This window comes from Lissotriton vulgaris, chromosome 6 (assembly GCF_964263255.1).
Source record: "Lissotriton vulgaris chromosome 6, aLisVul1.2, whole genome shotgun sequence".
In the NCBI taxonomy this organism is placed as follows: Eukaryota; Metazoa; Chordata; class Amphibia; order Caudata; family Salamandridae; genus Lissotriton; species Lissotriton vulgaris.
Genome location: NC_141694.1, coordinates 1,540,530,651 through 1,540,819,008, shown reverse-complemented (window position 1 = coordinate 1,540,819,008; position 288,358 = coordinate 1,540,530,651).

Below are 288,358 nucleotides of genomic sequence, written 5' to 3'. Positions count from 1 at the left end.
TTATTTATTTAAAAGGTTTTATATAGCGCTGCTGGACCCGAGAGTATCAGAGCGCTATATATCGTGATAACACAAGAACATATTAAGTTCAATGTAACTGCGTAACTGCCGGAGCCTCCCGCATTGGAGCCGGGGAACCAGGCTCTAGCCTCAACATTTTGTGATTCTGGGCAATTCATTTAATTTCCTGGTGTGAACAAAAAATGAAATACGTGCTTGTGTAATGTAGCTAGTGCTCATGTAAAGCGCTCCTGTTAAAGTCTATTTTGTGGTCTTTTTGTCTCATTTTAAGTCAATTTTCCTAGCACTTAGTCGCTGGCAGGTGATACTGTTTGAATGAGCATGTAATACCGTGTTAAAGGGCTTTTTTTGGAGGGTATAGGGGATGGAGGGGTACTTGTATTTTGTAGTTATAGAGTTGCTTTGTTGTTTTTGGTGGGTTTAGTTGTACTTTTGTAGTTTTATACTTTAGTGTTTTGGGGTAAATTTATGTAGAGTTTCTTAGTAATATATCATTATATTATGCTAAGTTATGGTCTTTGAGTTGATTAGGTGCAATGTATATGCTACGTTTAATTTCATATGCACTGCAACAGTTCAGGATTCTCAATACAAAGTTGAGCCCAAGTGGACCTTGCATAAACTTCAATGAGCCTATGGCAACTACATTTGTTTCGTGAACCCTAACACAAGCAATCCATCAAATAGGTTGCAGTGATGTCGATATTCTACCTTAAATAAAATTAAGTAAACTACGGTGCCCACACAAAGCCTTAATACATAGATCAAAACATAATTTCTCAATGTACATACATTAAGGACAGAAGAAAATAGTGCATAAACCTTGGCTTGAAAGTCGTCATGACATGTTGAACCCCTTTTTAGCACCTGTATGGATGACATATTAAAAACAATTAAAACTGAAGTGTTCGCACTTCATTTCTCCACAAAGCAAACAAATGAAATTCTTCAGAGGTATGCAGATACATAAACACCAACAAGCATTCTGAGGAGCGTAGGTACAAAAGCCTATGCAATAACTCAACCCAAGACAACGGCTACTTTCTCATCTGAGTTTAAGCCCACGTGGTTCATAGTATCAAACTGAAATATATACCTTGATTCTAGTTGCCTTATACTTCAAATCCTACTACCTCCTCTGATGCTATGTACTATAGTATCAATGACCATCATTTGTTATTGGGAGCTGTAACTGGAGTGATATTGTTGGAAATGTCAGGCCACTGGATACTGCCTATCATTGGGTGCAATGACTCTAATGTGTTTAAGTTTTCACTTTCTTGCTTAATGGATGTTACTTCTAATGTAATATTTTTGCAATTGCACCTCAGGCCATACACACAATAGTCTGTGTTGCAAGTAAGGTGTTTTTCGATGGTGAAGATTTTATCAGTTTCTAGGAAAGCTATCTGTTTGCATACTTTGGATTTTGCGCATTTGAAAAACACCATACGTAAATAATTTCTCTGGTGTTCTTCTGAGGTGACCATATTTTTGCACAGTGATTTACATTTTGTAAGTGTGCTATTAAGGTGATTTTCAAGGTATTTGGTCATAATTTTGCTTTTTAGCCACTTTTTAAAGAAGATTGTGCTAGAAACTCCACCATATTTTACCCCATACTTTTTCTGAAGTGCACGTTCATAACTCTGAGTATAACTACAAACACTTGGCACAGCATCAAAGTAGTGAAACCGTTCATGAGTGCCTCTTCAGAACTGATTTTTAGCATATAAATGTCAAACCTGAGCTGCAGCTTGCAATATTTTGTCACATTTAAAAAAAAAAAATTCTGAAAAGATAAATTCTGCAAACCCTGTGACGGAAGTAAAGCTCGCTCTTGCCCTTGGTTCAATTCAGGGCAGATATTTCTACTCCATGGGGCATATTATCAACAGGCAGCGATAATTATCGCTAAGCGCTCTTAGTGCAATTTTAAATATAGTTGACTATTGCTGGACTACATCGCCAAGTTAGCGCGTTATCATCAATGCTTAACTCCAAAGCGATAAAAAATCTAGCGATAGCGGTGAAATACCTGAATATTGCCTGGAACCCAGCGATAAAAAGCAGCGATAGGGAAATCGTTGATAATAAGGCATGATGGACTTATCCTGACAATCCACCTCCCATTAACAAGATGGCAAAGTCAGGTTTTAATCAGGCGTTAAAAACCTGTGTTCATCAGGGTTTAGCGCCAATTTTGTTATTGCGGGACAACATTGGTAATACAGCGAAGTGCTGTTAGTGACTTTTTACGTGTTATTTTGGTTAGGAACACCTACCTTGCATGTCATTATTTATCGCTGACATGCAAGGCAATAGAAAAAGCAAGAGCTAATGCCTGAAAGCTTGCGCTAACGCATGTTAGCGCAGGCTTGATAATAGGGCGATACAAATATTGCCGCTTTTTCAGCAAAAAGTGCCACAAAAGCGGTGATATGGCCCGTGATAAAGCTCTTGCTAATTTACTACAAGATCAAGGCCTAATTGATGTATGGGGAAAGCTCCGTGGGGGGGATAATGGGTTTACTTTTTATTCACATCCCCATAAAAAATTAGATAGATTAGATAATTTTTTCGCCCCAGAAAACGTGTTGGGAGGTGCTAAAATCAGAACTTACCCCAGAATCACTTCTGATCATTCTCCGATAATGATTGAAATACAGAGGCGAGAGAAGAGGTTAACACCCTCTACTTTTTCTTATACTCGGAAATTGGGATTGAATGAAGAATTTAATACACATGTGAAAAGTTGGATTCAATCTTTTTTTATTAACTAATATTGGTATAGTGTGGGACACTTTCAAAGCGGGGTTCCGAGGAGAGGGCATTAGTTTCTCATCTTGGCAGCAAAAGAAATTTAAAAAAGAACTTGATAAACTATATGATTTGTTGGCAAACACAGAGATCCTTTTAACGAGGGAAGTTGTCAAGGGCAGAAAGGAGCTTTGGGAGGTTGAAAATGGGGTTGCAAAGGCTAGAGCTAATATTCTCGGTTTTTAGGATACAGAAATTGCAAGGAGATTTTTAACCTCTAAAATGCAAAGTTACGAATTTGGGGAAAAAATTGGTAAAAGATTAGCGGTAAGATTGCGAATGAAGCAGTCCGCTCGGAACATCAACTCAATGAAAGATTCTCAGGGCGTATCTCACTTAGAGCCGGAACACATTCTTAATATATTTCAAAATTTTTATGCTGAACTTTATTCGAAGGATGAAAGTTCAGATGCAGCTACTCATTGGAGTGCTAGATTTGATATAGGGTTGAAAGTTTTAGATCCTTTAATTGCAGATGAATTGGATCTACCAATAACGGTGGTAGAGCTAGAAATGGCAGTGAAGAGCTTAGCAGTTGGTAAGGCCGCTGGCCCAGATAGAATACCAGTGGAAGTATACAATTTTTTTTTAATACTTTAAAGGATGAATTGCTGCATGTAATGCTGGAAGTACAGCAGGGAAACCCACTTAGTACGTGGTCTGATGTGACTATTTCGTTTTTTTGCAAAAAAGGTAAGCCTACGAACAATGTGGGATCCTATCGACCAATATCTTTATTGAACGTTGATAATAAGATTTATTCAAAGATTTTGGCCAATCGATTATCGAAGGTTGTAACATCTTTAGTTTCTCGACAACAGCACGGTTTTATACCGAAAAAAGGAACAGTGGATCACATAAATAAAATTATTACGTTGTTTGACATCGCGACAGTAAATAATCAGAAATTAGCGCTTTTTCTGTTAGACGCTGAAAAAGCGTTTGATCGTGTGTGCTGGGATTATTTATGGAGATTAATGGCCAAAATGGGATTCGGTCAGAAATATATTAAGGCAATTAAATCTTTATATTCTAAACCAACTGCCAAATTTCTGTTTTAGGAGCTCTCTCTAAGTCTTTAAACCTCACTAGAGGGACTCGCCAAGGTTGCCCTTGTTCCCTGTTATTATTTGCTTTGTATATTAATCCTTTTGTAGAACAATTAAATCAAAATCCTTTAATACCCCCCTTTATAGTATCTGATTTTGCTTTTTCTGTCTTCGCCTACGCGGATGATATTGCAGTGGTTCCTGTCAATCCTGATACTGCCATTTTAGAGATTGAGAGGCTTGCAAAAGATTTTGGAATTATAACAGGCTATAAGCTTAATGAATCAAAAACCCAGATTCTATGTTCGGAATCTCTAATTTGGGAAGACGAGAGGGTGGTGAAGGAGGTTACTTACCTCGGGATATTGATTAAGACTAATATGACAGAACTGATTGATTCTAACTGGAACACTGTATATGATAAAATTAAGATCTGACTTGAGAGATGGGAACGATTATATTTGACTATTATTGGACGCACTAATATTATAAAGATGAATGTTTTACCTAAAGTGTTATATCTGTTTAGGTCAATACCTTTGGAATTCCCAAAATCTAAGATACAGGCTTTGCAATCTCTATGTGGGAAATTCATCTGGAGTCCCGGGAAACCAAGACGGGCTATGAAACATATGATGCTACCAACTGAAAGGGGAGGGTTAAGGGTACCAGATTTTTTTTATTATATAGTTTGTTTTCTATTAAAAATGAGAATATTGATTACAGGAGAGTCAACTGAGCATATGTATACCCAACCATCAATATTTGAAATCTTGCTGGGGTCCTATGTGAAGCAGAGTTCTTTTTTTTAAATTGATGGCAGTTATTATTAGCGAACCCGATTCAAGGTATTAATGGGAGCTTATAAGACGTGGATATGGCTCATTCGAACAATTGCAATTGGGAAGCTTTCGTATTATACTCCTTTCTGCGCATCAAGGTTACTGCCTAGCATATTTTTGGATGGAATGGCTTTAAAGTGGCAAAAAAAGGGGTAAAAAGGCTGGGTGACATGTGCATGGCGGATGGCAAGTGTAAATCTTTTGTGGAATTAACTGATCAGTTTGATTTACCCAGAAGCTATTTTTTTAAATTTCTACAAATTCTGGATTTTTTCAACAGACAAAAGTTAACTTTACATAAGCACCAAGTTATCGAGGGCGTTAGTGGACAGGTGAAAATTGGTACTTTCTATAGAATGCTTGTAGAAGAGAAGGTGGACGATCTTGAGAAATTTAGGGTAAAATGGGTCAATAGTCTAGGGGACACAGAAGTAGTTGTTGTCTAAAGAAGCTTTAATGTCGGCTAATTTAAAAGCACAATTCTTCAAAACTCGGTTTGATTTATATTATACACCTGAACGTATGTCCAAATGGGGGGAGAATTTTGATGGAAAATGTTTCCGTTGTAGAACTGATCATGCAGACAGTATACACATTTTTTTTTCCTGTCCTAGATTGGCCGGATTCTTAGAAGATATTGAAAAATTTATGTCTTTAGTGCTTAATTTTCGCCTGACGATTACCCCTTCGATGTTGGTGTTGGGGAAAATTCCTAATGATAATCCTGCTGATAGATTATATAGTTTTCGCCATTTTTTTTTTTTTACTATGACGGTTGCACGAATGTGCATTGCTACAGAGTGGCTACAGGAAAAGCCACCATTATTTCAACAATGGCGAGCACGAATGTATAGCTTATATATATTGGAGTGGGGTCTTTTTTCAGCTTCTGGGTCTAGGAGAAAGAAAAAAATGGGTTTGACAATCTGGGGGGCATTCTCAGATTATTATGAAGATTGAGTATGCTATGAAATCTGAATTGTATATATATATATTGTAATCTTTTTTTGTGTGCACATGTATAACCGAGCTTATGGTTTCGTTGTATTAAGCCATTCTTTATATGTATTTCCTCTCTTCCTTGGTATTGTGGTACTATTTCATTTATTTTTGATGTTGTATTTATGCTGTGTATTTATGCTGTGAACCAATAAAATAGAAAAAGAAATAAAAAAAAAAAGATATGGCCCGTGATAATATGCCCCTTTTACTTTCAAAGATCACCACCCACCACTGCTAATGTTTCTTCATTGGGTCATATGTTGTATCACAAAAATTCTGCACTGGTGCCAATAAAAAAAGTGAAAATGTATGTACATTATTTTTTATTCTTATGTTAAACTGAATGGAGGATATGGAGAAGTGTGGCTCACTGGTTAGAGCAGGCAGACCCTGAAGCAGAGGTCAGACCCGGGACCAGGGTTCAATTCCCGACGCGGCAAGGTCTTGAGCTCAAATGTCCATGGACTCGATAATTCTCGCTTCAGTGCCTGACCTAATCATGGGTTAACACTCTGCAACTCTGGGCATTAAGCTTGCTTAATCTCCACAACGGCCCCCCCGCGGCGGGATGCCTGGCTTTCACCTCGGGGATGCCCTGTAGGGGCTATCTCACAGAGACAAGCCAGGACGGGTTCCCAAGGCAAGCGTGGAGATACCCCTTCGGGGGTCGATTCAGGCGCTATATAAGAAACATAATAATAATAATTATATGGTACACAAAGCAACAAAAGGATGAATCATACTAATTTTGCACTTCACGTATTTATAGCATTTTACGTAAGTTGATAAAATAATTCCCATTCCCCATATTGAAATATGAAACAGAGATATGTTTCCTGACACTTTTGAGCTTTACAATTAGGATTAATAATGAATCATGATTGTTATGCTAAGGTATTTGACGTAAAGTGATTTATTAAAAGTACATATTTTGTGTGGGAGTTTTTAAATCTATTTTTCTCGATGTTGGCCCTTGTGAAAAAGTAATTCCTTGACACGGACTGCAGTAATATGTTTTTCTTCTTTTATGCATTATATAAAAATTTGTGCGAAACAATTTGCTCTCTTTATTGGACTAATGAAAACTTCCTGATATGATCCAACGCTTTTTGATGTGAAAGATGCTTTGGGAGTTTCTTTTTACTGTGAGTGCACATCCATCAATTCTTTTCAGGGCCGCTGATTTTCCTGTGGGCTGATCTTTCTTTTGCTATGAAAGGAATGAGGCTGACTCTTGTGCAGCGCTGTGGTGGGTAATGTCTGAGCTGCTATTCTCTCAATTGACAGCGGGTGCTCTAAGTACTTGCATTGTGCCTAATATAGCTTCTTTCAGGGGGGTCCCTACAATGTCACTCCACAGGCAGCATGCAGTTATTTTTGTAAGTTCATCTTTAAAACACCAATTTCCTTTCAGCACGATGAGTTCTATGTCAGTAATTTAATTTCACATTTTGATTGTATCCCTGATGTTACTTAATCGGTTCTCTCTTTATTTTGAGGACTCAATAATCACTGTTAAATGGTACATTTAGGGCTCCAGCAATAGTTTCTTTCTCTACTCAGTTCAGTTTCTTAGGAGTTAACTTGCCATTCAATATCCTTTGATTACAAATTCATTGTTTAGTGATGTGCGGCGAGTTATGCAATGCACTAACAAGCAGCCTTCTTGTCTGTGTCAAGTCAAGTCAAGTCATGGATATTTATATGGCGCACAAATCACTTCCAGGAAGTCTCATGGCGCCTGCGGCAGACTCTGACATCAGAAGCAGTGTTAATTTGCAAATAACCAGGTCTTTAATCCTTTGAGAAAACGACCATGGTCAGGGGCGTTACGGAGATGGAGCGGAATTTTGTTCCATGTGGCTGGGGCCAGATACGAGAATGCTCGGCCACCATTTCTGGAGGTACGTACTCTCAGAGGTATTAATAGAAATTCATTCTTGGACCTGAGATTTCTTGATGGCTGATACCATCTGAGTTTATTGGACCAGTATTTAGGACCCTTTCCATATAATTGTCTATGTACCAGACATAGTGTTTTGAAAAGGATACGCTTTTTTACTGGCAACCAATGTAGGCTCTTTAAGCAGGCAGTGGAAGATGTTTTTCTCGGGAGGTTAAGAACCAGCCGGGCTGCTGTGTTCTGGAGAACCTGGAGCTTCTTCAGATGGTATTCATTTATAGGGAGCAGAAGAGCATTTCCGTAATCCATTCTGCTTATTATAAGGCCTTGGACCAAGGGTTTGCGGGCCTGAATGGGGATCCAGTTAAAGATTTTTCTCAGGCTCCGCATTAGTCCAAAACAGGTGCCAACTATGCTGTTTATATGGCTATTCATGGACAGTTTGTTATCTAACAAGAAGCCCAAATTACGGGTGCGATCCTTTGGCACTGGGCATGTGCCCAACTTAGTTGGCCACCAATCATCTGTCCAATGTTCTGCCGCTTTGCCGAAGAGCATAAACTCTGACTTACTGCCATTTAGTTGAAGGTGATTGATAGTCATCCACTCTTCAACTTGTACCAGGCAGTTTTTGAAACGTTGTTTGGTTTCATTATGGTCAGAATCTAGCGTGACAAGAATCTGCGTATCATCGGCATACGACAGGACATCAAACCCATAATCTCTGATAATATTGACCAAGGAGGTCATATAGATATTAAAGAGCGTTGGGCTCAATATAGAGCCCTGAGGAATGCCCATTTTGACAGGTCTTTCATGTGCACTATATTCTCCAATTTGGACCATCGTAGTATGGTTAGATAGGTAACTAACAAACCAGTTCAGGGCACTTCCTCTGACACCAATCTCCCACAGCCGATGAATTAGAACACGGTGGGAGATGGTGTCAAATGCTGCCGATAAATCCAGCAGCACAAGGATGGCTGATCGGCACTTATCCAGTGCCAGTCTGACGTTATCGACCACTTCAATCAATGCGGTTTCAGTACTATGCTGTGTCCTAAAACCGGATTGCGAAGGATCCAAGAGTCCATGGCTTTCAAGGTGGTTCACAAGCTGCTTGATCACAAGTGACTCAAGTATTTTCCCAAAATGTGGGAGCAAGGATATGGGCCTATAGTTCATCAGGATGTTGGGGTCAGCTGTGGGTTTTTTCAAAATAGGCCTGACTTTAGCGGCTTTCCATATTGCCGGAAAATCAGCATCTGTAAAGGACTTATTAAAAGAGTCTGTAAGATGTCTAACCAATACCGGTGCAAGAATAGAAAAAAAGTTTAGGGGGGATGAGATCCGTAGGGGTCCAGGACTTAATTTTTTGACCGGCTGACAACACCATCTCATGGTCACATTTAATTAACTCCTCCAAGACGTAGGGGGAATCTAGATAAGATGTGACCGGAGCAATCAGCTGTGGTTGGTCGTAATGATCAGAAAAGGAAAGATGTATAGTGTTAATTTTATCTTCAAAGAACTGAGACACTGCATTTGTCCATTCCAAGGAATTAGGGATTTCTGATGCAGCACTGGGGGCAGTGAATTCCTTCACTATTTGGAAGAGTTCCATGGAGGAATTTTGGGCTCTATCTATTCGCTCCGTAAGGAATGCTCTTTTCCTTAGTTTTATTTTCAGCATGTAGCTAGAGTGCAGAAGTTTAAATGTTTTCCTATCTTTCTGGTCTTTACTCCTCCGCCATTTCTGTTCTGCGGTTCTACATTCTAATTTTACAGTTCTTAGTTCCTCTGTGAACCAAGGCGCCGTTCTAATTTTGTGTTTAATTCTGCTCATAGGAGTGATTTTATTCAGTGTTGTTTCTAGTGCTAGATCAAATTGCGTTGCTATAGTACTAGCACTCGAAGAGGGAGTGTGCGGCGGGAACTGAAAATTTTTGTGAAAGAGGGGTAGAGTGATCTTTTTCATTGATCTCTGCAACCTTAAACCATTTACTGGTGCTATTTTTGTTTTAGCCATTGGAAAGGAGAAATGCACCAGATAGTGGTCAGCCCAAAGTAGTGGAATGGGAGGGGCTACTTCCAGGTCCGAGGAGTTAGTGAAAAGAAGATCTAGTGTGCGGCCAGCTTGGTGTGTGGGGCCCATAATCTTCTGATCTAGTCCTATAGTGCTCATGCTAGACATCAGTTTACCTGTATCTAAATCAGTTAGTATGTCAGCATGATGGTTGAAGTCCCCTACTCCAAAAAATGTATCTGATGCAAGGACGTGAGGCGCAATAGTTTCAAGCAAAAGATTTGAAAAATCTCCTTTCGTGCCAGGCGATATATTAAGGCTCCTTTCCAGATATTGTTTAATTTGTCTTCGATCTGGAATATAATGATTTCTAGATGGCTAGTTATGGAGTCTTCCAGATAGAGCATAGTCAGGTTATTTTTAATGGCGATCAGTAGTACCCCTCCTTTATTTCCTTTCCTATCAAGGTGAATTAATTTATATTCTGAGGGGAAGGCAATATGTAGGTCGGGGGTGGTATGCTCTTGTAGCCAGGTCTCAGTGATAAAACATATGTCAGGTGCTTCTGAGTCAAGTAAGGCACAAATTTCAACAACATGTTTGGGAATTGAACGGGCATTGAAATATATGGCCTTAAGTATATTAGCGGATTCATCAGTGCCATGGAGACGGGAATCAAAAAGGGAAGGAGTCTCTGTCCGGTCAGTGGAATGTCTGCCCCTGGCAATTTGTGGGCAGCTCGCTAGGTTGGCTATTAGGGTATCAGTGGGTTTGAGTTGTATATTATTCAAATCTCTTAGTTGCCTACGTGAGTACCTAAATAGGGACATGGTTACCAAAGTCAGGATCAGAATAATAAAGGCCATACCAGATTTAAAAGGACCAGAATCCTGGGCGCCTGGCGACGGTCATGCACGGACGGGCGCAGACGGGCTTGCCTTCGGTGCACCGCCGGCACGCCGCTGCGCGCGTCCGCTCCCTGCTCGGCTCTAAATGGAGTTTGAGCCGTGGGAGGCTAGTGCGCTAAACTACACTTCCGGTGGTCCCACCGGAAGTGGACTGAAGTGCCTGAGATCGACCCTCCGTTCAAGTGGCACAAGCCATGACGGACCGGGGTCAGGTGGCAGTAAGCAGTAAGTTACGGCGATTTAAAACACAACACAATGTAATAAGTTTAAAATTACAGTTACTGGCACAAGGTTGTTTCAAAAGCACAGCTTCACAATATTTCCGTAATTAAGCCCCCAGGAGGATCGTAGATGAAATGCGAGGAAAAAACAGTGTCTACCTCAATCAGAGGCGCCGCTGCGCGCGTCTGCTCTCTGCTCGGCTCTAAATGGAGTTTGAGCCGTGGGAGACTAGTGCACTAAACTACACTTCCGGTGGTCCCACCGGAAGTGGACTGAAGTGCCTGAGATCGACCCTCCGTTCAAGTGGCACAAGCCATGATGGACCTGTGTGCCAGTGCATAGTACACATCAACTGGATAATGAACAAAATTAGAGCAATGGGAAACAAATGATACCTCCCCAAGATGAAAGACTAGTCAACCCTAGGGCCTACAAGGAAAAAACGTTGGGCGATGGTGCCAATGTAGGCTCAGGAGAGCCATTTGATTTCCACATTTTCAGGATAACCTTTGCATGTGTGAATTAGATCCATTGCGTTTTATTGTGTGCAAATCCATATTATGCATATATGTAGAAATCCCTCATGGCCTTATGTTTGGAACCTGAGAAATAATGCAATTCAGACAGTCACATTGCACATGCGCAGCATGGAACATATTCAAAATCAAAACTGAGAATCATGCAAAGATATCCCCAGTTCTTGCTTCATCAACTGAAAGTTTGTGAGAAATTCTTATCTGTACACGCTCAAAAAATGTATATATACGAGTCTATGAGCCTATCTGCAGATCAAAGAGACATACAGGGAGTGTGTTGAAGGGTTGGCTGCAAAGTTAGACTTTCTGGTGTAAAGTACCCAGGCTCGGGAAGTCTATTTCAGTACTAAAAGCAAATTCCGCTTTAGATAGGCAGGAAATAACATATTTAAATCAAAATACAAGGAGAGCCAAGACAAATTGGAAGCGCTTGAGAGCAGTGCAAGAAGAAACAACATAAGATTTCTAAATATTCTGGAATGGAGTGAAGGGGAGGATATCAAAGCTTTTATTATAGCCCTGTTAAAGATCACTGACGTTTGGGAAGGATCAGAAGAAATATTGGTTAAGGATATTCAGAGGGTACATCGGATTCCTTGAAAAAATCCCCAAACAAAAGTAAGCCGTGCAAAATCCTGGTGAATTTCCACACTAACTCCATCAAAGAGAGCACCTCGAGAAAGGCTCTGACAATGAGTTCCTTGAAAAGAACTGGTTTCTCCTTTGAAATTCGATCTGATATTTCCCGTGCTATCCTGAAATGGCAATGGAAGCTGGGAAAAAGGAAGATGTCAGGAACTTGGGGGCCACTACACAGCTGAGGTTCCCAGCTATGCTTTCAGTGATGTTCATAATTAAAATTAAAATGTACAGATTTTGGGACTGTGAGGAAGCAGACAGGACACTTAGGGCGCGATTATGATGATGATTGTATTCTGCCAGTCTGACCGCTGAATTTTAATGCGGGCGGGTGGACTGCCTCCAGACCAACACCACTGCCGAGATAGGAGCTCCTGAGGTGATGGCGGTGTCGACAGCGGCAGCCAATGGCACTGGTGACAGAATGGCACTAACTCAGGAATTATGGCTTGCCTTTCCACTGACCTCTTCATGGCATGGATTCCACCATGAAAAGGTCGGCAGAAAGACAGGTAAAGGGCCACAAAAAGGGTGATTTATCCCATGGGCGTTGTGGCAGGGGGCACGTGTTTTGCCCCCTATGCCTGCACGGTCTACTCCCAGGAATGGGAGTAGATGCTAATAAAGTACAAATGTTATCATGAAATGTCAATGGCCTCAGTGTACGAAATAGAGGGGCCAGAATATTTCAATATTTGAGGGAGTCACCAGCTCCGGTAAGAGTTCTGCAGGAATCCCACCTAACGAAAGGTGAAAGTTTGGGGATTTTTTGCTCCCAGAAATGCGTCCAGCAGGTTGTATGTACAGACCAAACTTGTAATACAAAAGGGGTGGTTATTCTGATAAAAAAGCAGGCGGCTATCACACTTAAGGGTTGCACGTAAGACAAGAGTAGTAGATGGGTTATGGTAACATTAAGGATAACAGACAACTGCTATTCTTTGGTGGGATAATATGGCCCAAATGTGGTTGATGTGAAACCCTTTCAAAATCTGTTCCTAAACCTTGTAGGAAACCCTTACCTATTCATAATGTCTGGGAACTTTTATGCCGTGTTGGATAGCTCTTTGGATGGGTCTGGTAATAGCTGACCTAAATTGTGTACTAAAATGCAATCTTAAACAAAGCGTTTAATGAGACAGTTATGTTTGTTTGACATTTGGAGAGCAAGGGCAGGCACAGAACACAACAATAAATATAAGCATTCATCCAGGATAGACTACTTTTAGTAGATCAGGCTGTTCAGGAAAGAATTCTGGGAGTAAGACATCTAGCGTTCCACTTGTCGGACCATGCGGTGCTGAAGCTAGTTCTGAAAACGGAGTCAGGTCAAATGATAAGAAGGGGACTCTAGATCATACTTTATTAGTGGATCAGCAGATGTTAGGTAGATTAAGGGGGAATGCAGCAGGGTTTTTTGTTCAAATTCCACTTCAGCCCTGCTGCATGTGGTTTGGGATGCCTTTAAGGCTTTCATGAAGTGTATTCTGATTAGTATTTCAGCACAGAAAAATAGAGAGTTTAAAAGGGCAGTGGTGGAGTTAGAACAAGAGAGTGCCTTCTTAGAAAGGAAACTCTGGGAGAAACAGCAATTAGAGGGGCCTAGTGGGGATTTGTTAAGTTGGATTCAAAATCGGAAGCCTTAGGTGGCAGCTGTTTTGGAATCCAGGGTAAGAGGTAGATGGGAGATGAGAAAATTAGCGCACTTCAAATATAGTGAAAACGCAGGGAAACTTCTTGCTTGGAAGACTAAGCCGGACCCGGAGAGGAGTGAGATGAGTGAGGTCAAATATAGGGCTTTAGGGAACTTCCTAATGAAGACATGGGGGGGTAGAAGAGGACTTTTTTGACTTTTTTGGCTCCCTGTATACAGAAACCCTGAGTATATCAGATGAGCAGACCAATGAGTGTTTAGAAGAGCTTCTGATAATTAAACTCTCAAAAGAGGAAAAAAGAAGCTGAGATCAAAGGATTAACCAGGGGGAGGTCCAGCAGGCAATAGGTAAGGGCAAGAGAGGGAAAGCTGCAGGACAGGATGGGCTCCCATTTGAACTTTATAAGGCTTTAGGGGAGATTTTCATCCTTTTTCTGACTCAGTTACATGGGAGGATTTAAGAAGAAGGTGTTCTTCTCCCTAAGTATTCTGAGGAGGCCATTGTTACTTTGATCCTAAAGCCGGGAAAGGACTCCACCTCATGAGAGTCTAACAGATCCATTTCCCTCCTCAATTGTGATTACATGTTCTTTGCAAATCTACTGGCAAATAGACTGAGTATGGTGATGGGAGGGATTATTACAGAGGATCAGATGGGTTTTATGAAGGGAAGACACATGCAGGAATTGACAAATGTATTGTACTGGGGCCATAGATCTGGCTTTGGCTAATAAGGTTCCACTTGCAGTCATCAAGCTGGGTGCCACCAAAGCTTTAGACAGGGTGAACTGGCAATACTTGAACACACTCTTAGGTCACTACAATTTGGGGGATAAGTTCCAGGGTGTGATACAGGAGATCTATAAGGCACCCTCAGCAAGGATTGTGCTAAATGGCAACTTAATGGGAGCTTTAAAATATCAAGAGGAACTAGGCAGGGTTGCCTGCTCTCCCCGTTACTATTTAATCTGTATATCAAACCCCTAGCCAGTAGGATCTGAGAGGAAAGGGAAATAATGCCCTTTTCTGTGCAGTTCTTTGGTAAAAAAAGATTTCTTTATTTGCTGATGACGTGACGATTTAGGCCCCACTCTCGTGGGGTTGGAGCATTTGATTTCATACATTGGGAATGTGTCCAGCTATGAAGTAAACCCAGAAAAATCAGAAATCATGGTATGAGATATGGAAATAAAAAAAATGCCTCATAAAAAGAGAACTAAAATATCTGGGCATCAGAATTATCTGTAATCTGGATAAAATTGCGGCATTCAATTTTAATAAGGTTATGGTGGAAACAAATAGTCTTTGACTGAGCTGGTCACATTTACTATTAACATTATTCTGTACCGCCAATCAAATTAAAAATTCTATTCTACCTAAATTCACCTTTTTTTTAATACCCTACCACTACACTTTAGGAAATGATGGTTAAAAAAATACACTGGATACTAAACTCTTTTATTTGAGCCTCTAAAGGGAAAAGATTTAAAAGGATAAAACATTGCTAGGAAACGTGTTCAAGGAGCTATCACATTGCCAGATATTCACTTTTATGCTTGGGACTTTCACCTTTAAAATGCAGGTCCTTGCTGACTGACTTGAGTGATATGGAAGGTAATCACCAGTTTAGAGAACTGCTGAAGGTGGCAGCGTCGTTGCTCTGGGCACTGATCAAGCGAGCAACAAAATTGTCATATTATAGTGGCAGCTGAGTGTTTGAAGGACAGGTTGTAAATTGGACTGAAAGAAGCAAGAATAGTAGAGTGGGGTCAGCTACTCCAAGCGGGGGAACTTTGCTCATGGGAAGAGCTGCAGGCAGCGACCAGGGGATCCCTCTCCAAATTAAAATTCTATCAGCTGACTAGCTGGGCTTGGGTTACGGGGGAGTAGGAGAATGGCCCAAATGAGCTGGAAGATCAGCTGGTGAATGGGCCTCAATGTGAAAGGAGGTGTCAGGATGGTATTGGCTAATGCTGGACAAAATTGATGGAGGTTTCTGCCTGCCTGAGACATTGTGGGGAGAGCACTTTCCGAGCTTACAGCTACATCATACATGGCAAGTATCTATGCGTACTCTGTATAGTATGGTAAGACCCGTCTTTTTAAGAAGACATCATTTGTTCTCCCTTCATAGAGCATTTTGGTCTCCTTGGAGAATGGCTAAGCTGGCTGGCTGGCTAAGCTGAAATGGTCGAAGGAGGCTTGCTGCAGGAAGTGTGGACTGCGTAATGCCGATGATCCTGACATGTTGGAAACATTCTCCAGCATTTAGCTGTTTTGGGAAGAAGTTAGTAAGGTCTAGAATGACATTTTTCACTGCAGCCTGGAGGTAAGCCCCGAGATTATTATTTTTGGTTGTGCACCAGGGCAGGATCCATCCAGGGAAGTTGCTGTTTTATTTAATCTTACCACGGAGAAAGGAAATCTGCAAGCAGTAGATATCTACTTCGTGCCCCTCTAAGTCTGAATGACTGAGCTGTGCTGCATACATATGCAAGATGGACACGAGCCATGCTCATAGAAAAATAGCTAAAATGTGGACTCTATTGTTAACATGGCTAAGAGGAGAAAGTGGGGAGAGCAGATCAGTGGGAAGTTAGATGTGTGTGTTTGTGTTTGTGCGTGTGTGTGTGAGACAGTGTGTGTGTGTGTGACAGTGTGTGTCAGAATGACACTGTGCCCCCCACCTGGTCCAATGATTAGGCCAAATGGGTTCATTAGATGCGGTGTTGGGCACTGCTAAGCCCACAACAAGTTATAACCCGCTTCCCTCACTGAGAAATTGTGCTCTCTACGGTGTCAGGACAAATGGGTTAATGGATATCAGGGTGGTCGGCTGTGAGTGTGGCAAATCAGAACATAAAAAAAACCTGCATGTAGCACTATTTTCATAGCACAAATTGCACTCCTGCATTCAAAATGGATGAGCCCAACCCCACACCCCGGATGTCCAGCTTGGGACCTAGGGTACAGGAAAGGGCAAGGACAAGTTCAGTCCGCAGGAAATCAGGATCCTGGCCATGGAGGTGATGGAACACTCAACAATGGTTTGTCACCTCCAAAATGTCATTGGGCACCAAAATTATTATATGGCGGGACATCGTGGACAGGGTGAATGCCATCAGAGAGCATAAGAGGTCAATGGACAAGGCCAAGAGGCAATGGATTGACATCAAGCGCAAGACCAAGGAGAAACTCGCAGCCAACCAGAAAGCAGCAATGCAGACTGGAGGTGGGAGCCCAGTGCCACAGCTTGTACTGGATGACTTGGAGGAGCTGGTGTCGACAATCATCAGTGTGGAGACTGTGGCCAGAGTCGGGGGACCGGACAGTGCTCGACAGGACACAACACAACCGCAACAGGGTGAGTGACCACCAGGTACTGGGGGGATGGGTGAAGATGGCCACAATGGCACACATGCACAATCAAGTAGACCACAGTGCCCACCCACAATGACTCTGGGTCATGGCCCTGATCTACAGACTTTCACAATGTACAATGCCATGCTGTCTGAATGTCAACATGTACCATGCAGCTACATACATGTGGCCACATTGTAATACACCATCCCCCTTCACATTGCAGAGGCACCGTCAACACCTCCTGCACAGCAGTCCCAGCCGCTTTTCCCTGATGATGAGGAGGACTCCCCCAGCATTGACACCCAAGCCCTCCAAGACATCAATAACATCATCTGTGTTAGACGGGGACCTGGAGGGTCGGCCGAGGACAAGGGGAGAGGCCTCCGGAGAGGGCCGTCTCCAGCGATCGTACAGACAGGTAACTTCCCCCCCACAGATGGACACCACACAAGGATGAGGTCAACACTCTTTATATAAGGTTTCTTGAAGCAAGGTTATCAGTGATACAGTGAGATCGGGACACGAGGGTCCTCTCAATTCTAGTCTCTGAGGGGGAAAGGGTAGCGGGACAGTCTTGGTACCAGTCTGGTACTGGTGGTACGATGAATAGCTCACAATCCTCGAGCTCGGAGTTCTGGAAGGTCGGGCCGCGGCAGCGCCAGCAGGCTCGGATGATAAGTCTCACTTGAGAAGGGCCGCGGCAGCGCCAGCCGGCAAGGGCGATGGTTCACACAAGGATGGGCCGCGGCAGCGCCAGCAGGTCCCGACGAAGATGTAGGTTGCAGAGGGCTGCGGCAGCGCCAGCAGGTCCCGACGAGGATGTAGGTTGCAGAGGGCCGCGGCAGCGCCAGCAGGTCCCAACGAGGATGTAGGTTGCAGAGGGCTGCGGCAGCGCCAGCAGGTCCCGATGAGGATGTAGGTTGCAGAGGGCCGCGGCAGCGCCAGCAGGTCCCGACGAGGATGTAGGTTGCAGAAGGCCGCGGCAGCGCCAGCAGGCAGGACGATGGTTCACAAGGCAGGGCTGTGGCAGCGCCAGCAGTCCGTCAAGGATGAGTTCTTCAAGGTGTCTCTCGACTCCAGGATACAACTCCCTTCCTGCTCTGGAGCTGCCCCAGTTATAGGTCTGGCCTCCTTTGATGTCCGGACCCTCGCGCTTGGAGGTCGGGAGGTCCGGGATGAGGGAGTCCAGACACCCAGCAGGGGGGTGGAGCCTGTGTACGGGGAGGCTGGGGGCGATCGGCACCTGGCGGGGGAGAGCCATCGACACTCCTCTCTCCCATTGACCTGCCAAGTGGTCCGTTCACCTCCTGGGTGGAGGGTGGTACATCGATGTCGGGGCCTGGCCAGGCCCAGGGTTGGGGTCGGGCTGAGGCCACGCGGCCTCGTGGTGCAGTGTCCAAGATGGCGGCTGGGCCGGCAATGGTGCTGACGGGGGCCCGGGTCAGCCGATGCTGGGATGTTCGAGTGCATGCGTCCCGTGGGTGACAGGTTGCGGTTTGCTTCTGTGGGTTGCCGGGGTGGTTCCTCTGGCAACACCGGGAGAGTCCGTGCTCGGACCCTATCATGTGGGGAGGGAGCGGGCCTTTCACGAGGCCTGTCCAACATGCGTCCCCCCCAGCTGAAGGCGGGGAGAGTCACCCATCTTCTTGGGTACTCTCCTCGTCGAGGCGGAAAAATCGTGGCAGGCCGTCCGCGTTGGCGTGGTCTTGGCCAGTGCGATGCTCCACAGTGAAGTCCATCCCCTGCAGGGAGATGGACCATCGTAACAGTTTTTGGATTTTCCCCCCGCATCTGCATCAACCATTGCAGGGGTCTGTGATCTGTTTGTACCCTGAAATGGGTACCGAAGAGGTAGGGCCGGAGTTTCTTGAGGGCCCATACCACTGCGAAGGCCTCCCGCTCGATGGTGCTCCAGCGCTGCTCTCGGGCTAGCAGGCGTCGTCTGATGAAGGCCACTGGCTGATCGACTCCCTCGGCATTGAGTTGAGAGAGGACTGCCCCAATGCCATGATCCGAGGCGTCCGTCTGGACGAGGAATTCCCGGCTGTAGTCGGGGGCCTGGAGCACGGGGGCGGTGCACATGGCGGCCCTTCAACTTCTCGAAGGCCGCTTGACAGTCCGGAGTCCAGTTGACGGTTTTGGGGTTTTTCTTGGATGTAAGTTCTGTGAGGGGCCCCACAATGCTGCCATAGTCTTTCACAAACCGTCGGTAGTAGCCGGTGAGCCCCAACAAGGCTCGGACCTCGGTTTGGGTGACGGGTGGCTGCCAGGACTGGATGGCAGCGATCTTGAGCTGGAGGGGGGCCACCAGACCGCTCCCCACTTGGTATCCGAGGTAGGTCAGGGACCCCTGGTCAATCTGGCATTTGCTGGCCTTGATGGTAAGGCCGGCCTGCTGGAGGGCGTGCAGGACTTCTCGGAGGTGGTGAAGGTGGTCGGCCCAGTGACGACTGTACACAGCGATATCGTCCAGGTAGGCAGCGCTGAATCCTTCGAGGCCCGCCAATACCTGGTTCACGAGTCGTTGGAAAGTAGCTGGAACGTTTTTCATGCCAAATGGCATCACTTTGAAATGGTAGTGGCCATCCGGGGTAGAGAAGGCCGATCGTTCTTGTGCTCGGGGGGTGAGGCCGATCTGCCAGTAGCCCGTTGTCAGGTCAAAGATGCTCAGGTAGCGGGCAGCCCCCATACGGTCAACCAGTTCATCTGCCTGGGGAATGGGGTGAGCGTCGGTTCGGGTGACAGCGTTCAGGCCCCGATAGTCTACACAGAATCGGAGCTCGGGGGTGGTGCCCGGGGCGGCAGCTTTTGGGACCAGTACGACTGGGCTGGCCCAGGGGCTGTCGGATGGCTCGATCACTCCGAGTGCGAGCATTTTAGAGACTTCGTCCTGGATGCAGGCGCGCACCCGATCCGGCACTCGGTACGCCTTGTGTCGCATAGGGGGACTATCCCCAGTGTCCACGTCATGGAGGCACCAGGGGGTGACCCCCGGGGTGAGCGAGAACAGGTTCGCAAATTGCAGCAGGAGAGCCCGACAGTCTTGGCGTTGATCCGGGGTCAAGGCATCGGAGAGTCGGACCCCTTCCACTGAGCCATCTTTTTCCACGGTCCTCAGTAGGTCAGGGAGGGGCTCGGAGTCTTCTTCCGCCCATCTATCTGTTGCCATCAGTAGGCTGAGCTCCGAGCGTACGAAGTGTGGCTTGAGTCTGTTGGCATGGAGGACCCGGAGGAGGTTCCGGGGGGACTCCATGTCTATTAGGTAGGTGACAGGGCCCTTTCGCTCAATCACTTTGAAGGGCCCCGTCCATTTGTCCTGCAAGGCAAAAGGCTCAACTGGAGACATCACCCAGACTTGCTGATCGGGCTCGAACTCAATGGAGGAGGCATGCTGATCGTACCATTTCTTCATGTCCTCCTGACTGGCCTCAAGATTGGCTTTGGCGAGTTCCCTGAATCGCCGGGTCTGGTTGCGGAGGGTCAGGAGGTACTTATACACGTCCGGAGGGGTCTTCTGGGGGGTCATCTCCCATTCTTCTTTGACCAGGCTGAGGGGCCCCCGGACAGGGTGTCCGTACAGGAGCTCGAAGGGGCTAAAACCCAGGGATTTCTGGGAAACCTCTCGGTAGGCGAAGAGGAGGCACGGGAGCAGCACGTCCCATTGGCGACGTAGGGGTTCTTCCAGGCCCATGATCATCCCCTTGAGAGTGCGGTTAAACCGCTCGACCAGTCCGTTTCCTTGCGGGTGATAGGGGGTCGTGAACCGGTAGGTAACCCTGCACTGCTGCCAGAGAGATTTCATGTATTTGGAGATAAAGTTCGTGTCCCTGTCGCTGACGACTTCCCGGGGGAAGCCCACTCGAGAGAAGATCCCCATCAAGGCTCGGCCTACCACTGGTGCTGTTACGGTCCGAAGGGGAATGGCCTCGGGATAGCGGGTGGTGTGGTCCACCAGGACCAGGATGAACCGGTGCCCCTGTGCTGTTCGGGGGTCCAGGGGCCCCACAATGTCTATTCCCACCCGTTCGAACGGGGTGGTGAAGACGGGGAATGGTTGCAAGGGTGCTTTGATTTTTCGGCCGCTCTTCCCACTGGCCTGGCAGGTGGGGCAGGCCCGGCAGTGGTTGGAGACATAGTTTCTCATTTTGGGCCAGTAAAAGTGTGTTACCAGGTGGTTGTAAGTTTTGTCTTGTCCCAAGTGCCCAGCAAGGGGGACATCGTGCGCTAAGTTCAAAAGGAAGTCTCTGAAGCGGAGGGGCACCACCAGCACCCGGCTGGCCCCCAACTCAGCAATTCTTTGCTCGCTGTAGAGGAGGTCATTGTCCCAATAGATCCAGTGTGCCCCTGCGGTGTCTCCTGCGCTCTGGGCGAGGGCTTGCTGTCGGAGTCCCTCGAGGGAGGGACAGGTCTTCTGTTCTTGCCGGAATTGTTCCTGGGTGGGTCCACCCTCTTGACGCCACTGGGCCAGTTCTGGAAGGTCCTGGAGCTGAGCGAGCCCTTCTGGGTTTTGCTCTGGGGGGGTCAGTACTAAGGGCGTCTCTCTCCGGGACGATCGGGGGAGGAGGTGCTGGCCATTCGGGTTCTTCCGGACTGGGGATGGTGCGGGCGGCCATTGACCGGGTCGTTACGCAGGCCCAGTCCGGGAGGCCCAACATCCCCAGGTGCTCTCTCCTCTCAACGGCTGCTCAGGGGGAACTTTCGAGGTTGTTTCCCAGGAGGCAGTCCACCAGGGCATCATCGCGAACAGTCACCTTCAGCATCCCGGACACTCCTCCCCATTCGAAGGGGACGCAGGCCATCCGACACAGGCTCTCTGAATTGTCGGCTGATCGGACGGGGCAAAGAACGTTTGGCAAGATCTGTTCCGGGGTTACCAGATGACAGCGGACTGCCGTCACACTGGCCCCGGTGTCACGCAGGGCTTCGGCCTTGCGCCCATTGATGTTCACCCACTGGCTATATTTTCTCGTGTTGGCGGGTAGGGGAGCCCGCGGGATCATGTCTCTTTCCCCAAGGCAAACCAGGGTCATGGCGGCTGGTTCCCACTCGGGCTGTTCTTGGTCGTACTCTTCATAATCTTCGGGAGCTTGCTCTTCTCCCAGGGCGGCGGCAGCGACTTGGCGGGGTATGGGACTCTGGTTCTTCGGGCAGTTAGGGTCGTTGGCATAGTGGCAGGTCCGCTGGCACCGGTGGCAAGTAACGTTGGCTCGGAACCCTGGACGCATCGGGGGGTTTCCCCTACCGGCCGGGGGCGGGGTGTTGCTGGCAGGAGCCGCCGGGACGGCGTCTCTGCTCCGACCCTGGCCTCCTCCTCCTCGTGGGCGATGGGGACCTTGGTTGGTTCTGTTCGGCTCACTTGGCCCACTTCGGGCAACTCGAGTGCTTTCCCATCGGTCAGCTTCGGCGGCGAGCTGCCGAGGTTCAGTCAGTTTACTGTCGAGGAGGTGCTGCCTGAGCTCGACGAAGCAATTGTTGGAGAGGTGCTCCCACACAATGAGGTTAAAGAGTTGCTCGTAGGTAGTTACGTGGCTGCCCTTGATCCACCCCTCGAAGGCTCGGCTGAAATAGTTCACGTACTCCACCCAAGTTGTACCCGGGATCCGCTTGCAGTCGCGGAACCGCTGGCGGTACATCTCGGGCGTGAGTCCGTATCGAGTGAGGAGGGCGGCCTTCATGTGGTCATAGGATGTCATCTGATGGTCCGGGAGCTGCAGCAGGGCGTCGCGCCCCTCATTGACGAACCTCCCCCATAGCCCGGCTCCCCAGTCACTTCGATCAATCCGGTGGGAGGTCATGGCGATCTCGTAGGCCTTGAACCACTGCTGGATATCGTCGTTCCGATAATATTCTCTGACGACATCCTTGGGGATGTGGACTTTTGGCTCGGCAGTGCCCGGGGTGTTCGGGCGCTCGGGCACCCTGAGGTCTTTATTCTGTTTCCGCATCTCTATCTCCGCTAGCTTGCGCTCATGTTCGTATGCCAGTTTTTTCTCTTCGAGTTCTCTCTGCCTCTGTTTCTCTTCCCGCTCCTCTCGGAGCCGCAAGTGTTCTAATGTTATCTTTTGTTCCGCCAATTTCAGCTCCCCGTCCAACCGGAGCCGTGCCAACTCTAATTCATGGAGTCTGCTTTTCTCTCGTTCTTGGATCTCCTCCAGGGAGAGACCCGCTCTCCTTCCTTCCGTCGGAGTGGTGTTTGTTTCTGGCGCCTCGCGGTTTTGGTTTTGGGGTACGGCCGTACCCATTTCTGCCCAAGATTCTAGGGCGTGTTTGAAGTCCTCTTTCGTGCTCAGCCCGGTGGTAGCAATGCCTAGTTCTATGCAAAATTGCTTTAACTCTCGATGGTTGTACTCTTCTAGTTTCTCCATCTGGAATTTCTCTGTGGATCCGCTCTCTTTTGTTGTCATTGTGGTTGAGTCGTGGGGTGAGTTACTCTCTGTACGATTACGCGTTGGTTCAGATCGCGCCGCTGGCCACCAATGTTAGACGGGGACCTGGAGGGTCGGCCGAGGACAAGGGGAGAGGCCTCCGGAGAGGGCCGTCTCCAGCGATCGTACAGACAGGTAACTTCCCCCCCACAGATGAACACCACACAAGGATGAGGTCAACACTATTTATATAAGGTTTCTTGAAGCAAGGTTATCAGTGATACAGTGAGATCGGGACACGAGGGTCCTCTCAATTCTAGTCTCTGAGGGGAAAAGGGTAGCGGGACAGTCTTGGTACCGGTCTGGTACTGGTGGTACGATGAACGGAGTTCTGGAAGGTCGGGCCGCGGCAGCGCCAGCAGGCTCGGATGATAAGTCTCACTTGAGAAGGGCCGCGGCAGCGCCAGCCGGCAAGGGCGATGGTTCACACAAGGATGGGCCGCAGCAGTGCCATCAGGTCCCGACAAAGATGTAGGTTGCAGAGGGCCGCGGCAGTGCCAGCAGGTCCCGACAAGGATGTAGGTTGCAGAGGGCCGCGGCAGCGCCAGCAGGTCCCAACGAGGATGTAGGTTGCATAGGGCCGCGGCAGCGCCAGCAGGTCCCGACGAGGATGTAGGCTGCAGAGGGCCGCGGCAGCGCCAGCAGGTCCCGGCGAGGATGTAGGTTGCAGAAGGCCGCGGCAGTGCCAGCAGGCAGGACGATGGTTCACAAGGCAGGGCTGTGGCAGCGCCAGCAGTCCGTCAAGGATGAGTTCTTCAAGGTGTCTCTCGACTCCAGGATACAACTCCCTTCCTGCTCTGGAGCTGCCCCAGTTATAGGTCTGGCCTCCTTTGATGTCCGGACCCTCGCGCTTGGAGGTCGGGAGGTCCGGGATGAGGGAGTCCAGACACCCAGCAGGGGGGTGGAGCCAGCGCCCGGGGAGGCTGGGGGCGATCGGCACCTGGCGGGGGAGAGCCATCGACACTCCTCTCTCCCATTGACCTGCCAAGTGGTCCGTTCACCTCCTGGGTGGAGGGTGGTGCCTCGATGTCGGGGCCTGGCCAGGCCCAGGGTTGTGGTCGGGCTGAGGCCACACGGCCTCGTGGTGCAGTGTCCAAGATGGCGGCTGGGCCGGCAATGGTGCTGACGGGGGCCCGGGTCAGCCGATGCTGGGATGTTCGGGAGCAGGCGTCCCGTGGGTGACAGGTTGCGGTTTGCTTCTGTGGGTTGCCAGGGTGGTTCCTCTGGCGACACCGGGAAAGTCCGTGCTCAGACCCTATCATGTGGGGAGGGAGCGGGCCTTTCACGAGGCCTGTCCAACAATCTGCAACTCACCTCCAGGATAAGGGCAGCCCAGCTGCATCGAGGAGACCCCACCCACTACCCAAACCACCCAGCAGGAGGCACCCACAGCCACGGCAGTCTCCCAAGACCCCCAGGAACAACACATGGCCTTCCAACGCCTTGTGCTGGAGGGCCAGAGGGAGACGGCTGATCAGGTGTGGAAGGGGTTTGGCCTCATGGTTACCAAACTAGACGCCATCCATGGGTGTCTAGGTCCCACCAGGGACCAGCTCCAGTCCTTAACGGACACCCACGGCCAACTCCATGGTCTCCAATGAACCCTGACTGACATCGCTGGAGTCATGACGTGTAGAGAAGAACACCTGTCTGCTCAGACTGGCTCTAGCTATCCCAGCCGTGAGCCAGCACGCATGCGGAGGCTCATGGAGGACATGGTGCAGATGGTGGTGGAAAGGTTGCAGCCACCACTGCACATCAGCAAAATGTAGCTGGGGTCTACCATGCCCTGCGGATCCTCATCATGGCACTGCTGCCATAAGGCGTAGCGCTGATGAATGCTGCTGCCCCCACACCATCCACATTTCCGCCCCCTGGTGCGTCAGTGCCTCACAGTGTGGCAGGCATATCCACTCCGGCACCTGATGTGTCACTGCCACACAGTGCGGCCGACAAGCCTTCTCCGGCCCCTGATGTGTCGTTGGCACACAGTGCCACAGCCGGTACTGCAATACCCATAGGTGCCGCAGAGCACACATCCATCCGAGGATGAGGACGTGGATGGGATTGTGTCCAGAAGGAGGCACTAACATTAATTTTCGCCACCTGGCTTGTTTCTGCTTGGTGCTGCACATGGCCCCATGACCTTCCACTGACCCCCTATGCACTTCATCGTACTCACCTTGGTCCATGACTTGGACTGCCATATCCTGTTTGATGACTAATGACACGGCAACCAGACTGCAGAGTGTACCCTTTCTCTTCCGCAGTACTTGTCATCCCCGGATGGACTCTTTCTGGCCCTCCATGGGCCCATATTGTGTAGTGTGCTTGGCATGGCCCTGTACCACTCCAACTGCAAAACTCCACTCAATGTGCTATAAAAATCCAGTGATGCACTGCTGTGTCATGTCTTTCATCATTCATGTATGAATGTGTGGATGAATGTGTAGACAGTGATTTCCTTTATGTCAATGATGCTTATCTAGTAGGATGCCAGTCACTGTGTGCTACATTGTCTATTGGGTTCCGGGTGCCATGGACACTACAACAGGGACACACGCATTAGTCATTTCCTTGTCTGGACATGGACTGAACCACGCCCAGAGCCCCTGAGTCATTGTTGCAAGCCCTGCGCTGGCCCGGCATACGTCAGGCCTGACCACTCCACTTTCGCTCTGAGGGGGGCCCACATAGCTACCTGTCACAGGCGTACTCACTGGTGGTGTGCAGGTCACTAGTCTAGTTGTCAGCTGGTCACAGCCACTCCCTGAGGGAAGGTTTGCACACACACACCACACCCATCCGGCACAGGCGTCACAGGCCATGTGACCCTGCAAATGTAAGGGGCCGACTATGTCACATTCTCCTCTGCTGGTGGTGACTGGATGACGAATACTCCACTGTTTTCAATCATGAAGGGCCCATGAGTTGTTGCGCACAGGGTTGGTGGCACCCGAAGCCTGGCGACCGACACAGGCCTACAACCACGTGGTGCTGACTGGCGTTGCACAGGGTTTGAGGCACTGAAATAGCTGAGCGGTGTGCAGCCTGCGTTGATGACGTGCGCACTGATGTGGTCTCCGCCATTGATGACTCAGGACTCCAAATCATGTGTGGGACCTGCTGGGCCACATGATGGGCCCGCATGATGTGGACCATGCCATGGTGGCAGGACCAGGCCTGGAGCCTGCACAGCCACGTGGTGTGCCTACTGGTGGACACACCGGTGGCAGCAGGTGAACAGTAGGGCCTGTGTGTACAGGGGCGGCGGTATCTCTCTCTTCCTTAATTTCCTTCTCTCTCTCACTCTCTCTCCCTTCCCTCTCTCTCTCTCTCTCCCTTCTTTTCCTTCCCTTTCTTTCTGTCTATGGCTTACTTTCCTTCTCTGTTTCTCTGTGCCTCGTTCCTTTGTTGTGCGCTGACACACATCCTGATTTTGTGCTTTCTTTTCCAGGCTGTGACGTCGAGATTGTCCCTGACAAACCCGACAGGAGTCTTCCGCATTGGTGTTTTGTGTTGTATTCAATGAAGTTTTTGGTTGTTACTTCAGTGCTGTGTGACTGTTTCTCGATCTTCTGGCCACATATGTGTATTTATTTTGGCAATGTGCATCATCATGTGCCTTTTGGGGCTCTTGTGTCGTGCACTGTATGTGTATGTCCGGGGAGGGGGTGGGGGGCTGGGGGGTGGTGGGGGATGTTGTGGACCTCATGCGTATCAAAGCTGCATGATCGTTGTCTCCATGGCATCTGTGGGTCTTCAGGTGTGGCTCTTGGCTGGGCGCCTTTTCATGCTTCGGGTAGTCATCCTGCTTAACACCAGCAAAAGGCAGGTGTCAATTCCCTGCTGCTACCACGGCTTATCGCCTGCTTTTGGTTTGCATCGCAGATCTAGCAGTTCATTTTAAAAGGGGCATTGTGGTCTTTTCGGGAGTTTTTGCACGGAAATGCCTACTCTGGATCTCATTCGGGTCAGTTGGTGGTGTCCACTGTGGAGATAAATTTTGGGACAATTATCGCAGGAATACTGGCGATGTCTGCAGTTTGCACCAGCTTGTGAATGGGGTGTTAAATCTATCTCCACCTTTGATGCGCTAAGGTGGGGATACATTGGAGATAAGTCCTTGTGAATATCCCCTTTGGAATCTTGCTTCTTGATTCTCTGTATCCCACTTCTTGAATTAATGTTCATGTTGGAACCTCTAAATTGGATCCTTAGAGGTGGCTTCATGCTAATTCCTTTCTATTTCTTTACCCTTCTGTTGAGGTGTCTCTATATCCAGTTATTTTTGGCTTTGTAATAAATTAACCAACCTTATCTAGTTGTCTGTGGATCATTATGTGGTTAGGAGAACAGTTGACTAATTGGTTGAGCATTAAGGATTTTCTCCCCTTCACACTTTCATGCTGCGAAAAAGGACCATCGCAGCCTGTCTCTGGAAAAGGTCTATAACTTATTTCCCCGGCCCTTTCAGTTGTTAGGACAATTTCAACTTGTAAGGAAAATACGGCCAAACCAAACACAAAAAGACTGCTAAATGTAATACATTTGCTGTAGTTTTAGGCCATATATAGCGCAAATGGAGTGTTGATACATTGTTTTGTGTTTGCATTGGCAGAGTCCCTATACACACTGATTCTGTGAGCTGCCTCCACTGTGACTGATATTAGAGACATTGTTGTCAGCAGCAGTCTTTGCTTTCTGCACTGATGGCGTCATGGAGATGGGACTAGAAAGCGGAACGTGGAGGATGTACTTGGGTGCACATAACTTGCCCTTTTGCAAAGCGTATTTTATTCCCCTCTCTGTACGGCGGGCAGCACTCAGCGTGTTTGTGCGTCTTCGCTTCTGTATAATGTCCCCTCTGTCTTTAGTTATTTACAGCAGAGTTGACTGATGGCTCAGCCACATCTGTGCTTTCACAACCAATACACCCTCATTCAATATAGGATGTGGCATGTCTGCCATGAATCCCTCTTTATTGGTTGAAATATGCTCTTAATGGCATATGCGGCAGTGTTGTGCAGTTACAATGTAAGCACAGTAGAAAGGCAGTCAGGACGTAATTGGATGTGTAACCACAAAAGACACATGTATCTTCTTATTGTTGCAAAGATTTTTTGTATGTTAAAAGTACACATAGAAACAGACTCCCTGTTCACTCCCTCAGTTGATACAGGGTCAGTGAATGTAAGTAGCAGAGCGCATTAACTTGTGTAGTTCACATGCAGAAGCAGCAGAAAGTACAAGCTGGCAATGCTGAACTTGCCAGAGTGTTCAGCATTCATTAACAGAAACAATGAATTAATTAAAAGAATTCATTAAAAGAAACAAGGCGTAATTTGCAGCCTGCATGATCGGACGCGCATAATTGTCATCAGCTCAATCACTGTGGTCTGTACGTTATTGATTGATGCGTGGGCTCAAAGAATGTAGTTAATTGAGGAATAGATTCCTTGGTACTTCAATACCTAATTTCAATGCACGTTTATTGTTTTTGGAGCTGAATCTGGAGGCTTAGTGGACTAATATGTCCACTGTAGGGGCCTGTGTTTGAACACATGGTCACAGATTCCAATCCCGGCTGGTCACTCAGCCTTTTATCCTTCTGAGGTCGATAAAATGAATACCAGGGTAACAATAAACATCTGTTATTTGGTTGAACATGTGCTTTACAAATACAAATATTATGTTTTGTGTGTAAAAGAAAGTAAATCAAACATAATACATCTCCTTGGTATTTTGGAAAATTGGGTCCGCCCACACAACACATTCTCCACCGTGGAAGTTGGGCCAGCCGCTGTGTCAGGGTGTTGTGACTCTTGTTTCATTTACTACCTCCTTGCTTTCACATAATCGCCAGCCAAACGTGTGCGATTTAATAAAGAAGCATGGTACACTCAGCCATGTTCCACTGAAGAGCGGATGTTATGGAAAGCTCAGGGTCACAGATCTGGATGAAAAATGATGAGGGCAAGAGCTTGCACCTACATCCAACACTGAGTTAGGGGAAGGTAGATGTCAGCTTAAAATCTGCCTCCTGCAGTAGCAGGGGTGTAGATAAGATAAAGGTGCAGGGATGTAATAAGATAAAGAGGGCACATCTTCCAAAGAATTTTGAAACATTTTTCGGCTGATCCACTTAAATGGGGTGGAAATGTGCATTTTTTCATCTAGCTTTAATTTTTTTTTTATGTTCAAATCTTTTTTATTGAGCAATGAAAATGATAACGGCCAGAAGGCATCAGTAGAAATACAGTCGTATTGTATAAATGCAGCAATCAAGCATGGATCAGTACATATAAAACAATACATACATACAGTAAAGTAAAATAACGTAAATAAGGCATATTGAAAACAACAAATGAAACAGCAGTCCGGATCTGTAAGAAAGATGAGATGAATGCATAAGCACAATAATATACCAACATTGCATCCTTGCGATTGTACATAGTTCCGTAGAGCCCTCCATCCAATTCTAGCCATATAATACCATGTATACTTTGTATACTTTGTCGTCCCTGCACAGTGTGTCTAAGGCTGCCAAGCCCCAGGATAGAGGATATAACCAGTACGGTTCACGCAGCGGGCACCCCCCATTTTACTAAGTATAGACCTCATCAGTTAGTACTTCAAGGTGGGTCGAAGGTGAAGGAGGCCCGATCTAAGGAAGACCATAGTTTTTTGTTGGTAACTTGCCATGGCGATGAGTGTAGGGCGGGGTTGTCCGTGCCCCTAATGCAGGACAGCCGTTCCCTCCATGTATTGAAAGAGACCTCCGCCGTTGATTTCCAATTACATAGGACCACCTTGCATGCTAATGTTAGGAAAAGATCCAGGAGCTGGCGGTCATGGTCCCCCTTTAATAATGGATCTAAGGCTCCTAGGATAACGTATATGAATTCCCTTGTACGGTGTTTTTCAAACGTGTACCCAATGAAGTCAAAGATTTTAGCCCAAAATGTGTGAAGTGTGGGGCAATCAAATAACATGTGTGGAAGGTCACCAGCGCCCGAGGAGCAGTTCCAGCAAGTCGGTGTGTCTCGCAGGCCAATCCTAAATAGTCGCTGTGGGGTCCAGAATGCCCTGTTAAGAATCATATACTTGGTCTGTGATAGTATCGGCGAGACCTTGTGTGTGAGTGCTGATGCATGTATCCTGACCCAATCTATGCTTATGCCAGTGTTGTTTGGTTCTGATTCCCATTTGACTTCATTACGCCTCATCGACTTGTTGGGTGTTGGTGCAAGGAGTTTGTAAATTTTTGAGACAAAATGTCCAGAGGAGTGAAAGTGAGGGAGCATAGATTCTAGCCAAGGCGTCGCTAGCTTGAATGTTCTAGTGGATAGGGCTGACTTTAGCTTCAGGAAAGCGTAGAAGTCAATCGGTAATAGGGAGTGTCTAGCCTGCAAAGTCGAGAATGGCAGTGGCATGTTATTTTCGTGAAGATCAGCAACCACATTAATACCTTTGTCAGACCAGTGGTCCCATTGTTTATGTGGAGTAGGGGGTTGGAAATACACTCCAATCCACAGGAGGCATTCACTGAGTTTTACCCACTCCACGTTATGCTTGCAAAGCGGAGTTTCAGCGAAACTCAGACGACCGCTGCTGAGTTTTTTATCGCATGCAGCTCGTTAAGTTAAGTTGGCAAGTACAAGCAAGATTTTGCGCTCTGTAACTTGATTTCTGGACACTAGAATCCTACCCGGCGAGATTTTTTCACTGCAGGTGGTCTCTTCAGGTCACGATTGTTCCCGTTGAGAAAGCTGGCACTCGAGTAGAAAATCTACTTGAGCAGCAGAAAGAAGCAGCATCCTCTGGCATGTCATGTGGTGCAGTTCACGCTGATTTATTAGTGCAGATCAAGCTCTTGGCGCCGAAAATCAGCCCGAGTAATGCGACATGCCGAATTACGCTTGCTCACGGAATACTGCAGAATCTCACTGAGTATTATGTAACTCTGTAGAATTCAATGGGGTAAAACTCTACAATTTCTGCCCTATTGTGGAGAAAACCCTTCACCTAAGTGCCTGGTTTAACACAGTGCCCTGGTAACAACTCTCTATGCTGTACTGCAGGCATGATTTTGACTATTCAGAGGGTCTTATGTCACTAAATACAGACCTAAACCCCCTCATAAACATGAACAAATTGAATGTCAAGACACTTCAAGGACTATTGATTGAAGCTAAGAAGAGCCTTGCAAGATATAGACACCACATTCATATTCTGAATTAACAAACGCGGCCTTCAACCGGGACATTTTAAGTAAGAGGACAGTACATAAGAGAAAGTAAAAGGCATCAATAGAGTAGGTATGTATACTGTTTCTGCTTCCTCCTATCCCAGAATTAATCTTTCTAGGACTACGGACAGAAAACTATGGGGCATATTACCAACAACTAGCGATAAATATTGCTATGTTGGCTTAGCGGCAATATTTTTATAGCCGTGCTGCAGCGATTTTTATCGCTTAGGAACCTTGTTATTATCAAGGTTTATCTCCTAAGCGATAAAAATCGCCGCAATGCATGAATATCGCTGAAAAGTCCGCGATATTCATGCATTACCGAGCTAATGCTCTTAGCCATGTTGAAGGACTGGGTTATTTAGAACCCAGCGGTGCCAGGGCACAACACCTGAAACCTTCATGGGTAACCTGCTCCGGCGTACCAATCACAGAGACACGGGACACTTCCTTCGGCGTCAAAGATTCAAGGTTTATTTACTGCAGGGAACACAGAAGTCACGACAAGTAACACACGTGCAACTTGGGGAGACTGCTTCAAATTGGTTCTGTGAATCGCTCCTTTTATACACAATTTCCCCATAGAGTTACATTGAACACAAAAGTTTATGACCCGGTTCCCACAATCATCCCCCAGAGGGGTCGTTTTGGTCACTTTGAAACACACAAGGTCCGGAACATAAATGCGGAAACATTTGGCGGTTCCCAACTGTAAAAACCCATCTTCCCAACATTAGTGCATTCCAATCGGTAATAGACAGATCGAAATAGGAACAAGAACAGGTGCAGAGGAAGACGGAGACAGTGGGGAAATCGGAAAGGGTGTAAAAGGGGAGGTATCGGGAATCACGAGATACAGGCATCAAAGGGACGTGCCTAATGAGATGCACGGCTGAGACAATAAGTCCGTGCGGCAAGATGAGCCTCGAGCGGCGCCATCTGCTTTACAGTAGCATCCCCCTCATCATAAAGACACTTACAAAGGACATGTGTCTTCCGCAAATATCTTGGGAGTCCCAGGGTCGTGAAGCGGACAACATCCGTTCGCTGGCTACTTGAGGGCAAGAGACAAAATGGATGCCGTATCTAAGATGGAACCCGTGGGTACAGATAGAAATACCCACGTAACAGACGAACGGTTTAGGTTAGCGCAGCGAAACTGCGTACACTTACTAAACTCGTCATTTGCGGTTCATAGATACCAGACTCGACTATATTCGTGCGAGTCGAAAGCACCACTTACAATTATCACGGAACCTCAGACGCTCCTTTTGCCCTCATGTAGGCAAGCACTAGTCGGAATCATACTCAATATTCATCAGACCATCTAGATGTTGTTGTAGCATAGCTCTGTCCAACCGAGTCCCATTGGTGACAGGCGGCTGTCTCATACACGTTGTAGCACAGAGGTTACATAAGGCAGGACCGCACTGCACGCAAAGGCAACACGTGAACAGGAACGCCACGACAACTCCGATAATCATCAGAATCTTCCAACCCCAAGTCGACATTAGGCCCCAAAACCACCCAAGTAGCGTCCAATCCCCTACATCCACGTGTATGGATTCAGAGATTTTATGCAACTTAGAGATGGCTTGATAGACGGTCGGAGCATTATCTGGAATGAAAATGCAGCAGCTCGAATGGATCACCTTACATACCCCACCTCGATCTGCTAAGATGACATCTAAAACCATACGATTTTGTAACGTCATTAGCCTATCCGCCTGAAGTTCTGTGGTGATATTACCAAGGGCACGGGCAGTAATATTAGCTGTCGATTCTACCACTCGAGTCAACTGTCTCAGGTTCCTACTATTAACCATAGGTCCCCAAAATGGGAGGAAACCCTTGAAAAAGTCTCCTGCCTCTTGACCGGCAGTATCCTCTTGGCTAATTACGCCTCGCACAACTCTAGTCTTATGATAATCGGCATCTACAGTGAACGTCGGAGGCAACAAATTTGCAATGAAGCATGAGCCCATGAAGTCAGCGGGCAACCATGCATATGCACAATCATGGCAGATAAAGTATGTACCCTTGGCAGCCAGAAACACAGGGGACGAGACCATCGGCAGCATATAATTTTCAGTGCAAGCACTCTCTCCAAGTCGGGCTTTCGATCTTCGACCACGACCCATCAGACAAAAATTACCAATGTGGGGTACGACCCATATCGGAGAGGAGCTTTTAAGCTGCTTTTCACTCGTGAACACACTATACTCGCCTCTACTCAGGACCCTATAAGCTTGTATCTCTTCTTCGGGAATAAGCGAGGGATCATAGATATCACTATCTAAATCCTCTATTGCTATAGACAAAGGTTTTTGATACGAGGTAGGACCAGAGTAGGGGGAACGTGGTTCTCGAATGGGGTGGAAACCCAGTGCGCTTCGAAACATTGTTTGAAATGCTCGAGCAGACCCTTGGGAGCTATATGGTAACACCAGATATGGAATTCCCTTATCCGTAGTATGTGGCATCAACCCACATACCCAACAATTAGTAGTGTTAACCACTAACTGATGCTGATGAAGGAGCTGAATAAAGGAATTGTTGCGGAATTCTGCACGTCTAGCCTGCTCGTGTTCGGGTAAGACATGAAAGGATGTGGAGAAGTAGTGGAGGTGAGTTTAGGGTCAGGGGTAGGAGTAGGTATGGCAGAAGGTAGGAAGTAAGGTATCATGTAATACACCCCACCCGCCAATAATGCAGAAACAGTCAAAAATAATACAAATACTTGAAATATAAAACATTTCGTACGACTAAGTTGCTGCAGCTTGAATCTTTGAGCTTGAGCTTCTTCCAAGTCCATCAGCTTCGAAAATGCCATTCCCTACGACCGTCCGCAACGTTTCTTGACGCACTTCGTTCTGTGTAGCAATAGTCAATCCCTAGGAGTTCCCAGGAACCGACGGTCTTTAACCTAGCGTCAAGACCTACTAACCAGAAGAGGTACGCGCGCGGCCCTACGGCCTTTAATGCACAATATGTATATATGCAAAAACAATGTCTCTCGGCTGTGGAAGCAAAAAGTATAAGGAATGAAGCTCAATGTTTATACACACAGGAATAATCACAATAATATGAATGTTCAAACTGATCACGGAAAACGGGATAATATAATTGTCAATACAGCAAAACAGGATCTTTTATTAGTCTTTAGTGCTAGATCGCAAAAAGTATCGGGTTTTCCCAGGACGTGTCTGCTCGTCAAACAAAGGATCCGTTGAAGAGACAACGTCCTGCTGATCAGTTGAGTATTCTGGTCTTGAGTCTTTTGATGACAATTGTTCAACAGAGTCTTTCTGCTGCGCTGAGGATTCTCCGACAGGTTGTGCGTTGCTAAAAGGTACAAACGCCGACAATCCTTCTGTTTCAGTTGATGCAATGCCTCTCCTCACCCACGGGTCTGCCGGCAAAGGGATAGGGACCTTCTTGGTATGGGTGGCGTGCACCCAATTCTTACGTCCCTCGAGACGAACAGCAGTCCTCGTTGCGAGGAGAACCTGGTAAGGTCCAGTAAACCTCGGGTCCAAGTTGTTCTTGCGCGAAAAGTTCTGCGTCACCACCCAATCTCCGGGCTGGAGCTGGTGGCCTGGACCCTCCGTCTGCGTCGGCAGTGCGTCGTGAACCTGTTGGTGAATTAACCTCAGTTTAGCAGTCAAGTCATGAAGATAATCGATCAGCATTGGATACTCAAGATCACAGAAAATACCTGGCCTAGGAACCCCCCAGACATTCGCAGGACGACCGAACACTATTTCATAGGGACTAAGCCCTACTCGGGAGTGTACAGTCGCCCTAGTTGACAGCAATGCTAAAGGTAAAGCGTCAGGCCACGAAAGACCAGTCGTAGCCTGAATCTTTGCTAGTTTCAGTTTAAGGGTACCGTTATACCCTTCAACCAAACCAGCTGACTGGGGATGATTGGCACTATGGAATTTCTGATTAATTCCAAGGCCCTTACACACACTCTTCATCACACTTCCCACAAACTCACTTCCGTTATCTGACCACACGACTCTAGGCATTCCATACCGAGGAAAGTATTCCTTCAGTAGGATTTTCGCAGTAGACAAAGCAGTATTGTCTTTGAGAGGATAGGCCTCGATCCATCGGGAGAATGCGCAAACCACAACTAAAACATATTTCAGGTTATTGCATCGCTCCATATGGATGAAGTCCAATTGGATCACCTCAAAGGGACATGAAGGGGGAGCAAAACTGCCAGGAGGAGTTGGGGTTCCTTTGCCAGGATTGTACATCATACACACCATACAATTCTTCACCAGACGTTCAGCACATTTCGTAATACCATCATTCTTCCACACAGGGGACAGCAATTTACAAATACCTTTCGCGTTAATATGTGCTAACCCATGCGCCATTGTCACAACGGCCAGCACATAAGCATCGGGCAACAACCATCTTTTCTGATCCGACAAATCAATCCAACAACCATTCACGTCCAACTTTCCCGTGCTTTCTTTCCACTTCGTCTTTTCAGTCTCGGTGGCCTCATTCTGAATTACTTTCACACTTTCAATAGTGTCTTCACACATGCTCGATTCTGTAGGCCACCTAACCGAACTCGTCACATACATTCGAGTGCTAAGGTTCCGGGCAGTCTCCTTAGCAATCTCATCCGCAAACGCATTACCACGACCAACATCATCCGTCACCTTACGATGCGCACTACATTTAACAATCGCTACTTGTTCGGGCAACGTCAGCGCATCCAAAAGATCATTCACAAGCTGGCCATGCTGAATCTTCGTACCATGCGAGGTCAGAAAACCTCTCTCTCTCCACAGTCGTCCAAAGCTATGTGCGACGCCAAATGCATATTGGCTGTCGGTAAACACATTCACACGTCTCCCTTTTGCTAACACACACGCTCTAGTGAGAGCGATCAACTCTGCAGCTTGGGCAGAATTCTGATTCAACCTTGCAGTCTCAACAACAGTATTCAACGTTACAACAGCATAAGCAGTAGTCACATCACCATTCGGCAACTTAAAACATGACCCATCCACATACAGTGTACCATCTGGGTCTTCCAATGGAGTGTTTTTAAGGTCTACCCGACCTTTTGTTTCTTCTTCTGTCCTCAAGTAACAATCATGTTCTGCTACTTCATCTGACTCTGCGCTAATTGGTAACAAAGTCGCCGGGTTCAGAACATTGCAACGTTTTATCTGAATATGACTTGCCAGCAACGTCAGCTCGTACCCAGACAACCTCGCACTCGTCAAGTGCTGAGTTTTCGTACGATTTAAAAGAGTATCAACTGCATGCGGAACCATCACCGTAAGCATATTATCCATGACCAGTCCTGCTGATTGTCGGATGGAGACCGCAGCTGCCGCAGTTGCTCTCAAACAACTCGGCAATGCTCTAGCTACTGGGTCCAAGGTCGAGGAAAAATATGCACATGGACGCTGTTTACCACCAAAAGGTTGCGTTAAGACACTCAAAGCACAACCTTCCCTTTCGTGAACATATAATGTAAACGGCTTGCTATAGTCGGGAGTACCCAACACAGGAGCCGAACATAATGAATCACGCAGTTCAGAAAAACTTTTCTGACATTCATCCGTCCATGGTAAAGGAGATGAAACATCCTTGCACGTAAGAGCCACCAATGGGTTCGCTAGCAATGAAAAATTAGGAATCCATTGCCTGCAGTACGACGTGATACCTAAAAAGGCACGCACATCTCTTTGGGTTTTTGGCACAGCCATTCGCGCAATCGCTGCAATCCTCTCTGGGGTCAACCTCCTTCCCTCCTTTGACAATAAGTGACCTAAATAGGTTACTTCTTGACAACAATATTGGAGTTTAGAAGGGGACACCTTATGATTCAACTCACAGAGATGTTGCAGCAACGACAACGTAGCAATTTTGCAAATGTCCTGAGTATCAGCAGCCACCAATAAGTCATCGACGTATTGGATTAAGGCCGCACCGACCGGCAACCTAAACGCATCCAGTTGACCCTTCAAGGCTTGACTGTAAATCGACGGACTTTCACAGTAGCCCTGAGGAGCGCGCTTAAACCGGAAGCTACGTCCGCCGAGAGAGAAACCGAAAAGGTCTCTGCTCTCCTTGGCAATCGGGATGCTGAAAAACGCATTTTTCAAGTCAATCACCGAAAACCACGATGCAGAAGCTGGAATCAGAGTCAGTAACGCCGTGATGTCAGGCACAACAGGGAATTGAGGAACCACAATTTTATTCACCTCCCGTAAATCAATAACAAAACGATAAACGGGCGGTTTTGAAGGATCAGTACGTTTAAGAATGGGCAGTACAGGGCTGTTGCACACGTTTCCCAGAGTCTCTTCAATAACGTCTTTCTCGATCAAATCATAAATGATCGCTAACAATGCTCGTTCACCATCAAGAGAGATACGATACTGGGGAATGCGTGGCAACCGCACATTAGATTTCAACTGAACGACATAAGGGGAGATGTCAAGCAGGCCCACATCATTGGGACCTGTTGCCCACAAAGACGCAGGAAGAGAACTCAATTCCGGTGGAAGCTTATCGAGAGACAAATACATAGGAGAGACAACCCTCTCTCCTAACGTAAGCTTTACACCTGCAGGAGAACAATACAGAGTTGCATACAAACGTTTAAGCAAATCCAGACCCAAAAGATTTTCACCACAACCAGTAGTCAAAATTAACGGAGCTTGAAGCTCACGTGGCCCTATTGTAAGGGGCAACGGGCACGAAACTGGATTGCTAACGGGGGCGCCAGAGAATCCAACGGAAACATTTGTTAAGCCAGACAAAGGTGCGCCAGGGAGTTTCGAATGCATGATAGAACTTTTCGCTGCACCAGTGTCCAACAGAAAAGGCTCAACGACGCCCGATGTAGCAACTGCGACGTAAGGCCCTCTCTGATCAACCGGAACTGATACCACTCCCTCTCCTTGTCTATGGCTGTCCTAGTAATTACTGTCGTCAGTTCCCTGATCGACGTAATAATCGTCTACATTGTGCTGCGCAGATCGTCCTTGTGATGATCCACGTTGATCGAAACAATTATTAGAATTAGAGGAGGTGTCAGAACGATCGTTCTGAGCACCACGACCCCTACCACGTGATACCTGATGTGAACCACCACGACCTCCTTTGGACGAATTACCACTATTGCGATCATTCAGAACAGGGCAATTGAATTTAATGTGTCCCTCCTGTCTACAATAAGCACATTGATTGTACCCTAACGATGATCTTTGGGAGGAGGAATCATTACGCGGCTGTGATCGATTTGATTGCGACTGCGATCTATTCTGTTGGGATGCATTCTGATTTGAACGCGGAGGATACGCTTGTTGAAGCAACACTTTAGTTTTAAGCTCTTTCGTCTTTTTGTCGGCGCGGTCGCTCTCTTCTTTCTCTCTATTCTCATAATATTGTGCTGTGGCCAATATCTGAGCTGAAGTAGAAACGGCCCACGCACTCTCTGAATTCTTTAATTTATTGATCAAATCGGGCAGTAAGTTCGAAACAAATTTATCCACAAACAACCGCTGACCACCCTCGGTACCCATATCCTGTCCACTATGGTCAATGAATGCTTCCTCGAACCTCGTGAAGAAGTCGGAAACACTCTCGTCCTTCTTTTGTTTACAAGCTGATAATTTGTCCCAATTTACCCTCATAGCTGGCATAAGAGTTTTCATTAACGTTATTATCCTTTGAGGGAGAGCAGCGACCAGCTGCTCGGGTTTAGCACCACCAATTTGTCGGGCATCCGCCGCTACTATGGCAGCCCAAGCACCACCTAATTCATTCGGTTGGTTTTCCTGACGAATCTTAGCCCATACCGGTTGCGGTACAACATTACCAAACAACATATCAATATCGGCAAGATTCATTATCGTAGCATCTACGAGCTGCGATAATTCCTTGTAGTACCCTGCAGGGTTTTTGCGAGGGTCAGGCAAGGATTGCTTCACCTGCAACACTTCGGAGCGTTTCCATGGGAGATGTATCCGCACTCTCTGAAAAAATGGCGGAATCGGGGGGTTTGCCGCAGGATTACCAAGGCATCCACACTGGTGGAACCTCTCGCATAGGAAATTGACCAGATTCATCCGGCAGTCTTTCAACATCCTCAACAAACAAGGCTTGAGGTATAGGAGTGGGACGAAAAGATAGCAACCGCTCAACAGCACGTCGAACGTTGGTATCCACTATCAGTCCATTCGAGAACTGAAGCTGAAGATCAGACAGGGCGGTCAGTACCTCGTCAGGTGCATCGGCCGATATCTGATCGCGAAGGAACTTACACATTTCATCGAACACATATCTCTGTGTTGGTATATTGAATTGACAAAATGTTTCAAGTACAACACGGGGTGGACTTCTAAGAGGGTTTACCATCCAACCCATCGCCATATTATATAGCGCAACGCGTTCTCTGTTACCAGGAAGCTGACTACGTCTCTGAGGACCATCGGAACCAGCGGACCCATGAACAGGTCCGAGCGAATGAAAGAAGCTAGCCGCAAGAGGAGTAGTACGAGAACGAGTAGAGGGAGAAGTATAGGACACAGGACTAACAAGTGGAGGAGTAGAAACAGTAGCAACAGCCGGAGTTAACAAAACAGGAGCAGTAGCGGGAGCAGGAGTATGTGGAAGCGGAGGAGCAGTAGGGATAGCAGTAGGCAACGGAACAGGAACAGTTGGAAGAGCAGGCGCAGGCTTAGGAACCGGCGGAGGAAGAATAGGCGGAAGAATAGGTACGGCAGGAACCACAGGAACTGCGGTACCCTGCACGTACGGAGGTGGCGACTTCATAAGATAAGACATTAAAGGATCCTCAACTGACTCTTCCTTCTTTTCCGACTCCGTAGGCAAAGCGGGATAACATTTATCTACGGTCATACGCTGTAGTCTATCAAACACTTCCTTATCCTTAACCTCCTTGTCGCGCTGAAATTGCTCTGCTTTCTTCACTATAGTAGCAACATTATCTCGCTGATTTCGTTTAGTCTGCCTGATTTCTTTCTGTTTGGCTTCTTTACGCCACAACCGAAAAGCATCAAACATGGCCGGCCTTGACTTTCTTTCGAATAATTTAATCTCTAAATTATCTAAGATCGGCGCCTCGAAGCTACCATGAGGTGGCCAACGAAGGTCACCGTCCTTCTTCGTATATTTAATCCAGTATTCATTAAAAGTAATCGGGCCTAGCCCATGTTTACTGTACAGTTCATAAGTCGGAGTTCCAACCGGAGGTATCGGACATGAGTCCTCCAGTCGGGAATCCATACCACAAGGTCTGAAACAACTAAACAAAGTACTGCGACCAGGCATCTTGCACACTAGCCGAGTTTCACAAACTTCAAGGGTTACGGGATTTACCAAGTCCCAGCAAAGAACAAAACCCTCGGTTTTTGGCGGCTGCAGTCGTCAAACAACACGACAAAGTACGCTAGCAAAGTGTCATCGACAAAAACACTCTCACAGCGTCAACAACAAAAACACTCGCTAAAGTGTCAACAACTAAGGACTCTGGGAGCGACCCACAAATACTTAACTCAAAGATCGATGGCGTCACCAGGAAGGCCCGTCTATCGTCTCGCTCTACCAAGGTCTACGCCAGGCGGCAAAACAGGTCTACAGTCAGGGCAGCAGTCCGTCGCAGCCGTCAGGAGGCGGGAATCTTCGCGGGAAAAGTCTTCGGGCCACTTATTTAGACAACAGGATCGATGAAGCGGGGTGCACCTTCCCTCGGAGATTTCACACGAAGTTCCTCACGATCGTCGGGCTTGGACCGGTACCACTGATGCAGCCCCACGTTGGGCGCCAACTGAAGGACTGGGTTATTTAGAACCCAGCGGTGCCAGGGCACAACACCTGAAACCTTCGTGGGTAACCTGCTCCGGCGTACCAATCACAGAGACACGGGACACTTCCTTCGGCGTCAAAGATTCAAGGTTTATTTACTGCAGGGAACACAGAAGTCACGACAAGTAACACACGTGCAACTTGGGGAGACTGCTTCAAATTGGTTCTGTGAATCGCTCCTTTTATACACAATTTCCCCATAGAGTTACATTGAACACAAAAGTTTATGACCCGGTTCCCACAATCATCCCCCAGAGGGGTCGTTTTGGTCACTTTGAAACACACAAGGTCCGGAACATAAATGCGGAAACATTTGGCGGTTCCCAACTGTAAAAACCCATCTTCCCAACATTAGTGCATTCCAATCGGTAATAGACAGATCGAAATAGGAACAAGAACAGGTGCAGAGGAAGACGGAGACAGTGGGGAAATCGGAAAGGGTGTAAAAGGGAGGTATCGGGAAACACGAGATACAGGCATCAAAGGGACGTGCCTAATGAGATGCACGGCTGAGACAATAAGTCCGTGCGGCAAGATGAGCCTCGAGCGGCGCCATCTGCTTTACAGTAGCATCCCCCTCATCATAAAGACACTTACAAAGGACATGTGTCTTCCGCAAATATCTTGGGAGTCCCAGGGTCGTGAAGCGGACAACATCCGTTCGCTGGCTACTTGAGGGCAAGAGACAAAATGGATGCCGTATCTAAGATGGAACCCGTGGGTACAGATAGAAATACCCACGTAACAGACGAACGGTTTAGGTTAGCGCAGCGAAACTGCGTACACTTACTAAACTCGTCATTTGCGGTTCATAGATACCAGACTCGACTATATTCGTGCGAGTCGAAAGCACCACTTACAATTATCACGCAACCTCAATGTTATCCACCTACCATTGGATAACATGGCTAAGAACTGCTCAATGCTTAATTCAGAGACTCTGTCCCTCACCACCCCTTGTTGTAAATATTTTTGTCCACCCTAAGCGTGGAAGGGTATACTCAGATGTGAGTCCCTTGCTCATTGCACCATCAGGATTCAAGCAAACCGGGCCGAAGACGGCTGTAATGCCAGAAACCGGTCCCCGGGAGCTTGTTTCCTTCCCAGTGTAAGAATTGGCTTTTGTAGTTTGGTTTGCCCTGTTCCCATCATGCACTGGGACAGGAACAGACTAATTTGCATACAGCCAGGTTCTGAAACTGGGATGGTGCAGTGAGCTAAAAAACGGTGTTGGATCTAGCCCTGATCTCTTGACTGGGTGAGAGTTTTCTGCTTAATTCAGAGACTCTGTCCCTCACCACCCCTTGTTGTAAATATTTTTGTCCACCCTAAGCGTGGAAGGGTATACTCAGATGTGAGTCCCTTGCTCATTGCACCATCAGGATTCAAGCAAACCGGGCCGAAGACGGCTGTAATGCCAGAAACCGGTCCCCGGGAGCTTGTTTCCTTCCCAGTGTAAGAATTGGCTTTTGTAGTTTGGTTTGCCCTGTTCCCATCATGCACTGGGACAGGAACAGACTAATTTGCATACAGCCAGGTTCTGAAACTGGGATGGTGCAGTGAGCTAAAAAACGGTGTTGGATCTAGCCTTGATCTCTTGACTGGGTGAGAGTTTTCTGCTTAATTCAGAGACTCTGTCCCTCACCACCCCTTGTTGTAAATATTTTTGTCCACCCTAAGCGTGGAAGGGTATACTCAGATGTGAGTCCCTTGCTCATTGCACCATCAGGATTCAAGCAAACCGGGCCGAAGACGGCTGTAATGCCAGAAACCGGTCCCCGGGAGCTTGTTTCCTTCCCAGTGTAAGAATTGGCTTTTGTAGTTTGGTTTGCCCTGTTCCCATCATGCACTGGGACAGGAACAGACTAATTTGCATACAGCCAGGTTCTGAAACTGGGATGGTGCAGTGAGCTAAAAAACGGTGTTGGATCTAGCCCTGATCTCTTGACTGGGTGAGAGTTTTCTGCTTAATTCAGAGACTCTGTCCCTCACCACCCCTTGTTGTAAATATTTTTGTCCACCCTAAGCGTGGAAGGGTATACTCAGATGTGAGTCCCTTGCTCATTGCACCATCAGGATTCAAGCAAACCGGGCCGAAGACGGCTGTAATGCCAGAAACCGGTCCCCGGGAGCTTGTTTCCTTCCCAGTGTAAGAATTGGCTTTTGTAGTTTGGTTTGCCCTGTTCCCATCATGCACTGGGACAGGAACAGACTAATTTGCATACAGCCAGGTTCTGAAACTGGGATGGTGCAGTGAGCTAAAAAACGGTGTTGGATCTAGCCCTGATCTCTTGACTGGGTGAGAGTTTTCTGCTTAATTCAGAGACTCTGTCCCTCACCACCCCTTGTTGTAAATATTTTTGTCCACCCTAAGCGTGGAAGGGTATACTCAGATGTGAGTCCCTTGCTCATTGCACCATCAGGATTCAAGCAAACCAGGCCGAAGACGGCTGTAATGCCAGAAACCGGTCCCCGGGAGCTTGTTTCCTTCCCAGTGTAAGAATTGGCTTTTGTAGTTTGGTTTGCCCTGTTCCCATCATGCACTGGGACAGGAACAGACTAATTTGCATACAGCCAGGTTCTGAAACTGGGATGGTGCAGTGAGCTAAAAAACGGTGTTGGATCTAGCCCTGATCTCTTGACTGGGTGAGAGTTTTCTGCTTAATTCAGAGACTCTGTCCCTCACCACCCCTTGTTGTAAATATTTTTGTCCACCCTAAGCGTGGAAGGGTATACTCAGATGTGAGTCCCTTGCTCATTGCACCATCAGGATTCAAGCAAACCGGGCCGAAGACGGCTGTAATGCCAGAAACCGGTCCCCGGGAGCTTGTTGCCTTCCCAGTGTAAGAATTGGCTTTTGTAGTTTGGTTTGCCCTGTTCCCATCATGCACTGGGACAGGAACAGACTAATTTGCATACAGCCAGGTTCTGAAACTGGGATGGTGCAGTGAGCTAAAAAACGGTGTTGGATCTAGCCCTGATCTCTTGACTGGGTGAGAGTTTTCTGCTTAATTCAGAGACTCTGTCCCTCACCACCCCTTGTTGTAAATATTTTTGTCCACCCTAAGCGTGGAAGGGTATACTCAGATGTGAGTCCCTTGCTCATTGCACCATCAGGATTCAAGCAAACCGGGCCGAAGACGGCTGTAATGCCAGAAACCGGTCCCCGGGAGCTTGTTTCCTTCCCAGTGTAAGAATTGGCTTTTGTAGTTTGGTTTGCCCTGTTCCCATCATGCACTGGGACAGGAACAGACTAATTTGCATACAGCCAGGTTCTGAAACTGGGATGGTGCAGTGAGCTAAAAAACGGTGTTGGATCTAGCCCTGATCTCTTGACTGGGTGAGAGTTTTCTGCTTAATTCAGAGACTCTGTCCCTCACCACCCCTTGTTGTAAATATTTTTGTCCACCCTAAGCGTGGAAGGGTATACTCAGATGTGAGTCCCTTGCTCATTGCACCATCAGGATTCAAGCAAACCGGGCCGAAGACGGCTGTAATGCCAGAAACCGGTCCCCGGGAGCTTGTTTCCTTCCCAGTGTAAGAATTGGCTTTTGTAGTTTGGTTTGCCCTGTTCCCATCATGCACTGGGACAGGAACAGACTAATTTGCATACAGCCAGGTTCTGAAACTGGGATGGTGCAGTGAGCTAAAAAACGGTGTTGGATCTAGCCCTGATCTCTTGACTGGGTGAGAGTTTTCTGCTTAATTCAGAGACTCTGTCCCTCACCACCCCTTGTTGTAAATATTTTTGTCCACCCTAAGCGTGGAAGGGTATACTCAGATGTGAGTCCCTTGCTCATTGCACCATCAGGATTCAAGCAAACCGGGCCGAAGACGGCTGTAATGCCAGAAACCGGTCCCCGGGAGCTTGTTTCCTTCCCAGTGTAAGAATTGGCTTTTGTAGTTTGGTTTGCCCTGTTCCCATCATGCACTGGGACAGGAACAGACTAATTTGCATACAGCCAGGTTCTGAAACTGGGATGGTGCAGTGAGCTAAAAAACGGTGTTGGATCTAGCCCTGATCTCTTGACTGGGTGAGAGTTTTCTGCTTAATTCAGAGACTCTGTCCCTCACCACCCCTTGTTGTAAATATTTTTGTCCACCCTAAGCGTGGAAGGGTATACTCAGATGTGAGTCCCTTGCTCATTGCACCATCAGGATTCAAGCAAACCGGGCCGAAGACGGCTGTAATGCCAGAAACCGGTCCCCGGGAGCTTGTTTCCTTCCCAGTGTAAGAATTGGCTTTTGTAGTTTGGTTTGCCCTGTTCCCATCATGCACTGGGACAGGAACAGACTAATTTGCATACAGCCAGGTTCTGAAACTGGGATGGTGCAGTGAGCTAAAAAACGGTGTTGGATCTAGCCCTGATCTCTTGACTGGGTGAGAGTTTTCTGCTTAATTCAGAGACTCTGTCCCTCACCACCCCTTGTTGTAAATATTTTTGTCCACCCTAAGCGTGGAAGGGTATACTCAGATGTGAGTCCCTTGCTCATTGCACCATCAGGATTCAAGCAAACCGGGCCGAAGACGGCTGTAATGCCAGAAACCGGTCCCCGGGAGCTTGTTTCCTTCCCAGTGTAAGAATTGGCTTTTGTAGTTTGGTTTGCCCTGTTCCCATCATGCACTGGGACAGGAACAGACTAATTTGCATACAGCCAGGTTCTGAAACTGGGATGGTGCAGTGAGCTAAAAAACGGTGTTGGATCTAGCCCTGATCTCTTGACTGGGTGAGAGTTTTCTGCTTAATTCAGAGACTCTGTCCCTCACCACCCCTTGTTGTAAATATTTTTGTCCACCCTAAGCGTGGAAGGGTATACTCAGATGTGAGTCCCTTGCTCATTGCACCATCAGGATTCAAGCAAACCGGGCCGAAGACGGCTGTAATGCCAGAAACCGGTGCCCGGGAGCTTGTTTCCTTCCCAGTGTAAGAATTGGCTTTTGTAGTTTGGTTTGCCCTGTTCCCATCATGCACTGGGACAGGAACAGACTAATTTGCATACAGCCAGGTTCTGAAACTGGGATGGTGCAGTGAGCTAAAAAACGGTGTTGGATCTAGCCCTGATCTCTTGACTGGGTGAGAGTTTTCTGCTTAATTCAGAGACTCTGTCCCTCACCACCCCTTGTTGTAAATATTTTTGTCCACCCTAAGCGTGGAAGGGTATACTCAGATGTGAGTCCCTGGCTCATTGCACCATCAGGATTCAAGCAAACCGGGCCGAAGACGGCTGTAATGCCAGAAACCGGTCCCCAGGAGCTTGTTTCCTTCCCAGTGTAAGAATTGGCTTTTGTAGTTTGGTTTGCCCTGTTCCCATCATGCACTGGGACAGGAACAGACTAATTTGCATACAGCCAGGTTCTGAAACTGGGATGGTGCAGTGAGCTAAAAAACGGTGTTGGATCTAGCCCTGATCTCTTGACTGGGTGAGAGTTTTCTGCTTAATTCAGAGACTCTGTCCCTCACCACCCCTTGTTGTAAATATTTTTGTCCACCCTAAGCGTGGAAGGGTATACTCAGATGTGAGTCCCTTGCTCATTGCACCATCAGGATTCAAGCAAACCGGGCCGAAGACGGCTGTAATGCCAGAAACCGGTCCCCGGGAGCTTGTTTCCTTCCCAGTGTAAGAATTGGCTTTTGTAGTTTGGTTTGCCCTGTTCCCATCATGCACTGGGACAGGAACAGACTAATTTGCATACAGCCAGGTTCTGAAACTGGGATGGTGCAGTGAGCTAAAAAAACGGTGTTGGATCTAGCCCTGATCTCTTGACTGGGTGAGAGTTTTCTGCTTAATTCAGAGACTCTGTCCCTCACCACCCCTTGTTGTAAATATTTTTGTCCACCCTAAGCGTGGAAGGGTATACTCAGATGTGAGTCCCTTGCTCATTGCACCATCAGGATTCAAGCAAACCGGGCCGAAGACGGCTGTAATGCCAGAAACCGGTCCCCGGGAGCTTGTTTCCTTCCCAGTGTAAGAATTGGCTTTTGTAGTTTGGTTTGCCCTGTTCCCATCATGCACTGGGACAGGAACAGACTAATTTGCATACAGCCAGGTTCTGAAACTGGGATGGTGCAGTGAGCTAAAAAACGGTGTTGGATCTAGCCCTGATCTCTTGACTGGGTGAGAGTTTTCTGCTTAATTCAGAGACTCTGTCCCTCACCACCCCTTGTTGTAAATATTTTTGTCCACCCTAAGCGTGGAAGGGTATACTCAGATGTGAGTCCCTTGCTCATTGCACCATCAGGATTCAAGCAAACCGGGCCGAAGACGGCTGTAATGCCAGAAACCGGTCCCCGGGAGCTTGTTTCCTTCCCAGTGTAAGAATTGGCTTTTGTAGTTTGGTTTGCCCTGTTCCCATCATGCACTGGGACAGGAACAGACTAATTTGCATACAGCCAGGTTCTGAAACTGGGATGGTGCAGTGAGCTAAAAAACGGTGTTGGATCTAGCCCTGATCTCTTGACTGGGTGAGAGTTTTCTGCTTAATTCAGAGACTCTGTCCCTCACCACCCCTTGTTGTAAATATTTTTGTCCACCCTAAGCGTGGAAGGGTATACTCAGATGTGAGTCCCTTGCTCATTGCACCATCAGGATTCAAGCAAACCGGGCCGAAGACGGCTGTAATGCCAGAAACCGGTCCCCGGGAGCTTGTTTCCTTCCCAGTGTAAGAATTGGCTTTTGTAGTTTGGTTTGCCCTGTTCCCATCATGCACTGGGACAGGAACAGACTAATTTGCATACAGCCAGGTTCTGAAACTGGGATGGTGCAGTGAGCTAAAAAAACGGTGTTGGATCTAGCCCTGATCTCTTGACTGGGTGAGAGTTTTCTGCTTAATTCAGAGACTCTGTCCCTCACCACCCCTTGTTGTAAATATTTTTGTCCACCCTAAGCGTGGAAGGGTATACTCAGATGTGAGTCCCTTGCTCATTGCACCATCAGGATTCAAGCAAACCGGGCCGAAGACGGCTGTAATGCCAGAAACCGGTCCCCGGGAGCTTGTTTCCTTCCCAGTGTAAGAATTGGCTTTTGTAGTTTGGTTTGCCCTGTTCCCATCATGCACTGGGACAGGAACAGACTAATTTGCATACAGCCAGGTTCTGAAACTGGGATGGTGCAGTGAGCTAAAAAACGGTGTTGGATCTAGCCCTGATTTCTTGACTGGGTGAGAGTTTTCTGCTTAATTCAGAGACTCTGTCCCTCACCACCCCTTGTTGTAAATATTTTTGTCCACCCTAAGCGTGGAAGGGTATACTCAGATGTGAGTCCCTTGCTCATTGCACCATCAGGATTCAAGCAAACCGGGCCGAAGACGGCTGTAATGCCAGAAACCGGTCCCCGGGAGCTTGTTTCCTTCCCAGTGTAAGAATTGGCTTTTGTAGTTTGGTTTGCCCTGTTCCCATCATGCACTGGGACAGGAACAGACTAATTTGCATACAGCCAGGTTCTGAAACTGGGATGGTGCAGTGAGCTAAAAAACGGTGTTGGATCTAGCCCTGATCTCTTGACTGGGTGAGAGTTTTCTGCTTAATTCAGAGACTCTGTCCCTCACCACCCCTTGTTGTAAATATTTTTGTCCACCCTAAGCGTGGAAGGGTATACTCAGATGTGAGTCCCTTGCTCATTGCACCATCAGGATTCAAGCAAACCGGGCCGAAGACGGCTGTAATGCCAGAAACCGGTCCCCGGGAGCTTGTTTCCTTCCCAGTGTAAGAATTGGCTTTTGTAGTTTGGTTTGCCCTGTTCCCATCATGCACTGGGACAGGAACAGACTAATTTGCATACAGCCAGGTTCTGAAACTGGGATGGTGCAGTGAGCTAAAAAACGGTGTTGGATCTAGCCCTGATCTCTTGACTGGGTGAGAGTTTTCTGCTTAATTCAGAGACTCTGTCCCTCACCACCCCTTGTTGTAAATATTTTTGTCCACCCTAAGCGTGGAAGGGTATACTCAGATGTGAGTCCCTTGCTCATTGCACCATCAGGATTCAAGCAAACCGGGCCGAAGACGGCTGTAATGCCAGAAACCGGTCCCCGGGAGCTTGTTTCCTTCCCAGTGTAAGAATTGGCTTTTGTAGTTTGGTTTGCCCTGTTCCCATCATGCACTGGGACAGGAACAGACTAATTTGCATACAGCCAGGTTCTGAAACTGGGATGGTGCAGTGAGCTAAAAAACGGTGTTGGATCTAGCCCTGATCTCTTGACTGGGTGAGAGTTTTCTGCTTAATTCAGAGACTCTGTCCCTCACCACCCCTTGTTGTAAATATTTTTGTCCACCCTAAGCGTGGAAGGGTATACTCAGATGTGAGTCCCTTGCTCATTGCACCATCAGGATTCAAGCAAACCGGGCCGAAGACGGCTGTAATGCCAGAAACCGGTCCCCGGGAGCTTGTTTCCTTCCCAGTGTAAGAATTGGCTTTTGTAGTTTGGTTTGCCCTGTTCCCATCATGCACTGGGACAGGAACAGACTAATTTGCATACAGCCAGGTTCTGAAACTGGGATGGTGCAGTGAGCTAAAAAACGGTGTTGGATCTAGCCCTGATTTCTTGACTGGGTGAGAGTTTTCTGCTTAATTCAGAGACTCTGTCCCTCACCACCCCTTGTTGTAAATAGTTTTTGTCCACCCTAAGCGTGGAAGGGTATACTCAGATGTGAGTCCCTTGCTCATTGCACCATCAGGATTCAAGCAAACCGGGCCGAAGACGGCTGTAATGCCAGAAACCGGTCCCCGGGAGCTTGTTTCCTTCCCAGAGTAAGAATTGGCTTTTGTAGTTTGGTTTGCCCTGTTCCCATCATGCACTGGGACAGGAACAGACTAATTTGCATACAGCCAGGTTCTGAAACTGGGATGGTGCAGTGAGCTAAAAAACGGTGTTGGATCTAGCCCTGATCTCTTGACTGGGTGAGAGTTTTCTGCTTAATTCAGAGACTCTGTCCCTCACCACCCCTTGTTGTAAATATTTTTGTCCACCCTAAGCGTGGAAGGGTATACTCAGATGTGAGTCCCTTGCTCATTGCACCATCAGGATTCAAGCAAACCGGGCCGAAGACGGCTGTAATGCCAGAAACCGGTCCCCGGGAGCTTGTTTCCTTCCCAGTGTAAGAATTGGCTTTTGTAGTTTGGTTTGCCCTGTTCCCATCATGCACTGGGACAGGAACAGACTAATTTGCATACAGCCAGGTTCTGAAACTGGGATGGTGCAGTGAGCTAAAAAACGGTGTTGGATCTAGCCCTGATTTCTTGACTGGGTGAGAGTTTTCTGCTTAATTCAGAGACTCTGTCCCTCACCACCCCTTGTTGTAAATATTTTTGTCCACCCTAAGCGTGGAAGGGTATACTCAGATGTGAGTCCCTTGCTCATTGCACCATCAGGATTCAAGCAAACCGGGCCGAAGACGGCTGTAATGCCAGAAACCGGTCCCCGGGAGCTTGTTTCCTTCCCAGTGTAAGAATTGGCTTTTGTAGTTTGGTTTGCCCTGTTCCCATCATGCACTGGGACAGGAACAGACTAATTTGCATACAGCCAGGTTCTGAAACTGGGATGGTGCAGTGAGCTAAAAAACGGTGTTGGATCTAGCCCTGATCTCTTGACTGGGTGAGAGTTTTCTGCTTAATTCAGAGACTCTGTCCCTCACCACCCCTTGTTGTAAATATTTTTGTCCACCCTAAGCGTGGAAGGGTATACTCAGATGTGAGTCCCTTGCTCATTGCACCATCAGGATTCAAGCAAACCGGGCCGAAGACGGCTGTAATGCCAGAAACCGGTCCCCGGGAGCTTGTTTCCTTCCCAGTGTAAGAATTGGCTTTTGTAGTTTGGTTTGCCCTGTTCCCATCATGCACTGGGACAGGAACAGACTAATTTGCATACAGCCAGGTTCTGAAACTGGGATGGTGCAGTGAGCTAAAAAACGGTGTTGGATCTAGCCCTGATCTCTTGACTGGGTGAGAGTTTTCTGCTTAATTCAGAGACTCTGTCCCTCACCACCCCTTGTTGTAAATATTTTTGTCCACCCTAAGCGTGGAAGGGTATACTCAGATGTGAGTCCCTTGCTCATTGCACCATCAGGATTCAAGCAAACCGGGCCGAAGACGGCTGTAATGCCAGAAACCGGTCCCCGGGAGCTTGTTTCCTTCCCAGTGTAAGAATTGGCTTTTGTAGTTTGGTTTGCCCTGTTCCCATCATGCACTGGGACAGGAACAGACTAATTTGCATACAGCCAGGTTCTGAAACTGGGATGGTGCAGTGAGCTAAAAAACGGTGTTGGATCTAGCCCTGATCTCTTGACTGGGTGAGAGTTTTCTGCTTAATTCAGAGACTCTGTCCCTCACCACCCCTTGTTGTAAATATTTTTGTCCACCCTAAGCGTGGAAGGGTATACTCAGATGTGAGTCCCTTGCTCATTGCACCATCAGGATTCAAGCAAACCGGGCCGAAGACGGCTGTAATGCCAGAAACCGGTCCCCGGGAGCTTGTTTCCTTCCCAGTGTAAGAATTGGCTTTTGTAGTTTGGTTTGCCCTGTTCCCATCATGCACTAGGACAGGAACAGACTAATTTGCATACAGCCAGGTTCTGAAACTGGGATGGTGCAGTGAGCTAAAAAACGGTGTTGGATCTAGCCCTGATTTCTTGACTGGGTGAGAGTTTTCTGCTTAATTCAGAGACTCTGTCCCTCACCACCCCTTGTTGTAAATATTTTTGTCCACCCTAAGCGTGGAAGGGTATACTCAGATGTGAGTCCCTTGCTCATTGCACCATCAGGATTCAAGCAAACCGGGCCGAAGACGGCTGTAATGCCAGAAACCGGTCCCCGGGAGCTTGTTTCCTTCCCAGAGTAAGAATTGGCTTTTGTAGTTTGGTTTGCCCTGTTCCCATCATGCACTGGGACAGGAACAGACTAATTTGCATACAGCCAGGTTCTGAAACTGGGATGGTGCAGTGAGCTAAAAAACGGTGTTGGATCTAGCCCTGATCTCTTGACTGGGTGAGAGTTTTCTGCTTAATTCAGAGACTCTGTCCCTCACCACCCCTTGTTGTAAATATTTTTGTCCACCCTAAGCGTGGAAGGGTATACTCAGATGTGAGTCCCTTGCTCATTGCACCATCAGGATTCAAGCAAACCGGGCCGAAGACGGCTGTAATGCCAGAAACCGGTCCCCGGGAGCTTGTTTCCTTCCCAGTGTAAGAATTGGCTTTTGTAGTTTGGTTTGCCCTGTTCCCATCATGCACTGGGACAGGAACAGACTAATTTGCATACAGCCAGGTTCTGAAACTGGGATGGTGCAGTGAGCTAAAAAACGGTGTTGGATCTAGCCCTGATCTCTTGACTGGGTGAGAGTTTTCTGCTTAATTCAGAGACTCTGTCCCTCACCACCCCTTGTTGTAAATATTTTTGTCCACCCTAAGCGTGGAAGGGTATACTCAGATGTGAGTCCCTTGCTCATTGCACCATCAGGATTCAAGCAAACCGGGCCGAAGACGGCTGTAATGCCAGAAACCGGTCCCCGGGAGCTTGTTTCCTTCCCAGTGTAAGAATTGGCTTTTGTAGTTTGGTTTGCCCTGTTCCCATCATGCACTGGGACAGGAACAGACTAATTTGCATACAGCCAGGTTCTGAAACTGGGATGGTGCAGTGAGCTAAAAAACGGTGTTGGATCTAGCCCTGATCTCTTGACTGGGTGAGAGTTTTCTGCTTAATTCAGAGACTCTGTCCCTCACCACCCCTTGTTGTAAATATTTTTGTCCACCCTAAGCGTGGAAGGGTATACTCAGATGTGAGTCCCTTGCTCATTGCACCATCAGGATTCAAGCAAACCGGGCCGAAGACGGCTGTAATGCCAGAAACCGGTCCCCGGGAGCTTGTTTCCTTCCCAGTGTAAGAATTGGCTTTTGTAGTTTGGTTTGCCCTGTTCCCATCATGCACTGGGACAGGAACAGACTAATTTGCATACAGCCAGGTTCTGAAACTGGGATGGTGCAGTGAGCTAAAAAACGGTGTTGGATCTAGCCCTGATCTCTTGACTGGGTGAGAGTTTTCTGCTTAATTCAGAGACTCTGTCCCTCACCACCCCTTGTTGTAAATATTTTTGTCCACCCTAAGCGTGGAAGAGTATACTCAGATGTGAGTCCCTTGCTCATTGCACCATCAGGATTCAAGCAAACCGGGCCGAAGACGGCTGTAATGCCAGAAACCGGTCCCCGGGAGCTTGTTTCCTTCCCAGTGTAAGAATTGGCTTTTGTAGTTTGGTTTGCCCTGTTCCCATCATGCACTGGGACAGGAACAGACTAATTTGCATACAGCCAGGTTCTGAAACTGGGATGGTGCAGTGAGCTAAAAAACGGTGTTGGATCTAGCCCTGATCTCTTGACTGGGTGAGAGTTTTCTGCTTAGTTCAGAGACTCTGTCCCTCACCACCCCTTGTTGTAAATATTTTTGTCCACCCTAAGCGTGGAAGGGTATACTCAGATGTGAGTCCCTTGCTCATTGCACCATCAGGATTCAAGCAAACCGGGCCGAAGACGGCTGTAATGCCAGAAACCGGTCCCCGGGAGCTTGTTTCCTTCCCAGTGTAAGAATTGGCTTTTGTAGTTTGGTTTGCCCTGTTCCCATCATGCACTGGGACAGGAACAGACTAATTTGCATACAGCCAGGTTCTGAAACTGGGATGGTGCAGTGAGCTAAAAAACGGTGTTGGATCTAGCCCTGATCTCTTGACTGGGTGAGAGTTTTCTGCTTAATTCAGAGACTCTGTCCCTCACCACCCCTTGTTGTAAATATTTTTGTCCACCCTAAGCGTGGAAGGGTATACTCAGATGTGAGTCCCTTGCTCATTGCACCATCAGGATTCAAGCAAACCGGGCCGAAGACGGCTGTAATGCCAGAAACCGGTCCCCGGGAGCTTGTTTCCTTCCCAGTGTAAGAATTGGCTTTTGTAGTTTGGTTTGCCCTGTTCCCATCATGCACTGGGACAGGAACAGACTAATTTGCATACAGCCAGGTTCTGAAACTGGGATGGTGCAGTGAGCTAAAAAACGGTGTTGGATCTAGCCCTGATCTCTTGACTGGGTGAGAGTTTTCTGCTTAATTCAGAGACTCTGTCCCTCACCACCCCTTGTTGTAAATATTTTTGTCCACCCTAAGCGTGGAAGGGTATACTCAGATGTGAGTCCCTTGCTCATTGCACCATCAGGATTCAAGCAAACCGGGCCGAAGACGGCTGTAATGCCAGAAACCGGTCCCCGGGAGCTTGTTTCCTTCCCAGTGTAAGAATTGGCTTTTGTAGTTTGGTTTGCCCTGTTCCCATCATGCACTGGGACAGGAACAGACTAATTTGCATACAGCCAGGTTCTGAAACTGGGATGGTGCAGTGAGCTAAAAAACGGTGTTGGATCTAGCCCTGATCTCTTGACTGGGTGAGAGTTTTCTGCTTAATTCAGAGACTCTGTCCCTCACCACCCCTTGTTGTAAATATTTTTGTCCACCCTAAGCGTGGAAGGGTATACTCAGATGTGAGTCCCTTGCTCATTGCACCATCAGGATTCAAGCAAACCGGGCCGAAGACGGCTGTAATGCCAGAAACCGGTCCCCGGGAGCTTGTTTCCTTCCCAGTGTAAGAATTGGCTTTTGTAGTTTGGTTTGCCCTGTTCCCATCATGCACTGGGACAGGAACAGACTAATTTGCATACAGCCAGGTTCTGAAACTGGGATGGTGCAGTGAGCTAAAAAACGGTGTTGGATCTAGCCCTGATTTCTTGACTGGGTGAGAGTTTTCTGCTTAATTCAGAGACTCTGTCCCTCACCACCCCTTGTTGTAAATATTTTTGTCCACCCTAAGCGTGGAAGGGTATACTCAGATGTGAGTCCCTTGCTCATTGCACCATCAGGATTCAAGCAAACCGGGCCGAAGACGGCTGTAATGCCAGAAACCGGTCCCCGGGAGCTTGTTTCCTTCCCAGAGTAAGAATTGGCTTTTGTAGTTTGGTTTGCCCTGTTCCCATCATGCACTGGGACAGGAACAGACTAATTTGCATACAGCCAGGTTCTGAAACTGGGATGGTGCAGTGAGCTAAAAAACGGTGTTGGATCTAGCCCTGATCTCTTGACTGGGTGAGAGTTTTCTGCTTAATTCAGAGACTCTGTCCCTCACCACCCCTTGTTGTAAATATTTTTGTCCACCCTAAGCGTGGAAGGGTATACTCAGATGTGAGTCCCTTGCTCATTGCACCATCAGGATTCAAGCAAACCGGGCCGAAGACGGCTGTAATGCCAGAAACCGGTCCCCGGGAGCTTGTTTCCTTCCCAGTGTAAGAATTGGCTTTTGTAGTTTGGTTTGCCCTGTTCCCATCATGCACTGGGACAGGAACAGACTAATTTGCATACAGCCAGGTTCTGAAACTGGGATGGTGCAGTGAGCTAAAAAACGGTGTTGGATCTAGCCCTGATCTCTTGACTGGGTGAGAGTTTTCTGCTTAATTCAGAGACTCTGTCCCTCACCACCCCTTGTTGTAAATATTTTTGTCCACCCTAAGCGTGGAAGGGTATACTCAGATGTGAGTCCCTTGCTCATTGCACCATCAGGATTCAAGCAAACCGGGCCGAAGACGGCTGTAATGCCAGAAACCGGTCCCCGGGAGCTTGTTTCCTTCCCAGTGTAAGAATTGGCTTTTGTAGTTTGGTTTGCCCTGTTCCCATCATGCACTGGGACAGGAACAGACTAATTTGCATACAGCCAGGTTCTGAAACTGGGATGGTGCAGTGAGCTAAAAAACGGTGTTGGATCTAGCCCTGATCTCTTGACTGGGTGAGAGTTTTCTGCTTAATTCAGAGACTCTGTCCCTCACCACCCCTTGTTGTAAATATTTTTGTCCACCCTAAGCGTGGAAGGGTATACTCAGATGTGAGTCCCTTGCTCATTGCACCATCAGGATTCAAGCAAACCGGGCCGAAGACGGCTGTAATGCCAGAAACCGGTCCCCGGGAGCTTGTTTCCTTCCCAGTGTAAGAATTGGCTTTTGTAGTTTGGTTTGCCCTGTTCCCATCATGCACTGGGACAGGAACAGACTAATTTGCATACAGCCAGGTTCTGAAACTGGGATGGTGCAGTGAGCTAAAAAACGGTGTTGGATCTAGCCCTGATCTCTTGACTGGGTGAGAGTTTTCTGCTTAATTCAGAGACTCTGTCCCTCACCACCCCTTGTTGTAAATATTTTTGTCCACCCTAAGCGTGGAAGAGTATACTCAGATGTGAGTCCCTTGCTCATTGCACCATCAGGATTCAAGCAAACCGGGCCGAAGACGGCTGTAATGCCAGAAACCGGTCCCCGGGAGCTTGTTTCCTTCCCAGTGTAAGAATTGGCTTTTGTAGTTTGGTTTGCCCTGTTCCCATCATGCACTGGGACAGGAACAGACTAATTTGCATACAGCCAGGTTCTGAAACTGGGATGGTGCAGTGAGCTAAAAAACGGTGTTGGATCTAGCCCTGATCTCTTGACTGGGTGAGAGTTTTCTGCTTAGTTCAGAGACTCTGTCCCTCACCACCCCTTGTTGTAAATATTTTTGTCCACCCTAAGCGTGGAAGGGTATACTCAGATGTGAGTCCCTTGCTCATTGCACCATCAGGATTCAAGCAAACCGGGCCGAAGACGGCTGTAATGCCAGAAACCGGTCCCCGGGAGCTTGTTTCCTTCCCAGTGTAAGAATTGGCTTTTGTAGTTTGGTTTGCCCTGTTCCCATCATGCACTGGGACAGGAACAGACTAATTTGCATACAGCCAGGTTCTGAAACTGGGATGGTGCAGTGAGCTAAAAAACGGTGTTGGATCTAGCCCTGATCTCTTGACTGGGTGAGAGTTTTCTGCTTAATTCAGAGACTCTGTCCCTCACCACCCCTTGTTGTAAATATTTTTGTCCACCCTAAGCGTGGAAGGGTATACTCAGATGTGAGTCCCTTGCTCATTGCACCATCAGGATTCAAGCAAACCGGGCCGAAGACGGCTGTAATGCCAGAAACCGGTCCCCGGGAGCTTGTTTCCTTCCCAGTGTAAGAATTGGCTTTTGTAGTTTGGTTTGCCCTGTTCCCATCATGCACTGGGACAGGAACAGACTAATTTGCATACAGCCAGGTTCTGAAACTGGGATGGTGCAGTGAGCTAAAAAACGGTGTTGGATCTAGCCCTGATCTCTTGACTGGGTGAGAGTTTTCTGCTTAATTCAGAGACTCTGTCCCTCACCACCCCTTGTTGTAAATATTTTTGTCCACCCTAAGCGTGGAAGGGTATACTCAGATGTGAGTCCCTTGCTCATTGCACCATCAGGATTCAAGCAAACCGGGCCGAAGACGGCTGTAATGCCAGAAACCGGTCCCCGGGAGCTTGTTTCCTTCCCAGTGTAAGAATTGGCTTTTGTAGTTTGGTTTGCCCTGTTCCCATCATGCACTGGGACAGGAACAGACTAATTTGCATACAGCCAGGTTCTGAAACTGGGATGGTGCAGTGAGCTAAAAAACGGTGTTGGATCTAGCCCTGATCTCTTGACTGGGTGAGAGTTTTCTGCTTAATTCAGAGACTCTGTCCCTCACCACCCCTTGTTGTAAATATTTTTGTCCACCCTAAGCGTGGAAGGGTATACTCAGATGTGAGTCCCTTGCTCATTGCACCATCAGGATTCAAGCAAACCGGGCCGAAGACGGCTGTAATGCCAGAAACCGGTCCCCGGGAGCTTGTTTCCTTCCCAGTGTAAGAATTGGCTTTTGTAGTTTGGTTTGCCCTGTTCCCATCATGCACTGGGACAGGAACAGACTAATTTGCATACAGCCAGGTTCTGAAACTGGGATGGTGCAGTGAGCTAAAAAAACGGTGTTGGATCTAGCCCTGATCTCTTTACTGGGTGAGAGTTTTCTGCTTAATTCAGAGACTCTGTCCCTCACCACCCCTTGTTGTAAATATTTTTGTCCACCCTAAGCGTGGAAGGGTATACTCAGATGTGAGTCCCTTGCTCATTGCACCATCAGGATTCAAGCAAACCGGGCCGAAGACGGCTGTAATGCCAGAAACCGGTCCCCGGGAGCTTGTTTCCTTCCCAGTGTAAGAATTGGCTTTTGTAGTTTGGTTTGCCCTGTTCCCATCATGCACTGGGACAGGAACAGACTAATTTGCATACAGCCAGGTTCTGAAACTGGGATGGTGCAGTGAGCTAAAAAACGGTGTTGGATCTAGCCCTGATTTCTTGACTGGGTGAGAGTTTTCTGCTTAATTCAGAGACTCTGTCCCTCACCACCCCTTGTTGTAAATATTTTTGTCCACCCTAAGCGTGGAAGGGTATACTCAGATGTGAGTCCCTTGCTCATTGCACCATCAGGATTCAAGCAAACCGGGCCGAAGACGGCTGTAATGCCAGAAACCGGTCCCCGGGAGCTTGTTTCCTTCCCAGTGTAAGAATTGGCTTTTGTAGTTTGGTTTGCCCTGTTCCCATCATGCACTGGGACAGGAACAGACTAATTTGCATACAGCCAGGTTCTGAAACTGGGATGGTGCAGTGAGCTAAAAAACGGTGTTGGATCTAGCCCTGATCTCTTGACTGGGTGAGAGTTTTCTGCTTAATTCAGAGACTCTGTCCCTCACCACCCCTTGTTGTAAATATTTTTGTCCACCCTAAGCGTGGAAGGGTATACTCAGATGTGAGTCCCTTGCTCATTGCACCATCAGGATTCAAGCAAACCGGGCCGAAGACGGCTGTAATGCCAGAAACCGGTCCCCGGGAGCTTGTTTCCTTCCCAGTGTAAGAATTGGCTTTTGTAGTTTGGTTTGCCCTGTTCCCATCATGCACTGGGACAGGAACAGACTAATTTGCATACAGCCAGGTTCTGAAACTGGGATGGTGCAGTGAGCTAAAAAACGGTGTTGGATCTAGCCCTGATCTCTTGACTGGGTGAGAGTTTTCTGCTTAATTCAGAGACTCTGTCCCTCACCACCCCTTGTTGTAAATATTTTTGTCCACCCTAAGCGTGGAAGGGTATACTCAGATGTGAGTCCCTTGCTCATTGCACCATCAGGATTCAAGCAAACCGGGCCGAAGACGGCTGTAATGCCAGAAACCGGTCCCCGGGAGCTTGTTTCCTTCCCAGTGTAAGAATTGGCTTTTGTAGTTTGGTTTGCCCTGTTCCCATCATGCACTGGGACAGGAACAGACTAATTTGCATACAGCCAGGTTCTGAAACTGGGATGGTGCAGTGAGCTAAAAAACGGTGTTGGATCTAGCCCTGATCTCTTGACTGGGTGAGAGTTTTCTGCTTAATTCAGAGACTCTGTCCCTCACCACCCCTTGTTGTAAATATTTTTGTCCACCCTAAGCGTGGAAGGGTATACTCAGATGTGAGTCCCTTGCTCATTGCACCATCAGGATTCAAGCAAACCGGGCCGAAGACGGCTGTAATGCCAGAAACCGGTCCCCGGGAGCTTGTTTCCTTCCCAGTGTAAGAATTGGCTTTTGTAGTTTGGTTTGCCCTGTTCCCATCATGCACTGGGACAGGAACAGACTAATTTGCATACAGCCAGGTTCTGAAACTGGGATGGTGCAGTGAGCTAAAAAATGGTGTTGGATCTAGCCCTGATCTCTTGACTGGGTGAGAGTTTTCTGCTTAATTCAGAGACTCTGTCCCTCACCACCCCTTGTTGTCAATATTTTTGTCCACCCTAAGCGTGGAAGGGTATACTCAGATGTGAGTCCCTTGCTCATTGCACCATCAGGATTCAAGCAAACCGGGCCGAAGACGGCTGTAATGCCAGAAACCGGTCCCCGGGAGCTTGTTTCCTTCCCAGTGTAAGAATTGGCTTTTGTAGTTTGGTTTGCCCTGTTCCCATCATGCACTGGGACAGGAACAGACTAATTTGCATACAGCCAGGTTCTGAAACTGGGATGGTGCAGTGAGCTAAAAAACGGTGTTGGATCTAGCCCTGATCTCTTGACTGGGTGAGAGTTTTCTGCTTAATTCAGAGACTCTGTCCCTCACCACCCCTTGTTGTAAATATTTTTGTCCACCCTAAGCGTGGAAGGGTATACTCAGATGTGAGTCCCTTGCTCATTGCACCATCAGGATTCAAGCAAACCGGGCCGAAGACGGCTGTAATGCCAGAAACCGGTCCCCGGGAGCTTGTTTCCTTCCCAGTGTAAGAATTGGCTTTTGTAGTTTGGTTTGCCCTGTTCCCATCATGCACTGGGACAGGAACAGACTAATTTGCATACAACCAGGTTCTGAAACTGGGATGGTGCAGTGAGCTAAAAAACGGTGTTGAATCTAGCCCTGATCTCTTGACTGGGTGAGAGTTTTCTGCTTAATTCAGAGACTCTGTCCCTCACCACCCCTTGTTGTAAATATTTTTGTCCACCCTAAGCGTGGAAGGGTATACTCAGATGTGAGTCCCTTGCTCATTGCACCATCAGGATTCAAGCAAACCGGGCCGAAGACGGCTGTAATGCCAGAAACCGGTCCCCGGGAGCTTGTTTCCTTCCCAGTGTAAGAATTGGCTTTTGTAGTTTGGTTTGCCCTGTTCCCATCATGCACTGGGACAGGAACAGACTAATTTGCATACAGCCAGGTTCTGAAACTGGGATGGTGCAGTGAGCTAAAAAACGGTGTTGGATCTAGCCCTGATCTCTTGACTGGGTGAGAGTTTTCTGCTTAATTCAGAGACTCTGTCCCTCACCACCCCTTGTTGTAAATATTTTTGTCCACCCTAAGCGTGGAAGGGTATACTCAGATGTGAGTCCCTTGCTCATTGCACCATCAGGATTCAAGCAAACCGGGCCGAAGACGGCTGTAATGCCAGAAACCGGTCCCCGGGAGCTTGTTTCCTTCCCAGTGTAAGAATTGGCTTTTGTAGTTTGGTTTGCCCTGTTCCCATCATGCACTGGGACAGGAACAGACTAATTTGCATACAGCCAGGTTCTGAAACTGGGATGGTGCAGTGAGCTAAAAAACGGTGTTGGATCTAGCCCTGATCTCTTGACTGGGTGAGAGTTTTCTGCTTAATTCAGAGACTCTGTCCCTCACCACCCCTTGTTGTAAATATTTTTGTCCACCCTAAGCGTGGAAGAGTATACTCAGATGTGAGTCCCTTGCTCATTGCACCATCAGGATTCAAGCAAACCGGGCCGAAGACGGCTGTAATGCCAGAAACCGGTCCCCGGGAGCTTGTTTCCTTCCCAGTGTAAGAATTGGCTTTTGTAGTTTGGTTTGCCCTGTTCCCATCATGCACTGGGACAGGAACAGACTAATTTGCATACAGCCAGGTTCTGAAACTGGGATGGTGCAGTGAGCTAAAAAACGGTGTTGGATCTAGCCCTGATCTCTTGACTGGGTGAGAGTTTTCTGCTTAATTCAGAGACTCTGTCCCTCACCACCCCTTGTTGTAAATATTTTTGTCCACCCTAAGCGTGGAAGGGTATACTCAGATGTGAGTCCCTTGCTCATTGCACCATCAGGATTCAAGCAAACCGGGCCGAAGACGGCTGTAATGCCAGAAACCGGTCCCCGGGAGCTTGTTTCCTTCCCAGTGTAAGAATTGGCTTTTGTAGTTTGGTTTGCCCTGTTCCCATCATGCACTGGGACAGGAACAGACTAATTTGCATACAGCCAGGTTCTGAAACTGGGATGGTGCAGTGAGCTAAAAAACGGTGTTAGATCTAGCCCTGATCTCTTGACTGGGTGAGAGTTTTCTGCTTAATTCAGAGACTCTGTCCCTCACCACCCCTTGTTGTAAATATTTTTGTCCACCCTAAGCGTGGAAGGGTATACTCAGATGTGAGTCCCTTGCTCATTGCACCATCAGGATTCAAGCAAACCGGGCCGAAGACGGCTGTAATGCCAGAAACCGGTCCCCGGGAGCTTGTTTCCTTCCCAGTGTAAGAATTGGCTTTTGTAGTTTGGTTTGCCCTGTTCCCATCATGCACTGGGACAGGAACAGACTAATTTGCATACAGCCAGGTTCTGAAACTGGGATGGTGCAGTGAGCTAAAAAACGGTGTTGGATCTAGCCCTGATCTCTTGACTGGGTGAGAGTTTTCTGCTTAATTCAGAGACTCTGTCCCTCACCACCCCTTGTTGTAAATATTTTTGTCCACCCTAAGCGTGGAAGGGTATACTCAGATGTGAGTCCCTTGCTCATTGCACCATCAGGATTCAAGCAAACCGGGCCGAAGACGGCTGTAATGCCAGAAACCGGTCCCCGGGAGCTTGTTTCCTTCCCAGTGTAAGAATTGGCTTTTGTAGTTTGGTTTGCCCTGTTCCCATCATGCACTGGGACAGGAACAGACTAATTTGCATACAGCCAGGTTCTGAAACTGGGATGGTGCAGTGAGCTAAAAAACGGTGTTGGATCTAGCCCTGATCTCTTGACTGGGTGAGAGTTTTCTGCTTAATTCAGAGACTCTGTCCCTCACCACCCCTTGTTGTAAATATTTTTGTCCACCCTAAGCGTGGAAGGGTATACTCAGATGTGAGTCCCTTGCTCATTGCACCATCAGGATTCAAGCAAACCGGGCCGAAGACGGCTGTAATGCCAGAAACCGGTCCCCGGGAGCTTGTTTCCTTCCCAGTGTAAGAATTGGCTTTTGTAGTTTGGTCTGCCCTGTTCCCATCATGCACTGGGACAGGAACAGACTAATTTGCATACAGCCAGGTTCTGAAACTGGGATGGTGCAGTGAGCTAAAAAACGGTGTTGGATCTAGCCCTGATCTCTTGACTGGGTGAGAGTTTTCTGCTTAATTCAGAGACTCTGTCCCTCACCACCCCTTGTTGTAAATAAGAACTGCTGAGGGCAGGTGTTAGCTTTTGGAGATATTCCCGCTTAGCGCGAATATCTCCAAAAGTTGGTAATAGGAGATAGCGATATTAGCGACTGTTTCCAGTCGCTAACATCTTGGCACGCCCACTTTGCATGTCATTAGTGATAAATTTCACTGACATGCAAAGCGGGGCCCAAAATGGTTGCTATCTCCTACTAGCTTTCGCGACAGCTAGGTAATAGGGAGATAATTTTATCTCCGCTTTCTTGGCTTTTAAAGCCAAAAAAGCGGAGATAAACCCCCTTGATAATATACCCCCATATTCAGTGACACTATCTCTAAATTTCTGTCACTCCTCCCAAAGGAGAGAAACTCAGGTATTCTTGTGAGCCCTTCAGTATACAAGGAGAAAAACTCAAATTATGTGCATGAGGGATACCTCAGTTACTTAAAGATCTAAATAATGAAGTCACTCGGAAGCTGGATTCTTGAACCAATTATCAAAAAAGAACAATCAATATTCAGTCAAACTTGCTGTAATCATTGACACTCGAAATATCCCGTGTATAGAACATTGTGCTTTGTGAGGTGTACAATACTTTGTTTATGTGGTTAATGTTTTTTTCATCCGAGTCAATCAATCTCTGCAAAAGAAAGTATACAATTAACACCACAAATGAGGGAACGTTCCTATCGATCCATCTGGACTTGCTGGTGTCATTATATTGCGTCCCAGGAACATTTATCAAATGTTGTTTACCCATCAATATAGTGTCTAGATTATAGCTGGGAGCTTTGTAGACTAAACCGACTGAATCCTGACCCCTTATTTTAAAATATCAAAACATCTAGAAGACATGCATTAAGCTCTGTATTCCATTAGAATGGATCACACAAAAAAGCTCACTTTAACACAAATTGTATACATGGCTCCCTTCAGAGTTTTGCGGCCAGGGTACTTCTCCACAAATGTGTCTGCCCACTCTATTTAGAATTGGGTGAACCATCAAGTTTTAGCTGGTGGTGCTTGCACTGGCTCTGCCAGTGGAAACCTTACACAGATGTCCTGATGGGCCCATCGGTGTAGCCGCATCAGATTATCTGCCCTATTTAGAGAAATGATTATCCCCTACATCCTGGTAGAGAGTGTCAAGGGCATTAGTATTTTGTGTTACAAAAGCAAACACCGCTTTGGAAGTTTGTTTTTGTTTTTCAAAATGTTGCTGAGTGGCCATATGAACATCATGCATGGAGCTCCTTTGAAGGGTGGCATCTTCAATCATTATGCATGTAAAATTATCCTTGATTCACGCAAATAGGCCTCACTTAACCTGTCTAGAAATAGACTGGGTAGCTGCAAATTGAAAATATTTAAACCCATTCAGAAGGTGCACATCTTTCACACAAGCTTCTTGTAGAATTACCACGTTAACTCATTTAATAAGAGGCTTTCAGTTTGCACCATTCAGTTTTGAGTTAGGTCTGGGTGAAATGTAAATTATGCCAGCTTGTTACATGAAATTCCTGAAATTACATTATTATGTCAGTTCATATAATTACTAGCTATTCTCCATAAACATGTACGGTAAACTCGCTGTCAGCAACAACATCTTACAGCAAATGCACAAAAACTATAGAATGTGAGTGGTTGTTGTTCACTGAGCTTTTTTTATGCTTTTTAGCATTAAATACTTGCCCTGCTCAAAAATTGATGCAAGGATGCATTTTGTGATTAAACATGGTGCAAAGTGGTGGATGTGCATTTCGTGCAAAAGTGCGCATGATTCCATGTATTTTTGCCAACATTTTGTGCAGAAGGAGAAAGGCCATCCTTACAAATGGAGTTCAGACTAACATCATCCTCAAAAAGGATTTGATTATGTCACTGAACTATTGTTAATGTGCACAGATTAACCAGGTAGATAACTACAGCGTCAGTAATTATCCTCCACGGTGGATACGCAGGGAAATGTGTCTGAAGTTGAAAGATGCTAGGTGGGGTAAACAGATGGAGCAACACCAGTAGGCAAAACCTGATTTGTGTATGGTAGTCGTGTTAGAGGTAAAATCTATAAAGTGACGTCAGTCAAAGTCTTAGTAAGAATAAGCATATTTCTGACAAGAGAGTTATTTCTAAAAGTAACAACACAGACTCCACTTGCACTCTTTGCAGAGTCACCAGTCTATTCTCAGTTCCCGACCATTATTACCGGAGAAATCTAAATACTGTTGCTAACTTAGGCTGCAAAAAATAATCTTTAAAAAAAAAAATTAAAGCCATTGAGTGCACCCTCTGTACAGAGTTTAGGAAGAGAACTGTGAGAAATGGGTATATTGGTTGAGGGGAAGTGAAACCCTACTCAAGCAGCAACCACAATCCTTGTCTGAGTGATGCACACGCAAACCCCAAAATAACCTCTGCTCAATCCTTGGCAAAGAGCGGTCATGCTTAACTTTGTGGCAATGTGTACAAAAAATGTAATAACGTGAAAACAAAAGAAAAGAAAACTCCACACAAATTCAGATGAATTGAGTAAAATTTTAAAAAGACCAAAACGCCAAAAACCTAATGAATAGAATCAAAGACATGTAGTTTTAAAAATGTAAGTGAAACTAGCACCAAAAAGCTCAAAGTGCCACTCGTGGCTATCTGTTCATGTGAGACTAGGAGAAAGTCACAAGTTCAAGTTGACCACAACGGAGTATGGGTCGGAACCAAGGACCAGGTTAGTTCTGCTTAAAAGTTACCTTCTCAGTCCAGTGCAAAAAGTCCTGTTCACGGTGAAGGGGGGCGCGAGGAGCTGGATAGCACAAAGAGTAGGCCTGGTATTGTAGATGTTCATCGCTGTAGCATGACTGCCCTGTTGTTGTTGTGAACAGTCGGGCCTGAGCTTCACGGTGGTGCTCCTAGGGAGCAGTAGGTGCAGTAGAAAGGGTCTAGTTGATGGAACTTAAAGTTGGAGGAAAGTGTGAGCAACAAGGTTTTAGCATCAATGGAACTTCTGCGATTGTGACGAGCCCAAAAGCTTAATTTCAGCTACACTGAGGCCACACGGGAGCTGAGGGGCACCACTTAGGGTTCAGATTGTTACTCCAACTGGATCTGGCTGGGAGCTTGTTCAGGTGGTTAGGAGCCTGTTATGTCCATGTGGCTCTGAACAGTAGGCCAGAAGACTAGCCCTTGAAGTCACTCTGGAAGCCCTACACTCAGGTGCAGGTCCAAATCCATTGGTCTAAGGCAGGAAGACAGCAAGGCAGTAGGGCAATAGGGCAGCAATCTAGCAAGGCAGAAGTCCAGAAGGCTTCAGACTAACTACAGAGGTATACAGCCCTTTCTGTATAGGTAGAACACCCTCCATTCAAGTGTAAATAGTTTTGTGCCCAGCTCCTCCCTTCCGTCCTGCCAGTAATGGGCCTTCCAGGCACACCTAAGCTCTCTATTGTGTGTGGCTATATAGCAGGAATGCACATTTGTTATTTAAAATCCGACTTTACCATAACAAATTTTGTTTTTTACAATTCTAAAGACACCAAACATGAATTGGGTACATGTTCACATTTGGAAGTCATGGCTCATTAAATGTAAAAGGGTAGCTCTAATGTTATCCTACGGGAGAGGTAGGGCTTGCAGTGCTGAAAAATTAATTTAAGATTGTTTTAATACCAGGACATGTAAAACTAAAAAATACATGTTCTAGTTTTTACAATCACTGTATCCTGCCTACTTGGCTGTTCATGACCACCCCTAGGGGTGACTTATATGTATTAAATGGAAGGTTGGGCCTGGCAAAAGTTCAACATGGCAGCATAAAACTGTACACACAAGCTGCTTTGACAGGCCTGAGACATGTTTAAAGGGCTAATTAAGTGGGTGGTACAATAAGTGCTGCAGGCCCAATAGTAGTATTTATTTTCAGGCCCTGTGAAAAGGCAGTGCTAGTTCACCAGGGACTTACAAGTAAATTAAATATGCTAATTGGGTATAAGCCAATTCTACCTTGTTTTAAGGAGAGAGCACCAGTACTTTTAGTGCTCATTAGCAGTGGCAAAGTACGCTGAGTCCTAAAAGCCTACAAAAACAGGTTCAGAATGTAGGAGGGTAAAGGCAAAAAGTTTGAGGATCACCCTGCAGAAAGGGCCAAGTTCAACATAATCTGTATGACAAATGTTCAGCAAAATATGTTCCTTACTTTTAGCACTTGACTTGTAGGGAGAAAGAAAAAGCTAACTACTAAAGGCCTTATTTAGAATATGGCAGACGGGATACTCAGACTAAATGTGACGAATATCTCTTCCTCCATTATACAAGAGTCATAGGCTATAAGGCACCTGCAACACGGGGGAGTGGGATATCTAACACTTTTGTAATGGAATATCCCGTTTACCAAATGCTAAATAAGGCCCTTGGTTCTTAGTGTTTGAATGGGCTTGTACTAGAACTGCATTCCTATGTTAAGAATTCATATTGATGCCAGTGGCCAAGGAAGGAGGTGGAGACGGCAATGGATATATATCACAAGCAGAGCTGGAACATCTGGCTGTGGTAGCTTACATGAAACAGATGTATTATTAGCCAAGCTCTGAAGGTGAGACTCAAACATTTAGTTTATCAGAAATTGATTTGAAAAAGGGGCAAGATAACGCTCTTTTTTACTAAAGAATTAGTTACTGAAACATTGGCTGAACTTTTCCAGGTTCACCATGGATGGAACCAGGATTAGGCTTTGGCTACATTGTGGCCTTTAAGGCTAAAAGATCAAGTCAAATCAGTGGCAGCAGATGGTGGTGGCTCTTCAACATGGACCTGGGCATTAACAACCAATGTATGCTGTTTCTCATTGTTAGCGTTCTGTGTGACAATAGCACTCATTTTAGTGTTAGCCATCTCAACATTAATAACCCTGAAAGCTTGTTGCAGAAAATGCTGAAGGGAGCAGGCACATAGTTTATTCTTTAAAGTTAAACCGTCAATTGTCACGAAAGCAGCTTTCCATTTGACCATGTTAAAATTCACACCTACTTCAAATAGTGCTGGCTGGAATCAACCTGAGAGGACTCCCATGAGAATGGATCCTATAGTCAAGAGAATAGGCCTAGTCTAGCTTCTTCCAGGGATGCACACAGCACCCCTTAGCCATTTCCCCGTGCCCCTAGCTGGAATCTCAGGCTAGAGCCGAATTCATTTTTGTTTGTCTTAGGACTCTATGCACTTTATCACTGTTAATCAGTGCTAAAGTGCTCGAGCTCACGTCTTAAAACATACTAAAATTGACTTGCACCTGATTGGCATATTTAAATTTACTTATACATCCCCAATAAAGTGCTATGCCATATACCCAGGGCTGTTAAATTAAATGCTACCAGTGGGTATGCAGCACTTATTGTGCCTCCCACTTAGGTATTCCCTTAAATCATGTCTCAGGCCTGACGGTGTAGCTTGTGGACAATTTTAAACCACCAATTCGACTTAGCAAAGAAAAACCTTTTGACAAGGCTAAAACTCAATATTTCATACATATAAGTCTCCCCTATGGTAGGCCCTAAACAGCCGATAGGTCAGGGTGCATTGTATTTAAAAAGTTAGACATGTACCTTTACGTTTTGCATGTCCTCCTAGGGAAAAAAACTCAAATTCTTTTTTCACTACTGGACCCTCAGTACATTCATGGACCTCCAGAGGTCACTCAGAAAAACTTTCTACTTGAGGCCTGCTTTTCACCTCAGGGGACTGCCATGCTGCTACCAGAAGACTGCCCTGCTGCTAGACTCCTTCCTTGTACCCTCAGAGGACTGCCCTGCTGCTTGAAGTCTGCCTTGCAGCATACATCTAGGTCTACAAGAGTGACTTCAATGGATAGTTCACTGGTGTTAGACCTGTTAGCCTTTGGGTGGTGTTTTCATTAACTTTTTGCCTACTCATCTAAATTTTCGGTGCTGACATTTATTCTTGTTGGTCTTAGGACTCTCTGTGCTTTACCCCTGCTAACCAGTGCTAAAGTGCTTCCTCTCACTCCCCCAAACATGGTTTGATTAGCTTACACCTGAAAGGCTTATATAATTTACCTCTATGTCCCTTGTAGAGTGGTATATGATACACCCAGGGTTTGTAAATTAAATGCCACCAGTGGGTCTGCAGCACATATTGGGCTACCACCTATGTAACACCTTAAAACATGTCCCAGACCTGCCATTGCAGCTTGAATGCCGCTTTAAACTGCCAATTCAACTTGGCAATATCACTCTTTTGCCAAGCCTTAAACTTACTTTTAATTGCACCCCTAACATAGACCCTAGGAATCCCATAGGGCAGGGTTCAATCTGATAAAAAGGTAGGACATGTAATTTTAACCTTTACACATCCTAATAGTGAAAAACTCCCAAGTCCGTTTTTAACTACTGTGAGGCTTACCTGACCCATTGGGTAACTTTGAGTTTCCTTCTTATCTTTAAAAAGTACTAACTTTTGATTGAGACCAGGTATCCCGAACATGTTTGGTCTCTATGAAATTCTAATGAAAATTCTTCTTTAATGGTGAAGTCGAATTCTTTAATATCATTTTGAAAACGTCATGGTGGAACTGCCATCTTTAGGGTGGACTTCCTACAAATGTGTGCCTTTTGCCTCCCATTTTTGCTGTATCTTTTTACTCAGGTGTATGTGCTTCTCCCATAGCATATTGGAATATACCTGATTGGCTGTAGTTAATTTATAAGTAGGGCTCCCCGTTTTATGGTATTTATTTTTTTAACATTTCCATCTGTATTTATCCATATTTATTTTTTGCCCATATTATCTGTATTTATCCATATTTATTTTGTCTTTTGCGTAAAAATTAAGTTTCCCATATTTATTTAACTGTTCTACGCTCACTCATTCTTTGATGTCTGTCATATTTTCACTATTTAAGCTACCAAATATTACATACTAATACATCTACTGGTAAATATTAGCATTATACTACAAATGTATGTTGACAAGTGCCATTATTTAAAGTAATACCATCCTGTTTTTTCGTTTTCCATGCTGTCCATCTGGTCAGCTGTTGGGCTATAATTCATGAAAGACAGCACGGCGGTTCATTCAAAGAAGCACAAATTTCTGTATTTATTTGCCTTTAAAAATAAATGCAGACAGAAAATACATTGCTATCTGTCTGTATTTCTCTGTAAAAATCCATGAAAACGGAAAACAGGGAGCCTTACTGATAAGTCTCTTGTAAAGTGGCCTACAGTATACCCAGGGTGTGTAATCTACATGCTACTAGTGGGTCTGCAGCACCTGTCCCAGGCCTGCTATTGCAAGGCCTGTGTGTGCAGTTTACTGCCATTCAGACTTGGCACTTAGCACAACTCGCCAAGCCTTAAACTCCCCTTTTATTATGCATAAGTTACCCCTAAGGTAGGGCCTAAGTGACCCTAAAGGCATCGTGCTGCGTAACTAAAAGGCAGGATTAAAGTTTTATATGTCCTGGCAGTGACACACAGCTAAATTAGTTTTTCACTGCTGTGAGGCTTGGAGAACCGAGCTTTATGGGCCTGGCGGCGCAGGGCACGCCTTAAATCCCTGAGTTCACCTGCCTTATCCAACAGAGACACGAGACACTCTGTTGAGAGTGGAAACCAGGTGTATTAGCTGCAGCCAAGCACAGTTATCCCAGAAGTTACACACAAGGTGGGTTCTGAGGAGACTTCCACTTCAATCAGTGGCGCACAATCTTTTATAGGAAACACATTTACGAAATTCGATCCTTACACATACAAAACGGACCAATGAGAAAAGTTGGAAAACAAGCTATCAAGTATCTCAAATACCCCCTTTTCTCAGACCCCGTGTGTTACCCCTCCCAACAATTTAATTAGTGATGGTTGCAACAATCCAATTTGCAGGTGGCAGGACGTATTTGTGTGCCTCAAAGGATAGCTGTGTAACAAGAGAATACAAGTAAAGAATAGTGAAGGCCAGTCGGATAAGATAATGTAAGGAAAGAATAGGAGAAGGCAAATAGTCAGTCGAGACGGGGATCAGTCAACCCAGACATAGATTACCGAACTCGGCCAGACCCTGACATCGGTTTCATAAACAAGGGCAATGGAGTTACTCTTTAACTGAAAGGACACGCAGCAGCTGGGAAAAGCAAAAACACTCCGTTCGCCGTGCTGCCTGAGTGAGGGCAACACAAAATGGCGGCTAGATACGGAACGAAGTCAGAAATCAAAGAATCTCAGGCTTACTCTTTCGGTAAGCTAGCATTAGGGATTCCTTAAAACACCCTATTAGCTGTTATTCCTGATTGGAAAACAGTAGTCAATTCATGGTTAATATCCATGGAATGGTGTTGATCATCCTCTTTAGTGGTAAAATTGGATTTGACATTGAATTTTAGAAATGCCACTTTTAGAAAGTGGACATTTCTCTGCTCATAACTTTGCTCTGTGTGCCTGCAGCCTGTCTCCAATATACCTCTGGGTTTGGTGACTGCCACTCTTTGTCCATTCTCTGTAGATACCCACAAACACAGTAAGGGTTGGGTGTGACAGGCGTTTCATATGCATTCATCTACATACTGATAGTCTTCCTGGGCAGGAAGTGGGAGAGGTGGCTCACACTTACATCTAAAGAGATTGTGTCCTGCCCTCATATAAAAGACTGATTTAACCCTACTGGTTGTCTAGAGCTTGGCTGGGTTGAAAAGGACCCTTATGCACTCCAGGGTACTCTTTTAAGTCACCCACTACATCAAAGGCACCTTTGATGTATGGGGTTACTTAATCCAGGGCTCTGGCCCTACCAAATAAGTACAATACTGGACCTGGTAAGACTTCTGTTGGAGTAACGACTGCTGTGCTGAAAGGATTGCCACTTTGTTGTGATTGACTATTCTGAGAAACTGCTTCTCTGCTTTGGTGGACAGCACTTCTGACTGCTGATCTCTGCCCTGCTGAGGACACAAACTGGACCCATCTCACTTGAACCCATGGTGACTCCATGGGCTTGCTGGCTTGCCTCTTGTTTTTCTGAAGTCTCAGGGACACAAATGACTTCCTGCATTCCTGCTGGTACAGCTGATCTCTGCCATCTGTGAGTCCTACCCTTGCCTGAGATTCCCTTCATCCAGGCCTGGGCCTCTGAAGTGAGATATGCAGCTGATTCCTGCAAAAAAAGACGTGTTGCCTCAACTGCAGGAGAATTTTTGACGCATTGGCTGCCAACGCTGATGCAGCGGCTACTGGATGAAAAGAATCCACAGTCTGTGCGGATCGATGACGACGCAGAAGCTGTTTGAACGACAAAGCTTCGCAATAATTTCAATGGAGCCCACGACGACGCAGAACCCTCTCTGCGTGGCTTAAAGATGATGCAGTGGACTCTCAATGTAGATGAAATCTGCATGCAATGTATTTCTTCAGCAGTTCATTAGCCAGCCTGCCTTCCATCGCAGGCCACCCAAAGTTTGACTTTGCACTGGCCCTTTGCGACCTCAAGTAATCTTTTGACCGCTAGTGACTTCGAAGCACTGTTTTCACATGTTATCTTTAAAAATTCATATCTCGACTTCTACTTATTTGACTTTTGTTGTTTTGGTCGTGTTTTAATCAGATCTATATTATCTATTTTTCTAAATATGTGTGGAGTCTTTTTGTGTTGTTTTCATTGAGTTACTGTAATGCAAGTGTTACACAAATACTTTGTGCATTCCCTCTTAAGTTAAGCCTGACTGCTGTGTGCCAAGCTACCAGAGGACGAGGACAGGTTAATTTAGGATGTGTATCTGACTTACCCTGGCCACAGTGGTGGGTCCTATTTGAACAGGGTGAAAACTTCTGCCAAATAGAGACCCAATTTCTAACATGCCACTATTAGAAAGTTGGCGTTTTCCTCCCTTAGCCCTTTTGTAACTGCTACCTGTCTTGGGTCACATATATGGGTGTAGCTGACAGTTATACTTTGTGAATTCCTCCTAGACAGTCACACAATAGAGAGATCAGGTGGCCCTGAACGGGCCATCTTCTGGCAGGATGAAGGACAGAGCTGTACTCGTTGCAATTGTGCGCTCTGTCTTCACACAAAGGACCTATCTCCTTAACATTGTTACTGCAGTCAGCTTAGATCCAAGGCAGGGAAGTCAGGAAATTACAGGCACTTCAAAGAACCTTTTTATAAGCTTCTCCCACCTTTTAGAGTATGGGCACCAGGGTATATCAATAGGATCTTCAGACCCACTCTTCAGTTCACTCCTACACTGTGGAAGGACTCTCAGAAGACTGCCTGCTACAGTGGCTTGCTGTACACGCTGAAAGAATGCTTTGCTGTACATGGAAGGACTGCTTTGCTGGCTGGAGCCTGCCTTGAACCATCAGAGGCCAGCCTTGCTGTTTAGCCCTGCATCTTCATCTGAAGCCAGGATTACAAGAGTGACTTTACGGGCTGGTTTGCTGGTATCCTGTTTAGAGCCACGGGGACTAAAAAGACGCCCAACATCGTGAAAACACATCTGTACCCAACCTGAATGAGTCCTGAATGTCCAAGGGTGCCCCATCTGTCCTGGCCATTGGCTGTAGTGCTAAAGGTGTCCAGATGGTGAAAACGCAAAATTAATGACAGACATTTAGGGCCAAAAACTGCTCTGAGAACCAGCAGGAGATTAGACCAACCTGCTCGCCTATCTGCTTGAGGTGCATCACTGGTGAATTGGCTTTGCAGCTTCTCCTGCTACATTCTTCTCCACAGCACCGGATCCTCATTTACTAAAGGGTTATCTGTGTCCATGGAATTGTCTTCGGCTATAGCCTTCTACCTCATCCCACTGGAGTTTATCGACTTCCAAGAAAGAGTCTAAGCCTGAATGTAGAAATGTTCCCCGCGGCTTCGACCAAAGGTTCCCTGATGATGCTCCCTCCTTGGACACCTCGTGAATTCTTCCTCGCTGAACTTTATCTTTTCAGAAACATTTTCTCAAAATTTCCTTCAAGTTTGAAGGTAAGCACTAACCGGGCCAAATCAACTTCTTGTATCTGAACCCTGCTACATCGCACTCAGCCATATATTTCTAATTTGACCCGATCTTGCACGACTAGATGTCTGTGGTTGGTGCTTTGATCTTTTAGACACTAGTTTTCAATTAATAGTTAATCATAACTGATTGGATTTTTGTTGTTTTAGTGTCAACTAATTTATGAAAATTAATTTGTTCTATTTTTCAAAATTGGTGTGGGATTTTTCTTGTATTGTATTTTTACTTTACATCTGTTTGTGCACTGCACAACTACTTCACACAATGCCTCTAAATTAAGCCTGACTGCTTTTTGTGCCAAGCTGCCCAGTTTAAGCGCAGGTTAATTGAGTGACTTTTTGTGGTTCATCCTGCAAGGGACAGTGGCTGCTGCTTGACTAGGACTCACACCCCAGTCAACCACCAACAAAATTTCTAACAGCTGACCTCCTGTTCTGACATACAGAGACTCAACAAGCTCCAACAACCTTGAATTCTCCACCAGAACCCTATCTGAATTGAGTCCTGCCCTCTAAATGGTTCACAGCCAGCCCTGTACCCGTGGAAGTGGAGCTAAAGGTGGCCAAATAGCCAAAATCTGAAATTTGTGACTTAAAAATGTTTCCACTACAAAGTGGCTTGAGAACCGACAGGAGACAGAGACATATCTGCTCGACAATCCGCCTAAGGTGCATTGGCGGTCTACCTGACTTTATGGTAGCTCCCACTACAAGTTCAGTGGGTCCTCTCAGGAAGGGTATCTGGTCTTGTGGAGTCCTTGTCAGCTACAGCATGCAGCTTCATCCCACTGGAGATTTTTGACTTCCAAAAATGTGACAAAATCTGAATGTAGAAATCTCCCCAACAACAAAGCCTTCTCCTCCAACATTGCTAGTTGCCTTGTCCTGCTGAACTTTACCTTCTCAGACACTTTCACTTGAAATTTATCCTGAGTCCAAAGGTAAGCAGAGACTGGACTTAATACCCTTCTTGTATCAAACTGTGTTCCATTGCGGTCAGTCATAACTTTCGACTTTGCCAAAGACTCACATGACTGGATGCTCGTGGTTGGTTCTTTGATATTTTAGGTGCTATTTTTCACTAAAAACTGTAAAAAGCCATAACTTTGGTTCTACTGATTGGGTTTAATTCATGTTTGTGTTATTTTAATTATTTAAATGTTCTCTCTTTTATAAAGTAGTGTGGGATTTTTTTTGAGATGTGTTTTCACTTTATTACTGTTTGTGTGTTGCATAAATACTTAACACTGTGTCTCTAAGTTAAGCCTGCTGCTTTGGTGCCAAGCGACCAGAAGGGTAGACAAAGGTACTTTTGTGGGTCACCCTTACAAGGATTGTGGCTGTTGCTTGAGAAAGGCCTTCACCCCCTAAATTAAAACCACAATTTCTTACATAGAGAAAGTCTGCTTTTTTCACTGTGTAGCGTATGTTATAGCAAAATATTTAAATCCAACGTATTTCCTTTTCATGGTTTTTATTGGGCTTGATAAAATGCTAATTTACTCGAATTCTACGCTAAATAGATGTTAGTAGATTGTGCTGGTAGCGCAAGCTGTATCAATTAACTAGACCACCCATTCTTTAATGCATCATCTATCATAATGTAAATATTCACTGATAGTAAAGGATCCTAGGGATGTTTTCAACAGTTAGACTCTGAAGTTTGCAGTGATTGTTAATCCATGTAGGTAGACCCTCATCAATTTTGTCTGATGCTCAGTTCAACTGAAGTGATTTAAATATTTGTCACTCTATGATTCCAACTTGTGTATTTTGTGCGGTCACCACAAATCATTTTATTTTAACTGACCTAAGGTTATGGGATTTTCTGGACTTTTGGCCATTGAGATTGGGATAATCATTTACTGTTGCAGAGGTGTTGCCTGTGAAGCTTGAAGTGTAAATGTCAAACATCAATGTATTTAGGAAAACAGGTGGTCCTAGCGGAGGATATTAACATTTCAAAGAGAAATTATTTCATACCCAAGAAAAAACACAGTATATATAGGTAGGAATTAATTCACTTTTTAATAATGAAAATGTTTATCAGATCATACATTTAAATTATTTTGAAAAATTTAGGACCAAAGCTATTTGAGCAGTTGCTCCAAAGTAGGTGAAATGGGGTAAGTGTTTGATAGAGTGTGCATCATTAGATGAAGATTAAGAGGAAGATCGGATTACATGGAATAAATATATACATTACAATTATTTAAAGTCCTTAGGTCTGGAACCTGGCTGAGAAATGTGGGTAAATTTTTATATAATCCTTAGTTTAGAAAATGTTGGCTACAATTCATGTTGTCAAAACATGGTTTCTGTTCCAGTACAGCTTAGTACAATAGGAAATGTCGACGTTTCGACCCTAGGTAAAGTGGAAGCCCAATTACACCTTAGGATAGGGTCTTCATCAGGATGGAGGTGAGAGCAACCTACAAGGTAGGTGAAAAAGTACAGGTGAGTTTACGAAAATAAGTGTGCGTATAACCTGGGCATGGTGGTGATGGTAGTAAGGCTCACCTAAGAAACACTGTACTGTGATCAGTGAAAAGACATCATAGAGAAGGGCCAATAGTCTCCAAGTCAAATGGGAGACAAAAACCAATTCACACGGTCCAGTTGCGATCTGTAGCAGTTGATATGCTAAAATTAAATTAAAAAGCATATAGCCTTAAGTGCTTGCGGAATATGAATTACCTTATGTCAAAACAGTGGGGATCTGGGTACTTACCCATCCATTTCAAAGTAAGGCAATTAATCTCTTTGCACAAATTGAATAAAATGATTCAGGCTTTGGCCAAATTATTCAGGAAGTATATCTTCGCAAAAAAAAAAACACAGAGCAACGAGTTAGCGAATTGCTCAAGTCTAATACACAGAGAAATGCGGTGCAGGGGAATAAAAAAAGGGAGGTCTAGCGGTAAAACATGAGGTCTAGCGGTAAAACATGACCGAAAGTTACCTATGAAAACATCTCTGGTGAAGACTCGTAGCTTTGCAAGTACAGCAGAGACAATACCTTCTAATAGGCAATGGGGAGGTCAACATGCATGCAGCTGTGCTCACATCAGGAGCATAGCCACTGACTGCAGCCTGCAATGACATTTCACTGTGTTAACTGATGACAGTTACAGCAATGGATGCATAGTTGTGGGACATCCCAAAAGGATGCGGCCATGCATTCATTTACCCAAAGAAATACATCACATTGTGCATCCACCAGGGACAATGTGATATAAGGAATGCAGACATAAAAAAGATTTCCAAAGAGGATAAATCATATTGTGTGTCTGTACGAGACAATTAAACAAGTGGTTAATAAGGTAGAAAGTTAAGCTAAGCCACATGGTGTAATACCTCAGTCACAAGGAGAGATCAATCAATGTTGCAATTAATGTATTCATTAATAAGGGGCATAGGATCAGTGTATATAGCGATAATAATGAGAAATGTCTGCTTTCCATGTGTATAATTCAGTGTGTTGGAGGTACGACCATTGGATCCCTAACTGTCTCTCAGTCTCCTGGCCATTAGAAAGTTGGATTATGGGAACACCCTGTATGCCTGGATCACCAAGCAACTCACTAGAAAACTACAAACCATCTTAAACTTGACAGTCAGATTCATCCTCAACTTTCCATACAAAACTCACATCACACCACACCTCAGGAAGTTCCACCGGCTCCCAACACTCAAATACACTCATTTCAAACTCTTCACACACACATTCAAGGCATTATTCAACTTAGAGCCCCATTAGTATGGCGGGCAGATTTGTCCGCCCGCCATACCCTCGGGAAACGGGACCGCCCGCTGAGGGTGCGGCGGTCCCGCACTCCCGATTAGGATGCGCCCGGCACACTGGCAGGCGCATGGCGCATTTGCAACATTGCGGCGGGCAGTGCAGAGAGCACCACCCGCCGATATGCCACAAAGGCAGGCTGTTCGTTTCAATGCACAACGTGACAGGCACCGCGCGGTGACTGCCACATTGTTTATTGAAAGGCAGGGGTCATGTGCACCCCCCAGAGTCCCTGGGGGCCCGCAACGGGCCCCCACAACCAATCTCTGCATGCCTTTCCATGGCTTTGTAATATAGTGGGGGTCTTTGCTGCAAGGATGGCGGGCGGATCACCCCCCCACCCCCGGGCCGGTGGTGACTGCCGCTGGCCCGGCAGGGGCGATCCGCCCGCCATCCTAATGAAGCCCTTAGTGTCATCTACCTAAACAGTCGCATTTCCTTCCACAAACCGCCCAGACACCTCCTCCCAGCATTACTCCTACTCACACATATCCCATGTATGCACAGAACCAGATTAGGAGGACAGAGATTCTCTTACATCTTTTCTAAAAAGTGGAAAAGACTCCCAATCCACATCAGAGCCTTCTCCTATCTTCTTGAACTCCATAGGAAGTAGAGGACCTGGATTTTCAATTTACCAACCTACCGTAGGCAGGGCGAAGCACACACACCTACTCAGCACCAGGATACCTCCACAGGTGATAGTGAGCTTCCTAGAGAATTTTATTTGGCTATAGTGCTAAAAATAAACATTGGAAAGGCTGGATGTAATGTGCTAATGAATGTTAACCAAATTAACACATTAAACCCAGAATTACTAGCTTTGACAATGCAGGTTTTGTTTTAAACAGTTGAACTGTGTGTGTGTGTGTGTGTGTGTGTGTGGGTGGGTGTGTCTGTGTGTGTGTCTGCATATGATAAGGAATATAGGAAGTGGAAGGATGAATCAAACAGCCATTACCATGAGATGTGAGGGAAATTATCCTCTAGGCTATTGCCAGAGCCCACACTAGGGGGTCGATTCCCATTCGGGGAAAAAACAGTCCGTACAATTTGTATCCGGAGCCCTCTCCGTACGAATCGTACCTGTCCGTCCGAGTCGCGTAGTACGATCTGTATTCCATGAATCCGTCCGAATCGTTGCGATCCGTACGTATTGCAAGGCTGAAACCGTGAACCGTACGACTCGTACACATGCCGTACGACTTGTACACATGCCGTACGACCCGACGAGTACGATCCGGACCGGGGTATGAGAACGCGATTCGTACGGTCCACGTCAGGTAAGGGCGAGTCGTACGGAAAAGCACACAAACACATACACACCATAGGGTCCGTACACCCCATGATCACAGGGGTACGGTGCGTATCCCTGCGATAATGGGGTGTACGAGCCGTAACCCATTGTACATGGGGTACGGCTCATACACCCATCGTACATGGGGTACGGCTCGTACACCCATCGTACATGGGGTACGGCTCGTACACCACTGCGATCATGGGGGGTACGCACCGTACCCGGGGGGACCGTTCCGTACCTGTTTCGGCATGAACTCTGCTTTTACGGCTCCCGTAGAAAAAGGGTCGTACAGTGCGTACCCGACACGTATCGTACTTGCTGGGTCGTGAAAACCAGCCGCGAACCGTACAGATGTCGCGTTCAGCGGGTTCTGAGGGAAAATCGTACGGAGATTAGAGTCGTACGGTCTCTGTACGACTCGTACAGAGTACGGCTCGTGGTACGAATCGTACTTCGTCGTACTTACTGGGGACGTTGCAGGGTACGATTCGTACAGGAAAAATGCTCCGAACGGCTATTCGGAACGTTTTTTCCCGAATCGGAATCGGCCCCTATATGTACATTTTTAAAGAATTGGGAATATTATGTCTTGAATACATCTGGACTGTGAAGCCAAACTTAATGAAAGCACTTCTTTTTCCATTGGTATTTTTTTACAAATGCAACCAATACATGGCTGTGCAGTACACCTTACATCAGAAGGAGCTTTCGAATTTTAAGAAGTCTTCAGATTCGTTTTTTGCACGTCTCCTGATTGCCATACAGATCATTAAAAAATGTTTTCTTTAACTAGATTTGCGTGGTAGTTTTATTGTGTTCATTAATGTGTTTTGTGTTACTCGAAATCGATTTTCTGTGAGGGACACCTAACTTCTAGGTCACAGTAACCAAGGGTAAGCTCGGGATTCTTCCCAGAATCTTTTTTTTCCTTTTTTTGGTATTTGATTGGTTATCTTTGTGAACGCTCCCCTACACTCACATCAAGGCTAAAGCTTTTCTTCTCTCTGGTTGCAAAAAGCCACTCACCCATTCCATTAAAGAGACCTACCCACACAGCTTTGGTGCTTGTTAGTGTTCTTAAACCTCAAGGGCTAGGAAGTACGGGATGGATTGAACCCCTTACTATGCATGACTAGAGGCCCAGCCTCCTTTTCACCTGCTAGAGCAGAGAGGATGGAGGACTTGGGAAGGAAAAGTCTAACATTGTTTGTACTTGCCTTTGAAATAGGAAATTGTTACTGCACATATGTAAATGTCCAGTATTTGTAAAGTAGAAACAATTACCCAAGGGTGTCAAGGTGCTCGGGTCATCGGGAAGATTAAGCATGCTATTGCCCAGAGTCACACAGTGCTGAGCTGATCTGCTGCCAGTGCCGGGGGGATTGAACCGTGAGCCCCCAGGTTCCAGAGTCAGTTGCCCTGGCCGCTGCACCACACCAGAAATATATAGCACATAATTATAATATAATTACCTACTCCATAACTAAATCCTTCCACTATTGTGGACAGGAATACTGAACTCCGCTTTCAACCCTTACACGACAATATATCGATCAGGTCCACCAATTATGGACAAGTTTGTTTTCAACCCAATTTCCCATCAGCTCAGGCGCTGGCCTTCTTGGTCTATCACTCTAAAGCGAGGGTAGGGTTACATTTCCCTGAAAAACGCAAAAAATAAATACAAGTTGAGTAAATAATTAAACACTTCATCAATCATATTCAATTATAAAATTTCTGAACTCCCATTGTTGAGGATACTATTTAAACTCGGTTTAACTTCCACTTCAGTGTTTATATGAGTGATTTGATATTTCAAAGGGAAACCGAAAAACAAACAAATTGAATTTGCTCTTCGTTTTTGGGTCTAAAACTACCTTATGAATTGTCTGAATTTAAGCATAGCTTTTCTTATATTTGAAGGACCATTTACAATTTTTCAGTTATTATTTTTTTCTGAATCCAAGATATAATATATTTCTAACATGGTACAATATAGCTCCATTTCCTGAGCAAAGCCCATCAATTCACTTCTTTTATAAATTTTCTTCGGTGATCTACCCATGCAATTATATTTGACTGGAAATAAAGCAACATATTTCATTATTTTGGGATCTTTTTAAAAGCATATCATCAACTTTACAATTTAAAGGGGTGGAAATGAGCTTTCTTGATAATATTTGGATGTGATATCTCATTACTCTTTACTGCACTTTACACTTTGTAAGGGTTTTATCAAGAATTCAGCTATTTTTGTTGCATTTGTATCTACAAGCCACGAGTGAGGTACATAACCCAAAGTCTAATCTCTATCCATATAAAAATCGTGAATTTATTTAGTGTTTGAGCCACAGAGTAATTGAAAGAATGATTTTCGATACAATTATTTTCTGAATTTAATGCTGGAACAAATGACATTCAGATTATTGCTACCTACAGTGGACTTTACATTCTAGTAACGTGTGTGTCAGTGCTAAACTGTTTTCCACCTAAGTCACATCAATAATCAATGGATTTTGATTTGATTTTAGTTGATCTGTATTCTGAAAAACCACTGTTTTGTCTCTTCTATGCAGGTAATATGCATTTCTTACGCACAATACGCCGAATTTGGCTGCTCTAACCTAAATAATTAAATACAAAAGGCAAAGTTAAAAAATATATGAAATGTGTAACATTCATGTAACTTGGATGAAATGTTCAATACAAAGCATGTTTTTTTTAAAAATCGTGCATGGCTTTGGTGTCTGCGAAACCATTTCCTCTTTTGATGACACTGTTTCCATTCGGAACAGCTTCTGCAAAACTCCAGTTTGACCCATAACCCTCTTTGGCTATTTCACACAAAGTTCACGTCCTCTCATTTTATAATCCCTTGCTATATTCAGCAGAATTACATTGGCAGGAACCTCTTATCAGGTGCCTAGCAGATTTCACACCAGGCTATTTAGAAAAGCACATTATTTCGTTTAACCTCTGCAGGATACACATTTCATCCAAAGGCGAAATTTATGATGCGCTGGACTGGCAGCATCAATGTCCATTTAATCTTATTTTATTGGGAATTTCCCTGAAAATGTACTGAATGCCCTGTCAGGGCATTTGCTAGCATCATAAAAATAATACTAGATTGACAATTATTGCCAAAATGATGAGAATGCTTCAGGGCAGACAGCGGCCTGTAGGACAGTTTTCTCAGTGATACAGAAGCTATAAGGTTCAACACAGTGAAACTGTCACACACTCACGCATTTTCTTCAATTTTCCCCCAAAATATTAACCATTGAATCATATTTTTTTATGTTCTTGGTGGCAGTGAATTGCTTAGTCAAAGCATGCAAATGGCGACTGTATGTTCCTTCGTGTGATATTCTGTTGTTCCATGGCAATTTATAATTCCCCTCAGTCTACAGGTGAGTTTACCAGAGCAATCAAATGTAATTGTAGCTATATAATTAGGGCCATATTTATCAATAATTCACGTACCGCAAAGCAGCAAGCCACCTTGCAGCACTGCGCTGCGTGAAAGGGAAAGAGTGGGAATGCATCGTATTTACCATAATATGGCACATTCTTGTCCTTTCCTAGCACTGGTGCATTTTTGGCTGCCTACCACCAAAGCAAGCACCCTTGCATTTTGTTGCAAAGGTGCCTGCTTAACAGGCAGGAATGTTTTTGTGCAGGAAGGGACACCTCAGAGGCATTTTCCTCTTTCTAAATGTGCCGCATAATGCAGCACACTTAGAAACAGGAAACACTGAGGAAAAGATATATGTTTCTCCTCATTGCGCCTTCGATGGAGAGGCATACAAATCTGATGCATTCTCAGGTCTAACAATGTTGGTAAATATGGGAATGTACCTTGTATGTATTTTGTATGTATGGTTTAAGTGAATTTGAAAACTCCCATCTTCTGGTGGCATGTCTCTAAGTAATCATGTTAGCTAGGTCTGAATTGAGGCGGCAAAGTGAGCTAAAGAACGATGATGGATTCAATCCAGATCTGTGACTGGGGGGTGAGTGCCCCATCCATCATCTCCTTGTGTTTGCTTTATTTGCCCTAAGTTGGTTGTGTATGCCTAGACGTGGGTGCCTTGCTCACTTTGCCACTGGATTCAAGCTACCCTGGCTGATATGGGGTGCTACCCCCGAAACTGGTCCCAGGATGCTTTTTTCCAGTTCAGGGGAGACCTAGCTTGGCAGTTCGGGCTGGACTGTTCACATGAGGCACAGGGTCAAGACTGATTTGCATATAATTGAGTCTTAACTGAGGTGGAAAAGTGAGCTAAAGAATGATGATGGGTTCAACCCAGATCTGCGACTGGGGGTGAGTGTCTGAAAAGTTTCAATGCTCCATCTATCATCTCCTTTTGTTGGCTTAACCATATTACTGCCATTGTCCGTGGCAACAAAACCAATGTTGAGCAGCATTAAAAATCTCAACAGTGTCAACACCTGCAGATATCTTTTCGTTAACCCATCCTGTGTGCAGTCATGCACTTGTAAATAATGGCTTGGCATCTGGTCCACATATCTGTTCTCAGGTGGAAAGTGTGAGCAGCACTCTGCTGCAAAGCTTGCCCAAGCTATTCCAGCACGTCGTAATGTTGAACAGCAACTCTGGTGAAATAAGAATGGCTGGGAACCATTCATTTCGGGCAGATGGCTGCCACAAATTCAAGTAAACCTACCCCTTCCACAAAAGAAAAAGGGAGGAGGTCCAGCACTAACATTTTAGCAAGCTTTGCTTTGTACAAACATGCCGTTGGGTGGTTGCGTTTGTACTGTCCCTCCTACCTAAACATGCTGAGAATGGTAGCCTGGATTTTTTTCTTTTCTGGTGCTAAAGATGCGGGTGACTTCTTGACACCATATGTTAGGCTCAATGCACTTTTTTTGTTTCAACACTCTTGCCATGGGCCCCACGGTCACTCAGCCTGACTCTTGCTGATGATGATGTCGGCAGTACCACTGCACTGCTTGGGCAGGGCTGCTTTGTGTACCACAGAAAATATCTCCCTCTTGTTCACCTTCCACCGTAATAAGATCTTCTTCATCCCCTCCACCAACAACACTTGCAGTTTTTTGGCCACTACGATGCGACTCCCACTTAAACAAGTGGTGTTTTCTCATATGGGTTGTTTGATCTACGATACCATAGTTTGTACCAAGCTTACCCCGACTAACACCTACTCCACAAAAGAAGCATATAGCAATGTTCACCTCCTTCCTGCTAAACAAAATGAAGTCCCAAACTGGGGAGGTCAACTTTCTGACGTTGGTGGTACCACTTGCAATGTCGGATGAACTTGTAGGTGGGCATGATGTTTGACTCTCTGCAGTACCTACTTCTACTGAGGTGGTCGCGGTTGATATAGGTCACTTCCTAGACTTTGTAAATTAGGCAGCAGAAGGTGGTTTGGGGGTATCTGTGTTGGTTATATCAGAAGTTTGGAATGGGGTAATGTCGGTCTCCACTGGTGCAAGGCTAATATCCATGATGACTGGCTCGTCATCATCTTCCTATTCTACATCTACCTCGGTAACTCCAGGGCTATCTGGAAACCTGATCTACACACAAAAGGGGAGAGGGCCCCAATCGTTTAAACTCCAATACCCCAGGCCCCCTAAGGAAACCAGTTAATCACACGCAGGGGGTATATAGAGTACACAACTACCACAGTGGAAAATTCCCCAGTTTGGAAAAACTGCCCTCACTCCCATACCGAAGTATGTGACATGCTTCATCATAGGGCCTGCTACAAACGCCCTGGTGTAGCTACATCCAGGGCGGAGCATTAGGGAGGGGGAAAACAAATAAAATCCACGTGACAAGACGTACGATACAATCAATTAATACGTACAACGAATAACATATAAGAGTGGTAAAACATGTAAGTGAACACCTCGTGAATTTGATGTAAGTGCGACGGAAAAAGTGCAGTTTAGGATGTGATTAAAACTGATTAGGGGTGGTCCCAAGCAGCTACATTTATTAAAGGTCTCTGTCTGAACTGGGGGTTACGTGCCCTTAACGGACGAGTAAGCTCGGACAGGATGGGTAAACACACATTTTTCAATGGTAGACATAGCAGTCGTATTGACTACATCTTAGTTGATATTAAAATGTGGCCTGTGGTATCGGACATGATAGTTAAGCCACGTCCAGAAAGTGACCACGAACCTCTGGTAGCGGAACTGAAGGATTTTTGTTTTGCAGGGCCGATTGAACGACAGCTAAACCCTGTACAGGAGGCTGTCGTACTTACAAATGACATGAGGAGGGTTCGCTGGCCAAAGGTTTCTGTGGATGTGGAAGCACGTAAAAAGATCAGAGCCCTGGTTTCCAACTCACTGATAGAAATTGATAAGTGTGAAAACCAGGAAATGATCAATACAAATATCACAGACATTCATGCTAGCTTGTTTTTATCTCTTAAATCACTGTTTATTAAGTTTGTTGTCAATAAGGGTAGAGGGAAGGTTAGGAAACCTGCTAATTGGTTCAACGACGTTTGCCAACAGACCCATGCGGATCTGTTTAAAGCTTTAAAATTAAAGAACCCAGCCCTAATCAAAGCAAGTAGGAAGGCTTTCAACGATGCTAAACGCTCTGCCAAAGCCGCTTGGGATGACGAGCGTTGGACATCACTAGCTGAGGCCTGTGGCTCTAGGAACCTACAGCAGTTTTGGCACCTTCTCAGATGGGGTTTGTCACAGGATGATCGCCCAAGCCCCGCTTCCGTTGACCAACAGAAATGGGTGTCCCACTTTGAGGAACAATTTAGATGCCGCAGCAATACGCAAGATTCCATTAGTTGGCCATTATCGCTAGACTCACTTGAGTTCTCGGCCAGAGAAGTCGAAATAGTCCTGAAAGCTATCCCTAGGGGAAGAGCGCCTGGTCCCGACTGTATACCAGCGGACATATTCCAACAGGACCTTGATCTATGGGTACCATACTTAGTGTGGTTGGTAAATGCACTGGCCATGGGTGCTAGGGTACCTGATTCCTGGGCAGGTGCAGAAATATTGCCTATTTTTAAGAAGGGTGATCGGTCGGTTCCATCCAACTACCGGCCGATCAGTCTTATTGACGCGGTACAGAAGATCATAACCCGTCTTGTTCTTTCCAGGATTCAGGCATGGATAGAGGAGTATGACATTCTTACTCCTCTTCAAGCTGGTTTTAGACCCCACGTGAGTACCCTGGATCAGGCATTCCGTTTCATGCTTTTGCATTGGAAGACGGTCACCTTGGGCAAAGGCAACCTATACGCGGCCTTCGTGGACTTAAGGTCAGCATTTGACCTTGTCCCGAGGGCCGGGTTATGGAAATGCCTACTAGATATGGGCATGCCCCCCACCTTAGTACGACTTATAGTGAACCTACATGCACATACCTTTGCCTTTGTACGCTGGGGTAAACCGGGTGAGGTGACGGAGAATTTTCCAGTGGCCAAAGGTGTCAGGCAAGGTTGCGTGCTGGCACCCACCCTGTTTTCTCTATATATAAATAGAGTTACCAAGTATTATGACAATTTTTCCACGGATGCCCCAAGTCTGGCTGGAATGAAAATCCCCTTGCTCATGTTCGCTGACGATACTCTCTTGATCTCACGAACCAGACAGGGTTTGCAGAAAGCCCTGACGAGGTTCGAGAGTTTCTGCAGCGAACATGAGCTAGAGGTGAACGTGTCCAAAACCAAATTTATGGTTTTAAGAGGGCATAAACAAGTTAATGCCAGGGTTTCCATGGGGGATACCCCCCTGGAGCAGACAAAGCATTTCACCTACTTGGGAGTTACCTTTAGTGAAACTTTGAGCTGGTCCCATCAGGTCGAGCTCATGACCCTGAAGCACCAGCAGCTGGGTGGGGCACTGATTAAGGAACATAAAGGTTCATTTACCAGGCCAATGTCCCCGCTTATTAAGATATATGGCGGTAAGGTTTTACCAGCTGTCTTATATGGAGCAGAACTCTGGGATGGAAGCAATTTGGACCCGTTAAGACATGCCCAAAATACATTTTTAAGAATGGCAACAGGTCTGCCTCAGTCATCACCACTAATTCCCCTTTTTTATGATTTAGGGTGCCAACCGGTGGAGGACCAAGCAAGACTTCGCCCTCTAACATTCTGGCGTCGTCTATGGACAACGCCGGAACTTCACCACTATGCAAAAGCCTGTTTGGAGGTTAGAAATAGCTTTGGTGCCACAAACATAGGCTGGTTTAGAGACCTCAAGGCTACGCTAATAGCTCTGGGGTATGGAGACCTGTGGTCCTCCCCTGAGTCAGCCAATTTCCCATCTAAAAAGGATTTCAAACAGTGTTATTGGGAATGGGTGACACATATCAGGCATTCAAAAATGTGCTCGAGTAGCCTTACTGGTCTGTTCATTGTTTACAAGGATACGCCCAAGCTGGAAAGGTATTGGGATATTATAACAAAGCCCATGGACCGCAAATTATTCTTTCAATTGAGATGCGGCTCACTTCCTCTTGGGGATTTTACTAAAAGGTGGGGAGCTGAAAGGACGGGGCACTGTCCCAAGTGCCAAGGTATTGGGGAAAGCTTGAATCATTTTTTGTATGTGTGTCCACTATACTCTGCCCCCAGAGCCAAATGGCTTAGGCCGGTATGTAGAAACCTAGGTACCAGCTCGGCTGGTGAAGCAAGTAGAATGTTAAAGACCAATCTGGCCCCTCTAATTGTTGTGGGGGTTGCTAAATTTTTGGGGTGGGCCTGGCTGCTTAGAATTAGGTTCATTAAAAGCAATTTAACGGGGACCTAAAAGATGTGATTGTTTTACAACTAGGCCCAGTATTCTGCGGAAATATGTCTGTATCTGCGCGTTACTGTAAATTTTGTAAATATGTAACAAGAAGCTGATTAGCTTGTCAACGATTTAATACTTGTTTTAACTGCTTTTATATGTATAAACTGTATTTTATGTCTTTTATGATGAACTAATCGAATAAAGACTTCTTGAACTGAACTGATTAGGGGTGCCAATAGAAAATATTGCTTTATTAAACCCAATTTTGATACCCCTATCAGGATTAAAAGTAAAAAGAAAGGATGGGATAATTTCTTACAGAGAAAATGAGGTTCCTCAAGACTACCCTCCTACCACTGCTAGAGTCAACATGTTTCGACCGCTTCCATTGTGCCCCAAAAAGGTCACTTCGGTCTTCCTCAGGACCGTCGCAGTCAAATCCACTTGTCACCCTGTACCGTAATTCAGTCACAGGGTTTCCCGAAAGTAGTTGGTCTAATAAATCCATATTTATCCGGGTTTTTCTCACTTGTCCAGTGTAGAAAATAACCCCAAAGTCACGGGGAGAACATACACGAGTTTATGTGCTACATAAACTCGAACTGGTGCCCGTCAGGAGGGTATGCCCATGAACACAATCGTTCAGTAGGTCATCCCTGCCCAAACGTGAACCTGAATCCAGTGACACCGCGTAGTCAGGAAACTTACCTTTTCCTTAGCCTTGTCTCATTGAATGTCTCATTTTCAGACTGAGGTGGGATCCAAGTGGTGTCTAGATCATCAGCAGGGGGGCTTAGAGAAGAAGTTGATAAACTAACCCTCCTGTTCCTTGCTGGGGATCTGGAAGACAATGGATCTTCTGAAAGAGTAGCTTGCTATTCTTCTTCCTCATTTGTAAGCTCGATCTCCTGAACTGCCCCTATTATGGGAGGAACAACTACTATTGGGGGGTTTGCAGCTGTTGTTGCCCACTTATCTGAGTTTCCTGCATTGTTTGGGTACTACTTTGGGATAACAGGAAGTCAATTTCATCACTGCTTGTTGGCGTTGGCGTGACTAGACTGACTGCATCTGCAAAAGACATGGTCGTGGGCCTAGATTGGTTGGGTGGGTCCACTGATGAAGGGGTCCTGCTCCCAGCTTGCTCCCCAGACACCGCTACTGCAGGCACAACTTTTAGTTTCCAAAAAAAGGTCTTGGGCGACATACCTGTGGTGGTAAGTGGCAGTGCCTTCTTCTCACTGGAAACTTTCTTGGTACTGGACCTGGTACATTTCTTTTGGGCCATCTTGAAGATGTCAGTTAGCATGCAGTGACACAAGTTGAAGAGATGTCTGTCTGTCTGTAGTCACACGTCACATGGAGTCATGTGCAGGGCACAGGCCTTCTGTCTGGCAGTACAATTGGTGATGTTTGTGCACCTAAAAGCGAAGAAACAAGAAGAACATCAGTGAAATGTAGCATTGTTGTGGTTCAATTACTAGTACAAGCAGATACAATATAATTTAGTGTGTGTGGTCGCACATCTTAGTGTTATTACCTCAGTTATTAAAACAATTAACAGTACAGTGTAAACATTTGTGTGAATTTGACAACAACAAGGGCTTTTATGGCATACTGTGTACACTACAGTAGTACACTCAGAAAAGATATGGAAAAAGAAGAACAACAAAAATACAAATCTAACAGTTTGGCATTGCACATCACATGTGATGCAGCACTAAGGGAACTGCAGCCGACAAATGACAATGGAAGCAATAAGCCAAGGGGAAGAAAGGGAAGACAGACATGCAGGCCTATATGGCAAAAGCACTCTAACTACCTCCAAAAAATGGCCGCCAGCCACATGATCACAATAGCAACAAGCAGGATGTCTGGAAAACAATTAACACAAGCAGGCCTATATGTACGGACACAGACTTTACAAATTGGCACCTGGCCACATGGGGAGGATCAGCCAAGGCAAATGATGGCCCACTATTACAAACACACTCACACACTGGCCAAGCAAAGGAGGCATGCTGCACAACACATCTTTAATGCAACAATGCCAAAAACGAAAATCCACAGTTACAAGTTACAACCACACACATTCAACATAGGCATTTAAGACACATGAAAAAAGTGAAATACCCCAAAACAAAAACATTTTGTATTTCAATCCAATGCCATCCATGCTCTAAATGATGTTTAAATTCAACAGACACCTCAGAAGCAGTTACTTCATTCACCCATGAGTAGCTCTGGGCCTTCTGGCTGAAAGGTCCATTGGCAGACTACTGGGCTACATAGTGAATTAAATAAATATTTCAAAATGATTTCAAAAGTTGGAGAAAATGTAGTGAACTGTGCAACATGTTTCCTTTATAAAAGAAGACAAATACTTACAACGAAATAACTAAGCCCCTCCTGAAACTATAGGCCACCCACTACAATACATTTTAAAAGTACAAATAAATCTAGGTGCATGGCCCCAATCAAACCTAGGATGCTTGTTTCCAGTCCAAGGAGGACCTGGCTTGGCAGTTCGGGCTGGACTGTTCCCATGAGGTACAGGTTCAAGACTGATTTGCATATGGCTTGATTCACACTGGAATGGCATGGTGAGCAAAAAAAATGACTGCGCTAGGGCCAGATCCCTGTACTGGGGTGAATGTATGACATTGTTCTGCATTCTGTCCATCAACTGTTCGTTTTGCATTTGTCACTGCGAGTGGGACGGGTATGCCCAGACATGGTTCCTGTGCTCTCTATGCCACTGTGTGGAAAGGTAGGGCCGATATTGACCGATAACCTTTAAGTATTGCCCGGCGTTAGCCGCCTCTCATACCACTCGAGATTATCAAACAAAGAGGCAGGCGCTGGAGACTGGAAGGCAGGAAACAGGAGTTTTATTCCGACGGAGCAGAACACGTCAAATCAGACAACAGGGTATCTTCTCGAGGTGCTCTAACAGCATCTCTGAGGCCTGGCCTCTTACACACAGGTTTATGGTCTTTATTACAGTTTATTACATGTGGCACATTCCTGCAAATACTTTGAAGTACGGAAAGACATCCTCGGAATCCCCGCTTCAAGCCCGTTCCCACGCACATTTTCAGTAGAAGTCCCCACCCCGATCTCAGTAGGTGATGACTGTCACGCTGCTGGACATTCCGCCGGTTCCCAGAATGTGTGCGGTTGATCGGATCTCATGGGGTGGGGGCTTTGATCAGTTGTAGAACCTTTGAAGAGGGAAGCCTCCTACTGTATGGGGGCAATAAAATGTATCCGCAGGGCCAGGTGGTGGCCTGGGAACGAGCAGGACAATCGGCCACAGAGGAAAGGGGGTTAATCAAAGGATGTATGATCATGAAAGGGATGGAGGGAGGTGTTGGCTGGGTATGGGATGTGGCTCCGAGGCAGGGTCGCGCTGGCCCAAGCATGTGAGAGCGGGGGCTGTCAGCGTGCGGGGGATGCTTGCGAGGTTGGAGGGAGAGGGAAAGACGCGCTGGCTATCGGCAGTGGGCAGAGAGGCCATGACATTCAAAATGGCTGCTACTTACGCGCACATATGAGCATGAAAAGGGACGAGATGGCGCTGATAACAGTCCTCCGTTTTCAATATATCTAGCCAGCTTGTCAATCTATGTCTAGAGAGTTAAAGCAACAAAAAATATAGTCTCATCCAGGTAATCTAATACCACAATTTAATTCACTTACAGGGATCTGATATTGATTAATACGGTGGCACCCCTCCAGCACACTCTTCAAATACAAAGGTCCTGAAGATATAAGGTAAAGAGAGGTGGGCCATTTATTTCCATTGGGTAGAATGTGAAAAGTCAAACTTTACAACCCCAAATAATATACACTTGGGACCCTATATTCCTTACAGAAAGGGAACCTGCACTGGAATTAAATATACCAGCTGCCCACAAACCGGAGTGACACCGGTCCGATCATCCTTCTTAATTATACACAAGAGGAAAAGCACATTTTACTTCACAGGTATGCTTTCTGAAAATGTGTTCCTAAGCTGCCTAGTTGGTGACCTAAAGTCACCAAAGCAAAGATACACGTGTATACCCTGTTGTACCTCAAATGCCTGTAAAAAGTACTAATGCGAATGACGCTCTCAGTAAGGGAAATTACCTATCTTAGTGTCTGTTAAAACAAATGTGCCTTAAACATGTAAAAGCAGTAACTATGTATTCTCAATGAGTACTAGACTTTGTGAATAAAGATGTGTGTCTAATTGTAATGTTCTTTTATATAGAAACTGTTTGTCCTGAAGAAGGTGGTATCCGTATACACCGAAACGCGTTGACTACCTCAACAACTGTGATTTCTTGACTAATTTTTAACTGTGTATTTTAATAATTTTAAGTTTACATTGCAATTGTATTTGATTTTCTTGGCACTATTATCATGTCTTGTAACATTGTTTTTATTGATTTGTAATAAACTGGATTTTTTTAGAAACTCACACACTGTTTAAGATTTGTTTGATGTTTGGTTTATGTTTTATATTGTGTTCTTGGCATTAGATTGTATATCGGCAGCAGATACTTGGCATATAGAGATACAATAGGCAAATACACGAAAGGGTTTTTTTCAGCTGAATGTGTTGGGACTTCCTCTTGTCTTCCCACTTTCTAGCTCCTTGTCCCAGATTGTACTTAAAAGGAGGCCTCCCTCTCTTTTTTACATACAATCTATGTCTATCCCCATTATATTTCTGACCTCGACATCGTACAATGCTTTCATGCGTTTGGTTTCAAAGTCCAGAGTCTTAGGGCAGATACAGTTTGCACAAAGTGAACACAGGGGCGGCAAGCATTGAATACCCAGGCAGAATCCACATATTACAACAATCGGTATCAATATGATCATAAACAACCTCCACCCCCAGTTCTTTACAGTACTCCAGAACCAACTCCCAAGCGACCATTCTTCTTGTTCCTGGTGAACTTCTGAGGAAAGTCTGTGGAGGTGTTCAATGGCTTTGTAAACTGAGGGTGAACTGTCCGGTATGTAGGTGCAACAGCTGGACCCAATGATACGGCATGCTCCTCCACGATTCGCTAGAACCACATCTAGAACAAGGCGGTTCTGAAGAGCCACCAGGCGGACCGCCTGAAGCTCGGCTGTATTGTTTGTGAGGATGCCAGCTGTAATGTTCATTGTTGTTTCAACTGCCTGGGTCAAATGTCGGATGGCACGGCTGTTCGCCATCGGACCCCAGAGTGGAACAAGTCCCTTCAAAGCGTCCAGGAACTGTGCTCCGGTGGAGTCGGCTTGCTCAATGGCTTTTGCTGGCTTTTGTCGGTGATGGTTTGCTGGAGCCACATAGGTTGGAGGAAGGATGAAGGCAATGTAGCAGGTACCCACCCAGCCTTTGGGGAGCCAGGTGTAGGCTTTTGTACCACAAGCAAAGTACATATTTGGAGAAGTGACAAAGGAGGGTGGATCAGTTGAGTCCAAAGTTCTGGTGATGCGGCAAGCGCTGTGGCCTACCAGCTGTGTTCCAAGACCTTCGATGCATACAAGGCCCGAGACATTTACGACAGATAGGGCCACAGTCAGGGTGGCAGCTGTATGTTTCCGGAGGTAGGAGAAAGTGGGTCTGGTTGGGTTGTTGAACACCTGCATTTCAATCCGTTCTTTGAAAGGGATGTCCATATGAATGGAGTCGTTGGATGTCAGAGGGCAAAAGTGTGCAGCAGTTTTCCCTGTTTTGTTCTGCCAGACCCCATGAAAGAAATGTGTCATAGTTCTGCTGGAAGTGGCATTGTCTCTGTAGCTTTCTTGCAAGAGGATCAGCCAAGCAAGGCAGGAACCATGAACGGAGAAAGGTGAGGGAATGAAGGGGATGGAATGTCCAGTGGCGTGGGGTAACATCCAACAGATCCAGCAGTTTGTGGCATTGGTGGCAAGGTTGTGCTGGTGCAGCAACTGCACGAAGGAGTTGTTCCAAAACTCCTTACGTCTTTCTCGGAGTTGTGGTGAAAGAGAGACCAGGTAGTGTTCTTTCATTGTGGTAGGCCGTGCAGTGGTTAGAAATGTCTTATGAGCTGGTGCGCTCTCTTCCACGATCCAGAGGGTAGTCATGAGGAGGAGGCAAAAGAGAAGGGCGATAAAGAGAGCAATAGTCTTTGAGCTGTGTATTTTGTCAGTCTTTGGGTATCTGTGTGGGGTCTTCGGATGTCCGGTTGCTTCCATCATCTTCGTGTCGGGTGCTTCCATCATCTTCATATCGGGCGCTTCCATCACCTTCAAGGGGCTCGGTAGCGGGCAGAACCACAAACTTCGTTTGGTTTCTCTCCTGGCAGCCCTAGTATTGTTAGGCCACCGCTCTGAGAATTGTAACTTAGTCAGTGGTCTGCTTAGCCGAAGCTTCCTCCTTTCGTCGCAGGTTATACCCTGGCACAGTGGGATCGGGGAATTCTGCCAGTTCAAGCGTCTCTTTGTCAGGGTAACAGCTCAGGGATCGTCGATCCTTGTTCAGGAGCTCTTCTTGGGTGGCCACGTCTTCGGTCGTCGTCAGGGTTGAGGAGATCTTTTAACAGTGGTGCGCATGTAGCCAGTTCCGCTTTCCTTCCACTCGAAGAGCTGTTCGGGTGGTGATAAAACTTGCCAGGGGCCCGTCCACCGAGGTTCCAGACTCTTTGCACGCTGGAAGTTCCTGACTAATACATAGTCTCCGGGTTGGATGTCGTGTCCGGGGCCCCTGGAAGCATCAGGAATGGCATGCAGCACCTGTTGATGGATAACAGACAGTGTCTTAGTCAGATTGTACAAATAGTCAGACATTAGGATGTCCGGGACGTCGTGAATGGATGTCAGTTTTGGTGCGGACCAAATACTCATAAGTCGGCCGAAAACAACCTCGTGAGGGGTCAAATGGTGTTTTGTGGGGGTGGAACGCATTGATAGCAATGCCAGCGGGAGAGCGTCTGGCCATTTCAGTCCTGTAGTAGCCACTATCTAAGCTAGTTTGAGCTTCAGTGTAGCATTATGTCGCTCAACTAGTCCAGCAGATTGGAGGTGGAAGACTGCATGAAATTTTTGTTTTACACCTAACCCCTTCAAGATGAGTTGGATAACTTCGGCTACGAAGTGGGGGCCATTGTCGCACCACAAAATTCGACAAAGGCCGTAGCGAGGGAAGAATTCTTTCAATAGTACCTTTGCAGTGGCAATGGCAGTGTTGTCGCGAGTTGGATAGGCTTCCACCCACTTGCTAAATGCGCACACGACAACAAGTACATATTTCAGGCCTTGGCATCTTTCGAGTTGGATGTAGTCCATTTGCAGGACTTCAAATGGGTGATTGGGAACCCCAAACCCTCCCCGGGGTACTACAGTTCCTTTCCCAGGGTTGTGTTGCAGGCATATCAAACATTGTTGGACCAGACGTTTAGCAGAGTCTGTGATCTTGTCATTGTGCCAAACTTTGGAGACAAGTTCGGCCTTAGAGGCAGATCCTATGTGTGCAGGAGAGTGTGCCATGGTCAGTATAGGGATCAGGTATGAATTGGGTAACAACCATTTGTTCGTGTCTTTTGTCCGCCAGCAGCCTTCATCGTCTTTCAATCCCACCCGTGCCCATTCAGTCAATTAGTGTGGTGAGCTGGCCATCTGGATGTCCCTAATAGTTTCCCTAGCGTCCGTCCATTTTTCTGCTTGTGACCTGGTCACATACATGAGCGTCGTTGTCCTATTCTCGGCTGTGGTCCGGGCAGTGATGTCGGCCAGTGCATTCCCCTGCCCAATGATGTCCGTCACCTTTTTGTGTGCCTGGCATTTGATTACTGCAAGTTGCTTGGGAAGGAGGACCGCTTCAGTCAGGGCGGAGACTAGATCTCCATGTAAGATGGGGGTGCCGTGTGAGGTCAGGAATCGCCTCTACTTCCATAGGAGCCCAAAATAATGAACCACCCCGAAGGCATACTGGCTGTCTGTGTAAATTTTTGCTGTCGTCCCTGCTGCTAGGATACAAGCTTGTGTGAGGGCAATCAGTTCTGCTGCCTGTTCGGATCGTTGTGTGATGCGGGCTGTCTCAACTACAGTTCGGGCTGTGGTAACTGCATAAGCAGCTGAGGTGGTGCCATCGGGGACTTTGATGTAAGAGCCGTCCACCCACAGCTCTCCGTCAGGGTCTGGGAAGGCAGTGTCTCGGAGGTCAACCCTACTCCTAGTCTGTTCGTCCGTGAGGGTCACACAGTCATGTATAGGGTACACATTGGGGTCGTTCTCAGGTAGGGGCAACAAAGTGGCTGGATTCAGCATGGTGCATCTTTTCAGTGTGATGTGGGGTGCAAGCAGAATCAGTTCGTACCCAGTCAGTCGTGCACTATTCAGATGTTGCATTTTAGTCTGGTTCAGGAGGGTGTCGTCCGCATGGGGTACTAACACAGTGAGGGAGTTCAAAAGTACGATCTCCTCACTTTGTCGGATAGAGATAGCAGCGGCAGCTACAGCTCGAAGGCAGGCAGGCAAAGCTCTGGCTACGGGGTCAAGAGTGGCAGAGAAGTAAGCACATGGGCGTTGCTTGGGGCCGATGGACTGGGTCAAGATGGACAAAACGCATCCCTCCCTTTCGTGAGTGAAGAGGGAGAAGGGTTTTGTGTAATCGGGGGTTCCTAGGACGGGGGCTGAGCAGAGGGCATCTCGTAGTTCTTTGAAGGAGGATTGGCATTCAGGGGTCCAAGGGAGCGGGAAGGGGACATCTTTAGCTAGCAGGGAAAGCAGTGGTTTTACAATGAGGCTGAAATTTGGCAACCACTGTCGGCAGAAGGAGGTGAGGCCTAGCAGGGAGCGGACTTGTTTCTGGGTTTTAGGGACAGGAGTTTATAGAATGGTCTGAATTCGATCGGGCGTAAGCTTTCTCCCGTCTTTGGACAAGAGGTGGCCTAGGTAAGTGACCTGGTGTTGGCAGAATTGCAACTTCTTCTTGGAGACCTTGTGGCCATTTTCCGCAAGGAAGTGCAGGAGTTGGATGGTGGCTGTGATTGCAAGTGGAGTGGTGTCGGCTGCCAAAAGGATATCATCGACGCACTGTATCAACACCACTCCATCTGGTAACTGGACTGCATCCAGTTGTCTCTTAAGGGTCTGGCTATAGATGCTGGGACTTTCGGTGTAGCCTTGGGGTGCTCGACAGAATCTATACGAGCGGGCTTTTAGGGTGAAGCCGAAGAGGTATCGGCTGTCTGGGTGGATGGGGATGGAGAAGAAAGCGTTCTTGAGATCAATGACAGTGAAGGTGGTGGCAGTGGAAGGAATCAGGGTCAGAATAGTGGTGATATCTGAGACTACAGGGTACTGAGGTACAACTACTTTGTTGACCTCTCGGTCGATGATGAAGCGGTACGCTTTCTCATCGCCCTCACCTTGCTTCTTTATAATGGGTAGGATAGGGCTGTTGCAAACATTGCTAACTACTTCCTCTACCACTCCTGCATCTGTCAGGGACTGGATAATCTTTGCCAATGCCTTCTCGCCCTCGGGCGATATCCGATATTGTGGAAGTTTTGGGAGTATTGCGTCTTGTCGAACAGTTATGTGCACCGGGTCGATCATCATGCCTCCTACGTCCGAGTCAGTCTTGGCCCACAGATATGGGGGTAGAGTGTCAAGAAGGGACAAGTCAGCATCAGTGATGAAAACATGCATCGGGTGGGACAAAGTCTGAGCAGAGTCGGGTTGTCGTACAAAAAGACTCGAACTCCGTCTTGCGAACACCTAATAGTAGCACGGAAATGCTTCAGTAAGTCAAGTCCCATAATGGCATCAGGGGTGTTGGATGAAAGCAAGAACGTCGTGTCAGTGGTGTTATTTTCTAGGTCAAAGTAGATCGGTGTAGACAAGGGATTAGTGGAGGGCGTTCCATCGAAACCTATCGATGTTACAAGTGAGCCAGACAAGGGTGCCCCTGGAATCAGTTGTTTAGATAACGCACTACGTGTTGCGCCAGTGTCTACCAGAAATGGAGACTTCGTACCCAGGACCTTAGCGGTGACATAAGGACCTTGCTGGTCAACATAGAGCTCGAATGGATCCCTCCCTTGACCTTGGCAGTCCTATGCGAAGTCGTGAGTGTCGTCGCAGTCAGACTAATGGTACTAGTTCTGTCGCGGACGGTCAAATGTGTTCGGTCTGCCTGGCCTGTCGTTGTTGGCATCGTTCGCGGACCCTTGTCCCTGTCCTCTATTTCTAGGCCCACCCGTTACGTCTCTTGTGTCCCTATTCTTGTTCATCTCTAACAGAACCGGACACTGGGATTTCCAACGGCCGAATCCCTTCCAAAATGCACACTGGTTCTCGTCAATGTCTTTACGTCCAGCATAGGGTGCTGGCGTACGGTCTTTAGGGGGTGGATTTCTAGGAGCATTCGACTGGTAATTTCCCTTGTACTGCTCTCTTCCTATAGTCACCCCCTGCAACTGTGAGATCATTACCCTTTCTTTCAGGTCCTTTTTCTTTTTCTCAGTCACCCTATCAGCCTCGTTCTTCTGATGCTCATAATACTGGGCCATCTGAAGGATAGCCGCAGGCTTGGAGGCCGCCCAACTACTCTCGCTAGCCTGTAGTTTCTGTGAGACCTCCTGTGACAGACCTTTAACATAGTTCTGGACAAACAGATGATGTCTGGTTGCAGTGGTCATGTCCTGGCCACTGTAATCGGAAAACACCGTCTCAAACCGGGAGAAGTATTCTGATACGTCTTCCTGGGGTTTCTGGCGGCAGGCCATTACTATTGACCAGTCCACCTTCTTCTCTGGGATCAGGGTTTTCAATTTCTGCACGATCTTGTCTGGGAGTTCTAAAATAGATTTCAAAGGTTTCTGTCCAGGTTCTCGTTGTCTGTCTATGCCATCAAGTTGTGACCAGGTATGTCCGAACAGCTCAAGGTGGTCGACTTTCCGGATTTGCTTCCACACATCAGCTGGCAGACATAACCTGAAAAACAAATCGATGTCAGCTAGGGTCATAATCGTTGAACCTAAGGCTGTACCTAATTCAGTGTAAAAGGCAGTGGGGTTTTTCCGTAAATCGGGAAGGGATTTTCGGAACGTCAGGATATCTTGTCGATCCCATGGTTGGTAGACCAAGTTATACACTACCCTCCCTCTCGCATCTTGATGGTTAACATCATCGTGCATTCCTAGGCCTCGTGGGGGAACCCAGTAGGGAGCGGCCTCCCTTATAGGCATCATTGTATTAGTTGTTCTATTCGGGGTTCGGTCGCTACAGAAGTCGTAGTTTTAGCTTCCAACCTATGTTCAGTGAGATGGCGGAAAACTTCAAGCGTACGCGTGAAGAGGTCCGTCACGTCACACTCGCCCTCATCCCCATGTCAACTTTTCTATACAGAGTCGTTAGGCTCTCGGGACCTTTGTCTCGGTATCGGTCATCATAAGCATTGAGGGTGTGATAACAAAATCGCACGACAAAGTGTCGTCTGTTTCTATCGGCATATGAATTGTACATATCCATTACGTACTCCTCAATCTCTTTCCGTTCTACCAGTGTCTTTACTATTTTATCGATCCCTGTTCGCTCAACCTTGCTCAACCTATTCATTCTAGTGGAATCTTTCTTTCGGGTCTTAGGGTTGTCTAATGCTGCTGCTTGTGCTATGCTGAGTACAAGGGGTTCGGCCGGCGCGGAGGCCATGAGGACCGAGGCCCTGGCACTATTCTTATCTGTGCTTGGGGGCTGTGGGTGCTGTACTAAGGGTTGGGAAGGGGCGTATGGAGTAATAGATCATCGTTCGCTTGCTGTTTCGAGGGTAATTCGGGGTAGAGCGTAGAGGGTGTTCTAACGGGACACTGGTTCGATGTTTCGGACTCTTGCTTCTGCTTGGCATCCTCTCTCTCCTTTATCTCTTCCTCTAACTTTCTGGCAGCTAGGTGAGCTGTTTTTCGTAGCTCTTTCTCTAAGCTGACTTCGTTTCTCTTTTTTCGTTGTTCTGCTTCTTTGCGCCACATGCCAAGACTATCAAGCATAGTGGGTGTTGTCTTATTGTTTCGAAGGGCTGTTTCCAGCACGTTTATCTTATCTTCATCGAAGGATCCCATCAGTGGCCACTGACTTTCCTGATCCTTTTTCGTATATTTGTGCCATAGCTTGCTATAGGCTATAGCGACTAGTCCATGCTTCATGAACATGTCCTTATTAGGGGTGCCTTCCAGTGGAGCTGGATGGTTCATCTCTAATAAGTGGTCCGGGCTGAACCAACTACCAATCAGTGGGGAGAAGATAGGCATGACAGATTACAACGGGGGACAAAGGTCTGCACTACCGATCCTTCACTACTTTCAAAGACTAGACAGAATATTTCTATTCTACGTCATTTGCAAACAGTAAACATCTCAAAAGAACCAACTTCGAACAGTCAATGTTCGGACAATCAATCAATCAGTGGGGAGAAAAATAGGCACAACAGATTACAACGGGGGACAAAAGTCTGCGTTACCTACCCTTCACTATCTGCAAAGGAAGAGAGAATATCTCTATTATTCCCCGTTTGCAGACAGAGAATATCTCAAAAACAATCAATGAGCAATACTAGTATTTTCAAACAATCAAACAATCGTTTCGAAATTTGTCGTGTTACACGACCTTACCCGGACCGCATGGACAGTTTCTCGTCTTCCGCTTCCAGCGCCCGATCGTCCTCTATTCTCCGTAATTGTCGCGGCACTCCTGATGGTTCCCAGTCAGGACCGTAGATCACTCGAGAGAGGTCTGCTCGGAACCGGTGAAGTTCGGATGATCGGCTGCCAGACGAGGGTCTATCGGGCAGGTGCACTTCCAGATCGTTGCAGTCGTTCACTCTGTCGTCAGGACCTCTCCCACTGGATCCACGTGTCGCTGATGGGCCCCACGTTTGGGACGCCAATTGTGGAAAGGTAGGGCCGATATTGACCGATAACCTTTAAGTATTGCCCGCCGTTAGCCGCCTCTCATACCACTCGAGATTATCAAACAAAGAGGCAGGCGCTGGAGACTGGAAGGCAGGAAACAGGAGTTTTATTCCGACGGAGCAGAACACGTCAAATCAGACAACAGGGTATCTTCTCGAGGTGCTCTTACAGCATCTCTGAGGCCTGGCCTCTTATACACAGGTTTATGGTCTTTATTACAGTTTATTACATGTGGCACATTCCTGCAAATACTTTGAAGTACGGAAAGACATCCTCGGAATCCCCGCTTCAAGCCCGTTCCCACACACATTTACAGTAGAAGTCCCCACCCCGATCTCAGTAGGTGATGACTGTTGCGCTGCTGGACATTCCGCCAGTTCTCGGAATGTGTGCGGTTGATCGGATCTCATGGGGTGGGGGCTTTGATCAGTTGTAGATCCTTTGAAGAGGGAAGCTTCCTACTGTATGGGGGCAATAAACTGTATCCGCAGGGCCAGGTGGTGGCCTGGGAACGAGCAGGACAATCGGGCACAGAGTAAAGGGGGATCATCAAAGGAAGTATGATCATGAAAGGGATGGAGGGAGGTGTTGGCTGGGTACGGGATGTGGCTCCGAGGCAGGGTCGCGCTGAAAGGGAGGTTTATGGCCCAAGCATGTGAGAGCGGGGGCTGTCAGTGTGCGGGGGGATGCTTGCGAGGTTAGAGGGAGAGGGAAAGACGCGCTGGCTATCGGCAGTGGGCAGAGAGGCCATGACATTCAAAATGGCTGCTACTTACGCGCACATATGAGCCTGAAAAGGGACGAGATGGCGCCGATAATGCTGACATCGCAAACTAGATTTTAACAACTGGAGTCAAGCTATCCTGTCTGATAAAGGGTGAAGCCCCAAAACCAGTCCTAGGATGCTTGTTTCCAGTCCAGGGAGGGCCTGTCTTGGCAGTTCGGACTGGACTGCTCCCATGAGGCACAGGGTCAATACTGATTTGCATATGGCTGTGTTCAAACTGGAATGGATTTAGGCCCATATCTCTGTACTGGGGTGAATGTATGTCATTGTTCTGCCTTCTGTCCATCAGCTGTTGTATTTGCCCCAATCAAACAAACAGCACCAATTTTCCAACTCACTAGTGAAATCTCAAAGTCCTATAATCCAATGATATATGATGCAGCTGACAGAAAAAGTTATCCTTCCAGCTCTAAATCCAAATGAAAAGTGACCTTGATATGGGCCAAGCACTGGGAGGAGCCTGCTGGACAGGAACAGGAAGTTGGAGACTCTGGGACACTGCCTTTTGTTCTTAAAAAAAAGTAAAGAGAGGAAAAAGGACTCCTTGCACAAAAACAAATACAGCGAAATCGTCATTTCGAGGAGGTTTTGATGCTGCTTGGGGAGACAACCTTCTTCAGATTGCAGTCGCAGTAGATTCTGTGTGTTCGGGATTGCATTCTTCACAAAACTTCCGCAGGAATTCCAATGGCGCACCTGTAAAGTGTGTTCGCGATTGCAGACTCTCGCGGGAGCATGCGGCCGCCTAGTAACTCTTGTCACAAACGGGTCAGGGAATCTTGTTGTCCAGCACAAGCACCCAATAAGTTGATCCAGCATGCGTTAAAATGCATTTTGGGCACACAGAAACACAAAAAAACTCTGCTCCGTTGCGGAGTACGGAGTTTTCGGCAACTCTGCATTCTACGTGGAGCGCGGAGTTGCCAATACTCTGAACACTCCATGAACGGAGCAGCGTTTTACGCCTAGGGTAAATATAAATGTACTCTGCACCTTTCATCTGAAGCCCTCAGCCAAAACCTCTGCATTATCAGTCATTACTTCTCCTCCCAATGTCAATCTAAACAAGCATTTGCAATGCAATAGGTCTCGCATTTGCAAGAGTTTAAGCTATTGGCATTGTAAATGACAATGCCTTTTATTTATCTGTTTTGCTACTTAACACATAAATAGAAGGCATTGTCATTTACATTTACAATGCCAATCGCTCAAATACTTGTAAATGCGAGACCTGTTCAAAGAAGCGGCCGCCATTGACCCTGCTGCTCAAAAAGTTAAAATGTGCATGGCGCGCTGAATGTTGCAGGAAAGCATGCCGTGCCTGCAGTAGGAGAAACTCATTAAAGAAAACAGTGCTCACAAACAAAAAAAGAATTAGGCAAAAGCAGGAGAGAGCAAAGAAGCAACACGGGAGAGATGGGTAATCTGAAACTTTACAGCTATTGCAGATTCTGCAACGTTCGGAGTTTGAGAATTATGCTATAGTTCAATGAACAAAACATGTACGCAAATGTTAGCAAAGCAATTTGGGTATTGCGATGTATATGAACGGAAGTGACTGGCTATAGTGTCACTGAAGAAGCTGGCAGCCCTCTGCTTGAAAGGTGTTCACACATGCAAGATGTTTTAACCAAAATATATGGGGATATGTGAGGAAACCACATAGTGAACAAATCATGTAATATGTGGTTTGTTAAATGCTATTTCAGGGAATACATTGATCAAATATAGCACCTTTGCTATCCTTATTAATACAATACTTTATATGGTGTAATTTCATTGATGAAGTTGCCCAAAATCCGTAAAAAAATATTTGTCCCGTAACGCAGGTCGTTTTGCATGGCCGATCCTCGGCATGTTTCACCTCATGGTGCTGCGCCTTTCTTTTTAAACCTGTCCTGTTTCCTGCTCTCCTACCGTCAGCATAGGCAGGACAGCTGACTGTGCGGGGTATGCAGGGATGCGTGATCATCTACACAAACAGCTTCACATTCACAGGCGCCATGGTGAGCTCGTTCTGTGGTGGGTTACATGTTTACAGCAACAGCATTCTTTCAGAGGAGCATCAAACAATTTTGCGAAGATTACTGTTTGAACGCAGCAGCCTATTCCACCAGAAGCAACATATCTTCACAAAAGCCATTAGATCTGCACTGACTGTAGCAGCCCAGGAATGCCATGATAAGCAATTAGCAGCATTTAAGGTGGAAGGGGGGAAAGCCACTAATAAAAGCACAGACAAAACGCCTACCATTAATTGAAAAACAAGAACGTTTGCAATCCACATTAGGAAGTAATTTCCTGCTACATAAGAAATACTACAGCAAATTGAAGAAGAACCTCCAAATTGCAGCATGTATGCCAAAATAGCAAATGGGGAGAAAAAAGTGTAGCCTCATTAACCGATGTGGAAAGACAGACATTGGTAGTAACAGCCATAATGAAGGTAGCATTATTATCAAAGAAATTGTCCGGTGAAGTCCATTACAAGTGTGAAGAAGCGTGAATGAGAAAGGTGCATTTAGTAATTTCTCCAACAAAGTCAGTAGAAAATTATAAATATGAAATAACCCATTCACCTGAAAGCTGCATTGACCCCAAGGCCTATGGTCTGAAAAAATGGAAGACACCAATGTGATATGTAAATGTGATCTCTACTTTTAACACAAAGGTAAAGTGCCCCAAGTAAATCATTCCAAACACTACAAACTGAAAACTTTTTTCATTTTATGTGTATTTTCTTAATTTTATGTAGCACTCATGTTGAACAAGAAGCACTTAATATCACAGGTAAAGAAAGATATAAGAAATACCGTACAGTATGAAAGCCAGCAAAGGTCTTACTGAAGCTGCAAAAGAAAAACAAGATGACGCACTCCATTCTTCGTCTTCCGGAGACGAGCACACGCACACAAGCTGTTCCAATGTGAAGCGCGGGAAGCGCGTTCACGGATTCCAATGTGAAGCACGGGAAGCGCGTTCACGGACGTGAATCGGCTCGTGCACCGAACTGTAGCTGGTCTATACTCCCTTCCCAGCCAACGTAGCAGCTATAATACTCGCTGCCGGCGGCAGCGAGCCCTAAAAAGGGAAAGTTCAAGCTATCTCACAGAAGGAGTCTCCACTTTAGGCGATGTTTAGAAGTGGGTGATCAAAACAGCCTGATGGATTATTTATCAAGGCTTGAGCCTCTTGGGGGCAAAAACAAAAGTAAGCTCATTCTTCCATAATGACTATCACCATAGCTGAGCTCTAAAATCATAGTTTGACTCCTGATTTGTACAGTGCATCAAAACTGTTTTAGTTATCTAACCTACCCCAGAGAATTCCCAGCCCATAGATCGTATGGCATTTCATATGTCTGATAGTTTTAAAAATTCTCTGATTTGCATCAGGGTTTGAACACCCTTGAGGAGTAACGGGTTAGCAGGATGTTGGTTGTTAAATTACCTACATGGGAGTTGTTGAGTGGGATGCATGAAGTTTTGGGATGTGCTCTAAAGATCGTGTAGTTGCATTTCTGCACTTAGCATTAACTTTTGAAGAACAGAATCAGAACAGAACCCATGTAGAGTCTAAAGAGCATAGCAAGTGTATGGCCTGGTTAAGTAGTTGTCTTACAATTGCATTATTGATTCTCTACATGCTTCATAATGTCTTGAGTGCCATAACATATGTACCATTAGAATAGTCCAGCAGGTAAAGGACTAGCATAGTGGTGAATATTTAAAATAGAGAAGTCAATATAAGCATGCACTGACATTCTTTTGCAGATTGGTTAACTTGAGGTGATAGGCTTGGAGGTGGATTGGGCTATTTTTGGACAGATGGACAAAGGGTACTAGGAGATCTACTTTCTACAAGCTAGTATCTTATTGTTTATGCATTTTGTTAGAAGTATTTAATTTAATTTGTAAATCTATGGTTAGGAGACAGAGACCACTGTAACATAGATCCAAGTCAACTGGACTTTGAAGCTTTAGAATAATTTGAGTGAGAGTCACCCACAGAGTTGAGGCAGTTGAGTAGGAAGAACGGGTTCAGCTGAAGAATAATGTGTGCTCCTGAAAAAAGAAAAGAGCAGGTGGTTGTGGATTCTTGATGGATTCATACGTTTAAAAGAAAAGGAGCCAAGTGTGAAGAGAAGAGAGATTGGAAGAGGGATCTACTTGGAATGACCCAGTGCTACTGAGGATGATGCCTTGAATATTCACTTGATTCCAATCCCCTGAGTAGAATGGAAGGATAGACCATATTGATGGCAGAAAAAAAATCAAAGTATGATTGATGCTACATCCTTTGAATGCACAGAAAAGGTAGCGCTATCTCATGTTGTAATTAGTGATGATTATGTGCTCTTGGCTGTTCAGGTTAGATGTCAGAGATCAGCTCATTGTGTTCAATATAGGATGTATATAGGCAGGCAGGGTGGCAGCTGAACAGTTGATGAGGTCGACATTGAGTAGGTAAGCTGGTCTGCGGATGATCCTGAATGCCATAGTCTTTTGCAGCATTTGTGAAGTCATCCATATCGGGGATTGAAAGATAGAAGATTGTGAAGCAGCTGTCTAAACTGGGCGTAATAAACTTAACTTTGGAGTGACATTTTTTCCAGCTGGAGTGATGTGGGTCCCAACTCCTTCTTCTCATAACTTCTGTCCCTTTGATAGAAACAAGGTAGCCACAATGAATAAGGTAGAAATTGGTATGGGAGGAAAATAGTTAAAGAGTAGCCAGTGTCTTGTTGTTTTGTTAGCCTTCATCCTCTAATTGCTTGACCTAATCTGGAGGAAGTCAACCTTCGTATCTTGGGTATGACACAAAAAGTTATATTAGCTATCATACTTCAGTTGTAGTTTCTCACTAATTCTTAACCACTTTCACAAGGTAACATTGTTCGTCTTTTTTACCTTTGATTTTTCTCCATTATTTTGTTAAGGAAGGTAGGATAGTAACTGGCATTTCTATAAGTTATTACAAAAAGAACACATTGAACTGCTATTATGCAACAATGTACCTTTTTTTGTTCCTTCTCTAAATCACTCTATCTCAGGTACCTGTTAGGCCTTAAATGATTGCACTATATTGCATTCAAATCATGCATCAAATATGAATTGGATCTGTTAAGATTATCCTGTATGCTACAGCAATCTCAAATTGTTATCCATAAACATTCGAATGTATCTCTTTTCTGCCTTCCCGGGTAAATATTGGTTTAATTACAAACTTGGTGTGACAGGGAGGAGAAGAACTTCTACTAGTTTCCATGTAATATTGAACTTTAGTGGCGTTGCTGTTTCTCAAAAGTTCTTCTTACTTTTAATTGTCTTTCTTGTTGCTTTCTTTTACAGGCCAAGGACTGCACCTGCAAGTTTGTTAATTGTGGGGTCTTCTTTCAAGAATTCTTTCAAGCAAGCAAGGACTCAGGAGATGGGCATGTGTTGAATATTGAGCTGTGTCCAAGATGTCTGCCACTCCCACCAGACTTGGAACTGTTGTGTGATTTGCAGCCCAGCACAGGTGAGGGCCGTTGCACGCATGTCTTCTCAACATTCCAAACAAAAGGCATGTTAATGGTGTGGTCTTCATGAGGATGAGCGACCCTTACTTTTTCCTTCTGGCCTCATGTTGTGGTCTTTAAAGAATGTGTAGATTGAGGGATTGCGGGGATATGTGGGTTTGGCTGAGGATCATTTTTTCTATGTTTTAAACCATCTTTCTGGAATGTTATATTTGCAGGTGAAGTAGAAGTCAAATAACTCTGTCTGCCAAACTCACTGTTTATCCACTCTAAATTTCTATCAGTACAGCCTTTGGTAGTTCCACAAGTGGAAACATGAGTGATGGACCAACTGCCATCCGTCAAGCTGCCTCAGACAATCTGTCCTATGTAGACCAAATGCATATTTTTCCTTTTTGTGACCATAAGGAGCCTTTGGGGATCCAAGCAGGAAAAAAATGAATGACAACTACACCTTGCGAGAAAACTCCCATTGAGTCAGACATTAGTTTGTTTTTTAAATACAAACTCTCACTTTCTGATTTTTTTAAAACAAAATACTCTTCTGTGCAGGCACCATGATTATGGCACCTACACATCGAGGCTTCAGTGTATTCAGAGGAGTTGCCTCTAAGAGGTACAGAGACCTCCACCTGCCTGACAAAGTCCTAAAGTTTGGGCTGGACTGACCATTTGGAGCAGAGTCAAAGCTGATTTGCCTATGGCTGACTAGAATCAGATGCAACATAGTCTGCAAGAATACAATGGATTTGGATGCGGCTTCAGTAATTACCTGTGGTGGAGATTAATTGAAGCATTCCATTAATAACTTTGTTGCTTACTTCAATGCAACGTCCAGGTATGATCAGACTGGGGAACCTTGCTACTGTGCCACAAGAAGAAAACTATCCCCATCTGCAATGCCCCAACTAGGGTTGCTACTATTCCAGTTCAGAGAGAAACTGGTTTGGCAATTTTGCGTGGGCAGTTCTTAACGGAGCAGGAAAAAGCCTGATTTGCATATGGCTTGGTCTAATGTGTTGTGGCATGGTGGACAAAAATATGATGGACTGGGATGCAGCTCTCAGTAATCACAAGTGGCCAAGATTAATCAAGCATTCCACACATCACTTTTTTATTAACTTCAGTGGAACACAATAAAGGTCCAAAAACTGAATGATCAAAAAACAAAAGATCCTGCTGGACTAAATGAGTGAAACACATTTGCAACACTGGGCCTTTATTTTTGAATATTTCAAGACATAAGCATTACACAATATAACAAATAAAAAGTGAATATGTTGGAAAGCCAGGCATTTCCGGTAATACAAAGCACCCTCATTAAACACAACACAAGGCCACCTATGTGTAAAATGTAAGTCAAAAACAGAGGAAAAGTCTCAAACCAAATGTTCTTTGAAACATTCTTAAATCATGGTTGTGTGCAGGTGTAAATGATCTTTGATTCAAACTCCTGAAGATAGATTTGCCTGAAATTGAAAATCTCAACTGACCCAAGCTTTATTAATGGACAAAGACCATCTGCATATAAATCCTGAAAGTAGTTTATTCACTCAGGAGTCACAATCAGTAAATAGACAAAGCACTGATGTATCTTCGCATAACATTGAAAAGAGAAAAATAACAGACGTGTACCAAATTCCATACATGAGTATTTGTACTACTCTTTTACGGGACCAATCAATGTCAGTTATTGCATTATAGAATCAATAAGTTACAAAAATATACACGTTTGCAGAAACATTTAAATAGTTATCCTAATGTTTTTCAATCTTCACCTGTTGTGAATGTATCTAGGACCCTAATTAAATATTCCTGATTCATGCCTTCATGCGGTTTGATCAATCATGTCCTAATGAAGACATACAAATCTTGCCCATATTCAGTAATAGCCCACGCAGACCAAATACTGCAAGGATACATCATTTGATTCCTAGAGAGCACAATGAGTTCTTTCGACACACCAAACCTTCAGCAACCTGGGAATTCCCCATGTCTTTGTTTTGATTTGTCATTGAACTCCTGCGAGCACTAAAGGAACAGTCAGTTCTTAGTGACATCTTTTATTGACGTCTTATGTCCAACCTTACATCAAACACGGGACCTTCCAGGTATAAATATACCAACACTTGCCTTAAGCAAACACACGGTGGTGTGTAGCAGAGCGGCTATCTACTTATCCAGAGCCCAGCTGATGCGAGAGCTGAAGGAAGCCGCCCTTCCCCTTTGACACACTGGAGAAGCTGCCTTTTCTCTCGCCGAGATATCCAGCCCCATTTTTTTCCAGTCACCCTTGCGGGTTACTGGGAGATCGAGTCCTGAGAAACAAGATACAAGACCTCCTTCATTCTATAACCAAGGTACGGAGCTGATTCAAACCTTAGAGAGAATTCTTGATTCAGATTCTTGGCAAAAACCCAACTTAACTTAAAACTTCAACTTACTTACTCCTTCCCACGTATTAGGCTTAGGTCAGGTACACCCGGGTAGGCGTATCTTAGAAGCACCAGTTGAGTTTGTTAGTCAATGTTTTTATGTATGTAAATATTTTATCCGTTTTAAAGTATCATATGGCTAAGAAACCATATCAATGCTTTTACAGTATTATTTCATAATACTCCTTTTACTGTATGCACTTTACTTCATGATAAGTATTGCAATTGTGGCAATTCACTTCTCTTGCATGAGAAAGAAGACTGCTCAATAAAATAACACCTTTTATTGAAAACGCCCGTCTCTCTATTTCTCTGCACCCTGGTGAAATGAAGCATGCACGATTGACTGAGTGAAATAGCTGTCTATTGTTTTCACACAACTCTGGAGATACACTCCTTATCCGGGGGGAGCAAAGTTGTCATGTTATATGGTTGTCAGAAGCTAATCCCTTCTTGTCTAAATCAGGGAAGTTAACCCCTCCCTATTCATTCGAGAACGTTTCTAGTGACCCCTGAGCTAGCTGGCAAAACTAAATAAGTCTAACATAGTCAGTAGAGACCTAGATGACCTCAGTCCTACGTCTACACTGCTGTTTATGTTATTCCAATGCGCAGAGCCTATTGGGAATATCGGAACTACACTACACACCATTGCTAGGAAATAATTAATAGTTTTTATAACACATAACAGATCAGATGTCCTTTTATGTAATGCCATTGGTTTAGGAGATTTGATAAAATGGTGATTATTTTGGCCAAAATTATTTTGCAAAAGATCGCTCTTGTGCATTGTTCCAGTGTTTAAAATAACTCTGTGAATGGTATAGCATTAAGCACCCTAAAGGCACTGGAGTTTGGGGATTCTCAATTTGCATATAGATGGGGAAATAATCTATTGGGGTTGGGGTGCTGCACTGGTTGGTGTTACAGTTCTAGAATAAACAGCACCCGCTATATCCGATCACCATCCTCACAACCTCGTGTTTGATAAAATTACAGAGAAAAAAATAATAATTGCTGTAGCCATTTTTATTTGACATTAATAACTGTATTCCTATCTATTTTAATCATCTGTTTTATTCAGATGGTAATATTGTAAAGTTTAAGAAGATTGAAAAGCAACATGAATGTAGCTAATGATGAACCCTCTCAACGTTCAAAGATAAAATTGACTTTTGAAAGATTAGCTAAAATTGTTTAATTTAGATTTTCTGAAATACTTCGTCTCTCCTTCCCTTTTCCCACTGAATTATTTATTGATAACCCATGTCTGTTCTTTAGAAAATTAGACAGTGGTCAGAGGCCAGCAAAAGTTAACATATTTGCAAGCATATATGAAAATGTAATCACTTTTTACATTATAAAACCGGAGGTGAATCTTGAAAAATAACTTGCAAAGTAATTACTGCAAAAGCACAAACAATTGCAGTGGATTTTAGCATCTAGTGGTTCAAATCCCTGTAGGAAAGTAGTTCTCTGATGATGGTTTAAGATTCCCCCGTTGAGCAAAGAAATATAAACTGGAAATAGGGGTATGTCCAGTTAAAAATCCACCAACAGTCTTTGAGATGTCGAAAATTCAGCAACTTTTTGGCTTACACAAAGTTAAAGAATCTATATAGAAAAATCGCCCTAACGTCATTGCATTTTTTTGGCAAATATTTAGCCCATGAGAATAGGGGGGAGGTTTACAAGAAACTGTCAGAGCGCAGCATTAAGCCAAAATTGGTAACGCCGCTCTCTGACAGATTCAAAATGCAGGGAATCTCTGTATTTACAAAAATGTGGCTCATACCTGCTTTTCCCCTAGTACTGGTGCTAAATTTATCTGCCTAGCACCATTGCAGGCACCCTTGCACCATATTGCAAGAGTGCCTGCGTTGCAGGGAATGATTGTTCATGTGCAGGAAGGTGTCCCTAATGGTGATTTGCAACTTCTTGTGCTACAGAATGCATATAGAAGTTGCAAGACCTCATTTTAATGACACTTTATGTGCAGGAAGGGACAACAATCAATAATGGCAATTTGTTATTTCTATGCAGCACACATAGAAACTGCAAAAACAAGGGGACATTAATAATTTTCGCCTCGTTGGGCCTGTTGATGCCAAGGTTTTCATTTATCTTATTTTTGGCGCTGCCGCATATTTACAGTACCATTTCAAATAGGTGGCAGCATCAAAAAGCAATTGGTGTTGAGATGGAATGCATTGCACCACAGGAAGGTCATTAAAAGTGGCGTTCCTGTGGCACAATGCCCTAGTTAATATGCCCCTATGGTCCAAATGCTCAAATATTTGGACAGACGCTGTGATTTTAATTATTTTCACCAAGGAAAGGAGACTGAAGATCATTATTGTATAAAATATGTGCTTCTTCCGGAAGCGCAGCGGGCGCGACGTTGGCGCGCCGAAGGCGCGCCAAGGGTAAGCCCGTCTGCGCCCGTCCGCGACCGCACGAGGCCAGGGGCCACTTCCCCTACCCATCCACCAAGCCAGCCCATCACCTATAGTTCACACTCCCTTTGGCAACTGAACCAACGCGAGCCACCCTGCCTCCATGCATGGGATCCTTCAATAAAACATTCTGCATGCAGCTGTTGTGGCTTCCACCTCGCCTCTCACCCCCCTATGAAACCTACCACGTACTCCATGCTTCTGCTTAATTGCCGTTCTATTCCCAAACACTCCACAGAACTACATTTATTATTAGAGGAAATTAACCCTGACATCCTCTTTGCCACAGAGACGTGGCTGCAGGAGCACTCAGGACCTGATCTGGTTCAAGCTCTTCCGCCTGGATTCCAAATACTCCGCCTCGACCGGAAAAAAGGAATTGGAGGTGGCCTTGCAGTGATTCATAAAGCAGACTATGACGTAACTAGTACCCCGGTGCATCTTCCAGACAGTCAATGTCTCCCCTTCTCTATAAAATTTAGCCCCACTCATACTTTTTCCGGTATGCTCATATACCGCCCACCAGGATCCAAAGGCCTATTTCTCTCAAATCTAGCGCCGACAGTCGCAAATTTGGCACTTAGCTCAGCCAACTATACGATCCTGGGCGACATTAACATCCACCTGGATGATCAGACCGACCCCTCTGCTAGAGAACTCTTATCGGGCCTACAAGCCCTGGACTTACACCAACTTGTCCTCGGGCCCACACACCAAAAAGGACATCTCCTAGACCCTATTTTCAGTAACTGCCCCAACCTACTCGCCAAAAACCCCTCCCCGCTGCCCTGGTCTGACCATTTTCTTATCCCATTTACCGGGATCCTTCCCAACTACTCACACCCCAAACCCCCGGCGACTCAGCAGTCACGGAACTGGCAAAAAATCCCTCTACCGGAATGGCAAACCTCCCTACAGTGCACAATACCTCCCAGCTCTTCCAACCCTATTCAGGGTAACGATAACTACAACAGATGGATCACCAACTCCTTGGACCTTGTATTCCCTCTGAGTAGCATCCATCCCAAGCGGGGCAATCCTACAGCCCCTTGGTACACAAACGATCTTCGGGAGAAAAAACGAGCCTGCAAACGTTTGGAGAGAAAATGGCGCATGGAATACCGCCTAGCAGACAAAGTTAGTTATAGAGCAGCCATTAAAAATTACAAAGTAGAGATCCAACGAGCTCAAGCCACATACTTTGAACTAAAGATAAGTAATGCAGCGTCTAAACCTAAAGAGATTTACCGCATAGCTAAATTTCTCCTGCAACTTCCGGAGACTCCCAAAGATCACAATGACACTCAGACTCATTGTGAGGACATAGCGGAGTTTTTCCATCATAAAATAGAATTAATTCACTCTTCCTTTCCCCCCCCTGCCATCTCGGCCAGTGACCTCATCACCACAGATCCTATGACAGTCCCACTTAGTATCCTCAATAACCTTCCGGCTCTTGACGAAACTTCTCTAGAAAAGCTAATGAGACTAGTCAAATCGGGATCACCTGTCGACCCAGCTCCCCGTAGGGCTCTCACTTAAATAACCAGCCAGATATTACCCACCATTCGAGACTTGCTCAATTCCTCCCTTGATACTGGCATCGTCCCTCCCTATGGAAGAGAGCTATGGTCAAAGCTCTGCTAAAAAAAAACAACCTCGACCAGTCCAACCCTTCCAATTACCGTCCCATCTCCCTTCTGCCTGGCTCAGCAAACTTCTTGAGAAACACGTCAACTCTGTGTTGGCAGCCTTCCTAGAAACTAACAATATACTGGACCCCACCCAGACGGGCTTTAGGCCTCGCCATGGAACTGAGACTGCCTTGATTGCAGTGACGGAGGAGGCAAGGAGGATCCTGGACGGTGGCGGCTCCACGGCCATCGTTCTACTTGACTTGAGTGCCGCATTCGACACTGTAAATCATGGCATCCTACTCCACCGGCTTGCTATGATAGGGGTGTCAGGAACTGCGCTTACCTGGATAGAATCGTTCCTCACAGACAGATCCTTCCGGGTATTCGAAAAGGAGTTCACCTCCTCTACCTTTCGAAGGCTGTTAAAAACTTGGCTTTTTAATAAAACTCCCACCTAACCCCTTCTGTTCCTTACGAACCCACTCCCCCTCCTCTGCTCAACCATCCAGTTTTCTACAGCGCTGGGACGCCCCTGGGTAGCCATCGCGCTCTACAAATTCTCATTCCATTCCATTCCATTCCATTATTGACTCTTTAATGATTTTTCAATAGTGAGGTAACAATAATATGATAAGGTCATGGCCGGACAGAAAGAAGGAGGTCTAAGCTACAATTATGGAGTGGAGTGATTGCTCTAGATAAGCCCATTTCATTGGTGTTTGCACTGCAATTTTCAAGGGTAACAAAGACGATTTTAGTGGTTTTTAACTTCAGAATACACAGAGAACTGAAAGAACCACATAGATCAATATCTTCATCTAGCAAATAGATTGTGATCGGATAGCTGTGAAAGGAATGGTGTTTAAAGCATCAGAAATGTTTTACATTGTCTGCTGAATTCATGGACAACTAGACACCAAATTTCCTCATGGTCTTAATACAGAGGAGAAGATCAATTTACATCCTGGTGAAGTATGATATTATGCATTACCTGATGTATGTGATTGAATGACATTTAATTACTATTGCATTCGATTTTAACAGACTTTTAGGGGTCTATTTGTCCGCCCGCCACCGTAACAGTATGTGGGATGGCCCACCAGGGTTGCGGAGGTTCCGCACCTGCAGTTAGGATCCCACCGCCACTGTGGAAGTGGCATTCTCCATTCCCAGCATTGTGGTGGGCGGTGCTCACAGCTGGGAGTGCATTGGCATGCACAAGGTGACAGGCACTGTGGGGTGCCTGCCACCTTGTCCATGCCAACGCAGGGGGTACCATAGGTACCCCCCATGTGCTACCCCGAACATCCTAGGGGCTGCTATGGGACTCCAACAGTGAAAACTGCATGCCTGCTCTCTGCCGGCATGTTAATAGGGATGGCGGTGTCTTGCATATGGGTGGTCTTTAACCGAAAGAAAAGGATGTCAAGTTGAACTGCTTAATTTATTGACGCTACTTTATAACACCAACAACAGATGATGTTTATTTTAAAAACAGCCAGGCATGCCATGAAATATGCTGGCATCCTGCCTGAATATATTTCCTGTGTGGGGATTTTCAGGGGGTGATATTTAATCTCATGATTTCAAAAGTATTATTTGGTGTCAGCGCTGTAAGAGGCCACTGAATGCTGTGTTAGTTCAATGAAATAAGTTGCGTTGTATATAGCAAATCATTTCGACATTCAATGCATCTTATGTTTGTGAATGTTCGGTTTCTTGGACCTCGAGGTGTAAAACTGGTTTACACCCCGAGGTCCGAGGTTTGGTCGGCGTACTCGCTGCTGCCCTTCTGATGTAAATACCAGTGCATTGTGTGGTACATACCTACACACTCTTGGATACTCTGCTCTTCGGAGTTACTACCCCACCAGCCGGGACGGAAGTACAACTGGTGGAGAGATATTATCCCCTCACTGCCTTTCAGCCCTTTTAGCCCTGAAGAAGTAGTGGGTTTATCACCCTTACAAAACACGTGTTGGCTGGGCATCGTATTGGCATTAAACCAAGAACAAAATGCATCATTGGACTACTGCTATTGTTGTATGCTAAATTTGCAGTATTTGTTCTGCCTTTATTTTTCATATGTGCACAGGCAACCTGCATCTGTTGTTCTGAGGCCTTGTGTCTACCTTGGGTTTTTAGGGTTATCCCCCAGCCTGTGGCACCGTTTTACACTGTCACTTTCTACATACACTACGTATACTTGAGTAGGCGCCAACGCATACCGCATCACGAGAAACCCATCCGATTATTTACCCTTTCTTAATTGTATGTTGTATAATAATAAATAAAAATAAACATTTAAAGGAACAAAAAAAATCCAACCTTCCCCACCAATACTAGACCTTGTAAATTTAAAGATGCATATTATCACCTCAATAACTAATGCTACTATTGACTTAAGGTCGGGTACAGAGGTTGACGGACAGCAGCCTTTGTGGCGGAGAACACTACGTTCACATCTGGCCTTTATTTCGCTCACTAAATTTAAGGGGCATATTCAGGAGGAAGTGGTGGAGTGTGGTGTTAGCCTTCATGGTTTAACGCCTCACTCCATCATTTCAGAAACACAAGGTTGCACCATATTTACAAGGATATGGTGCAGCCTTGCATTTCCCCCTGCGCTGGCACTAAACTTTGCAGTGTGGCACCAATGCAGGCACCCTTGCACCATAGTGCAAGGGTGTCTGCTTGAAGGGAAGGATTGTGTATGCGTAGGAACATGCCACTTAGTCACTTTTATGTGTGCTGCTTCATGCAGCACACATGAAAGTCACAAAATGACCCTCCTGTACATAAACAATCTATTGCAGTTGGCTTTTTCCATGTGTGCTGCACGAGGCAGTAAACATGGAAAAAGCAAAAAAGAGGAGCCATACAGCATTTCTCCTCATTTCACCAACTTAAGACCAGGTGTTTCCCGGTCTTAATTTTGGAGCTGCCTCCTAGGTACACTGCCCTTGTACATACGGGCTAGTGTCAAAATCAATAGGTGTTGCAGTGGAATGCCCACCACAACACCCACTGTCCACCCCTTTCACGCTAAGCATAGCATGAAAGGAGGCTTTATTTCCAAGGCAGCGTTAAGCTAATTTCCTTGGACTGTTATTCCGTATCTTAAACACAATGTCTGACCAAGAGGGAGACCTAAACCGACTTAATCAGTCTGGTGAGGAAGATGTAAATGCAATACAAATTGCAGCCAAAGTGGGACAAAGTCTGACAGTTAAACTCGTCAAACATGGTTTATCACCCAGAGGAGGTGTATTCATATTAGTGATAGAGGCACACAAAGATTTCAAAACAGAGGTATTCTACTCATGGGTTACATTCCCAGAAGCAGATGCTGTAACAAAAACCTTTCATTATTACTTACATGAAAAAGTTCCAGACGCCTACACTCCCTTTGAGGAGATTGAGATTCCGCTCACCTACCAGGAACATATTTTCTGGTTTAATGGTGCCCTACCCCATACAAGAACAAAAGCAAGGCTTGGGACTTTAGGAAGACCAGGAGCAACATGGCTGATATTAGCGACCTATTCACCACATCCAGACATTGACACAATGCCAGGCGATGAACACAAAGAGTTGATAAAACTCTACAGAAACATGACACACTTCGTCCTAAGGACACTAGCGGTCCAACCAGCAGTAAATACACAAAGTGCAGCTCCTACACAGAGCACAGCTACTAAAATTACTCCACAAACATTACACATGGTAATGGACAAAGTGCCCACAAAACGTGACCACATTCCTTTGTGGGTAGCTCAGAAAATAACCCAGTTAGAAGCAGTATACCCAAATACAACACCATTTGAAAAACACAGAATGTTAACAATATGTTCGCCCATTGGAATTACACCACAGTTAGAGGATTGCACCTCTTAGGGTACAGTCTTTGCTGCCATATGTACCAGAACTCATGGTATTCCATCATTAGCAGTAAAACAAGATTTATTAAGACAAATACAAAATGAGTACGGAGCAGAACCTGCCCTAAACTTAGAGATGAAGTTATTTAATAACTACGACCAGGTATCAGTCATAATACTAGCTAATATTAAAGGGGAATCAGCATCAGGGGCAATCCGCCAATGCCTAAGTGAAATCGGCCCACTATTACAGGGGGCTGAACTACCCAAAATAACGTATGCAGAATTAGGCAGGGATAGTTTGGGGGGAAAAGCTTTAAAACCTCAACTACAGGGCAGTCCCGAAAAGGACACTTCTAAGCAGATGCCTACTTCTTCTAAAAAGAAGTGGTATAATAAAAAAGAAAACTTTAAAGAGAAGAGATCTCAGTCCCAAGGTAGGTCTCATCCACAGGAGCCCTCTGAAAAGAGGTATAACCTTAGGAATGGGGATAATATTAGGAAACCTGACAGGTATCAGGATACTGATACACGTTCCTCTCATTCCCTTCAGGGCTCGAAGTAAAGCTCTGAAAGAGAAGGACGGTCAGAAAATAGAGAGGAGCGCACACAGTCCAGAGACAAGCAGTGCGCTCAAGACTTTACTTCTAAAGAAGAAGATAAGCAAAATCCAAAACCTCAATTTAAGAAAAAGAAAGTTGCTGGTCTGTAAATCAGACATGCTCAGAATTCTGAGGACATCACTTCTGAACGAGGAATGAGCTCTGACGATGCAAGCAGTGCCGCAGAAGTAACAATAGCTCACCTGAAACTGAAGGAATTTCTGGTGACAGCGGAGTTAAATGATTACATCATGGTGGAAGCACCAGACACCAGGATGAGCGTCCCACATAGGTTATATGAAATAACACTCCAGGTGGAGGGGGACAAGCCCAGGAAAGTAAAAGGTCTTTTTTGGAAGAACTTATCATCTGGTTATGACATCCTGTTAGCAGAACAAGATTGTCCACCTGCATTGGTTATGGAGTGTCCTAGGGGAGAAAATATGATTTTCCTGCATTTTCCAACCACGTTCCCGTTCACCTTAAACATACATATGCACAGGAGTAGGCAGTAGCCCAGGCTCGGGCATTGTAGAACAATCACGCAGGGTGGGATGAGAACTCAACCTACCACGTGATCCAATTAAAACTTTCACCTAATGCTCAGAGGCAATATCCAATAAAGCAAGAAGCTAAAAATCGGGTCATGGAGATTTTAGATCAACTTGAATACCAGGGAATAATTGAAAAATGTACCTCTTCAATGAACAATCCTTTGTTTCCTGTCGCTAAACCCGACAATACATATCGTCTAATTTTAGATTACAGACATATAAACTCAAGCACAAAGACATTTGCTGTTTAAAATGTACATAGTGCTGCATTAATGAATAACTTTGTGCACCAAAAATACAAAACCACACTTGATATCTCAAATGGATTTTTCTGCCAAAATATAGCACGTGAAAGCAGGTATCTGACCGCATTCAGCGTTAGGGTCCCAACGACAATTTTGTCGTCTAGCACAAGGGTGTAAGAATAGCCCTGGTGTATTTTTAGAAAGAGTAACAGAATTACTTCAAAAATTTGATGAAGAAGCGCTGTCCTATGTGGATAATATTTATCTCACAGACAACGACTTACAGAGGCACTTGACATGGGTAAGCACCATAATTATGAGATTTGCCAGAGAGGGCTACAAATCTAACTTTAAAAAATCTAAAATAACCTACCTCAATGTCCTATTTTTGAGGTATGAGCTGTCAAGTGAAGGCAAACATCTGGCAGCTAACTTTTTAGAAAAATGTGCGCTGCTCCAGCCTCTAAAATCATCAAAAAATTTACAATCAATACTAGGATTCCTAAATTGCGGTAGGACATACATTTTAGATTATGCACAAAGGGTAAAACCTTTCTATGATTTAATAAAACATGACTTTTCAGCCAGAGATTGGATACAAGAACATACTAACATTCTTTGTTTACTCCAGGAATACATGATTGCTTCCAAACACTTCCAAACACGCGTAAACATACGCCACTTAGTGATCCAAATAATTTCGGGTCAATGCGGGTACTCTTATTTGACCTTTAATGGAGGAAAAACTGTACCAATCGCTTACAAATCACATCTGTACACAAATGCAGAAATGCATTTCACTTCAACAGAAAAAATGCTGACCGCAGTTCAGACTGCTATAGACTGCTATAGCAAAAGAACCAGCTTTAGAAGCAGTTACAAAGGCCAGCATCCTAACTGTGAAAGCATTACATCCAAGATGGATACAATGGGCTAATTCTCTTACTGCAACAGATGCTGAATACATATTTGATCCAAATTTAAAAACACAAGCATTCTTGCAATATGATCAAGAATATCCTCTACCTAATGAAATCTTGCCTCTAGAACAATATAAATATATTATTTATACTGACTGATCTGTGCAACCGGCCATAAGAAGTAAGCAGCAATATTTTTTGGCATGCTATGGTTAAAGGTCGCATGCATGATGGCATGTTCCATCCTAGTTGCTCAAAAACACAATCTCTAGGAGACTGCACAGCTCAGTTGGCAGAATTAAAAGCACTGATGCTGGCACTTGTAAATACGGATCGTAAATTCCCCACACTAATCGTGTGTGATTCATTTTTACTGTGTGCAGTCGTACAATGAGTACTTACAGCATTGGGAGCAAAATGGGTTTAAGGACGCAAAAGGTGGCACAATTAAGCACAAAATGCTATGGGAATAGGTAGCAGAATTGAAAGTGGAGCTACCGAGGACTCACATAATCCATACACTGAGTCATCAACGTGATGGCATTCACGTTGAAGGGAATTCATTGGCTGATAAAGCCATAAAGAGGGCTGATCACACAGCTTCCGTAGCTGTGCTGACTCGTTCAAAAATGAGAATAGATGGATATATTATGGTAGCTGTCATCGCACCACGCAAAGGCAACACAGCAGTACCTAACACATTTGCACTCAAATACTCCTACAAGTTAGATGCACAAAACATTCCATATGCTCAGATTCCTGGAGGGGTATAGAGTAATACCAAATATGGATAGTAGGCAAGGTTTAATACTAGCTGCACACCAGAGTTTGAGCTCTGCACACACAGGCGTTACACTGACTATTTCTTTACTGAAGCAGCACTATTGGTGGCCAGGGTTAACTATACAAAATAAGGCTATGTCTTGAAATGCGACATCTGCCAGCAGATGAAAGGCTCCACTGTTGCATGCCCGGCGCAGACGCCATTTCTAAAATCTGACAAACCTCTTGCATGTGTGTACTTGGACCAATGCTGCCCCTTTCAAACGGACAGGGCTTACAGATATATCATGGTTGCAGTGGATTCATGCTCGAGATTCCTATGGGTATGGCCTCAGCGGTATGCTGACACTCTAACTGTTATAAAAGATTTTTGAGTCTTTATCGGCACATATGCAGTTAGCACGTTACATTCTTACAGGTGCCCTGCGTTTAGCTCTCGGGTTTGCAAAGAGGCCATGGAAGAAATGGGCATAGCATTGCGGTTCTCATCTCCGTACCATCTTCAGGGAAATTCGGTTGTGGAGAGAAAACAGTGGGACTTAAAGCAATCTTTAACAGCTAGGGTATTAGTCAAGGGCTGTAGTTGGGTCACACAACTTTATGGGGTACAGCAGGCATTATACAACCAGCCAAGAAGCTCTCTAGGAGGTGTCAATCCATATGATGTCCTCTTTGGGACACAAATGTGGGTACCTGATCTTGATTGTGAAGGAGCAGTGGCGGATGAAAAACCATTTGATATCCATGATCGTTTGACTGTTTTTACAGGAACTAAATGAATCCAGGACAAAACAAGCAATGTTCATCTAAAGCAGACTGCCAGTGAGTTAGTCATGGTAGTCACGGCAGGACCTGTCTGCATCCCAAAAGTCGGGGATCTGGTCAGAGAGAAAATTGCAGACAAAAAGGAATTTGGACCCTCTTACAGAAAACCTGTACCAATCCTTGCAGTACACGGAACAAGAACTGTGCTGCTCCCGCCTCTTGCCGGAACAAAGGAGAAAAGATTTGTCTCAATTGACTCAATCAAGCCACACTACTTGGCAATACTAAACAGTAGGCCTAGTGGACTCCGCTGTAGCAGACGCCCTCCTCTAGCTACAATTCAAGAAGTTCAAACAGAAAGACTCATCACGTTTGAAGAGCCACCTGTAAGGAATGAAGGGCTAAGCAACACTGCTATAGAACTTGTTCCACTTGAACCAGACATTTAAATCAAAAAATAAAAATCAGAACAATTCACAAGTTGCAATTAGACCGAATACAGACGTCTACATCAACATGCCTCGTCGAGAGGAAAATAGCATTTCAACTAATCCCGATGCAATTCCTACAATTGATCAAACAGCTTCTGGATATTTCATTAACTTTGATACGTTTTCTCTGGATCCAAGTGAGACGGAAACAACACCAGCCAAAAAACCATTCAAGCAAGAATTAAAAAAAACTTTTTCTCTTTCTTCTAAAGATATACCTGGTATCCCCTTTAATTGAACTCTTGGTTAATGTCTGGGATATTGTTTTTTCTTTTCTGGCTAGGGTTAGCATTGGCTTTTAGAATGCTTATCAACGGACACTATCTACAACAAGGATCCACATCCCAAAAGGTCAACATCCTACTGAAGCCACATGCATCATCACATGGTGAACAAAGAGACTTGTCATCAGTGAACATTACAGCTGTTCCTATACCCGATGGTATAGTATGGAACAAGGTTGATTCCCCAACGTCATCCTCATACTGAACAATAGGTAACATATGCACATAGACTGTATAAATACAGCACCTCTTGCTATCAGTAGGCAAGAGGGAACTGAGACTTCAAGTCCGACACGCTGACCAGAGAGTCTGCGGCTCCGGCATGCCATCACTCCAGCTGAAAGTGGTTTAACTATCCCTGACGGGGTGTCCATCTCAAGTCCAGGACAAAGTCCCACACTCTCACTATTCAGGTATGGGTGTTCAACTAAATCCTAGCGGGATTCTTGGCTCTTAGATTCTAGACTATTAGGCTCTTAGGCTTATTAGGTCTTTCGCACCTACTCACATGCTAGGCACACTGAGGTACATCTAGACAGGCATCTTAGGAGTACGCACTTTATTGTATAAATGCATTTAATATCCATGTTTGTGTTCATGACTATTGCAAAATGGTAGAACAATACTATTCCTTTTTATTGACAGTACTGCTGATTATATATCTCTGCTACTGTGTCACAGTTGTAGCAGCACATTTGTTTTATATGAGAAGAACAGCGGTACAATTAATTCTTATTGTAAACACGCCAACTGTTTCTTCTATGTATCTCTCTGGGAGCAAAATAAGCAAGCACGAGTGACTGGGAGAAAAGTAGTATATTGTTTACACATGTCTGAGAAATCAGGGTTTGTTGTGTTCTGAGGTTGCCAAAAACGAATCTCTCTGATAGAAGGAGATTCTGGTGGCACTGCGAGCTAGCTAATGTGAAAACCGGCTAACATATTGGTGGGTGTGTACAGAGTCAGTCTACTACCAGACCCATAGTTTATGTTATCCAGAAATGCGCAGGTCCTGCATGAAGGGTACTATAGGAACTACACTACACTATTCTCTATCTGTGGGTTCACTACTGTGTACAGTTGCAACATTTAGGACACCCCGTACTAACGGTCACCTCTGAAAATGTGTGTTTGATAGTCTGTCTTGCATAACACTCTGAATACGTGCAGCACTGGTGCGATCCTAATGTGTCTAGCTTAATATCAATCTCTATTGACATGTGGCAACCGTGGGAATGTAAATGTTGCCTCCAATATTTATTGTTCATAGCCTCATATTTGTCTGCTACATGAAATACCCATGTTTCCCTGTAACCAACTGATACAATGATTCCTTAACCTACCATTTTTATATTCCATTTTTTATATTTCATTGTTAACTTGTTTACCTGATCAGCTCTGCTTTTTAGGCTGACCTCGGCTTATTCATCTAATAATGTACACATTCCATGTATGTATCTCGTATTTACTAATTGCTATGTTGACACCTTACACTCCTGCGTGAGCGGTATTAAATTTTAATTGTATTCATGGCTAGCACCGCATTTGTGGTTCACATTAAATATAATATCGCTTTTGACCTTTAGAAATCTATATCAACTTTCCCTTTGTAAACGGGTATGCAGAGGAACTTCCTGCCAACATGAGCCTCTTGTAGTCTTTTTTCCATGACACAAGGCGTGTTGAGTTGTCAAATTTGACAAGCATCGAGCCTCTGCCATGACACCTCAGGCTTGTGCACAAGTGAGACAAGCCCCTTTAACTAGCAGGCGTGTCAGAGCTCTGGTTCCCTTCCAGTAGATGGAGACGTTTTTTCAGAGTAGCGGTGAGTTTGGAATTTTTTTTGTATTTTACAGCCCCAGCAGATTTTCAACTGATTTGGGTGATTTCCTACACATTTTCTAAGGGGCTTTATCTTTCTATCTCTAGATTGTGCACCGAGAGGGCCACCAGTTTGTCCCTAGGAATCCTTAATAGAAATAGTAATACTAGTAAAGACTTTATTTGCAGAGCTACTTAAAACCATTGCACTACATACAAAAAGAAAACCGTATTTAAAATGTTCGTGCTCCCTCATGAGCGTTATGGTGTTAAAAATCTACAAACGCTTCTGTGTCATTACAGTTATAAAAAACAGATTGGCCGTGCCTTTGCAACCTGTGAGAAAAATGTGATCCCCTGTGACAATTAGTTGTCCCTTTAGTGAAATCACCCCAATGTTCCAATACCCTGCAGATTGAGAGTCAGTTTGGCATTTTTGCCCGAGCCGCTTCAAGGAATCTAACTAGCCTTCAATTGTGGCGATGAGGGATCAAAACATGCCAAAACTGCTTGTCTCCTTGTCTGAATCCCTCTTTGATTAAAGGGAGTTTTAGCAGCTGCCTCTTTTCTTGAAGCATCTACGTACAAGCGCAGATAATATGTATGATGTCACCGTGGTCCTTTTTGCACAGGCTGCATAGTGTGAAGGCCTGCACCCTTTTCCAGGGAGGGAGCTGCTGAGTAGTTGGTAACATACCCAGGGAGAACTTTAAGAATTTTAATTTCAGTACTTTTGAGTATCCCAAATTAAATTATTGTTGTGGGTATAGGGTCTTATATGAGTTCAGACTCATCCAAGCGTGCGCTCTGACAGAAAAGGTTGCCTTGTCCTCCAGCAATGAGTGTGTTTTCAGCGTCTTCCACAGCGTTTATTTGAACGCTGCATGGAGGCAGTATGTGTCCCATAAGGGGAAAGGCCTGTAATTGTCAGTGCCGCCTGAAGATATTGATTTGAGGGTGAGTTCTGCCTCTGCTGAATCTCTTGCCTCAGGAGATTTTTTAATGTATTGGGGTTTGATGACCTGATCTTGTGCCAGCCGTTGATGAAAGCTCCATAGCTGGCCCAGGTTTGCTTTTGCAGACCAAACTCCAATCAAATTTGTGCCGGTGAGGTGTAGGACGGGAGGCTGAACATTGTTCTGTATACTTTGACAAGTGTTTTATCCAGGAGATTGCTAACTCTCCCTCGCAGTGCCGTAAGTAATAGAAGGTAGAATTTTAACCTGAGCTACCATTGAGAGAGGGCTCAGAGTGGGGCCAAGTAGTTTAGCTGATAAACCTTTCATGGACAGTGCAAGGATCATCCCTTTCCTTTTAATCTCCTCTTGTTGATGACTGAATGATCCTTCTTTGTCTATATAGACTCCCAAATACTTGTAAGCTTCCGCCGTTTTAATATGTTTGTTATCCAGGTTCCAGAGCTAGCACTTTTTTCGTTTCCTATTGATTGTCATGGTCCTAGTTTTATTCAAATTTATTGAGAGGCTGTTTTCTTCTACATAGACCTCTAGGCAGTTCAGGAGATTTTGCAGGCCGACTGCCGTGTGGCTGAGTAGGACTACGTCGTCCGCGTAAAGTAAATTGGATAGAAAAGGTTGCTTTGTCCTCCAGCAATGAGTGGGTTTTCAGCGTCTTCCACAGCGTTTTTTTGAACGCTGCATGGAGGCAGTATGTGTCCCATAAGGGGAAAGGCCTGTAATTGTCAGTGCCGCCTGAAGATATTGATTTGAGGGCGAGTTCTGCCTCTGTTGAATCTCTTGCCTCAGGAGATTTTTTAATGTATTGGGGTTTGATGACCTGATCTTGTGCCAGCTGTTGATGAAAGCTCCATGCTAAATCTGGGAGCATGTAAATTACAGTTGTTAAGTGCCATCGTTAAGTCCGCCATGAATAGGTTGAATAACATGGAGGCCAACACGCAGCCCTGTTTAAGACCTTTGGATGTTTTGACTTTTCTTGAGAGATGCGTCCCTGAGCCCAATTTAACTTGAACCCATGTGTCGGTGTGTAGGAGCATGATCATTGATAGAACGTTATTAGGGATGCCCCATCTGGCTAACTTAGACCCCAGTTTGGGCCTCTCCACATTGTCAAACGAGGAGCTGTAGTCAATAAAGCATACATGCAACTGAGTTTTCCAGATTTTTGCCATGTTCATTAACAGTGACATTGCCATGGTGTTAGATATTGTGCCAGAGTTTTTTCAGAATCCTGTCTGGTTTAGCGGGATTATTTCGTTGTTTTCTGCCCAGATTGTCAATTCCTCCAGCAGTGTTCCCGCAAAATATTTGGTTTCATTATCGATCAGGGCTACTAACCGATAATTGGCTGGTAATTTCTTGCTGCCGCTTTCATGGATTGGGATGATTGTCGAACCTTTCCATGATTCTGGAATTATGCCCAGATGTTCTACCTCCAGAAACAGTGGATGGAGTATTTCTGCCCAATCATCCGGCTTTTCCTTAAACACGGCTGATGGGATTCCGTTCGGCCCGGGCGCTCCCTCCTTTCTTCCCTTCCCGATCTGTTTTTTGATTGGAAGCTGTTCAGTGGCAGGTGAGCATTTGTCCCTGTGCAGCTTTCCTCTGGCAGGCTGAGGTGTACTAATTGCCCTTGGACGTGAAGCCACTGCGGAGTTTTCAGAAAGGGTGCTACTACTTTCTCTGCTCCAATTGATGGTGTTGTCTGCACTTTTGGCTGCTTTGTTCTGCACCGGCGTTTGCTGATTGAATCTTTGGCTGTTGAAGTGGGACTTTCAATAACTTGCCCATGTTTCCTCTAATATGAAGGAGGTGAGACCCCCGTGGTTCAGGTGTATTATCATATTTACTGTTTTCCAGAATTGATCACTGGCATTATGCTTGATGTTATGCAGGAGTTTTGCCCAAAGATCCTGTTCATTGTTGTTGTTGATGTTCCAGTTCAACCTCTTCGGTTTGGTTCTCTGTTCCCGCAGGTTATAAATGAGCGATGTATTGCCTGGGTCTTGGCGTAAAGATATTATCAAGCCGTTTAGTGATTTTTTAAGTGCTTTTAGTTGTGCTCTTTGACTCCTGGTTAGCTTATTCTGTTGTATCTGTCCCAGAGAGCTCCTTGTTTTCATGTCTGTTGCCTTTAAAGTGCTGAGGTTGATTGTAAAGCGTTCCCAGGTATGTATCTGGTTCTTGCCAGGGGTTGAGCAGATAGAAGGTTGATTGCTGTATCTGTCACAGGCTTTATGGTTTCTGTCGAGAACTTGATCCTCTTGTAATTGGATGTATAACTTGAGCCTAGTTGCAGAGCAGGGTAGATGTTATGTTCAACCGTTGCCGCTAAAGTAGCCTCTTGTGGACGATGATCACTATCCCCTATGTTGCCCATTTTAAAGCCTATTACGCATTGAAACAGCGAAAGGCTGACAAACGTATAGTCTATAAGTGAACTTATTAGCTCAGTGTGATAGCTTGCCACTGGGAGAGTGTCATTAACTGTTCTTCCATTATGGGCCCTCGGGTTTAGGTGTACTAGATCTTCCAGGAAATGTTGGTTTACCCTGTTGGGTCTCACATGCATATAGGATTCTTGCAATGGTAAATTGTAATATAACGAATAAAGACAGTCTTCCTTTGACTCTGAACTTCCCATTAGATACAAATTCATGTCCCCTGATAGAATGAGATTAGAGACTTCCGTGCAACCTACGTACGAAGTTACTAGTTCTGATATTTTTGCTGAGTCAGTTGCTGTTCGTTTTGGATGAATGTATACATTGAACAGGGTTAATTCATTATTGGCCTCTGCTTGAGGGACAGTGCGTTTAACTGCTAGTGCTACTTCCGATTCTGGTCCAGTTACCTCCGCTGTTGGCAAGGATGTTATTGAAATGTAGGTCGCCAACCCCCCTGAAGCATGGCCCATTTTACTTCCCTTGGTGGCAGGGCGAGCGAAACAGCGGAATCCGTGAATGTGTTGTGGTTCTGTGACATGATGATGTCAAAGTTGTTGAGATACTGAAGGAAATCTGAGTCGTGGATTTTTGATGCCAAACCGTTTACATTCCACAAACAGTGTCGTATCGCTGATTCTTTCTGCGTGTCTTTACCCTGGTCTAGGTAATTGTTATGTCATTGGGTGCTGTCGCAAGGGTTATTGTTCTTAAGCATTGTTCGGAAAACCCAGAGTTACGTCTGCTTGATTATTCCGCCCTTATTGTTTGGCTTGGTTAAAAGCCCTTCTGGGCTCTGAACGACTGAGAGCCGCTTTTAATACCAAGGTAGAGGGGCGTGAGCATTTTTGTGATCCTGGCCTTGTGCTCATGTTTAGTAGCGGTGCCGGATAAGCTGGAAGATGATAGGGGCTGATTTGAATGCCCCAGTATTTGAAGATGGTATGATGGTTTAGTACTCTTTGTTCCTAGGAATCCTTAAGGTATTTCCTTCATTTACCCGGTTTGGGGCACACCATAAACCTGTGTTTTTAATCATAGTGGTACAGAGCTTCAGGGTCCTAATATATTATGATTTTTTGTGTTCAACTTTCCATTCCTGATTTAATCAACGTGCCTCATGTAATTATGTGATCCAGCTAATTGCTTTGGCTTGGTTAAATGACCCTTTGGTTTGGGAGGGATGAATTAGATATCAATTAATTTTAAGTAAGTGGTATAATTCTTGGTAATCCTAAACATGCCACTCCATTGTATGCCTGCGGAAGGGTTTCCGACAGTCCGCACCTTATTGTTTCAGATGCCTGTCTTCCACTCTCTGGCGTCGATTCCGATCCGGTAAAATGCGCTCCGTATCATCGTACGGAGCAATTTTCCCCGTACGAATCGTACCCGTACACGTCCCCGTACGTACGACGAAGTACGATCCGTACCAGGAGCCAAAGACCGTACGAGTCGTACAGGACTCCGTACGACTAAAATATCCGTACGAGTCTCACTCGGAACCCGCTGTACGTGACGTCGCAACGGTTCGCGGCTGGTGTTTATGACCCAGCAAGTACGATTCGTGTCGGGTACGCAACGTACAACCCTTTTTTTACGGGAGCTGGAAACAGCCGTAAATGCATAGTTCGGGCCGAAACAAGTACAGAAGGCCCCCCCCCCGGGGACGCCGCGTACCCCCCATGATCGCCGGGTACGCCTGCGATCATGTGGGGTACGTGGCGTACACCCAGCGTACATGGGGTACGCACCGTACCCCATGTATGGTGGGTGTACGGTGCGCACCCCGTGTACCCCGGCGATCATGGGGGGATACTCGGCGTACGGTGTGTATGTGATTGAGCGCTTTTCCGTACGATTCGCCCTTACCTGACGCGGACCGTACGAATAGCGTCCTGATCACCCGGTCCGGATGGTACTCGCCGGGTCGTACAGTGTGTTTACGAGTCGTACGGATTCGGCTACGAATACGATTCGAACGGGGGATTTTTATTACCGGATCGGAATCGAGCCCTATGTGTCTCAAGGCCTACGTGCCCAATGAGCTTCAAACCATCTCATCTGGGGTGTTCTATGGTACTTCATCGGGCTTTGTCCCTTTCATAATAATTTTTACTTGGTCTGGTGTCTTTAGAGTAAGGATTTTTTATGTTTAATTCCCAGGTGCCCCTTCTTCCCCTAAATCTCTTTAGGGGTCAAAACGTTGACATTTTACTGTTTGCCAGTTTGATCAAAAGCTTTTTTTCAATGTGATGCTGTTTCTAATCATAGCTATGCATTTTTGGGATATTGTTTTAATGTATGTGGCTTAAGGATGAGCTGTCTCTTCATGTAAAGAATAACGTGATGTGCACAATATCTTTCCTGTATATACACTTTATCTTTACTCAAATCACAATACCTCTCTTATCACAGGTGCACAGACATAATATCGACATAATATCGAGTCCAAAATATCGTTTGAACATAATATCGAGTAAATAATATAGACTGGACAAAATATCGACTGGACAGAATATAGACTACAAAAATATTGTTTTTAAGGTAAGTGAAGTAATATCGAATGTATAAAATATAGATAGCAAAAATATCGATTTTTTAATAATATATAATATTTTATAGTGTATTTTTATGTATTAATATTAGTGAAAAGTGTGTATTTATGTTATAAATAATTTTATTAAATGATTTTTTTTATAATTATTGCGTAATGTAATTCTGTAGAGGGTTGTGGGTTTATAGGGGAATAGGGTGGGAAGTAATTTAATTATAATTAATTAAATATGTACATTTATTAATTGATATTAATTTGTAATTAATTGTTAATTAATTTATATGTGTCAATTAATTTAATAGTAATTGTTAATTATTTTATATTAATTGATTAATTGGTTATTATGTGAATTTTACTAATTTAATTTCTGTAGCGGGTTGTGAGTTTATAGGGGCATAGGGTGGAAAGTAATATATTAATATTTAATTAAATAATACAATAAAATACACGTTATTTATTTGGAAATAATAGTGAAATAATTTTTAATTATTAAAAAATGAATTGTTTATGTTTAATTAGTTTGTATTAATAGGTGAATAATTAAAAGAATTATTGTTAATTATTAAATGTCAATTATTTTTTATTCTATTACATAACATTTTTATTTAATTTTTATTAATTTCTTGTTAGATTTTTGATTTATATATGAAAGATTTACTTTCCCTAATGTTGTATTCTCTGGAGTATGAATTGTAATTTTTACACCTACGCTTTCCAACGCTTTCTTTACTGTTGCACCCACTGGAGTTGGAATAGTAATTTTAACCCCTACGCTACCCAACGCTTGCCCTACTGTTGCACCCACTGGAGTGGGAATAGTAATTTTAACCCCTACGCTATCCAACGCTTTCTCTAATGTTGCACCCACTGGAGTGGGAATAGTAATTTTAACCCCTACGCTATCCAACACTTTCCCTATTGTTGCACTCTTTGGAGTGGGAATAGTAATTGTAACCCATACGCTATCCAACGCTTTCCTTACTGTTGCACCCACTGGAGTGGGAATAGTAATTTTAACCCCTACGCTGTCCAACGCTTTCCCTACTGTTGCACCCACTGGAGTGGGAATAGTAATTTTAACCCCTACGCTATCCAACGCTTTCCCTACTGTAGCACCCACTGGAGTGGGAATAGTAATTTTAACCCCTATGCTATCCAACACTTTCCCTACTGTTGAATGTTGAATGAAGCCCACAAATGGTTTTCCCAAGAACTGAAAGAGCTTAAATTGGGGGTACGACAAAAGGAATGGAAATGGAGACAAAATTACTCCCCACAAGCCAGGAAAGTGTACTGCGCCGCAAGAAAGGAGTTCCAAAAAATCCTGCTCCAACATAAAACCAACTACTTTTCCCTAAAAATTTTGACCTCTTCCAACAAAACTAAAGATGTTTTTAATATAGTCAATGAGTTCTGTGACGATGATAGGACAGCTTCCTCAATAGCTCCCACCCAGTAGTTGTGTAACTCTCTGAATGAATACTTCAGAGAGAAAATTGTAACTATAAAATGCAACATTGCTAGTTCTCCTAAATCATCTCCTTTGGATGATATTTTTAATAACCCTACTACATTAGATGCCCTCCCTGCCATAGACTCTAAAACTTTTTCTGATCTCCTGGCACGGGTCAAGTCTGGCTCACCCGACGACATCTGCCCACCCTACATCTTCACAGAGATAGGGCACTCTATCCCTCATGGGATCCTTCCTCTGCTTAATGATTCACTCGATCAGGGAAAGGTACCTGCAGGGTTTAAACACGCTCTACTTATTCCCTTGATTAAAAAACCCGGCCTTGATCCTCATGATCCATCAAACTATCGCCCGATATCCCTGTTGCCATTCCTTTCAAAGATCCTGGAGGCACACGTTGCTAGCTGTCTCTCTAGCTTCGTTGAAACTACTGGATACCTAGAGCCCAATCAAGCAGGGTTTCGACCGGGGCATTCTACCGAGATGGTGACATTGGCGGTCCAGAATGTACTAAGATGCAATGCAGACATGGACACTCACCAAGCACTAGTACTTCTTGACTTGTCGGCCGCGTTCGACACGGTCGACCACACCATCTTGGTCGACCGTGTCGAACAGGCGGGCCTTAGAGGCTTGGCATTGAGATGGCTGAAGTCATTTATCTCGGAACGTACCCAGGCAGTGAGATTAGGAACCTTTACAGCCCCTAAAATTAAAAACGAATGCGGAGTCCCTCAGGGCTCGTCCTTGTCCCCACTTCTATTTAATTTGTACTTACGACCCCTGCTGTTTTCATTAAAAAAGTTTAGAGCCTTAATTTTTAACTATGCAGATGATCTGCAACTGATCTTCCGTTTGGACTCCCCTGGTGCGGCCACCGAATTTCGGGAGGCCATGGTCCACATTCAGAGATGGATGAGCCTAAATCACCTGAAACTCAACCCAGGCAAAACTGAATTGATTTTGCCTGGGAAGAGTGAACTGTACTGGGGGCCACATTTTTGGCCTCCAGAAATGGGAAACCCTCCAGCTAAGTCCCAAACAGTAAAAAGCCTAGGAGTCACTTTTAACGAAGATCTTTCGCTTAAAAGTCAGGTAGGGACCGTGGTATCTGCAAGCTTTTTCCAACTTCGTAAGATCGAGAAGATTGCCCACCTATTAACCCACCCTGCTCTGATTCAGGTCATCATTGCTCTTGTGCTGTCCCGCCTGGACTATTCCAATAGCTTGTATTTGGGTCTTCCAGCTGGGCAGCTCAAGAGACTTCAACTGGTTCAGAACCAAGCGGCCAGGTTGATTTGTAAGATTCCCAAATGGCAGTCCATCAGGCCGGGATTGGCCAGTCTCCACTGGCTGCCAGTAGCGCAGAGAGCAACATTTAAAGCTGGATGCATTATCTTCAGGGCTCTACAAGGCAAGGGCCCTGGATTCATTAGCAGCCTGCTTGTCAGTTACACCCCCTCTTGTGCTCTCCGCTCAGGTCAAAAGAACTTGTTAGTGGTGCCTCGGATCAGGAAACAACGCCAGGGAGGCAGATCTTTTCACTTCTTGGCCTCCTCCCTGTGGAATTCTCTGCCACTGACGTTAAGGCTTCATGAAGACCTGTTAGCCTTTAGACAGGCTTTTAAAACTTGGCTCTTTAAGCAAGCTTACCCATAGTTAACTCCGTTTCTTTCTGCTATATGTTATGTTTTTGCTAATCTTCCTACAGCGCCATGAAGCCTACGGGCGTACGTGCGCTTAATAAAATTAATTTAACATAACATAACATACTGTTGCACCCACTGGAGTGGGAATAGTAATTTTTACCCCTACGCTGTCCAGCGCTTTCCCTACTGTTGCACCCACTGGAGTGGGAATAGTAAACTTTACCCCTACGCTATCCAACCCTTTAGCTATAGTAGAATTCACAACAGTTGTTACAATAATTGTTAACTATTTTGCTATGCTACGGTAAAATTATTATATATGTTTATTTAATATAAAAAAAATTATATAAATATATATGTATTATTTTTTTAGATTTATTTTTAATTTAAAATAAATATTTATTAATATAACATAATTTAAATAATTTAAAGTAAGTTTAGACTAAATATATTTATTACTAAATTAGTATTAACTTAATTTAAAGACATTTAAAAAAAACGATATTTTTTACAGTCTATGTTTTAGTAACTCGATATTTTAGAGTCGATATTTTTGTACTTACCTGTTTAAAGATAGCCGGTCGATATTTTGTCCATCGATATTTTGTCAACGATATTTTGTCAACTCGATATTTGTGAAGTCGATATTATTTCAGTGATCCCTTATCACATCCTCCCCCCTTCCCTCTCCCCTTGTGGGGCACGTGTTCTGTCATCGTTTTGATTTAACCATTGATACAAAAAACAATGTAGTGTTTAATGTGATTAAATAACATTGGACCCCTAACCTTACAACTTATTTGTATTATTTTTTTTTCATCTTTCTTATGCTGTTTTTATGTTGAATAATTTCCTACTGGGACAATCTTGTATTGTACTGTCTCATACCCAGGTCCCAGTGATGTATTTTGGGTTTACCCTTTTTGGTAACGGTGGTTGTAGTAGGGGCTTGTACATATCCCCCTTAGAGTTTACCACAGGCCCTGCTTCAAACTCTACGGGTTCATAAGAACCCCCATCACATCAGTCTATACAAAGGTATTTAAAAGTTTGGTGTGCATCCGTGATTCGTGATGGACACTTATACTAAACTTTTAAATATTTTTAGCTTTTCTGAAAACAATTCCCAAAGTGGCAGTTTGTGCCTAAAAATGATAAAAACTAATGGCCCCAACACCATGAGAGGAGTGAGGGCCTTTGGATTACTTTTACTTTCTCTTACTACCAGGATATTGTTGTTGGTGAAGGACAGTAAAAAGCCAACCACTCACTCTAAATAGGACAAATGGTTGGATGACTGAACTCTAATAGCTTGTTCTCCCTCGGGCCATTAGAGGAAGGTTTACACCTGTGGAGTACATTTTATTCAGTTGATGCAAACCTGGCAGTAAAGTTGGCAGTACACCCACCTCAGAATTGGGGACCAGACAGTCAGATCAGTGGACAGGATACTCCGTCACTGTTGCAATGTAGTAGCCTGTCCTTCACATTCAGTTTAAGAACCTTTGGTGCTACCTTTGCTTACTCAGTTAGCATTAGTGCTAGAGTCATTAGAGAAGCCCTCAATGTGCTAATGGTACTGCTCAAATATGCCATGTCTACTTGGTGTAAGAGTAAAACAATTCCATAACACTTGTGCTTAAAGTACACGTTGCTAAGCCTATTTCTGCATTGCTTCAGTAAGTACATGCTAGTGCATATTCACATTTTAATGTTGCCCTGATATGTACAACATGTTACGGAGACCATTTTCGTTTGTAAAGCTGAATTTGCAATACATGTTTCCCACCTGTACGTCTTACGTTACCCTGCTCACTTCAATATTGCCACAGTATGTAGAGCAGACGTTCATGACCATTAACACATTGTCCAAGCCTGTAAAAAAATGATTGCCATGCTAGATGGTACTTTTCCCCAGCATAGAAAGAGCGCATTATCACACAAGTTTCCACATCACCTTGATATGTGGAAAATAGACAATGCCATGCCAGTTTCAATACTGCTCCAAAGCAAGTACAAAGCTGTCACACAAGTGTAGCGCACATATTCCTAAGGCACCTATATAGGCACAAGCATACAGAGGCATATCCCGCACCGTATCTCAGGTACATACAAACATTTAAAAACACACGACATACACACACATCCTAGAGGAGCATACATGCACTCAGAAACACCCATTCCACACACTCACATACATACACACACAACCTGAAGAACACCCACACAAAAACACAAACATACACATGTACAATCCACAGAAAGAGATATAGACATAATCAAATGCCGTTTATGAAGATGTACGCCAGCACAGATACACACATTGTGGCAGGTCCCACCACACAGGTACATGCATAGCACACATACAAATACAAGTATTCCTCTCTGCGCCTCCGCTCCCATACTAAAACACCTCCATTTCTCTTTCTCTCCCAAATGTACAGCAGCGAATGGGCCTCCATGTTGGTTGTGGCAGTACACAAATTAGATCAGTGAATTCCAGTTGCCTGCCAATGGAGGAGACAATGGGCAATGAGGTAGGCAAGACAGTCCAATCGCTTACTAAAACTGGTAATCCAGAATGCCTTGACAGTAAAGTGAACCATTTTGTGGACCATTTGCATCTCTATCACAAAGCAACTAGCTGTTACTGGTTGGCCGGCTCTTAACAAAGAGCCAGCCAATCAGCATTTAGCTCTGCAATGCACCAAATGAATCAGCTTAATGCAACCTGGAGGTGACTCTGCAGATTAACATCTCACTTTATGGCAAGAATTACACAATTTCCAGAGGTAGTTGCCCTAGTTATGCAGTGTTTCGGCCAACCAGAGAAGAAAGCAATGTTGAGCAATCACTGTATATCCTCACTGTGAGAGGTTCTAATGGTAACAAGCAGTCTAAAATGGTCCTTGTTGCAATATGTACTGAGGCTCTCATTTATGGGGATTTGGCATAGGGCAGCGCAGCAAGTCGTCTGCCCTATGCCAAATGCCAATGCTGGCTCCCTTGTCCCATAGTGCAATTGTACCTGTGTTGTCGGCAGGATTACTATTGTGCAGGAAAGGGGCTCCCTACTGCACAGAGAAAATCATAAGAGGTGTTTGTCTCTTTCTAAGTGTGCTGGAGAATGCAGCATACAGAAAGAGAAACAAATGAGGAGAAATAAACGTAATTCTCCTTGTTACGCCTCACCTTGAGAGTCATGAGGTTTTGGCACTTCTCCAGGTCTACATGCTCTTGTAAACAGTGGCGGCTCCTCCACTAAGGCGGAGGAACGTCGCCCCACTGCTTTGCAGCAGTTAAATAAAGTAAAAATAAAATGATAATAACTCGAGGTTATAATTATTTAAATGTTTCTTGCTGCGACAGCTTTGTGGGTGGGGCGAGGCTGCTTTGATGACAGAGGAGATGTGGGAGGAAAGTGGCACACTGTAAGTGCACATGACTGTTTGACCGACCGTCTATCACAGCCTGGGTGGAGAACATGCCCATGGTCCACTGCCTGCCTGAGTGCCAAACCACGGCACTCCGACCAATCACAATGCTGCATTGCAGGGTTGTGATTGGCTTAGGGGTCCCTGGGTGCTTCTTGTTCTGTTACATCTGGGAGAGATGACAGAGGGATGATGGAGGAGAGATGAGGAGAGAAGGTACGTTTTTTTTTCTTTTTTACACCCCCTTACTCCTCCACCCCCATGCCCTTGCCCAGTCACCCCCGATCCGTGCTGGCCGCCACTGCTTGTAAATCTGGGGAAGTGTCATAACCCATGGGTGTTGCGTGTGGAAATCCACTGCAACGTACTTGGAACTCCTCCTGAGTGCAAAGTAAGGCAATGCAGCAATCCATATCTATGTGGCCATTCAAAGCAATGCTTGATGGCATTGCGTGGCCTCATGAATATGATTTTGTAATTTGTGCCGCTGAAGCATCACAAAAAGTGACGGTCTAGTGGCATTAGGGGCTCATAAATATGCGCTGGAATCTCTCGACACATTCTTTAATTCTTGCTAGATTTGAACATTCTGATGAGTCAAAACTTGGTACAGAGAACAGTGTTGTCCAGAAACTTAGGAAAACTTCCAGTGTGAAAATCTATCCTATTCTCAGGTAGCAAACACAAATGTAAATTACTGCTCCACAAAAGTATCAGATGGTGACAGGACCATGGATGCACTATTCTACCCCTTCAACTCATTTTGGGAAAATCATGATACCCATAAACAAGATAAAATTTAATTACTATATGTTTAATTATGAAATAGGCAGATATTTGTGCTACAGTATTCTTATTTTACAGTAAAAGCCAGCCAGTAAGGATTAACTATCCATGATAGAATTATTTCCTTGTATGCAACTACAATAAAAACTTTTTTTAGCTATAATCTAAATCATTCAGCAATTTCAGCCTCAAGCAGAGCTGCACAACATGGGGAATCCAAGCGATGACGGGTCAACACATTGAAAGTGACATGAACTCATACAATTCCTGGTCTTATCATACACTAAATTAATTATTTAAATATACTGTTTTCATTACCGATTCTGAAACCATCCATTATTAAGCGATTCAGTGTATAATAATCTGGTCTGGAATTCCATAAAATCCTAAATTGTGTCGAATATATTTTACAAATCCATTAACAAGCGGTGGGTGTTGGAAGGAGCTCACAGAGATAGGATTTTTTAGTTTGTGCGGTAATGTAGTTAAAGCAATGTTATTACAAAGCAAGTAAACAGGCTGATGTTTAACTCTGCAAGATGAGGCGAAAGACTGTTGGGGAACTTTATAACAACAAAGTAAATATTAGTGATCAATGGCATACTGCGACATGCATAATAAGTAGGGGTGTGCACGTTGTGAGTAATTTTCTTTTGCATGATAATGCATAATGCCAGTGTAATTACACAAAATATACACGTAGCTATGCAAAATGCGAAACTGGCGTCTGGTGCAGTATAGTCAGAAATGTGTCTGCACGTCCACTTTGGATGAGAAGGTTTATTTCGTACTAAAAAATACTGCAAAATAAACTAAACCCATGGCGAAACAGTACCGCATACAGCCTGTCGTTTGCGTCCTTCCAGTCTGTTTGTAGTCAATGTTTACAGAGACTAGCGCATTGGCTGAACATCTTAGTGTACAGCGCATAATTATGTGATGTGGCGTAATTGCGTCATTTCGGGACCCTTGCGTAACAAGGGTAACTCCAGCATAAGCCAAATTTCGTCTGGGTTTAAGAGTTTTGATTTATCTTTCCGGTTTGTGAAAGATCATTTTTTATTTCTTAAACTTGTATAAGATTTCAATGTAGCAAACTTTGACAGAATTAGGAAATTGGAGGGTTGAGCAAATCAACGGAAAATGGCCTTTCAGCCTCATAAACAATATATGTAGTGTGTTTGTGTGCTCGATGTTATTTTCGGTGCACATATATAGTGTTTGTTTCTCTCTAAATATACAAAATAAGGTGAATTCAGATACACCCCAGTGTTCACCTAAATAACTCCCATATTTTCTTCTGATTTAATCATGTACTGATTTACCAAATACAATAATTTGTTTACAACCAACTGCAAAGTGCCCATCCTCTATAAAACATTATAGACAAGAAAAAGCAAACTAATCAACAGTTTAAAAAATTGCCGGAAATGCATATTTTTTTTTTGCTAAAAATATATTTCCATTTCAAATACAAGTCAGTAATAGTCACAACAGACCTCTCGTTTGCATGTAATCAAGCACACACATAAAGTGTTTTTTTTAACACTAAACACATCATCAAGTAGGGCCACTGATAAAACATAATTGAAAGCCGCTTCTTCTGACACATAAATATGAATTTTTCCCTCTCACCACACTATCAGACATCTGCTACATGAATGCAGGTTTTATCGAAAAACACTGTTCCTGGCTCAAACGGATCAAAAGACAATTTACAAAACTCTTCTTGTCACTGTTTGGCTATTTATTCGCGTAACTCGTTATTTATCGAGGTGACAATTTTTACTGGATAGTGTAACCATCAGCACTCTAGAGTGATCACTTTTGCAGTAATCTTAAATACTCAAATGCATTTCAAAGTGGGTGAAAAGAAAAAACTTCTCTTTATTATGAATATTTTTCTCACTGTTCGTTCAAATTCTAGGGCACATCTCAAACACCGTTCCCAAAGCAGAAGGTATTTCAAGAGGACATTAATTCCTTAGAAGAAACGCAAAAATGTTGCATTGCTTAGTAAAATCCCAGGCCTTGAATCCTACAGTATCTCTTAGTGAGACAACTACATAATAAATATGAATTGTACTATACCAGTGGTTCTTTTTCTGTGGTTTGCAGACCCCAGAGGGTCCAGCTCACCGACTCAGAGGTTAGAGGTTGTTTGGAAAATTAAATAATATAAGCAGGTAAATGAAGTATGTATTCATAAAAAGCACAATGTAATAATGAAAACTGTACAACATTCTGTAAATGTGAAGGAATTTGAAATTGGAGGCTGAAAATTAACTTGGTATCCTTAACTTGGTTTGTGGAAGCAGCTACAAGTACAGCAAACTGAATCTAGTATGGATGATTGATGGCGTCAATTGAGGCTCTGATGTGTGCAGACAAAAGAGAACATGAATTAGGAGTAAAAATGACAACGTGATATGGTATAGCCTAGCATATTGCTTCATATGTTAGAAATAAAGCCACTTTTAAAAGAGCTCGCATTTTCCCATTCAAATACAAATTATGATTTTGGGACTTTTGTTTGTTTGCAAAATAAATACAATATTTCATAATTTTTTGTTTTGGTTTTGTGTACATATTTCTCTATTTTGGTGCATTACTTTCAGATTGAAATTGTGGAAATTGCTTAGGCCGGGGTCCCCAGCTTTAAGTAATGATTTAGTGCAGTTCAACACAAGTCAAAAGATTAAGAACCACTGTATTGTATTGTTCTGCTGGACTGCTTCTTAGGGAAAAGTAGGTCAAGTTCTGTACAACGCAAACTGAAACTGAAGAGATTGTGAGAACCTACGTTTTTCTTTCTAATAAAACCTTTGTACTTTTATAACACTGTAATCATGTTTGCATCAGTGCATTTAAATATCTAAATATGTAAGTAATTCGCCACTGAATCAGTTCCACAATGAGCCTTTCATTGCATAATACAATTTGCCTTTCTTCACTGCATAAATTATGAATCCCTGCCATATACTTTCAGTTCTCTACTGCCATATAATGCCAGTTGCCATGATTGTAGAGCATTTCAGATTCTAAGCTGTTGGTATGACATTTTGATGTAAATGATCTAGGGCTAGATGTGCAAGAAATAGCGACTCGCAAATCTGTCACAAAATGGTTTGTACATGCCAGAGTGGAATTATGCACTGTAAAAAGACCATTTGCAAATCAAATTTTGCGGTTCAGTAATTTTTGCGCCCCAAAATAGCAAATCTCAATGTTAGAGTGTTAGGTGTACAGCAAAGTTTAGATCAGGGAGAGGGGTTAGACAAGGGTGCATCCTGGCCCCTCTTCTCTTTACACTGTACATCAACGCCTTGGGGAAATTTCTGAACCCAGCCACCCTGGACATTCCACGTATGGGTAGGCTACCTATCCCGGTCCTCCTATACGCGGATGACGCTGTCCTTATAGCGCGGACTGGCATAGGTCTCCAAAGACTTTTGGACCATTTCGGCCTTTTCATGGAAGCCCTTGATCTAAAAATTAACACCGTCAAGTCCCATGTTATGGTCGTTGGCTCTCGAAAGAAAAATATGAAGATTAGATCCTTCAGCTCTAACAACTCACCAATTTCGAGGGTGCCCTCCTTTTGTTACCTGGGCGTCACTTTTGACGAGAGAGGAACCTGGAAGCCACAAATGAAAGTCAAGGAAAACGGAGTCATTAGATCTACAACAGCACTCCTGAGCTTCTCCAAAAGATTGGGCTCGAAACCTATGGAAGCTATGACCAGGATCTACAGAGCCAAATGTATGGCAATCGCTTCCTACGGGGCAGACATTTGGGGCTATGTTCCAACTCCAGGCATACAAATTGCTGAAAACAACTTCATACGGGCTCTGCTGACCCTTCCGAAATCTTCTCCCACACATTCAACCCATAATGAAATAGGCATGAGTTATGTCTCTGATTTCCTAAAAATGTCCCCAGTACTTTGCTGGATTAAAACCTGGACAAATGAAGAAATCAGCTTGAATCACTGCATCCTTAAAGATTGTATATCTCTGGACAAAGCTCATACTATTCCGTGGCTGGCATATGTTAGAGCGGCATGTGCGAGGCTAGGGCGTCCGGAAATGTACTCTCTACCGCAACACCTTAAATAAGAGGACGCAAAGTGGCTGAAGCAGCACTTTCGGACTCTGTTGGAATGCGAAAGAGAATCGGCTGAACTTAGCAAACCTACGGTCAGATTACTTTTTCAACTTTCCACAACCACAGCTATGGAATCCTATTTAAAATATGTCACAAAGCCCTACCATTGCTTTCTGCTCATAAGGTTTAGATTTAATTTGATCCATCTTATTCTTGGCACGCACACAGAATGGGGTACACCAGAAATTTTTCCCCCTTGCACATGTGACTGTTTTTCAACACAGGACACTTTGCACTTGGTCATGATCTGTGAGCACTACCTGGTGCCGCGAAAAAAATTCCTTGTTCCCATCTTGAAACCTCTGAATTTCGTTCAGGTACGGCCAGCATTACTATACCTTCAGATGCTGAACTCAGTGCCGGTTGCATATGGCGTAGCTTGTTTTTTAGTAGCAGCCGCCAGACAGAAAAAACTAAGAGCGCCGCACCACTAAATCATCAAATTTGACTTCCTATATAAACTCTGGCGAGAATGTCTTTTATATGCTGATATAGGTGTTCCCCATATCTATCAAATCCCTTTTTCTTAATGAATGTGCCCTTTTTTGTTTTTAGAAGGAGTAGCAATCAATTCTTTTTCATCTGTTTAATTGTTTTTTAAATCTGATATTATGTATCATGTACTGCTTTTATGGTTTTAATTAACCGAATAAAGTTTTCTGACTGACTGACTGACTGACTGATGTTAGAATCCCTAATTGCGACTCTCTAACGGTATGTTTGAGGCTGTTGCAACTTGTGGCTAGTCACGAAAAGGACTATTTGCACATGCAAACCGACACCAATTCAAACTAGGTGTTAACTGTGTGCAAACTGTAAAAGCTGGCCCAGAATGCATTAGAGGTTTCCACAATGGCTGCTCTGTACGTGATTGCAGGGAGGATGCAAGTTCTCTCTGCTCAGCAGAGGAGGAGGTGGAAACAAGAGAGGATTTTCCGAGTCAGGCTGACCATTGTTCAACAAACAGAAGATGAAATATTTGACAAATATAGGCTAAGTAGCAATATTATATTCGAAATTATTGTCCTTTTAAAGCAATATCAAGAAAGCAGTACTCTTTGTCGGAATAACTTCCCCACTCATGATCAGGTATTGTGCTCATCACACCTATTGGGCTCTGGCAGCTGTCAGGGTGCAACTGCTGTTGCATGAAAACTGTCTCAAAGTATATTTTCACATAGTTTGCTAGATGCCATGCTTCGCCATATCCACAGCCACATATACCTACCCCAGAATGCCCAGGAAATACAAAGTCCCAAATTACTATTTTACAGGATTGACAAATTTCGCCATGCCATAGTGTGTATAGATGGGACACATGCACCTAAAGCTTCTCCATCCCACCTTGAAAATCTTTTTCGGAACAAAACAAATACACATTCCCTCAATATTCAAGTGGTACATGATGCACACCATATAATAACTGCTATTGTGTCACAATATCCAGGAAGCACCCATGAATCCTTCATGTTTAGGCACAGCCGAATATACAGACAGCTGGTAGGAGGGGAGTTTGATGATGGACGTTTATTAGGTACTAAAATAATTGTAAATGTAGATTTGTTTTTGGGATATCGTTGCAAAATGTATGTAGACCCATACTAATGTATGTTTCCGGTGATAATGCGAATGCCCTACATCCCTGGATTCGGACAGAAATGTGTCCGAATCCACACCTCCAAAAATAAGCGGCAATTATTATAGATATAGTTGCAGTCTCTTACCTTAAGAGGTGCACTGGGCCTTGCAGGGACAATATGGAAACAAATCCCTCCTCAAGACCGTACCTACCAGTTAGTATATATCTGCACAACTAGAAGCCGTTATCAGTAAAGGGGAGATGGTCACTTGATGATTAGGTGCTGTTAGTCTACTGCTAAGTTGTCGACCTAGAGCAACACAAGAAAGATGGGGAAAAGCCTTAGGATGTATGTTCATGCTCTAGTCTCTCATCCTGTCCCACCAAACCTTCAACCCAACCCTAATTTTCCCCAAATACCTGCTAGTCAACTTGTGCACTCTCACACCTGAAATGTTGTCAGAGGGTGATTTCAGCTTGGAGATGAGTGGGCGATGGATTAGGCTTTTTCTCTGTGATTATTATCAATGATTTATTTATCTAATGTAAAGAAACACAGTGTTAAATACTTTTACAAACTTATATGTCCCCTTACTTAGCTAATATACTATACATCTGGCAGCACGCAGAATAATCACTGTATTCTTGCGAGATCAAATGTTGTGTCATTTTACTCTGTGCTCCCTTGCGTGTTTGCGATAAAGTTTTAGGTAGCTGTACCTTTATTGTTCTTGTGTTGCAGGTACTTGTGATGCAGGCAGGGAACAGACAACACAATGTGCAGCAGTTGGTGAATGATGCTAGGATGTAACAACTCTCATTGCAGGTAAGTGGTTTCTTGGTTCTAAAATGCCTTGTGGTCCAATATGTGAACATCCCAAGAAAGGGGACAGAGTACAGGAACTAGTTTGCGGGAAGCAGGCAGAAAATCACCATCATCCAGGAGGCAAAGCATGCCTCCAGGTTTGGGTGTAGATTGAGTACTGAAACACCGGATTGCGCCTAAGGTGGATGCTGAGGTTTGCCCAGATACCAAGAGATCTCGGCAAACCTCAGGATGGATTTCTGATTTTCCTGGGAGCAATGTTTATTCAATCATGCAATTACCTTTGGGTGCAATGTGCAACCATACAATGACCTTTGGGTGCACTGTGAACATAATACACCTGGCAGTATAATAACGTATACACGACATAAAACGCCACTATAACATATCACAAACAAGCGTGCACAAGTTAAGGGTTGACAACAATCACAGAGCCACCTAATAATCCTATGGAGACTGGGTATATTCATTAACAAAAACACATTGTCCCTAGAGGAAACATTTATAGAGTATTGCTAATTTGTAATAATATCACATACATGAACATTTAATCAATAAAGTCACAGGGAATATATGCACATATACCTACTGGAAATCATACAAAAGTTGACAGTAGTATTCGAAACACCTTTCACATAAATTATGGGTAATCCAAAACACCATATACATGGAATTTAAACACAGCATGTGAACATGTTTGAAATCTGAATAATCAACAGATATGCAAAGTGGTGCTGGGCGACAACGTTTTGATCCCCCGTTGGTCTAATAGATCCTTGGGACCATCTTCAGGATGAAACAGTTGCACATACACATCTAGCACAATAGAATAGTAACACTGCATGTCAACCCAGTGACTAAAAAGACATAAAATCTGTTCAACACAAAAGGAAAACAAAAGTGAGGAACACCATTGGTCTCAACCCAACAACCACAAAATCACAATACCCCAAAGGATATCACCACATGTACAACAATCCAAGGGCCACCAAAGGGGAGCCTTTACATACCAACTGCACTAAAGAATATCCTCAAAAATCACAAAAGACTCACACAATAATCATTTTGAAGGAAACCAGTCTTAATGTTCGAGCAGTCAGTCTAAATGCAAGAACAAGTACAAAGTATATTTGAGTCCATTAGAGTGCTGGATTTTATATAGATGACCACTCAATAAACCCCAAAAATACTGAAATATCAACAGTACTCACGTATCTTATGATTAAAACCTCACAGGATCTGTGGAGATAGCCAACCAAATACAAACAAATTAACTACAGATTCTATCCTAAGGTAGAGCCCATACCAAATGAATGCACCCATTTGTGATTCAAAGTGCAATCATACTCAAGTAAACAAAGCCAACCAATTGCCTGTAAAATAACAAGCACCAAGTTGTTAACATTACGATATCGATTGGTGAACCAAATCAAAACCATATTCATGAGCCACACAACGTAAAACGCTATGCAAACCTACTACAGAAAGACGGACGTCAATCTGAAGTTACAAACTCAACACATCCTATCACCTATGTAATGACCTTTGGCACAGAGTCCAATCAAATAAAGAAAATAATAGGACAGAACTGGCACCTTATTAGGAAGGTTGAACCTCAGTTGGAAATGCCGCGTTTTGCATTTAAGAGGGCTAGGAAGCTGCGTGACCCTCTTGTCAGGGTCTACAATGCCTTCTTATTGGCAGAGTCACATGTCCTGTGCCGCGTGTGATGGATGGGTGTGGTGTTGGTGTAAACCAGCTGTGAGGGAGTGGCTGTGGCATGCTGACAACTAGACCTGTGAGTAGCAGATCACCACAGGGTAGACCTGGGACATGTAGCGCTGCCCCCCCCTGTGAGTGATAGCGGAGTGGGCTGGCCTGGCGTATGCCAATCCAGCGTAAGGATTTGTAAATTAGCCCTGGGTGTGGTTCCGTACTGGGCTGGACAAGGAAGTAACTCATGCGTGTGTCCCTGTTCTTGTGCCAGCACCACACGTACCGCATTTGTCAATGTGTCACCCTGTGACCCATATTCTATGATTGCTGTGTCATTGGTGATCAAACAGCAAATGACAGTCCATGTCGAGGTCCAAGGTGAGTGTCACAGAGTGCATCCGGGGACAGAGGAGGTTGATGATGCAGAGTGCAGAATCAAGTTTAAGCCAGCCCTATGGTGGAGATGCATGCTACTGCGTCCTTCTTACCATGAGGGCAGAATCATCCTCATCTTCGTCCTCTGCTGTTTCATGTGCCTCACGTGTGGGTGATGGTGTGCTGTCTCCAGCATTGTGTGGCACTGACACTTCAAGGGCCGGAGATGTGGATGGATTGGTAACAGCAGCATGCATCAGCACCAGGCCTTGTGGCAGGAATGCCTTGAGGATGGCCCTAAGGTCGTTGAGGAACCCAGCTACCTCTCACTGGTGTGCAGCCGTGGCAGTCGCTTGTTCCGCATTAGACCGCTCCTTGGTCTCCATTAACCTCTGCATATTTCACTGCTCCCTTGTGACATCGCTAGAGCCACTCTGGCTGGACAATTGTTTTATTCTCTGAGTCAGTACTCCAGCAATGTCAGCCATGGTCCATTGGAGAGCATAGAGCGGACTGTGGGTGTACGTCAGAGACTGTGAGTGGTCAGTGATGGGACTTAGACACCCACATACGGCATTTAATTTGTCTGCTTTGCAGTAGAAGCCCACCCCCACCTGTTCAGCCAGATTCTCCTGGCACCCCAACACACAGGGTTGGAAGGCCATTTGCTCTTCGTGGGGGTCCTGGGAGGCAGCCCCAGTGGGGTGTGGTGCCTGCTGTGTGTTGGGCGCAGGGGGTGGGTTTTCCTCGTAGCAGCTGAGCTGCCCAGCTCCTGGAAGTGGCCTGGGGAGGCTCTCCGCGATCAGTTGTAGGGCATCAGAGTTGACGCTGTGGTGGTCCTCTTCGTCATCAGAGAAGAGAGGGTCTTCCTCTGCAATGTGAAGGGGAGATGCAGTTTAATAATGTGTCCACTTGTATGTTGTCGCATTGTACATGTTTTCATACAGACAGCATGACTGGGTACATTGTGGCTGTTTGGGAGGAGCTGCCTATTTGATGGGGGACAGTGGACATTTTGACAACATTTGTGTGTGTGTTTGTACTTGTGCATTATCAACTCAAATTTCCCTGCAATGCCAAATGTGATTGGCCATTGTCTGCACCCAAGCGGCACCAGTTGTGTCCTGTGTTCTGTTGTAGGTGTTTTGCTGTTTGTACAACATTGTTGTCAGTGTTGGTGTGCTCTGCATGTTATGTGTGTGTGCTGCATTTTGGGGTAGTTGCCCCTGCAGCTCAGATTTTGCTGCCCCTTATCCCTTTAATGCAGTGTGCCTTTGACGTCTGTGCTTTTACAGTGCTGACATGTGGCATATTTGGGTACATTGGTCTCTTGGCGGAAGTTGGTGGTCTGGGGCATGGTCTGTCCGCAGCTGTGCTCTGTGTAATTGTGCCTGTGTGCCATTGTGCCCATCTCCCCCGTCCTCCCATGCCCTGGTCCTTACTCACCCTGTTGCTGTTGTGTCCGGTCCTGTTGAGCAGTGTCCGGGCCACCAACTCCTGCCACAGTCTCCCCACTTATGACTGTGGACAACATTTCCTCCATGTCGCCCAGCTCCTCCTGTGGCGCTGGACTGCCATCTCCAGCCTGCATTGCTGCCTTCCGGTTGTTGGCGAGTTTGAGTTCGGTTTTTCGCTTGATAGCATTCCCGCGCCTCTTGACCTCATACATTGTCCTCTTCAGCACTCAAACTGCATTCACCTTGTCCACGATGGTCTTCCATAGTCCATTTTTTGTTGCCAATGATATAATGTAGGTGACGAACAGTTGTTGATGGCGTTCTACCACCTCCGTTATCAGGATCTTGTTTTCTTGGGGACAAACCTTTTCTTCCTACTCTTCTTCTCCTTGGCCTTCCCTGACCCCAAGGTCCCAGGCTGGTCCTCCGGGAGGCTCGGGGGGCTTGTGGGGTTCTGGTTCTCCTCCGTACTTGCTCTATCAAAGTCCATTGTGCTTCGCTGTTGTTTGGCATTTGATTGTTTTTTTTTCGACTTTTATGGTGATTGTTCCCACCTGACACGTGTGAATTGCAGGCCTGTAGCTGGTTTTCATAGATTGTTGTGTTTATCATTTTTGCATCGTAACGTTGATTTTAACATGGTCAGTTGAAGCGTTATCTGGAGACTATCGCATGGTACTGCCGTGTTTTGAATACTTGGTTAAAACGGCATAATTTTCCTTCGATAGACTGTGATGTTGAGAGTTAAGTTAAGTAACTTTTGCAATGGTTATCACACGTTCTTGAGAATATGTCCCTATGTGTTCTGTGCAGTAGGTCAGGTCTGCACAATGTTGCACCTCTTAAGTGTTCCATAAATGTTCTAAGTTCTGAAAAAATTGATTTCTTCGTATGTTTTGAGCATAAATTAACTTTTGTTATACGCAAATTATGAACTGTTAGAATGACTTGGAGTCATTGTTTCATGTGCACTTATCGCATAAATGTTCTTTTTTAATAGGAGGATGTTGACACTGACTCAGTGTTGTACAGTCATTTTAGAACTAAATAAAAGACACCTTTTAGCAGTAACTTTAGCATAAGTTGCAAAAATCGAATTGTAAATCTACATTTTAATGTTCTTACATTTTAGCCCAAATAAAATTATTCCAGCCCACTAAAATAGATCAACGCTTAGATCTTACTATATTATTAAAAATGCTCATCCACAGAAACCATTACCCCTACTTCTAATTATCCTTGTATCAATCATTAATTGTGTGGTGAAGCCCACACTGAGACAGGAAAAGCTCTAGGAAAGTGCTGTGACTATAAGCCCTGCCCATATTTACTGCCCACTGGAAATGGATTGGCAGTCCCACCGTCCATTTGTGTTACTACGGTCAGGTAAAGGCGGAAGAAAATGGAGGGGGCGGTGACTCATTATGACCCGCACGAGGTGATAGGACTAGGAGTAATAAAGATTATTGTACCAAAAGTAAATAGGACAATTATCTCTATGTATTTTGCACCCGTCCAAATCATCAGGGGGTGCAGCTTAGTCATTGAGATTCGGGGGTGAGTGTGAATCTCAGGTTTCCCATCTAAAAAAAATCAGTGTACCACAGGGTGACTGTGTGAGGTGTCCAAGTTTCAGGAGGAGCAGGATTGAATCAGACCTAATATACATCAGGTGAGCCACCGGGGCAGATTTAAATTTGCAGACAGGTAATCTGTTGTTACAGTGACAATTATCCTGTTCCCCAAATCTAGGTCTGCCCACCTGACTTAGAGTTTGGGGAATTGCAGGTTTTACACCAATAGAGTTGAATTTAATCAGTCAGTGTAAAACTTCCTTCGACAGCCTGACAGAGTAGGTACCATTGGACGCAAGCTATCCAACTGTCTGCCCTATTTAGAGTGTGTTAGAGCTGTCAACCCTAGAGTGGTCTTCCCCCAACTTTTTGCCTTAGTCCTCCAGTTTTTTCTTACCTCATATCTGTTGGCCTTAGGACTCTGATCACTTTACCACTGCTAACCACTTCTAATGTGCATGCGCTCTGTCTTCTAAGCATCATAATATTGGCTCATGTCCAATTGGCATATTTAATGTATTTTTAAGTCCCTAGTATAGTGCACTACATGTGCCCAGGGCTTGCAAATTGAATGACACTAGTGGGCCTGCAGCATGTATTGTGCCACCCACTCAAGTAGCCCTTTAAACATGTTTCAGGCCTGCATTTGCATAGCCTGTATGTGCAGGTTAAACTGCCATGTAGACCTGGGAAAATAAACCTTTTACCAGGCCCAAATCTTCATTTGATAAGTCACCCCTAGTTTAGACCCTTAAACACTAGAGGGAAGGGTGCAATCTATTTAAAATCAGGGCAGTTACTTTTAAGTTTTGCATGCCCTGGTAGTAAAAAACCCTTTCTTTCATTTTTCACTACCACAAGGCCTAAATCTCCCATAGGATAGCATTGGGATTACCTTATTACATCTTATACGTGTAATTTCCAAAGGGGTAGAAATAATGTTTCAAGTTTGGAATCTGTGAAATCCTAATTTAAAATCCTAATTTACAGTGAAGTCAGATTTTAAATTACAATTCTGAAACTGCCACTTTAAAAAAGTTGGCATTTTATTGCCTTAGCCATTTTGTGCCTGCAGTCTGTCTCTAGTCACATGAGTGGATGTAGTTGGAAGTTGGGCTTTGTGCATTGCTCTTAGACACCCACACACAATGGGAGCTTAGGTGTGACTGTGTGAGCCATCACTGGCAAGATGGGAGGGAGGAGCTAGGCCTAGCCTCACTAACACATTGATAGGCTGCGCCCCGTCCCCGTGTAAAGGACTGCATACCACCTCTGTGCACTTCAAAGTCATGCCTCTAGAAGCTTCTCCCCACTTCAAAGGCACAACTGTCTATAAAAGAAGGATCTCAGACACCAATACTTCAGTACACTTCTGGACTTGTGGATCCTCTGCCAGGAAGAAGGAATGCTGTGCTGCTGAAGGACTGCCACTCTGGTGGACTGCATTCTGCTGGACTTCTGCTTTGCTGTGCATACCTGATGCCTGCTGCTATTTTGCCTTGACTCCAAGGCCTAGTTGTCTGGCCTCCCGATCTGAAGCCTCTGAGACCTCACAAGCTTACAACAACCTTGCACTTGGACTCTCCCATCTGTAAGTCTAACCTGCCAAGTGGCGCCACACAACTCCTGGACCCTTAGAAGGGTGTGGACCTATTGCAAAGACCCACATCACCTCTGCGTGGCACATCCACAGTCCAGGTAATTGCATCTATCTCCGAACACAACCTTGACAATGACAACAGACTCTGCCTCGCAGCTACTTAACTCTTTGAACTGACACATCACAAGCTGCGAATCACATCCCCGATATCGAGTTCCACATTGTGAGCCTCATTGATGGAATTCTTGACGACGACGCAACCGGATCTTACACCGCAACCTTGCTGTATCTCGGAACTGACGCATCACTTATACTGTGTGATGCATCTTCGAAGCAGATCCACTCAATGCTTCGCACCCAGGATTTAAGGTTTACTGTTTAGTAGTCCTAACTGGGTCTCTCTAGCCAGCCCATGCTCAATTTTGGTTGGCCTGACCATGTGACTGTGTTCTGGTCCAGTGCGACCAGATATCCCCAATAGCGCTTTGCTTTTTTTGGCACTATTCTCTGTGAAAACTCAAAACTCAATATTTATTTTTCTACTAGTTGGGTATTTGTTGTTTTGGTCTTGTTTTATTTATTCAAATATACTCTATTTTTCACAGTTTTAATGTTTGAAGTGTTGCACAAATACTTTACACATTGCCTCTAAGTTAAGCCTGACTGCTCTGTGACAAGCTACCAAGAGGGTGAGCACAGGTTAATTTGAGGTTTGCTTGTGCCTTATCATGACAAGGCTTGTGGTTGCTGCTTCACTCGGCCTTACACTCCAGTCAACCAGCAACCCAACTTCTTACACAGACGAAGATCATATGGCTTTTTTTTACTGACTGTCTTTACTGACTGTCACACCTAGGCATATCCGGCCAGAGAGGAACCGTTAAAAAACAGAAAAAATAACCCTCAAACATGGGAGAAAACTGATGAAGGGATCATTATGTTCTTTTAAAAAAATAAAAAAAACTCTTTGGGAGATTGTTTTTTTAAAAAGACAAAGGGGTCGATTCCGATTCGGGAAAAATCGCTCCAAATAGCCGTTCGAAGCGTTTTTCCCGTACAAATCGTACCGTGCAATGTCCCCCGTACGTACGACTAAGTACGTATCGTACCAGGAGCTGGACTCCGTACGAATTGTACAGAGACTGTACGAATCAAATCCCCGTACGAATCTCCCTCGGAACCCGCAGTACGCGACCTCTGTACGGTTAGCAGCTGTTTTTTCCGACCCAGCAAGTACAGTGCGTACCCCGCAATCATGGGGTGTACGGACCGTACGGTGTGTATGTGATTGTGTGCTTTTCTGTACGAATCGCCTTACCTGACGTGGACCGTACGAATCGCGTCCTCATAGCCCGGTCCGGATCGTACTCGTCGGGTCGTACAGCATGTTTACGAATCGTACGGTTCACTGTAAAGGGTCCTTGTCGTACGGTTTCACCCTTGCAATTCGGACGGTTCATGACGATTCGGACGGATTGACAAGATACTGATCATACTACGCGATTTGGACGGATGTGTACGATTCGTACGGAGAAGGCTTCGGATACGAATCGGACGGACGCTTTTCTCCCCGAATCGGATTCGACCCCAAAATGTTGAAAAAGTTTGATGGGCTGGCATCATGTTTGACAAGAATGTCTGACATATTATCGAAAGACTCAATATCGTTATATACAAATATCGGCACAAATATATCGAAAACACCAATATCGACATCCTATACCTAACTATAAACATACGAATATATCGGATACACAATATCGACATACATAAACACCGATATCAATAATATCGACTACATAGATATTGATGGTAATAAATATCAATCACAGTAAAATACATACACAACAACTAAAATATCAAAGTCACTAATATCGTCAACAATATTATTGTCTAATCAAATATATCGGGAAAATATATATATATATATACACATTTTTTAAACTAAATATAATGGTATTGGAACTAAAATACACACTTCCTATTTAAATATACATTTATATATTTTTTTTAAAACTCTAAAACAAATAATTATTATCTATTATATAACCGAAACATTTATATAAAATTATTTCCCTTTTTTATAAATATAAATAAATTGCATTTGCCTTCTTTATTAACATGAAACTCACAACAGAAATTCAAAATTACAAACTAACCAATCAACACAGAAACTACTAAAAATGTAAATTTAATCTCAATATTAAGTAAATGTTTAAAGCTTTGAAATAGATATACAAATTCTAATGAGTATATCCGATCCTTTTTTATTTCTCTCCTAACGCTACAGAAAACTCTACTAACAAATACAAGACTACACAACTCTAAAACAAAGATACTACTACAAATGAGCACATGTTGTAATTAATTATACATACCTACTTTTCTTTCTCTACTACCACTACAGAAAAGTCTACAGACAAAAAACAGCGAAGAAAAATCCGAAAACCAAAAATACTACAAACTAAGTAAGTATATTCTAACACTAAAGTAACTGGTAAAATGCTCTAAAAAACACACGTTAACATTTCTAACACATATCTAATTTAGTTATCCAGATCCCACTACAGAAGACTACACTAAAAAAGAACAGACAACAAAACTCCAATATCTTAAATAAAACTAACAAAGTAAGTATATCCAAACAGTAAATTAAGTGGTAAAAATGACAAATAGCACTTGTTCTAATTTATAACAATTATCTATTTTGTTTTCAGCTAACACTACAGAAAACTCTACTGACAAAATACAGAAATCCAAAATCCGAATACCAACTCACTAAGTAAGTATATTCAAGCACTAAAGTAACTGGTAAAATGTTAAAAACCTACACACATGGTGGCTATTCTAACACATATGTACTTTTTATTTTCAGATAACACCACAGAATACTCTACTGAGAAAGAACAGACAACTCTACTCCAAAATCCTACCTAAAACTAATAAAGTAAGTATCTTCACAATTTTTATTAAAATCCTACACTTATTTGTAGCCAGTTTTATAGCAAAAATTGGCAAACTCAAACTATACACAAAATCAAGTAATAACAATGATATTTATTTTTTCCTAACAGATCATACAACATCAAAAAACACAGTCCACAACTAAAGAATTAAGCAAATCAAAATATTTAACAGATTTCAAAAATAAGTAAGTATATACAAGACAATTGATCACTTAATTAAGTTTACAAAGTAACATTTCCTCTTAAATAACTATTAAATATATCTCTTCTAGATTTACAAACAACAAAATGACTGAAGGAGCAGAATTTGTAACCAGCCAGAAAGGAAAACTATAACTCTGCTACATGGGTTACACTTATACCCAAGAGAAACAATTTGGAATCAAAGTAAATTGGAAATGTTGCAAATATTATTCCAACAAGTGTTATGGAAGGGCAACAACTAGAGACGCAACTGTACTTTATACTCGAGGAACACACCCACCCACCAAATGTAACAGTATTAGAAGTTAGAACAGCATTAGAAAATATAAAAGAGGCAAGCACAGGTTCCCAAAAACAAACCAACGTCATATTAAAAGAAGAAATTCCAAAAATTCCTAAAACTGCCACAACACAGATGCCAAATATTCTTTCACTAAAAAGAACTATAGCACGAACAAAAAGAGCTACTACTACTACCACACCACCTCCAAGAACATATAGTGATATAAGTTTAAATGCCAACCAAATTATTACGTTAAACAAACAACCATTTATCATTTACGACAATGAAAACAATGATAAAAGACTTATAATTTTTGGAACAAATGTGAACCTATTAAAACTTCAGCAAAGCCAATATTGGATGATGGTTGGGACTTTTAACATCTGTCCCAAACCTTTTTCCAATCATACACTGTACATGGCCTATACCAAAACTGCAACATACCACTACTGTATGCACTACTACCAAATAAAACTAATTCCACATATATGGAATTAATAAATATAATCAAACAAAAAACAAATGACTATTCTCCAGAAAAGATAATCCTGGATTTTGAGCAAGCAATGCTTTCAACCATCCTAAAAATCCACCCCCATACCTGCATTCAAGGCTGCTACTACCATTTAAACCAGTGTCTATGGAGACATCTACAAAAAACAACCTTAAGTGTTGAATATGCAACAAACTCATCTTTTGCATATCAAATTAAAAAACTCATAGCACTGGCTTATGTTCCGGAAACAGACGTAGCAGAACACTACAACATTCTAATAGACAGCACCTTTTATAAACAAACTGAAGCAAAATTGAGTCCATTTTTGGACTACTTTGAAGACACCTGGGTAGGCAGACTCCATAGATCTGGCCACAGAAGAAACCCTAAATTCCTAATACCCTGGTGGAACGTTTACAGAAGCACCTTAAATGGTGAATCAAAAACTAACAACGCAGTAGAAGGTTGGCACAATGCCTTTATACTATCGGCTGGCAGAACAAAACCAAGTTTAGAACATTTTATAAAATGCCTACAAAAAAAACAAAGCTACCAGGAATTCCGAATGGAGCAATCCATAACTGAACTAGTCCCTAAAACATCAAAACAAAACAAGCAAATGCACAAATACCTATAAGAACAAGTAAAGTTATATCCTAGTACAAAAGGCATTGAATACTTAAACATAATTGCCAAAACACTACTCTGAATAAATCTCAACACCAAACCAGTCCCTAAAAATGAAACCTAAACATTCAGAATATCATTTAAATCTTTATTTTTAAAACTCTTTAATGTATGCAATATATATAATAATTAATTACATATATATATGCACACATTACTTAAAAATAAGAACTATAAAACAAAACAATAATAATATTCACATTACCCACCCACAAAACATAAAATAAAAATAACTTACCAATCATTTTGCTATTCCAGTAAAATCCTTCTCCACCAAAATAATCCAGTTAGTGAAAAAAAATGCAAAAATACAACTGTACCAAAATTGGACAATCCATCCAATCAAGATCCTTCGAAGAACCATAAAAATCCCGTAAAAGTGTAAAAAATAGAAGAAACGCTCCAGGAAAACCGAAAACTTTAAAGAAGTGTTTGAAATCCATTAGTTAATAAAACTAACAAACACTTCCAAAAAAAAAACGCTACTTCTGATATGGCGAACACCTTGAACAGAAACATATAAAACATACATTCCCACCCACATAAAACAACACATAAACAACTACTAACATTAGTATTAACATTATATTCCTACTACATATAATTAAAACATGGATATAGTAACTCTCAAAACAAGCCTAAAACAAGCTAAAACTACGAGAAGCTACCACACGTAAATAAACAATCTCAAAAACTTAAATACAACTCACTTACATCTAACAATAGTAAATAGCAGCAGACTACTCTCAAAAGTACATTAAAACACACATAAAACATATAAAACAAACCTTACCTTAAGCGACGTGAAGTCTCTCCCAACCGCGAGCTGCTCTTCATCCAAATGACACAAAACGACCTAACCCGGTTACAAAATAAAGAACCCAAAAGTAACAAAATAGTCCAATCTAAGAAACATATTATTAAATCTGTATAAATTCACCTAAAATAATCACAAAAACCCTACAATATTTTATAAAATGTTTTTTTTCCCTTGTATTAAATAATTGTGAAATATGTATTAAAACTGTACAAATAAATATTATGAATTAAATAATATTTATTTAAAAAATATTAGAAATGTTATAAAATGTTACACAATGTTGTGATATCCTATTTCTGTTTGTAAAAAAATATACCTATATCTAAAAAATGTTTGTATACAAAACTATTGTTTAAAAAACGTAATAATAATATTTTAAATATTAATATTAATTTTTAATTTGTATTTACTAACAACATATGTAACAGTATAAATAAGTAATATTACATATACGCATATTACATTGTCTTTTTATGTAAAAAAAACTTGATTTTGAATAAAGATTTTTTTTACAAATAAACATGTTTCATAAATGTAATTAATATAATTTGGAAAATAATATCTCTGCAAAATATACAATACCTAATAAATTTATGTTGTTGAAATTTTTTTTAATCATTTTCTGTGTTTTTACTATTATTATCTTAAAAATATATTATTTCCATACACAAAATTTATATATATTGATTTATATACATAAGTAAACAACTCTTCCCACAATAATGCACATAAATATCAAATACTTGCTGGACACTAAATAGATATAATTTACTATTCCCACTCCAACTTAATAAAATTGAAGTAGGTACTGGACACTAATTAAATATAATTTAATATTCCCACTCCAGTCTACATAAAATTGAAGTAGGTGCTGGACACTAATTAAATCTAATTTACTATTCCGACTCCAGTCTACATAAAATTGAAGTAGGTGCTAGACACTAACTAATTATAATTTACTATTCCCACGCCAGTCTACATAAAATTGAAGTAGGTGCTGGACACTAATTAAATGTAATTTACTATTCCCACTCCAGTCTACATAAAATTGAAGTAGGTGCTGGACACTAATTAAATATAATTATCTATTTCAACTCCAGTCTACATAAAATTGAAGTAGGTGCTGGACACTAATTAAATATAATTATCTATTTCAACTCCAGTCTACATAAAATTGAAGTAAGTGCTGGACACTAATAAATATAATTTACTATTCCCACTCCAGTCTACATAAAATTGAAGTAGGTGCTGGACACTAATTAAATATAATTTACTATTCCCACTCCAGTCAACATAAAATTGAAGTAGGTGCTGGACACTAACTAATTATAATTTACTATTCCCACGCCAGTCTACATAAAATTGAAGTAGGTGCTGGACACTAATTAAATGTAATTTACTATTCCCACTCCAGTCTACATAAAATTGAAGTAGGTGCTGGACACTAATTAAATATAATTATCTATTTCAACTCCAGTCTACATAAAATTGAAGTAGGTGCTGGACACTAATTAAATATAATATACTATTCCCACTCCAGTCTACATAAAATTGAAGTAGGTGCTGGACACTAATTAAATATAATTATCTATTCCAACTCCAGTCTACATAAAATTGAAGTAGGTGCAGGACACTAATAAATATAAAGTACTATTCCCATTCCAGTCTACATAAAATTCAAGTAGGTGCTGGACACTAATTAATTATAATTTACTATTCCTACTCCAGTCTATATAAAATTGAAGTAGGTGCTGGACACTAATTAAATATAATGTACTATTCCCACTCCAGTCTACATAAAATTGAAGTAGGTTCTGGACACTAATTAAATATAATTTACTATTCCCACTCCAGTCTATATAAAATTGATGTAGGTGATAGACACTAATTAAATATAATTATCTATTCCAACTCCAGTCTACATAAAATTGAAGTGAGTGCTGGACACTAATTAAATATAAATTACTATTCCCACTCCAGTCTACATAAATTGAAGTATGTGCTGGACACTAATTAAATATAATTATCTATTCCAACTCCAGTCTACATAAAATTGAAGTAGGTGCTGGACACTAATAAATATAAATTACTATTCCCACTCCAGTCTACATAAAAATCAAGTAGGTGCTGGACACTAATTAATTATAATTTACTATTACCACTCCAGTCAACATAAAATTTAAGTAGGTGCTGGACAGTAATTAAATATAATTTAATATTCCCACTCCAGTCTACATAAAATTGAAGTAGGTGCTGGACACTAATTAAATGCAATTTACTATTCCCACTCCAGTCTACATAAAATTTAAGTAGGTGCTGGACACTAATTAAATATAATTATCTATTCCAACTCCAGTCTACATAAAATTGAAGTAGGCGCTGTACACTAATTAAATATAATGTACTATTCCCACTCCAGTCTACATAAAATTGAAGTAGGTGCTGGACACTAATTACATATAATTATCTATTCCAACTCCAGGCTACATAAAATTGAAGAAGGTGCTGGACACTGATTAAATATAAATTACTATTCCCACTCCAATCTACATAAAATTGAAGTAGGTGCTGGACACTAATTAAATATAAATGATCTATTCCAACTCCAGTCTACATAAAATTGAAGTAGGTGCTGGACACTAATTAAATCTATTTATCTATTCCAACTCCAGTCTACATAAAATTGAAGTAGGTGCTGGACATTAATAAATATAAACTACTATTCCCACTCCAGTCAACATAAAATTCAAGTAGGTGCTGGACACTAATTAATTATAATTTACTATTCCCACTCCAGTCTACATAAAATTGAAGTAGGTGCTGACACTAATTAAATATAATTAAATATTCCCACTCCAGTCTACATAAAATTGAAGTAGGTGCTGGACACTAATTAAATATAATTATCTATTTCAACTCCAGTCTACATAAAATTGAAGTAGGTGCTGGACACTAATTAAATATAATATACTATTCCCACTCCAGTCTACATAAAATTGAAGTAGGTGCTGGACACTAATTAAATATAATTATCTATTCCAACTCCAGTCTACATAAAATTGAAGTAGGTGCTGGACACTAATAAATATAAAGTACTATTCCCATTCCAGTCTACATAAAATTCAAGTAGGTGCTGGACACTAATTAATTATAATTTACTATTCCTACTCCAGTCTACATAAAATTGAAGTAGGTGCTGGACACTAATTAAATATAATGTACTATTCCCACTCCAGTCTACATAAAATTGAAGTAGGTTCTGGACACTAATTAAATATAATTTACTATTCCCACTCCAGTCTATATAAAATTGATGTAGGTGATAGACACTAATTAAATATAATTATCTATTCCAACTCCAGTCTACATAAAATTGAAGTGAGGGCTGGACACTAATTAAATATAAATTACTATTCCCACTCCAGTCTACATAAATTGAAGTATGTGCTGGACACTAATTAAATATAATTATCTATTCCAACTCCAGTCTACATAAAATTGAAGTAGGTGCTGGACACTAATAAATATAAATTACTATTCCCACTCCAGTCTACATAAAAATCAAGTAGGTGCTGGACACTAATTAATTATAATTTACTATTACCACTCCAGTCAACATAAAATTTAAGTAGGTGCTGGACAGTAATTAAATATAATTTAATATTCCCACTCCAGTCTACATAAAATTGAAGTAGGTGCTGGACACTAATTAAATGCAATTTACTATTCCCACTCCAGTCTACATAAAATTTAAGTAGGTGCTGGACACTAATTAAATATAATTATCTATTCCAACTCCAGTCTACATAAAATTGAAGTAGGCGCTGTACACTAATTAAATATAATATACTATTCCCACTCCAGTCTACATAAAATTGAAGTAGGTGCTGGACACTAATTACATATAATTATCTATTCCAACTCCAGGCTACATAAAATTGAAGAAGGTGCTGGACACTGATTAAATATAAATTACTATTCCCACTCCAATCTACATAAAATTGAAGTAGGTGCTGGACACTAATTAAATATAAATGATCTATTCCAACTCCAGTCTACATAAAATTGAAGTAGGTGCTGGACACTAATTAAATCTATTTATCTATTCCAACTCCAGTCTACATAAAATTGAAGTAGGTGCTGGACATTAATAAATATAAACTACTATTCCCACTCCAGTCAACATAAAATTCAAGTAGGTGCTGGACACTAATTAATTATAATTTACTATTCCCACTCCAGTCTACATAAAATTGAAGTAGGTGCTGACACTAATTAAATATAATTAAATATTCCCACTCCAGTCTACATAAAATTGAAGCAGGTGCTAGACACTAATTAAATATAATTTATTATTCCCACTCCAGTCTACATAAAATTGAAGTACGTGCTAGACACTAATTAAATATAATTATCTAATCCAACTCCAGTCTACATAAAATTGAAGCAAGTGCTTGACACTAATAAATATAATTTACTATTCCCACTCCAGTCTACATAAAATTGAAGTAGGTGCTGGACACTAATTAAATATAATTTACTATTCCCACTCCAGTCAACATAAAATTGAAGTAGGTGCTGGACACTAACTAATTATAATTTACTATTCCCACTCCAGTCTACATGAAATTGAAGTAGGTGCTGGACACTAATTAAATGTAATTTACTATTCCCACTCCAGTCTACATAAAATTGAAGTAGGTGCTGGACACTAATTAAATATAATTATCTATTCCAACTCCAGTCTACATAAAATTGAAGTAGGTGCTGGACACTAATTAAATATAATTTACTATTCCCACTCCAGTCTACATAAAATTGAAGTAGGTGCTGGACACTAATTAAATATAATTATCTATTCCAACTCCAATCTACATAAAATTGAAGTAGGTGCTGGACACTTATTTAATATAAATTACTATTCCCACTCCAATCGACATAAAATTGAAGTAGGTGCTGGACACTAATTAAACATAATTATCTATTCCAACTCCAGTCTACATAAAATTGAAGTAGGTGCTGGACACTAATAAATATAAACTACTATTCCCACTCCAGTCTACATAAAATTCAAGTAGGTGCTGGACACTAATTAATCATAATTTACTATTCCTACTCCAGTCTACATGAAGTAGGTGCTGGACACTAATTAAACATAATGTACTATTCCCACTCCAGTCTACATAAAATTGAAGTAGGTTCTGTACACTAATTAAATATAATTTACTATTCCCACTCCAGTCTACATAAAATTGATGTAGGTGCTAGACACTAATTAAATATAATTATCTATTCCAACTCCAGTCTACATAAAATTGAAGTAAGTGCTGGACACTAATTAAATATAAATTACTATTCCCACTCCAGTCTACATAAAATTGAAGTAGGTGCTGGACACTAATTAAATATAATTATCTATTCCAACTCCAGTCTACATAAAATTGAAGTAGGTGCTGTACACTAATTAAATATAAATGACTATTCCCACTCCAGTATACATAAAATTGAAGTAGGTGCTGGACACTAATGAAATATAATTTACTATTCCCACTCCAGTCTACATAAAATATTAGTAGGTGCTGGACAAAAATATTTGAAAACAATCTATAATTTAGTAAAAAACGTCTCCACAATGATACCATATATAGACAAGATTATTCTATTATATTTAAATAAAAATTAAAAATATTTTGTACATTTTAGATTATTTTTTTTTAAGTTATGTAATACTTTAATATTAATTTAATATACTTTTGTAAAAAAAAAGTATTAAATATTAATATGTATTATTATAATTACTCACTAACCTATTCCCCTACATTTTAAGTACCAACTAATAATAAAATCATTATTTAATATCTATTTTTTCGAAATTTTAAATAAAATTATTATGATTAAATAAATATTACCTTTTAAATATATGTATTTTTTTATATTTTATGTTAATAATATGATTGATTTTTATATATATTTTGTCAAAACTCCCCAAAATTGTTTATTTTTAAAAAAAATTACATTATTTTAAAATTTAAAATTTCGATATTTTATAATTTTTTCCAAATATATTAATATTTTAAAATGTATATTTAAATTTATTATTTATACAATCATTTTTTTTCTATTTTAAAACACTCCCCACCCTTATCCCCTATAAACCCAATCACCCGCTCCTAAAATTATATATGTATTTTTAATAAATATATTATTATATTTATATAAAAAGATTTTTACTGATATTTTAAAATTTGTACATTGTAATTTTTAATATATTTTTTGTCTAATTTGTTAAAATTTTAAATTTTATTTAATTTTTTTTATTTTAAATTTGTTTTTTAATGTATATTTTTAAAACACTTCCCACCCTTATCCCTTATAAACCCAATAACCCGCTCCTAATGATATATATGTATTTTTAATTATTAGACTACAATTTTTGCATACATTACTTTTTTTTTACTATTATACGATATTTTTTAATGTCGATATTTTGTCTTCCGATATATTTACTTTCGATATAATGATACACATACTAATTACGATATTTTTGTATTCGATATTTCTTTTTTCAATATATTTAACCTACGATATTAAAACTTCGATATTGTCATATCGATATAAATATTTCGATATTATGTCTGATTACCGTTTGACAAAGCCCTTTGTTAAAACTTTCCTTCACTGACACGAACTACACAACAGCCGAAGGGTATTAAGTATACAGGAAAAATTGGCGCTCAAACAAAATTAGCATATATATCAAGTACAATTTACAATAGTCACTGGTGCTAGCAGGGAGGGGAGACCCCAAGAACCCCTCAATTTAAATGTGCGAGTTCACATCTAAGAGTTAGGAAACAAAATCCCGCGCACACAGATAAGGTACAGGCAAGTGGAGTGCTGCTTAATATGATTAAGTGTTTCGTCATTTATGATTACATTTATTATTATTGTTCTTATTACCATGTATTTATTATGGCTTTATGCAACAAAAGTAAACTTCGGTTAATAACTTGATTGCAGTGTCACCCTTGGGTTCCACATAATGGGTGTTATCTTTTGGCATGAGGATATGTCACATTTATGTTGACACATTGATTACAAACTACCTTGGCAGTAATGTGATTATAGGTCATTCGTTTTTCTGTATTTTCTAGCCCTGAAGAGTTATAGTGTCTAGATTTGTATAGACCTATAACGAAACACGTGTCGGCTGGCTGTGAATTTCCACTGATGTGACAATCAAATAAAGGAGATATACATCAATGAACCCACGTTGGATTTTTTGTTACTGTGAATCATATTAAGCAGCACTCCACTTGCCTGTACCTTATCTGTGTGCGCAGGATTTTGTTTACTGACAGGAACTGCCATGACAGTGGTTCCTGACAATGTATAGAGATGTCCTCTGAGCTGGTAGATATCTCTTAATTTGGCAGGCAGAATTTAGGCAGTAAAGTCCTCTGCCACCCAGTCTGCATTTTCCTCCACCTGCTAAATCAGACCTCCTGCCTAGAGTAGCACAGTGAGTGAAAAAAAAGGTTTTGCATGCTTAACCGAAGGATTGCCAGTGGTTGAACTTTTGGCAATTGTTCAATCATCTTTTGGGTTTTTGATTGCTAGTCCTTGAAACATGATACTGGTTTACCTTTCCAAACCTACTACTGCCAATATTTGTAAATTCTAAAAAGTAGTACATTTGCATCCATTCAAAGAGATCTTTTATAGTTTCAGATTTGCAAATTTTTGGTAACCTGGTAACTAAGGGGCATATTTACAACAAAGTGGTGCAACACATCACAGCAAGCAAACTTGCTGCACTGTGTTGCATCACCGAAAGAGAGCAAAACAGTACAATTTCTTCAAAGAAAGGCTGAAGTTCCACTCTCCCCAAACTAGTACACTATGGGATATCTAGTGAAAATGAAAGCATCCTTGTGCCATAGTCCAAAGGGTGGCAGGGTTATGGTCAGGATAGTTTTTATGCACAAAAGTGTACCTTCCTAAACAAAAAATATCCTTTGAGGTTTTCGTCTCTATGTAGGTCTGCTGCAGAATATGGCACACATGCAAAGAGGAAATAACGAGGCGAAATAAATATATTTCTCCTCATTACGCCATCCTCAGACAGGCGCACTCACTCTACAACTATTTGTAAACATGGGTGTGCGTCAAAATTCATAGGTAGAAGCACAGAAATGCACATGTACCACACATGGAACGCCTACCTAATTCAAAGTAAAGTAAAGCAGTACAATGTGCTGCATTAAGTTACTTTTTCTTACAAAGCCACACAATTCAGCATTTAAAAGGCTTGCAAATACAAAAGGGATTATGTGTGCAGGCTGCATCAAAAAATCAAAATGAACGGCAAAAAATGTGACGCAGCCCAGACAAAAAATCTTTGTATATCTGAGCCTCTGTATATATTGATTGATTGATTGAATAGCTTTATTTCGATATATTTATCATATCATAAAAGCATTACAGTACAAAAATGGTTAAAAATACAATACAATTTGACAATTCATCCCTCTAAGCACATTATACATTTTAACAATTCTTCGATTTCTTATAAACAGCAATAAAATATCATAAGAGCCTCTGTATATATGGTTTTGTGTTAAAATCAATAGGTGGATGCAAGGAACTCCCATGCACCACCCATGAAACCCTCCATTAAGTGACATCCCTGGCAGTTGTTACTTGTGAAGGATCTAAACACCAGATTGTACCTAGTAGTCAAAAGAGTGAGTTAATCACCAGGAATCACAACGCGAGTACAATACAGATAACACCTGTGGGAACACACCATGCAAGCTTAAATGTGATGTTGGCCGAGTAAGGGCTCAAGGACGTATGGAAAAAATTCCCATCAGAAGCCACACTGTACTGCCCTCTTTTGCATCATTTGGGTTCTCCTTGCCCAGGAGACAAAACAAAACGGCCGGTCGGATGTTACCGTGACCGAAATAGAAATGTGAGAGGAGAGTATTGCATGATTTAGTGGCGACTGAGAAAAAGCAGTGTGAGGTGATAGGGGTGAAAAGTGAGTGATTATAAAATTAGGTGAACTGGGTAGAGATCAAGAATTTATTAGTGTCTCCCAGTCCCTAAGGCTAAAAGACAAGTGCAAGTGCGGGTTTGAAATAATATCCGCAATCAGTAGTGGTCGACATGTTTCTGCATATAGAGAAAAGAGTTTCCATGCATTCCTCAGGACCTGTTGTTTCAAAAACTACTGCTTTTCGTGAAAAATAATTAAAAGGTATAACCTGAAAAGTCCAGGTTGTGTGCTCAACCATGTACTGTTATCGCACTGCATCAAAGCACTGGATCCACAGGGAAAAACAAAGACAAACAAAATAAAAGAACATGAGTATGTCATATTCCCGCGGTTTTATGATACTGTGTCAAGTTAAACCTTAATTTAATGGAGCCAGATCCCCACATGCTGGGAAATAAGTTCCATTCCAAACACTCACCCATAAACGATGGTTGAGGAGCTTCACCCCACCTGGCTGCGGCTCAGGTATGAGGAGCACCGCTCTAAATTAAAGAGATTGAATTGAAAGAAAAGAGGCAATCATGGCTCAGTTAAAAATCCATGGAGTGGTACATGGATTATTTATGAACATTCATTGTCTTTGCCGATTGTGTAGACTCAGATGGTTGGTCTTAAACTCTGCTTCAAAAGATTGAATCTCAAAAAGATTGTTAAGATTTTCTACATATTACAAAGCCCTGTGTGTAATGTTGCACATGTATAAAAACCCATGAGTTTTAGCAAAATCTAAGGAGACCCGTCTATGGTGTTCGGGATAAGAAATCAAACGTCCTAGTGTTACGCTGTTTGTGGTGGTGGACTCCCAGCCACGTTAAGTGATACAAAACAGACTCATATCCCTGGCGGTTTTTTGAGCGCATTGAACACAAGAGTGTCGTGCGCACTGCTTACCTATCCGTCGGTGTCTCCCGACAGTCATCCGAGCTGTCTGGGGGGGCACCGGTTGTGGGACTCGCGTTGTGTTTATGCGATTGTTTCGGGAGGCTGAGTCACGTGACAAACTAGAGTCACGTGATCTCTCTCTGTGTGTCGGGAGTTGTAGTTCGAGTTGCGTAATATTGTAGTTCTTACGAACAACTAGCGCTAAAGCCCAGTTTATATTTTAAATATAATTGTGACCGATGTGCTGACAATTTCAGGCTTTATAATGACACAGTCAAGTCCTCAAAAAACGCCAATTGTTCTGCAAAATAATAAGGAAAGTATCACAATGAGTGACAAAACCAAAGGCACGTTTATTAGATGTGGGTCTATATACTGAACTATGGATATAATGATTTTAAAGGGACATCCACAGTATAGGCTCATTGAGTCCCGCCTTATCACTGTTCAGTCTGTAGACCCATTTCTGTTCGATTTTGAACAGAAAGCGGCCAGCGTCTGGACAAAATTCTGGGATCAGTGGTTGTTCTAAAACAGTCCAGTAGAAATCATTGGGGCTGTGTCCTTTTTCTAGGAAATGTGCAGTGAGGCGAGTGGCTTGTTTGCGGCACCACACTGTGCTTTTGTGCTCTTGTATTCTCGTCCTTACCTTCCTAGTCGTCATGCCAATGTATCGAAGTTGGCAAGGACACATTATCAAATAGATCAGGTTGCTGCTGTTGCAGTTGGTGAACCTTGTTTGTGTCCATGGTCTGTTTGTCCCTATATCTATGCTCGTTGACTTGCAAGTTTGGGGACACACTGAACAAGCCCCACAGGGATGGTGGCCTTGAACAGGCGGCAAGTCCCACAGTGTGCCCACCTGTCTGGGTTCCTTGTTCCGTGGATGTGTATGGACTAACTGGTCCTTGAGGTTTTGTCCTCTTTTAAAGGCAAAAAGTGGTAAAGGGATATCATCACCCCCAGTTTTTAAGATCGACCAATTTTTTTTACGATCTTTTGAACCTGATTGGATCTGCTGTTAAATGTATTGACAAAGGTGATGCGGTTGGTTTTTTCTTTGGGAGGATGTATCTCTAGCAGAGATTCCCTGTTATTATTTGATGCCCTCTTTTTGGATTGGCGAATGATTTTCTTTGGGTAATTTTTTGCACTCAATTGTTGTTCCAGATTACTTGAATGAGTCTTGAAAGCTTCTTTGTTGGAGCAGTTCCTCTGTACTCTAAGAAACTGGCCAAACGGTAAATTGTCTCTTAGAGCACGGGGATGACAACTATCATATCTCAAAAGTGCATTTCTGGCCATGGGCTTGCGATAGAGTTCAGATTCAAGACCATTGGAAGTCGCATTAATTTTCAAATCAAGAAATGCCAGTGTCGTTCGACTGAATTCGATGGTGAATTTCAAGTATGTATTTCTGGTGTTGAGCCATGCATGGAAAGACACAAGATCTTCTTCTGTGCCCCGCCAAACCACCAGAATGTCATCTATATATCGCTTCCACACGTGTAGCGATAATAGATAAGGGTTGGCAGGTGTAAGGACCTCCTGTTGTTCAAAGTTATGAACGTACAGATTCGCTAGACTTGGAGCGAAGACACTACCCATACTGGTCCCAGATGTTTGTAGGTAGGTAGTGTCTTCGAAGCGAAAGTAGTTTACTTTCATAGCGATTTCTGCTAGATTCATGATGAACCGCGTTGGCGTGATGGACTGGTGGTCACTTTGTTCTAATAGACTCCCCACAACTTCCAGTGTTTCAGTTTGCGGAATCGATGTATACAGTGACTCGACGTCAAACGATACGAGGATGTCAGTGTTGGTGTTGAATTGTATATTTGGAAGGAGTCTCAAAACGTCCTTCGTATCCTGAAGGTACGTGGGCATGGCTTTGACCATAGGATTTAAAAAGTGGTCAACAAAGGTCGACAGTGGTTCCAATATAGACCCAATTCCCGAAATGATAGGCCTCCCTGGTGGTGGTCCCTGGGGTTTATGGACTTTCGGGAGGCAATAAAAATAAGGTATGGTAAGATGACTTGTGAGAAGATATTGTCCTTCTTGCGGTGTAATCCAACCCTCAGTGGTCGCTTCTTCCACTAAGTTGCCTATTTTGATCTTTAGTTTATCAGTGGGGTCTTCATTTAGTGGGAGGTAAGATCTCCGATCGCTCAATTGTCTCAGGCATTCATTTCTGTATGTCTCGGTATCCAGAATCACGATTGCCCCGCCATTATCGGCTGACTTGATGATTATATGTTCGTTGGATGTTAATGAGCGCAGTGCCGATTGTTCATCTCTGGAGAGGTTGATGAAGGGTCTGTTCTCAGTTTGGTAGAGATGTTTTATATCGTTCTCTACAGCTGTTTCAAATGTCAAGACTGTGAAGGATACCCAATCAATGCTGGGTCTTGTGTAAATCAACCATGAAAGCAAGCACACACTGAGCCCCATGCATTACCCAGTGATTTTAATGAATGTTCAGCAAATTATGTCAGGCTAGAGCTTGACATTCTCAGATCAGTTTCTTCAGGCACTGCCAGCACGCTGATGTCTGTAATTTTAGAGAATGGTATTTAAAAATAAATCTATTCTACATCTCTTCCAAAGTGACAGTCCTAACATCTGCTCAAGGTGCCATCAACTCTCCCTTAGATCTCCCTGCATCCCATTTGCAAGAGTAATATCAAACATCAATGATTCAGCAATTGTGAAACATATTCACACCCGCTAGTCATCATGAATGAAGCCATTTCTAATGAACTTCAATCCCAAATGTAACAAATAGGCAACCTGATGTTTTGAAAGAATGAGATCGATCTAAGTAATCTTATAACACCCAGCAGAAAATTTAGATCTAGATTAGGAACTCATTTATCATTAAGAATGGACAGAACTGCAGCTCAGTGCAAGTAGTCCTAATTGCAGAGGTTTTTGTCCCCTAAAAACATCAATGTCATTGTAAGGAATGTAGTATCCACTAGTCGCAGGGGCTTTAAAAGATGATTTTGGGGGCTCTGTAGCACTAAACATATATACCATGGAGGGAATAAAGTATGAAACACAGGACTAAATGAAGAAAAAACATTTTAGAACAAGGGTAGCCTAAAGCTCACCGTCACCCAGATTTTTGTTTGAATGACCACTCAGGAAGCTATGAGAGCTGAGATAGTAAGATTAAGGAAAAAACATCAGAAAGAAATTGTAGAAGTAATGGAAAATCACAATCCACTGGTAAAATATATTGTGAATATATTGTGAACCCAGTGATGAGCGTAAGATTTTAATGTGGAAGCTCTGTGAGTTTTGAATGTTGTCTCCTTTCAGGGACTACCTTCTCGGAAGTAAATGAAACATCAGGCCTAAAGGAGAAGGATGTGGAGATAGAAGCCATAGGACCAGACATATCAGAGACTACAACAGAGAAACCAAGGGTTATATTATCAAGCCCCAGGGATAATTACCGCTGAGGGCATTTAGCACGCTTTAAATTATCGCCGGCTATCGCTGGAATATATCGCTAAGCTAGCGCTGTATCATCAATGCTTAGCGCTATGGCGATAAATATTCCAGCGATAGCGGGGATTCCATGGAACATCGCTAGTTTTCCGGAGAGTTGAGAGAAATCATTAAAATTGTCTGTCTCTACTCAATCTCTACCCAATTTTATAATACTACACTATTTTTTCACCACAAATCTATGCACTGCAATTCAGTTACCCCGATGCACAAAACCTTTTCCGGTCCCACCCATCATACAACTCTTTATTTATCTTGAGTTGACTGTCTGTCATAACAATATCTAGTGACAGACCACACTTTCTCCTGGGTTAAGGAGAGCCCAGATGATGAATAGGGCAGTACCCTGTGGGAACTGATGGGCACTTTTTCCAAATTCAAGAATTGAGTGCTGTTTGTTGCACACCCTTGCACCATTTGCTTACTTAGTCTTCCTTTGTTGCGCCACACTCCAGTACACACAGTGGAATCCTTAATTTCTGTTTGACCCACAGACACTTTTTTTGTCATTAAAACGTAGTATTAGGGCACGTGTCGTGTTTGTATGGGTCGTTAATCTAGTCCTTGGACCCTTTTCCCAAACATTTGTTTATTGTCCGCAATGGATTTGTACTACTTATTAACGTGTCCCTACACATATATGTTGTGTTTGCTTAAAAAGTATATATAGGTAATGGGGTATTTCCCTTTTGTTACATATAGCATAGCACACAAACAACACACATGCTATTGAATGTACAACCATAGGCACCACAAGCACAACACTCACAAACACCACTGCAAACGCATATTTTTTAAAGTGTCAATACAGGTGTGTACATTTTACCTTGATAAGTTGTGAAGTGAACTTTAATTCATTACAAATAAGAAAACAATTGCATGTAAGAGCAATCTAAAACTACACAAGATCAAACATATGTTAACAAATACAGGCAATAAAGGAGTTGATTAGTGTTGTGGTCAAGTACTAGCAGATAGGGAAGGATATGGACAATGGGGTTCAAGACTGTACCCGAAGTGGGAAACACTTCAATTCTGCCAACTCAATTTTGGAGGTGTCCCTGACAGTTTCCTTAAAGGAAAGGAATATCATGATTGGGCTGGCAGTAATCTTGGCTGTACTACCACCAACACCTGCTTTTGCCTATGACGTCATCAACGTGGGAGAATAATTCTGGAGGAGACAGTGGCAATTGGATGGACCATTGTCCAAAGTCCCCCAGCATCTAAATCGAGAGGGCAGACCGCCAAGTAAGTGGGCAGTGAAAGTGTCAGAAAAGTGACTGTGGTACTGGATCCACCAAGATCTAAATGAGGTCGAGAGCCAAGATATGTCTTTTTACACTGCATTCATATCGGTTACAGCAAATCACACATGGGAAGCATTGCTTGCATGGAAACTGTAAAGTGTTCCCCAAGTTCATTACATCACAGCCCACCTGCATCACTAGTCATCAATCTGTAATCAAATTAATTCGGTCTGTCAGATAGAAGGAGTAGCATACATTATACATTTCCTGCCACTCACTGGCTTCCTGATACTCAGTGGTGCTTGCTTCCACGATTCATGTGTTATTCTTCATATTTGCAATTGTTAAAGCCATTCCAATGTGTTCTCACCGCTGCATATTGAACATCTTACATTCTTGAGTCCCTAAACTTTAACCTCAAGTACAGTGTTATTAGAGTACCACTGTGTTTTTAAGGCCCAGTCTTCAAATGTGGCAAATCATTACATAGCATGCCATCTACTGGGGCATTCAAATGGACGTTCTCCTCTAGGTATTCACCCCTTCCACCCTCAAGTGGCCAAGGGTCATTGTGCTGCACATTTGACCTACTTGTGCAGCACTTAGTACACCAACTTTTCTATCTTCATGGTATATTGAGCACATGTCTACAACAGTGCCATCAGATGGGCCATATTCACAGGGACCGTCTGATGAAAACAGTTTTCAAAGAGCCTGAATCCAGGCTCACTATACATTTCCTAGGAATTGCAAAATAGGGAACCCCCCCCCATTTTGTTTTAATTGGTCACTCCCCAGTCACACTCCAGATAACCCTTTTGTTAACAGACTGGAGGGCAAGATTTTTTTTGCAGTGCAACCACATGCTCATACCTTGGTTGCTGGCAGTTTAAAAGATACCTACTTGTCCAGAGGCCCCATACATTTTTCCTCATATGAAATCTAAACCCCATCCAGATTGAATTGTAATAGTATGTCCCTCCGTATTTCTATCCCTTATTCAAAGCTTGAGGACCTCTAACTTAGGGGCCGATTATGATTGTGGAATTTCCGCATCCTCTGGGCCGGCGGAAGCCACCGCCGGCCCAGAGGATGCGGAAAAACCGCAGCGGACCCACCAAAGACCCACCGCCACATTAGGATGGCTGGTGGGTCCTGGTTTCTGTCCGCAGCTTTTCCGCCGTGGTTGGATTACAACCGCGGCGGAAAAGCTCTAATATGTTGGCGGTGTCTCTCAGACACCGTCCACCATATTAGGATGGGCTTCCAAAGATGCTTTTCCGCGCGGGTTTTCTGCCGAGGAAAAGCATGTGTATCTTCACTGCGGGGGCCTGTTGCGGGACCCCTAGGTGAAGGGGGGGTGGGGGTTGCACATGGGGGGTACCTATGGTACCCCCCTGCATTTGTATACAGAACGCGGTGCCTGCCGCTTTCTGCATACAAATGCATTGTATGCATTTTTAACATCGCGGTGGGTGCAGCTTGAAGCCGCACCCGCCGCAATGTTAAAGATATAGGATGTGACCGCCACCCTGGCGGTCACATCCTAATCAGCACAGAGGGAACGCCACTGCCCATGCGGACGTTCCCTCATACTCTGGGGTCGCGGACGGACTCAAGTCCGTCCGCGATCCTAATGACCCCATTAATTTGTCTGCAGGGTACCAGATCGCACCTTATTATTAACTAGTTTTCTCTGATGAAGGTTCTCGGTATTAAAATGAGGGGATGCATATTTTAGTAGAGTATTACAAGAAGAGCAAAAACAGTGTGCTCAGGTTCATACCCTATGTGACAGTTTTACAATGCTAAAAGCACTGTTTTTTCTTTATTGCCTATTTTATGAGCTGCAAACACAGAAAACCTTGTTGAGCTCTACATTTGAAGTGTAAACATTTGTGAGGGTTACAGTGTTATAGGCTTTGCTACAAAATGTAGCAGGTGTGTCCACCAATTGAAAGGGACTAAAGAAAAATAATGTGTCTACTTACTTATGCCTACTACCCTTCCTGGGTATAGGCCATCAACCAGGACTCTCCAGCCATCTCTGTCCTGGGCTTTTCTTTCAATCTGGCTCCAGGTGTAACCCATCTCCTTGCAATCAGCCTTAAGGCCTCAATGCCAGGTGTTTCTTGGCCTTCCTATTTTTTCCCTTGATCGTTCCATGAGAGGACATGTCTAGTGGTACTTGATGTGGGCTTGTGGAGGGTGTGACTTATCAAGCCACCGCATCTTTTCATGAGGTTTTCATGAGCAGGGAGTTAGAAAGTCTGGAGCTATAGCTTGTTGTGTCTGATGGTGTTTGGCCTGCAGATTTGGGGGATTTTTCTCAGAGAGTTGTTGATGAAGGTCTGGATTTTCATGGTAGTGGTCACTGCTGTTCTTCAAATTTCTGGTCCATGCAGAAGGATCGGTTTTATGTTGGTGTTAAAAAGCCTGATCATGGTCTAGTGTTAGGTCCTTTGAGCTCCAGATATTCTTTAGCTGAAGGAAGGCAGCTCTTGCTTTGATGTCTCTTGATGTACACTTCTGTGCCTCCCTGCTTGTCTATGACACTCCCCTGGTAGTTGAAGGCCTCAACCTCTTCCAGTGCATCGCCCTCAAGAGTGACTGCAGTTGCGATGCCCATGTTTTTTTTTTCCCTGTGTATGTTTAAACCTAGTAGTGTTGATGTGACTGACACTTTGTCTGTCTTCTCTTTCATCTGTGGGTAGATATGGGAGAGTAGGGCCAGGTCATTTGCAAAGTCCAGGTCGTTGAGCTGGGTCCAAGATGTTCTCTGGATCCCAGTTATTTTCTTGGTGTGGATGTCTTCATGATCCAGTCTACCGCCAGCAGGAAGAGAAAAGACGAGAGCAAACTACCCTGGCAAACTAAATGTCCTCACTTCGAAGGCTACTCCATGGACTTTTTTTTTGGTCATTACCTCATAAGAGTTCCTGATGTTCCTTACAAGTATATCTGGCACATCATAGGGGTGGAGGAGTTTCCATAGGGTCTCCATGACCATATTGTTGAATGTCTCCTCATAGTCGAAGTTGGCATAGAGGGGGAAGTTCCATTCCAGCGACTGCTCAATGATGATACGCATTGTTGCAGTCTGGTGTGGTGCAGGATTTAACTTTGCGGTAGCCATCTTCTTTGTCTTGTAACTGAGTGTCAACCTGCTCCTTTATTCCATTCAGTATGACTGTTGAATACTTTGCCTGGGGTTGATAGACGAGTTATCCCTCAGTAGTAGGTCAGCTTTCTTGGGGATGTTTATCAGATATTCCTCATTCTAATCTGATGGCACCTTTTCCTCTTCCTAGATCCTTCAAAACATGGGGTAGAGCATGTCTACTGATTTGATTTGTCATTTTCTAAAGTGCTTGAATTCTCTGAGGTGCCTTGGCGCTGTTTTATGCAAAAGATGATACCAGATAAGATCGTAATACCATTAGTTGTCCAAGAGCCAAGTTTTTAAAGATGTTCTAAAGGTGATTAAGTTAGGACAGTTTTTTTAGGCTTGAGGGAGCATGTTCTGGGATTTTACTGTTCCTGCAATGGAACTCCTCCCTCCCCACTGTGCTCTCTTTATTCTGGGGATCACCAGAAGCTTGTGGGCAGAAGATTATACATTTATTGCTGGTGTATACTAGACAAATTGTTTCCGGAAATAAACAGGTCCAGTCTTGTGCAATGCTTTATAGACTAGGCATTGTGATTTAAATCTAATTCTTTTTGCAACTCAGAACCAATGTAATTTGGTCAGGCCCGGGTACACCAAATTGATACCTGGGGTTCTCAGAAGCAGTCATGCAGCTACGTTTTGAGGCACCTGTAGTTTCTGCAGGAGACCTTTTGTATTTTTATGAATAAGGCATTTCTATTGTCTGTTTCTTTTAAGGTCTATTGGAATGAACGGAAAGATCTTCTTAAACAACCTTAAGAGGAAGAACACTGCTGAAGTAAGGGTGTGAACCTGATCTTTAACAGTTAGTCTATCATCAGAGATGATTCCTGAGTTCCTGATCTTTTGCACATGTGACAAAAGGGAACCACTCTGAGTCCACCACCAGCTCGCTGACCAGAATGAAGTGTCATTCCAAATAAGAAGGACCTCTCTTTTTCAGAATTCAACTTTCAGCAGTTGGTCTCCATCTATTTTTTGATCTGGGCCATATATGAGTTAAAGCTGTCTCTTCCACCTTGCTGGATACTGAGACAATCAGCTGAATGTCGTCTGCAAACGAGACAACCGCAAAGCAGTAGGACCTGATAACTCCAGGGAAGCGACACAGTAGCCGCTCGTGGAGGGACTGCAGGGGAGGGGAGGGCAGGATGAGGGGGTAGTAAACTCCAGCTCACGGCTGACGGAGTATAACGAATGTAATTGCGCGTGCTAAAACGCCAAATGTGTTTCAGTGCAAACAATGACATTCATTTCATTTATTTATTTACTTACATTACTCCGGTTGGCTATGAGCCGGAGTTTACTACCCCCCCAATGCCCCGCGTCACTCCCCCCATGAGCCGCTTCTGGAGCAGCATATAAATTAAAAAGAGTAGGGATCAGGGACAAACCCTGTGGCACACCGCACAGTAGCATGAAATGCTCCGAGGGCAATGTTCACATCTGTGGATATTGTACCCTATTTGTTAGGAATGAACTAAGAAGTTTCAGAGCTAGTCCATTTATTCCTGCCTCTAAGAGCCGGTTGACCTGGATATTGTGGTTTACAGTATTGAGAGTCACCAAAAGTTCCAATAGGATCAGGGCATCTTTCCCTCCTGAGTCTAGGATAGATCCTAATTCTTCAGATGCCATCATCAGAGCCATCTTGGTACTGTGAGCTTCTCTGAATCCAAATTCAGAACAATCTAAGATTGAATTGGCTTTTATATAGGATGTTAATTGTGCACTAAGTGTCTATTCTATAACCTTAGCAGGGAATGACAGCCTAGAAATAGGTCTATAAATGCTAAACGCCAGTGGATCAAGATGCTGTTTTTTTCAAGGAGGAAGAATAGAAGCCATCTTCCAATTATCAGGAAAATTACCTGTTTTGATGATTTAAAGTAAGATGGTCACTTATAATTTCTGGTATCTGGTGCATTATTATAGGAGGATAGGGATCTAAAAGCAAACCTGAGTTAGTTGCAGTTACCAGCTTGAGCACCTGTTCTGTGTTCAATGGAAAGAAGGTCTCCATACCGTTGCCATCAGGGCACATTTCTAGAGCTATTTAACTGCTATTCCTATTGAACTATTGATGATAAATGTCTTAAACACATCTTCCACTTTTCCCTGGAAGAATTTGGCTAGAACATTGCTGAAATACGAACCACAGTTATTACTTATAGGTTCTGGTACTTTTGGTAGGCTTTTCACCGCACAGGAAAGCTCTTTATTTGAGTTTTTGGACTGCAAAATATTTTCACTAAAATATTTTTATTTCTCTTCCATTATTAGGTTCTTCCATGATTAGGTTTTTATAATCAGATATTATCAGTTATAGATTGTGAGTAAGACAATCTATCTAGTGGGTCATACTTAGAACTCCACTGACGTTCTTTCCTTCTGCATAGCTGTTTTTGCATTCTAAGTTTTTCCGAGAACCAAGGTTCAGAGGGCGTTTTCCACCAGTTAGAGAACAGCTTGACTGGAGCTAACAGGTCAACTGCTTTCTTGATTCAAGAGGAATATGAAAACATTGCTGACTCAACATCCCGATCGAAGCTCAGTTTAGAGTTTAATAAAAGTGATTCTAAATCACTGGGGACCATGTTTTTCCAGATCTTGCCTCGGGTGACAGAGGGGTATAGAGTCAAAATATCGAGTTTTTATTATCGACTAGACATAATATCGAGTAAAAAATATAGAATAGACATAATATCGTCTACACAGAATATAAACTACCAACATATCGACTAGAACATTTTAATATCGAATAGAATGGACATAATATCGAATCATAAATATAGAATGGACATAATATCGACTAGATAGAATATAGACAACAAAAATATCGAATTTAAGGTAAGTTAATATTAATTTTTAATTTGTGTGTAATATAATTCTGTAGCGGGTTGTGGGTTTATAGGGGAATAGGGTGGGAAGTAATTTAATTATAATTAATTAAATATGTTATTTTATTTATTGGTATTTATTTAGAATTAATTGTTAATTAATTATTAATTGGTAATTAATTAAAATATAATTGGTAATTATTTTAAATGATTAATTGATAAATATATTAATTTTAGTAATGTATTTTCTGTAGTGGGGTGGGGGTTTATAGTGGAATAGGGTGGGAAGTAATTTAATTATAATTAATTAAATATGTTATTTTATTTATTGGTATTTATTGGTATTTATTTAAAATTGATTGGTAATTAAGTATTAATTGGTATTTAATTGAAATATAATTGTAATTCATTTTAATTGATCAATTGATAAATATGTTAATTTTAGCAATTTATTTTCAGTAGCGGGTTGTGGGTTTATAGGGGAATAGGGTGGGAAGTTATTTAATTATAATTAATTAAATATGTTATTTTATTTATTGGTATTTATTTAAAATTAATTGTTAACTAAATATTAATTGGTAATTAATTAAAATATAGTTGGCAAGTAATTTTAATTGATTAATTGATAAATTTGTTAATTTTAGTATTTATTTTCTGTAGCGGGTTGTGTGTTTATAGCAGAATAGCTTGGGAAGTAATTTAATTGTAAGTTATTACATTTTTAAAATATTCGTTTTGTGTCTAATTTTGATTTATTTTTATATTGTAAATTAATTTATTGGTAATTGGTAAATAATTAGTATTAGTAGGTAATTTTTATTATTAGTTAATTTGTATTAGTAATTTTAATTGATTAATTAATACATTTTATAAAATTGTAAAATATTTTATTTATTTTGTGATTTGTATTAATATTTATGTTATTTATATTTATATACGAAGTATTTACTTTGCCTACTATTGCACTCACTGGAGTGGGAATAGTAATTTTTACCCCTATGCTATCCAGCGCTTTCCCTACTGTTGCACTTTCTGGATTTGGAATAGTAATTTTTACCCCTACGCTATCCAACGCTTTCCCTACTGTTGCACTCACTGGAGTGGGAATACTAATTTTTACCCCTACGCTATCCGACGCTTTCCCTACTGATGCACTCTATGGAGTTGGAATAGAAATTGTTACCCCTACGCTATCCAACGCTTTCCCTACTGTTAACTCACTGGAGTGGGAATAGTAATTTTTATCCCTACGCTATCCAATGCTTTCCCTACTGTTGCACTCTCCGAAGTAGGAATAGTAGTTTTTATCCTGATGCTATCCAACGCTTTCCCTACTATTGCACTCACTGGAGTGGGAATAGTAATTTTTAAACCTACGCTATCCAACGCTTTCCCTACTGTTGCACTCTCTGGAGTGGGAATAGTAATTTTTACCCCTACGCTATCCAACAATTTCCCTACTGTTGCACTTACTGGAGTGGGAATAGTAATTTTTACCTCTACGCTATCCAACGCTTTCTCTACTGTTGCACTTTCTGGAGTTGGAATAGTAATTTTTACCCCTACGCTACCTGACGCTTTCCCTACTGTTGCACTCTCTGGAGTAGGAATAGTCATTTTTATCCCTACGCTATCCAACGCTTTCCCTACTGTTGCACTCACTGGAGTGGGAATAGTAATTTTTACCCCTACACTATCCAAAGCTTTCCCTACTGTTGCACCCTCTGGAGTGGGAATAGTTATTTTTACCCCTACGCTATCCAATGCTTTCCCCACTGTTGCGCTCCCTGGAGTGGGAAAAGTAATTTTTACCCCCACGCTATCCAACGCTTTCCCTACTGTTGCTCTTTCTGGAGTGATAATAGTAATTTTTACCCTCTACTATCCAACTCTTGCCCTACTGTTGCACTCTCTGGAGTTGGAGTAGTAATTTTACCCCTACGCTATCCAACGCTTTCCCTACTGTTGTACTCACTGGAGTGGGAATAGTCATTTTTACCCCTACGCTATCCAACGCTTTCCCTACTGTTGCGCTAACTGGAGTGGGAATAGTAATTTTTACCCCTACGCTATCCAACGCTTTCCCTACTGTTGCACTCACTGGAGTGGGAATACTAATTTTTACCCCTACGCTATCCAACGCTTTCCCTACTGTTGCACTCCCTGGAGTGGGAATAGTAATTTTACCCCTACGCTATCCAATGCTTTCCCTACTGTTGCACTCACTGGAGTGGGAATACTAATTTTTACCCCTACGCTATCCAACGCTTTCCCTACTGATGCACTCTATGGAGTTGGAATAGTAATTTTTACCCCTACGCTATCCAACGCTTTCCCTACTGTTAACTCACTGGAGTGGGAATAGTAATTTTTATCCCTACGCTATCCAATGCTTTCCCTACTGTTGCACTCTCCGAAGTAGGAATAGTAGTTTTTATCCCGATGCTATCCAACGCTTTCCCTACTATTGCACTCACTGGAGTGGGAATAGTAATTTTTAAACCTACGCTATCCAACGCTTTCCCTACTGTTGCACTTACTGGAGTGGGAATAGTAATTTTCACCTCTACGCTATCCAACGCTTTCTCTACTGTTGCACTTTCTGAAGTTGGAATAGTAATTTTTACCCCTACGCTATCCAACGCTTTCCCTACTGTTGCACTCTCTGGAGTAGGAATAGTAATTTTTACCCCTACACTATCCAACGCTTTCCCTACTGTTGCACTCTCTGGAGTGGGAATAGTTATTTTTACCCCTACGCTATCCAATGCTTTCCCTACTGTTGCGCTCTCTGGAGTGGGAAAAGTAATTTTTACCCCCACGCTATCCAACGCTTTCCCTACTGTTGCACTTACTGGAGTGGGAATAGTAATTTTTACCCCTACGCTATCCAACGCTTTCCCTACTGTTGCACTCTCTGGAGTGGGAATACTAATTTTTACCCCTACGCTATCCAACGCTTTCCCTACTGATGCACTCTATGGAGTTGGAATAGTAATTTTTACCCCTACGCTATCCAACGCTTTCCCTACTGTTAACTCACTGGAGTGGGAATAGTAATTTTTATCCCTACACTATCCAATGCTTTCCCTACTGTTGCACTCTCCGAAGTAGGAATAGTAGTTTTTATCCCGATGCTATCCAACGCTTTCCCTACTATTGCACTCACTGGAGTGGGAATAGTAATTTTTAAACCTACGCTATCCAACGCTTTCCCTAATGTTGCACTCTCTGGAGTGGGAATAGTAATTTTTACCACTACGCTATCCAACGCTTTCCCTACTGTTGCACTTACTGGAGTGGGAATAGTAATTTTTACCTCTACGCTATCCAACGCTTTCTCTACTGTTGCACTCTCTGGAGTAGGAATAGTCATTTTTATCCCTACGCTATCCAACGCTTTCCCTACTGTTGCACTCACTGGAGTGGGAATAGTAATTTTTACCCCTACACTATCCAACGCTTTCCCTACTATTGCACTCTCTGGAGTGGGAATAGTTATTTTTACCCCTACGCTATCCAATGCTTTCCCTACTGTTGCGCTCTCTGGAGTGGGAAAAGTAATTTTTACCCACACGCTATCCAGCGCTTTCCCTACTGTTGCTCTTTCTGGAGTGGTAATAGTAATTTTTACCCTCTCACTATCCAACTCTTGCCCTACTGTTGCACTCTCTGGAGTTGGAGTAGTAATTTTTACCCCTACGCTATCCAACGCTTTCCCTACTGTTGTACTCACTGGAGTGGGAATAGTCATTTTTACCCCTACGCTATCCAACGCTTTCCCTACTGTTGCGCTCACTGGAGTGGGAATAGTAATTTTTACCCCTACGCTATCCAACGCTTTCCCTACTGTTGCACTCACTGGAGTGGGAATACTAATTTTTACCCCTACGCCATCCAACGCTTTCCCTACTGTTGCACTCTCTGCAGTGGGAATAGTAATTTTTACCCCTACGCTATCCAACGCTTTCCCTACTGTTGCACTTACTGGAGTGGGAATAGTAATTTTTACCCCTACGCTATCCAACGCTTTCTCTACTGTTGCACTCTCTGGAGTTGGAATAGTAAGTTTTTACCCCTACGCTATCCAACGCTTTCCCTACTGTTGTGCTCTCTGGAGTAGGAATAGTCATTTTTATCCCTAGGCTATCCAACGCTTTCCCTACTGTTGCACTCACTGGAGTGGGAATAGTAATTTTTACCCCTACGCTATCCAAAGCTTTCCCTACTGTTGCACTCTCTGGAGTGGGAATAGTTATTTTTACCCCTACGCTATCCAGTGCTTTCCCTACTGTTGCGCTCTCTGGAGTGGGAAAAGTAATTTTTACCCCCACGCTATCCAACGCCTTCCCTACTGTTGCTCTTTCTGGAGTGGTAACAGTAATTTTTACCCTTTCACTATCCAACTCTTTCCCTACTGTTGCACTCACTGGAGTGGAAATAGTAATTTTTACCCCTTTGCTATCCAACGCTTTCCCTACTCTTGCGGTCACTGGAGTGGGAATAGTAATTTTTACCCCTACGCTATCCAACGCTTTCCCTACTGTTGCGCTCTCTGGAGTGGGAATAGTAAGTTTTTACCCCTACTCTATCCAACGCTTTCCCTACTGTTGCACTTTCTGGAGTGGGAATAGTAAATTTATCCCTCTTGCTATCCTACGGAAAAAAATATTGTGTATGTTTTGTTAATAATATCTATATATATATATATATTTATGTTTTAAAATATATATTTTTTTAAGTTACATTAATTATTTATTAATTTTAAGTTTATTTGCGTATTTTAAGTATGTTTAAATTAATTATATTTATTATTATATTAGTTTTAAATTACTTTTAAAATATTTAAAGAATTCGATATTTTGACTGTCTATATTTTTTCCTATCGATATTTTGGAGTCTATAATTTTTGTACTTACCTGTTTGTAGATAGGAAGTCGATATTCCGGCATTCTATGTTTTTACATCGATATTTTGGCAAGTCAATATTTTGACTGTCTATATTCTGTCAGTGATCCGACAGAGGATGTGTTGGTTTGTCTTCGTAAGGGTTGCAGAGTGCTGAGTTTGAAAGTTACTGCTTTGTGGTCTGACCAGAATATTGGCAACACTTCTGTTACCTCTGTGGAAGTGTTGATTGTGAAAATGCCATCAAGAGTGTGGGCAGCTATAGGGGTAGGAGGGTCCACCTGATGTTTTAGCTGAAAGTTGGTCATAAAATAAACCAGTGACGCTGTATCACCCTCATTCAGTTTTTCCAAATGAAAATTATAATCTCCTAGCACTGAACAGGCTAAAGCGTCAACACTGGATTCGATAAAGGGACTTATGTAATATATAAATGAAGTTCTAGATCTAGGGGGTATATATACCAAAAGACCTCTAAAGGCATAAGTGCTGGTATGTAAAATGTTAAATGCAAGCACTTCTGCAACACTGCCAGCTGAAGATCCTGATACTCCCAGGTTGTCTTTGTGCACAATATCCTGTCCACAACTCCTGTTTACCGACTCTCCCTGCTCTATAAATTAGATACCCAGTAGGGATTACAAGTCTCTGTGACAAAAAAGATGTCAAACTGATGTGTGATTTATTACCATCACCATAAAGTCAAATTTATGTTTTACAAGGGACTGTGCATTAACAAGGTTGCATCTAAAGTAATTGATTAGCGCTATAAGTGTGGGGCCCTGGTTCTTTCGCCATTGTTTGACTTGTATGCCTTTATTAGGGAGGCAAAGTTTGCAAAAAGTACGTCTAGTTGGAACTCAAAGGGGATCAAAAGTAGAGCACTTACTATGTCTCAATGTCTGCCTTCAGTGTCTCTGCAGGAATGTTATCAGGTCAAACTGCCTTCCCAATTCTCAGACGTTTGATGACTTGTTTTTTTCCCTGGGTTGGTCTGCTGCAGTAGATTTCGAAGTCCTTTTCAGCTGGCTATGTGTCTGGTGGAGACTTGCGGCATGGGCTGGTTCACCAGTTCTTCGAAGTGCTACACCCAACTTTGTTGTTGGTCTTCGTTACCCATGATTGTCTCCCCAGTTTTGTTTTTCTGGCTGCCAGTTTCCTTGTTAATTTGTAGAGTTCTTTCAGGTTTCCATGGCCTGCTGCTTCCTGGGCTACTGTGGCTAGCCCATCAATTAATCTTTGCTTGTCTGCTCTTAAGCTACTCTTTGCTTCCTTGTTTGTTTTGGTATATCTGCCATTATTTTTGCTTTTTACATGTCTTGTACAGCTGGTATTGACTGCAGCTTTCTTTTCCTTTTTCGCTTGGATATTTCAGAGAGAGCCTATGAAGAAATTCATTCTTTATGCTGGTGTTTTTTGGGACCCAGTACCTCCTGGCAGGCTGAGGTCACTGTTTCTTTGATATTTTACCACTGGCTTTCTACTGGAACTCTGTCATCCTCTAGAGCTCAAGTGGGACTTGAAACTTTTTACTGAGGGTGACTGAATATTCACTCCATTGCTGTGCATATTTGAGGAAGGTGATTTTATATAGCTGGCATTGGTTTGTTAGTTCCATTCATGATTCCTTCAGCTATACCTGGCCATGACAAGAAGATGGTCTGACGCCACGTACGTTCCACTCATCACTCTCACATCCTGCAGGGACTCATGGAACTTTTTGACAATGACAACCATGTTGCCTTACATATTCTTTTGTGTGGGAACACACTATTGCCTATCACTAGACTGTTCAGTCACAGAGATCAAGCTATTCACAATTCTCTTTTATGTTGCCAAGGCTGTGGTTGCAAATGACTTCTTTCTACCCAGTGTTGTCACTTCCACTCTTTGCATGGAAGTCCCTCATCAGCATGGTGATTTCTCCCTCAAGATATTTTACCAGGATGGACTGGAGCCTGTTGTAAAACCATTTTTTCCCTAGTCTTTACTGTCAAAGATAGGTGCATAGCACTGGATAACATTCACGTTGATCCTCTTTTTCATGGTGCAGAAGGTTGCTGTGATTATTCTGGGACCCTGGGCTTCTCATCCAATCAGAGCACTGTAGTCTGCTGGTGTTAGCATCAGTACTACTCGCTGAGCACATGAGGTTTTCTGTTCCTCGTGTCCAGAATACAGCAGCATTCCTCCTGGAGCCAGTCTTTTCTGTCCAGACTGTGTCCACCTGGTTTTGCTGATGTCAAGCAGGGCAAGGTTGTATTTTTCATCTCTACTGCCACTTGGGCTGTCGTGCCTGTCTCGTACATGGTCCTCATATTCCATGTCCCAATGGTGTTGGTCTTGGGCGAAAATAGGTGTTTCTGCTCTGTGGCTTGCAGGGATCTCCTACATTTACAAAAGGGGTATCATAGCTCTCTGTGAAGGATATTCCTCTCTCCCCAAGGCCGGGATGTCTTTTGGTTGATGTTTCTGTAAATAGGGTTTTTTTACATGGTGGTGTATCTAGCCCAATGCATAACCCTCTGCCTTTTGCAGCTGGACGTGGGACATGCCATTGTAGAGTTAATTGGTCTACTAAGTACCAATTCTATGTAGCAATCACTGGCTATATTTAGCTAATTTCATGAAAGATCCTTAACTTCTCAATGTTCGAACATAAATACCAGATATGTGAATACATGATCATAATCTATGTTATTGACTTTGGACAGCAAAGAACAGACCCACTATGGATTCTTTTCCTTTTTATTCATGGAATTTCCCTCAGGTGGCGAGGACAAGATAAATGACACCGGTATTGTTATGAGGGACAGTGGTATGGAGGGATTAGTAAAGAGTCATGCCCTGCTGCTGAAGCACTGGAGATGGAGTTCTGCCTAGGATCTGGAACTTGTGCATGACTATGATATATACCTCTATCTTGAAATAGGTCTACATTTCCCTGTTTAGGGAAGCAAGGAATGTCATCGCCATTATTACTACAATAGAAAGAAAGAAGTGTTCTAAGTCACTACAGCTACTTTGGAACTTTTGTATCACTTTAAAAACAGCTGTGGTCTGAAGTCTTGATCACATGATACCAATTCACAAAAATTCATTTGATGTGTAGATCTACACCTAGGTGCAAATCTCCACTTTTTTACTATTCACCATTTCTGAGTGGAGTTTACTCATAGATATAGACTTAGTCCCCATTGTATTAAGGAGAGTAATCCAATTTAGGTTTGAGTAGGTCCTTTATTAGAAAGCATCCCATCCATTAACCACTAGCATTCAAGACTAGCAGCAAGTGATGTCTTGAACTACCTTATTGGACATCACAAGATTGGAACCCACAACATTCTACATTCTTTCATCTATATTCTAAAATCCAGAAGTATAATACATGGCAATGCTAGATGCCTCACCTCCCTCTTTTACAAACACCACAGATACAAATAAAAACAAAACAAACTAGACCTTAAAATAGAAACCAAAATACAAAAATATTTTCTCCAAAACTCTGGTCACAGGAGAACATCCCTTGTATTTTACAACTCCATTAAGGTTCCACACCTTTTCATCTTCCACTTTAACAGCGTTGTGGAAAAGTTTGATGATTCTCTGTGGACCCATACATTTGGATCTGTCTTTCAACAGCACAGGTTACTTCTTTAATTCCAGATCACCCACAAACACATCCAAACTCCTGATGCCTTTCTGAAAGTTGGAATTCACATTACATTTTCCACAAACAATGTTTCTTTATCACTTCCATCTTTCAACAACTCCCAGGACACGCAGTCACCTTTTCCCCAATGTAACCATACAGGAGACAAAACAGTATTGGCCTTCCTTCCTCTGCATACTTCAAAAGGAACCACACCTTTGGTAATGTGTTGGGAAAACCTGTGTGCAAACAGAAACTCCTTCCGTTCTTCTTTCCAACGTAATTACCAAGCTTACTTCTAGTTCAATGCATTCTTTCATTATGAACTTTTCCCTCCTTTTATACCCCTAATGTGCAAAAACTCCTCTTTTTACATTGACACAAACTGAGGCCCATTTTCAGTCAGTATGGCATTGAGTCAACCCTCAGGGCTAAAAAGCTCACGCAAAAAGTCAGTTATCCTCCTGTCTCAACTCTGCTGACAACGTCAATCTCTGCCCAGTGTGAGAACTGATCATTGACAGCAACCAAATCGGAGGAGGCTCCCTTAGTATGCAATGGACCAACAATATCTACAGCCACCACGTTCCAATCCCTATACTCCATGCACCTTATGACTACACCTACAGTCAGGAAACTCTTTGATCAATCTTTCTATAATCAGGTCCATATAAGACAACCAGTAATCAAGCCGAATTCTAGCCATAGTCTTGCTCATTCCCTGTTGTCCCTGGTGTCCCAAACACATGCTCTTTTCCCTCAATGAGGTAGGCACTAGTAGCCTCAATCACTCAGAATGCTGCCTCCATCATACGATAATTCATCCTTAAGTTTTCAGAATACCTCCAACTTGGGATTTGTTTTTATTTCCAACTTCCACCCATTGCAAATGGCATCACTTAAATCCTGGAAAACAGAATCAGCAAGAACAGCTCTAGTCCACCCCTCCTGTGATACATAACCCTCTATGATTCTGCAAACGTTCACCTGCTCATTTTCCTTTAACTCACTTTCTTCATTCATGGAACTGAGTCTTCATAGACAGTCCGCGACCTTGTTCCACAGACCCGGCAAATAGTGCACCTCAAAATAAAATTCCTGGAGACCTACTATCAATTTGCAGATGCACATTGAAAACATGCCCAATACTTTCTGGGTGAGCACTTCAACCAACAGTTTGAGATCAGTACAAATGTTAATTGCCTTCCCCAGATAAAATTCTTGAACATCTTTCTGACCAATAAACACCCAGCGCTCTATAGTAGATTACTTTTTCTCTGCTTGACGCAACACCCTGAACACATACCCTATCGGCCTTAGCTCGCCTTCATCAGTACTCTTTTGCATCAGCACAGAACCAAGTCCCTTTGTGCTAGCATCTGTCATTATAAAACATTCCTTAACAGGATCAAAACAAGTTAAGCTTACAGCATCCGCTAGTTCTATTTTTCATCTCCACAAACTATTTTTCACAGCCTTCATCCCAAACAAACACCACCTCTTTTTAACTTCCTCATGTTCATTGCCTTCCCCATATAAAATTCTTGAACGTTTTTACTGACCAATAAACACCCAGAGCTCTATAGTAGATTACTTTTTCTCTGCTTGACGCAACATCCTGAACACCTACCCTATCGGCCTTGGCTCACCTTCCTCAGTACTCTTTTGCATCAGCACAGAACAGCATCCGCTAGTTCTATTTTTCATCTCCACAAACTCCTTCATCCCAAACAAACACCACCTTTTTTTAACTTCCTCATGTTCAAAGTCTTGGAGGCCAATTTGGGTAAAAACTCTGCATGGATTTCCACCATTTACAAGAACAACAACAATTTATCCTTTTTCTCTGGACTCTGGACTATGTAGCACTATTATGCTTGCAGTCAACTCTAATCAATTTTTGGGTAAACCCTACCAGCAATCACTCCAAGCTCCAAATACTCAATCGCTGTTCTTCAGAACACACATTTACTCTATTTGGGAGCAAGCTCTTCTTCCTCAAAATATTCAACACTTGCCTGACTCTTTCATTGTGCGCTTCCTTGGTATTCACAAAAATCAGGATATCATCCTGGAAGCATTTGACCCCATGCACACCACCAAAAAGAATATACTGTACATGCTTAGAAACAGCATCAGCTGAAATCATGTCAAAAGGCATTCACTCAAAATCGTAAGTTCCATATGGCATTACATAAGTGGTGTTGTCTTTGGAATCCAAATTATTTGGTGATACGCTGCTGATAAATCCAAGGTGGTGAAGTACTTATTGCCGCGCAGCAGGGAAACCATCTTCGTAATGTTAGGAATGGGAAAACGGTCACCTATCACACACCTGTTGAGAGCTCTTAGGTCCACACAAAACCTGATATCTCCAGAATGATTCCAAGCTACTACAACGGGTGCAACCTTTTCTGAGCTCTTAACAGGTTTGATTATGCCTTCCTCACTTAACCTTTTGATCTCATTTTCAACAGCTTCCCTTGTGGAAATGGGAATAGAACATACTTTTGGGCAACTGGCATTCCCCTAAGCTTTGGTTTAATGTGATGCAGATAACCCTTAAGACATCCCATCTTCTCGCTGAAAACTTGGGGAAACCCATCACAGAACATAGAAGCACAGAAAACTGCTGATACATCCCCTGTTGAGGCACTCCGGAGGTGATCAATGATTTGATTCACAACATAAACGAATGTTCCGTTCATTTGTACTTGGAGAGTTTATTCAAAATCTTTAAACTGATATTAACAACTCCTGATATGTTGTTAATATCAGTTTAAAGATTTTGAATAAACTCTCCAAGTACAAATGAACTGAACATTCGTTTATGTTGTGAATCAAATCATTGATCACCTCCGGAGTGCCTCAACAGGGGATGTATCAGCAGTTTTCTGCATACACAACTCAGTCAGAATTTTCTGGTGTGTGGACGGACAACACCACCCTTGAGAGCACCCAGAACTTAACCTATACGTTTCCTAAAACGCTAGCTAACCCAGCAGTGCACCCCCTATTTCCTCTTTTGTCAATTCAACTTCCGCCTCAGGCGGGTAGCACGCCTCAAAAATGCAATTTGAAGAGATTTGTAAAAGCACCGAAGCCAGAGCCCATACGCTAGCTTACGATGAATCCGAAAGAGATCGAATTTATTCGCTGATCGAGGAAGACATCAGCCCCTCCACCACCAGTCGAAACAAGGAGCAATGTATAAAACAGTTATTATATTTGTCTAAGCGTCACATCAACCAGAAGCTCCATGCGAGCACACTTCTTCGATACCACCGGGCGCTCAGAATCCCACGTGGATTGCGAATAGCATTGAAGCCGTCACTCTGCAAAAATTCTAAAACATTTCTAGACAAATGGAATGGAATATTAAACAAATGCAGCCTCGATTTAATACTGCTGACAGTTGAATAATTGGCTGGGATACTCAAAGATCTGGAAGTAGAGATCAAAGAAATTGATAAAGAATTAAAAAACTTATTGACACCTGAGGAATTGACGTCCTCCCTAGATGACATCAAAAACATTCTTGATAAACATCAAAAAGAAATCAACGAACGAAAAGTGAGAAAGTTCCGTAGGGACACGCTTGATTACAAGCTTGATGAAGTATACTCGTGGGCTGACGTGTATGCCCAAAGACGACGTAACCGACCACCTAACACTCAGACAGACACATCATCCTCAGATACGGATTCAACAAGCAGAACATCAAGAAGAGCCCCAACTTCCAGACCAACTCCAAATGCTGAACAAGCCAGTACGTCGGTAACCAGCCATGAACAAACCTCTACAGGTCATTTTTTAGAGGTAAGCCCAGATCAACTCGACGACTCAGGCGGAGCAAGACCAAAAGAAAAAGAAAAGAGCCCACCTGCCACGAGGAGCACGAGGAGCACGGTTGCCAAGAAAGACCTCAAACCAAAAAAGACCGTCTAGTTATCAACATTTCTGATACTAATATCTCCACTTACCAAATGGATTTACTCGAAAGAGGAACATCTTTCATCCCGACAACACCTACAAACCTTCTGGAACAGTACCTTCAAGTTCACCAGAAAACTAAGATTACGTCACTTTTTCGACAATATATTACCAGCTACGACCACGAAGAAAGAGGATGAACTCAAAGGATTACGACCTCCTAGTACTTATCAAGCACCCAGCAGCCACAAGTGTATCGACCTGTTTGAAACTTTGGTTCGCAACGATGTGCAAAAGATCAACCTCAAAACACCCAGGAAATTGCAAAATTTTACTAATAAAGACCGCGACAACCTCAAATCACTTGCCAACAACCCACAAATCAAATGTGTCAAAGCCGACAAGGGAGGAGCTTTGGTAATTCTAAACGCCAGCATGTACACAAAAAAATTGCATGAACACATTGAGGATACCATGACTTACATGGCACTTGAGAACAATCCCACCAGAGAATTCCAAAACACTCTGAAAGACATTGTCAATAAAGCTTACCAAGCAGGGACCATCGAAGAGAGTACTAAAAATTACCTATTACCTGAGCATCCTAAAAGTCCGACCATACACATGTGCCCCAAGATCCACAAAAACCTTTTGGACCCTCCTTTTAGACCTATAGTGTCCACAAAGGGATCGATACATGAAACAACTGGCAAATTTATCGATAAGTACCTACAACCATTTGTCACCAAATCAGCAAGCTACATTAAGGATACCACAGACTTTTTAGTGAAACTATCAGAACTCCAATTGGGGCATAACGAACCTCTCATCCTTTGTACAGCTGATGTTAGCTCACTCTACACCTCGATACCCCACCAAGGGGGAATCGAAGCAGTTGAACAAATCCTACTCAACAGCGATATTGACGTATCCATGCAGACCTTTCTAATGGAACTGATGATTTTTATCCTGTACCACAGTTATTTCAAACTAGACGACCAATGGTACTTACAGCTATCCGGAATGGCGATGGGAAACTGCGCCGCCCCCACGTATGCGAACGTATACATGGAGAACTTTGAAAACCAACATATATACACTAATCCCATCTTTCAAAACAAATCCAAAATGTACGTCCGGTACATTGATGACTTGTTTTTCATGTGGTCTGACACCAAAGACTCACTTAACAAACTACTCACAGAGATCAACACTAAGGATCCACGGATTAACCTTACATGGCAAATCAGCGACACGGACATTTCCTTTTTGGATGTCCACATTAAAGTCACACCTCAAGGCTTAGTCACAGACCTTCATAGGAAAAGCACAGACCGCAATAACACCTTACATTTTTCAAGTTTCCACCAAGGCTCTCTGAAGAAACACCTGCCATTTTCCCAAATGTTGCGAGTCAAACGCATTGTATCTGACGAATCCACGTTTGAAACACGCATCAAAGAAATGCATGACCGGTTCCTCAATCGGGGTTACCCTGAAAACAGTCTTTGTGAAGCACAAACCAGAGTGAATAAAATCTCAAGGAAAGACAGCCTATCTAAAACTCATAAGGAGAAAGAAGAACGTATGGTACTAGTCTCCAAATTTTCTACAGCCAGTCCCACATACAAAAAAATCATATCTAGACACTGGCCCATACTCCTGATGGAACCTGACTTCCAGGGCATTTTCCAAAATCCACCTATATTTGCTCACACCAGAAGCAGGAAAATCAAAGAGATTCTGTCTAAACCTACTGACGCCACTTCACAACATCGCGGAACCCAACCCTGTCTAAACTGTAATCATTGCAATAGCGTCATCAAAGGCAACAGTATACAACACCCCATGAAAGGCCACAACATCAAACTCCAAGTAGACGCTACATGCGACTCAATGAATTTGATCTACGCCCTAAAATGTCCCTGTGGAAAATTATATGTTGGCAAAACAGAACGCAAAATAAAGACACGCTTAAATGAACATAAGTCCAACATACGACTGAAACTTGAAAAATCCAATGTTGCCATGCACTACCTTGAATCACGCCATACCATCGCCCAACTTAAATTTATCGTACTGGAAATTGTCATGAAAAGAGAAGGAATTGATAATCATAAACTGTTACTGAAAAGAGAACTGGAATGGATCTATCGCCTGCAGACCCTGAAACCTTTTGGTCTCAACGATCGAATTGAATATAGTTGTTATCTTTAATTCTCCGATTAAGTATTATTGTACTGTTTACATTGCTCCTCACCCTGCATACTTCACTTTTCACCTCCCCCACTGTACCCGCTTCTGAGCCCACACTTCACTCTAACATGGCCGCTGTACTATGTATCTAGCCCTTTGCCGCTTTAGTCCTTTGTCTATCTTTAAAGCGCCGTTGTCACTTTCTAATGCGCTGCATGAATAACCCCCAACCACAAACACACCCGACAGCGATCTCCCAACCGCATGGATAGCAGGACCTGCTACGCGTTATTATGAAGTAAGTCTTCTACCGACGCTACTAACTTTAAGCGCATGCCATCCGTTTACTGTTTAGAGCACACGCAATTAAAGCTCCAACACTACCCATTCCCTCACGCATAATCATCGCAGCACCAGTTAATTTCACTCGGGCAATTTGAAATACACACTCCCCCACGTAGTGCACGAATAAGCCCCGACCCCTAATTTTTTATCAAGTGCTTGAACTTCACCTTACCCAACCCCCTTTGCCTTCCTCCACAGCACTCCGTGATCAAGGGCATTTCTGCCCGAAATGCATTGGAGAAAGTTCATATACTAACCCAGTGGACTTATGCTGCTCCTGATATGTTGTTAATATCAGTTTAAAGATTTTGAATAAACTCTCCAAGTACAAATGAACTGAACATTCGTTTATGTTGTGAATCAAATCATTGATCACCTCCGGAGTGCCTCAACAGGGGATGTATCAGCTATTACTCTGGTTACCATGCATATCACAATTATAAGCCTTGTAATAACCACTGTACACCCTACATACATGTCTGCAGTTTCCCAGGGAAAAAAATGTAGAATAAATACATTTAATACATCACTTTTAATATTTACTAATTCATAATATTTGTAATATTTTAACTTTTTTTAGTTAAATAATCCTTTTGATTTTTACCTGTATTTTACCTTAGGGAGATTCCACAATCAGATTTTAGAACATGTTGTGGTAAAATGTAGGGAAAAGTATAAAGGTTTAGCACACATTATAAAAAGTAAGTAAGCATATTTTAATGTTAAATATTATTATAAATTCATTTTAGATATTCATGTTCAATATAGAACCAAAGAATAAATACTACAGCAGTATTACCTTAACTTTGATAAAATGTTAATCAATTTAAATACATTAAAATACATGAAAATTAGTTTTTGATGTTTAAAGTGAAAAATACACTCTCATGGAGTAAAAAGTTATTTTTATTATGCATTAATAATTAATGAAAATGCTAAATAGAATTTAGTTGAGTTGTATTTTAATAAACGTTAGATAAATAACGGTGATGGATCAAGCCCTGATCTTTGGACTGGGTAAGAGTGGTCTGTTTAACTCAGACACTCTGTTCATCACCACCCCCTTTTCTAAATCGTTTTTGGCCACTATAGGTGTGGCAGGGTATACTCAGACATGAGTCCCTTTCTCACTGCTCCATCAGGATTCAAGCAAGCCGGGCCGAAGAAGGCTGAAATGCCAGAAACCGGTCCCCGGTAGCTTGTCTCCTTTCTGGTGAAGAATTGGCTTGGTAGTTTAGTCTGCCCTGTTCCCATGATGCACTGGGCCAGGGACAGACTGATTTGCATATAGCCAGGTTCTGAGCTGGGTTGGGGCAGTGAGATAAATAACGGTGATGGATCAAGCCCTGATCTTTGGACTGGGTAAGAGTGGTCTGTTTAACTCAGACACTCTGTTCATCACCACCCCCTTTTCTAAATTGTTTTTGGCCACTATAGGTGTGGCAGGGTATACTCAGACATGAGTCCCTTTCTCACTGCTCCATCAGGATTCAAGCAAGCCGGGCCGAAGAAGGCTGAAATGCCAGAAACCGGTCCCCGGTAGCTTGTCTCCTTTCTGGTGAAGAATTGGCTTGGTAGTTTAGTCTGCCCTGTTCCCATGATGCACTGGGCCAGGGACAGACTGATTTGCATATAGCCAGGTTCTGAGCTGGGTTGGGACAGTGAGATAAATAACGGTGATGGATCAAGCCCTGATCTTTGGACTGGGTAAGAGTGGTCTGTTTAACTCAGACACTCTGTTCATCACCACCCCCTTTTCTAAATCGTTTTTGGCCACTATAGGTGTGGCAGGGTATACTCAGACATGAGTCCCTTTCTCACTGCTCCATCAGGATTCAAGCAAGCCGGGCCGAAGAAGGCTGAAATGCCAGAAACCGGTCCCCGGTAGCTTGTCTCCTTTCTGGTGAAGAATTGGCTTGGTAGTTTAGTCTGCCCTGTTCCCATGATGCACTGGGCCAGGGACAGACTGATTTGCATATAGCCAGGTTCTGAGCTGGGTTGGGGCAGTGAGATAAATAACGGTGATGGATCAAGCCCTGATCTTTGGACTGGGTAAGAGTGGTCTGTTTAACTCAGACACTCTGTTCATCACCACCCCCTTTTCTAAATCGTTTTTGGCCACTATAGGTGTGGCAGGGTATACTCAGACATGAGTCCCTTTCTCACTGCTCCATCAGGATTCAAGCAAGCCGGGCCGAAGAAGGCTGAAATGCCAGAAACCGGTCCCCGGTAGCTTGTCTCCTTTCTGGTGAAGAATTGGCTTGGTAGTTTAGTCTGCCCTGTTCCCATGATGCACTGGGCCAGGGACAGACTGATTTGCATATAGCCAGGTTCTAAGCTGGGTTGGGGCAGTGAGATAAATAACGGTGATGGATCAAGCCCTGATCTTTGGACTGGGTAAGAGTGGTCTGTTTAACTCAGACACTCTGTTCATCACCACCCCCTTTTCTAAATCGTACTCCTGATGGAACCTGACTTCCAGGGCATTTTCCAAAATCCACCTATATTTGCTCACACCAGAAGCAGGAATATCAAAGAGATTCTGTCTAAACCTACTGACGCCACTTCACAACATCGCGGAACCCAACCCTGTCTAAACTGTAATCATTGCAATAGCGTCATCAAAGGCAACAGTATACAACACCCCATGAAAGGCCACAACATCAAACTGCAAGTAGACGCTACATGCGACTCAATGAATTTGATCTACGCCCTAAAATGTCCCTGTGGAAAATTATATGTTGGCAAAACAGAACGCAAAATAAAGACACGCTTAAATGAACATAAGTCCAACATACGACTGAAACTTGAAAAATCCAATGTTGCCATGCACTACCTTGAATCACGCCATACCATTGCCCAACTTAAATTTATCGTACTGGAAATTGTCATGAAAAGAGAAGGAATTGATAATCATAAACTGTTACTGAAAAGAGAACTGGAATGGATCTATCGCCTGCAGACCCTGAAACCTTTTGGTCTCAACGATCGAATTGAATATAGTTGTTATCTTTAATTCTCCGATTAAGTATTATTGTACTGTTTACATTGCTCCTCACCCTGCATACTTCACTTTTCACCTCCCCCACTGTACCCGCTTCTGAGCCCACACTCCACTCTAACATGGCCGCTGTACTATGTATCTAGCCCTTTGCCGCTTTAGTCCTTTGTCTATCTTTAAAGCGCCGTTGTCACTTTCTAATGCGCTGCATGAATAACCCCCAACCACAAACACACCCGACAGCGATCTCCCAACCGCATGGATAGCAGGACCTGCTACGCGTTATTATGAAGTAAGTCTTCTACCGACGCTACTAACTTTAAGCGCATGCCATCCGTTTACTGTTTAGAGCACACGCAATTAACGCTCCAACACTACCCATTCCCTCATGCATAATCATCGCAGCACCAGTTAATTTCACTCGGGCAATTTGAAATACACACTCCCCCACGTAGTGCACGAATAAGCCCCGACCCCTAATTTTTTATCAAGTGCTTGAACTTCACCTTACCCAACCCCCTTTGCCTTCCTCCACAGCACTCCGTGATCAAGGGCATTTCTGCCCGAAATGCATTGGAGAAAGTTCATATACTAACCCAGTGGACTTATGCTGCTCCTGATATGTTGTTAATATCAGTTTAAAGATTTTGAATAAACTCTCCAAGTACAAATGAACTGAACATTCGTTTATGTTGTGAATCAAATCATTGATCACCTCCGGAGTGCCTCAACAGGGGATGTATCAGCTATTACTCTGGTTACCATGCATATCACAATTATAAGCCTTGTAATAACCACTGTACACCCTACATACATGTCTGCAGTTTCCCAGGGAAAAAATGTAGAATAAATACATTTAATACATCACTTTTAATATTTACTAATTCATAATATTTGTAATATTTTAACTTTTTTTAGTTAAATAATCCTTTTGATTTTTACCTGTATTTTACCTTAGGGAGATTCCACAATCAGATTTTAGAACATGTTGTGGTAAAATGTAGGGAAAAGTATAAAGGTTTAGCACACATTATAAAAAGTAAGTAAGCATATTTTAATGTTAAATATTATTATAAATTCATTTTAGATATTCATTTTCAATATAGAACCAAAGAATAAATACTACAGCAGTATTACCTTAACTTTGATAAAATGTTAATCAATTTAAATACATTAAAATAAATGAAAATTAGTTTTTGATGTTTAAAGTGAAAAATACACTCTCATGGAGTAAAAAGTTATTTTTATTATGCATTAATAATTAATGAAAATGCTAAATAGAATTTAGTTGAGTTGTATTTTAATAAACGTTACTGTATTCGCTTATAAATTGAAAACATTGTTGAAAAATTGTATAATTAAAGAATAAACATTCTTTCATTTAATGATTTTTAACATTAAATTATATATTAAACTATTTTAAATAATTTATTTCAACATCATTTCCTATGGGGATTTATTTTAGGTGCCTATCTCAATTGTTTTCTATGGGAGGGCTTTGAAGTATCAGTGGTTGGCCATGTGTGGTGCTCTACTTACTACCATTTATTTTTGGAAGTAGTAACTTTCACTTGTAAATTTGGCTCCATTCCCTTATGGAGCGGGTGGAGGGATGTAAGTCTACATTTTTTAGTAACTTTACTCTTAAATTTTGTGAATAGTTAAAAGTAGTAAAGCCACTCAAAAGTGTAATAGTAAGTTGCATTGTAAATCAAATTTATAAATAGCACTTCCAAAACATAGATGCGGATTTCCTTGAAAAATGGTAAGAACGAGCTGTTCAATACTCCGTTAATCTGATGAGCACAATATTAAAGCATGCTAAAAGTAAGACTGAGATGCAAACAGCAATGACTGAGGAGACAATCAAGAAATTAGAACAAATGAAAGATGAGGAAGAGGCAAACAAGTAATTGAAAAAAAGGAGAAGAATTTGGAAAACACTGAGGCTGAGATACAGGACAAAAAAACAGGTACGTTCAACGGGGATGAGGTACACTATCAATTTGGATGAGTATATATGGCCGGGATGCCTGTCACCCCCTCCCAACACAATCCCCAAGGATGGGAAGACGGACGCAGTTCTGAACTTTTGGAAGGCGGGAGGGAGTTACCCTCCCAGCCGTATTTATTAAAATATGAAACAAAATTAAAACATTAAAATAACAGTTTCATATCATGTACAATTTTCATTTATTACATTACGATGCAGGCACGTTCATTGGCTAACCTTAACAAATCTCTAATACAAAGGTTTTCCTAGCCGAGTCTCAACATCCTGCAAATGCATACTTTCTAAAAATTGTACATCCTAGCATTACGGGCCAACGGCAAGGTCGCAACCGGTGTCAGATCCCTACTACCAGAACTCCCCCCTCACGGTGTGAGGGGCGGGCGCACAGAGGACTGTACCTCTGTGCCAACTCCAATTTCCCTTGTCTTTGCGGGGGCCCCCTATTTAACTCGACGCCATCTTAATGGTCGTCCGAGGACTCGTGTGAGGTGTCTAGAAGGTAGCGTGGACCCCCATCCCACACTGTTTATCACATCCGCCGTCGCGGATATCCAGGCCCCGGGAAATTCATAGGAGGGGCATCTAGCCGCCTCCTCCCCTGGAAGGGGCCTATGACCGCCTTCCCTTAGGCGACCCCATACTTAGTGGGTGCCACCTCCCCGTGTGAGGGGCCAATGGCCGCCTCCCCCCGGGCGCTCCCATCCATAATGGGTGGCGCCCCCCCTCTAGGGACCTTGAAATTACTGCTCACCGATCATGACCTTACAGCCACAGGCCGGATAGTTGACCGGCTATCCGGGCCCCCCACAACTCCTACTAAAGGTCATGCTTTTACAAACCCTTTAACCATGCTATGAAGTCTCCTATGAGTAAGGCATTCCCCTCCCGGGACAAATGGACCCCATCTTCGAGATACATGTGCTCCCCCCGAATACATCCATGTGGAATACAGTGCAACTGCGCCGAGCGAAACAACCTACCAAGCTTGTTATTGACCTTCTTTACTGAATGGTTCAGTGCTGATACAGAGAGGCCCCCCCGCCACACCTTCCTGGGAATCATGTGGGACCATGCTATCGTGCACCCCGGGATCCTCCTCGCCAACCAGCTAACAGTAGATAGAACTCACTTGAGTAGTACTCGCCGACCAAGTGTCACCAAATCATTGCCTCCCAGGTGTACTATGATTACAGACGGCGGTGACCTTGTCCGCCCTAGCAGTCCCTCGACAAAACATTGAAACTGGTCAATACAGAGCCCGCCCCTTCCGTGGAAGGTCACCCTGTACCCGTATTCCCCAGCTGCGTGAATCATGTCACCTGCTTTGAATACGTCCCCGGCCCGCCTCACGTATGAGTGGCCCTCGACCCACACCACTCTTTCCTCAGCCGGTGGTCTCTGACCGCTGGTCCCCAGGTGTCGGGTCGACTGCTCAGTCCGCCCCGCATAGCATGCTCGCGAAACTGTAAACCAAACAGAAGACAAGAAGCGTGAGTGCATGACATTGGCTTCACAACATGTGCAACCGCACATACCTTTTATAACAGTTCGAGGGCCATCGTCCCAATTGTTTCACCTCCTCAACACTCTGCCCCCTGGCTGTAGCCTCTGTAGCGGCCCCTATCCTAAAGGAATGGGTCCCAAAATCACACGGGTCCAAGCCCGCCGCTGCGATTGCCATTGTTAGCACCCGCTGAAACTGAAACCTTGTCAGTGGGGTGGCGTCGATGTGTCTCAGCAAGCTTCCCCCCCATGCTTCCGCCCTTTGCGCTAAATATTCCTCAACGCACTTCACCGGGCACATGGGGGACCCTCGCATGCGCTGGACAACAATACTGTCTCCCATAGCACCCTGATCGGTCTTGGACCTGGCTATTGTGACCACCATTGAATCACCCTTGATCAGAATGTGTTCTCGACACAGACCTCCCTCCACATCCTTATTTTTTGCAACCAGCTCACTCACCCGCATAGCCCCATGGAACGCTAATGCGAAAGCGGCCCGGAACAGCACTGCCTCGGACTGGGAGGAACATGTCGCGGGGAGTACCGACATCAGCAGGGACAACCTGTCTAACCCAATCGGGCGCCTTTCGTCTACTCTACGACCCTCCAGGCGTTGCCAACCACGCAGGGCCTTCCTCACCAAAAAGGACGATGTGGGGTCCTTGATGCCATGCGCCTGCGCCATGAATGCAATGGCGGCCCGGTGCCTATTGGCCGTTGCCGCTGATCGGCCTGCCCTGTGTAGTGCTACTAAAAAGTTTAGGACATACTCCTCCTGCCCCCATTTGTCCCCTCCTGCTGGACCCAAAAATGCACAATAGGAACAAAACGCTCCTTCGTATGCCTTCCTTGTCCTGGGGGCTAGGCTTGCTCCCACGAGGTCCTGTAATCCGGGGCACCGAGTAACCAGAGTGCTTCGGGGAATGGTGCCGCCACTAGGTCCGCGGAAGGTAGATAACCCCTGAAGGCCTGCATGTGGGAACGAGAGAGTGCATCACCCGCCTGGTTCAACACATCCAGCACATGCCTCGCCCTAAATTGAACGTTCAGTCTCATGCAAAGTAGTACAATTTCCTTCAGTAATCTCAATATCCACTTGCAGCGTGCTGCCTGATTATTTATGCATTCGACTACGGTCATGTTGTCAGACCAAAACACCACTGAGCGATCACGAAACTCATCCGGCCATGCCTTCAGAGCCACAAAAATGGGGAACAACTCAAGAAACCCAATGTTACCTGTGAGCCCACTGGTGTGCCACCACGCCGGCCATGTTTGCGCCGACCATCGATTACCGAAAATGGCGCCAAATCCTACGCTCCCTGCCGAGTCGGTCCACAAACCCAGCTCGTCTGAGGACGCTGGTGGCTTGCCCCACACCACTCGACCATTGAAATCCGCCAGAAATGCCAACCATATGCGCATATCCTGGCGAACCTCTACAGACAGTCTTGTGCGGTGGTGCCCTTCCTTGAGACCAACCATGGCTTGTGCAATAGAGCGGGAAAAGGGGCGGGCCATTGGTATTACTCTAAGGGCAAAGTTAAGCTGGCCCACTGCTTGCTGTAACTGGTGGAGAGTAACTTTCTCTTTGCTAATGCACAGTTCCAGAGAGGCCCTGAATTTCGCTACTTTGTCCCTTGGTAAACGGAAGCATCCCTCCACTGAATCGAGCTCAATTCCAAGAAACTCGAGTGAAGTAGATGGCCCCACCGTCTTCCCCGGTGCCAATGGCACGCCGAACCGCTTCATGAGAGTGCAAAATTCCAGTAACGCCTGCTCACATTCTGTGTCACCGGCTGCCCCCAAGAACAAAAAATCATCTAGGTAGTGCATAACCTGGGTATAGCCCGTAGCTTTGGTGAACGCCCATTGCAGAAAACAACTGAATTTCTCAAAATAAGCACAAGAGATGGAGCAACCCATTGGCATACATCTATCCATGTAGTAGCGTCCTTGAAACACAAAACCTAACAGACGCTGATCCCGTGGGTGTACCGGGAGCAACCGGAATGCTGACTCGATATCTGACTTCGCCATCAGCGCTCCGGGCCCCAGACGATTCAACATGGCGACGGCCTCATCGAAGGATGCGTACCGCACCGAACAAACTCCTGGGTCAATCGCATCGTTCACCGAAAGAGCCCTAGGAGCCGAAAAGTTATGAATCAACCGAAACTCACCTGGGTCCTTCTTGGGGACTACTCCCAACGGGGAACAAATGAAATTAGTGACTGGCGGGTGCCTATATGGGCCAGCGACCCGGCCACGGGCAACCTCCTTTGCAATCTTTCTTTCTACCACCGCCGGATTCTGCTGAACCAACAGTTGGTTTTTACACAGTGATTCCCCCCGAAAATCCCCCGCCGGGATGTGGAAACCATACGAGAAGCCGTTCCGCAACACCCCAGCGGAGACATGATCAGGGTATTCATTTAGCCAGGGGATCATTGCCATGATATCTACGGGGGTAGGTAGCGGTACCACATGGTCGACATTAGACCTGCTTGGCCTCTCCTCTACCACCTGTATCACCATTCTTGGCTCTGCACGAACTCTCAGGGTGTGAAGAATGTCCGCACCCTGCACACTCATGCCTGAAATTACACGTCCCTTGTGGCCTCGTGCACTTGCCTCTGTTAAAGTTCCAGCAGACCCCTTTTCTACCCCCGTTCCCACCACCCCTCGGTTGGTGGTCACCAGCGGGGCCTGCTCGAAAGGGCGCCGCCGATTGATGGCGGGAGGGCGCCGACCCATTCCCGCCCAGCGAAGACGACTTCGTTGCGCCCGGCAGGAGCTGCTTCTGCCAAGAGATGGAGTCGAGACAATCCCACGTCAGAGATGAATCGTGCTCCTTGGCCTTACGGAACTTACTATCATAACCCATCCATTCATCGCCCGCATATGTTTCATAGAAATCCATTATACGTGCCTGATAGCAGGCCAATTTGGTCAAAACCTCGGGTTTACGTTCCCCAATGATTGCAGTAAACATCGCAAAGGCCTTGGCCCAATTAGAGATCGTCTCATCAACCCTGAACCCCGCCATTTTGGCTCGCCACACACTCGGGTGCCACAAATCCTTCTGAGTTTTAACATACTCCATCTCGTGATGGTCAGTCAGGAGAGAAAACATATTCACGTACTTATCAGCCCAAATCAATTCTTTCGTGGCCAGCGGAATATGTTGGACCACCTTTTCCCTTCTTGAGGGTAAAGACCCCTCCCTTGCTATTGGCAATGGCTGCTTACCCGACTCTATAGCTGGTCCCGCTGTTTTTCCAACGCCAGCCGCTGGTCCTTCCGATGGAACCTGTGGGAAGACAAGAGGGAGATTCGCCTTTGCGGCATCTCGCGATTGCTGCAACTGCTTTATTAGTAACTTGGACTCTTCAGCGTGTCTCCTGGTGCCGTAGCACCCCCTGTATTTTTGCCGAGCCATGCGGCCAACTGGGCGGCCAACTCCGGAGGCATATCCTCCTCGTTGGTGGGCGTAACTACAACTGGAATCGGTTGGCCCGCGTCCGGGATCGGTACCGGGGCCTCAACTGGACTAACCTGGCTTGCCGGGGGTGACTCGGGAACTGGGACTTCCCCCCCTGCCGCCCTATTCCTGACCCTTTTACCTCTCCCAGTGGGGACGACTCCCGGTAATGCTGGTCCTATGACTTTCTTTGGTCTGCCCGTATTGTTCATTGCCGCCATCTGTTTTTTCATGCTCGCCATATCCTTTATCAGCATGCGGAGCATCTGGTCAGTCCCTGACTTCTTTCCGGCCTTCTTGCCAGGCATCGTTGTCGGATGTTCGACCCTTGCTGCTTAACGCGGTCCTGGATCCGAAGGTTCAGAGTCGCTGAAAGAGAAACACAAAATTACAAGTTCTCAAAAATTGCTCCTTGTTCCGTCGAGGGCTCACGTGCAACGAGAGGGTGCAGCTTCCAAGCACAGGAACAAGAGGATGCTTCTCCGGGTTGCTGCTCCTTTTATTCCTCTTCGGGAGGGCGTGTACCCTCCTCCGGCACGCCTACGGGGCGTGGCCAACGGTGTAGGTGTCTAGGACAACCCTTCTTGGGCGGGAAAAGGCGCGCCCCGGCTACGCCGCTTCGGGCATACCAGCCGAGACACGACCCCGCCCAAAATGGCTTCCCGGGGGGATCCGGGCCCCCTACCATACGTTCGAGGGGACCGAGTGGTCGCCCCTTTCCATTCTTTAGCCAGAAGATGTAAGCTTCTGAGATTGAAACAACACATTGATTTAGTAATACTAAGAAATCAGTAGCTACTGATGTTGAAGACAGCTCAGAAGTCAAATGTTCTGCTGATGAGAGATTAAGCAATTAGAATCTACAGATCCCAAAAGGTAGCAAAAGATTTTCAGGGAACCTACAATGCTCAATAAAATCACTAGAATAAAACTACAGTGCTCAGCGCGGCCCACTGTGTAATTTCACAGTAGCACTGCTGCACCTCCTCAGTGTGCTTTGGGCCACTGCAAGACTATGGGGGTTCGCCAGCAAAGGGGTCTAGCCTGCCTGTTGGGGGTTGGGCAGAGGGCCTGGTCGCAGACAAGGTCCTGCGGCCACCCCCATGCAATACATGCCAAAGGCTGTGTGCAGCACTGACTGGGCCTAGTTAGTTATGAAAATAAAATATTCATTCATGTTCTTTTTTTTTACTAGAAATTTACTGTAAAAAACAAAGGTTAAATTGATGTAATAGATATGTAAGCTTATATTAATTTACATCAAAAAAGCAGAGAAATTCAGTGAAAAAAAAGCAAAGGTTAAAGTGACTTTATAAATAGGTGACAATTTCATTTTAAATGTTAAATATTAAACTCAAAATAACACTGAAAATAACTACTTACAGTTAACTGAAGTAAGTATAACTTGCACGCTCACCTTGCACAGTTTATTACCTCACATATTCTGTCTCAAATACATGTTATGTGCAGTGGCATAATTCAAAATTATACCCCCCCCCCTCAAGAATGTGATGAATTGCCTCCAGTCTCTCATATCTCAGATATTATTTGTCCTTGAGCTGAACGGATGGATGGACTAGGGGTCCCTGGAGGGTTAGGGGCCTTTGGAGGATTGGGGCTCCCACACAGCATAGGACCTGCAGAGACCTGTGTTAAATCCCTGGTTTTGGGACATCATTGATAAACATTAATTGCTGATTCATATTTTTAAGCCTTTGTTATCGTACTTTGATATGTCACTTTAACAAGGTAGATCTTGCGTGACTTCATTGCAAACATATGTACGTTCTCCGTAAGTGATTGATCCATGGGAACCAACACTTGTTAACCCAGCTTCCATTCATTACGCATACTATGAAGCTTATTTTTCCTCAATCCCCAAGAAAGTAGCGAGAATTGAGTTCAAAGGAAATGTACCTGATCTGAGTTATGTCTTCACAGAGATTAGAAGGTCGCTTGCGAAATTGCGGAGCTTCTTTTAATTTAACACCTCACATCTATCTTTAAATTCTTAATGTGAAAAACCAGTCATACTGCAGAAATAAAACATTCAGGACATGCATATAACTTATTTTATAGATTGAAATATGACACACAAAATCGAAAGCAGGATGCTTTTAAAATACAAAAAAATGATATATTTTAAATGATGTATTTTGTGATAAAACGGCACCTTAACTAATGATACCTAGTGCCTTGAACCGTACATCTGTGGGCGAAACCCATTAAACTCTGTGGTATGCCATTCTGCTTCACAGGATTAAAAGCCTTTTTTCATTTCACAATTTGTCATTTTGTTCACTGGCTTTTTGGTAATGATTGCTTGTGCTTATGTGGACATGAATGCTAATGAATACTAATATGCCCCTTGGATACACTTCCGGGCTTAGAACTGTGCGAAACACTCTTAAAGGAAGACGGCAGCAGTAAGTAAAAGTACAAGACACAAGACAAGATGCCTGTCTTTGGGCAGGTTAGCCATGAAGAACGCGGATGCAGTAGTTAGCCAGTGGGTAATGGACTCTAGAGCAAGAAAGGGAACACCCCCTGCAGGCTGTTTGAACTATGAAATACAACAATAATCAGGGTACGGTGGGCCCCTCAGGAACGTGGGCCCTGGTGCCACTGCACCTGCTGCGCCAATGGAAGCTACGACCCAGCGCAGAAGTCTAACATGCTGTATTGTATTATCACGTGCATACGACTGTGAGGAGTCCAGGTTCCAAATATCCCAGTTGTGCAGAAAATATAGAGCAGCGGGTAGTTCAGCATCCCTAGATAATCCGGAAGAGGTTTAGCAGAAGAATGGGTATAATGATGCCTTTCATGTGTCCTGTGATGCCAGTTTAATCCAAAAACAATCTGCATCATTACAAATTGCTGTGCTTTTCATGTACATATATTTTCAAGTGCGTCTGTTTGCCTACGGAGTGCATTTTGGAACTACCTCTTAGTAAACATGTCTGAACTCGAAGAATGAGGAAAGTTTTATGAACGCATATTAAGTCCTGTTGACAAGTTATCTTTCGCTCTATCAATTAAAGTGTATGACCGATAAGTACCTTATTTACCCTTCCTAAAGGGATTCCTGATAGGTGTCAATACATTTACTGCGGCTGATTTCTGCCCTATGAGCGGGAAAAATCCACAGTATGTTTGTGGGCATTCCTAAACATCGATCTAACCCTTTTCAACCCTGGAAATAGTTGAAGGTTGTAGTGAATCCTCCACAGTGAGAAGGGGTCCTAATCATCTCGTGGGGTGTAGCCCTCACCAAAATGGAAGATCTTCATTTAGGGCTAGATGTAGGTAATTTAGATTTACCAATTTGGAAATACCAAATTTTACCGATTCAGTATTTTTGAATCGGTAAATGCAATGTAGGTATATATTCGGTAAAAAATACCGAATCATTTAGATTCTGTATTTACCGAATCGGTAATTACCGTTTCAGTATTTGCCATTCATTCCTATGGGCCTGAAGGCCCATATGAATGAATGTCAATTACCGAATCGGTAATTACCGACTCGGTAAAATTGGAAAAAAGTCAAGGGTGGCAGGGTGTCACTTGACACCCTGCTGCACCCCTGATTAGTGCGTGTGTGCACATTTGGCACACATACATGCCCTAAGGGCATGTATGTCTGTCACATGGCACAGGTCTAAATGCACATATTTGCATTTACATAGGAATTCGTTATTTACCACCAACTAATAGTTGGTGGTAAATAATGAATCCTTAAAGCCCAGAAGCACTGTTTACAGTGCTTCCTACATCTCATTTACCGATTCGGTAAATACCGAATCCATAAATGATGATTCGGTAAATACCGAATCGGTAAATACCGATTCTTTATTTAACAAATCGGTAAAAAAGCCTCCTACATAGGAAAAGTCTATTACCGGTCGGTACTGGACGAATTTGGCCGTTACCGACCCCTACCTACATTGGGCCCTTAGTGTGATTCCAGTGGTAAGAGCGGTATTCATTTACTATTAAAATATAGTATTTATTTAGTATGCATGAAGACTAAGTAGTATGCCCACAAGCCGAAATATGTAAATGAGGGAATACTAGTTGTACTCAACTGCCCTTCAAATACATAATGAACCCTTCAATTGATTGCTAAAAGAAGACTAGTAGTATTCTAGAAGAATAGTATTTGAAGCTTAGTAGTGTTCTGTTAGGGTTTATTTGCAGGTCTTTTGCTATTTCAAGAGCAAAATGAAGGCTAGTCTCATAGATTGCAACCACTATTTGAAGACTAGTGGTATTGTTTGTGAGCAGTATCTGAAAACTAACAGCAATGATTGTGAAGGAGGGATGCGGAGGGGTATTGTTCAGATGGGTGTGGGGTTCACTGGAGGGTTCGCGCAGGGTGGGGTTCGCGTGCGGGGGGAGTTCGCGTGCGGGGGGTTTGCACGGTGTGTGTTCGCACGGGGGGATTCACGCGGGGGTGTTCGCGCTGGAGGGGTGTTTGCACGTGGGTGTTCACGAAAGGTTCGCGGGGGGGGTTTGTGTGGGGGTTCACGCGTCAGGGGAGTTCCCGCGGTGGGGGGTTCACAGTGGGGGTGTTTGCGCAGGGGGGTTCATGCAGGGGGGGTTCACGCAGGGGGGGTTCGCACAGGGGGGGTTCGCGCAGGGGAGGTTCATGCAGGGGGGTCCGCGCAGTGGGGTTTGCGTGGAGGGGTTCGCACAAGGGGGGTTCACGCATGGGGGGTTCATGCAGGGCGGTTCGCACGGGGGATTCGCGCAGGGGGGGTTCGCGTAGTCGGGGGTTTCGTGCGGTGGGGGGGTTTGCGGAGGGGGGGTTTGCGCAGGGGATTAGTGGAGGGGGGTGTTGGGCAGGGGTGGTTAGGGCACAGTGGTTGGAGCAGGGGGATTTGTGAAGGGGGGGCTTGTGCAGGGGGGTGTTCGCACACCAGCCACCACTCCTCCTCACCTGTGTTTGTGGTGTCGGTGCTGGCTGTGTCTCTCCCGGGTGTGGCCTGCCTGTCCCGCACTGTACTCCAGCCTGCAGGCAGTCCAGACACAAGAGCACTTCGGTTACGGTGACTGCTGCGTATTTCATTCCGTGCCCATCAGTCTGTCTCTCTTTTTATGCCCTGTGTGGGCTGTCTTCAGGTGGCGCACAAATCTACCTTGTTTTCTCTGTTTCTGGTCACCGTGCAGAGCCCTCACTCACCCTGTCAAATCCTGGTCTCAAGCCCCACCCGGAGGGCCCCTTTTTATTCCGCAATTCCTTCGTTTTCCGATTGTCTTCTTGCATGGACTGTGTAATATGGCCTTATATGGGTGATTAAAAATTACGCTTCTCAACAACCAAATCTTCCGAGTTAAGATCGTTAATGCAAAATGCCAATCTGTCATTTTACACACCATTTCCTCCTGTTGTCCCTCCTATTTGAAATCTTACAAAATTCCCTACATGCTCAAAAAGTCCCCCTTGGTGCCTTTCTAAACGTCACCAATGGTCCACGCATAGCTGCCAAGGTTTCAGATTGCCATGTGTGACATTTTTATAATTTCAATTTTATTATGATTGACACTTTCTCGTGAGCACAATAAAGCAATGAAGATGAGGGAAACATATAAATATCACAAATTACAACCATTTGTGCAATGAGGCACTATACTAGCTCCTCAGAAAACCCCTGCTTCCCTCTGTTGCAGGGGATGAAATGTCTGGCAGACATCACTGCACTGTGTGAGTTGAACATCAGTCAAGTTTGAATGAGGGTTTCTGCAGGCTGTGAAAGACCCATAGGGAATGCTACTCTGCAGACTCCAACTGAGAGATGAGGAGGCAGAAAGGCATGGATTGACTGACACTGGGACACACATACTATAACAGATGCTTATTTACACACTGGAATTTAGATAGATGGACACGGGTAAAAAAAGACATGGGCAGACTGTCACTACAACTTAATGCAGACACAGGGTAGAAAGGCGCAGGGAACTCGCACCACAATGTAGAGACACATAAATGGGACATAAAGGTCTGGGTGAATTGGCACTGACAATTACAATCACAGGGATAAAGACAGAAACTGAAACTTAAAGATGCATAGAGAGACCGAAAGATGTGTAAAACGCTTAAAAATGAATGTCACCTTGTGGTGGTACTAGTGAAAAGTGACAACATGCTTAGAGCAGCTGCGTGACTATTGATTGCACAGGCCCCATAACACAATCCATTGTTTAATCATCATGCAGCACTCCCTAGACTAACTTTTACCTAGTCACCAGTCAATGGTGGAAAAAAGACATTTTTTACCAGCGACACAACCAAATATTTCACAAAGAGAATAGCAAATCTTAAAGCAGTCAGATTTCTGGCTTACCCGACTGGTTAGGGAGGTCAAATTGCTGATAACACTTTACCTGCCGGAAATGATTTAGTCAGTGGGGCGTGTAGGCGGCAGCCCCTCGCTTACACTCCTGCGACCTCTCCTTTTTGTATACAAGCCATTTGGTTTTTGCAAATCATTGTGTGGGAAGCTGCAAAGCCCTCATCAATCTAAAAAAAATATTTTGTTGTCTCAAAAAGCACAGATAACAAAGTAGTGCCTAGCACTATTCTGTGTGTGGATGTGCTCTGAGTACTCCTCGCCTCATGAGGCAAACCCCTGACCAGCTCATTCTCTTGAAAGTGCCTTCTGCTATAATTTCATTTTTCTAAGCTTATAATGTTAACATTACTGGAGCCCTCGAGGAAAAACATCTGAAGAAATATTATTTTGTGGGGATTCTGAAATGACAATAAATATATTTAAAAGAGACCCAGAACAAAAATTAACACTAGCAAGAGGTAAATGTATGTATTTATTTATTTCCCAAGTTTTTCTTTTCCAGGTCATAATCTCTTCTATATTTCTTCAAATGCAAAAACAAGGATGCTCGATTCCGGTCCAGAGAAGACATGGCTTGGCAGTGCGGGCTGGATTGTTCCCATGATGCACAGGGTCAAGACTGATTTGCATATGGCCATGTCTGAACTGGGGTCGCTTGGTGAGCAAAATAACAATGGATTAAACCCAGATCCGTGACTGGTGGTGAATGTTTTGCCATTGTGCAACATTCCGTCCATCATCTTGTATGTTTTTCTATTCACCCTATGTGGGAAGGACACTGGAGATTGAAAGAAATAATTATACAAAAGTCAGGCCTTGCCCCATTGTCAAATGTGTGTATACAAGGAGAAGTATCCTTCTATCCTCATGGGGTCCTATTTCCTAAAGAACACGGAAGAGCTGAGCACTCACACATTACACATGAATATATACATTTCCCATGATTTTTTGTTTAGTACACTAAACACTATTATTCTCAAAGTAGAAAGGATAAAGTTATGCTAGAGATTCCTTTGTCCTGATAAGGCCACTGACCCCAAGTGGCTTAGATTTGTGACTGTAGGATTTTGATGTATTGATGTGGGGACAAATATGAACCTATCAATTCCTCAAAACCATTTTTTAATCGTGTCACAAGTACCCTGATGATGATGATGATGATGATGATGATGATGATGATAGGAGATTTATACAGGGCACTGATACTCCCAGGAGTGTCCTGAAGCTGGTTTAGACGCTATCTCACAAAGCACAGATCATCCACTTAAGCTTGCTGAAAAAGCCATGTTTTAAATTATATCTTAAAGATGGATTGCTCAGTTCTGGTACCCAGCTCCAGAAGAAGTTGGTTGCAGGTGACTGGCCCAAGACAGGAAAAGGATCTACCCTTAGTTCTTGATTCTTCAAACTCTAGCCAGTTGATCAAAGGAAGATCTTAATTTCTGGGAGGGACATAGTCACAAATCGAATCTCTCAGATAGCAGTAGGTCTTTAGACCATTTTAATCTCTCATTTTTAATGGTAAAAAATCCTTGGTTCCATGGATCACTGAATGAAGACAGGCGCAAATTGAGAATGGCCGAAAGGAAATGGAGACAACACCCATCTTCACCGGAGCTGATAGCCCTCAGAAAAACCAGAAAAGAATATAACAAAAAGATCATCAATTCCAAAAAGGAATATATAAGATCTGAACTGGACAATGCCAAAAACAGACCGCGGAAACTCTTTGAAATCCTTAAGCAACAGTCAAATAAACTAGCCAAAACCGCTCATGAAAACTCAAAAATTCCTATAGGTTGTGAGGAATTCTCTACATTTTTCACAGAGAAGGCCAAATCGTTGGAAGTGGAGCTCACAAGCGCAGCGGCTAACCTTCCCATCCAACCTTTGGCCACGAACAACTTCGACTCGACTACAGGGTGTAGCAAGACAAAAAACAAGGCATATTGGGACACATTTGAATTATACGACCAGGACAAGGTCGCCAGAACTCTCTCGGAACTCAAGCCGAACAACCACTATCACGACCCCCTACCTGCAAAGTGCTTAAGAGAAATCAGCCATATCGTAGTCCCTATCTGGACCAAAATAATAAACGCATCCTTATCTCAAGGGATCCTCCCCGACTGTCTAAAAACAGGACAAGTTGTTCCCATAATCAAGAAACCCACAGCGGATGCAACAGATCCAAATAATTTTCGCCCAGTGACCAACATCCCTATATTGGCCAAACTGATTGAGAAATGTGTACAATACCAACTGAGCCAACACATCACTAAGTTCTCCCTACTAGATGAATGCCAATCAGGATTCAGATCAGGGCATAGCACGGAAACAGCGATCCTCCATATTGTTGATGATGCGTTACAGGCCCTAGACCAAAACAAAGCCTGCTTACTGATTCTCCTGGACCTGTCATCGGCATTTGACACAGTAAACCACGAAGCATTACTGAGAAGGTTGCAAGACAGGATGGGACTCACGGGAAATGTGCTGAAATGGTTCAAGTCTTTCCTACAGAACAGAACGCAACGATTCCTGGTTAACCAATCAATCTCACATATATGCCCTAATTCAATTGGAGTTCCACAAGGATCTACATTATCCCCTGACCTGTTTAACTTGTATGTTGAACCTCTCACAGAAATTCTCCGAAACTCACAGATGTCCTATCACATGTATGCGGATGACACACAGTTATATATAAAGATCGCCTCCCTTGAAGACATGGAGCTAATGAACGAGACGCTAAAAAAGGCGTTGCAATGGTTAACCTCCATTCATCTAAAGCTAAACGCCCAAAAAACAGAGTTCCTATTAATCTCACCGACAAGGAGCCAGGCAGAAATAAAGGAATGGACTAAGCTGGTGGCAGCGCTAAACTGCACCCCAACCCTAATCAATTCAGCAAAATCACTAGGAATCACCTTAGATGAAAACCTTGACATGAAAGCGCACATTAATTCAATGGCTAAAAGTGCACGATTCCACCTGAACTACTTAAGAAAATTGAAACCCTTCATCTCAGAGGTGGATCTTAAACTGGCAATACAATCCCTAGTTATATCCAGGATTGAATATGGCTGCACCACCTTAGCTGGCTTACCAAAAACGTCCACAGCGCCACTAAAAGCTTGCCTCAATGCAGCAACAAGACTCATCACTGGATCGAGAAAATTTTACCATATATCCCCTCACTTGAAAGCACTAAACTGGCTACCCTTTGAAGCCAGAATTCAACTAAAGATGGCATGTATCACCCACAAAGCGCTTCACCACAACACGCCAAGATACCTAGCCAAGAAAATTGAGCTATCGGGAGGTAACAGACGAGCTAGGAGCGCCAAGGAGCTGCTGCTGCGGCCAGCCATTTTTAGAAAGAAAAAACCTATGACAGAGCGTTCTCAGGAGTTGCCCCCAGAATATGGAACACACTCCCACCAAGCATAAGGAAGATTCAGAATATTGTAGCATTTAAGCGGGAAGTGAAGAGCTTATTGATGAGTAAATACCTTACACAGGTTTAATGAACAGGGTTAAAATCAAGTGGAGCTCTACCTCAGAACACTCACACCTTCAGAAGGGGAAGCGTCAACGAGAATAAGTTGTAAGATATTCGACACTATGAAATGGGTGATACTATGGAGGTTGGCGTCACTACTGGAACTAAGTTATACACTAAAGATTACCTCATGTCAATGTGAAACCTATATACTACCTCACATCCTAAAGACATATAATTTCCTACCTCATACATGTTTACGTAGATAGGATATGATATAATTTGGCCTCTATGTACTTATCTCTCATATTTATCTCACTTCTTAAAGCCATATTATTTACTACCTCAGACATGTTTACGTAGATAGATTATGATTTAAGTCAGCCTCCTTACATTTATCTTTCATAGTTAGCTCACATCTTAATGCCATAGAATTTCCTACCTCATACAGGTTTGCGTAGATAGACTATGATATAAGTGTGCCTAACCGACTTCGTAATGCATAATGGTCAGTCGGAAGGTTATATATCAATATGCACCTTCATATTTATGTTCTACGATCTTTATGGCTGTATGTGAATCTGCTCTTTTTATGTGAAGCGCTCTGATACCCACGGGTCTTGTTCGCGCTATACAAAACTTTCTAATAAATAAATAAATGGAGCATGTCATGAAATGTGGGTGATCATTTTAGTACATAAGGAAAAATGAATCTTTTGACTTAAAATATTTTCCAAAGGCTCAGCAACTCAAAGGATTTGATTATTTATATCTTTCCCTGGTCTTATCTTTTGTTAAGAGTTGAAAAGACAACCTTCCAGAAATCACCAATATGCCAGACAAGAATTTTGCGAAAGTCCATAATACAGGCAGAATAACACCAGAACAAAAGCAGATCATAGCACACAACCTAGTTAAAGCAAATAGTCTTCAGAGGCTTTAGTTGAAGTTTTAATAAAGCCATGCCATTGGCTAGTGAAAATAAAAAAGACTAACGTGATAATTGTTTCAGGTCAGTCTACACCAAAGGTACAGTAGATTAGTGGTTCTTATTCTTTTGACTTCTGTGGGCCCCCACTTAATCATTACTGGAACCTTGGGAACCTTGTGAATCATTAGTGGAATCCAGGGACCCTCACTATGTCATTTCTGAAAGCTGGGGACCCCAGCCTAAGTATTTATGATGATTTGAACTGCAAAGCAATTCACATAGAACAGAAACAAGTATTCATCAAACAATACACATATGATTACAACTTTTTTTAAATTATACAAATATAAAAAAATCAACATTTTAATATTGATGGGAAGGTTGGAGTTTTTCTTAAATGCATTTGAGACCACTCATCATCCATACTATATTCTGTTTGATGCACTTGCACTCCACACACAAATCAAACTGAGAATACTACATTTATTTTTAACCTTCAGTTCGAAATTCCTACATGTTCACAGAATGTTTTAAAATGCTCACTTTCACATTTTGCTACTTAATTTTTATACAGTTTTTCAATCTGTTCATATTATATAGTTTTCTACCAACCGTTGACCCCCTAATTAGGTGTCACGAACAACCAGGGATTTCCGGACTACAGGAACCACTGAAGAAGATGACTGTGAAAGATATGTGTTATTAGCTCTGTTGGATTCTTTAGAAAAGAGCAGCCCATAAGTTCAGCTCTAAGGGGCCGATTACGATGGTGGGAAGTCCGCCACCATCGGGCCGGTGGTAAGGACCACCGGCCCGGTGGTGGCAGACCACCCGCCATCGACCTGAATATTCCCACTGCCAAATGATGATGGCGGTGGGAATAGGTATGGTACCATGGCAGACGGAAAGACCGTCCACCGTGGTCCCGCAAGGTGGTCCTTTTCCGCCCGCCTTGCGGGACACCGTACAGTGGGGCTATGGCGGCGTTGCCGTGCAGGCTCTGCCGTGGGCATTACAATGCCTGTCTTTTTCGGCGGAGATCCCGTTGCAAAAAGACAGCAGAGAATGCCCTTGGGGGCCCATTGCGTGCCCAATACGGGGGTGGGTGCTGCACATGGGGGCTACCTATGGTACCCTCCTGCATTTGCATGTACAAGGTGGCAGGCACCGTGCCTGTCACGTTGTACATACAAAAGCACAACATGCATTTTAACATTGTGGCGGGTGCTACCACCCGCCGCAATGTTAAAATTCAGGATGCGCCCCCCCATGTGGCGGGCGCATCCTAATTCGTATGGTGGGACGGCCGCATCTATGGCGGGCAGTCCCTTTTGCAGCTGCCCTCCCGCCATCGTAATCTGCCCCTTAGTCCCCTATGTCTTACAGAAAGCTTCTGACACGGCTGCAGAGAAGTTTGCACAGCATCGATTAGGACATTAATGAAGAATGCGTTTGGGATCGTGGTCTTTGACAACTCCATGGTCTGAGAATTTTATCTTGCGCCCGTTGTCACTGGGCCCTGCTGCTGCTTCCTGTGCCATTGCTGCAAGGTGCAGTGTCCTAAATTCAAAGACTGGAGGTGGTTTGTGAGGAGCTCTGACTGGTGCTGCTTCAAGGTCTGCCTCAGTGTTCTCAATGGGGGAGGGAACTGCCTGCTTCCTGGTTGTGATGTCATCGCTGTGCTCGAAATGCGACTTCCCGTTTTTGCGATCTCGCAATTAGCAAGACCGCAATTTGCGATCTCGCTAAGTGCGAGATCGCTATTCTAACGCGAAAATGGAAGGATTTAGCAATTTTTATGCGATTTCGGAAAATCGCTATCGGCTTTTGCGGCCGAATGCGAATCGCTATTTTTACTCGCAATTTTACATGAATTCCATTATGCAAATTCTAAATTGCGATTCGGTATTATTCGCAATTTAGAATTCGCATATTTCGGCTTTCATGAATCCGGCAGAAGGTTTGATAAATATGTGCTATACCTTTCCTTTGTTATAAATAATTGGGCACTGGAAGAAAATTACTTAAGTACGTTGTGTTTATTGTTGTAGATATTGTGTATAGTGTATAAACATGTATATATATTAAGAAAAATGAATTAATGTATACATATATGTGAAACAAATGCTAAAATAAATGTAAAAAAGAAATGAAAAGCACAAAAAGAGATAAATTCGTTTTTTCTACAAAAAATTGGTTGACTAAAAGAAGTTAAAAAAACAAGTTTTGTTGTATTTGATTTATTGAGTTATTTAGATAGCGAATGGATGAGGCAAGATAGAGTGACATTTAGATTAATTCTAAAAATATCGGTTGGAAAACTGAAGACAGTTAATTCATGGTATCTGTCTTAATAAAGATTTATAGAATTAGTACCAGAGGCATCACTTTGTAAAAGTTTAGTTTGTATTCCCGGGTGCCTATATGGTTTAACGGGTAGCCCCCTTGATAATAGTAGAAAGAGCAAGTAGCAGGTGGACATTTAACTTTTGGAAAGCGTCCGTTTGAAAACTAAACCAATCTTTCAAAGCCCATAATGGTTCCTTGTATATAATCAAACAAGGCAGTTAAATTTGTGTACAAAGGCCAAACTGAAAAAAACGAAGGCGTAAATGTAGTGAATTATTTTTTTTAACTTTAATATTCACAATATACAAACACACCCAAAAGTAAGTTGTGAAGCAGGAAGGCACAATCTTTTAACATGTTTTTTTTTAAAAAAAGATAAAGTAACTACAGTTAGGTAATACTATTGTTGTCACTACCTTAAAGTTGCAAATGTTTTAAAGTTGTCAGGTGTGTTTGGATTTAGGCATCTTCTCATTGAAATTGGACTGGAGTTTTTATTACAGTAATAGGAAAAAAACTACAGAGGGACAGATGGGCTGTGAGCTGTGGTGCAGTTACTGAGTATAGGTAGTGTTAAGCAACAGTGAGGGGAATAGTATCAAAATATCATACTCAGAATATTGTCTGACAGAAAAATTAGGTCCTAAGTATAATTCAAAAATATGTCACACCCTTGGAGTTAATAATATAAAATCTATATTCAGTAGTCCAATATGTTTGGAAATGATATTGGGGACATAGTATTTATGTCTGGCGATATGTTTGCGTATAATATTCTGACAGACAGCCAAGTGTGGACATGAAACCTCTCTGAGAAGGGATAACTCTTCTAATATAGAACAGTGATTTCTGGGTTTTAGCCTCTGTGTTTGAACTTATATTCAGAATTTTGTTGTGATCTGTACAAAAACTGTGGGATGCAGATTTATTACTTTAAAGTAGATATATGGTCTCCGATTATTTTAACTGGTGTTATCAGTTACCAACATATACGTGTGACGCTATAGATGTCAATTACAGTGCAATTTGATTTTCTATGTCCCTACAACTCCATGTTGGAAGATCCTAATTATGGGGCTCATTACGATCGCGGTTTTCCCGCATCCTCCGGGCCGGCGGAAGCCACCGCCGGCCCGGAGGATGCGGGAAAACCTCTACGGACCCACCAAAGACCCACCGCCACATTAGGATGGCTGGTGGATCTTAGTTTCAGTCCGCCGCTTTTCCGCCATGGTCGCTTACAACCGCAGCGGAAAAGCTCTAATATGGTGGCGGTGTTTCTCAGACACCGCCAGACATATTAGGATGGCTGTGAAAAGATGCTTTCCTGCAGCGGCTTCTCCTCCGAGGTAAAGCATGTAAATCTTCACCTCGGGGGCCCGTAGCGGGCCCCCTGGGTGAAGGGGGGGTGGGGGGTGCACAGGGGGGTACCCATGGTACCCCCCTGCATTTGTATACAGATATCGGCAGGCACCGCGTGGTTCCTGCCGCTTTTTGCATACAAATGCAATGTATGCATTTGTAACATTGCGGCGGGTGCAGCTTGAAGCCACACCCGCCACAATGTTACAAATAGAGGATGTGACCACCAGGGTTGCGGTCACATCCTAATTGCACAGGAGGGAACTCTACAGCCCATGCGGACTTTCCCTCCTACTCAGGGCTCGCGGACGGACGCAAGTCGATCGTAATGAGCCCCTATGCGTTAATATGGTATTATGTACTGTATTTCTTTTAAAGGTTGTCCCATGTTTGTGCTAACAACATCCAAGATGTGAGGAGATTGGAGGGAGTGGTCGATGAAGTACTAGAGTGACATAGGAGACAATCATGGACCATACCCAGGCCTTGTACTTTTGATTTAAATACTAGGGACCAGTTATTTAATAAAGGCTATAACTCCCCAATGTTATTTAGATATTTTTTGAGACTGAAACAACCAACATTCTCTGAATTAAAGACTAACTAATTTTTAAAAACAACGAATTACATAACTCTGAATAGAGAAATTTATAAAGTAAAGATATGCAAATGTTTCCTTTGAAATGAATACGCAGATTTAAATGTTTTACTAGGCATACCTTATATTTAAATTGTTTAGAGGCTAAGGCAGTTTCCGGTAGATGCAAGAAGGGTACCAAAAAACAAAATGTGAAACACAAGCATTAAACTAAAATGGAAAATCATAATCTCTTTTATGTGGTAAAAAAACGACTTATATTGAACATGACTGCTATTAGTAAATAGCTTTCGAACTCCCCTCACAAAGTGTTCTCCAATGCATCCCAAATGTTCCCATTTTCAGATTTTAGAGTCTAAGCTTTAATAAGCAACTAAGAATACACACTCTTAACAGAACTGCTGTGAAATGTAGAAGATGGACGGAGGTGAAAACTCTCTCAACTGTGTTTTAGCATTTAAAACCTTTATTTCTTGAATGATAGAGCACACATATTTCCCCTCACATTTTGAAACAGCAGAACTCAAATGTGTATCATCAAAAAGCATACAATAAAACCACCTGCCTTGTTTTGTTTTCTGTATTCTACTCCATAGGAATTGCTTTATATGCCACAGCTCCTTTTTCAGGCAACATCATGTCCTTGGCTGGCCCCCAGTGCTTCTTTTGTGTTGGTAGTTGGCGGTAGGTGCCACCTGTTCTTAATACTGACGACTAGCAGCACTCTCTCAGGGCTCTGGGGCCATCAGTCTTAAAGTCCTGTAACTTATTTTACTCTGTTCGCTTCACCAGGCATGGATGTCATGTTGTTGTAACGTCCATTACCGCATCACAATGGTTACTAAAATCATGGTATCACAGTGAACCGCAGAGTGCAGAACAGGATGAATCTCACTTTCTTTTCCACGTCCTGTCACTGCGCTCAGCCTCACATTGGTGAACAATCCTGCCGCAAGGCCGGGTGGGCTGGGGCAGAATGGTCTCCACAGCCATGTGCAGTGCTACCTGCAAGTGCACTTGAGTACTGCCATCCAGTGCATTATAACACGTCATGACAGCAGGGTGTATTGGAATTGCGCACACAGGTGCGCTGACTATATCTGGCACTGGCATCTCGGGACACTTTTCTGCCCAACCAGACTGATCTTACTTTAACTGGTGAGTCTTCAGGATCAGTAGTACCTTCTCCTCCCTGGGGTTCAGGCATGAGTGTCCCAGAGGAGCCATGACATGGGCCTGAAGGATTGGGCTGACTGGCTGAGCACATGTTGCAGTACTTTCCAGCAGGTAAGTATGTTTGTTAACGGGCCGGGGAATGAATGATGGTTGTTGCTGAGAGGCCTTAACTTGCATAGTGGCAAAACGAGTTGGGCACCAGGACTGGTTATTTACAAATTAAGCACTGTCTGCCTCGCTTCAGTTATTACTATTGAATGCTACAGTGCAGCTCTTCTTTAGACATCTGAGCTGAAAATATAAAACACCTTTGTGGAATAAACGGACATCCTATTACTATCGGAAGTATTTGTTTCACTCACCATGCGCTGCTTATACCCTTTTGCCTCATATTAGTTATAACATCTAAAATAATAGCATTTACAATAACACTTTCAAATCGCAAATCACATGATTTGTGAGAACACAGTGCATGTTCGAGTGGCAAGTTGAAGTTAATGTAGTGTGACTACCGAATTGAATACATTGAGTATGGTGCTGCGCAAATTCTATTCATTTGAAGGTGTTGCATATATTTGAAATTAAAAGTATAAGTATATAATTTAAATGTTTGCTTAAGTTTGGTTTGTAGTTAAAAAATAAATAAAGTTATATTAATGAAAAGGAGGCAGTGTGTAATTTATAAATTTAAGGTATTACTATGACTTTAAAATGTGAAATGTTTGTGCATTTTTAGTTTGGTAAGTATGGCAAGAATAACTAATGTTTTCCTAACTATAACAAAGGTTTAACCTTTCTTTTTTTTAATTGAATTACAATGGTTTTTATTTGACATTAAAAAGGTGTTTTAAATCGTAGAGTTTACTGTCATTGAGTGGAGTGTCATTAAGTGCAGTGTGGTACAGTAGATTGAAAGAGAGTGTTGTAGAGTAAAGTAATGTAAGATAAAAGGCTACTCTAAGGAGCGTCCTGGTGCTCTCCACTACCAGTGGGGAGAAACTGAGAGACGCCACATCAATCATGCAGAAAAAGCCATGTTTTTATCTTCTTACAGAACTGGTGGGTGGATGAGATGCATCTCAAATCCAAAGGGAGTTCATTCCAGAGAGAGGATCCCAAAAATGAGAAGGACCTACAAATCCAATAGGTTTTAGCCAGAAAAAGGTTGGCTGAGTGCAGACGTCTGGAGGGAGCATAAAACAAATTCTTGCTCTCCAAGTTACCCTTCGTGAGACTGATGCAGAGCTCTGTGGATCAACAGCAAGGTCTTGGAAAAAATCCTCTTCCTAATAGGAAGCCAATGTAACTCTCTAAGATAGGGGAAACCTGAGTTCTCAGAGGCAAGCTGAGAATCGTTCGGGCTGCTGCATTCTGGGGGACCTGCAGCTTATTGATAAAGTAATCATGTAGGCCCAGGTACAGTGCATTGCTGTAGTCAAGTCTATATGTGATCAGAGCTTCTACTAACAATTTCCTAGCAGAGAGGTACAGAAATTGGAGGAACTTCATGAGCACTCACAGTAGACCAAAGCAAGTCCCTACTACTGCATTAAACTGTGCCAGAAAAAGACAGCCCACCGTCAAATTTGATACCAAGATTTTTAATAGAGCTAGTGTGGCTTAACCCCTTAAGCGCTGCGCCCGTCCAGCAGCCGACGGCACTACTACCTCGGGAGTGCTGCCGTCGGCCGTTGGACGTTCCAACTGCACCTGCGCAATGGAACGTTCAGCACTGGAGCTGGACGTTCCAAAGCAGCTAAGGTGTTAATGGAGAGAGAGTATCCTCCGGCCAAAAGGACTGCAATGGCTCAGCCGTTCTTGTACCAAAGAAAAGTAGCTCTGTTTTGCCAGCATTACACTTAAGCTGGTGGTGAGATAGCCACTGAAAACCTTCAGACAAATAAGTTCTTATTTATTTGCAAGGGAATACTTCATCCCTACCTCAGGAGAAACGTAACAGGGTGTCATACGCATTTGAAGCTATTTTTACACCCAGAGACTCTCCCAGGAATGACAGAGGAATGAGGTATATAATGAATAATGTGGGGTTCAAGGCAGAACCCTGTGGAACTCCCACCTGTAGATCACAAGACCCTGACGCAAATGATAGACACCAGACTTCTTGACCTCTACCTTCCAGGAAAGAAGCAAGTGATTTCCAAGCCTGTTTCCTGATCCCGAAAGTCTGGAGGCGTGCCAGGAGTGTGGATTGGGGTATGGTGTTGAATATTGCTGACAAATCCAGCATAATCAGTACAACCATGCCCTTGAAATCTAAAATACCCCTGATGAAATCGACCACCTCCACTAGCACCGTCTCTGTGATGAAATTAGGGAGGAAACCAGATTGACCTGGATTCAGCAAGTGGGATAGCTGCTGGTTGATATGCTTTTCCAAACCTTTTGAGAGGGCCGCAAGTAAAGAGATAGGCCTCTAATTAGATAGATCTGTAGCATCCGCCTGGTGTTTCTTCAGGAGAGATAGGATTTTAGACTGCTTCCAGGCCCTTGGTACTGTGGCCAAAGAGAGCGAGGTATTTAGGTCGTTTAGATCATGGATTTGACTAGGCTGCATAACAGTGTACTGTCATAGAGTATAGTGTCCTAGAGTGGAGTGGAGTAAACTGCAGTGTGGCACATTGGAGTGGTGTACAGTGCTGAATAGTACAGTAGAGTGGTGTCGAGTAGAGTGGCATAGAGTGGGGTGCTGTAGAGTTACATGAGGTACAGTAGAGTGAGGTAGAGTAAAGTGCTTTAGAGTTGACTGGAGTAGAGTAGAGTGTCATAGAGTACAGCAGAGTGAAGTAGAGTGGAGTAAATTGTTATATAGTGTAGTAGTGTGTTGACTAGTACAGTGGTGTGGAGTTTACAAGACTGGACAGGTGTAGTGTAGAATCAAGTAAAGTGTTAAAATTGGAGTGGCATCTTGTATAGGACAGAGGAGTGGTGTGTTGTAGAGTGATGGAAAGTGTTGCAGAGTGGATTGGAGTGTTGTGCACTGGGGTCCAAGGCATAGAGTGAGAAGGGTTGTACAGTGTAGTGCAGAGGCATAGAGTGGAGAACAGTTTTGTATAGTAGTACAGACTGCTGTAGAATCTTGCAGCATGGAGTTGCATAGAGTGGAGTAGAGAGGGGTAGAGTGGAGCGGTGTAGAGTGAAGTGTTGTGTTGTACCATTAGCTGGGGTAGAGTGTCTTGCAGTGGAATAGAGTAGAGTGAAGGCCAGTGGAGTGGCTCAGCATAGAGTGGAGTAGTGTGTTCAATAGTAGAGATGCTCGGAGGGGAGTAGCCTGGAGTGGCATAGTATAGAGTGGAGTAAAGGGTTGTAGAGTGCAGTGAACCGGTTTGCTATAGAGTGTTGTACAGTACAGTGGCATGGACTAGACTAGAGTGCAACACAGTATGTTAGCGTAGAGTAGGATGCACTGTTGTAGAGTTGAGTGGCATAGAGTAATGTACAATGGAGTAGCATAAAGTGCAGTTGTGGAGTACAGTGGAGTAGTGTCTCATAGAGTAGAGTATGGTACATCTAGTGGAGAAGCTAGAAGGAGTTGCATAGAGTGTCGTAGAGTGCATCAGAGTGTTGTAAAGTGCTATAGAGTAAAGTAGAGTGCTGTACACTTGCATTGACATGATACATTGTTGCACAGCATAGTGCTATACAGAGGAATTTTGTGTGGTACATTAGCGGGACAAAGAATATTGTTGAGTGGAGTATAATGTTTTTGAGTGGAGTGCAGTGGACTACCATGTTGTAGAGGTGGGTAAAGTGAAGTGGTGGAGAGTGCAATAGTGTATAATGGAGTGGTGTAGAGTGAAGTGACAAATAGTGCTGTAGCATAGAGTGAAGTCTTGTGGAGTGGAGCTATTTACAGTAGAATAGCACAGAGTACAGTAGAATAGTGCATAGTGGAGTGGTGTAGAGAGGAGTGGCATAAAGTGGAGTGTGGTACAGTGGACTAGTGTACAATAAAATATCATACAATGGAGTGGAATGCCTTAGATCGGAGTGGAATAGAGTAGAGTGGTGTCATGGATAAATTGAAGTGGTGAAGTGGATAATTGTCTACAATGGAGTGGCATAGAGTGGAGTGGTGTAGAGTGGATTGGTGTCGAGTGGGGTGAGGTACAGTGTAGTTTCCTACAGTGGATAGCAAATTGTGGAGTGGCAGAGAGTGGAGTTGCATACAATGGGGTGGCATACAGTGGAATAGCATACAATGGAGTAGGTTAGATTGGAGTGGTGTACAATAAAGTGGTGTAGAGTGGAGTAAGGTACAGTGTAGTGACGTACAGTGAAATTGTGTAGACTGGAGTGGTGTGGAGCGAAGTGGCATACAGTAGAGTGGCACAGAGTGGAGTAATGTAGAGTGGAACACCATAGAGTGAAGCAGGGTAGAGTGAATTGGGTTGGACTGTTGTGGTGTGCAGTGTAAAGTACTGTGGAGAGACATAAAGTGGAGTGCTGTAGAGTGGAGTGGCAAACAGTGGATTAGTTTAGAATGTAGTGGCATATTGTGGGGTGGCAGAAAATAGAGTAGCATATATAGGAATGGTGTAGAGTGGAATAACGTTGACTGGAGTGGCGTACAGTGGGTGACATTGAGTGGAGTGCTGTTTGTGGAATAGCATAGGATGGTATAGAGCATAGTGTCATACAGTGGAATAGCATAGAATGTAGTAGGGTAGAATGAGTGTTGTAAAGTGGAGTGGTGTAGAATGGAGTGGCATACAATGGAATGATGTATAGTGTAACAGTGTATAGAGGAATGTCATAGAGTGTGGTGGCGTATAGTGGAGTGGCGTACAGTGAAGTGATGTAGATTGGAGTGGTGTACAATGGAAAAGCGTACATTGCACTGGTGTACACTGAAGTGGCATACAGTGAAGTGGCATAAAGTGGAATAGCGTAGAGTGTAGTTTTGAAAAAAGTGGAGTGGCATTCAGTGGCATAGCGTGCAGTGGAGTACTGTAGAGCGGAGGGGTATAAAGTGGATAGAGGTAGACTGCAGTGTCGCAGAATGTAGTGTCATAGAGTGGAATAGCATACAGTGGAGTGGTGTAGAGTGGGGTGGTATAGAGTGGAATGGGGTATGGTGGAGTGGTGTATAATGAATCAGCATGCAGTGGAGTTTCGTATAGTGGAGTGTCTAGAGTGGAGTGTTGTGTGGTGTAATAGCATAGAGTGGAGTGGTATAGAGTGTGGTTACATAGACTAGAGTGGCATAGAGTAAATTACGGTAAGTGAAACCAAAGTAGAGTGAAAGTGTGTGAAAGTATGCAGATGCAACATGGCAGGAATACACATTATGAGGTGTAAATGGTAATTTTTGAGACTATTTATGAATAGGGTAAGTAGTGCTAAAGTCATAAGTTTTAACATACTTAGCTATATATTGTGGGGTGGTATACTGTGGTACCTTCGCCATATACCATGGTACATGCAGATATGAAGGCAGAATGTGATTGGTTAATGGTTGTGTTTCCCCAATGTAAAAGGTAAGCGTGAGCGCAAAATCCGTTCCGCTCACGGATTTCGCAGATTTTCTGTAAATCCGCAATCCGCGAACTCCCGCGAATTTACCGAAAATCCATGAATCCGCGAGCGGCGGATTCGGGGGGCAAAAGTTCAAGCCTTCAAGCTTGAAGTTGTAACTATTTTAGGATGGCGCCGGCAAGCTGCCAGCGCCATCCTAAAATAGTTACTAAGTTAGCTAAGTTAGCTTCAACAGGAAGCAATAATAGATAAAATAAAGCAGGTGCTCGAGCACCTGCTTTATTTTATCTATTAGTGCTTCCTGATCGGTCTCTGACCTTTTATACACACAAGAGGCATGAACTCCCATGGAACCCCGGCACGTTTGGTCCCGCTCACACACTCGCGGTGTGCACCGTCTTCCTGCCATTTACCCACTATGATAGCTCACTCAAGGGACCCCTGCGCCCTTCGGGGCGATTGCATAGTAACACACACATGGTCGCTGGAACTAGTTGAACCTCAAATTCAGTGACTCATTCATCAGCCCAAAAACAATCGTGAGCGTCGTCAAGGCTGGGCAGGTGTGCCTTCTTCCCAAATCTACAGTCGAAAATCAGCTGTGATGCTGGATAGAGGCCTTTGTATCCTTGACTTTCACGAGCGCAATCCAAATCCGCAAATCCGCAAATTAGCGGATTTTGTGGATCCCCGAATACGCAAATCCGCAAATTCGTGGATCGTGGATCCGCGAAATCCGCCCATGCTTAGTAAAAGGCAAACGTAGTTTTAAGCACATTTTTGGCTGCATTCTGCATTTGTCTTCTTTCTGGTTAGGGACTTACATATAGAAAAGTGGTAGGTTTCATTGCTGTTCCCTACCTTTTGGCAATTTATTAAAGTGGCAATAGGTAGAGAAATGTATTTATATTTTTCTTTGTATTTTTGCAGCACTTTACGATGAACTGCTTTTTTTTATTTAAGTTTTGCAACTAGTGTAGGGGCATGGCCTGACTGAGGACCAAGATGACCACTCGGCCATGAAGCTACAGAGCTGGCGCTGCAATCTTGCAGCCTGACTCCAATTCATGGCCGCTGTTAGGACTGCCGCAGCATGTAGGAATGTGCTCCGACCACCTGAAGCTGCCGGGCCGGTCTGTGTCCAGCTTACGGCCATGGGTATTTTGTGACTGCCTGCGATGTTCGTGGCCTGACTTAGTCCTCGGATGCCCCGTGACAGGGACAGGGGTCATGGGCGATCTTGAAGGCGGGCCTCGGTCACGCTTGACGGGAGGAAAGAGAACAACCACTTTAGCACTGTGCCGGAAAGACCCATCCTGTGTTCTAGAAGGTTCAAAAGGGCATTATGATTGATAGCGTTGAACGCCGCTTGCAGGTCAAGTTTAGTGAGTGAAGGGCATCATCAACAATGTGGACCAGGGGAGTTTCGGTGCTAATACCCAGTCAAAAGCCAGATTGACATTGGTCGAGGAGTTGGAATTGCTCAATGTGATCCTGAAGCTGTAAGTGCACACATGTTTCCTAAGAGTTTGGCTAAGTTTAGGATGTTGGAGATAGGGTGGTAGTTATTGTGGTCACATTGGTTGGAGTAGAGTTTTTCAGGATTGGGGTAACCTAACCACTTTTGAGGGCGTCGGGTAAGGAGCCTTGGGTGAGTGAGGCACTGATTATCATCGTCCATAGTGGGAGTAAGTGGTGGATAGGCTCATTTAGGAATTTGGGGGGAAAGGGGTAGTTGAAGTGGTTGGAGTATTTAAGAGAAGTCAATAGATTTAGGATATCATTTTTATCAAAGGTTTTAAAGCAAGAGCAGGTGGTGTTATTTTTAAATGAGTGTGGGGGTTTCTCTGGCATCCTTTCTGATTGTGAGGGGGGGAGTGTAGGGGGGTTCAGATGGTAGGAGTTGCATAGCATTCGGGATATTGTTGGTGATTAGCATGGTTTTCCCATCAAAGAAGGAGGTGACGGTCTTCCTGTTAAGTAGTGTTTTGTTGTATGAGGAAGGTGGATATCTTTTGTGGTTCATCTGGTTTTTTGATAACCTTGAACAGTTGTCTAGGTCCATTAGTTGCTGTGTCTATTGGATTTTGTAGGAATGCTTTTTTGGAGTTCCTGATGTGCCTACAGTAGGTGCTGTGTCTTTGTCATAGACGTTTGAGGTTGGATAGTGAGGGGTTATGTCTCCATGTTCTTTGTGTTTGTCTGAGGTGTCGGCATTCCTAATTAAGGTTACAATTGATCCAGGGATTGGATCGTTTGGTCTGGATACTTTTCAGTTGTTTGGGTGCAAGATATCCATGATTTTTGGCAAGGAATTGATGTAGTGCTCAGTGAGGTTATGTGTGTAACCTATTGAGGTGGTTGAGAGCAGGATGTTGTTACTATATGCCAACCTAGTGAATGGGTTAATGTTTTGGGGTATCGGACCCAGTGTTTGGCTTTCACAGCTTGGCCCTTAGAGACCATTGCCCTTTCTGAGATGAGGAAGGTGATGCAGTGTTTACTAGTCCAGTCGCAAGATACGATGGATTCAATTTGTATGGTATTCTCTTTTGCCGTGATTAATTCAAAGGTGGCCGTTTGTTATGGGTTGGACTGCTGCAGGCTTAGAAATGGTTATGGTCCTGGAGGAAGGATTTAAAAATGTTCACAAGAGGTTCAATGGAATTGTTCCAATGAATGTTGAAGTCATCAGTTATTGTGTTTTTCATTGTTAGAGGAAATAATCTCCATGATCTGTTTGATGAATGTGTGGTTTTTCTCCGGGGGGATGGTAGAATGTGTGATGAGAGCATCTTGATTTGTCTTTGGTGGTGATGTTGATCCTAAGGTATTCGCAGGAGGGCAGTGAGAGAGCGTTTGATTTTTTCAAAGACAGTGTAGACTTGTACATACATGCTAGGCCACCGCCAGAATGGTCTAAACAGCTTAGTCTCATCATGATGTTTATAAAATGTTACTCCGGTTTTAAATTCAGTTTGGGAATTTACATTGTTTGGCATTTTACTTATTGTTTTTGTACTGTATAAATACTTTATACATTGCCCTAAGTTAAGCTGTTCCATAGTTGCAGGGAGGTGATGTCAGGTTCATTCAGTGACTTGGAGAGTTCACCTAGACAATGGCTGTGATTATTCCTTGAATTGACCAAACACAAGGTGATGATGACGGAGGGCTGAAACTTTTCAGACACTCACCCCCTAGCACAGGTCTGGGTTAAATCCATCATCAATCTTTAGCACACTTTGCCACCCCAGTGTAGACCCAGCTATATGTGAATCAGTCTTGACCCTGTGCCTCATTGGAACAGTCCAGCCTGAACTGCCAAGCCAGGTCTTCTTTGGACCAGAAACAAGCGGCATGGGACTGGTTTTGGGGTAACACCCATGATCAGCCAGGCTAGCTTGAATCCAGTGGCAAAGTGAGCAAGGGACTCACGTCTGAGCATACCCTGCCAACTTAGGGCGAACAAACCAAACACAAGTTGATGATGGACAGAGTGCTGAAACGTTTCAGACACTCACCCCCAGTCACAGATCTGGGTTGAATCCATCATTGTTCTTTAGCTCACTTTGCCACCCCAGTGCAGACCCAGCTATACGCAAACCAGTCTTGACTCTGTGCCTCACGAGAACAGTCCAGCCCAAACTGCCATGCCAGGTCTTCCCTGGATTGGAAAGAAGCATCCTGGGACTGGTTTCGGGGTAACACCCCTAATCAGCCAGGCTAGCTTTAATCCAGTGGCATATGGCCAGGTCTAAACTGGGGTGGCATGGTGAGCAAAAGAATGATAGATTTAACCCAGATCTCTTGACTGTGGTTGTATGTTTTGATTTGTTCTGCATTCCGTCCATCAATTGTGTGTCTTTTGCTTTGTAGCTCTCAGTGCCCAGACATAGGTCCCAGGCTGACTGTGCCACTGGATTCAAGCTATCCTGGCTGATGTGGGATAAATCCCCGAAACCAGTCCTAGGATGCTTGTTTCTGGTCCAGGGAGGACCTGGCTTGGCAGTTCGGGCTGGACTGTTCCCATGAGGCACAGAGTCAAAGGCTGATTTGCACATGTCCAGGTCTAAACTAGGGTGGATTGGTGAGCAAAAGAATGATGGATTTAACCCAGATCTCCTGACTGGGGGTGAATGTTTTGATTTGTTCTGCATCCCATCCATCAATTGTGTCTATTCCTGGAATTGGGTAGTCACGCACATCATAAAACAATCACATTACTTACATTGTTTTTCCACCATGGGATCCACAGCTATTTAAGTTGAAATTTCAAATCCCACTCTACACTGAAAGCAAAAATTTACTTTTTTTTTAAAATCATTTTTTGGTACTAATTGGGTAATGTCTGATTTGTTCCTAAATTCAGTCTTGCACTAATTCTATGCACCTTAGTTTTTGGAACATGGAAATGGAGCTATCTAAGTAGCAAGCCTTAGCATGTCAGAGCTTAGGAGCATTTGCAATGGATGAGGGCTAAAGCTAAAGAAGCAATCGAAGATGGAGGATTGCCTTTTTGTCCTCAGAGCCTGGGAGGAAGGCCGTCAGATGCAGTGAAACTCAGAGGAGACTGAAAATGAAGTTGAGGAGGGAAATGAGGATGGCATTATGGAAGCCCTGATGCTTTGGAGGTTTTCTCTCCAAGGAGCAGAATCCTCTGCATTGTCCAGGGCATAAAGCTGTAGTGTAGTTCCTATATTCCCAATAGGCTTTGTGCATTGGAATAACATAATCAATAGTTTAGACGTAGGTCTGACGTCAACTAGGTCTCTATTGAGTATGTTAGACTTAATTGTGAATGCCAGCTAGCTCAGAGGTCACTAGAAACTTTCTCGAATAAACAAGAAGGGACTAGTTTCTGACAACCATATAACATGACAACTTTGTTCCCCAAGAATTAGAAATATATCTTCAGAGTCGTGGAAAAAATAGATGGTTATTTCACTCAGTCAATCGTGCATGCTTCGTTTCACCAGAAGTGCAGAGAAATAGAGAGAGACGGGCGTTTTCAATAAAAAGGTTGTTTATTGAGCAGTCTTCTTTCTCATGCAAGAGAAGTTAATTGCAACAATCGTAATACTTGCTATGAAGTAAAGTGCGTACAGTAAAAGGAGTATTATGAAATAATACTGTAAAAGCATAATATGGTTTCTAAGCCATAAGATACATAGAATAGATAAAATACATACAATGATAAATAATGACTAAAAGTACTCAACTGGTACATCTAAAATACGCCTACCCCAGTGTACCTAACCTAAGTCTAGAACAAGGAAAGAAGTAAGTGAGGTGCAGCTTGTGTTAAATAGTTTCGGCCAAGAATCTATTCAAGAAATCTCTAAGGGTCTAATCAGCTCCGTACCTTGGTTATAGAATGAAGGAGGTCTTGTATCTCTCTCTCAGGACTTGATCTCCCAGTAACCCATAAGGGAAGCAGGGAAACACTGGAGCTGGATTTCTCGGCAGGAGAAAAGACAGCGTCTCTCCCAGTGCGTCAGCTGGAGGGTTGGCTTCCTTCGGCACTCACTACAGCAGGGCATCGGGCAAGTGGTTAGTCGATCTGCTCCAAACCAATGTGTGTTTGCTAGGGCAGATGTGGGCATATTTATACCTGGAAGGTGCCGAGTTTGACGTAAGGGTGGACATAATAACGTCACTAAGAACTCAAAGTTCTTTACACGCTCCAGGAGTTCTGGGACAAATCAATACTGAAGCAGGGGGAAGTCCTGTACTGATGAAGGCTGGTTGTGTTCAAGAACTCGTTGTACTTTAGGAGCTTAGTGGAAGTAGCCACGCCATATTTGGACTGCATTGACTGTGTCTAAATATGGTTTTGATTCTTATGCCTATATAAGGATATGATAAGTTATACCTATATAAGGGCATGAATCGGGAAAATTACACTAGAGCCCTAGATATGTTCACAACAAAGCAGTTTGTCCTTTCACAGATTGTGCCATTGGAGCTGGAGGACAAGCAGGTAGAGAAGGCCTTCAAATTGTAGCTGGCTACCCTTGCCCTAGAAGACAAAACTATTGCCCTTGGCCTCTGAGGTACAGCTGCAGTCTCGCAATTTTCACTGACTGAGAAAAGGCTGTCCTTGCCCTTAGATGTGAAGAAGGCCCTGCTGGCCCATGAGAAGAGAGAGCGCAATATAGACTTGAGAGCCCGAGTTGATTGATGATGGTGGTGGCAGTGATTTAGAAGTATCTAGGAGAGTTAGACAAAGAGACCACATCCCAAAGCGACTATGGGCCTGATTCACAAAGATAACCTGCACTTTTATGTAAGTTTACAATTTTACTACAATTTTAATTTTACTAATAGCAATTTTTTGACTGCAAAGAATCCAGTCGGGTCGGAGAATTCTGCACATAAAAAGATGAGACTGGCTTATCTCACCACAAGTACCCAGCTTTTGTCCTACCAGACTTCAGTTTCTGAGTTTGTGGTGGATGCTGTGTTTGTCTCAAACTGGACTTTAGTATTAGATATAGGAGGACACTAGGATTATCAGAGTACATGCCCCTAACACACATCCAGCCCTCAGAGCCCACGTTTAGTGTGGCTGAAGACTTTTCCCACCTTGACAAATAGTACTTTAGACCGGTTTGCAGTAAGGCAGCCAGAACTAATGAAAACGTGGGTAGGGTTGGCCGAGGGAACCTTTACCTCATTGGTTAGGGTATGCCCCTAAGTCACCCCCACCCACTAGCTCTTGCCAGGCATAAATGTGGCACCTTCAGACTCCCAATTCAAAACACTTTATAGACCTGCAGAAGATCAGAAGAGGGCTGCTATCTGTCATCTGAGAGGAGGCTTGAACGACTGGACCTGCTCAGAACAAAGAAGTGGACTCCAAGGGTCAGTTGGCTGACCCTCTGTGTGACTGCATGGAGGCAACTAGTTGTGAGAGGCCTTTCCTGTAAGTATCCAGCTGGTCAGTGGCAACTGAACCTAAACTGGACTGTGCCGCTGGCCTCTGCCTGAAACCCTGCAAGTCACAAAGTGCCTCCTGTGACATCCTTGGGTGCTTTTAAAGTGTACTCTTGTGATTGATTGAGACTTAGGGCCAGATGTAGGTGGCCAAATACCGAGCTGTAACTCAGAAATTCGCAGAATTTCTGCGTTACCGACTGGTATTTGACTGAGAGCAATGTAGGTGAGTTGAAACCTACTTGCAAAATAAGGAATCGCAAAATTGCGATTCCTTATTTAGCTCTTGCATTTAAAAATCCAAAATAGCGATTCCTTAAATGCAATGTAAGTAGCACTAAAAAAAGTGCATCTCAGCCTTAAGGAATCCCTAATTACCACCAACTTCAATTTGGTGGTAAGTGGCGATTTCCTTTAAAAAAACACTTTTTTGCTTTTTTTAAAGTGCCATGTGCACAGTGGTGCAACAGGGTGTCCACCCTTGAAATGGCTCCCGCTATTTGCGATTCTTTAATACCGAATCGCAAATAGTGAATATCTTCCCATTCATTCCCATGGGCCTCCTAGCCCATAGGAATGAATGGCTAGGTGTTCCTTCTTAACGAATCTCAATTAGTGAATCGTTATTAAGGAATATTAAGGAATCACTAATATTTTAGTTATTCCTACCTTCATTCAATTTAGCGAGTCCTTAAAAGCGATTCGGTAAAAATCGCTATTTAGGACTCGCTAAATTGAATTTACCTACATCTGGCCCTTAGTCAGAAGTTAGAATCTTTGAATAGGATGGACCTGGTTGGTATATCTGACCTTTATTCTATTGCAGTCAGCCTGCAATTGCAGCTAGGTCTTGGTCTATTATACATATAGACTATTATTGGCACTGGCACTTTTTTGAAGCTATTTCTAATTGAAACTTCCCACCTTAATGTCCCTTTTTAACCTTTCTAGAATTTTGCAATGTTGGTGCAATTTTGTTTATTACATTTACTCCTTGTTCCTCATTTGGTTTGGGAATATATTGTTTGGCATTTTTACTTATTACAGGTTTAGTACTGCATAGATATTTTACACCTTGCTCTATGTTAGGCATTTCTGCTCTGTGCCAAAGCAACAAGGCAGCTGAGCTCAGAATAATTTAGTGAGTTGGAGAGTTCACCCTGAAAAGGGTTGTGATTATTTCTTGAAGTGTGGAGTGGCCCAACCCAAAAAAGAATCAGGGGGCATATTACCAACAACTAGCGATAATTTTTGTCTCTAACTTGTTTAGAGACAAAAATTATCGCCGCACATCGGCGATTTTTATCGCAGATAAACCTTGCTATTAACAAGGTTTATCGCAAATGCGATAAAAAACGGCCGAAATGCATGAATATCGCTGAAAAGTCAGCGATATTCATGCATTTTCGAGCAAATGCTCTTAGCCATGTTATCCAACTCCCATTGGATAACATGGCTAAGAACTGCTCAGGGCAGGTGTTAGCTTTTGGAGATATTCCCGCTTAGCGCGAATATCTCCAAAAGTTGGTAATAGGAGATAGCGATGTTAGCGACTGTTTTCAGTCTCTAACATCTTGGCACGCCCACTTTGCATCTCATTAGTGATAAATATCACTGACATGCAAAGTGGGGCCCAAGATGGCCGCTATCTCCTACTAGCTGTCGCTAACTGGTGTTAGCGACAGCTTGGTAATAGGGAGATAATTTTATCTCCGCTTTCTTGGCTTTTAAAGCCAAAAAAGCGGAGATAAACCCCCTTGATAATATGCCCCAATCAGGTTTCTTACAACTGAATATTATGTGATGCAGGTGTTAATAACAAAACAGAATATAATGACAAACTATTAAATGGACAATGTGAGACAATAACAGAAGCGTGTTGATATTCATATTTGTGAGAAACATGTAGGAATGTAACCAGGTCAATTAATGTGAATTAATGTATTGGATACATTGATTACCTTACATGTTTCATTTATGAATGTTATATGGTGTGTGTGTGTGTGTGTGTGTGTGTGTGTGTATATGTGTGTGTATGTGTGCGTGTTTGTGGACACGCACATCTATGTGTTTCGGCAAGAAAGTTAAAAAAATTATAGAACTGTCTTAAATATTTTATTCTATGTATGGGTTTCGTAGAGAGCCTTAGCATGACTGGTTTGATTCTAAATTCAGTGATTCAGTACTTTAAGGAAGCATCAGAGAGCAAAATACATTTTTAGTTACCCTCTGTTGCTACTTCATAAAGAAATTCCAGGCTGCTTTGACTGGACTGTTTGAGAGTCTTCCAGAGCAGCACTGGAGAGCAAGAAGCACAGCTTTGGGTGGGAAATGAAGGCACAGAGTGGTAGAATGGGTCAAAGGAGGTCAGGTATTTCTTTTTTTACCTTTGGGATAGGAAATAGAGATCATGTTAATATGGCAGAGAGAGGCAGATATCTGGTTAGATGTTATATTAATACCTGTTCTAATAGTCCATTTAGCCACCAGTTTAATACAGTTATCGGCTTTCATCTGATTTAGATATTTATAACCCTCACTAATTAGTGATCTAGTCTTATCAGAGTAAAGACACGTCAAGATGTCTGAGTCAACGGCTTCATTGATCTTCATTTTCTGTACTACAAAATCCCAAATTTGCATATATTTAAAATACATAGTCATTCAGTTTATAAAGAAATTTAAATGATGCAAAATCTAGTAATCCATCGGGGCCATGAAGGTCACCTAAAATATTGATACCGCATTTGGACAATGAAGTCACTGCACCGTCAGAAAAGTTTCCAGGAATTCCTGGATTACCCCATAGCTGAGGTTTAGGATGGAAAAAATACGTTTTACTAAAAGTCATAATCAAGTTCCAAATTCAACATGAACTGAAAAAAGAATAATGAATTTTCTGTTTTAAGCAAGCTTCGAAGACGGCCAAAGAAAGTTGCAAAAAAATATAATTTAAAATCAGGGAAATGTAACCCTACTTTTTCAATTGGAAGTTTCAGCGTCTGAATCGATCTACAAGCTTTTTTGTATCCCCAAATGTAGCTGCTACATATCCCATCAAGTTTTTAAAGAAAAGATTGTTAAGGCGTAGGGGAATTGATCTAAATAAATAAAGAAATTTGGGTAATATTTTCATTTTAATTAAGTTAATATAGTTAACCAGGTGGTTCAGTCTTCGAGTTTAAGGCTTCAGTTATATAGAACTGTTTGTCAACTGTATTATACCCCCCAAAGAATTTCCAATTGGTCACCAAGCAATCTAGTTAACGACCGTTCAAAATGCCCTAAGTGTGACCTCGTGGCAGCTGATTTGGAGCACATGCTTTTCTCTTGCCCTGCATTGCTTGAGTTCTGGAAAGGAATCGAAGGTATTCTTAATCAGAAGCAGATTATTTTTTCTCCCCTTTCAGTATATATGGTTTTGTTAGATTTGCAGGAACTAAATAGCCCACATAAAGATTTAAACACTATTTTATTTGCATGCACAAGATTGATTATTGCTAGAGCCTGGATTTCTCCGAAACCTCCGCATGTTATGGCGTGGTGGATGTTAGTCAATGAAATTTTTACTATGGAACTAGCGCTAGCCAAAATAAGGGGTCCTCGTTCAATGAAGAAACTGGAGAGAATTTGGGAAATGTTTATATAATTTTGAGCTTAGATCTTCTATTGCTTCCAATCACGGTTTAGGCTAAAGTATTGTTAAGACCTTAACAACTATGCACCTTGGATATACCTCTATGTTACATGAATTTATTGATATAATGTATACCTCTGTATTAACAACTTACATTGAACTGTCTTATTGTATGTTCAAAACGAATTATTTTTGTTTTTCTTGTCTGTCTCTCGCAATGTTAATAAAAACGATTTTTTTTAAAAAGGAAATAGAGATCATGTTAAATGGGGCTGCATATTACTTGTCTGCCCGTGTGTATTAGCAGAAAGCAAGGCCAGATGATTATGGGTGCCTTACAAAACATAAATGAGTTTATGAGTAAAAAGTAAATAACAGGGATGTTTTTCACCTCAGAACCATCCCCGTTATTCACTGTTAACCATCTATAATTCTATATATGATGGTTAAAATAAACAGAGGAAGAACTGCCTTTTTTAAAAAGAATAGAGATTTTTTTTATAATTATTTATAGAGTATGAGCCCTCGTTTTTTGGAATCATAAAACTTGAACAAAAATGTCCGCAATAGTTGACAACAGTAATAGGTTTGGGCTTTCAAGAATGGACTTTGCAGGTTGACTTAAAATGTGTTGGTGCAATGCTGGAATTTCATTGTCCTTCCACGACCCCTCATACATTTTCCCCCCTGGCCCCATAATTTTAACTATAAACTCAGTGCTTGAGGGTCTCTGCTTTTGGAAACTCCCACACTTGCACACGAGTAGTGATTTTGCGATGAGCATAACATTGTGCTGATGTGTTGGAATATTGCACTGACTAGTAGCACTACTCCCACACATTCGTTTCCAAATTGGGTGTTTTGCATTAAAAAAAAATTTCGGTTGCATAGGTTGATGGTGTATACTGTGGGTAATTGTGGAAACAGGCTTTAGAAATGAGTCTCTGAGCGTCCATATGTAATTATTTTAAAAACAGCCTTTTTGAGAACACGTATGCTGTGTGCAGTATGTTTTTTTTAAATCTCTTTAAGTGACAGATATGAAGGATTTAAAACCTGCAATAACAATATAAGATTAAACGTAGGCCCCCCCGGGAGAAGTGTACGAGTTAAATGTTACCCAGTTGTTGAACACCTTCTGTGGCAAAAAATATTTTGTTTGCGTGTGTACTATTATGTTTTACACCCACACATCTTATGTTTCTGTGAGGAGGGCTATTTTTTCATAAGACTGCGAAGCAGAAAGACACATGTTCAATCTGAATATTGGATAGGTTACAGTTGGTGAGAGATATGAAAAAAATAAAGCATTCCAGGTACAAAATAATATGTACAATCGCTCAAGTGACTGTGTTACAAGGTACTTCTGACCAATGGTTATATACACCTTTGTTCACTCAGCTAAATCCTTATCATTTAATTTGTGTTTTTTTTATAAACTACTCATAAATGGTCTCATAACCAGTTAAAACACAAAAGAGAGCACGTTGCCTCACATCCAAGAACTCAGTTAGCTCAGATGCATTACTGTAAATGCAGTGTATGGCAACACTTACTTCAGTAAAAGTCTTTAGTTTTCACCAGCCAACTATAGACACATGTTTTCGAATAGTTGTCATTCAGTAAAAAGTAACACGTTGTTTTAGAGGTGTTGAAAAGCTGCTCACTCTCTACTCAGGTCTCTGTACCACTCACTGAGTGCAGGTGCTTGGACAAGAGCTTGTCAGCTCTTCAGCTCAAGATAGCCTTATCAAACAAAGGAGGAAGGGAGCAGACTGTTTCACACAGGGCCGGACTGCGAACAGCAACCAGTCCGAGCAAAATTGTTGCCCGACTGGCCTTGGGTTGTGGGGAAAGGTGGTGCTAGCGAAAAGCACTTCTCCCGCTTTTGTTGCAGGGGCCCGATGTGGCTGCAAAACCGGCACCCTGTAAAAAAAACGGCCGCCACACCAGCACCTGCTATGGCCAGTCCAGCCCTGGCTTCACATCCCAAAACTGGTAACACTGGGACTCTGCAATTCAGTGTCCAGTGAATTTGCTCTGACAGCTATAGCAAAGTTGAAATTATATTTAAGTCCCATTTGGCATATTTAAGTTTACCATAAGGCCAATGTCTTCGGTGTCAAAGCTACACCTATGGCATGTAAAATGAAATGTTACAAGTGGACTGAAGGACTATATTGTGCCATCCTCCTTGAGACCCTGAGAACAAGACACTGGCTTCAACGGAGACCTGGTCCTCTGCATGCTGCACCACCTCATGTTAGCAGGCAGACCTGTAACAGTCCCAAAAACCAGATTATAAGTGCTAAATTACTCACCCTAAAAACTACTTTATTTGCCATAGTGCCTAGAAGTGGTACATACCTAAAATGATGAACCTACAGTTAATAAATTATCAAAAATAATGTAACTGTATTTGGGTTAGCTGGTCCCTTATGAAATACTGGTAAGACATGTGAAGTTCCTGATTCAGAGTTTGGGTATTTCCTCCATCAGACAAGGGAGTTCCCACACACATACATTTTGTGATGTCCATGAGCCCAACGGATATCTCTTGCATTTACAGGAACTGCTGACATGACAGTTCCTGTAAAAAACATTGAAAATTTGTGGGATGGTTCCATCAACATGATGGAGCAATTATGGCAAACTTACAAAGCTTTTTTAAATTTTCAAAAAGAAAATCCTAAAGCATGATTTTCTTTTTGAAAATACTAAAACAATGACCCTCTCACCATGAACTTTTTCCCCCATGGCGTTGGGGTAATATTAGAATTTTCTTTGTCCATTACCACTAGGTTTTACCAGGTGGATATGGACAGTGATAACTGGTCATTTGTCTGCCCACTCTAAATAGGGTCGGCGGACAAATGGCCAACACATCGAATCGACTACCTTCGGGCGAACAGAAGTGTATGTTGGTGGCAGAGATAGAGTAGTCTCAGCAGTCAAAATAATGAAGGTCCACCAGGCTCTAAATGAGGTGGTCTACCTTTAGTTTGGCAAAGAGCATACTCTCTTGCTGTTGTGATGAAGTAGCCACTTGGAAACAGTGACATAAAAAGATCAATACCTTTCCTAGCTTTTTACGAATCAAATTTATTGGTAAAATCAGATGTATTTCAAACTAGTTAGGAATTGATTCTGGGGGAGTACTGCATACCACTACAACAGAAGTTGATGTATGAACATCAATCTTCTGCCTATGGAATCTCTTGGTTATGAAGGAGGAACCTACTTTATAACTTGGAATTAAAAGCACAAGCGATGTCAGGACACTGTAGTAGTCTTCCAAGGTCACATGTATAAAAGGTGGCTGGTAGACTTAGCAGCACTTTTAAGTGTGGAACTCGTTTGTCCAGAATATTGTGTAAAACTTTCAATACTTTTGCCATTCAGCGCTGAAGGTGGCTGAAAATTCAGATTGGTAGTTGATCAGCAAGCATCCTTTGCAGCTATCCTTTGTTTAGTTCTGAAGCAACTGTTTATTCCATGAGTTTTCTAAGCTCTGGTGGGTTAGAGATCGGGCAGTTGTGTGTTTTTTGGATCACTGAAATAATATCGAGGGACAAAATATCGACTTGCAAAAATATCGTGGACAAAATATCGACAGTCAAAATATCGAGTTTGTATCTACAAACAGGTAAGTACAAAAATATCGAGTACAAAATATCGTTTACAATAATATAGTTGTAAAAAATATCGACTTTATTAAAAACAGTGTTAAATTAAATTAATATTAAAATTTAATTACTAAAATATACTTAAAAATACTTAAATTAACTTATAATATTTAAATAATAAATGAAAATAATAAAAATAATTTTTTACAATCTTATTTGTTAAAACATATATATATAGTAACATACTATAATTAAATAAGATAATATTATATTACCATACAATACCCGAAGTGTAAAAAATACTATTCCCACTCCAAAGAGTGCAAGCGTAGGGAAAGCGTTGGATAGCGTAGTGGTTAAAATTACTATTCCCACTCCAGTGGGTGCAACAGTAGGGAAAACTGACCCTGAACCCTAAAAATACCCCTTTACCCAAAAACCCCAAACTGACCCTGAACCCTAAAAATACCCCTTTACCCAAAAACTTAAAACTGACCCTGAACCCAAAAAATACCCCTTTACCCAAGAACTGAAAACTGACCCTGAACCCTAAAAATACCCCTTTAGCCAAAAACTGAAAACTGACCCTGAACCCTAAAAATACCCCTTTACCCAAAAACTGAAAACTGACCCTAAACCCTAAAAATACTCCTTTACCCAAAAACTGAAAACTGACCCTGAACCCTAAAAATACCCCTTTACCCAAAAACTGAAAACTGATCCTGAACCCTAAAAATACCCCTTCAACCAAAAACTGAAAACTGACCCTGAACCCAAAAAATACCCCTTTACCCAAGAACTGAAAACTGACCCTGAACCCTAAAAATACCCCTTTAACCAAAAACTGAAAACTGACCCTGAACCCTAAAAATACCCCTTTACCCAAAAACTGAAAACTGACCCTGAACCCTAAAAATACTCCTTTACCCAAAATTAATTAATATTATTTAATTACCAATTAATTATTATTTACCAATAACAATAAAGTAAATATATTAGCACATTAGCTGTAATTAATTTAATTTAATAATTAATATTATTTTTTACCAATTAATTAATTAACAATAACTAAAAATTATATATATACATAAATTACTCTACTAATGTAATTAACTAATTAATATTATTTAATTACCAATTAATTACTAATTAAAAATATGTACTAAATTATATTAATTAATTAACTAATTAATATTAATTAATTACCAATTAATTAATAATTATGAATATTTACAAACATATATTAATTAATTAATTATTATTAAATTACTCCCCACCCTTATCCCCTATTAACCCAACATCCCGCTCCTAAACATTAACTACAATTTATATTACTATTAATAATTTTTTTTTTAACCTTTTTTCTACATATTATCAAAAATTTTTACTTTGACTGTTTATATATATTTTGTCTTGTCAATTTTTTTGAGTCGATATTTTTGTACTCGATATTTTTTTAACATTATTTTAATTGATATTTTGACCAACGATATTTTTGTAATCGATATTTTATTATTATCGATATTTTTAACTCGATATTTTGTCCATTCGATATTTTGGAGTCGATATTTTGTCTGTGCACCGTGTTTTTTGTGTGTAATGGAGATTGAGTTTTTTTTTAAGAGAGTGGCTTGGATGTTTTTCAGTGAAGTTTGGAATACGCCTCTAGCATCTAGGGTCTATAGAGACCTTGATAAGAAGTATCTATGAAGATGTGACAATTGACCTTGATGTTTTTTTCTGGTATGGGTCCGCAAAGGTAGTTTAGATCCTTAGTTCTAATAGCTGAAAGAAAGTTACGGTTATGAAAGAAATTGGAAAAAAGAGCTGTAGACTGCGCAGCGAAGTCAATTTTGTCTTAACAATCACATTTTCTTAATGAAATAGTTGAAAAATGTATCGCATTTTCCTTTGTGGGGTTTCAAGGATGATCTTCAGAACGGGTGAAGAGGTTTTTGAAATCCAACTTCAGTAATAATGTGGCATTAAGAGAGAACATTATTTGCACTTGGAGTTAAGATGATTTTACCCTACGGATGATTTAGCTGAAAGAGTAGTGAGATACGTTTGATTTTCTTTCTTAATTCTAAGTTTGCCGGAGGACATTTCTTGCTTGGGCAAAGGATTCCGAGACCTGTGATTGCCTCAGTGCTGTGCAGGCTTATTTGAGGTTAGGATCGCTAGTTGATCCACTGTTTCTATTAAGATGCTTTAATATTCATTTGTTACCTCCTCAACATTCTTAGATGGCCCTATTTAATTTTGGTAGCAATAGGCTCACAAAGTGCAAAAGTGATGAGCTTTTTCAATGCAAAGGTGAGCTCTCTGGTTCTGAGTGGTGCTTATTGGAGTGAGTGGGTATGTTAAATGTGACAGAAGGATGATCCGACCAGTATATGGCAATGGGAAGGAAGAAAGAGGCATGGGTGGAGTCATTGAATTTGATGTAGAGAACTTTGTTGTTATTGGGAAAGGGTGATAAGTTACTGGAAAGTTAGCAATATGGGCAGATTGTTTACTGCAAGAAGTGTTTGCTGCTCGGATTTACCCAGTAAAAAAATGCAAAAACCCTCCAAAATGTCTTATAGGGAAAGCAAGTGACATTCTGGTAAATCGTAGTTTTGTGTAAGTTGTTGGTGAATGAGAAATTGACAGATAATGTCAGGCACTCAGTGGCATCTTATACTGTTATGATGGTGATCTTGCAGTTAATGGATTTCTTAATAAAGACTGCTTTGTGGCTTCTTAGTCGAATCGAATGTCGGCCCTATAGATTTTGGAGCTTTGTGTTACCAGTAGGTCTAGGCTGAAGCTGAAATGCTCATTTAACCAAGGTTCTGTGATGAAGACTGCATCACGGTTGTAGACTGTTATTAGATCTAATATTTAATGCATTCCTGACATTTAGAAGCATGCATGGAAGTTCGAGGTTTAGAGAAGTCAAAGTAAGATTGCCAGGTTTTATCATATTGAGGTCTACAAGGTTAGTAAATTGAGCTTCTATGAAAGTTGGCTAAATGCTTATCAGTATGTAGTGACAGTGGTAAATTGTGGCTATTTGTCTATTGGTACCACTATATCATGGCCTAAATAATGCTTGAATGTGCCCTTTATATCGTTTACCATCAACGGGGCATCATTTTCTCGGCAAGCCACTTATAGACGGGGGCGCTAGAGAGCGCACAAGCAGAATGGCCGCACTTACGTGAGGCTCGTGCTGCCTGGATTCAATATCCTTCATTTATCCAGAACAACTGAATCGGAATGTTGCTTTGAGTCAGCCTAATTAAAGTACTAATTAAGATCCACCCTCAGTGAGAAATTCAGAGCGATTAGATGCAGCCTGCCTCGGCGCTGACGTGGGAAAGACCTGGCCGAGGAGGATGCTGGAGCAGTGACACGGCGCGGAGTGGTGCCAGAGGCAAGGAAAGACCGTGGCTCCACATGAGGACCCTGGGCCGCGCCAGCAGAGAGGAAGTAGAAGCGGGTGCGTCGGCGCTTGGAAATACCGGGTGAGCAGTGAGGCCCCGAGCGGCAGACAGAATCGCCAGGCAGGGATGCTGCTGATGACCCCAAGGCCAGAGACATTGGACCGAAGACTGTGGTGCTAACAGAGCGAGACTAGCGCTGAGGCGGCAGATGGAGGAGCTATGGAGCTATAGAGAGGCGGGCACGAGTGAAGAGGCCTGACTTGACAAACGGTGCCCCTCAATAAAGGTGCATGGGGAGCGAACAGCGGGCAATGTAAAAAGCAACAACAACAAAAAAAAGTTTAAATAAAAGTGGAGGAATCAACAGGACCCATACCCCTTCAGGTCCTGGGGTCAATATAAGAGGCACAGCGCGACCCACAGAGGAATGGCTGCGGTTCCCCTCCTCCTTGGGCGCTGAGCAGACAGGCCGAGGAATACACTGGAAGGACTTTGATACTCACGGCGGAGCTCCATTTTGCGTTGGGAGCGAATGGACCTACATTTTTGAGGGCCAGCCTTGAAGTGGGGCCAATGTTGAAGACTGATGGTGAGCACCCTAAGAGAGGAATACTGCACTGTGGAGGGCCATTAGACAATAGGAGCCGCTGTACCATTACGGCGAGGACCTAACACGCATCTCCAGTAGGCTGTCCCAGGTCTCACCGGCCCTGGGCGAGCGCATAGCGGTGGCACCGCTGGTAGCGTGAAACAACTGCACTACCAATAGCAACAAAGCCCTCCGAAAGAAGAGGGTAGGTCTCCGGGCTCAGAGGATTAAACACAGTGATTTTAGATTGCAGTTTCTTGTGGAACGAGGAACTCCTGCTCCGAACGTTGGGATCGGTACCACTCGCAAGATCTGCGAGCGGTTCACGGAGAACTGAAACTTTATATCCTTGGGGCCCTGCATCGTTGGCAATAAGGGGAAACCTGACACTTAACAGGCCAAGCTCAATTTTGAGATGGCGAAGAAAATGAACAAGCCTGCACCAGAAGACCGTGACTCGGAAAGTACTGAGGGGCCCAGCAACGGAGCTAGCTCACAGGCGGTGGATATGCATCGAATATTGCAGGAGATGAGGCAGGGACTCGCAACAGTAGTGGATAAGGTGGATCGGTTGTCGTCCAGAATGGATGCCATAGCGCATAAATTAGATGTGCATGATGGACGTATTAAGAAACCAGAGAGGCACATATCTGAGAGAGATGATATCACAGCCAGTCATACAACACAACTCCCGAGAATGGACAAACTTTTGAAAATAATTGCTACTAAAAATGAGGACTTGGAAGCCTGTAGTAGGCGCAATAACATCTGTGTGATTGGGATACCGGAATTGACAAACACTGGTAGGATGGAGGAATATATCGAATAAATGTTGCTGGCAGCTATTGGGTCGGAAGCCTTCTCCACGCAATTCATTGTTGAAAGGGCCCTCAAATCTCTTTACCTGCGGCCGACACCTGGCAACCCACCGCGACCCATCATTGCGAGACTGCTAAATTATCGAGACCGGGATGTGGCCCTACGAGCGGCAAGAACCAAACAGACCCTGACCTATGAGGGAAACACGTTTTCGATCTACCCAGACTTCACCCCCATCGTACAGGAGGAAAGGCGCAAGTTCATCGACGTGAAGAACAAACTCTGAGCGGTGCAAATTGACTATGCTCGGTTGTACCAGGCGAAACTTAGGGTCACACATCAGGGAAAGCTGCGCTTTTTCACTAATCAGCAGCAAGCGGAGGACTTCCTCCGCACGGTGAAGAGGGCACATCGAAGTGGTGGAGGCCAGGGGTCTTCGCAACAGTCCAACTCCACAGAAGCCGGAGAGGACTCATAATAGGACTGTCCCGCAGGCATGGACAGGCTTCAAGAGCTGGCCGCAAAGGTCTTACTGTGAGGAGAAGAGACCGATGATAGACATTTGGTGAGACGCTAATGGATAAACCGGTTGTTCTAGTTGCAGAGCGATCCAGGTGCTACTCCCCCTCCTGAAAGAGCCCGGAGGTCGGAGCAGTGGAGGGCTGGAGGCGAGGGGAGTGGCTGTGTAGCCAACTAGATATGTCCCCCAAAGAGTATTCCTCTATGAATAAACATACTCAGTGGGTAAAGTTTTTGACTTTTTTGGAGGATGGGGAGGGATGGAGGGTAACAGATTCTGGCAATATTGGGTTGCTTCAGTGGGTGGTTGGAGCGGAGAGGGGTAGTTTGTTGGTTCAGTGCATTAGAAGTAGAGTTTTGCTCCCTGGGGAGACGGAGGGTTACGGGGGGAAAGTTGAGCAGCATCACGAACATGTTATGGCAAGGGTGTGCGATTGTGGTAATGTTGGGGGTGCACTGCGTGGACGACATCTAATAGGCATAGTGTGCTAGGAAGACATGGCTGAGGCTTCTTTGGGTACATTGAATATCATCATGTGGAATGTAAGGGGACTGGGCGATCCCAGAAAGAGGACGCAGATACTATCATATTCAGACAGGCACAAAGTGCATATCGCTATGTTACAGGAGACACACTTTGCACAGCAAACGCCGAACACCTTTGCCAGTAAATGTGCGGAGCATAGAATATTTTCCTCATTTTCTACGTTTGCACGGGGCACTGCTATTCTGATACGGAAACAATTTTGGTTCCAATTTGTGGGAACCTCGCGGGACTTGGAGGGCATGTACTGCCTAGCATGGGGACGGATGGGATCCACATCGGTCAGGCTGGCCTGTTGTTATGGACCAAATATGGATGAGCCAGGATATTTTGATTCACTGTGGGTCAAGATTTTTGGGGTGGACTCTACAAATGTCATATGGGGAGGCGACTTTAATGTCACCTACTGTCCGAGGATGGACAGGTCACAGCCAGCACCACACCACTACACTAAAGTGCAGACAGTGGTCAGGGATATAATCTCAGCCTACAGCTTGACTGATGCTTGAAGACATACACACGTACACAAACTGGAGGGTACACATTTTACAGCATACGCGCAGTCCTGGGCTAGCTTGGATTATTTTTTGGTAACTAGAGGGATGGCCCCAGCGATAGCCGGAGTGCGGCATCTGGCTAGAACCTACTCGGATCACGCACCAGTTTTAATGATGCTCTCCTCCACTGATTTTCAAACACCACGCAGCCCCTGGCGCCTCTATGCATATATCTTACTTGACACAGTGTTTCAGGAGGAGCTGGGGAGAAGATCTGCGATTTTTTCAAACAAAATAAAAACTCAGTGAGTAGTGTAGAGATTATATGGGAGGCATTTAATGTAACAATGCGAGGATTCTGCATAGCGAAGGGGGCTGGAGTCCTTAGGGATATACAGAATACACTGAGGACATTAGAATCGGACCTTAAAGCACTCAAAACTGAACTTGTGGGGAACCCGAGGAACACGACACAAGCTACATTCAGAGAGAAACTTACAGAATACATGGAGGAGGCCGAGAGGGAAGCGAGATTTAAGGGAAAGTACTGGGTGGCAAGGAATTATGGATAAGGGGATCGGCCTGGGAGAGTACTGCCGCAAAAGGTGAAGCAACCTCGTTGCTCTAACTACGTAATGGAAGTAGTGGATCGGAGGGTGAAACATGCCGTGACACAGTTAACATCCTTAACGCATTTTTGAGTCATTACCATAACCGTACACCACGACTAGAGCGAACGTGCTGGACTTAGATGACTTTCTGGGAGATATAACGCTGACCTGGCTTAGTGATGGACAGAGGGCCATTTTATGTGCGCCATTTGAACTGGACGAAGTGTGGGAGGCAATAATGAGCTTGCAATCTGGTAAGGCCACGGGGACGGATGGGATTCCCGCTGAATTTTACAAAACATATATAGATCCGATGGCCCCTATTCTTAGAGAAATGTAGGAGGACTCGTTGGAAGTAGGGCGATTGCCCACTACCATGAGAGAAGCGCTCATACTGTCACTGTTAAAACCGGGAAAGGCGCCTGAGTAATGTGATTCTTATAGGCCTCTCTAACTCCTTAACTGTGATGCCCAAATACTGGCCAAATTGATAGCGACAAGACTAAGCTTGTTGAACTACTTCCGGAGGAAGATCCTTCTCCTATCGCGCCACCAGGACCTGGAACACCCTCCCCCTCTACCTACGACAAACCGAAGACCTGCTGACCTTCAGGAGACAACTCAAGACCTGGCTCTTCAATAGCAGCAGCACCCCCACCCCCCAAGCGCCTTGAAACCCTCACGGGTATGTAGTGCGCTTGATTGATTGATTGATTGATTGATGGAGAACCTGATATTACCTGACCAGTCGGGCTTTGAGCCCGGGAGAGCAACCTCCTACAATCTAAGGATGCTGTTTGCTGTTTTGAACAATGTATCACCAGAACTCCCTATGGCCGCGATTTTCTTAGACACCACCAAAGCTTTCGACTCCATGGGATTATATTTTTGCAGTAATGCTACGCATGGTGTTGCCGCCATTGTTCCTATCATGGATCAAACTGCCATATTATATGCCAGTGGCCAAGGTCCTGGTCAATGGCCAAACATCCCAATCTTTCAATATTGCAAGAGGCACCAGGCAGGGACGCCCTCATTCCCTGTTCCTGTTGCGTAGGGGAATTGATCTAAATAAATAAAGAAATGTGGGTAATATTTTCATTTTAATTAAGTTAATCCAGTTAACCAGGAGGTTCAGTCTTCGAGTTTAAAGCTTCAGTTATATAGAACTGTTTGTCAACTGTATTATACCCCCCAAAGAATTTCCAATTGGTCACCAAGCAATCTAGTTAACAACCGTTCAAAATGCCCTAAGTGTGACCTCGTGGCAGCTGATTTGGAGCACATGCTTTTCTCTTGCCCTGCATTGCTTGAGTTCTGGAAAGGAATAGAAGGTATTCTTAATCAGAAGCAGATTAATTTTTCTCCCTTTTCAGTATATACAGTTTTGTTAGATTTGCAGGAACTAAATAGCCCACATAAAAATTTAAACACTATTTTATTTGCATGCGCAAGATTGATTATTGCTAGGGCCTGGATTTCTCCGAAACCTCCGCATGTTATGGCGTGGTGGATGTTAGTCAATGACATTTTTACTATGGAACTAGCGCTAGCCAAAATAAGGGGTCCTCGTTCAATGAAGAAACGGGAGAGAATTTGGGAAATGTTTATATAATTTTGAGCTTAGATCTTCTATTGCGTCCAATCACGGTTTAGGCTAAAGTATTGTTAAGACCTTACCAACTATGCACCTAGGATATACCTCTATGTTACATGAATTTATTGATATAATGTATACCTCTGTATTAACAACTTACATTGAACTGTCTTATTGTATGTTCAAAACGAATGATTTTTGTTTTTCTTGTCTGTCTCTCGCAATGTTAATAAAAATGATTTAAAAAAAAAAAATCCATAATTATATATGATGGTTAAAATAAACAGAGGAAGAACTGCCTTTTTAAAAAAGAATAGAGATTTTTTAAAATTATTTATAAAGTATGAGCCCTCGTTTTTCAGAATCATAAAACTTGAACAAAAATGTCTGCAATAGTTGACAACAGTAATAGGTTTGGGCTTTCATGAATGGACTTTGCAGGTTGACTTAAAATGTGTTGGTGCAATGCAGGAATTTCATTGTCCTTCCAGGACCCCTCATACATTTTCCCCCTGACCCCATAATATTAACTATAAACTCAGTGCTTGAGGGTCCCTGCTTTTGGAAACTCCAAAATTTGCACACGAGTAGTGATCTTGCGATGAGCACAACATTGTGCTGATGTGTTGGAATATTGCACTGACTAGTAGCACTACTCCCACACATTTGTTTCCAAATTGGGTGTTTTGCAAGCAGAAAGACACATGTTCAATCTGAATATTGGATAGGTTACAGTTGGTGAGAGATATGAAAAAAATAAAGCATTCCAGGTACAAAATAATATGTACAATCGCTCAAGTGACTGTGTTACAAGGTACTTCTGACCAATGGTTATATACACCTTTGTTCACTCAGCTAAATCCTTACCATTTAATTTGTGTTTTTTTTATAAACTACTCATAAATGGTCTCATAACCAGTTAAAACACAAAAGAGAGCACGTTGCCTCACATCCAAGAACTCAGTTAGCTCAGATGCATTACTGTAAATGCAGTGTATGGCAACACTTACTTCAGTAAAAATCTTTCGTTTTCACCAGCCAACTCTAGACACATGTTTCAGAAAATAGTTGTCATTCAGTAAAAAGTAACAAGTTGTTTTAGAGGTGTTGAAAAGCTGCTCACTCTCTACTCAGGTCTCTGTACCACTCACTGAGTGCAGGTGCTTGGACAAGAGCTTGTCAGCTCTTCAGCTCAAGATAGCCTTATCAAACAAAGGAGGAAGGGAGCATACTGTTTCACACAGGGCCGGACTGCGAACAGCAACCAGTCCGAGCAAAACTGCTGCCCGACTGGCCTTGGGTTGTGGGGGAAGGTGGTGCTAGCGAAAAGCACTGCTCCCGCTTTTGTTGCAGGGGCCCGATGTGGCTGCAAAACCAGCACCCTGTAACAAAACCGGCCGCCACACCAGCACCTGCTATGGCCAGTCCTGGCTTCACATCCCAAAACTGGTAATACTGGGTCTCTGCAATTCAGTGTAAAGAGAATTTGCTCTGACAGCTATAGCAAAGTTGAAATTATCTTTAAGTCCCATTTGGCATATTTAAGTTTACTATAAGGCCAATGTCTACGGTGTCAAAGCTACACCTATGGCATGTAAAATGAAATGTTAAAGTGGACTGAAGGACTATATTGTGCCATCCTCCTTGAGACCCTGAGAACAAGACACTGGCTTCAACGGAGACCTGGTCCTCTGCATGCTGCACAATCTCATGTTAGCAGACAGACCTGTAACAGTCCCAAAAAACAGATTCTAAGTTCTAAATAACTCACCCTAAAAACTACTTTATTTGCCATAGTGCCTAGAAGTGGTACATACCTAAAATGATGAACCCACAGTTAATAAATTATCAAAAATAATGTCACTGTATTTGGGTTAGCTGGTTCCTTATGGAATACTGGTAAGACATGTGATGTTCCTGATTCACAGTTTGGGTATTTACTCCATCAGGCAAGGGAGTTCCCACCCACATACATTTTGTGATGTCCATGAGCCCAACAGATATCTCTTGCATTTACAGGAACTGCTGACATGACAGTTCCTGTAAAAAAACTTGAAAATTTGTGGGATGGTTCCATCAACATGATGGAGCAATTATGGCAAACTTACAAAGCTTTTTTAAATTTTCAAAAAGAAAATCCTAAAGCATGATTTTCTTTTTGAAAATACTAAAACAATGCCCCTCTCACCATGAACGTTTTCCCCCATGGCGTTGGGGTAATATTAGAATTTTCTTTGCCCATTACCACTAGATTTTACCATGTGGAGATGGACAGTGATAACTGGCCATTTGTCTGCCCACTCTAAATAGGGTCGGCGGACAAATGGCCAACACATCGAATCGACTACCTTCGGGCGAACAGAAGTGTATGTTGGTGGCAGAGATGGAGTAGTCTCAGCAGTCAAAATAATGAAGGTCCACCAGGCTCTAAATGAGGTGGGCTACCTTTAGTTTGGCAGAGAGCATACTCTCTTGCTGTTGTGATGAAGTAGCCACTTGGAAACAGTGACATAAAAAGATCAATAACTTTCCTAGCTTTTTACGAATCAAATTTATTGGTAAAATCAGATGTATTTCAAACTAGTTAGGAATTGATTCTGGGGTCTACTGCATACCACTACAACAGAAGTTCTTCTGCCTATGGAATCTCTTGGTTATGAAGGAGGACACTACTTTATAACTTAGAATTGAAAGCACATGCGATGTCAGGACACTGTAGTAGTCTTCCAAGGTCACATGTATATATGTAGACTTAGCAGCACTTTTTAGTGTGGAAACCCTTTGTCCAGAATATTGTGTACATCTTTCAATACTTTTGCCATTCAGCGCTTAAGGTGGCTGAAAATTCAGATTGGTAGTTGATCAGCAAGCATCCTTTGCAGCTATCCCTTGTTTAGTTCTGAAGCAACTGTTTATTCCATGAGTTTTCCAAGCTCTAGTAGGTTAGAGATTGGGCAGTTGTGGTTTTTTGTGTGTAATGGAGATTGAGTTTTTTATTAAGAGAGTGGCTTGGATGTTATTCGGTGAAGTTTGGAATACGCCTCTAGCTTCTAGGGTCTATAGAGACCTTGATAAGAAGTATCTATGAAGATGTGACAATTGACCTTGATGTTTTTTGTCTGGTATGGGATCGCAAAAGTAGTTTAGATCCTTAGTTCTAATGGCTGAAAGAAAGTTACGGTTATGAAAGAAATTGGAAAAAAGGGCTGTAGACTGCGCAGTGAAGTCAATTTTGTCTTAACAATCACATTTTCTTAATGAAATAGTTGAAAAATGTATCACATTTTCCTTTGTGGGGTTCAAGGGTGATCTTCAGAAGGGGTGAAAAGGTTTTTGAAATCCCACTTCAGTAATAATGTGGCATTAAGAGAAAACATTATTTGCACTTGGAGTTAAGATGATTTTACCATGTGGATGATTTAGCTGAAAGAGTAGTGAGATACCTTTGATTTTCTTTCTTAATTCTAAGTTTGCCGGAGGACATTTCTTGCTTGGGCAAAAAATTCCGAGACCTGTGATTGCCTCAGTGCTGTGCAGGCTTATTTGAGGTTAGGATCGCTAGTTGATCCACTGTTTCTATTAAGATGCTTTAATATTCATTTGTTACCTCCTCAACATTCTTAGATGGCCCTATTTAATTTTGGTAGCAACAGGCTCACAAAGTGCAAAAGTGATGAGCTTTTTCAATGCAAAGGTGAGCTCTCCGGTTCTGAGTGGTGCTTATTGGAGTGAGTGGGTATGTTAAATGTGACAGAAGGATGATCCGACCAGTCTATGGCAATGGGAAGGAAGAAAGAGACATGGGTGGAGAACTTTGTTGTTATTGGGAAAGGGTGATAAGTTACTGGAAAGTTAGCAATATGGGCAGATTGTTTACTGCAAGAAGTGTTTGCTGCTCGGATTTACCCAGTAAAAAAATGCAAAAACCCTCCAAAATGTCTTATAGGGAAAGCAAGTGACATTCTGGTAAATCGTAGTTTTGTGTAAGTTGTTGGTGAATGAGAAATTGACAGATAATGTCAGGCACTCAGTGGCATCTTATACTGTTATGATGGTGATCTTGCAGTTAATGGATTTCTTAATAAAGACTGCTTTGTGGCTTCTTAGTCGAATCGAATGTCGTCCCTATTGATTTTGGAGCTTTGTGTTACCAGTAGGTCTAGGCTGAAGCTGAAATGCTCATTTAACCAAGGTTCTGTGATGAAGACTGCATCACGGTTGTAGACTGTTATTAGATCAAATATTTAATGCTTTCCTGACATTTAATTTGGTTGACTCAAAGCAACATTCCGATTCAGTTGTTCTGGATAAATGAAGGATATTGAATCCAGGCAGCACGAGCCTCACGTAAGTGCGGCCATTCTGCTTGTGCGCTCTCTAGCGCCCCCGTCTATAAGTGACGTGCCGAGAAAATGATGCCCCATTGATGGTAAACGATATAAAGGGCACATTCAAGCATTATTGAGGCCATGATATAGTGGTACCAATAGGCAAATAGCCACAATTTACCAGTGTCACTACATACTGATAAGCATTTAGCCAACTTTCATAGAAGCTCAATTTACTAACCTTGTAGACCTCAATATGATAAAACCTGGCAATCTTACTTTGACTTCTCTAAAGTACTAATTAAGATCCACCCTCAGTGAGAAATTCAGAGCGATCAGACGCAGCCTGCCTCGGCGCTGACGTGGGAAAGACCTGGCCAAGGAGGATGCTGGAGCAGTGACTCGGCGCGGTGTGGTGCCAGAGGCAAGGACAGACCGCGGCTCCACATGAGGACCCTGGGCCGCGCCATCAGAGAGGAAATAGAAGCGGGTGCGTCAGCGTTTGGAAATACCGGGTGAGCAGTGAGGCCCCGAGCGGCAGACAGAATCGGCAGGCGGGGACGCTGCTGATGACCCCAAGGCCAGAGACAGTGGACAGAAGACTGTGGTGCTAACGGAGCGAGACTAGCACTGAGGCGGCAGATGGAGGAGCTGCGGAGCTATAGAGAGGCGGGCACGAGTGAAGAGGCCTGACTTGACAAACAGTGACCCTCAATAAAGGTGCGCGGGGAGCGGACAGCGGGCAATGTAAAAAGCAACAACAACAAAAAAAAGTTTAAATAAAAGTGGAGGAATCAACAGGACCCGTACCCCTTCAGGTCCTCGGGTCAATATAAGGGGCACAGCGCGACCCACAGAGGAATGGCTGCGGTTCCCCTCCTGCTTGGTCACTGAGCGGACAGGCAGAGGAATACACTGGAAGGACTTTGATACTCACGGCGGAGCTCCATTTTGCGTTGGGAGCGAATGGACCTACATTTTTGAGGGCCAGCCTTGAAGTGGGGCCAATGTTGGAGACTGATGTGGAGCACCCTGAGGGAGGAATACTGCACTGTGGAGGGCCATTAGACAATAGGAGCCACTGTACCAATACGGCGAGTGTGCAAGGACCTAACACGCATCTGCAGTAGGCTGTCCCAGGTCTCACCGGCCCTGGGCGAGCGCATAGCGGTGGCACCGCTGGTAGCATGAAACAACTGCCCTACCAACAGCAACAGAGCCCTCCAAAAGAAGAGGGTAGGTCTCCGGGCTCAGAGGATTAAACACAGTGATTTTAGATTGCAGTTGCTTGTGGAACGAGGAACTCCTGCTCCGAACGTTGGGATCAGTACCACTCACAAGATCTGCGAGCGGTTCACGGAGAAGTGAAACTTTATATCCTTGGGGCCCTGCATCGTTGGCAATATGGGGAAACCTGACACTAGATAGGCCAAGCTCAATTTTGAGATGGCGAAGAAGATGAACAAGCCTGCACCAGAAGACCGTGAATCGGAAAGTACTGAGGGGCCCAGCGACGGAGCTAGCTCACAGGCGGCGGATATGCATCGAATATTGCAGGAGATGAGGCAGGGATTCGCAACAGTAGTGGATAAGGTGCATCGGATGTCGTCCAGAATGGATGCCATAGCACATAAATTAGATGTGCATGATGGACGTATTAAGAAAACAGAGAGCGATTGTTAGAACCGGCTGTCTCTAGTTGGCAGAGGTATACACTTCTGACAAATAGGGACACACCTTTTCTAGTCAGGGCAAGGGGATCACACCCTTTGATAACCCCTGCTCACCCCCTTGGTAGCTTGGCAGAGCAGACAGGCTTATCTCAGAGGCTGTGTGTTAAGCATTTATGACCACATACAGTAATAAAGTGAATACACTACAAATGGACATGACACAGTAGTATTATAAAAATAAGGATTTTTATATAAGGCTTAGCACAAGACCAAATAACGACAAAAATATACCACAATCTTAATAAATACTCTTGGAAGGGAAAATAATAGTTCAAGCGTAGTTTCTTCTTAGCACAAAGTCTTTCGTATCAAAAAGCAACTCTTTTTCTTTAAAACACAGTTCTTGGCAACAATGTAACCCACACGGGAGTCACACGACGTCGAGGCAAAGTTAATCCAAAGGGTTCGGCGTCAACCGCGAGGAGCGCTACGTCGAGCCCGGAGTCGAGCAGACTCCCACAACACAGTACCTTGGAAAAGCGAAGCACACGATGATCAGCGGCGCCGAGATGTCCGGCGTCGCGTCTCCGGCGCCGATCCGGCCTCTGAGTCTGGGCAAACTGCAGCGGCGTTGACAGATGTCAGGCAGGAGCAGCGCTCACGAGGTGAAGCAGGATACGGCGTCATCGTCGATGTCGATGTTGACATTGCTAGAGTGAGCAGCGCTCACGGCGTCGAGAGAGCACGAAGTCGATGCGATCAGCAGCGGTGCAGACACGAGGTCCCTTGGAGCTGGAGCCGAACTCACTACTCACTGGTGTTGCTGCTGGCGTCGATCGGGCCCGGCGGCCGGCGTCGAGGAAGCGGGACACTGGAGCCGTTACTCACGATGTCCAGCTGGATTCGGTGACGTCTGTCGGCGACGAGATTGCTGGAAAAGCGAAGCACACGATGATCAGCAGCGTTGAGATGTCCGGCGTCGCGTCTCCGGCGTCGATCCGGCCTCTGAGTCTGGGCGACCTGCAGCGGCATTGACAGATGTCAGGCAGGAGCAGCGCTCACGAGGTGAAGCAGGATACGGCGTCGTCGTCGATGTCAATGTTGACGTTGCTAGAGTGAGCAGCGCTCACGGCGTCGAGAGGGCACGAAGTCGATGTGATTAGCAGCGGTGCAGACATAGGGTCCCTTGGAGCTGGAGCCGAACTCACTACTCACTGGCGTTGCTGCTGGCGTCGATCGGGCCCGGCGGCCGGCGTCGAGGAAGCGGGACACTGGAGCCGTTACTCACGATGTCGAGCTGGATTCGGCGACGTCCGTCGGCGACGAGATTGCTGGATTCCTTCAGAGGTGCTGGATTCACAGGTTCCAGCAAACAGTACTTTAAGCAGATGAAGTCCTTTAGTCTTGTGACTTCAACAGGAGACTGGCACTCTTCCAGTCCTTGGAGATTTTCTTAGCAAAGTTTGAGAGTACACACACAGTTCCTCTCTCCTGGTTCCTTGGCAAAAATAAAGAAGCAATGCAGGATTCCCCCCAGCAAACAGCACACTGGCAGAAGGGGTAGGCAAGTCCTTGGATCAGCAGGCTTCTTGTCCTTGGTTTCAGGGTTCCTTGTCAGAAGTGATCTAAATTCTTGGTTCAGGGGTCCTTCTCTTATACCCCTTTTTGGCTTTGATCCCTTTGTCCATGCAGGGGAATTTCCCAACATCCTGGGTCTGTTGTGGGTGTAGCCAGGCAGAGGCACCTGGCCTATCAGGAACTACTCTCCCCCTACTCTCAATGCAAATGTCCCACTCATCCCACACTGACTCATCAGATCTCTGGAGCCACCCAGCTCCTGTCACACACACACCAAACCAGCAGAAACCAGAAATAGTTAGACAAGAAAATAGCCACTTTCTAAAAGTGCTATTTTCAAACCCAGAGTCCAAAAACCATCCACACCAACGGATGCGAAATTAAACCCAGAGTTCAGGGATACCAAACTCGACATTGCACCATGCTCCCCGAGCCAGCTAGGATTATAGCATTAATAATCCGGGCAGCCCATTCTAACTAATAGAGAGCAGGTTACCTCGCAATAGTGAGAAACGAATATGGCTGTAATTCACTATTAGGACATGCCAACTTGGTCACGCCTGTCCTACCTTATACTTACAATGCACCCTGCCCTTGGGCCTACCATAGGGGTGACTAACATGAAGTTAAGGGGAGGTTTGGGGACTGGCAAGTAGGTGTACTTGCGCAGTCAGCGTGACAGTACCAGACTGCACGAAGGTCTAGCAATGGCAGACCTGTAGACATACTTTTACTAGGCCGCTCTTGTGGGTGGCACAACATGTGCTGCAAGCCCACGAGCAGCATTTGTATTTACAAGCCCTGGCACTCCTGGTGCACTAGACTAGGGAGTGACAGTAAACCAAATAAGCCAAAAATGGAATTCAATCAATACAGTAATTTAACATAGGGAGCACTTGCACCGTGGCACTGATCAGCAGTGGCACAGTGCCCAAAGCAGTATACCAGCAAAAACATCGTAAACAGTGGAGGCAAACAGAAAAAATGGAGGAGAGGCTCAAGCCAATGATGTCAGGTCTAACAGCGATGATATCACAGCCAGTCATACAACACAACTCGCGAGAATGGACAAACTTTTGAAAATAATTGCTGCTAAATATGAGGACTTGGAAGCCCGTAGTAGGCGCAATAACATCCGCGTGATTGGGATACCAGAATTGAAAAACACTGGTAGGATGGAGGAATATATCGAAAAAATGTTGCTGGCAGCTATTGGGTCGGAAGCCTTCTCCACGCAATTCATTGTTGAAAGGGCCCACAGATCTCTTGGCCCGCGGCCGACACTTGGCAACCCACTGCGACCCATCATTGCGAGCCTGCTAAATTATCGAGACCGGGATGTGGCCCTACGAGCGGCAAGAACCAAACAGACCCTGACCTACGACTGAAACACGTTTTCGATCTACCCAGACTTCACCCCCATCGTACAGGAGGAAAGGCGCAAGTTCATCGACGTGAAGAAAAAACTCTGAGCGGTGCAAATTGACTATGCTCTGTTGTACCAGGCGAAACCTAGGGTCACACATCAGGGAAAGCAGCGCTTTTTCACTAATCAGCAGCAAGCGGAGGACTTCCTCCGCACGGTGAAGAAGGCGCATAGAAGTGGGGGAGGCCGGGGGTCTTCGCAACAGTCCAACTCCACAGAAGCCGAAGAGGACACAAGCATGGACAGGCTTCAAGAGCTGGCCGCAAAGGTCTTACTGTGAGGATGACAGACATTTGGTGAGACACTAATGGATGAACCGGTTGTTCTAGTTGCAGAGTGATCCAGGCCCCACTCCCCCTCCTGAAAGAGCTCGGAGGTCGCAGCAGAGGAGGGCTGGAGGCGAGGGGAGTGGCTGTGTAGCCGACTAGATATGTCCCCAAAGAGTATTCCTCTATGACTAAACATACTCAGTGTGTGAAGATTTTTGACTTTGTTGGAGGATGGGGAGGAATGGAGGGTAACAGATTCTGGCAAGATTGGGTTGCTTCAGTGGGTGGGTGGAGCGGAGAGGGGTAGTTTGTTGGTTCAGTGCATTGGAAGTAGAGTTTTGCTCCCTGGGGAGAGGGAGGGTTACTGGAAAAAGTTGAGCAGCATCACGGATATGTTATGGCAAGTGTGTGCGATTGTGGTACGTGGTGGGGGTGCACTGCGTGGACAACATCTGATAGGCATAGTGTGCTAGGAAGACATGGCTGAGGCTTCTTTGGGTACATTGAATATCATCACGTGGAATGTAAGGGGACTGGGCGATCCCAGAAAGAGGAGGCAGATACTATCATATTCAGACAGGCACAAAGTACATATCGCTATGTTACAGGAGACCCACTTTGCACGGCAAACGCTGAACACCTTTGCCAGTAAATGTGCGGAGCATAAAATATTTTCCTAATTTTCTACGTTTGCACGGGGCACTGCTATTCTGATACGGAAACAATTTCGGTTCCAATTGGTGGGAACCTCGTGGGACTTGGAGGACAGGTACTGCCTAGCATGGGGACGGATGGGATCCACATCGGTCTTTAATGTCACCTACTGTCCGAGGATGGACAGGTCACAGCCAGCACCACACCACTCCACTAAAGTGCAGACAGTGGTCAGGGATATAATCTCAGCCTACAGCTTTACTGATGCTTGGAGACATACACACGTACACAAACAGGAGGGTACACATTTTACAGCATACGCACAGTCCTGGGCTAGATTGGGTTATTTTTTGGTAACTAATGGGATGGCCCCAGCGATAGCCGGAGTGCGGCATCTGTCTAGAACCTACTCAGATCACGCACCAGTTTTAATGACGCTCTCCTCCACTGATTTTCAAACACCACGCAGCCCCTGGCGCCTCCATGCATCTATCTTACTTGACACAGTGTTTCAGGAGGAGCTGGGGAGAAGATCAGCGATTTTTTCAAGCAAAATAAAAACTCAGTGAGTAGTGTAGAGATTATATGGGAGGCATTTAAGGTAACAATGAGAGGATTCTGCATAGCGAAGGGGGCTGGAGTCCTTAGGGATATACAGAATACACTGAGGACATTAGAATCGGACCTTAAAGTGCTCGAAACTGAACTTGTGGGGAACCCGAGGAACACGAAACAAGCTACATTCAGAGAGAAACTTACAGAATACATGGAGGAGGCAGAGAGGGAAGCGATATTTAAGGGAAAGTACTGGGTGGCAAGGAATTATGGAGAAGGGGATCAGCCTGGGAGAGTACTGGTGCAAAAGGTGAAGCAACCTCATTGCTCTAACTACGTAATGGAAGTAGTGGATCTGGAGGGTGAGACATGCCTTGACACAGTTAACATCCTTAACGCATTTTTTAGTCATTACCAAAAACTGTACACCACGACTAGAGCGAACTTGCTGGACTTAGATGACTTTCTGGAAGATATAACGCTGACCTGGCTTAGTGATGGACAGAGGGCCTTTTTATGTGCGCCATTTGAACTGGACGAAGTGTGAGAGTCAATAATGAGCTTGCAATCTGGTAAGGCCACGGGGACGGATGGGATTCCCGCTGAATTCTACAAAACATATATAGATCCGATGGTCCCTATCCTTAGAGAAGTGTATGAGGACTCGTTGGAAGTAGGGCGATTGCACACTACCATGAGAGAAGCACTCATACTGTCACTGTTAAAACCGGGAAAGGCGCCTGAGTAATGTGATTCTTATAGGCCTCTCTCACTCCTTAACTGTGATGCCAAAATACTGGCCAAATTGATAGCGACAAGACTAAGCTTGTTGAACTACTTCCGGAGGAAGATCCTTCTCCCATCGCGCCACCAGGACATGGAACACCCTCCCCCTCTACCTACGACAAACCGAAGACCTGCTGACCTTCAGGAGACAACTCAAGACCTGGCTCTTCAATAGCAGCAGTACCCCCCCAGCGCCTTGAAACCTCACGGGTATGTAGTGCGCTTGATTGATTGATTGATTGATTGATTGATGGAGAACCTGATATTACCTGACCAGTCGGGCTTTGAGCCCAGGAGAGCAATCTCCTACAATCTAAGGACGCTGTTTGCTGTTTTGAACAATGTATCACCGGAACTCCCTATGGCCGCGATTTTCTTAGACGCCACCAAAGCTTTCGACTCCATGGAATGGGATTATATTTTTGCAGTAATGCTAAGCATAGGATTCCCGCCATTATTCCTATTGTGGATCAAACTGCTATATTATATGCCAGTGGCCAAGGTCCTGGTCAATGGCCAAACATCACAATCTTTCAATATTACAAGAGGCACCAGGCAGGGACGCCCTCATTCCATGTTGCTGTTTGCTATTGCAGTGGAACCGCTTGTGCCGAAGCTGCGACAACATCAAAATGACAAAGACTTACGATGTCACCAGCGCCAAATTCTCATATCCCTATACGCGGACGACATTACCCTCTATATTCGTGACCCGCAACACATTCTGAATCCGATACTGAGGGCATTCATAGTGTTTGGGGGCCTTTCTGTAATACAGACAAATTGGGGGAAGTCGAGTATTTTCCCGCTCACTGCAGCTACACAGCGATTTCCTCTGGACTATCCCTTGGATTGGTGGGAGGATTAGCTGAAGTATCTGGGGATAAGAGTTACCAAAGACACGGAGGAAATTATGAGGATGAACTATGTGACGGCCATACCCCGGCTGACAGACAGCGGGACGTGTTGGGTGGCTTTGCCTCTCTCTATGGCGGGACGAGCGCCTCCGATAAAAATGGTGGTGCTCCCTCAGCTGTTATACCTGTTCTTAAACATACCATATTACCCGGGTACACAGTTCTTTAAATCACTTAGGTCGAAACTGATACGCCTCATATGGGGTGGTAAACAACCCAGATTGCAGTGGGAGGTGATGAAGAGACCCTACTCGCAGGGAGGATTTGGTATACCAGACTTTGAGCTGTACTTTACGGCTGCACAAGCCCACTATTCATGGTTCTGGGTAAAACAGCCACGATATATGCCACAGGTTGCAGCCGAGCACTGGCTGGCACATCCCATCCCCATAGAGGGCGCGCTATGTATCCCAGTGGATAGCAGTGACAGAAGGACCAATGCCCTTGCAGGCACGATAGCTGTATGGCAGCATATAGGTAACATGCTGGGTGTTCCCATGATATACTCGCCACTACTGCCCCTTACATACCACCCTAACATGCCGCTGTTACAAGAGGCAGTGTTTCACAAATTTCAGCAGCGGACCTAAGTTCATAACTGGGGAGATCTGTATCATGAAGGCCAATTCCGCTCTGTTGACCATATATTCCAAAACGATCAGAACGCACCACTTGACGTCTTTTTATACATTAGGCTGCGGCAGGGGATACAAGCGCTCACTCCTGATTTCCCGGCGGAACCGCAAGAACTAGCCCCACTACAGATTATCTTGGGAGAGTCACTGCTAAAGGGCTGGTTTCCCTGATTTATAAAACAGTACACACACAGAGGGTTCTATCTTCTACTGTGTCCCTTTCGAGATGGGATGAGGAGCTGGGGCTAACACTATCTGACGAACAATGGGGGGACTGTTGTTTGCAAACCGAGTGAGTATCAGCGAGCAGTAGACTCCGGATAATACACTATAAGTTCTTGCATAGGCTATATTATACACCGGCCAAGATGTGCAAATTTAATCTGAGAGAGAGTGACAGATGTGATAGCTGCAATGATGAGGGGGCTGACTTTCTACACCTAGCATGGGAATGCCCAGGGGTGAAAGAGTATTGGGACCAAGTGTTTCATGCCTTGCAATTGATGATTGACACTCCTGTAGTACCCACTCCACTGATGGCCCTGTTGGGATACATCAAGCCTCTACGCGCTGAACATCGTAAATATGTAGCTTTGGCACTGCTAATGGCCAAATGGAAAGTGGCCTGTAGATGGGGGAGGGGACGGGCACCTAAATTCAAGGAATGGATCGCTGACTTGATAACATGCCAAGAGCGCCTTACGACTTATGCAGAACTATTACCCATGGCATCCAGGCCCAATGACATATGGGCCCCGTTGCAGTGTTATATGATTGCTCACCCGGGAGACTTGAATCAGGGCGATGCAGGAATGTGAGATATACACCAAAACTAAAATAGGGGTGTTACATGATGAAAAAGAGTGAGTAAACCCGAGAAGGACAGCATGTATGAATATCATCGACACTGGGGTAAACTTGATCAGGCGGGATCGGGTTTACATATATGTAATTGGTTATTTATATGCGGTCGACTGGATAGCGAAGTAGAGTGAACGGGATTTGCTGAAGAACTGGATAGCCCAGATACCCAGGCAGGGGATTTGAAAGGATTGAAGAGATGTACCTAATTTGAGAAATTTGAGTAAATGCATAAAAAAGTGTGTCATGTAGGTGTGCACCCGAATTGTGCCTACCAATGTTATATGATGCTGACGGTTGAACTTGTAACTTGGAAAAAGAAAATACACAGAAGTTTAAAAAAAAAAGTCACTTATATACTGAATCTAACCTTCTAAGTCATAAAAAAGCACTTTTAAATTAACTTTGAAATCCACAACAAGAATCTCCAGTCATTTATAATACCACTAGGTATTGCTAAGTTTCCAGAATCGACTTTCCAGCTAGGCCTGGGCGTAATTTGCATAATTTGGGGACTTACATGTTACGCTTGCGATGCAAAATAGCGCCATTTTGCCACTTTGCGTAATTGTGCACCATTTCTGACAAAAATGACTGTAAATGTGCCAGTCACAGTACCACTATATTGCAAATGCACATGTACAAGGAAATCCCTGACCCAGTGTGCCCCATCTCACGGGGTCCTGGCTGAACTGGAGGTGGTGGTTGAGTACCTTTGAGTTGGGTAACAATAAACATCTGTTATTCGGGACCAAGATACCCCGGTTGGGGTGAACATGCGCTTTTCAAATACACATTATGTTATGTTTTGGATCAACAGCAGCCAGGCTTAGGGGCACAAGATTGGGATGATGTTCCTTTAAACACAGGAAGTGGAGGTATCCAGAGGCTGAGGTGTTGTAATAGCTGGTGTTGGAGGTGTAGGTGTGGGCCGAGGCTGACACACTGGAGCTGTCTGCCCAGGACAACCAGATGAACCATCCTGCGCCTCATCATCTGGACTTGAGGAAGTGGATTACTCACTCAAAGGCTTGTTCCTAGTCTGGAGTGAAGGTGTCATCAGTAATAGTGGCAGATTGTTGTCCACATACTCTGGGTGTTGGACCTATTATAAATTACAAAAACAAAATATTTTAAAAGTCTGGATTACACATTAAATTAGTTTGAAGCCAAAAATGGAGCAATCTGAAAGGGAAAATAAGATCAATATATTGTTTATAACTTTCAGTAGTCTTATGATAAATTACACACATAACTATTTCCAAAAAGAAGGTAATGTCCTGAAATGAAAAAACAAATTAGAAAGAATTCATAACATATAAACCAAACATTCATAACAACACAGTAGAGAGGAGAAATGTGAAATAAACCATTCTAAGGCCTAGCAGAGTAAATCCTGAAAATTAAAAAATTTAGAAGGATAAATAGCATCGGCCATCATTTAAAGATTGTAATGTATGTTTATTTAAAAAACAACGTGTATTCAGCATACAAAATAACATACACTAAAAAATTTAAAGTCAACAATCTTGGATTTTTGAAACTAATAACATCAATCCAATAAAATAACATGACAATTAAAAAATGATACAGAACACATTTTGAAACCTAGCATAAAACAGAGATTGATAAATACATAACACTTTAACATGTCAAAATATGAACGAAAACAGAGAATGACCAAAATAACATTGCAATATTAATTTATCAAAACAATTACAAGGCATCATGGTAGCTGCAGTAATTTAAATTCAACATTAATAACACTTGCAAAATGGTAAGTTCAACATCCCTAGCAACAATATGCTGTAGAAATGAAGTGACATTTACAATATAAGACACATATATGAAATATGTTATTAGGTGAAAAAACGCTTACAATCACCATAACATGATGTGAAATTTAATGGAGATTGAAACATGTAATATTAAATACAACAAAATACATTCAAACAAAGAAGGCTAAAACAACAACAAAAATGTAGAAAAACACACATATTAACAATTCGTAACACGAAAGAGACAACAATATTGCTACAAATTTCCCAAAAATAAACCAAACAAAATTATATTTAGGTTTATATGTTTCAAAAAGGTGCAAAACTCATTAGCTAACAGCTAAATTAAAAGAGAAAACAACATTTGGGGGTTAGTGATACATTCAAAAGTTTAACTTAACACTCTCCATTCCACCAGGAATTCCTGTCCAGGCTTCAGTGTGTAGGTTCTGCAAGTCCTTCTCCTCTCAGGGCTATAGTTGTAAGGGGGGACTAGGAGAACCACCACCACTCCTCTGGACCCCAAGATGATGCTTGGAGGCCAGTGAATATATTCTCCCCTGCAGTCTGTTCCACCTCTTCCTAATTTTCTCCAGTGTGCGCAGGTTGCTTGCAGCTGCATTCATTCTGTCAACTCGTCTGGGACACATTTGCCTTTTCTGAGCTATAGTTGTATTTTATACTTGGGCTCCAAACAATTGTGGCTCTACTGTAATAATTTCATCCACCATGATTGAGAATTCTGCCTCAGTAAAACTGGGATTTCTCTTTCCTGCCATTAACAAATAATGAACTTAAATACATTTGATAACACACAAGTAAAAGGAATAAAAAAAAGAAAAATTAACAAGAAACAGAGAAGGTAAAAACGAATCGGAGTTGACTAAAGAAAGTTCACCTGAACAAGGTTCTGCTGCAGTGGAATGGCAAAGGATCATGTTCTGAAATAGAGTGTTTTTATAGTGTGGTATGCAGTTGAAAACAATTAGCAAAAACATAACAGGTGTGTCAATCAATCAATCAATCATGGATTTGTTGAGTGTGAGTACTCACCCGTAAGGGTCTCAATGCACAGGGGTGGAGGGGAAGTGCAGGATCCAGTCCATCAAGGAGGAGGTCTATTGAAAAGCCATGTTTCAAGGTTTCTCGTGAAGATGGGGAGTGACGTTGCCTGTCTGAGGTGGAACAGTAGGGCCTTCCAGGTTCTGGCCGTGAGGAAGGAGAAGTAGTGGCCTCCCCATCTGGACTTCCTGGTGCGGGGGACCACAGCTTGGGAGAGCTGGGCAGATCATAGGGTCCTTTGGGGTGTGTGGAATTTGAGGCGGCTGTTCAGGTATGCAGGTCCGGTGTTGTGGAGGGCTTTGTGTGCATGGGTGACAATCTTGAAGGTGGTTCTAGCCTTGATAGGAAGCCAGTGGAGTGTGTGCAGGTGCTGGGAGATGTGGCAGTGTCTTGGCAGGTTTAGGATTAGTGTTGCAGCAGTGTTCTAGATGTTTTGTCGTTTGCAGGTGAGGTTTTTGTTGATTCCAGCGTAGAGTGCATTGCCATAGTCAAGTCTGCTGGTGACGTGGGTGTGAGTGATGGTCTTTCTGTGTTCAAGGGGGATCCATTTAAAGGTCTTGCTTAGGAGGCAGAGGGTGTGGAAGCAGGAGGATGCAACGGAGTTGAGCTGGCAGTCCATTTTGAGTTTGGAGTCCAGGATGATTCCAAGGTTACGTGCATGGTCCATGGAGGTGGGTGGCCTTCCAAGGGTGGGGGGCCACCGGGTGTTGTTCCAAGTATTGGGGTGTGGACTCTTGATGAGTACTTCTGTTTTGTCAGTGTTGAGTTGCAGGCAGCTTCCCTTCATCCATTTGCCGACTGCTTCAATGCCTTCTTGAAAGTTGTGTTTGGCTGCGTTAGGTTCGTTGGATAGGGAGAGGATGAGTTGGATGTCGCCTGTGGATGAAACAATGTTGAGTCTGTGGCTTCTGACAATGGGGGCGAGCGGAGCCATGTAGACGTTGAATAGCGTGGGGCTGAGGGAGGATCCCTGGAGGACTCCGCAGGTGGTTGTTGTAGGGACCGAGAGGAAAGGAGGGAGTCTGAACTTCTGCGTTCTGCCAGGGAGGAATGAGTGGATCCAGGTATGTGATGCTAGTAATCATCCAATAGCCACAGGAATAGCACAATTTTGAATGCCTCTTGCGATGGAAACCCACCTTCAGGAATCGGCTGCTAAGACAATGCCAGCACAACTGAGAAATCTAAAAAGGCTTGGCCCAATCCTGCCACCTTGATGGCGCAGGAGTAATGTTAAACACAAGGAGATGATGGACAGAGTGCTGAAACTTTTCAGATGCTCACCCCCAGTCACAGATCTGGGTTGAATCCATCATTGTTTTTTAGCTCACATCGCCACCCCAGTTCAGACACAGCTATATGCAAATCAGTCTTCTGATTTGCATACCTATTTCTATTTCTATTTGCTTACCTATTTCTGTACCTCATGTGAGCAGTTCAGACCGAACTACCAAGCCATGTCTTCCCTGGACCCGAAACAAGCATCCTGGGACCGGTTTCGGGCTAACAGCCCTCATCATCTAGGCTAGCTTGAATCCAGTGGCAAAGTGAGCAAGGGACCCACATCTGGGCATATCCTGCCAACTTAGGGCGAACAAAGCAAACACAAGGAGATGATGGACGGAGTGCTGACACTTTCCAGACACTCACCCCCAGTCACAGATCTGGGTAGAATCCATCATCGTTCTTTAGCTCGCATCACCACCCCAGTTCAGACACAGCTATATGCAAATCAGTCTTGACCCTGATGTCCATCAGATGAGTTAACAATTTGGTTAACATTCAACTTGCAAAGATGACATGCTTTTATTTGGAGTGTCTATATTTGTTGTTAGTGTTCGTAAAATTCCCTACTGAAGTCCAAACAACAATCTATAATGTCCACAATAGGGGCGCTCATAAGAGCAGTGTATAGTACCTTACTTATTCTTGATGCATTATTACTTTAATATAACCAAGCACATTGATTTTAATACCACCTACAAACACATACTCCTTACTCAGGCAGAGAATAATGAATCATTGAGAATTTCCAATTTACTTAGGGTGCCAACAAAGAAAATAAGCACTATGGGCCATATGTAGATAATGTGTTATGCGATTCTCAAATTGAGATTTTTAGGGAATCGCAATTAGAGAATCACAAAATGCAATGTAGGTAGGATTAACAAAATATTTTGCGAATCCCAACTATTCCTTATTTGCGAATCGCAAATTGAGATTCACAAATAAGGAATACCTTCCCATTCATTCCTATGGGCTAGAAGGCCCATAGGAATGAATTGGAAGACATTCTCAATTTGCGATTCTCAATTAGAGAATTGCAAATTGGGAATGCAATTTCAAAGTTGCAAGAGTGTCAATAAGACACCCTTTTGCACCCCTGAAATAAACATGTGTGCACATGTGGCACACATTGATGCGCTAAAGGCATGTATGTGGGCAACATGGCACTTTGAAAAATGCAAAAAAGTGCATTTTTCAAAGAAATTGCAAATTAACACCAACCTGAAGTTGGTGGTAATTTGCGATTCCTTAAGCCAAAATCGCACAACTTGGGTGCTTCCTACATTGCATTTAAGGAGTCGCAATTTGGGATTCCTTAAATGCATTTGCAAAATAAGGAATCCCAAATTTTGCGATTTCTTATTTTTGCGTCTGGGTTTTTGTGTGCTACATAGCACACTGCCCAAATTGCGATCGCAAACGCAGAAATTTTGCAAATTTTTACTTTTACTGTCGCAATTTGGGTACCTACATATGGCCCTATATCCCAGCAACTATGACACTACCTTATGGTATTTGTGCTAGCAATGGCTGCACAGCCTCAGATGAGAATGCATGCCCCATTTTTAGGAAGGACAAGTGGGCTCACCACATTGAAAAAACAGGATTTGATTCACAAGCTGCCTTTTTGAGTACATTTACACTTTTGAATAAGTTTACTACATTACTGTAATAACAAATTGCAATATGTAGTAACTTACTCTTCTGTAGTAACTTACACTTTTGTAGATTGTCTACCACTACACATGGCTAACCACTGGCACAGCAACACACTCCCATACAAAATAATAATGGCAGGGACTTGAAATGAAATCCCTCAAGAAGTAATATTAAACTAAATTACATTATTTAAAATAATTTAAAATACAATTAAATATAAATTAATGTTAACAAATATATGTAAATAGTATATATTGATTATTAAATTCTAAAATATTTAATAGCCTATTTTCAATGTAAAAATAATGAAGCAGCAAATTAAAAAATAATTGAACAAAAATTCTTAAATTATTTTTTAAAATGTGAAATAAGTTCATATATACTTTATAATTAAATAATAAATATGCACTATTTGTACATAGCTGTTAACATTAATTTATATTTATTTACATTTTTAACTATTTAAAATAATTTATTGAATTTAACATTTTTTCCCATGGGGTTTAGTTTTGTATTTGTCAGGTCAATTGACAAGTTACAATATTTGTTTTAAAAAATAAAGGTGTGAATTATTAATAAGATTCAACCCTTTTCAACTTATTTTTTTTTTAAAAATGTTAAGTTTCAAAAAACGTTATTGTATATAAAGCACGATACATCAATGCAATGGATTCGGGCAACGTCCTACCAAATATTCATACAGAATAGTAGCATCTTCTCGTGCATGGCATCTTACATTGATCAATAGGAACTCAGATAAAGAACAGAAACATTTCCCTCCTCACCCTCCCTACAAACAATTTGCACAATATACCAAGGTAAGTGTCAAGTCGGAAGTCAGCAACAATAGTAATTACTGTGATAGGATCTCTACAGGGTGTATGACAAGTCTGTCATGCCACGGGCACCGCCTTGCTTTGTCTATTTGGTCTTACTCCGCATCTCTCTCGAGCCACAGTTTCGTTACAAACCCCATGCTTCCCAACATTGTGGATCCCTCCCCAAAGGCAGTTTGCCCAGTTCAGCATCTTGCAGTGAATGGTAGCGCATTTGTCCTTCCCAAGATGCAACGCTAGGCAGCAGGCTAGGAGTCTCCATTGCCTCCAACCTCCGTCACCTCTGACCCTTCGTTCTCATTTGCCTGCTGCCGAAGGAGGTAGGACGTTAAAGGCTCCCAAATGTCTTTCGGCCATGACCTCAGAGGCAGCAGCTCCACATATGCGTGTAATTGATCTTGCCACGTGGCCATGGTCAGTATCCAGCATTTAAACTTGGGGGCACGCCCCCTCCCCCACCTGCATGCCACCAATCTTTTAGCCAGTGCCAAACTCATCGCCAAAAACTTTTTATGCACAGTTACTATGGATTGTGTCAATATTAGCAGCGCTTTCAGTGGGCAAGGAGTTATAGCTACTCCTAACATGTCAGAAATTCCAGCGAAAACTAGTGTCCAGTATTCAGCAACCCTAGAGCAAGTCCAAGATAGATGAATGAAATCAGCCCCAGCCTCCCCACAGCGTGGGCAGCAGTCTGTCTCACGCAAGTGAAACTTATGTAATTTAGCAGGGGTGTGGTATAGGCGGTGCAGCAATTTGTAGTGTATGAGGCGTAGCCTGTTGTTGCCTGTAATTGCGTTAGTTTGTGTGCAACTAGCCTCCCATTGCTCGTCTGTCAGTGGTATGTCAAGATCCTTGTCCCATTCTAGCCGAGCCCGCAGGGAGGTTGTCCGTGGCGTGTTCTGTACATGTTTATAAAGTAGTGATATGACATGACGCGGGGCATCAGCTTGTAGCATGGTGTGTAGAGGTGCGAGGGTTTCAGGCTCTTCAGGAAATGAGGGGGCAATAGCTCGAATGCCCTGCCGGAGGCGAGTATACAAGAAGTGATCCATTATTGAGGGTATTCGTCCCCCAAAAAACTGTTCTATGGTGCGAAATCGCCCCTGCACATATAGGTCTCCCCGCAAATGGTACTTCAGCTCTATTACCATTTTACGACAAATCGCTTCACAGGTAACCTGCAGTCGGGGATCATTTGCTAGTGGCATTCGGGGTGAATAAAAGAACGGCCTGTCCATGTCATGAGCTATGCGGTACCAAGCCGCTGCAGTGCAATCTACCGTGGACGGGTCTCGTTCCCTAGTTCCTACCTGTGTATATATATATATAGCCGGTCTTTACCACTGGGGCCATGTGGCCATCTTCCACCGCTAGATGTGCCATATATGGTGGCGGATGGAACCAATACGTGGCGAAGTGGGCCTGAGCACAATCATAGTAACTCTCGAAATTGGGAACCTCAAACCCGCCTTGATGGTATGGCAGCATGAGTGTGTCAAGGCTAGGGCGCGCTTGCTTCCCACCCCAGATTAGTCTTGTTAGTTGGGTCCTTAGTGTGCGGAAGAATAATCTCCCTGGGTTGTACGGGATATTGATGAAAAGGTACAATCATTTCGGCAGTAGCACCATCTTAGTAAGGGCGATCCGGCCAGCCATTGAGAGTGGGAGACGTATCCATTTAGTGATACTATCAGGGATTTTATCTATTGCAGTTCCGTAGTTAGCTCGCTTCATGGTATCTCTCTGTCTAGTGATTCTTATGCCCAGATATTTCAATTCCTCAAGTTCCCATACAAGAGGGTAGTCAAGCTGATGTGGTTGCGTTTTGTACGCTAGCGGGAATATTGCAGACTTAGCCCAGTTAATTTGCACACCAGCTATGCCCCCAAATTTCGTGATTTCACGCAGCACTGGATTCAAGTTATCCTGGGGTTTCTTAATGTATAACGGCAAGTCATCTGCGTATAGCGAGATGAGCAGCTGTCGGGCAGGATAAATGAGAGTGCGGTGATTGTGGCTTTGTCGGAGTTTCGCAGCCAGAGGTTTGATAGCTATCGCAAAAAGAATGTGGGATAGTGGGCATCCCTGGCGTGTACCCCTATGAATGTTAAATGGGATGGACCTAGCTCCATTTAGCAGTACCGTCGCAATTGGCTGATAATACAGTAGCCGCACCCAATCTAGGAAACTAAAGGGCATCCCCATGTTTTCCAGTGTACCCAGCAGATAATCCCACTCCAGCGAATCGAAGGCCTTGGTGTCATCTAGGAATACCGCCACTGCCTCGCAGTTTGGATCGATGTCCTGAAGTACCGCATGTAGGGTACACAAATTATGCGAGGTTGCCCAGTTCGGGACAAAGCCAGCCTGATCCGGCAGGACCAGGCGCTCCGTCAGGAGATTGAGGCGCTTTGCCAAAACCGTGGCCAATATTTTAGTATCACAGTTTAGTAACAACAAGGGGTGGTAGGAGTCGCATTGCGTGGGGGGGGTTCGCCAGGGTTAATCAGGGAATATAAGCGCCTCCCGCATAGAGCTGGGGAGGCGACCCTCCTACAGTGCTGTATAAAAAACCTTTTTTAAAATAGGGGCCAAGAGGGGAGCAAAGGTTTTATAAAAGTCAATCCGAACGCCGTCAGAACCAGGGGCCTTACCAGAAGGCATAGACATGATAGCCTCTGTGATCTCATCTAGTTCCAACTCCAAGTTGTGGAATTTCTGCTGGGTGTCTCCTAGCCAAGCTAGTGTCACATCCTCAAAATAGGTGGGCAGGCCGAGATGCTCCCCTCTGTGCGAGGATATAGTGCACTATAGTGTTCTTGGAAAATGCGAAGCTGGTCTGGAAGGCTCCTGTATGTGTTCCCCTGAGCATCCTGTATTTCAGTGACGTAGTTGGCAAATTTGGGGGGTTTGATCGAGTTTGCTAGTGCCATCCCCGGCCGATCCCCCTCCCAATAAACCTGTGCTGTATACAGTTTCCCTCGGAATTTGCATTCCCTATCCCCCACCGCTTCGTATTCAGTCAGCTTGTCGCGCATACGGGCCTTGGCTACATCATCATCCGGCCTCTGATAAATGGAGCCTTCCAGCTCGCGCAGTTCGGTTTCTAGTGTGTGAAGGTCATTTCGCAGGGACTTAAGAATTCCACCTCCTTTGGCTATACACCAACCTCTCACCGTAACTTTAAAAGCCTCCCTCACTGTCGTGATGCTAGAGACGGACGACAAGTTGCGGTCAAAGAAATCCAGAATGTCCTGCTCTAGTTCTGCATTGAAAACAGCATCCCGAAGATGAGCGGGGTTAAGCCGCCAGCTCAAATATGGGGAGCAATCTACAGGAATTCGAAGTTCTATAATGACTGGGGAGTGGTCTGAGAACGTGCGGGCTAAATGAGTCGCCTGAGTCAACCAATGTGCCATCCCCACTTACATAAAGACGTAATGTAGTTGAGCCCAGGTATATTGTATAGTCGAGTAGTGTGTGCCTTCCCTGAGAGTGGGGTGTGCATATCTCCAGGCGTCTATCAGGCCGTTACCATCCACTATGTCCTCTGCGTGACTGTGTAATGTGCTGAGAGAGGTCTGAACCTGTCCATCTGGGGCCGCAAAGCAGTAGTGAAGTCTCCACCTAGGATGACATATGTGATGCCCAGCATCTGGATTTTCCCCCACAATAGAAGCAGAGCATTAGAATTATCGACATTAGGGCCATAATAGTTGGCAAACAGTACTTCATAAGAGTGCAGATGCCCCCATAACAAACAGAATCTGCCCTCTGCATCAGTGTCCATTCCCCTAGGCGTGAAAGCTACCCCACGTTTAATCAAAATGGTAACTCCTATAGAGTAGCTAGAGTAGGAGGAAAAAGTTCGACACGTAGCCCATCTGGATACAAAGTGTGTGGTGTTGCTGGGCACCAGATGCATCTCTTGTAGGAGGGCAATGGCTATCCCATGTCTGTCCATGTACCCTAATATCTGCCTGTGCTTCCTGGGTTCATTTAGACCCCAAATATTCCATGAGGTCATCTTGACGGTTTGCAGTGTCTGCGTCTCACCGGTGGAACCCATACCAGTGCATGTCGCATATCACTTGATGAGTGAGTGGTGGTCTCCCATCTGCATATAACAATACGTGTAATATACTAGACTTCGTGTGTAATTTAAGTACTGTCATCCCCCTCGGCACATATTAATGTAACTTGCACAACATGTCGTCCCACCTCCCACACCGGCATCTCCAACTTACTGGGCATTAAGTACCCACCCTTCGAAACAAACCACATCTTAGAACAGAAATTTCCCACCCAAAAAAAGGGGGGGATCAGGGGTTCGCCCTGTAGGGGGAGAGGACCGCTAGGGGCACTCGACCTGCCAAGTCATCTTCCTACTTTCCCCCACTGGTACCACAGCTGTAAGCCAGGCAGCCAAACGTGGGACGGAGATGAGTGTCCGAGCAAGGCAGTAATTGCATATTTAAACAAGGTAAGTCATTCATATACATCGCAAAAGCAGATCAGTTCGTCATGTCATAGAGAGGTGGTAAGGTGCTCTGCCGGGGGCTTCTGTCCCAGCAAGTGTCAGTCCTGCTGAGCTAGCGGAGAGTGCGATCTGGAGCGGTCTCTGGACTCTGCTTCTCTGGAAGATGCCTTCTTATGGGTCTTTATGTATTCTTCGACCTGCTGCGGGGTGTTGAAAAAATGCTGCTTCCCACGGTGTGTGATTTTCAATTTTGCTGGATAAAGCATGGCGTTGGGAATTTCCTGGGTTTGCAACTTCTTTTTTATGCCAGCAAATTTACTTCTTGCTTCCTGCACCGCTGGTAAAAAGTCTGGAAAGAACGCCAGTGTTGTGTTCTTGTACGTACCTGCTGTTTTTCCCGGGCCAGACAGAGGACCGTGTCTCGGTCCCGATAATTTAAAAAACGAGCTATGATGTGCCTGGGTGGCGCGCCGGGAGGAGGACGGGCCGCTAAAGAACGGTGTGCTCTTTCCACAGTGTGGTGTACTGAAAAGGAGTCCCTGCTGAAAAGATCAGCAACAAGCTTTTCTATGAAGTCCTCCACATAGCCCGTGTTGGTAGATTCTGCAAGGCCTAAGATGCCACGTTATTTCTGCAGGACCGAGCTTCCAAGTCCTTGTTTTTTTCTGCTATTATCTTGAGCAGATTATCCATCTGCGTGACTTGGCAGCCGCTGGCTGTTGCATTGTCCTCCAGATCAAAAATCCTACTCTCCGCCACTTTCAAGCGAGTGTCATGGTGGCTAAAATTGGCTACCACAGTGTCCATCCTCCTATTGAGCGCGTCTATTTTAGAGTCTATTGACGTAAGGCTTTGTTTCATCCCTAGCAAGAGCGCTTTCCAGTCGTCCTCGGGTGGGGCATCAGCTCCGGGCTCCGAGTGGTCCGCCGATTTGGATCTTGGGTTTTTACGGGACTTATTAGGAAGCTTGGATTGCCTGGTCTCATTGTGCCCCATTTTGCAGCAAAAAGTGTAGTAGTCTGGGTGTAGGCCTCCAAAGTACAACAGGTAGGTGGTTGGGTTATAAGGCACTGGGCACTAGATCAAGCTCTAGGGAACACCTATTTGCAAGGGCCGGGGCGGCTCACCCTTGCGTGGAGGGAGTATTCTCACAACAGATAACTCTTGAGGAGATCAGCGTGGTCAGGCATTTAGGTTAAATGGTGTCGCCGGGTGAGTATCTATGAGAAATAGGTTCCGCCGCTGTAGAGTATGTGAGGGGGGAGCGGGGAGCTCCACGTGTCCAAGAGATCCTCCTCAAGCCACCGGTGGGCCTCGCTGCATTCAGAGGGTCAGAGGTGGCAGGTAATAGTGTCTCCCTGCAAAGGAACTGATCGGGCGCTCATGTCAAAAGGGCAGGTCTGGTGGATTTATGGGGCAGTGAGCTCGTGTAGAACCCAGTCACTGCACAGTGTGGTGGTAGTGCATGTGCTTCAGCCTCCCCAGGGTACGTGGTTAGCTCGGCCCCATGTGCAGACCGGGAGGGGGACCTTCAAAATGGCAGGCGAGTCAAGATGGGGGCGTCTGGTTGCTTGTTCCACTCTCCCAGTGGACCTGCAATGTCCTTAGTATGGCTCTGGCTCCTTCAGCATGGCTCTGATGGCAGGCGGTGCAGCGTCTCCACGGGATGGCAGCCAGTATGTGCTGCGTCGATCACCAGTTCTCCAGCACCCTTAATGTGGGATCCTGATGGTGCAGAGCGTTCGTAGCTGGCAGGTTTCAGGGTGTTAGCCACATCACAGAGACATCTATGCAGGTCCAGGCACTGCAGTGTGGCAAAAGTCCCTCATGTTGCAGGATGCGTATCTCTTCATTGGGGGGGGGGCCATAAGCGCCATCGCGCACGTGTTACAAACAGCGCTCATGGTGCAAACAGCCCTATATTTGGCATAGGCCCCCGTCGGGGCCTCACTTCATCCCCCGCCCGTGGTCGCGGTTGTCACCTTATGGGCAGTTCAGTCTGTTACCCCTCAGTGGCAGTGTGAAGAGCTTAGGCCGTCCCGGAATCCCAGGCCTCTGGTTCCCGGCCTCTGTTATCGGCGGTAGCTGGGCGGCAGGCTATGCGCGCATCGGCGTAAGTCTGCAATCGGTTAGCACCGCGTCCGCACGCAGGTTCAGGCTGTTTCTCCCTTCACGCCTCCGTAAGTATTCCCGGACACTCACCGCAAGCAGTGCGGTTGAACAGGGCAGTCCTCCGCCAGCGTTGCTCCGCAGTCCAGCCGCCACGTCCCCGCAGGCCTTCAGTCCTCCGCCCTGCATGAGACAGCAGCCGGGCAGCGGGTTCAGTGAGGACGGGCCACAACTCGCAGTCAGGTTTCGGCGCTTTTTAGTCGGTCTCCGCAGCAGGCAATTGGGCATGTGTCATATCGGCGGATTCCTCTCAACCTCATGGTTCCATCAGTGAAAAGGATGGCAGGGAAATATGCAGCAGGATGGTATGAAAGGATAATAAACTGCTCAGAAGGACTGGAGCCTCACGTAAGAGTGGCCATCTTGGTCCAGCGCCACCTAGCGCCCCCCCACTTTCAAGCAAATATTAAGCTACAGTTCAACCAAGATGGCTGCTTCTTGCTACAGTTATGTGATACATTGTGGTAACCAATCTCTAATTCAACCTGGAGGGCTTGTAAAGTTACTGGATGGCTAGAGGTGAAATCTAAAGACAGCCTGCAATGACCAGGAGTCCATGAATGGAGCACAGGCTCGCAAAGAAAAGATTGTGACTATAATCTGTGCCCTGTATACTGCATAGTGGCTGCACGCAACAACTTAAAGATCACACTGCGGAGGAAGACAAGCTGGCCCATGACCAGAAGAGCTGCCTTTGACAGAACACATATAGCTGAATTCCATGAATGGCTGCAGCACCATGATTGGAAAGCTGTACCACAGAGGTAGTTGAAGAACCTGTTTGGGCCCTACATGCTGTGGAGATGGTGGAATGCAGTATCGGGCCATATGACCAACTTTTGGGTATACTGGGGAGGTCTGTGGGGATGGCAGTTGGGACAGTGAGGTGAGAAATGAGAATAAAGGGCAACAGAAATTGACAATGTTTACTGTCTGATTAATGGGACCTTACAGTAACTCTGTATATCGATGTACCATTCAAGAGAATTACGTGGTCCTCACTGCAGTACTCTGTAAGTGCTAAACCAATGTGCCATGAAGGTGGGAATTCTGAGGAAAACTGAAAACACTCCCTGTACAGGTGAATTGACATGTAAGAATCAGGTTACGGTTGAGATTTTTGTAATGCAAGAGTTATAAGGATTAAGCGTGTGCCGCCAATGATGCACCACTATTTAATTAAACGGTCTGTAAGACACCAATGATGTGCCTGAAGTTACCTTGGGAAACACATCAGTATGAGTGAATTCCTGTGATATAGAGAACCCCGCGTATCTTTCCATGGTCTATACTGAAAGGGTGATCAAAAGGCATAGGGGCATATGAACAAGAAACTGGCAGAGCGCTGGCACCCTAGTGCCATTTTGCAAAGGTGCCTGCACTGCGGGGGGATTGTTTATGTGCAGAAAGGGAAAACATCCTGCACTTAAACAATCTTATCAGGCAATTTGCTCTATCCATGTGTGCTGCAGAATGCAGCACACGAGGAAAGAGCAATATACGAGAGAAATAAAACATTTCTCCTCGTATCGCCTGTTTAAGACTAGGTATTTTCAGGTCTTATTTTTGACAATGTCCCATACCTTGTAAATATGAGACAGCATCAAAAAGCAATGGGTGTTGCACTGGAACGCCCACCGCAAAACCCATTGCCCACCCCTTTCACGCTAAGTGCTGCATGAATAGGGGCATTATTTACCAGGCATCACCTTGTATATTTGGTGAAGGACTTAATGAGACCCGAACGTAGCAAAAAGTGGTGTTAACTCCTTGTGAATATGCCGTATAGAGTACCAAAGCATAGACTGGAACCAAGCATTTTTTCCCTACCATCTTGAGATGAGACAATATCCATATTTAGAGAGGGACAGAAACAGAGAAAAAGATGACATAATTTTTTTTTGTCTGAATTCTTGTCTCAACTCCTGAATATCAGTTTCCAGTAATGTTTGAATTTCTGAGAGCCCAGTAACTTTGAACACACACTATGAATAGGAGTGCAAGACCTCTACCAATAATATCATGACTCTTACTCCACCAACATGCTGAGCCATGTCACAGGCAGTAAAGATACAGAAGCGACTCTTTTGACATAAGGGGCACTCAATCTTTTGGCGGACTATTCTTCTGATACAAACATCAGACGTGAAAAGCTCCTCGTGTTACAAGCCAATCTGAACGAATGGGATTGTAAGCATGGTTTTCGGATTCTTAAAAAATAATAATTGTTAGAAATGGGGATCTCTGGTTGGCTAAGGCTTACGTCAAAGCTAGGCAGAGACCACCACTCTAGTCAGGGCTTGGGAGTTACACGCCAAAGATAACCCCTGCTCACCCCCTTGGTAGCTTGGCATGAGCAGTTAGGCTTATCCCGGTGGCGATGTGTAAAGCATTTACACAACACATACAGTAACAACACACCAGGCACACCACAAAAGGAACTCCACACAAGGTTATATATATAAACATAGCTTTTGTATTATAATAAACACCTTAGATAGTAATCACACAATGTACACTGTTCTAACTGGCATGGGCAATATTTACAGGCAGTGGCGGTTTTACCATTAGGGCGTTTGGGCGTTGCCCCACCTATAATTATCAGGCAATTTATTCGAGCGGCGCGTTAATAAAAGTTTTATAAATTAACGCGCCGCTCGAATAAATTGCCCGATAATTATTGCCCTGCGGCCGTGGTGTGTGTCATGGACTTGGACAGTAGTATGCACTGTCTGACACTGGGTGGCGCTGGACTGACTGTGCCGGCACAGTGCGCACTCACTGCGCATGTGGTGTTTGCCCGGCAGGGCTTTTTTAACTAGCAAACTATGTGGATTTAAAAAAAACAACCGATTAGGGGTTTGCCTGCCTAATGCAACGTACCCCATTGTTGAAAAAACGAACGACGTTTTTTTAATGCTCAGCCCAATCCTGATGCTACTCTCTTTAGAGAGCAGCTCTCCTCTAAAGAGAGCAGCATCAGGATTGGCTACTACTGTGTCTCGGCAAGTTGGCAGCCATTACTAATTAGTCTAGGCGCCAACGGGACCCCAGAGCAGAGATGGTGCGGACCCGGTCAAGTGAAGACAAGGTAAGTTTTTTATTTTATTTATCCCCACCCCCCTGGCCCCCACTGTGAGCGAGCCGTGACTGGGTGAAATATACTGGGAGTAAATTAACGCAAAGTGTGGCTGGAGAGGATTATCATGGCGACACCCTGTTGTTTGTATGGCAAATGTGGTCCTAGAAAGAAGAATAAAGTGGTGTTTTTTAAACTATTTTTTTGTCCAGAAAAACATGACATACTAATAGAGATAGCAAAAGGCAATATCAACAATCTCTTCAGGTAAGAAAAAATAAGGTCCTATTTAGTGGAGCTTGTTTTAATTTGATACAGCTAATGCTCTCTACAGTAAGTATTTTTTGTTCGGTAGGAAACATAAGTATATTTTTTGTCGTGCTTTTCTAATAGATGATTATTTCCGGTGTATGTATAGTAAAAGTCGTTTCCACTTACATGGCTCGCAGGGGCCTAGAACGGGGAGACTCAGATGGAAGGGAAAATCTGCAACACCTATGTAGGAGGGGCCCCTCAACGTACTGACTGAGCAGAATTAATGAAAGTAAAGACTGGCGAGGCAGCGAGGGGCATTTTGGAAAGGTAGGCACTAACCAACATTGTTTTCCGAATAGGAGGTAATTCCGCCTCAAACATGGAAGGCTGACCGCAAGCCGGAAGTGGTCCCCACATCTGTGGAAAGAAGGGCCTGACTGAGATGGTCCCTGTGCAGCGTGGGGGCGGAGGGACTGTGTGCAAGGATTTAGGGCTGGATTGGACGACCATATGCTGGACATTATGAGGGGTTGCTGTCTCTGGACTGGCACGCATTTCTACTTGTGTCTGTTTTTTTCTCCCGACGACCCTCTTTACTCTTATCCCCTCACTTTACCCCCAACCCCACGTGAACCCCTCCCAATTTCCAAAAGACCGGCGACAGGTGGGAAAGTGCTCCAAATTAGGTTTCACCCAGTGCTATCCGTCCAAAGGCCCCCTCTGACCATATGTACTCCTAGCTGAAGAAACAAAGCACACAGCACTGGCTGAGTGCAGAGGGAGGCCAGCCATCTGCACCACTTTGAAAATACGGCACTAATCATGCAGAGAATGCGGCACAAAGGCACCATGGTCAGAACCTAAAGACTGTACATTTTACAAGACTCTTCATTGACAACTTTGCACAGTCAGGAAGACTGCCGGCCTGTGACTGAATTAATGGGGGTTGATCAGCTCCCCTGCCAGTGGAGAATCGCAGCTAAAAGTAATTAAAAGTGCGAGCTGCTGGAGGGTTCATGGTCTGAGCATTGTTAGGGTTCTCTGAACGCATCTTTCTCACCATGGACTTGTTTATGACAACTTAAAGCGAGGATGTGGCCTATGATCGGTTAGAGCAGTTGAACTCTAAGCTAGGGAACCGGGTCATGTCTCTTCATGGACGCTCAACATCCTGTGATCCTGGGCAAATCACTTAATCTCCCCCTGCCTAATGAATGTGCCCGTTAGTAAAGCAACTTGTAACGTAAAGGCTCTGATACCTTCGGGTCGAGGTCGCGCTATAAAAAAATAAAATAAAATAATTAAATTAAATAATGGATTAAAAAAGCTGTAAAACCCTGCTTTCAAAGTAGGGAGTGTTAAATAAATTCACCAAGTATTTGCGATTAGCACAGCCCAGGAGGAAACACTAATGGAGCAAGAGCACGCAGTGGGTGCTGCTAAATTAGGAGGTATTTCCAATTCCATATTACATACTTTTCAGTACAGGCATCAATGATTGCCTTCCTGGTTCAGTTCTCAGCATCCCTTCTTGATTAAACTACCTTCTAAACCCATAGTTACTTTAGCTAGGACAGTTTCTCAGTTAAAGGTAGTTATCACGTTTAGATTAAAAATAGTGACTGTTAGTCAGAACATTACAGTGTTTTGTTATGTCAGCATGTTATTAGTCATGCCCAACTTTTACGCCCCACTGCTTTCAAATGTCACAAGCCGCCACTGTTTACAGGGGATTATTTACACATGACAGGGCCACGTGGGCCACTGTCAGAATTAGCACTTGGCAAAGAAATAGTAAAAGTAAGAATATATATGAATTTAGAACACAGCCAGTAATCACTGGCAGACACTATACTCAGAGTCAACTTGTAACATAAATCATAATAGGAACAGTATCACATAAGGCGAGAACTCTATTCTGCGCCAACCTCATAAGTCTAAATATAGTAGACCACAAACTCCTAAACATAACTTGCATCAGGAAATAAACTTAATAACATAACCTGCAGTAGGGAATAAATCAAACCTAGACCACAGTAGAGAATCAAATAAAACAGGAGTCAGTAGGTAAAACCTAATAATCATAACAGCACATCTATAATCATAAATCAAGGTGCACACAACATACTATAAACATTACATTTCCTATCACCTATACAAATCACACTAGGGCCTGGTGCCCTATAAATCTAATAGACCCCAGGGCCAAATGGCCATCTCTAAGGGGCTCAAATGCCCTCTGTCCAGAGTCAGGGCTCGCTGCCTAATGCAGCGACAGTCAAGGGTGCGCCACTGCGCAAACCTAAACGGTGCAGCTGCCCACTACTTGCTGGGCAGCTGGGAGTCTTCAATGAAGGGCCTACACGTAGCAGCTGGCACTAAGTTCTGCGCAGCTGTGCAGGCACAGATGGAGCAAAGGCGTGCATCTCACTCCTGGATTCAACAACTTGTCCCCTAAAATAAAAGTCCTAAATGGTGCAGTACCTAAAGGCCCACTACTTGCTGGGCAGCTGGGAGATAGAAATGCTGCATGGGCTCTCAGTGGCCTGCAGAACAAATGTGCCCCCTTTGCTGGAGCCAATGGGGGCTTTGAAAGTACTTTATGCAAAACGTTGGAGCCACACAAGGCCCTTGTAGAACTGTTTATGCCCCCTAATAGGGCATGGACCCCTCTTGGGCCTGGTAAATAAGTACGGCCACATGTTGGAGCCATCTACGCTCTGGGAGCAATGGGGCAAAAATGTGGGAAAGGACATGGGCCCCTCTGGACCCTTTAAACAATTATGTGAAAAATGTTTAGATGCACAGGGCAAACAACGAGGGGAGCGTCCCGCTCTCTGGCAGGGCTGCTCAAGGGACAACAGAAATGGAGGCAGGCACCGATTGCGTGCCTCGATATGGACCCCCCGCCCCAACGGTATAACTCACCAGTTCACTAGACAGTGGGGGGGTCTATATCCTACGCAGTGGGGGCAGGCACCGACAATGTGCCTCGAGCCCTCTCCGCCTTCACTCATCATTCGTTGGTGCCTGCGGGGCTCTCCCTCAGGCATGGAAGCCCCGCACAAGTAGGCACCAGTTTAACCCGGTCTCCCTCGTCACCCGGGAGACCAGCGAGGTGCAGTGCAGCTTCTCTCGACGGCCGGCTCCAAACACAGAGAGGCACCAGCACAAATCGCAGCGCAGCGCTGCCTGTGATGGCACAGGGGTGTCCCTGAGATTCCCAGGCCAGCGCCAGTGAATTTTTTATTTTGCGGAAAATGAGGGGTGGGCTCCCTCAAAATGAAAAATACCGCTGGCATGCGGGGTGGGCACATGCTAAGGCTCTGATAAGCGGGGTGGGCACCCTCTCAAATTTAAATAGAAATACGGGCAAATTCGCGGGGTGGGCACCTGCGCATAAAAATGATTAACTGAGCGGGGAGGCCACCTGCAGGAATTTATCAAATAAAGATGAAGACGTAGGGTGGGCACCTGCGCATTAAGATATAAAAATAAGCGGCCATCATGCAGGCTGCAAAGAGAGGTGCTTGGTGCAATAAGGGAAGCGCTCTTCAATAAAAATAAAGCACTACTTCAGCAGGTTACAGCCACAGCGCTCCTAAGGAATAAACAGAGAGCGCTCATAGGGATAAAAGTACAGCACTCCCAAAGCACTATAATCCAAGTCCAGGGAGAGAGGTCCTCTAGGCATCCCGCGGCAGGACAGAGCCCAGGGAGGCAAGCCTTCCCCTGAGCCCCAGCAGCAGCACGCCCCAGGTAGATTCAAGAAGCAAACAATAACATTTTCATAGGGTCACAGTCCCTCCTTTTACACAGCTAAATCATTTGTCTCAAAGGTGCAGGCAAGGGGAGAACCAGATACAACTGGTTCTGGGGCACTTTGTTTTGCTCAGCTCCCCTCTCTATTCACAAGACCGGCCAGGGACATTAGCCACACCACAGGAGGTGGAGCCAGCATTGTGGAGGGAAGGCACAGCCCTGTTCAGGTCCCAGGTGCAACTCCTCCCTCCCATCTACATGCAGATCCCCCTATTCACCACTGGGCAGACTCACGGTGGCTCCTGGAGCCAAGCACACCAGCCAGCCTCTGTCACTCACAAGCCAGACAGTCAATTCACATCCCACAGCACACAGAAAGGCCAACTTCTAAAAGTGGCACTTCTTCACTAGACACAATAAATCTGCACACACCATTGCGCAGCATTTATTCTCACGAGTTCGCACGTACCAAACTCGCCCCTGTACTCCCTACATATCAGGAATTACCACGGGCACACATATCCCCCATGTATTCCTATGGGAGGGCAGGCCACTCTCACCACAAGCACTCAGAGTGCGCACGCACTTTACACTGGGCCACAGTGCTAAAATGCGCAGAGGCCTAAAATCACTGCTACTATGCCAGAGGCTAAAGGCAAAAAGTCTAGGGGAGAACCTGCCAAAAAGGCCCAAGTCCAACAATAATGAGTTTTTAGACCCTGAAGACTTGGAATCTTTCCTGGATCCACGCGACGTGACTTCAAAGGAAACTGGACCCTCACAAACCTCACCCACAAATCTCCTGATCTGGTCAGAGGAACTCTTAAACAAGAAATTGATCTGCTGGGTTAACGAGACCCAAATCAGATCAAGCTGACCATAGTAAAATAGTAGACTCACTACATAGAGATAGGAATAGTCCCTCTCGCTTTTTTTTTTTTAAGTAGGCCTGCTGTAAGTTTTTAAAATAAATATATATATTTTTTTTATTACATTTTTTATTGAAATTCTGACAATACCAACATACATTGTACCTTCTTTGTTAACGTATTTGTCGATCACAGTATATATATGTAGGAGATGGTGAATTACAGTTACAGTTGCAGCACATTTCTGAGTTCATTTCTTCTCATTTCCAATTCCACCACTAGCGATATACATATATTTCCCCGGTACACATTCCATGCCTTCCATTTCTTATCCCACTTTTTGGGGCAGCCACGAGTTATGAACACTTCCTTCTCTGCCACCACCTGTGCTTAATTTGTTAAATATAAAGTCCAGGTGCTCAAACGTTTGTCAGAGGCCACACCCACTTTCCCTGGCCCTACCTACTTCCTCCACTGACTCCACCCGCGTCCTTTATAGGCTCCACCCACATCCTCAAGTGGCAGGCGGCAAGTCAGACGTAATATACATTCTGAATTTTAGCAAGGGAGCCTTCCTCAAAAAAAGTTTTGATAGGAGGTTCCCCCGCCTTGCGAAAATTTTGAAAAAGATTAAATCAAAAGTGCATGTAAATCACAATTTTAGAATAAATTTGCTAAAACGACTAATCTATTGAAAGGAGACATTTGAAATATTCCAGTGCTCTGTGCCAAATTAGGGAACAGACAATACTGGGGCATGTGCAAAAGTTCTTTGTTTTGCCATTTTATCAGAGTGTAATTGTGTGTCATGAGCTTAATGATACAACTTTTAAATACTTGCTAATATATCAGAATAGAATCTTCAGAAGCACTATGCTGCAGTAGGAAAGTGTTCCTGCTGTAGCAAGTGGCTTACATCCCCCACTCATATTGTCCCTGTGATGTTAAACACACCAGACCTAATCACTGATATACTACCGTACCTGAACATCTGCAGCTATTATCAAGATACAGTGAATTCCATTTGTCACTACCTTTGCTAGACTCAACAAGAAAATGTCACACCAGTGCCTGAATCCATCCAGTGTCACAGATCAGGGTGAAAGCTTTACCCATCATGAATCCTAGTGTACCCTATAAACAAATGCTGGCCACTCAGTAAATTCTACTCAGCACATGTTATGGTACAGAAATAAAATGTTTAAGGTAATGAGGTTATAGTCCCAAAACCAGATGGGACTTAAAAAATCTATGTATGGAACATTTTAACATCTTAAAGCTTGGGATCGAAGTCAGCAAAAGATCTGTGCTCGACCATCAGCAGCTGCTGACTACTTATAAAATACAACCATACTTAACGTTCGTTACTCTGGGATTTGAACGCTTTGTCCTGACTAGATTCAGGTTTAACATTTTTCACCACCTGGTCTCATATCCGGAGAAAATTGACTGGAATAGAACTTTGGCCCCATGCCCATGTGATAATGTATCCACCCAGTCTACCTTCCATCTTGTACTATTTTGCAAACTGTATAAAAAAGAGCCTGCTAGATGGTTGAAACAATATTTGAGAGGTGGGGTATGGAGGCAATGTAGGCCGGCTTATTTAAATCTCCAACAATTAGGAAACCCTCTATGTATTAGCTCTATGTCGATGTTTTTAAAAAGTGTTTTGAAATTACGGAATTTATCATGAACTTCATGAACTTCTCAACTATCGATTAATCACTCCAATCTGATTTAATACTTTTTTTACAATTATTTATTATATGTATTTGTAATGTGAAATTTTTGTATGAACTGCTTTTATGATTTTTAACTAAGGTGAAAATCGAATAAAGTAAATTGAAATAGACAGATGGGACTATGAAATATCTGAGGAACATCTGGATTCTCTAAGCTCATTGTGCACATGTAAGAATCTGTTGATGACTGATTATTCAGGTAGTCTCTGTTGCCATGGAACAAATAGAAGTGAGTGCAACATTAACACCTAATGGCCATTCAATATAGTCAAACTGGTCTGCCCTACTAGAATGTACTGCAATCAAGGAGTTGCAGTTTGTCAATCACTTCTAGTTCTAGAAAGTTATGGAAGCACAAACAGAAGCATTGACAAAATGTCATTGTAATTATTGTACAGATATCTCAACAAGCAATAACTGTGTTGACAACATTAAACTGGATACACCTGGCACAGCATGGATCTTACCTCCCTGCTGACAAAAAAACAAAAAAATACAAGTCCAACTTTCTACATGCCTCGTGCAATATTGGCCACAAGATTGATCCCTCTGCAAATCCTCAAAGGAAGATCATAATTGTCAAATTGTTGTCTGATTAATTTGTTAGGCTTGGCTTAAACCCAGGAACATTTATTAGCAGACCGGCCATGATAGGTGGCTTTGGCATGAGGGTGCAAAATATTTCAAGGAACAATTGGCATCACAGAGCTTGACATTGTGCTTTTGGCTCTTCTTAAAACAAATAAGGTCAAAGCCAATGGTCTGGCTTTCATAGAGTAGAGCGAACACAGGCATGGCCAATGCTACAGTGGTGGAAATGATAATAGTAATAGTAGTGATAAGGGTGGTAGGGTGGTAGGGATTTTGGTGGTGATGGTGGTAATGGAGGAGGCATGGTGATAATGGTGATGTTCTTAATGATGGTGGTAGTCACTATGGCTTACTAATATTGTGACACAATCATTTAAAAAGCCTACTACAATAAAAGAAACACTGAAAATAATCCCCTTTTGTAGACTGCCTGTGTGAGCTAAATAACTGAGTGAGTGATGACTTAGTGTATTTTCAGATGCAAAATTATCCCACTTGGCAATCCAAGCACCCCATAGGAAGTGGAATCATACGCCAAGCAGGCAACTGCAAGAGATGTGAGAGAAATTCTCATCAGGGCGTAGCAACACCCAATTAAATGCATATTTTAAAGAACTAGTAAGAATATTTCTGCAAACAGCAGCACTGTCAAGCCAGGCCAAAAATCCTAGAAAAAGGCTAGTTTGTCAAAACAGGAGATTTGTGTGTGGACCTCCCAAAGGGAGAAGGTGTGTGTTTCGGTGGAAGCAGGCAAGGAAAAATATCTCAACTCATAGTGGTTTGATTAAAATGATTGTTCACTTACTTATAAAGGACAGACGTGTGGAAATTGACTAGCCGACAAGAAAATCAGGAAGTTACCTGACAGAATTATGCCTCAAAAAAGTACATGCTGCAGCACGGAAAAGAGGCCAACAACGTCAGGCTCAGCTTGACATGTTCATGAGCCTGTTGCATCTACTGCATTGTCACCTCTCAGAGCACTGACCACTCAGATGTTGCAATTTCCATATAAGGTAATTTTTGGTCAAGTGCCAGATAAGAAGAGAGTTAATGTAAACCTTTTCCAAAGACATGTCTTGGACTGTCAAAGATGTTTTCCGTGTGACGGACAATTAATACTCCCAAATACTGTTGACTATTCATGAGCTTCTGAGGGCTATTGAAAAGTCCTTCAAGTTCCACCACAGAATCCAATTGTACCTGAATATATTTTGGTGGTTGAATCTATTGCTAGCTCTCTTAACTCCTGCTGTTCCATTGCCACCTCCTCAGAGCTGGATGGGACTATAAAATAGGCCCTGGTAGGCACCAAATTAAAAGTGATCCACATTAGGAAATCAGGGCAGTTATGAATGTGTACAGACATGCTGTATGAGTGTTTTGCAAGGTATGCAATCATGCATCAATTTGTGCTTGCTGCAAGCAGTGTTTGTGTTAAAACTGGCCCACCAAACCATAAAACAGGCCCATAAACGGACTAATAAACAGCCCATTCACAGATCATTGAGACCATTCCTTCAGGCACTGCTAGATTTCGCTGTTGGCCAGTACACCCCTGCACCTCTTACATAGACAGCAGTGCAGACTGTTATCCTCCCCATGTTCCTCTTGATACCATGTAGAAAGCTGCAGTTGTTAATTGTATGTTGAGAATCATGAATGGCCTTTTCTTTGTACACCAACCACTGGGGCTCTTGGTTTCTTCACATTCATACACACTAATGTGGTGAGGGTACCCAGATGCTGCTAAACATGTTATTAGTAGATGACATCATGCACCTCAAATAGTGACTATTTTATATATGGAGTTAATGAAAGCCACTGCATTCTCTGTAAGTGAATTTAAAAATACAGAATTTATTCTCCCTACTTCCTACTCCCATAAATGCCTGGGACGGTGCACTCATAAGTCCCACAGTGACAGGGAAGTAGTTTGTTTACTCTCTGCCACATGGAAAGACCCTCACTAACCTACTAATATGGTGACGCTTTCCACTGCCCATTACATAGCGCCAGGATACCCGCAGGGTGACAGTAGCACTATATAAGTTCTTATACAATACAATAGGTGTCAGTTAATGGCAGAGTAGAGAGAATAAATCTGAAAGCCTAGGAAAATATAGCTTCAGTCCTGCCCACTGAGCCACTAAAATGCCAACAGAGGCTTTGTTGATATGAAAGGCTAATGTCTTCTATCAAACTTTACATTAAACCTTAAGTGCAGCTAACTTCAGCCAATTCCAGCTCTATCGCCGGTGAAAAGTAAAATCGAAATACATTCTGAAATCAAGCAATCACCATGTAGTAGTAGGGGATTTAAAGCATTGATGAATGACAAAGACATTGTTCAACCAAACAGTCACAACAACCCAACAATACGCAGAGAGCCCAGCTGATCTCAGGTTTCCACAAAAATTACAATATGTTTTGAAACTGTAATGTTCATACACTGTCTAGACTCCCATAAAGTAAGACCATCGACAAGACAGTTTACAAAACATGCAAAGATTTTCGCAACTGTTTTCCCGATCTCAGGACACCAAAATCTAACCACATCTCATTGCCAAAAATGGGAACATATTAACTGCATCCAACAGCTCAAAACAAAAATTAATAATTATAAAAAAAAATTGGCAGATAACCCTTCCTGATATGTGTGGAAGTGGAACACACCATACCCCAATATTTAGGACAGTATTTACAATATTCATGTCACCCCAAAAATGTATTTACAACAATTTAGCTCAGTGACTACCCCCAAGAACAAGCATTAAAAATGCAATAGGTCTCGCCTTTCATTAAATTAAAGCCATTTGCTATGCTATACAAAACCATTAGCAAAGCAAATGGCTTTAACTTAATAAAAGGCGAGACTTATAGCATTTTCAATGATTGTTCTACTTGAAACTGCATGAGAGCAAATTTACGATTCGCTGTTGTTCGATTAGCCTGTCCCTGTGGTACCGCGCTTGGAGACACTGTGTGGTGGCGGGTAATTAAATATCATAACCAATCACGGTGTAGCTTGCTTATCAAGCCAAACTGTGATTGGATGTGTTTCCTTAAGGGTGACGTGACGTGATGCTTTTCCCTCACACAAGTACATTTTTGAGCAGAAACATGAGGCTGACTCTAGTGGCGTACTGGGAACAAGCTGCATATTTGGTGCCCAGAGGGACTGGAACCTAGTATGGAGTTGTCCTTGGCCTCTACTGTAATGTATGTTAGTACCCCCACAGGATGCTCTCACACAGAGGGTAGGTGAAAGGTCTTCTTTTATTTAGGTTACCACATTAAGAAAAATGAGCTAAGGGCGCCGAGCGTCTAACAACGACTTGCTCCGGTCGCCAACTGCCGATTTGGTTCCTTCGCGCCGTTTCTCTCTCTTCCGTGCGCATGCGCGCCTGTCACGCTCTAGCCTACGGCGCAACGCGTCATCCCGTATGCGCCGATAGGCTAGAGCGCACACCACATATCTCCCCCCTTTACACCATGCTTAAACATAACAATTCCTCCCCAATGTGAATGTCCTCCAACTGTGTCCATAGTCTATGTGGGGTGCCCGGGGGCTGGCACCAATCTAGTGTCCATTCATCACAAAGTCATTATAACGAGAGGGCACTACAACTGCCCTTCCGCTGCGGGTGTGTCTTACCGGCATGTTCTCTCTCACCGCTGTCTCTCCTTGGGACACCTCAGTTTCTCTCCCGCCTGTTCTCGGCTCCGCACTCACTTGTCTTGCTTCTCCATCAGTCGGCCCGGCTCTCAATACTGCTTCTTCATGGTCCTCCCTTGTGCCTTTCCCTTGGTTGTCTGTGCCGCACTCGGGGAGCGCGAGATCCTCCTGGTGATCCAAGCTTCTCTCGATCTCCTCCGTCTTGGGCCAGACTAGGATTTTGTTGACCCTGGCCATGCGATCCTGCGACCAGACTCTGCCATCACTGAGGAGTGCCGCCCTGCCCCGCACCTCCTTGACTTGTAGCGGCTGGCTGAATTTGCTTTCGCCCTTCCTCTGTAAAGTAGGGAGTTTGATCCTCACCCACTCCCCTTCTTCTAGTTCTGTGTCCTTAGCGCCACGACGTTTGTTGTAGTGTGCTGCATAGATCTTCTGGGCTTTCTCCAGATTGCGTTGTACCACGGCCGGGGACCACTTGCTGGTGATGGTCTTCTCCCTCCATGCCACGTTGTCCCGTGTGAAGGGATGCCGTCCTCTTAACACTTGGAACGGACTGTACCCCACTACTGAGGGCGTTATCCGGTAGGCCCACATCATGTTCATCATTTCTACTTCCCAGTCCTTTCCTTGCGATATGGCTGCCTGAATGGAGCCCATGAGCACTCTATTGAACCTTTCGACCTGGCCGTTG